General features: G+C 40.0%; 3 protein-coding genes across 4 annotated transcripts; 2 read left to right on the top strand and 1 right to left on the bottom strand.

Annotated features, from left to right (window-relative positions):
* Positions 1 to 63,329: 63,329 nt before the first annotated feature.
* On the top strand, positions 63,330 to 184,899 carry LOC149297907 (serine/threonine-protein phosphatase 2A 55 kDa regulatory subunit B beta isoform). Of its 2 annotated transcripts, none has more exons than XM_089488018.1 (9): positions 63,330 to 63,426; positions 166,910 to 167,007; positions 168,444 to 168,609; positions 170,573 to 170,685; positions 178,601 to 178,778; positions 179,148 to 179,312; positions 183,113 to 183,282; positions 183,850 to 183,941; positions 184,620 to 184,899. In XM_089488018.1, the coding sequence occupies exons 1-9, from the start codon at positions 63,330 to 63,332 to the stop codon at positions 184,897 to 184,899; spliced, it is 1,359 nt and encodes a 452-aa protein (XP_089344144.1). The 2 variants fall into 2 exon arrangements, with proteins under 2 accessions (XP_089344144.1, XP_089344145.1); XM_089488019.1 differs by lacking the exon at positions 63,330 to 63,426 and adding an exon at positions 128,926 to 129,049.
* A 51,335-nt stretch (positions 184,900 to 236,234) lies between these two features.
* Positions 236,235 to 237,446, top strand: LOC149297906 (G protein-coupled receptor 151-like). Its single transcript, XM_089487998.1, has one exon. The coding sequence runs from the start codon at positions 236,235 to 236,237 to the stop codon at positions 237,444 to 237,446; it is 1,212 nt and encodes a 403-aa protein (XP_089344124.1).
* A 4,494-nt stretch (positions 237,447 to 241,940) lies between these two features.
* LOC149297905 (transcription elongation regulator 1-like) lies at positions 241,941 to 260,728 on the bottom strand. The gene is made up of 22 exons (XM_089488083.1): positions 260,679 to 260,728; positions 260,127 to 260,190; positions 258,272 to 258,493; positions 257,688 to 257,876; positions 256,914 to 257,208; positions 256,565 to 256,807; positions 254,782 to 254,844; positions 253,916 to 254,116; positions 253,374 to 253,492; positions 251,640 to 251,728; positions 250,381 to 250,541; positions 249,745 to 249,811; positions 248,458 to 248,584; positions 247,112 to 247,201; positions 246,417 to 246,535; positions 245,455 to 245,605; positions 243,814 to 243,978; positions 243,471 to 243,653; positions 242,932 to 243,111; positions 242,712 to 242,795; positions 242,482 to 242,582; positions 241,941 to 242,142 (listed from the first exon to the last, which is right to left on the bottom strand). The coding sequence occupies exons 1-22, from the start codon at positions 260,726 to 260,728 to the stop codon at positions 241,941 to 241,943; spliced, it is 3,165 nt and encodes a 1,054-aa protein (XP_089344209.1).
* Positions 260,729 to 261,376: the final 648 nt, after the last annotated feature.

Below are 261,376 nucleotides of genomic sequence, written 5' to 3'. Positions count from 1 at the left end.
ATATCCCACTTCTGACACCACTTGTGGCAGGACGGCCCGATCAAAACAAGAAACTCCGAACACCAGCAGAATAAAAGCAAGATGTGGTTTATTGTAGCTTTGAATAGTCCACAGTATTGCACTTCATAGTGTAAATAAACCAAAACAAAAACAAATCCTTTTGATAAAGTCTGAGGGCCTCTGGCTTGACTGCCTCTCTCCCTGTTTCCAGACCCCTAATGCCTCTAACGGCCGCCCTTTAAGCACCTGAGTGCAGGTTAATTGGCTCCACCTTGCTGACCTCCAGCAATTAACCCCCTCATGCTGGGAATAATGAGCGTTCCAATCTGCCACTTATGTAGACAGACTCCATAACCTTGCCACACTCCTTTTATGACCTAAATTTCACAGAATGAGGTAAAGTTGAGCAGGGTCCCATACTGTCATGCTATGACCCTGTAGTACGTGTCCTGCAGTGAAGACAGGCTAAGGCTTAACAGGGGAACTGAGTTTCACAAGTGTGTATGTGTGTTTAAGTGTGCTAATGCAAGTATGTGTCAGTATATAGCACTGTGCAAACATTTTGGAAGGGCGTGAAAAAATGCTGCAAATCAAAATGCTTTCAAAAATAGACATGTCAATAGTTCATTTTTTATCATTTAACAAAATAAAAAGTGAGTCGACAGAAGAAAGATCTAAACCAAATCAATGCTTGGTGTGACCTGGCAGAATCCTCTATCCAAAGTCAAGGGAAGGGTGACCCATCCATCAATTGTGATGGTTGTTTACAGTTTGTTATACAGATGTCTAATTAAGTTAAGGAATGGTTGACAAAAAATAAAATTTTAATATTTTGCATAATTGTGCCCATGCCGCAGTGACAAAGGATCTAGGCTAAGAAGGACCCTATCAGAATGCACTGTGGAAAGTGAAGAATGTACTATGGCCACCAGATCATTTTGAATATACATGGTGATGTTTTTGCCTCTTACAAAAGCCAACTGATGGAGGTAAGCAATGACAGGAGAAAAGATTGGAGCCTGTTGGTCATTTTTTTGGTTGGGATCTTAACATATGAGTGAAAGGCTGAACCAGTCTCCATAGAGGATGTGATCTGGGTTCCATCCCTACTCCCTATCTGTCTTATTTTGTGATTATTTCCCATTGGATTCACGATATTGGCCAAAAACCTTCCTGGTTTGTTTCCCCACTGGCAAGAAGGTGTCATAAGCTTCTTTGGCTGTGTCTGAGCCAGAGACACAAAACGTCTGGAAGAATTTGGTTAATTCCTCAAATCTGGATGTGTCACTTGCCAACAGTCAATAACTTCACAAATGCTGCTTATATCATATAGTTTCTTCTACACATCTGTAGAAAACAACAATAGCTGCAGTACACATGCATTTGGCCAGAATAATAGTAGGGGACAAGGACTATTCCCACGGTGAAAACACTGTGTAGTAGAATGTAACAGTTGCAAAAAAAATTAATTAAGAAAAGCTATACAGGTTATAAGGAAAGGATTTCCATATAATCACAGTTAGAAGGGAGATTGATGGAACTAGCCCATAAAGATCTGCAGCAATTCCAAGAAGGCCAGTCATCAAAAAGGTCGAAGTCCCACTAGACCAGCTGCCCAAAGGCTTAGTTGGCCAAAGCAACAGTACACCACTGGAAAATATTCCATAAACAAAAGCCAAGAGGTAGAGAAGACGCTTCAAGACCAAGAACAGATGAATCTCTGCAGCAGAAAGGTCCACTATGAAAGCCTGATATATATGTTGTATACAACTCCAATAAACTATCGCAGGGTAGGAATTTTTACATAACACAAACTCACTGACATAATTAATGTGCAAGAGCATATACGGGCTGATACTTTGAATACAACAATTTAAGATGAAGAATTTCCTAGTAGGAGCTGCTCTGCTTTCTGTCGCAATGCATACAATAGAAGGACTGAGCCGCAAAATAATGTCAGACAGGTAATTCTGACTTGAGTTTCTCGATAAAATTAGCAACTGTTTCCTGAACTACAGAACTGCATTAGTTACGTTGATTATGGATCTGGCAGTTTTGTAATCAAACCGACACGCAATCAGCGCATTAATATAGTTGCTAATGCACCACAATGACACTGACAATTTAATGTGGAGCCAAGCTGTTTGACAGGTTTCAGGCTTAAAGGGACAGTGGCGTAAAAAATATAAAAATATTCTACGATGAGTACAATGCCTATATGGTCAATAAATTAGGTTAAACTAAAAACATAGACAGAGGCATGGAGATGAAAAAGCACAACTTTTAAGGCACACAAACTGTAATAAAATACATGCAACAGCTCATAAACTTAATCTTGCCAACTGATGTGATCGTGATGACTGGTTGGGGTCCCTGATAGTATTTACATAGGCCTAGCACCAGTGTAACCTCCCTGCACGGCGGGCACATTGCTTGACACACACCAAAGGCACATCCCACAGTGGGTCCGGTACTTAGCTACTAGTGCCAGTGCCACCGAACCTGACCTCACACTGATGCCGGCCCACCAGCATTGATCTTGACCTCAAACAAAGTAAAAAGGGAGGGAAAATATCCCTGGCTACTTATTTTTAATGACCATTCTATGCATCATCATGCAACCCTTACACCAATTCTTAATTCAGGGGCTGTTCTCACATTTACATTTCAAATCTAAAGTCTTTACTGATTTTAAAAACATTGAATTCACCACTTGGGAAGAATGCTATGCCTCTATGACTTATTTAGACACAATCAAATATTAAACTGTCTCTATAAAACAAAAAAATTACTTTTTCATGTTGTAGCATTTCCAAAATATTTCATTTCCATAATGAATTAAAAGAACAAAAGGTATATCTTTGTTGGTCCATCTTTCTGAAATATAAGGATCAAAAGTGATGATCAGAAAAAGACAAACCAGCCTTGCCTCCAGTCCGTCAACAAATCCCTCAAAACCAAAGTCTATCAAATGACAGATTAATTTCCCTCCTCTGTCTCAACTCTCCTAGCTTTGCTACTGCTGTCAGATGTCTTCCACCATACCCTGTAACCCTTTGACCTTTTCGGAGATACGTCCAGTGTTATAGTTTATTTAAACATTGTTTACACTGAGATACAGTTGTGTGGTTGGTCAACCTCAAACATTTACATCTTCATCTCTGCCCTCCTCACCTTTAGTTTCTGTAAATCTAAATTGTTATGTGATGTACATCTTGTTATTTACAATTGTCCCCTTGTACATTTATGCAGACATGGCACTATATATTAATTCTCAAAGTCCTGTCCGTTTTCAACTCAAGACAACTTCTCTGTAAAGCAATTCTATATTTAATGCATGACACAACTAACATAGGATTTAGGGTCACTGCCTCCATCGCTCAGTCTTGGAACATGTATTAAATGTAAAATAAGCAGTACAATGTAAGATGTGTTGTTCTTTATGAAATGATATACTGTCATTTATCATATTGAAAACATCATTATTATTCATACGTGAGAAACATGTCATTTCCTGAGCTAAACAAGATGTTTTGGTGAAAAACAGTCAAAAGTATGTAATTACAGTCAATGAGTACATTTGAGATAGAAGCATGAGATCAATCACATTGAAACAGATGAAGGCTTGAGATCCAACATCCAAGTGTTACTGAAAAATGTAAGTTTTATAGTAAATGAACACCAGGAGAGCTACATAATCCCATCAAACCTCATTCAAATTATAAGTAAATGTTAAGAATATTCTTGTTTATAGTAGTTAATAGGCTGTTGGTTAAAATAGTAGAATTACTGTGTAAGGAACTGGGAGAATATTTTAGAAAACAGTTAGCGGTTATAGGTTAGGGGGTCTCCCTAACACCTTTCCTTAAACATGATTACTAGCACCATATTTCACCTCACTCCCTTCCCAGTTTAAAAAATATATGTTTAAAAAAACCGAAGAAAACCAAAATAAATAAAAGTTTTATCGGCTAGATAATGGAGGGGTAGTGAGTAAAAAAAAATATTCCAGGATCCACTCCAGATAAAGCCTGAATCTAGACATGGAAAACATCTGGAAGTGTCATGATAAGATAAGATAAGATAAATATATTCGTTACTAGGAGGAGACAAGTAGTCGGGGGGGTCACTCACATTTACCTGCCCCTTGGGCCAAATGGGCCAGCCCTCACCTGAGAGATGTATTGTTAGACAGGAGCGAAGCGAGTATGTTATTTATAATACAGTATATTAAACTGCTTTAGGGAGTGCTCTTAGGTACACTTTGTGTTATGGGGTACTACAAGTATCTCCACTAATACATTTTGCTACTGGGCGATAATTCAACAAGGTGTCCTCTGCAACTCAGTGAGCCAATAAAAGGAATATTTATATGAAGATCCAGGAAATTAGTGCTTGCAGATATTATGACAGTGCCAAGTCCCACATAATGCGGGTATGATTGATTGTTGTTGCTTTAATAAAGACACAACGTAAAGATTTCTACACTTGGCAGAAACCCACAACATGAAAAGGCTTAGCCAGCCTGCTTCTTTAGTCAAAATGAAAAGCTATACTTCAGCTGGACCTGTTCAAATGGTTTTAAGCCAGATGGCAGTCTAATGCTTTGTAAAAAAAAATTACATACTGTATTTAATTCTGTGCCAGCTTTGAAAAACCTATTATTTAGGGGTATTTAATAATGTAAAGTGGTAAAAGTAAGAGCCAAACAGTCAGAATCAATGCAAAGAAAGCAATAAGAAACTGGCAATAAACCTAAAGCTACGTCGGGTTGTCATTTGAGTCAGAGGGCTTCAAGAACATGCAAACTACAAAGCATAAAGCAACTTTCAAAGTCACATAGCATGTGAGTGCTTGCGACTAACCATACGAGAACTAGCGAGTCCTCATGCGTTATTACGAGTGGCCATACGAGTGCTTGCAAGTTTATGCTTGGACAACCGTGATGCCAGATACTGGAGTGTCTACATTAACATCACTTTTTAATACAATCGCTAGACTGTTAGCTCGTTTGAGCAGGGCCCTCCTCACTTGTTGTTCTGTAAGTCAAATTGTTATGTCCTGTCTACCCATTGTACAGCGCTACGGAATTTGATGGTGCTATATAAATAATATAAATAATAATAGATTATCATTATACCCACATCTTAGTTGGAATTTCTCAGGACTGGATAGTGCTCACTTTGTGGGAATAGTATAATTTTTCCAAAAACCTACACTTAGCACACAAAAAAAGCTATAAATGGTCTATAGAGGTTACTATGAACAATATATTCACTATAACTATATATAAAAGTTGACAGTAGGTATTGACAACAATGCTGTTTGTCAAGAGGAAAGTTGGAGCTTCACATACGAAGTCCAACACTAAACGGGGAAATCCAAGTTTAAAAAAAGGCGGTTTATGCAGAATTTGTAGTATTGAATGTTGTATGATTTGAAATATTCTATATACCATTCCATGCCAATAAAATATATAAATTATAAATAACTAAGTAAAAACCCTTTTTGTTTAAATTATGTAGTTAATGGTCAAAATACAGTTTAGTTACTAGGTTATTCCACTCTGGTCTAATGAAATAACACCCTAATCATGGTCAGTTGGCAACTATGCTACATCACATGGCTATTCACAGAAAAAAATTTAAGTATTTCCACCTAAAACGATTATGTTATACCTTAATCATTAGGACTATGCTCCAACTTCCCCTTTTGTCTCTAGAAGTAAACATTCCTATCAGATGTAATGTTCCATCCTGTACCAGCTAGGTGTTTTTCTACAATTCAACGGTATAATATACAATTTAGAAATCTATAACTGTATCTTAATAGCAGTGTCTAACCTAGGATTGAAGTGGCCTCATTCATGTAATCCTGCAATTAAGCCTAGCTTTATATGTGTTTATAATTATACCTCCCTGCCTTTTAATGTCCTGAGGTCTTTCATGGTACTCACAACAAAACATGTTGATGGTGGAAAGATGACTGCAAGACGTGTCTGCATACGTAAGAGGGAAATCTTTGGAAGCCTTGCAATGACAACAACAGATTACTTTTAAACAAATTATGATCGTAAAGATCATAATTTGTTTAAAAGTAATCTGTTGTTGTCATTGCAAGGCTTCCAAAGATTAAAGGTCAGAGAAAAATACACCTTGTTTTGTAAATTAAAATTAAAAAAAGTTACTAGTCACTAGGAAAATAGTTACTTGTTCATCCAATGTTAGATCTGAATAAATCTATTAGTTATTTTGCTTTGTTTTATTTAAGTGTCACAGAACTCATGGGCCAGTGGACATTTCCAGCCCTAAATATTTTCATAAATACAGAGAGATTATACACGATCAGGAATAATAATAATAATACAAATTTACTTTCCAAATAAAAAAAACCTCCAAATTTTGTCCATTCAAAAATGGCAGGAAACTTCCTTAGTTGTCCAAAAACAAATGGACCAAAAATGAAATGAAAATTTCATCAGCTTCGATTTTGTTCTATGTCCATAAGTCTATTTTTTGTAATAATTAATTATTTTGTAGTGAGTGTTTATAGTATGAGAGGAGACAATAAGTACAGTAATATAATAAAAACAAACATGTTCATCAAGGTACCATATATATATATATTAACATATTCAGAAAACAGGCCCCAGCCCCATAGTAAAGAAGACAAAAAAGTGTCTAACATTTTTAGTGATCTTACCTTAGGCTTTTTTTAGAGTGTAAATCTTACAAGGACTCAAGGTGAAACCTCGGAATGTGCAGTATAAACTCAAAAAAGAAGCTCAAATAGCAAGGTCACATAATAATGGAAGTTCCTAGTGTGTCTGTAACTCATGATGAATTGAAGTTGACTATGCTTTTTTGAAAATTCATACTAATCTTTACTATGTCATATGAGCGGCATTGTGATAGATAGATAGATAGATAGATATAGATAGAATATGTATATAGGGAATCATAGGCTAAGTGACTATTGTAAAAAATATAAAACAAATAGAGAATGTCAGCGAAAACTCACATTTTGTATGCATTTGCTTTATCTTTTATACAAAATATTTTTGCATTTGCCCTAATTATGGTTTCCTTTGACAGGACATAAATCTACAGTTGTGTGTTTTCATTAGATTGTTCTATGGCAGTGGTTGACCAAATGATTTCCTCCTTCATCATAGTCTGATGTTAGCTCTGCTGCCCTGTAACACACCCTAGTTCTACTACTCTGTCCACAGGCAGTAAAAAGGGAAAGGCTGGTGATAGAATTGTTTTGTTTTGTGACCTTATTGTACAATGTGTCCAATTTGATGTATATAATGCCAGGATCCAGGATTGGGACATGATGGGACATGGGACACCTACAAAGAATGAGTTCAAAGGTATATATATCCACCCCTGAGCATCTTCTAATGCTGGCAGCTAAAAGGATAAAGTGTTATTTACCAAGCCCAAACATGGGTATCTGAATATCCCCAAGAGTAGACAGGAAACTAGTTTTATAGCAGACATTTCATTAATGGCCCATAGCAGCCCTGGACTGGCCATTGGGCACATTGGGAAATGCCTTGTGGGAAGCTGGCTCATAATACCCCATACCGCATATTTACTTAGCAGCAGACCAGATGCTTAAGTGTGCAGCCGCTGGCTGTATATGTACTCTATGTGAGCATTAAAATGGAACTTGCAGCGCACTTATGTCATTAGGCCAACCTTAAAGTGCCATGGCCACCTTGTTATCCCCAGTCCAGCTCTGTCCCATAGGATAAAGTCGTTTCCATGACCCATATCAAATACCCTATACAGACACTTTTATCCCTATCATTTTTTTTTTTTTGAAGAAAAAAAACACAACCTGGAACCAAATGATTTACAACTATTTGCTGTGGTCACCATTTCTGCAGAAAAATGTGCATCAAAAAGTTACCAAATACATGCCAAAAAAAATATCATTAATTAACCTCATTACATTTGTCTTAAAGCTGGCCTTGTGCCTTTCTTACCGTCTTCATTTTCGTCACACACAGTAGTCTTAGTTGAATTATTGGCTCCCATTGCTGTTTGTGCCAAGCTCACAAACTGCAGTTACATTCTCTTAGCATCCAAACAGAAAATAATCTGCCTTTACATGTGGCCGGGATTCCAGATGCTCAGAAACTCTTGATTAACATTACTGATTTCCTCCTTATCAGCTGGAAAATGTTAACAGAAAAAAAGAGTATTTAAAAACAATGTTGTATGCAATGCCTCCATCAACATTTCTAAGGAATTGTTGTAAAAACAAACTTTTTGTGCATGTGAAGTTACATTTTTGTATATATATATACAAATGGCTAACATAAAAAAATAATAACAAAAAATAACAGACATATTACAGAAGTCACACAAAAGAAATACAAAAACAGTAGCCAAGGTAGTTAATAAAATGGATTTCTATTACATGTTTAGCTTTTCTTTAGTTGCTTGGGAGAAAAACTTTCATGGGGGATCTATGTGTAACTATGGAAAAACAAATAATTTTTATGAATGGTTTGTCATAACAATATAACTTTTTTCAAAACCATCTTTCAAATAATCAGAGGGGGGCAAAGAAAAACAAATAGCAACTTGTAGCATTAGATTAATATTTATAGTAGTGCAAGTGGATATAGCCTATCAAATATGTATATTTCCTGTAAAATGTATTTTACATTAAAGAATAAAAATTTTAAATAAAAACTTGTTTTGCAATCTTATATGGGCATAAATATTAAGAATTCTACAATAGTCCATACATTTACATTACAATTTACACTGCATGTAAATTAATACACCCTCTCCAGAGCTTGCTCTTAAAATTTAAAGTCATTTTTAAAAAATGTTTTCTTGTTGCAAAATGTAAACAACATCCTACTAATAATTAACTCTCCATCAGTGTAGTAGTTATTTTTTACTTTTGTTTTTATTCTTCCTTCCTTTCAGACATGTTTTAATATTTTATATGTAGTTCTCCAGTCAAGTCCTGTAGCTCCTATTGTTCTCAGAACCCCTCTAGATGTCCCTGTACACACAGAGCTGTCATTATGATTTCAACCCTCATCACATTCACACTATTGATTTCCCTTCCCAGGAAAACAATATCTTCAACAACAAAAAAAACACTATCCCTAAGGGGCATTACTAAGCAGATGTTCACCTGCACCAAATATTACACATCATACTTATTTCATAAAGGAACTGCAAAGCACTAGGGAGAACCCTGGATAGGGATTATGTCCAACCAAAAAGTGTGCAGTTTTGTATTTCAACTTTTATATTACTATAGTGCACTTTTTGTATGCATACCTTTTACATATTGTCAGGAACCAATTTTTCGCTGCCTGAACCATGGCTTTTTTAATACCTGTGGTGTTTACATCTGCAACCACTAGTGGCCACCCTCCACCCTCTGGAGCACTCAGAACTCAGGTGTGCCTTGTTACCTGGGTTGAGCCCTAGTCTACATCCAGCTGGGCCTTATTACCTGGATTACCCTGCCTTTATGAACCTGCCCTGCCCTTTAGTCAGGGCCTTTGTATTGAAGTCTATGGACCTTCCTGCTGTGGCTCTGCACCTGTACTGTTCCTGGTTCCCTGCTATTGTGTCCTTCCAAGTGGACTCCCTGCTATTGTGTCCTTCCAAGTGGACTCCCTGCTATTGTGTCCTTCCAAGTGGACTCCCTGCTATTGTGTCCTTCCAAGTGGACTCCCTGCTATTGTGTCCTTCCAAGTGGACTCCCTGCTATTGTGTCCTTCCAAGTGGACTCCCTGCTATTGTGTCCTTCCAAGTGGACTCCCTGCTTTGTGTCCTTCCAAGTGGACTCCCTGCTTTGTGTCCTTCCAAGCGGGCTGTGTGCCTTTCGTACCCTTCCAAGCGGGCTCTCTGTCTGTCGTGCCCTTCCAAGCGGGCTCTCTGTCTGTCGTGCCCTTCCAAGCGGGCTCGCTGTGTGCCTTTCGTGCCCTTCCAAGCGGGCTCTCTGTCTGTTGCGCCCTTCCAAGCGGGCTCTCTGTCTGTTGCGCCCTTCCAAGCGGGCTCCCTGCCAAAAGACTTATTACCTGTATTTTATTTTGCCATACGTCCGGTTACTTGCTTAGACTATATTACCCTTATTTGCTGGCCCTGTTATATACATGAAATACACTGCATTACCTGGATTTCTGTTTGTGGTGTCTTTGTTTGCATAATCATGCACCGTGGGTTACATACTGAACCCCAAGTATCCCCTGCGCATGGGCTCCTACCCGACCTGATCACCCGAGTCCTGACACATATACAATATTGAAATATAAATAAAATAACTATGGATACAATTTAATGTCTTTGAGGGATATAAAAAGAAAAGTATATTTTTATAATATTCTATATACACATAGACAGATAGATCATCTCTCTGTCTTCCAATCTGTCCATATAAACGCTCAAATATAATCCATATGAAAAGGAGGTCCTGTATCAAAGAGTTTACAATCTAAGTGGTGGCAACTTCAACATGTTGCAGCTATCCAACGCAGTTAATTCAGGTATTACATAAAAACATGGCAAACAAATATATCACACTTCACATAAATATCTGATCAGTGCATCAATTAAAAAGAATGCAACATGGGGATTCAAACATTTGTTTTAAAACCAACTGAAAAAAACGTACATCCCTGGAATAACCTGTTTTTCCATTTAGTAGATTAGAATCAATGGATTAAAACTAAACATGGAACAGTAACTATCATAGTGTACATGCCTCCTGAGAATATTGTCTTTAAAATTCAAACAAGCAAACAGCTGACAAAAGTACTTGAATAAAAATAACTTATAAGAAAGGAATTGTATTTCTTATAATATGTAGTTAACACTTACCTTGAGAATCTGGTGTAGATGGTTGTTAAAACTACAGCCCTACTCCACCCAGTAAGTGCCAGTAAAGCAGCAGGGCACAAAAAAAGAGATGCTGCAAGTGGCAAGACAGAGATACTGGATAACAGTCATAGAGGGTGGTCCTTCTGATCAGCGGTATAAACAGATTCAGTACAAAGGGATGTCCCTGGGAAGTTTCCCTGCTTGAAACTGTCAATAGCGTTTGTCGCCGCCTAGAGGCCAACTTGGGGAAATGCTCCATTATGTTTCCATATACTCTACCTGTCTGCTGCTGATATCACACATGAATGCTGGTGGAGCTTTAAAGAAGCCAAGTGGCTTATTGATCATCTTATTCAGAAGGTCCTGGTAACTGGTATTACTGATTTGAGGAAATTAACTACTGTCAGCCCAAAAATTAATTGGGTACAAAAAATACTATCATACTTTTTGGAACACTATAATTTCCGCTACAATTAGCACCACCGTTACAATAGTGGCAATACAATAATCATTATTAAAAAGGGTTTCCTTTACTTCTTTTAATATTTATAAGAACAACATATGTTAGCTATGGGATGTATTCTGAGTCTGGTGGGTGGTGGTGGCTACATTTGTCCCACTCCTCTATTTAAGAGGTTAAACTTAAAGCAACATTTTCTATTTCAATGCCTTCCACAACTTATGGAAGGCTATTTTAAGGTCATAATTATTTAGCATCTGATTGAAACATGTAGAGGTAAAAATCAAGAGATTCTGAAACATCTCAGCATTGATAAGGTTTGGGCAGTGTGTCAAATATTTCCATAATCATGGCACTGTGTTTCTTCATCATGGCACTGTCTTTCATGGCACTGTCTTTCTTTTTTTTTTTACGATTGAAAACCCACCTAGTTTCTAGCCTTTGAAGGACCCCCCCAATTAAATTATTACTCATTAATCAAGGATTCAAGTTGCAGGGCAAATAGTCAAGTAAGATATGTTAATTACTCAACCTAGTGTACAAACTGTATTTTTAATTATCAGCCAATTCAAGCTATTGGGTCCAGATACCCTTGATATTAGTTGAAACACATACAAAATAAATAAATACTAATTTACAATCCAACACATTATCACTGTATTTATCTAAAACTATTTTACGTACATATGTGAGTAGTAATTGAATATCCGTACATATATAACTATATGCATAACTGACTTTAGACCTGTCTACAAATTCCCATCCCCACATTTTGAAAAGTCTTGAAAATGTATTGAAATGTAGCAATTTAACATGCTTTTTTTTCTACAGACCCTTCTGAATTGTTTAAGTGGCGCTGTTTTCTTTAGCTTAGATTTTAAGTGATCATTGTTTAGATTCTACCCCATAATTAATTCATGGACCAACTGCAACAACATTATAAGAGACTATGCTTGCTGATGATTTTGCATTTACCTTTTGTTTTACCTGTATTAGCCTTCAGTTCTTCTAAACTTAAGGAGACATTACAGCCTCTAGTGAACAAAGTGTAACTGCGGGGTACTTACCTTCCGTCTGCCCGAACCGCCAATCTTCTGAAACCCCTCGACGCCTGTAGCCGCTGGCAGGTTTCCTGAACACAGACTGCATGGACTCTGGCCCTGTGTACTCGTGCGCCACCGTGTGGCCTCTTATAGGCACTACCCTTGTGCGTTCCAAGCCTCCGTTTCATGCTGGGCGGGAAATGCAATTAGTATGTCTATTTAAACCTGGCTGTTGCACTAGCTCATTGCCTGTGATAGTGCCTTGTGCATGTTGGCTGTGCTTATTAAATGCCTTACTTCATGATTTTGGCTTCTGACCCTGGCTTGTTTTTGACGTTCCTGTCTATCTCCTGTGTTTGACCCGGCTTGTTTTTGATTATCCTGTCCTCGCCTACTCCTGACCTCGACTACTAACGACTACTCTTTTGCCTGTTGCAACCAGTATACTGCCCTGCTCCCGTACCGGTGGATGATACCAGGTTCCTGCACTGCTGGTCCTCTAGCCGTGACACAAAGGTTGGCACAATGAAGAGCCAGTGTTTTCTCTTAGCTTCCAAGGCCCACCAACCACAGAGTACCCAGGGGCTTCTTTGTATGTGGTATAGGGCTATAGTAGGTAAAGAGCTTGCCATAGCATATTCTTGTTCTCCTCTACATGAGTATGGACTTTGGCTCCCAAATGTTACAATGTTACAACAAGGCCATTCAAATTTAGGCCACCACTGAAAACAATACCAGTAATTCTAAAATATTATTATATATGTATATATAGCAAGCATTGCCATAAATAAGATGTATGATAGCTTTTTCTCCTGCTTCCGTGTCTGAACTCTTGATATCTTCCTCGAGACATATATACGTTATATATAACATACAGTATATAACATATATAACATGTAGCTTTGGGTAAATAACACAATTAAAGCTTGTTGTTTACTGAAATAACTGCATCAATAAAATATGCAAATGCTATACATTTTTCATACACGTCAACATTTTTTAAACCTTTGATCTTTCACTATTAGCAGCTACTCTCCTACTTCCCACGTTTCCTTACTGCTTAAAGTATTAATGGCTTGTAAAATCCCTTAACACAGTAAACGGTGGTTTATGCATTGTTCCTAAATGTTTTTCTTTATTGCTAAGAACTAGTAAATATAAGTGCAATTTCCAAGTTTTGTTTTAGTTTAGTACATATTCCAAGAAAAGGTCAATATGATCTCAATAGAGCTAATTGGCTAATCTCTCTGAGTGTCAACCACTAAATGCTACCGGTCAATGAGAAAAGGTCTCATTTTAACATAATGGCTTTTAACGGGACTAACACACACTAGGGAGATTTATGTATCTTGTTTTATTTTCAGGGGTCAAGAAAAGCATGAACATTTTTGTTTTCTAAATGGATTTTTCACTCTTACTCTATGGACTTTAAATTGCTGCTTGGGATTTATTTTGTTTTTGTATTATTTACACTATTAGGGAAGAATTAGAGTGAGCTCTATTATCCAATGCCACTTAGGTATCTAGTTTGGTCTCTTTCTGGATTACTAATAGTAAACTGTGTGCTAGTGAATACTTAATGATAGTATTTGTCAATGTTTGCCTAGGTGCTGGAATTTCCCGTCAAGAATCACAAAAAACAAAATCTTTGCTGATATTGATGATATAATCAGGTAAGAGTAGGGAAAAAGAAATACACTAATATAAGTAGTACAACCATTGCTGCCTAGTAACATAGTAATTTAGGTTTGTTAAAAAAAAAAGCCCATCATCCAGAGGAAGGCAGAAATCTCTACTATAGCAATTTCTCTTTTGTGTCTCAAAAAATGGGAACAATTCCTTCTAAAGATTTGCAAAAATGGCAAACTGATTTCTCACCAGATCAATAAGCTATAGCTAATCATAGTTGTAGTAGGAACCAGAGTTGACTGAGAGGCCACTACACGTCTGTGCCGTCTTTCTCATGGAGTGAGACGGCTACAGTTGGAGAGCTGCATTAGTTCTTGTTGAACTGTGCTCCTCCAAGGAAAGTCTCCCAAACCATCCACAATGGCACAGCACACTAATTAGGATTGAAAGTAACAGGAAACATTTATGGTGACTCTAGGTAAACACATAGGACACAAATTGGTTAACCCTCTGTTGACCCTGGGAAAGATGAGACACAGGGACTAACCATAATGGTACCTACAATTTGAATTGGCAAGTGGGAAGTCTTCACATAGTCACCGGGGAGATCATTTCCATTAAACCCCTAGTGCAAGGATAATTAGGTACCATCATTAGGTGGCATCTGCAGCAACAATGCTGTGGTGTATGTGGCAATGGGAGTCAGTAATTCTATCCAGGACCACTTCCGAGACTGGGATCAGCAGACCCCATCACTGAAGAAAATGAAATCATGCAGATCAATTGAAATTAGCAACTGATTAACCTATGATGACATTGAGTCCCTACGTGAAGGTAAAAATGTTTTTTAACATATAATTTAACACAACAAAAATTAAATAACAGGACCTTTTGTGGTTGTACATAGGAAAAATTAGTCGCAAAAAAGTGCAGACATTTAAAATGTAGGGGGAAAATAACAACCGTGTATCATTTGGGGCCTTTGGTGAGTAATTAAAAATGTAGTTAGATTGTTCAACATAAGAGCAATGTACTATTTTGACTTTGTTTTGAATTGCCTATTGAGTTTACTATAAAAAAAGAAAATCCAGGCTGTGATGTTCTGCTGTGTGGTAAACTAATCTAGAGTCCTGACCTCAAATGTTAGATGAGTCACTCTCCTAAAGCCATTTAACTTCTCATTACAATAATTGCCCATGTATTGTCAATCCTGTCCTTTTTACATGTGAAGTGGATTAGAGCACTAAGTGTACTGTGTATTACATTTGTACTTATTAAACCATTATCTGCCAGAAGAACCAAGGTACATTTAAAAACGTGATTTCTAGCCATGGCATCACTGAATTACTTAAACATCACATATAGACTAATTATATTATTGTCAAGTGTCTATTAAAGTTCTGTTACCAAATTCAAGTTTTGCTTGCTGTAGTAATATGCCCCCTTGTGGACGTATACAAGAATACAGAAGACAGCAAGGATTTCAAAATAAATTGCACATGTCCTGGGTGTTTACAGAAATATTGAAAAGTGGAAACATCACATTGTCCAAATATTGATATTTTTTTTATGTAGAACTTTAATTTGCTGATAATGCTGATAGAAGCAAAAATACATACGTACACTAACATACACATAAAACAAAATACTGTCTGCGCTTCTCACCCTAATAAAGTTGGCAACAAATATATAAACATAATATAAATGAGAGGTTTTGGTTATATGAATTGGCCAAAGCATAATTAAGCTCACCCGCCACGTCAAGGCACACTCTCAATAGGGTGAGAACCTACTCTCACCTCCTACATAGTGGGCACACAAAGCAGTTTATACTGCTACCAAAACCTTATTAATGTGTTGGAGGAGGTGCAATTAAACCTCCTCCCATTTAACCCCTGGACAGCAAGCTGCAACCAGACTGATTAGGAGCCAACAACCTCAAATATGTGCAAACAGGGAAAAGAAAAAATGTTGGTGCGCTAAGCTAGTCTCAGGCTCAAATACTACAAATGTAGTATACATTGTACAGCCAACACACTGTATTTGCAGCATGCTCACACTGTTTGGTAGGCCTCATATTATACATTTGTATTATTTGAGCCTGAGACTAGCTTAGCGCACCGACATTTTTTCTTTTCCCCACTAACTTACAGATACACGCTTAGACTAACATACCCACACATACTCAGACACACAATAATACAAAGATACACATGCTAACATACCAAGACACACAAACACACCAACGTGATCAGACGTAAACACTAACATAACCAGACACACACAAGTCACTTACCCTTTGAACCTCAGCCTGTGTTAAGCGCAGCTCGTACAAAGTGCAAGCAGCTGCATTAATACCCAGGGGTCACGCAATACGATGTTATGTCACCCTACTAAACTCGGCCTCTTACTTGAAATTAGGGTCATAAAGAGGTAAGTATCCCTACTTCTGGAGGATGCTTCATTTGTCCCAGTGGGAGGGTGTCAGGGCTGTGTGCCAGACCCCGACACAGTGACTCAGTACCCGCTACTGAGCATATATGGAGCCAGCAGGACTATCTGACGCCATTGCAGTCCTGACCCAACAGAGGGCCACCAGTCTCTCCAAGAGATGCAGGCAAGCCAGAACCATCTGAGACAACAGGTGCATCTACTACAGCTGCAACAAAGCACTCCGCCTGAGTCAGCTGTAACCCCTCCTGTGCCAACACCAGAGGGGGCTTCGGCTCTTGAGCCACAGGTTCCCCTACTGGAAAGATTCTCTGTCGACCGCAATAAGTATCATACCTTTGTCACATCCTGACAGATTCTGTTTAACGCCTAGCACCTATGCACCTATGCCACCTATGTCTACGTGAAGGTCCATACCATTATTTCCCTCCTATCTGATGAACTCCAAATGTGGGCACACCATCTTCTCCACAACCGTAGTCCACTTCTGGATTCCTGGTCCTCCTTTTGCAAGGCGCTCAATGCGCTCTATGAAGATCCCTACAGAGCATGTTCCGCTACTGCTACCCTAAGATCCCTGAAACAAGGGAGAAGGCTGGTGGAAGAATATATCACAGAGTTTAGACGTCTGGCACTCGAGTCATCATGGAACGAGTCGGCCCTGCATGACCAATTCCATTGGGGCCTCTCAGAAGTGGTCAAAGATGAGCTTGCCCGCAACGCTATCCCAGCTGGGATAGAAGATTTCATCAAACTCACTACCCAGATTGACCGCCGACTCAGAGAGGAGAAGGGAACGGCTTACCTCCAAGTAACCCTGGACCCCTGCACAGACCTCCCCCTGCAGGCCCTTCATCCCCATCTCCAGAGGAACAAATCAGACACTCGAACAATATCTTCAATGTTACACCACGTACCTACAGGACGATTGGAGACATTACCTACCACTTGCTCTCCACGAAACATCTCAAGCTGACCTGTCCCACAAAAATGGGCCCCAAGTACATTGGACCATTTACCATCTCATGACTCATCTCCTCCTTGGTAGTAGAACTGCGGTTACCAGACTCCATGTCCATCCATCCTGTTTTCCACATTTCTTTAGAGAGACCATGGAATGCCAACCTGTTCCCCAGTCGACACCAAAACCTCCTCCTCCTGTGCTGGTTGATGACACAACCGAATACGAGGTAAAGGAGATTCTTGATTCCCGATACCACTGTAACAACTTACAGTATCTAATCTGCTGGAAGGGATACGATCCAGATGAGGACTCCTGGGAACCTGCCAGTATGGTTCATGCTCCTGATCTCATTTCATCTTTTCACCGTCACCATCCAGATCATCCAGGTCCCCTTACAGGCCGGAGGCCTCTCGTTGGGAGGGGGAACTGTCAGCGTCCATGTGCCAGACCCCAATGCAGTTGTAAGGGTCCCGGGGTTCGGCACCTACTGGGACGCCCGCCCGTCCAATCCGGCAGGTCCCGCGCCGCTCGCGGCGCCTCCTCCACGCCAGCTACTAGACGCGCGCGTGCGCGTCACAACAAAACTTTATGCGTTCCCTGCCGCGGAGCGGGTAATTCAAAAACTGAGCACTGAGACTCATTCAGTGCTCAGTTATTGTGCTGTGCAGTTCGTGTGTTCTCGCCCTTCGTTCCTGTATTGACCCTTTGTGCACCAGACTCGGCTTGTAGGAGATTGACCCTTTGTGTACCAGACCCGGCTTGTATGAGATTGACCCTTTGTGTACCAGACCCAGCTTGTAGGAGATTGACCCTTTGTGTACCAGACCCGGCTTCGTATGAGATTGACCCTCTGTGTACCAGACCCGGCTCCTGTTCCTCAGCCTGCTTCCTGCTTTCCGGTCTCTACCTATATTTGTTTTTAGGAACTCCTCTTGAGTTCCTAACAGCAGTAACTCACCTGAGTACACACTACTCGCTGGTACCAGGTCCAGCACTGCGTCTCCAGCCTTCTCCTCCTCTGCATCCTGCCTGGCTGCTTCTGCGTCCCCGAGTGGAGATGGTGGGGAACGCGCTCGGGTGATGTCACACACGGAGGGGGGGGCGTCCACTGAGCGGCAAGTTTAAAACCGAGCACTGAGCATTGTGCCTCCATACCGTTCCTATTGTGTAGGGTGCTATTGATGTGTTGATTCCTGTGTACCAAACCTGGGTGTTCCTTGGACTTTTCTGACCTTCTGTGCCCCTGACCTTGGAAACTAAACGGCTCTCTTGATTCCTGTGTACCGAACCCGGCTATTGACTCTGGACTCCGATACCTCCTTGTGCTTGACCCCAGCTACTAAGCAGCTCACTCTCTTTCTAACTCCCATGTACCGACCTTGGCTAGTGACCCCGGACTCCGCTACTTGACCTTACCCTCTAAGTGCCTCTTGAGGGTTCCTGTATCCTGCATTCTGGACTCTGCAATACCTGTCCTCCACTGCTCTGACAGAGGGAGGCACAAGGTTATGAGATGTGGGTATAACTCAGTGCCACACTTTGCTTTAGCTATGAGAATTCAATATTGGGAGGTATTTATGTACAATTCTGGTGCAACGTTTCAAAAGGTGTTAGTTTTTTTTCATAGAGAGGATTGGGCACTTTTATTGGATGCTATGTCTGTATAGACACTTTTCAAAGTTTGCAATGATACCATATTTTATACATAACCCTCATTCTAAGATTAGTTTGGCATGATCTTCCTGAGATAAACCCATGTTGTTTTTGATCTTGAAACTCATGTGACTTCAGATGCTCAACAATCCTATCCTTCAACATTGTTTCCATTAATTTTTCGACTGCTGATGTAAGGCTTATACTGGCCTGTAGTTGCCCATCTCTAAAGTACTAGAGGCAGCTAAGCAGCCCCAGACATTAAGGACCCTCCACCATATTTAACTGTAGGTACGGTGGATAGGAAGGTATATAGCTAGGTAGGCAGGCTTTGCCTTATAAGCCTAATCATGTCATCTATAACCATATCATTGGTGTGCATTGCCAAATAGTTCCACTTTGGTTTCATAAAACATTTTCCCAGAATGATTGTGGTTTAATGAAGTAGGTTTTGGCAATGGTCAGTCACTTTGCTTTCAGCACTGGTGTTTTTCTTGGCCTTCACCCATAAAGTTCTTCTTGATTAAGTATGCAGCATATGATATGGGTTAACACCATCATTCCCGTTTGGTTCAGGTCATTATTAAACCATGTGGATGTTTTATGTGGTGTGTTTTTTCTTCTTGCCACCAATTCCTTTAAGGTTCTTGATGGTTCCAGCAGCAGCACATTTAACAACATTGTAAACTGTTGAAACAAGAGTGCAAATAATTATTTTGCTTGGTGATAAAAGTGTTTCTTATGCTCACAGACAGCTCTCTTGTCTTCATCCTTGTAAAAAATGAACAGGGAATATTTAGATGGCCTTTTTTAAGCATAAAGCCATCTAAATAAGAATAATCAAAGACTATGTGTGTAGGAAAATGTGACTAGGGTCTCATTAACCAAGGAGGACATGGAGCAATTGCTCAAGGGCCATGGAGTGTTAGGGAGTCCTGAGTCTCCATCCTGTAGTAGACTCACTTGATTCATAGTAACTTGTGCTGCCTGTGAACTCCATATTAAGGAAAGGGGGAGTCAGACACTGGTTTAAAGGGTGTAAAGTATTTAAAAAAGGTGAAAACCAGTGCTTGTGTCAAAGTGAAAAATAATAATAATGAAAATAATACTCTCCTTTTTCTATCGGGGTATACAATGGCAACCCTACACAACACTCTCCAAAATACTGAAATTCAGCGCCCCTAGGTGGATTTTGTTACTGGTTAAGAGGGGGCAGCACTACAGCAGGTATGCATATTACCTGATTCATCTACAGCAGAGCCAGATTCTCTATCCCAGTGTCAATCTGCGCTCAGGCAGAAAGAGAGGGTGAAAGGGTTAAGGTCACAAAGTGTGCTATAAGGTTGTTCAATCGCCTTCCTTTACTGCCCTTCCATTGTTTCTCATCCATGTTACATGTGTTCCCAGTTACAAGCTGGGCAGAGGTTTGCCCAAGACAACAAGGAGATGTCTTGAAGTGCAAAGGCTCATAGCAACTCTGGGTCAGTTAAGTGCACAGTTTTTTCCACCTCTGTGTTGTGTGGTATATTAATTTTGAGCAGGAATTATGTTCTACTTGCCAACACTATAGTCCAATATCTCAACAGATGGGCACGTCCTTGGCTTCATGTGCAGTACCTATTTTACAATTAAACATGGTTTCCACATGTGCAGTGGCCAGGCGTTAGATTAGGTGGGACATAATCTGATGCCATATTTAAATCAGAACAGGGTGTGACATCAAAAAGGAATGTAGAGCCATCCACAATAAATTGTTTTATTTTACATTATGTTGCATTTATGTTGACATTGAAAAATAGTTGTGTACACCTGTATAAGGGTTCCAGGGCCCTAAACTCCTTAATCTGCCCTTGAACTTGATATCACATTATTTTGTGTCTAATGCAGAGGAAATACACATTGAACATGTATAGTAAGCAAATATGAAAAATATAAAAACAATGCCAGCAATGCAATCTGTTTTTATGTATAGTAGTCAATTATCAAACTATAATATTTTGTAGTAGTACTGTTCCCATGTGAATTAAGTTAATTTACTTAGAAATATTTATATAAAGTGAAGGCCTCAAACCGCCAATGGAACTCTAGACAAACACAATTCAACATGTGAGGTCATGTGTACAGTTCTCCATATTAAATATTAATTTCAACTATTTGAAAAAGTAAAAATAGAGGAAAGTTTTTTAACTAATCTAATTTCTTTTGACAACTTCCACAGTCCGTAAGAAAATATAGATTCAAATCATATACCAAGGTTCTGCTCCTGAATTAAACATTTATAACACCATCCATAGAAACATCTCTGATTTGCTAAATAGTATTTTTGCATTCAGGAAATTAATCTAGAAATTACATTTTAAATATTTATACAATGGTCTCTAAGGATGATGAAGCTCCATATGATTATCGAAATACATAGATTTCCACAGTCAAAATCACTTTATTTCATTATGATACAAAGCAATGGAGGATGTTTTTAACTGGCTACATAATTAACCCGTATGATATGTTACACAATGAAGTCATGTATTTTAAGTATGTTTTTATGTACTTAAAAAAATGTTTTTTAATCTGAGAGAAAATATTGTAATTCAATAAACAATTTAGTGTAACAAATAATCGGTATGATACTGCTTTATGGTCAGTCCCTTTTTGCATTTAATATAATTGTAGACAAAATGCCTATGCGGGGCCTGTGCCGGGACGTGGAACCAGATGGACAGATATTAATTGTTTGGCAGCTGAAGTAGAGCAGGACCGGTACATTAAATACCCTTTTAAAAGACACAACAAACTCAGGGTAATTGTGTAATTTTGGCTTCTGCGTCTCCCAAAGGGAATTAGACCATGCCCAAGCCTTGTCCAAAGCCAACCTTACTCCTATCAGATGGGAAGGCCTGAGGTACCATCTCCATATAGATACCAACCTGGAAACCTCTGCACTGATAAGGGTTGCCCCCATAACACTTGGGAAGGGGGGGCAGACCCAGTCATGCCTCCAGCAACACTGGAGTCACTGGTGGCGGATAGAGCGGAAGCAGCAGCTATAGGGGCAACCTTGTTGTGGGTAGCTGAGATGATGGAGCCAGATGCGCAATATAGAACAACTAGGTCTAGTGGGCTAATGTAAATTGGTCCATGCGCTGGTCTACCTGGTCCAGTCTGGTAAAAATGTTTGGTGGATTGCCTGCAACTTCTGGGTTCACGGCCCTTGTGTAACGTTAGGGACCAGGGATCAGGAAACAGATGGGCACAAAATGTAAAGTGAAAAACACCTCTATTGTAATACAAGCAAACAAAGCCAAATCATGATCCAGGAGCGTATACCAAAGGACATGCCGTGCTCAGGAATATAGAGATCAGCAATGTCAGGAATAAGCCAGAAATCAGGAGGGACGTCAGAGAAAGCCAAGTCATGCACAGGCAATCAGCAACACAGGAGAATGCACTTGCAGCCAGAAACAACACAAGGGCAAGTAGGAAATAGGCTTAGCTGCTTAAATAGCCAGGTAGGGGTTGGCTGATAAAAATCAGGTGAGTAACCATGGTAACAGAAGAGTGAAGGCGTTTCATTAACATCAGCTGAGTTAACTAATACATCTTAAAAAACAGGAAAGAATGAATACACAAATGCAGTTAACCATTTCAGTGCCAGTAAGGAAAGCTTTAATTTACTGCTACAGACAGAAATTATTAAATTATAATGTCGGACCGCTTCTATGTAGGCACACTACACATTCAGAGTCCTCTCTCTCCAGTCAGTTTATTTGTTGCAGCTTCAGACTCTCTCACACACTCTGACTTCCCAACCAGTCTACTACGCACCCTCCCATATCTCCTGTCAGATACTTATCTGCAGCTGTACACTCTTTCACACACTGACACCCTCCCACTCTCTAGCCCCCCTACCACCTCTCCTATCAGTGTGTCCCCTGCAACTGCAAACTCTCTCCTGTCAGTGTCTTCTTTGCAACTGCACAGAGAGGTCAGAGGAGACCAGACAGCAGATAGAGAAGGTAACAGGGCAGGTTAAGGGGCAGAAATAAGGTAAAGGGTGGCAAGGGCACATACAGGGCAAGGAGGACAGAGAGAAGGGTTACAGTTAGAGAGATGACTAGGACTAGGAAAGGGGCACAGAGAGACCTAGAGAGAGCACAGAGGGCAGAGACAGGACTGGAGGAGACGGCAGTTTTCACAGAGAAAGATACTTTTTCTGGGCAACAAATTTCTGGATAAAAAAGTCCCTCAAATTTTGTCCAGACCAAAAGCGCAAGAATCGAAATTCTGAAAACAAATTAGTCAAAATCACAACAAAACATTTGTCCAAAATGATCTTGGGCCTTGTAAACAAGTCTAATAAGTATCCCTTTTGCCATTTGTTTTTGAGAGGGGATCTCCAAGTCCCTAACTTTTCGTTGTCTAGGGCCTCTAAAAACCTAAACCCATCCCATTGTCAGGTTCATTCTGCATTGATAAAAATACCAGGTACCAACTGGTATTAGTGTAACACATTAGCTGCTTTAGTTTTATTAACATTGACCAAACTCTGCCTTTTGAAAAAACACTCAATGTAACAATACGGAAAAAAAATATCTTTCTTCTGCTGCCATTGGTATCATGATGACCTTTCACAGCATATTTAACATGTTTAATCAACATAAAATACCAGGGAACCAATTTACCGTATTAGGTACCTTATATAAGAGTAGGGTTGCCACCAGGGACATTTAAAACCTTCTATTAAATTTACATTCTGCAGGTCTGTCTGACAAATGTTGCTCAGTAGTTTTTACATTGCAGTCAATGTGTACAAAGGGTACAGGTTTTACGTAAAACATTTGTCAGCCTTACATGCAATGCGTACGATTGAACTTTCTGGTTTTAAATGGCTAATGTGGAAACTCAGCATTACAAACATTATTCACTTTAAGACACTAGATGGAGCTAAATGTTTGGGCAATACTGTATTCTTTTTCAAACATATTTAAACATTCCAGTACGAATACATAAGAATCAAAAATAAAAAAGGGAGAACATTTGGTATACATACAAGAAATCTCAGTGTGCCTAAAATCATCTTTAAAATCCTGCAATTTTTGCAGATGACACAAAATTATGTAAGGTACTTAAAGGAGAATTGGTTTAAGAGATCAAAACATAAGTTTGGCTGTATATAAATCATTGTTAAGACCACATGTAGAATATGCATATGATTCATCTGGAGATAAAATTTGTGGGGATATGATAAACCTTTACTAGTATGTTCAAGATCAATACAAAGATCTTTTATGAAAAATAATCACACTTTCCAGACAGCATGTGGGCATTCCCAAGGTTGGAAGTAAGGAGCTTTTGTCTTAAACATAAAGAAGGTTTCTTTACCATAAGGGTGGTTAAATTTTGGAATAGACTGCCACCTGAAGTCATTTTAGCCAGTCCGATCAATATATAAAAAAAACACATTTGTATGTTTTTCTAGATATGTAATATATTCAGGGTTATCAAGCTACATAAGGTAATGTTGAATCTGTCTGCCTTGGAGTCAAGACAGATTCAACATTTTTTTTGAAGTTTTTTTCACTTTGAGATGATATTACCGTCTTCAGTATGGTTGAACTTGATAAAAAAATACAGTGGGACAGATATAAACAAATGGTAGTGTTATAAATCCCAATTCAGTTGGCTTTACTTTAAAGTTTAATTTTATGTTTCATATCTAGCTGTATCCAGCTTTCTGCTTCTTCTTTTTTTAAATATAATGGCTATGTTACTTCAGTAATATAGTATTGAGAATAATAATTGGTGCATTGATCTAAATAATGTGTAGGAACCATAGATTGTAGACATATTTTTACGAGCAACTTTTAAAGCTTTTAACAACATTGTGAAGTTTTTAAACAAATGTAGTCTTGATCAAATGCAATATTTTGGCAGATGTTTATATGTGTCTGTTCTTATCACACTGCCTTGAAATATACTAAATAATACCTCTGCTACAGGGCCATTTAACAGAGGCCTGTTATTAAAAGTCCTTATTTACTCTGCCGTTAGCTCTGTGATAAATTGTTATAGAGCTGCAGTTGTATGCAACTTTGTATAGATCTAAGTATTAAAAGAGTACCTGTAATGGCTTATTATATTACACTGTATTATAATCCATCCCCAAAGAACATTCATTTTAATCTGCCTTTGTAATGGCAATGTAACCAGATAAAAGACATGTAAGGATGAGTGGCTCAAAAAAGGACCTTGGATCCCCAGATTAATATTCCCCTGAGGCGCCTTTTAGTGCAGAAAGGTGTTGTAGATGTAAGGTCTTACCTGGACAGTGCTAAAATAAAAGGATTAATTCCAGGTACCAGATTTACCTTTTTATGTCAAATACAAAATGGTGGCTGGCAGTGGGCCTTTGGATAAGTGAAAGCAGCTGATTTGCAGCACTTAGCAGTATTGAAGAATGCAGAAAGGGGGTGACAAAGTTCAAAATTGGAGGAGAATAGATTTGTCAATTCAAGCATGCTCCTGCTGATGCACAAGAGGAAGGTTGAGGTACAGAACCAAGGTGTTTATGTGCTGGAGATTTGTAGACTGTGGAGATGACCCATGGTCACATCAGTACATATTCTGTGGGAGTAAGAGGGTGACAGTCACAGAACACTAAAACTGTGAGAAGGTTTAACTTTTTAATTCTAGTCTTTTCTCTCCTTTCTTTGTTTTCTCTTTGCTCTTACGTGACCCTTAGTGGGGGGTCAGTGACCCACTTGCCTCACCTGATGTTCTCCTCTCTTTCTTTTCTTTTAGCTATCAGAGGTAAAAACCATACCCAAGGCCACATCCATATATCATGCCTCAGACACAGTACTCTGAAAGAGTGCCATGGAAATGGCTCCACAAAAGGTGAAACGCTAGGTAGACTTGATTATACAGGAGAAACATTGTTTTTTTCTATATTGTTTATACAATCATTTTTGTTGTTTTTAGAACACGTCTGTAAGTATATCATTACTAACTGCATTGGGATTCTATGTAATCAAAATATTTTATTTTTATTTATCTGATTCTGATTGAGGAGTCAGTGTTCCGTTTAGTGATCCATTAGAATGCTGGCAAGCAACCAGTGTTCCATTTCCAGAATTCAGAAGAATGCTACAGTTAAGGTTCTGCATTTCAAATTTTCCTGTCCTCTAAAAAAAAGCTACACAAATTGCTCAAAACACATATTTGAACAACAAAATGTTCATTGCTATCTTCAGGTTCAGAAGTTCAAAAATCTATTTTAGTATAAATGAAGGATTTTGGTACAATAGCTTTTGATTTCCTAACTGTTGAATTTACAGGATTTGTTAGTACAACTGGATGCAGTAGAAAGTTTTTTTTTTATATTTTAATTATATATACTGTATTTAACACCCTTAAAATATTAGAAAATAAGACAATATTTAAGATTTTAATTAGAAAACAATATTGGAATATAGCTAAGATATATAAAGCAATGCTAACATAATAAGTAATAATAAGTAATGTATATGTTGAGATTTTGATCAGTGACAGACCGTGGGTATGTATATATATATACTAGACTTGGGCGCCGACCAACTCTTCATGTTCGTCTTAATGTTTGTCTTCGTGGGGGGGGGGAATCTTTGTATTCTGCGAATATTCACCTGTTCCTGTGTTCGGTTCGGGCGAATATTTGTGTGCATTATTCGTGTTCGTTTTTTTCCTTCGTTTTTTTTTTGGTTTTTTTAGAAGGGGTTTATACGGGGTTAAAGCGTTATGGAATACGCAGCAGCTTTGGCACCAGGAGTTTAAATGTTCGTACGAGCAACTCTATTGGTCGCCTGCAGGGACCTCCTCTGCCATTAACCAATGAAGTACACCTGTACTTTTACCAAGTTATGCACGTTGATATGATTAAAAACTAATTCTTGAAAGTCGACAATCGGCAACAATTTCAACAATTAGCTTTTTTTCCTTATTTGCTGTTGGCATCCTTATTGTCACATAAACAATAGCTGCCGAACTGGTGAGCTCAGCCATCCTGATATGCTAGTACAGCTGGAGGTCTTCAAACAGTTGATTTTTAACAACACTATGGGAATTGTGCAGTGATATTACAGACATTGGGAATAAGAATTTCCTCGGTCACCTCAGGAAAACATCTGTTGCAATGTTTTTTTGTGAGGAACTGGGAAGAAACAAACAGGCCCAGAATTCGACTCCCCTTCCCACAAACGTTGTTTGTTCTTCATGTGAAAGTAAAATTGGTTCCCATGACAACTGAGTAGCGTAATTAAGCAATTCCTGAAAAGGAATACTTTGCCTACTGGTTTGGCAGCCAAAGACCTGACACGTTTTAATACAGTACTGTTCTCTTGGCAAGTACCTCATAGGGGTGCCATTAAAAGACTTCTAATAGTTTGAACATTAAAATATATTTCTAGGATTTTTAATAAGGTGTTGCTGAAGTGATAAAAACACACTAGGGAAGACATTTCTTGGTAGTTTTGTACTGCTAGACACGATGTATGCCAGAGGTAATAATATATGATACAAATATTGTTGCATCTATGTAAGCAGTAACCATTTTGCCACATACACTCTGCCCATATTACCTGTTCTCAAATGACTAATAAAACGGTAGTACAAATTATAATGCTTCCTCTAAAACATTTATTCACATCATAAAGCAACTGAAGCAACTTGGTCTTTAGATGGTAATAACTGGGCCGGAATTGGTGTAAAGAAGAAAAAAACGTTTTACTCCCTTAGCAGTCAGTAGGAACTAAGCGCTTGGGCTTTTGTATCACAGCAAGTACTAGGGATGTGAATGTTATCCTTGGGGATAATCACGCATAATCATACCTGGGAAATTGTAAATGTGTCCATGAACTGTAAAGAGGAGCAACCATTTGTGAATGCATGTTTTAAACATGTCATGTTCTTTTGTGGGTCACAGCACTGTGGCTGCTGTTAAATCAACATGATTAGGTATTATTGGTTCACTTCAACTGGAAAAAATAATGCTAAATATTTAATGTACCTTGAAAGAAAAGGGGGGCAAACACAGTCATTGACCCAGAATCAGGCAGGAAAGGTTGGGATTCAAAAAAGCAGACATACTTATGTTGAGGTACATAAAAGCCAGGCACCCACGGGGATAAACCTGGTAAATATTTGGCTAGAGCCCTGAAAACTCGCTGCCGGCCATGTTATGTCCCTAAAATATGTTCGGCGGACGGTTCCCACCGCAGGCTTCCCGATGAGATTATGTCCGCCTTTAAGGACTATTATTCTAATCTCTATAATCTGTCTGGTGCCCGTTCGTCTACTGATCAGGCTGCCTGGTCTGCTACGATACGTGCTTATCTTTCTAGAACGCTGAAGAGGAAGTTGTCTGTGGAACAGGCGGATAGTATAGAAGCCCCTATCACTATAGCTGAACTGGGGGTGGCGGTTAAGGCGTCCAAGCTTGGGAAGTGTCCTGGCCCAGACGGGCTCCCTTTGATTTATTACCGGAAGCTGTTAGATGTCCTGGGGCCACAGATGGTGTGCTCATTTAATTCTATTTTGGAGGGGAGGGATATTCATCCACACACTTTGATGGCTAACATCTCCCTGATCCCCAAAGAGGGCAAGGATTTGGAACAATGCAGTAGTTTCCGCCCAATTTCCCTGCTTAACACAGACCTCAAATTGTTTTCCAAAATTTTAGCCACACGTATGCAACGGTTTATCCCGTGCCTGGTACATCCTGATCAGACAGGTTTCACGCCGGGACGCGAATCCCGAGATAGTACGCTTCGGGCGGTGAATTTAATGCATTACGCGCTCTCCTCCAAGACTGAAACCATCCTCCTGTCAACAGATGCTGAAAAAGCCTTTGACAGGTTGGATTGGTCCTTTATGTTTGCGGTCTTGGATCATATGGGTTTTGGTCCAAATATACAGCGCTGGGTCTCCTCCCTTTATTCCCGCCCCTCGGCCCGGGTGCGCGTTAATGGAGTGTTAACTGACTCCTTCTCTATCACGAATGGGACCAGACAGGGCTGTCCGCTCTCCCCCTTACTGTTTATTCTTTCTTTGGAGCCTTTCATGGAGTCCATCCGGCAGAACGGGGATATTCGGGGCCTATTAGTTGGTAACGTCATGCACAAGGTCCTGGGTTATGCCGACGACTTACTATTTATTATCACACAACCGCGGCTATCACTCCCGGTCATCCTCCGTGAGTTCCGAGACTACGGGGACTTGGCTAATCTCAAAATTAATACTTCAAAATCTGAGATCCTGAATCTTAATGTGGCTACGCTTGACGCCCTGCATTTGCGTTCTAGCTTCCCCTTCAAATGGTGTGGGGAGAAGCTGAGGTATTTGGGGGTCTGGCTTACGCGAGACCTGTCGGAGCTTTACCGCCATAATTTCCCTCCCTTGTAGTCTTCTATTCAGAAGGACCTCAATGCGTGGTCCCCTCAACATATTTCATGGTTTGGGAGGATTAACACTCTCAAAATGTCTATCCTGCCCAAGCTTTTGTTTTTGTTCCAGTCTCTCCCGATAGAGATCCCCGGGCCTTTTTCACTTCGGTACGTTCCATGTTTCTGCGTTTCATATGGTCTCGCGGGCGCCCCCGAATCCAGTTTGCGACCTTATGCAGGCCTAAATTAGATGGAGGCGCAGGTCTGCCGGACCCCCGCCTCTACTTTCAGGCTTGCCACCTCTTGCGGGCCCTGGAATGGTCCCACCGTCCTGCACACAAGTTGTGGGTTGACATTGAGGCCCAGGCGATTTCTGTGCCCCTGCATCATCTCTTGTGGTTGCCGCGCCACCACTCCCGAGCTTTCGCCCGCACCCACCCGTTTGTGAAGGCTTCGCTTCTCACGCTGCACTCACTGCATTTATCGCACTCTCTGACGACGTATCCCTCACCCCTGACGCCCATTAGAAATAATCCTGACTTCCCGCAGGGACAGGCTGCTGGCCCTTTTTTGTCTACCACGTTGACGGACAGGGCTCCTATTTCCGACTTCTTACTTGATGGCAGGTTGAGGCCATTGGATACGATTATACCGGGCAGGTTGCCCACCATTCTCGATAAATTTCACTACTGTCAATTGCTGAGCTTCTTCACTAAATCGGCTCGCAAACATACTATGACGCGTGCTCTTACTAATTTTGAGCTCTTATGCACTGGCACATCCGTCCCTCCGCATGGTGTTTCGTTATTATATCAACTTCTTTTACGGACACAGCTCACTGTCCCGCTACGCTTTCAAGGCTTCTGGGAGCAGCTACTGCAAGTCTCTCTAAGCTCGAAAGACTGGGACAAAATCTTTCTCCTTACCCATAAAAGCTCACGTAGTACTAAGTTGCAAGAAACCTCGTACAAGCTCCTGACCCGCTGGTATAGGTCCCCTGATATTCTCCATGCTGCCTTCCCAGACGTGCCTGATACGTGTTGGAGGTTTGGCTCTGCGGTAGGGACAATTTTTCATTTATTGTTGGGAGTGCCCGAGGATTGTTCCATTCTGGCGTCAGATCCATTCGCTCTTGCCCCGGTTCACGGACCGTCAGGTACCGTTTTCGCCTGCTTTTTTCCTTTTGCATCATACTGACCAATCGGTCTCTAGCTATAGGAAGTCGGTAGTGCCTCACCTTCTAAACGCAGCGAAAGCCTTAATCCCGCTTCACTGGAAGGATCCTCTGCCACCTTCATTTCGGGAGTGGATCCTGAAAGTGGAACATATTAGGTCTCTGGAGGAGTTGGCCATGTCCTCTGATGATCAAAGTGAGAGGTATCGGAAGACGTGGTATTATTGGATGGAATATGTTAGGAGCTCCGACGTTCGGGCCCTGTTGCGGGTGTGAGGGGTCGTTTTCGGGGTGGGGCGCTGTGCTGGTTTCTGGGAGCACCCTTCACCCCCCCCCCCTTATTATATGAGCCATGCTAATGACAACGGATTAAAAATGGTCGCTAGTTGCAAAAAACCTTGCTCATATATTCCCATGTAATAGGCTGAAGGGTGAAACAGTAATACAGTAATACAGTTAAATTATTATTATTATTGATTGTGTTAATCAGCCATTTTTAATAGTAAATGATATCAGAAGGGAGAAGACATATTTATTAATAAACAATATTAATGTTGTATATTTTAGACTACACTAAAGTGTGCTAATTTAACAATATTTAAATATCTAAAACAACTTCACTATAATGTCCCTTTGAGCTTTTATATGAGTAATGATGTTTTAAAAAATGGCTTAAAATACTTGTTTTATTTTCTGTTTTAACCTTGACCTTATCTCTGTGCACAAGAGTGTTTAAATTGCTGCTGTCAGTGTTCCTTGCTACAAACAGCATATGCTAGATGATGCTCTCTGAGTCATCTAGCCATAGGTTACAGAGTGACAAAAAGGCAGCAAGTCTTGATAACGAGAAAGGCGACAATTGAAACAATATCTCTATTAGAAGGGGAATAGATGATGTGAAGTTGATAAATATGCAGCTATTAAGATTTTGGCTTATGATTAATACCAAAAAGCATTATGTATTTTCTATCCCAAGAGCGTAGGTTCTTCATGTTTTCATGGGGGCTCTTCATATTTGTGCAGGCTGTAAACTACTATTAAAATCACAACATAATCTACCTACTCACAATTACGATCAAGACAAATATGTTAAAACACAGATCCCTACATTTTATATAGTTCAGTACATTAAATAAACCTATATAATGGTATTTACAGATGGAAAGATAACTGAGTTTAAACAAAAGATAGAATTATAGATACAAAGTTTGATATAAACAACAACAACTGTATTACTGTTAAAGACAGCTAGAGTTAATTCTTTAGCCATAAAATGTCTTCTGTTACATGGGAATATATAAGCAACTCCTATGCAACCAGCAACCAGCTTTCAATCCACTGGATGGAATAAATAATAATAATAATAATAGTTTGCATCAGTTCTTTTTTAATAGTTTAGGATTTTTTCTTTATTTTTTGGGTGGTCCCTTTTCACAACTCCTATGAAAGGTAATATGTAAACATTTTTATAGGTTGTATCCAATGTTCCATCTAATTTTTCTTAGTTGGCGTGCACATAAAATTTCTCTTGTGCAAAAAGTTTCACAGAGCAAAAATTTTGTGCGCACAATATCCGCGCTGCATAAAGTTTCAAACAATGTTTTTTTTGTTTTTTGGGGAAAAACTGTTGTGCGCACAATTTTTGGACATGTGCGCTCTCTAAAAAAGCTATGTGCGCACGCACAGCTTAGAGGGAACACTGGTTGTATCCTTTGGGTGCCATAGGGAAGGACCATGATTTTCACCCGAAGAGGCCCTGAGCCTCCATCTTGGGTACATAGAGGTATGTGAATAATTTTTTTTTGTTTTTTTTTAATTACCCCTAACACATGGGTTGGTTAAGAACATGGCAATTCATCATCCCTCTTTGGTTAATGAAAGTCTAGAGCCATTTTTAACATTTTTTCTGTGAAGGAAAATAACTTGCAAGCTTCAGTCAAAGACTAACATGGCTTCCAAGCAAGGTCTTGAGATATGAGACCAAAAACTTTAGCAAATTATTCTCAATGATTTTGACACAAAGAGCATTAATTAAGAGGGAAAAAAATAATATTGATTATGATTTATGTAGTAAACCAAAAATTTTAATTCATTTAAAAGGTAAGGTGAACTGCTTCAATCCAGAGCTGTCATTTCAACCACTATGCCTTATTCATGATCTTGATAGCCTTTCCCCTCAATATTCAAAGGTTCTACATTCACAACCTCCTGTCTACTTTGATTATTATGCATGTCAAGGGTTTTATGATTGTGCAGTTTGCCCGGCCAGCATAGATCATGCAACACTAACTCTCCTAATTGTTAACTGTCAGAAACTCCACTCAGGTGAGCGAGGGGGCAAATGCCTGCCACACAGCGGTGAGGTATTTAATTAACTGACGTCATGCTAGCAAAAATCGTTTTTATTTAAGAGAGTATTCGCAACATGTCGCAATATAAATAAAATAAGTGACTTCAGCAAAACTTATAATGGCGGCAATGTTATGCTAGCTAGAACTTTTCACAAAAAGATGAGCTACTGCCAAGGTGAATTCTGTGCTGTTGAGTTGGGCATTGCAAGCTTCTCATCACATCACTTTCCTACATAGTCACCTTCCTTTGCGATTCAATTTTCCCAAAGTCATATCAACTTTTTCCCAGAAGACGGTCAACATCAACTTTTCTGCCGAATTTCTTTGCTACAGGAGATGATGGATGCTTCCACTGCATACTCTTTCAGGCTCGTTTCATGACCAGTGACTATCTTCTGTAGAAAATCATCACCTTCTTCACTGTGTCGGGAACAAATGTCTAAGCGCTTGCGCTTATGCTTCTCTGTCAGCTGCTTAGGCACCTGCCCGGCATACACTTTACTGAACTTAAGGCTGATTTGAATCAGGGCATAGGCAGATCCAACACTCACATTCAGCTTTCCTGCAACCTCTTCAACTGTTATTCTTCTGTTTTCATGAATCGGTTCCAGGGTTCTTTTTCATTCATCGTGGTCGTGGCTGTAGCTGGCGGTCCGGAGCGCTCTGCATCCATCACACCAGTATGGTGTATGGGGTATCTTAATCCACTCATAGACGACTCTACAAGAGAGAACTTTATCCTTATACTGAGCACACAAATGCGAAGATGAATTTGTGCTTCCGGCACACCTTCTGGTCACAAAAAGTGTTGACAGAACACTGTTCCTCTTTGGTGCTATTTATAAGTTTTGCAGCCATCTTCACCCCAGGGTGAAAACTCTTATACTAAACTGCAAGAGGAGTCAGCTTGCCAGACAGAACTGGTCACATGACCCGCTAAGACACAACTAATTACTACTCCTTCCGTCTTCACCATTTCCAACGAAAACTTTTCGAATGCCCCTCGTATGTATTCTAAACTGCTACTTCCACCAATGAACACTTGTAAACTAATGTTTCTTAGATGATATCTTAGCTGCAAATGTCTTTCTGTCAACTTTTATGCCAGAAAAAGGAGACATGCAACAATGTCATATTTTGCACATATTGAATCTGTCAAAGAAACCCATTGTTAATAGTCCAAAAACCATTTTTTCACATTTTATAGGTAACCGATAGGTAAACTGCCTGTATCCAAGTTATGTTATATCAATGTATGCATTACAAAACAAAAAGCATCAAAACAAGCTGCCCCCTCTAATTATCATAATATGCTGGAAGACATCAGATTTTTCTATTTTTAACAAGAAGATTGCACATGGGAGCAGCAGCTAGAAGGATGCCAGTTTAATAAAGCTGTATATATATTGCTATTCAGACATAATGTGAAAAAGGAGGAATAGCTAATTTCCTTTTTTCTTTAGCTCATAATATTTGAAACACTTAGATTTCTCTTAAAAACCTACAAAACCATGCTGAAAGGTTCCACACCAGCATCTCATTGCCAGTCTTCTGGGTACAGATAGAGTTAAGACGGTGGTGCATTTCATGTACAATTTTCTTTCTTTTGCCAATCTGAAGCAAATACAAATAGTGTTTTTTCCAAGTACCCCCATAAATCTTGCAAGGGGCTGCAGTGATTCAGTTGAGTCCAACAGTTCATGTTTTTGAGTATCACAAATGTTTTGGATCACTGCAAGCACCGCCATTGTGGCGGACATTGCTGCTGGTTTATGTCCGTGGAGATGTAGAAGAAGCAAGACGAGAGCAGATTAAGGATTGAAGATAGAACAGAGAAGATGGAAGATATACGATAAAGGAATATGCAAGGAAGATTTGGAAGTGGAAGTGGTTGGTAGAAACAGAAGAGGTGGCCAGACAAGGTAGGGAAACATTCAGAGAGCCTGAGAGAGTGAACGGCCCATTTGCACATGTCTAATGTGTCGGCACCAGAGAACTAGCTTCACCCCTCTAATCAACTTCACCATAACATTGAGCAAATTGGGTACAGCATACGAGGCAACAAGATAAAAAGCTTTTTTATCTATAAATCCTTTTTGTGAATTATTATCCACACACAAACACACAGGTATGTTTCATTTTCTAGATGCAGACTAGCATCACCTACTAAAGGCATCCCTTACATGTTTGAATGGTTACCAAATTATGCATACAAATTATGTACAAAATATCTTGTGATTCGTTGGGTCCTTGTTCAATTATCTTTAAGTTTGGGCACAAAAGTAGAAAAAGGTTGCCTTCATAAGTCAACATATGTAAAGTAACACACACTCTCTTTTTAATGGATGAGTGAAGCAAATAGTATCTGTGCATCAGTGCTACTACAGAATTACTGGTGACCAAGATATATAGGGAATAGTGGGCAATACTGGTATTAGTATGCAGTGAAACATAACATACCAAATAGATTTGAATTTTTGGACCATTATCAATGGACTAATGGTTTCTTTGGCAGATTGAAAATGCAAACGTTAGCTAATTTTGACATCTACCCTTTATCTGGCAGAAAAAACATCTTCATCATCTAAGATCTTAATAACAAACAATATTAGATGCCACTTAAAAATAAATATACATGTAATACAATTACCAACATGAGTTGGGCTGATTGCTTGGCATGTGAGTGATTATTTCTCCCATAAGTCATTTTGGTCTTTTAAGTAGTAGTTAAGGGTCCTGATAGGTACAGATGAGTTAGAGAAAAGAAGGGGGATCATCTTTGGAAAATGAACTACTGTCTAGTTAGACTTTACCATAAATCAATAGGAACATTTCTGATCAAAACAATCATCTTGCTCCACATTTTATTAAAAAGCATAATAAATAAAGTATTTTCTTGTATGGATGTATGTATAGAACTCAAAACTTTAGATAAAGAATGGAAAATTGTAAGTATATTAAAGTAAGCTATTTTGTACCATACTCAGTTTTGATGCCTTTTCATATTTTCCAAGTCATTTGATGATTCAACATCAACGCAAGATGACTTAGGTGTCAAAACAATATTTTTGATGTGATGCATTTGACAAGTACTTGTATTTGTCGGTACTCACAACTCATATCAACACACTCACATTAAGAAAGAAGGAAAGAAATCCAAATGCTGGAAATAATATTGTTTGAATAAAAACCCTGTTTCAAATATTAATTTTTTTCTGAACATTTCCTACTATTTTTTTTAAGATGCCCCAATTAAACTTTTAATTTCTCAAGTTTCTGGAATTCTCTTAAACTCTACCATTAGAGTTTCCATAAAGACACATTAGGCATGCATAAAGGAAACTATACTGGGAAACTGACTTGGCTTTACATTGGCTCAAAACCAAAGTATCCTTATGTGTAAAGATCATTTGATCTGATTTGATCTGGACCATTTAAACACCAATATTAGATAACTTAATAATAATAATAATAAAGAAATATGCCTCACTCTGACTATTGCAATCTGCTTTTTTTTTTTATTAAAACAATGTTCTAGCCCAAGATACAACTTTTTATGACTTAATATCATATCCTCACAACATAGAAAAAAAATGTATTGAACAATTTTTATGAAATGAAGGGTCTAACAAAAACAGGCAAAGGACAATGAATCAATTAGAACAAATGGCTTTGAAAATTAGCTGTGCCTTGGAAAAAGAAAGAGGCTGTGGATGTTGCTTGCTGGACAATGCAAGGTACCTTTTGTGGATGATGAATGAAGGTCAAGGATAATAAAGGTTGCTAATATCTGTAGTACCAAATAAATGAATCATTAGTATCATCATATATATAATTTTTTCACATGAATAATCAATAACCAATAATCAATTAACAGCTGTCATATACAACAAGGACCGGACGTTGTTCATTTATTATAATTTCCTTGTTGACAAGTTCTACAATTGTTAATAAATGGGTCTGATGATAGCCAAACATGCCTGGTATCAGGGACGGATCAAAGTCAGGTGGGGTCCTGGAGCAATGCTTTTACATGAGGCACCCTTCAAAATAAATTATATATAAATATATATATATATATATATATATATATATACATATAAATATATATATATATATATATTGTGGTAAAGTGTATGGGAGAGTGGTTGATGGGATATATATCTCACCTGGTTTCCTCAGCCAGGCACGGTAGAAAACCCAGGAGCCCTCAGGTGAGGCTTCCTAAGCTCATTACTGGGGAGGAAGCCTTAAAAGAGAGGGCTGTTAGGTTTGAAGGGGGGAGGAGAAACTGAGTGAAGGAGCAGCTACAGCCAGCGCTGCAGCCCACCAGGTATGAAGCTTTACCTATGGAAAACCTGTTACTTTGCTTTGTGCCAGACCTTAGGCTTGTAGAGAGGTATCATAGGTATCCGGATGTTTAGTTAGAGCCGGACAGGCTTAGAGTTTGTTTTGTTTACAAGGTGCTCTGTGCCTACAGCATCCAAATAAACACGCTTTACGTTTGAAACCTGTGTGAATACTGTCATTGCCGCCCCATGCGTGAGCTGTTCCCTACAATATATATATATATATATATATATATATATATATATATATATATCAGAGCCGTAGCTAGCTTTTTTTTTTTGCACCCAAGGCAAGAACAGAAAATTGTGCCCCCCACCTCTTTTTTTACAGAGGTTATTTTATTTACACTACCTTTGCACATACCTGCCCATAAACACATATACAGATACTCTGCCCTTACACACCGCTAACATTACACACACATATGCACATACAGATACACACACACCAGCTTACAAACACACACATATACCTACACTGCTGTTTGTCCCCTAACAGCCCAGTGTAAGACATCTTTGTCGGCAAACAGCCCACCCTTCATGTGCCATCTTTGCATTTCCCCAAACACTTACACAGTTATTCACTCATTCACACAAATCATTTACACATATTCATTAACGCAGTCTCACAAGTCATTCAAGAAATTCATCCACACATTAATTCATTCATTCTCGTACGCATTCACACAATTCATCCACACATTAATTCATTCATTCTCTCATTCTAACTTTGTGCTTGTCTCAATATTCTTACTATCCCCTTTCTCACTATCCACCCCCTCTATGTACCCCCTCTCCCACTTCTCACTGTCTACCTCCTCTCACACTTCTCCCCCTTCTTACTATCTACCCCCTCTATTTACCCACTCTCCCACTCACTGTCTACCTCCTCTTACACTTATCCCCCTTCCCACTATCTACTCCCCCTTCCCGCTATGTACCCCCTCTCACTCTTCTTACCCTTCTCACTATGTACGCTCTCTCCCCTTCTCATTATCTACCCCATCCCCTTCTCACTATCTACCCACTCTCATCCCTTTCTCACTATCTACCCCCTCTTGCCCCTTTCTCACTTCTCACGATCTACCCCCTCTCCCCATCTAACCCTCCCCTTCTTATCTGCCCCTTCTCACTATGTACCCCTTCTCACTATGTATCCCCTGTCCCCCTTCTCACTGCCTGCCCCCCTTTCTCACTGCCTACCCCCTGCCCCTTCTCACTATCTACCACCTCTGCCCCTTCTCACTGTCTCCCCTCCCTCTGCCCCTTGTCACTATCTACCCTCTCTCCATACTTCTCATTATCCTTACTTACCTTGTTGCCTGAGTCCTGTGTTGGGAGCGGGAGGCGTCCGTCTTCCCTCTCTGCCGCGGTGCGCGCTTCACAGCTGAGCGTCCGTCTTCCCTCTCTGACATAGTGCGAGCTTCACAGCTGAGCGCCGGAATATGACATCATATTCTGGCGCTCAGCACAAAACGTCGGTACCGCAACGGAGAGCGAGGGGCGCCGAGCTGTTGCTGAAAACTTCATGAGCGACCGCTCGGCGCTCCTGTGTCTCCTCCATGTTAAATAAAGTTTAAAAAACAAAACAAAAAAAAAACGATGTTTTAATTTATGTCCCGGGCAGGCGCCCCTGCTGCCACGTGGCCCTCTGTGGCCACACAGGTCACACACCCCTAAGGCCGGCCCTGTATACATATATACATACAGTTCCCTTACACCACTTTCTCCCCATATCATACCGTTCTCATCTTCAATCATGGGAGCGCGAGGTCTGTCATTTCAGACCTCTGCTCTAGTGTTCCCTAATGCACCGTCTATTGATGCAGAACGCTTGGATGATGTCATATCCCCGTGCTCGGCATCATTTGCCAGTGCGTAGTGATTAGGGAGCACGGAAGCTGAGGTCTGAAGTAACAGACCTCGTGCTCCCTAATGATGGGCCTGTTAGAGGGGGATTGTGATCTCCCCAACCAGCCTGCCGGCTGCTGAAAGGGCGGCTGTGTGCCCCCTTGCAGCTGCGCCCGAGGCGAGTGCCTCTCTCACCTCACCCTTCCTACGGCCCTGATAGATTATATATATATATATATATATATATATATATATATATATATATCACACACACACTGTATATACATTGTATATATAAGCCCCAGACAGTATCATCCCCAAGAATCATATTTTAGAAGACAGTAAGGGAGCCACAGAAAAAGCCCAAGGGGACCATTATGCAAAGCAGATTTTCGTTCCCAAATAACTACATTCCTTCTTACAGCTACTGAAAGAGCACATATAATCAAGTACTCATCAGGCAACTGCCCCATTTTCCCCATTGTTAATCTGACCCTAAACACTACCAGTGCCTGTGTGTCTGTGAATCTCATAGTAACTCAAGCTAGTATGCAGATATGTAAATTCACATTAACTGATAGTACACTGCCCAAAAACAAGAGGAACAAAGAGGATGAAAACATTTTGGCAGTGCATAGCTGGAGCTAGGAGAATCCAACGAGCTGTCATGAATTCTTAATCTCAAATATTAAAGCAGTTTCCAATTAGGGATCTTTAAGCCAACCAAACAATCCCCTTAGGCTTTAATGCAGGAATTTTATAAAAGTGTTAAAAAGTTTCAGTGAGGGATGTAATGACAATGGACATACACTATGGCGATTGAAACTGAGTATTTTTTATGCCATGTAATTGCTGTGCCCTCAACGATTTGAACATCTACAGATGAACAATTTTCCACAGAAAACAATGTCATGTTAGCTCCTTAATTACTTGCCCAGTGTTTGGAATGTCACAACATTTTGATATATTAGGAAATATAGTTTTTTTTAGCAGAAATTATGACCAGATTAAAAACTTTGTAGAATTCTGGAAGATTTGCTGTTGAGAACAGAGTTTGTAGAATTACAACCATTCCAACATTATGAATGGTAAAAGATGGATGCAGTTTCAGACTGGAGAAAGGCTTTACAACTTTAAAGTGCTTTAAGTGAGTGAATGAGTAGTGCTTTATGTGACTGGACAAATCAGGAGTAAAGTATTATTTTTACCAAACTAATTTTAATCTACAAATGCTTAAGGACACACACGTTACTAGATTTCTGCACATGGACCAATACCGATTCGGTATTCGTTTTAAGTACATTTTTTTTTCCGGACAATTGGAGGGATTTTTCAATTCGGAAACTAAATTCGTTGTCACTCCCTCATTCATTCTCTAACACTCTCACACTGTCTTACGCTTTCTCATGCTTTCTCTCTCCCAGTTTCTCCCTTCGAACCGCTTCTGTGTCCCCATCCCATTTTCCACAGCTCAGCTTATTATCTTGCCTCTTCTTGTTCTTTCCTTTTTCCTGTATTCTGTCTTCTTTCTTGGTCCGCTTCTCCCCAATATCCGATGGCTAGGCTTCTCTGAGTGCTTTCGCAAAAATTGAGGGAGCCTCAATGCTCCACGCATTGAAGAAATAACAGACGTTTATCACTAACCTGATTTGGTTGGAATTTTCCCCCCGTTTAAGCGCATATGCATAACTTCCCTGTTATGCCAACCTTTTTGTAAGTTTTCTGGCTTTTATATTATAGATATACAAGAAGATATTGCACCATTTGGGGTTTCTATCTGTCTATCTATAGATTTTAAAGGAAGAAATAAAGACACTTTGCCACCTTTTACCTTGATGAGCCACTTATAACGTTTTACTTGTGAGTGTAAACTTACCACACAAACACTACCAGTATTTGAACGTATTACACTATTTTTATTTTCCCCATATGTTCATGTGCCCCATTGTTGATGTACTGATAACCTGAATATTTTTGAGGAGTGTTGATTGGGAGCTGCAGTAGGTGTAGGGGAAGTATTTATATTATTTTTTACTTTTTCAAGTGATTGGTGATCCTTTTCTTCTTTTTATTGTTCCTTTAAGTGGCCTGCCCCTGGCGCATCATCACTACAGAGAGTTTTAGATTTTAGTTAAAGTCAAATTTTCTCCACATAAAAAGCAACAAACCTAGATGTACGTTTTGATTTCGCTTTTAATACAAGAAAGAACATGCATATCAAGTACAAGGCATAATGCAATGCAGCACAGAACATTATAATCAACATCAAAAGCAAGTATATACAGAAATAAAAACAGTACTCCTGAATCATCATTGATACATCTGTAAACACTGTACTGTTGTGCAGCACAGAGAGTACATAAGGCATTGTATAGAGAAGCATCAATAACATCACAAAAGAGAAAAAAATGAAATAGTTACAGGGATGCAGAGATTATACAACCTTGCACGAGAAATAGGAAAACGTTTTGAAGGGGCAGAAGAGCCCTAAATACTGTCAATGTTGGAATCGTTTTTACTCAGTTTACAACAGTCTCAGGGCATTCGCTTCGAAAGATAAGTCAGTTACTAGAAGACCAAAAAGTATCCTTAACACAACACATTAGGCTCTAGGCTATGTTTTAATGTTGCCTTCTATATAATATCTTGGGAGAAAAGTCCATAATAAAGAATGTTAGAAGTCATCGAGGTAATTTGTGAGGGTTCCCAGCATACCCTGCACAAAAGCATGCTGTCTGAACAAATCTAGTGAAATCCCCATAACAATGCACTGTGTGCAGTGTCTGGCCACCCAAACCATGTCCTTATGTCTATTGGTCAGCATGCTGGATGACACATGTGTAAACAGTCCTTGCCGTGGCATCAGGGAGACCTGGAATCCTCACCATAATGTCCTTGGCTCTGATTGTTCAGAATCCTTAGTCTTTTGCTGTCAATTTAAGAAATGTCAAGACAAGTTTCATTCCCTCCAGATGTTGAGCTTCCTTACTTTACACCTAAGCCTCTGACTCTTTGGTTTAAACTATAACCTCTTGTTCTAATATGTTTTCTTACTTCAAATAAGCTTTCCTTCTGTATTTTGTCAAATCCCTTTAAGTATTTACATGTTTTTTTCCTACAAGTTTTATATATTAAAATCCCTTCTAGTCTGTGAAAAGTTGGTGAGTCTTCCAGTCATGTACCAATGGTAGTCTGTAAATGTCTTGGTATATTAGGCCAATGTAAGCGCAATATGGGTCCTGTAAGCCGAAATCTATGCAGTGCCCTAAACATCAACTAAACAACAGCAAAACAATTAAAGGTTTTATCCTGGTGAAGACTGATCAAGGCAGCCCAGATGATGCAGTCTTGTATGTAACTGATCATTTCCACGATAAAGCAATGCAGCAGGTCTAGTCATTGTGGACAAGTCCCTCCATTATTTTCCAGATTGTGCAGCAAAATATTATTCTTTGGCAATAAAACTGTGCTCAAGACTAACTGAGCAAATGCATCCAGCCAAATGTTGTATGTGCTTTGTCCTTGCAAAATCCAGCCGGTAATAACTGTTCTTTTTTATTTTATTTTTTTAGGGAGTATAGCTAGAGAAAACATGCATTTATACATCTATTCCTAAAAAGGTTAAATTTGGTGTAAGATTACAAAACACATTGTGAAAATGGTCAGACTTTTATGATGACACAAGCAGTGTTGTCATTAGTCATGTGGGGGAGGGGAGAAGGGAATGCTAGACCAGGAAGAAACTGCAATTTCTTACTTCCATGGCTAAAGCATCCTAAAATACTTAATTCCTGATTTCCATTTAGGAAGCAGATGCTCAACTAGAAGGCTGTACTTCAATTCCGGTACCCCTAGGGGATGTAGCACATAGATAAACAGACACTACTTAAAGTGTCTCATCTGCTCTATTAGCTAATGCAGAATTTAAATTAAACAAACAAAATGTAGCTACTTAGTCTGCAAAGGTTCTTCTGTGGATCTACATTGCTATTTTACTTTACACATTATTGGCTAGGTTTAATCCTAACCAAAAAAGTGATTTGTTTGTGTGATGACATCACCATTACATTACTCACTCAAGATCAAGGCCACCACCAAAAGGTATGGGGCCCAGTCAGGCTTCACCCCCTTTTGAAGCCCCACTCTTATTCTCCCTTCCCTTTGGTCATTTGCATATGTCTAGAGCTGGATCATGCACAAGCATCCAGTAAACTATGGAGACTTGGCAGCCCCAGTCATGTGGCACTGCAAGTTCTCCAGGTGTCATTTATTTTAACCACTTAATCACTTATTTGACCTTGATTGTTAATATTTCAATTATCAACAATTGTTCACACGAAGTTGACAGTACCACATGATTTACATTTTGGGTTGCCCTCAAATACATTATGAGTTTTTCAAAGTGCGTGCATCATAAAAACAATTCTAACTCATTTGGATGATGGGCAGCATTTTGGATGCAATTTCCCAAACTTGTTGAGTTTTTATTTATGGAAAGCTGTCTATACAAAATATAAGTTGCCAAAGTATAGCAACATTATGCTATTGGTGAGTTTTATGTCAAATTGTTGACTTCATTACATAACACGCTTCTATCACATCTGTTGACCCAAACATTGGCTCTCTAGAAAACAAGAAAACAACTAAACACTGCACTGACTCCAGCTGGGTGAACAATAAATAATAAAGCCATTGTCTTTTGTTGTACTGACTACCCCACCATACACATCCAGAAATAACTGGTTTGTGTTCTTCAGAGTTTGACAGAATTCCAGATTCTATATGTGTTAATTTTTTTAAGGATTAGTGTTGCTATATCGTAAATTTTTTCTAGTACACGCATATACACTTTACATATGACTAGTCATAAGTGTTATGTAGAACTAAGTAATTTATACTTATCTGTGAGCTTATACATCCCACATCTTGTAGAGTTGCACTCTACATCTGCAGGTCAACAACATGTCACCCAGAAAAATGGCCAATTTGACAAGCCTTTAGGTATTGAGGTTCAAGTACATTTTGATACCACTGTGCAAACTCCTAACCGATCAATGTAACACCAATATTTAGCAGACATCAGCTGACCTAGTCTGCTTAATGCCATGGCCAGCCCTAGACTTCCTAGAAGAACTATGAAGAGCTCACAGTTCAAATACAAGGATATGTTTAAGGCAGGTGGCATATCTGAAGTCATATCTGAAGTCACAGTCAAGATATCCACTATGAACCATATGTTGTTTTACAGTCTCATTAAGTTATATAGGGAGCAGTTATACAGAGATATATTTTAAATAGGAAAGAACACCCCCGCAGCTAAACCATTTGACACAGGGGCAACGTGACTGAGGTGACGCCAGGTAGTCCTCCTTTTCTCTGGAGGTAGCCCACAGTTAGCATAGGGGTATATCAGGGGGCCATCCCAGAGAACTGCCCCAGAGTGTTGTTTGCTGCATTGGACAACGTCCTACCTTCCTGTCCCCTTTAGCTTAGGTTTGTATGTTTGGTTAGGCTGGCAAAGTGCAAGGATTTAAAACCTTGTGATTCCGAATGTTCGATGTGGACTGCCATGCATGGAAGGCCAGTAGTCATGACAGGGATTTGAATGGTACTCCTATGCCAGCCGGTTGTGGCGTCACAGTTAAATTGGTTATTTATATTGGTGTTATTGTTTGTGAAGCGTCGTCTCAGTTGCCAGCTCATGCTAATGAGGTTTATTATATGTTAAAATGGTTATTTACACATTATTATGTTATAGTAGCTTATTTAATTAAGTGATTTGTTAAGTGTCACTGCAGAGATACAAGTGAAAGCACTGTGGACAAAGTACATGAACCCAGTAGATAGTCAAGTACATGAACCGAGTATTCCCCCGGGATCTTTCCAAACAATAGGTTCTTAGTTGAAAAAACAGGATCATGTTAAGGAAGGTGGCATTTCTGAAGTGATAGGAACCTACAAGAGTCAAGATACCGGCTATGAACCACACTCTTTTTCAACACAGTTGATATTCAAATGAAAGACATTTATAGCATGTTCTTTTTTTTCTTTTTTTTTTAGAAAAAGACAGCATTAAATTTCCAAGTGTAAAGCTTTACGTCATGAGATTTACCTCAGAGAGCATACTGTCTTTCAGCAGCACGCTTTCTGCTGTTGTGGTATCTTGGTAAGCTGGTACAACTCATTTACTTTGACGTTGTCTATAATAGTCAGCTTTACTTTTATTAAAATAACATGAAAGAAGTAGCGTCCATTTTTCGTCCCCCCCCACCCTAAATAACACAAGAGACACTTCTTTATTTAAAACTTTTATTAAACGTCAGCTATGGATAACATTTTGTCCGCGGTGCAAACCACATATTACCACAGCACCGCGATACTCAACAGACTTTATTAATGTTAAACATAAATTGTTAACTTTAACCATTAATGTGCCAAACACATTTTGACACAGTATATAACAGCTTTAATACCATCTTTATTACCTTCACAAACAATAACAATTATAACCATTACTGGCTGGTATGGGCATATCCACCTGTATCCCTGCTGGAACTGCCGGCGTCCCCTAGCACAGCAGCCATACGACTACGATTCACAGGGGCGCATGCCCCCGGAGTGTCCTGCACTTACAACCTTGTGCACCACAAGTAACCATACCTAGATGGTTAACTCCTGCACCGTACCAGCCTCAAACCTGAGCACTCAGCTGATGCAACACATAGCGGGGGATGGGCGGGTAAATTTTCTTTTCAAATGAATTACACCTGCCCCACATGCCCCCTTTATATACCCTTCACTGAAGCAAAATGAACCCCTCCCATATCCGGCCTTGCTCGTTCTATGGGGTATTAACTATTTCCTTGCCAAAATTTTGCCTAGTCATACCTTAACCCATTATTCCAACACTCTGGGGGGGTACCTTGTCCTGCACTTTATTCATGGGGCCCCTCCGTCCTATTCTTTCCCTCCGGGGCTGTACTATATCATAATTTTCTCCACTAGTAAAGCTACATTTTTATTGGACGACTAACATTCAGTGGCGTCGCTACAGGGGGGCAAGGGGGGGGGCAATTGCCTCCCCCCTAGGTTAATCATTGCCCCCCTGCCGAATTTGGAATAAAGTCGCAATGCGACTTTAAATCCCGTCTGCTACTTTCCTGTGGGAGGGTCTTCTGTACTGTATAGAGGAAGCGGAACCTAGCAGAGGTCACGTGACATCACATGACTCTGCTCCAGTCCTGCTTCCTCTGTGCAGTACCAGAGCGGCATCGATGAGCTGCAGTGCAGGTAAGGGGGTGGGGAGGGTGTTTGAATGAGTATGCGTGATTGAGGGAATGAATCTGTGAATGAATGATTATATGAATGAATGAGTGTGTGTGTGATAGCATGGATGTGTAAGTGCTGGAACCTAGGCATGATGGGACTGTGATTGCTGTTAGCAATCACACTCATATCATGCCAAGTCAGCCAGTACATGCTGAAACCTAGCTAGCTGCCCCCCTTGTGTATTGATGCTGCCAGCAGTATGGGGTCTGCACATCACTTACAGCCACCCTGTACCATCATGTACTGGCTGACCTGGCATGATAGGAGTGTGATGCTAACAGCAATCACAGTCCCATTATGCCTAGGTACCAGCATTTACTGGTTGCCTGGGTATGATAGGAGTGTGATTGCTGTGTGGGCAGTGTGGACGCCAGGGCTGGCTTTGGGGTGTGCAACCTGTGATCTATGCCTGTAATTTAGGGGGTTTTAAATATACCATTTAATGACGTGTTTTTATCTGAATTCCAATTGATCTATACCTGCAAAGCTGGGTTTTTGCGTTATTCTGTAGATCCATATCTATATATTTCCATACATTATTTATGTATACCTGCAAATACAGTGTTTGTATGTCTTATTCAGTTGATTAATACCTGCAATGCTGTTTCCATGTATTTATTTGATCTATACCTGCAATGCTACGTTTCATATACTATTGTATACCTGCAAAAACAGGATTTGTATGTCTGATTCTGTTTATTTGATATACCTTCAGTGCTGAGATCACAAGTGAATTTCAGTTGATCTATACATGCAAAGCTTGGTTTGTGTGTTAATGTGTTGATCTATACCTGCTATCGGCAACTAGGGCTAATATTAATATATATGGGCAGCAGGGGCATGAATACACAAGGGGCAAAAACACTAAGGGGGGTATAAACGACAATGCAGTGTGAAAAATCCATCATGATATAGACGTCTGTGACGTAGATTGTGTCCTGCTGTTTGTGTGTTTTTGGTTATCAGTGTAGCAGAGCCTGTCCTCGGGTGTGTGTGTATAGGTGTTGGTGTGGCAGAGCCTGTCTTGGTGTGTGTTTGGGTGTTGGTGTGGCAGAGCCTGTCCTGGTGTGTGTGTTCGGTTGTCAGTGTGGCAGAGCCTGTCCTGGTGTGTGTGTTTGGTTGTCAGTGTGGCAGAGCCTGTCCTGGTGTGTGTGTGTGTGTGTTTGGATGTGGGTGTGGCAGAGCCTGTCCTGATGTGTGTGGGTGTCTGTGTGGCAGAGCCTGTCCTGGTGTGTGTGTGTTTGGTTGTCGGTGTGGCAGAGCCTGTCCTGGTGTGTGTGTCTGGGTGTCGGTGTGACAGAGCCTGTGTTGGTGTGTGTGTTTGGTCATCTGTTTCCTGGCACTTAACTTACAGTAGGAATTATTTAATTTATATTTATCCAGAGATAAAATGCCCTCCTGAAGTTGTAGTGACTTCAGGGGACAAAACATTCAAGGCCCTGAAATCATTTAGTGGAAAAGTTATTTATTGTGTTATAATATTTATTTCAAGGATTAGTCGCACTTAATTGTGGCTTCAGGCTTCCCATGTTGAATGATCAAGTATTATTTTAGCCCAATAACAAAAGTATAATTCCATAGCACATTACTTTTGGAAATTATGAATGCCCCCCCATTTTGACTGTGGTATCTTGTGTGCCCCCCCTATATATTGTTTCTAGAGTCGCCACTGCTAACATTATATTTTTTGTAAATTTAAATGTTAGTCTAATATGTAGGCATCACTACTTACAGTAATACTATGTGACTTGAATAACATATTTCTCCCTTCTTTTTCTCTTCACTTATCTCTTGAAACCAATAACTGTGACAAGAAGCACATTGCTCATCAGATAATCCATAATGTTTCCTAGCTAATGTAGCTTCTTGCCTCGCATTTACATTAGCAGAATTAGCGAGTTATAATCATGGTTTTGCAACTGATGTAAGCCATTATCACAACAATGAAATTATACGTTGAAATTGTTATGAATCAAATGGACACTCCAGTCATCATATGCACTTAATTTTTTTTTGGTAACTGAATGTCCTTTTTAAGTTTTTGTTTGGTGCCTAACGCCTTGAGGTATTCTGCAGAATACCCCTTACACACGTGCACGCTGCATTTACCTCTTTTCCCACCAGCCCGGCAACCTAGCTTACGAAACATGTTTGGCAAAATATATTTCCTGCTGCCTGCCCCTACACGGTATAAGCCACTCAGCTAGAGAACTGCCTTAATAAGAATTCCCTGGGTCCGACACGAGCTCCCGTGCACATATTTAGAAAGTGCTCAATTGGACTTTAATGGGAGCATTATCCAGCTACTGAGATATGTACTGCAAGTTTTTCCTGAAGGTAAGTACTTTTTAACAGGTTGAAGCATGCATTTTAACGTACTTACAAAGTACTTTTAATATGCATTTTTTGTTGGTGAGACAATAAACTGTCCTTTTAAGTACTGCATCCATAACCAGACCAGTAAATGGCAGCACTGAGAACCTACAATTTGTAACCAACGATACTCCTCTAATACAAAGTCATAGCCTGTGGAGTAACTACAGGGGTCGCATCAGTCGCAGCAGCAATGGGGCCTGTGCCTCCAGGAGCCCGGTACGACTCCTGCGACCCCTTGTTCCTGCTTCCTTGTTCACAGTTTTTTTTAATAAAGGGCTCTTTTAACTTAAACCGCACTGGATGTTTAGGTGTTTGTATGTGAGCATGGATATGTAATTGTGTGTGTGAGAGCATGGATGTATAAGTGGGGTGAAATGGAGTGTGTATTAGAATGAATGTCTACATGTTAGTTAGTAAGTGTGTGTATTTTGTCTAAGTGTGTTTACATATGTGTGCCAGAGTGTTGGAAGTGGGGCACAAAGGATGCACAGACAAGTTGTTTGAGGTCAATGGTGGCACAAACCAGCTGTTGAAGTTGAGGGGGCCCTAGGGCAATTTTTGCACCAGGGCCCTCTGGTTTCTACTTACGCACCTGGTCATAGCATACCATTAAAAAGATATGCTTGTTTTGCTAATTTTTAGCCATTCTCCACATACCTGCCTCACATCTCCCATGCCATTAACAAGACACAATGGTCTCTGGTACATCCATCAATATTCTGACATCGAGATGTTCATGTTTAGCGAAAAATACCAGTACTATTTTAAAGCCATGGTCACTTTCTCTATAACGAAGAACACTACATGTCTACTTACCACAATCCCATCGTAAAGTCAGGTTATAGCATTTGTATATAAGGCAAAGTGCACAATTCTTTTTGCCCAGTTATCACATAGAAAGGCGGAACACCCCAACAGCATACACTCAACACAGTTGTTTAAATGCAGTAAAACTATTATGCTATACAGGACACACTCCAATCACAGAACAACAACAACTGCACTCTGATTGGACTTTAGCTTTAAGGCCTGCCCAACGTGACCAACAATTTCCACCATGTCATTCCATACATATACACATACACACACATATACGCACCTTTTTATCTTTGGCCCTTGGCCTGTCCAGCCACCCCATCACAGCCTCCACCCTCAATGGGGAACACTAGGGTATGATGTCATATTCCAAATCTTAAAGACACAAAAAGAGCATAAAAGCATGCCATGAAAGCTATATGCCCTTTCAGTACAGTCTCCATTGTGTAAATGGACACATTGCCTAGTAGCAAAATAGAAGGGCAGATCTTCTAGAAGGGCAATTTGTGTCCCGGTTTTGCGACAGGGGAGTGCCGCCTCAAATTATTTAAGCATCGACCTTGTGAGAACAGTACGTTTGTTTACACAAATTCAGAAGATCCCAGCATCTTAATGAGTAATGGAAGAGCATTGCTATTTTCGTAAATCTGTCTCCTTTCTATCCTTCTTCCATACAACATTAGAATTCCAATGCACATTTTTTCGGCAACAAATAATGTGACTGCAGGCCTTCATATTTCTCTGTGATGCTTTCACTGATGTTTAGGAGACTGACTCCAATTGAACCAGACTAAAATGAAGCCAACATTGTGCTCAGACAGCATACAGAAAAAACGCCTTACAGCCAAGGGAATGCAAGCACTTAGACTGTAACAGGATAACTGATAACATATACATTCATGGAAAAATGATACCTGGTACGTATAACTATACATTTTCCATGAAGTGTATTATTGCTTTACTGCGTTATTATATAAATTGTTCAATTTATTGTAGGATTTGGTGACCTCACCCAGGAGACGCTGTGGTGCTTCTCGCAAATCAAAGGAACTCTGGACTTTAGGGAAGCAGAAGGTACAAAACCATTAAGGATTTTAAATTGGCTTTGTTTCATTAATTTTCCAGATTAATTATGATTGCATCTGCTTTCTAATTGAGCACTGACTAAACTTTTAAAAAATGTAAAACATTGGCTGTATTGTTTTCGGATTCAGTTCTTGTGTGCCTAATGTACAAATTATGTAATTAATGGATTTATTTTTTTTCCTGCATGAGACAAAAAGCGTCTGTTTCTTGTTCTTCAATTAATTTATTAGTAAGAGTTTCGACATAACAAGATTTTAGAGCCCATGAAATATCGTTTATTATGTTGTAGTTTACAGCTAAAAATATGACACAAACGCATACTAGAATTCTGTGGAGGCAAGAATTTTACGTTTCAAATGCTATTACTTTATGACAAAACATTTAATAATAAACAGCTAGGGACTGCAATGTAGCAGATAAAACAAAAAAAAATCTTGTTGTTTTGATATTTGGAAAATATTTTGGTTAAACTATATTTCATTATGTAAGACCTACATGATAATAGATGCTTACTATTAGTGGTATGGTCCAGAGTGTATTTATTGAAGCATTTGATATCTTTATCTTTATATTTTGCTTATAAAGTGCAACGCATCCAAAACCTGGTCTTGTAAAATTCATCATCAATACTAAACCATCTAAACTATCTGGCTTTTGTTGATAATCCAACCATTAACTATAGTCTGAGGCTAAATAGATTTTCCTTCTTTAGCCTTGAATACTAGACTATGTGTTTTCTTTGGATTTCCAGTGACCAGCACAGCTCTGTTGAATGTATTCATGCACGTGTATAATCATCAAAATCATGAGATGGTTGGCAGGACTCTAGTTTAATCAATAATCGATATTATATCTAAATTATATTTAGTTATGGTCAATTATTGGCACCCTTGAATATGTTGTATATCATGTACAATATCTTCAGAAATTATTGGAAATGTACCTACTTTGTATTATCAGAATATTTTAATGGGATATCCAAAGAAATTCAACGAAAAATATGCCTTTTCAACTTACGTGTTTTTTACTGAAGAAATGTAAAATATGACCTGGACGGCATTAAAAGGTGCCTTCTTAATATTTAGTTGCACAACCCATGGCATCACGGACAGCTTTTAAACATTTCTTGTAGCCATCTATAAGCTTCTTTCCCCTGTCTGCTGGCATTTTCTCTCACTCTTCAACTGCAACTTGTTGAAGCTCTTAAATGTTTGCAGGATTCCTTTTCCCAGTGGCAGATTTCCGCTCCTTCCAAAGGTTTTCAATCGGGTTGAGATCAGGATTAATGTCCAGTGCATTTTTTTCTTTTTTAACCATCCTTTTGTGCTTTTGGGAGTGTGCTATGGATCGCAATCCTACTGGAGGATCCATGATCTTCGACTCATACCTATTTTTCTGACACTGGGTTTGCTGCCGTATAATGACATCATGACAATGTTTCCATTTTTATATATTTTCCTCCCATTTCTTTTTATTCTGTGCTGCAGTATCAAATTTTCGTGTATATAGCCCAAAGCTGTTTCACTAAACACTTTTTTTCAGATGATATTGTACATGATATGCAAAATATTTATGGGTGCCAATAAGCTTGACCATGTGTCACTTTAATCTTCCCTACTTCACAAATTTTAACACAGTGTTCTAACATAAACCACTGATTCATCTATAACTTCACAAGTAGAAGTTAGTGATTAGGAATTGTGCTCTAGTACAGTATAGAGACAATTATATAGCCTAACATTCATGTTTACAGCAATATGGGAAATGATTGCCTTAGAAATAAAGTACAAGCGTCTCTGTTTTTCACAATAGTTGCTTCTTGGGGATTATTACAAACCAGCCATTTTCTAACATTATAATAATGAATAAGTGATGAGGCATTTTGAGAAACATAAAAAGCCCTTTTGTGATCCTAAGAACTTGCATTTTCTTGAATGATGAAAAAGAATAAAACAAAATCGTACAATAGGGTAAAAGGTTTTAGAATATTTTAACTAGCAGAAGTCAAAGGAATCAGACAAACTGTTACATTATAATTATCGCTTACTGCGTTTATGGGTGGCTGTACTTTTTTTAGGGGCTCTCAACTAAAGACATAAGGAGGTCACATCTTCAACGCTACTATAAGTGATAAAAAGAATAAATACACTAGGAAAGACTTCACATATAATAATATAATAGATGCTTGCGTTGAGTCTCTCTCATCGGAGGCTCTTAGATCAATGAGGTCAAAAGCAGCGGCTATACTTGCTTAAGTTATACATGGTACCCTGTCCATGTCATCTGCTAGGGTTTTATATAACATATGAGGATATAATATTATATAACGTAAAAAATACAATTTGAGGGTCCTCACAATTTGATCATGTACACGAATCATACTATATTATTTTCATATTCAAACTTGCAGAGAAAATAACGCTCTGCCCTGCTAAGTGTACTGATTGTTCTTGTATGCATTTTTGTGTTTTGCATATATATATATATATATATATTTGTATATATATATATAAATATATATATATATATATATGTAAAATTCCCCATAATTCCATATATATTAGATGCGTGCATTTATTTTTGTAAGCAAGTTGTACAAAAATGTACAAAATATATTTTGAATGAAAATGGCCTGTTTCGTGCGTTTGTACGAATCAACAAAAATGAGTAAACTAAAGAAAACAAATTGCAAAAGTGGTGAAACTGTGTTTGGGTTCATTAGATTCCTTGCCACGTGTAGCTGCCATTACAAGCCATTTTGGTACCAATACTGGCCAGTAATGTGTCCTTACTCTTTTTTTTTAATTGTATAATTTTGGGAAATGCACTCCTGCTCCATGGGTCTACATGTGCCCATGATGTGCCAGTGTCTGCCTGCCTAGGCCCAGTACTTTACAACTGCTGCTACTACTACTACTACTATGTCTTTGACCGTCCTTACTCTAGGCGAACCTATTATAAAAAAAATCTATAATATTGCTCCATGGGGCTTCATGTGGCTAAGATGTGCCGGTGTCTACTACTGCTGCACTTCTTTAACCAGCCTAACTCTGGGGGAACCTTTTTTTTAAAAAAATCTCCTAATAAAATGTCAGCTCTCAAGGCATGGGTTCTGTACCAGCGTGTCTTAACTCTGTTGATGTTATTGTTAACTTGCTTATTATGTACATGTTATGTATCTGGTCTAAAAAGTTAGAGTCTTTGTAGGGTAAGAACAGTTGTCAATTTACTTCTGAGCTGATCAGTAACCCTCTTATCTACTTCAGCTGAATGTCTCATGCACTTAAAGGGAAATGTAATATGTTTACTGTTTAATGTGCTGGGTTCCTCTGAACAGAAGAGAATGCTGCAGGTATGTCATAAATTCATCAGCAGCTTCTCTAGCAATACAAAAAATAGTCTGATTTAGGCAGCAACTAGACCATTTGGACAGGCAATCTAATATGGCTGCATGCTACTATGGTATCCATGAATGTGGAAGGGGTGGATTAAAGCTCCAGAATACTACCAGTTTATCAATTGTAAGATCAGCTTGCTGGGATACTGGTACAAAAGCCTGACACAATGGAGAGACAGAGAGAAAGAAAGAGAGAGACAAAGGGAGAAATAAAGAGAGAAAGAGAGAGAAAGAGAGAGATACTTTATAATAGCATATGAGCCCGTCATGTATACCTTTTTTTCCTTATAAATTATTTGTTATAAATATACTAAAATATGTGGTAGTCATTGAAATTGCATGGCCAAAATGTCTTCTTTTTTCAGCCTCTCTCTCTCCCTCTCTGCATTTTTTCTGTCTTTTTTCTCCATCTTTTATCTGCTTTCTCTCCCTACTTTTCTCTCCCCCATTCGCTCTCTCTCCCCCCTCTTCTCCTTAACTTAATCTAACCTTAAATTTCTCTCCTTTTTCCTTCTATCCCCCTTTCCCCCCACTTTCTTCAATCACTCACCTTCTTTTTTTTCCTAAATCTTTATTCTCTCACTCTTTCTTTGTCTCTCCATTTCCTCTATCTGTTCTTTCCATTTCTCTTTCTTCTCTCCCTCCATTCCCTATCTCTTTTATCTCTCCATTTCCTCTCTCCTTTTCTCTCCCATCCACTTTTCTTTGACACCCTCTTTCCTATTTCATTATTCTCTCTCTATTGTTTCCCTCCTTTCTTTATTACTCTCTCCTTCTTTCTTTCTTTTCTCCTCTTTTTCCCTTTTTCACTCCCCATTTGATTTCTTTCTTCTGTTTCTTCCTCTTTTCCTCCTCACTTATCTTATTGTCTTCATACCATTCTACAGCAGCACTTTTTCTTTTTACACCTTCTGCCACCCCTGCACACATTATCCAGCACTTTTTATGGTATTTTATTTATATTTGTTTTTGCACACTGTCTACAGATCCACTTGGTGTCTTTTATGACCCCAGGGATCTCAGCACAGTGGAACAGACAACATCACAAGTAGGCTTCTCCTGTTGTAAGTAAACAGTGGGTTCCCCAGTAGGGTTTCTTTTTTGAAACTGTGACATGCTTGTACTGAAACCTTTTGGGATCATCAGGTTCCTGGCCTACGTCACCAGTTATTCATCTGGTAAAATCCAGGTTGAACACTGCTGCTCTTAGAGGGGCAGTTTTCCTTCCTGAATCTGAATGAGTTCATATTCTTTTTGCAAATAATCCCTTCCAATAACCAGAGTGTCAGGACTCGGGTGATCAGGTCGGGTAGGAGCCCATGCGCAGGGGATACTTGGGGTTCAGTATGTAACCCACGGTGCATGATTATGCAAACAAAGACACCACAAACAGAAATCCAGGTAATGCAGTGTATTTCATGTATATAACAGGGCCAGCAAATAAGGGTAATATAGTCTAAGCAAGTAACCGGACGTATGGCAAAATAAAATACAGGTAATAAGTCTTTTGGCAGGGAGCCCGCTTGGAAGGGTGCAACAGACAGAGAGCCCGCTTGGAAGGGCGCAACAGACAGAGAGCCCGCTTGGAAGGGCACGAAAGGCACACAGCCCGCTTGGAAGGGCACGACAGACAGAGAGCCCGCTTGGAAGGGAACGACAGACAGAGAGCCCGCTTGGAAGGGCACAACAGACAGAGAGCCCGCTTGGAAGGGCACAACAGACAGAGAGCCCGCTTGGAAGGGCACGACAGACAGAGAGCCCGCTTGGAAGGGCACGACAGACAGAGAGCCCGCTTGGAAGGGTACGAAAGGCACACAGCCCGCTTGGAAGGGTACGAAAGGCACACAGCCCGCTTGGAAGGGTACGAAAGGCACACAGCCCGCTTGGAAGGACACAAAGCAGGGAGTCCACTTGGAAGTACACAATAGCAGGGAGTCCACTTGGAAGGACACAATAGCAGGGAGTCCACTTGGAAGGACACAATAGCAGGGAGTCCACTTGGAAGGACACAATAGCAGGGAGTCCACTTGGAAGGACACAATAGCAGGGAGTCCACTTGGAAGGACACAATAGCAGGGAGTCCACTTGGAAGGACACAATAGCAGGGAACCAGGAACAGTACAGGTGCAGAGCCACAGCAGGAAGGTCCATAGACTTCAATACAAAGGCCCTGACTAAAGGGCAGGGCAGGTTCATAAAGGCAGGGTAATCCAGGTAATAAGGCCCAGCTGGATGTAGACTAGGGCTCAACCCAGGTAACAAGGCACACCTGAGTTCTGAGTGCTCCAGAGGGTGGAGGGTGGCCACTAGTGGTTGCAGATGTAAACACCACAGGTATTAAAAAAGCCATGGTTCAGGCAGCGAAAAATTGGTTCCTGACACAGAGTGGTGAAAACAGATACTGTTTTTTAACAACATTGGACGGTTTATATAAGGAATTTATAGGGTAAAGGGGAGATGACACATAACTAGAGACACAATGAAAATAAACAAGTGATAATCTGATTAACAGTCCAGACAACACAACAAAAGTTATGGACACAGTCTGTTGATAACAATGTCTAGGGAGCATAATTGCAAAATAAGTGGGGAGATAACAAGTAAATAGGGCCAAGAAGTTGATAGCATTATAACCAAATAATATAACAACAGTTTAATCCCAACAGTACCAACCCTCTTGTCAAAAGGGGGTGGGGTTGATTAGGCAGCGTGACTACTAAATTCATGTAATTAGGCATCCTGCAGGGATGGACACATGCATCCTGATTAACCCTTTTCTGTCATACCATCACAGTTCCCCTGTACAGCAATCAGTGGAATCCTATGGGAGTCATCTGATTGCAGCCCCATTTCAGCTCATTCACTGGGGTGCAACATGCACAGACACTGAATTATTGCACATTGCGATTATAATAGGACACCTGATCGGGTACTCTACAGACCCCAAGCAGAACAATCAGGGGAATCCTATGGGAGTCCTCTGATTGCTGTTTCCAGCCCCATTACACCTAGACTTAGGCACTGGCCAACTGTTCGTGTTCGTCTTCGTGTTAGTCTTAGTGTGGGGGGGGAATCCTGTGTTTGGTTCGGGCAAATATTTGTGTACATTCTTGTACATTCTGTTTATTTTTTTTCTTCGTTTTTTGCTGTTTTTTGTAGGAGTTAATACGGGGTTAACGCGGTACGCACTACGCAGCAGATTTGGTGCCAGGATTTTAAAGGTCCATACGACCAACTGTATTGGTCGCCGGCAGGGGCCTCCTCTGCCATCACCTGCACGTCACTGGTTGATGGCAGACGAGCCCCCTGCTGGCGACCAATAGAGTCGCTCTTACAGACTTTTAAAATCCTGGTGCCGCAACCTAGGCTGGGGGAGACCACTGATCTCCCCGCTCCAAGAGTTAAAGGTCCTTATGAACTACCAATAGAGTCGCTCGTACGGACCATTAACTCTTGGAGCGGGGAGACCATGGTCTCCCCAGGCCAAGTTCCACTGTCAGGAGTTAAAGGGCCGTGCGAGCGACTCTATTGGTCCCTTCAGGGGCCTCCTCTGGCATCAACCAATCAACCTGACGGCGAACCTACGGATTTCCGCTCCCATTATCTACGCAGCATCGCAGGGGTTAACGGGAGTGGAAATAAGTATGTTCGCCATCAGGAGTTAAAGGGCCATAAGAATGACTTTATTGGTCGCCGGCAGGGGCCTCCTCTAATATCAACCAATTGGCTGATGCCAGAGGAGGCCCCTTCAGGCGACCAATAGAGTCACTCGCACGGCCCTTTAACTCCTAATGGCGAACCTATGGATTTCTGCTCCCATTAACCCCTGTGATGCTGCGTAGATAATGTAGGCTAGATGGGAAAGGGACCAGGGAGATTAGTAAATGAAGACGAAAACAAACACGAGGATTCTTCGTATTGTATGTCTTCGTATACGTTTTGCTACCGCCATGTTAGTTTGCATGTTCGCTCAGAACACGAATGCAAAAGTCTAATTACAACTCTTTCATTGGGGTGCAGCATACACAAAGTAGAAATGGTTTCGCAAAAAGGTAAAGACAACAAATAGTACAGAACAACCAGAATACATATAATATCGGGAAGCTAGCTGCTACATTTATATATTTATTTCACTTCACTGCGCTACTTTTTATTTTGTTCTAGATAAAATGACACATAATCTATTGGATTATTTCATATTGATCTAGTACAATTACAAAAGCGATCAACCACATTAATGAAACAGTGGGAAAACAGGAATTGTAGTATACGGTGGTAAATGTGGTCACTGATTCTCCTTTGCTTCTCTGCACTAGAAATATTCTCCATGTGTAATCCTTTTGTGACAAAGTCCCCTCTAGACTTACATTGTAATCTACTAGAAACCTATGAAATGTATCTGTTCATCTTTATTTTCTAGCCCCACATAATAATTTGAAAGTACACTTTAAAATGTATATTAATGTCAGTTTTATTAAGTAATTCACAGAGCAATAATTCAGCCTATGTACTATTCCTTATTCAGTCACAAACTCATTTTCTATTTTAGTAATTTATTATTCCTGTAAAATTAATGTAAAACCTCTCTTGTGAGTTGATTTTTACATACTGATTTATAGATAATTGCAGCTCTGCTGTAGCAGTCTCAGTTGTATTGAAAGGCCCTGTGGCAACAAGGGACTTTAATTAGTGATTTCCCTGTATGTTATTTCTGTGACAGTAACGGCTGTTAAAGTTTACTTTTACATAAAATATATTAAATATTTTTGAAGGATGATATACAAAATTTCTCCAATTTTAGGTTTGCAAAATGTTATTTACTGAAATTCTCTGAAAATAAATGCAAAAGAAGATGTAAAATACAATTTAAAAGGCGGGCATTTGAAAAGGATACCAAAAATAAACTATAAACTATATTAGTCATTTTTTATAGTATTTTTAACACCAGGATTTGTCTGTTTGCAATATTAACTTTTTATATTCATGCATATGTTCAACAATTTGCATTAGGGTTCACTGACTGACACATAGGGGTTAACTCAACGGACCAGACTTGACTGAGGTTATTTGCCTTTACAACCTGCAGATTCAGTAAAATGCTAGTTGGTGCGAGGGCATGCGCCTTAAAGTTTTTGAGTTTCAGGTGAAGGTATGCAAGTTCAATGAAAAATCTCAAAATTACCTCCTCACAATACAAAATAAATAAAGGAGGGACCAATAATGCCCTCGTTCTGTGTGGGAGAATAATTAAATAAACCTGGTGGGTATATTGTTCATTAATGTCATACCTTCCCCTTTTGGGGAAGGGGTTTCTAAAAAAATAGTTACCCTATGGGAAATATGACCCAATGCCATGCCTCTCCCTTTCCCCTCATCCTCGCTCCCTAGTGGGATGGGGCTAAAGTAAAATAATTGCCCTTTGTGGTGGAGGGAGGTTAACAAAGTAGCAAAATACTCTTTAGAGTGGCACAGAAACCATCCCATGTCCTCCCCCATCCATTCCCCTGTGGGATAGAGGAAGTAATGTAGAAAACCTAGTCCAGCCACTGAATAATGTGGGTAGTGGATGGATTGTTACCTTCCATGTTTCTCCATCCAGTGTGACAGAGAATTTGCATGCTGAAAAAGGACTGGCAGTGTGGTGTGCAGTTGGGAGAGGGGCTGCTGGAAAGCGTTGTGTGTGTCTGAGGGAAAGGGGTGAGGGACTATTGGCTAGTGTTGTGGAAGGTAAAGACTTTCTGGGTAGTCGTCTGGTGGGGGCTAAGATAGTTTTGTGTGTTTTTTCTGATTTAATACCATTTTGAACATAGTATTTACTTAGAGAAAATAGAGTGTGGCTTAGACTGAGACTGACAGTTAGACATGTATATTAAGTGCTTCAGAATTTCATAAAGTTGTCTGTCCTACTGTACAGGATGGTGGACAAAGGATGTCAGACAGGTGGAAAAAGCAGCTCTACACTGAGATTATGTAATGATTAATCATAACTATTGGGCAACATTGAAGAAAATAAGTTACAGGACAACATTAAGTATTTATTCACTATGGGACGTTAAAATCCTATATGTTTAAGAGTTTTTGATGCCTTTCTTCTAAATGTTTTTTGTTTATTGTATCCATTAGACTTATGCATTCTGATTCATATGAATTACAAACTCACCGAATTTCAATAAATCTGGTGATTTGTACGAAGCCCCGAAAACTAGGCCAGACTTCCCCACTGAATCGGAAATCCCATTTCACATTAATTCTCTAAATGTTTCTCTACCTTCTCTGCCAACCACTTCTGCTTCTGCCAACTGCTTCTGCGTCTTCTTCTTTTTCATCTTCTATCTTTTCCCTTCTCTTTAATTTGCTATCTTCATCCGCATCTCTGCAAACATAACCTGATGGGAACTTCCTGGAGAGGACGTCACCGCAAGCACTGCCATATTGCCCTAAGTTCAAGTTAGAGCAAAGCGACGCTTTCCCCGAGAGGACGTCACTACAGGCACCACCATTTTGGCAAAAGTTCCCGTTGGGTTATGTCTGCAAAGATGCGGACGACGATATAAAATAGCAGATTAAAGAGAGTAGAAAGGAGGGGATAAAAGATAGAAGATGAAGAAGATTAAAATGTGGTTGGCAGAGAAGGTAGGGAAACATTTAGAAACAATGTGGGCACCGGACAACGGATTTTGTTCCTGAATTAAAATTGTCCCCTGATTTTCGTCTGAACCGAATGGACGGGAAACGTAACACATTGATCATACGAATGGGCAAAAAACGAACCGAAAAAGGTGTCCAAATCTTTTTGGCGCTTTTTCAAATGTGTAGTACAGTATTTGCTCGATTATAAGACGGCCCTGATTATAAGACGACCCCCCAAAATCAAAATATTAATTTAGGAAAAAACAATATAAGACTACCCTATAGGAAAAAAGTTTTACTAGTAAATATTAATTCATGTAAACTATTTTTTCTTATTTAATAAAAGCTATGATTGAGAAAAATATATATATTTTATTTCCTTTTATTTGCCAACCTGCCCCCCCAGTTATGCACATCTGCCCCCAGGCTTGCCACTCTGCCCCCAGAAATGCCTTATACCCCCCCCTATTTGCCACTCTGCCCCATGATGTGCCTTTTAACCCTCTATATGCCACTCTGCCTCCAGAAATGTCTTATACCCTCCTATATGCCACTGTGGCCCATTATATCCCTTTTAACCCCCTATATGCCCCTCTGCCCCATGATCTGCCTTATACCCCTATATGCCACTCTGGCATATAGGGGGTTAAAAGGCATATCATGGGGCTGAGTGGCATATAGGGGGTTAAAATGCATTTCTGGATGTAAATATATATGCTAACAGCAATCACACTCCTATCAAGCCAAGGCAGCCAGTACATGCTGGAACCTGGGGATGATAGTAGTGTGATTACAGCCTCCCTATGCCACGCTACCACCACCACCCCCTTACACATCCATGCTATCATACACACACTCATTCACAAACATTTAAATACTCATTCATTCCATTAATCACACATACTCAAAAACCCTCCCCGACCCCCTTACCTGAACTGCAGATCTCCCACTCGCAGACTTCTGCAGGGGCCCAGCTGTGCGAGCAACTTCTCTGCCCCGCCCCCAGAGGAAGGAGGGGGGAGGTAGAGTTATGTGAGGACTGTGCTAGCTTCCTGTTCTCCTGCTGCTAGTAGCATAGACGCTGCTCACGACCAAAGCCCGGTAAGCAGCACGGCCCCAGCAGAATGAGGTCTGATTAGAAGACGACCTTGATTATAAGATGAGGGGTATTTTTCAGAGCATTTGCTCCACTTCTCCACATAACCTCCCTGGTAAATTCATCCTCACCCCATGGGCAGATCCAGAGCCTGGCTTTAAGAGGTATACTCACATTATGGGACTGACCTCTTTATCCCTGCTTGTGAAGCATGCTGGCGGCCCATGTCTCACCCAAGCAGTCCCTCACCTTCTGTCACATTCCCCCTCTAACCCCCTTATGGATAGTAAGCTTGCAAGACATGTATGTCTTAACATCTGCTAATGTTATTATTGGTTTGTATATTCCCAATTTTAATCGTATTCACTCCCTTCTATTGTAACAGCTCTGCAGAATCTGTTAGTGCTCTATAAATAACATGTAACGTCATACTGGTATTTATGAATTACTGTCTTATTTCTATTTCTGTGCCTCTGTTTTAATTTGTATACATTACAGAATCGCATGATAAAACCATTTTTTTTGTATTTCCTTTTTATTCAAACTGCAAACGTATTGATTCTCCCTAAACGCAGAATCAAATACACTCCACCAAACATCTTGCACTTGTGAATGCATTTGACACGTGGTAACTCATCATAGACACCTAAACATATCCTGTGTGAATGTAATAATGTATATGTTGGTGCTTTTTATTTTGTAGCGATGTATTAATGTAGCTTAGAAACAACATATAAAAAGAAACAATTGTTAAAACGTTTTACAATTTTACCAGAAGACATCAAGTTTGTCATTTTAAGTCCTGTTGCTGTCACTGGAGTGTGTAAATCGCTCACAGCCCAAAATGTTAACACATCCGCAAATCCTATAATATGGTGTTATTGTGTCTAGTTAATAATTTTGTTAACCCCTTATCTGCAAGGTGAGAGTGCAAACTATTAAACCCTCTGTTACTCAAAGGGGTTAACCTAGAGATCAGTGTAAGAAAATTGCTGTAGAGGTGGGAGGCAATTCTTCTTTGTTTTTTGTTTTGTTTTGTTTGCTGTTTTTTTTTCTCGCTGGACTGATGGAGAAATGAATGCAGGAAGCAGGCTTATTCTCTCTGTGTGTTTACAAGCAAGACTGACTTAGTCAGCAAATCCTGATCTGGAGAGCTTCAGCCAATGAGCAGCCTCCCCATCCTGCTTGAGAGCTTCAGAGTTGGAGCAGTGTGCATGCAGTAATGTGAGGCTGATCTTCCTGCTGCTGATGACCCAAAAAAAAAACATGGGGTCTGTCTCCAGACAGTACTCGGGTTTCCCAGCCATGCAGAGCCCTGGAGTCATCAGAGGATGCGTCTGCAATGTAGCATGTTCTGAGATCTGGATCCTGATGGAATAAGAAGGCACTGCATGTCCCTTCAATTAAAGATGAAATGCTTTTCCCGTTACCTGCCCTACATCTTCAGACCTCCAAACACCATCCTTTCTTCCAGCTGCCACACAGAAGGTACAGGTTATGAAAGGGTGGGGATGTGGGTGGGGGTGAAGATATAGGAGTGGGATGGGAGGCAGCTTGACTTCTCAAAAGATCAGTGCTGATATTGCTGGTTCAGCTGTCAGATGACAGCCATTTCTGCCAAAAGCCTTATGTGAAATAGTCTTACTGATGAGACATGCCTCAGTGAACTGAGCCCTTCCTTTCTATGTTATATACGTATATATATTGTGAGATGTACAGGTTCATCCTCACTGTTCTCAAGACAGAATTCATTTATCTACATTACTACTTATTGCATAGTAATTAAGCCTACTTCAATCTAATGTCCTACCAAGGCAAGCCCCTTCTGCCACTGTGCTGAACTATGCACTTTACAGCCTATACACTTTGTCACTGTCTGCTTAATGCTGTTTTATATTCCAAAGCAGTTTATTTGAAAAACACTTTTGTCTACTTTTATTTTTCCTGCTTTTTTTCCCTTGGAAAAAAGGGGGGGGAAAATATCCGCAAGAAGCATGGTTTTCTATGAATGTATTACATTACAGTTATTTATATAGCGCCTGCTCAATCAGACTGTGAGATAAATTTAAAATCACAAATATATATATATATATATATATATATATATGACTTGAGCCTCCATGCAATATTTGTATATACTATTTAGTATTATACAGTTAATGTTATAAACTTTTTTGGTGAAATTGCTACAGAAAATATCCATTAATAATTAAGTAACATTGCAACAACTAGATACAGTTATTAAATCATGAGCTAAAACACATGGGTTAGTTAAGAAAATGTACAGACTTTTTTATATTCTAAATGATGTGCTTTTAAATGGCATTTCTATGTTATTTAGAGTGCTGGTGTATTTTTGTAATCAAATAGTATATGTTCCCCATAGATTAACACAAAATTTAAGTAAATTTGTTGCGAAACAATACAAAACACAAAATTAGAACTCTATTTCAAGTGAGAATTTAATTGAAACCCAATGCTGCCAGCGATTCTATGGAGGCAGCCATCTTGCATCTTCACTTTTCCAAATAGACATCACCATGGCAACACGATACCACTAGGGACTTAAAACCAAGTATTTTGTTATGTATTTATTATTTTATTGGGAGAATGTTGAAAGGCAGCAACTCCTATATTTATATTTTTATATAGATTGGTACTTTGGGGACTGGAAAATGTTAATTGGATACCGTTTACATAAAAGGGACACTAGAAAATTCTTCACTCTGGGTGTAAACTCTCTGTCCTTTCCTGAGCAGCTACCGGTGGTCTCCATGTTTAAGCCATGGAAACCAAGAACACATGTTAAAAGAAACAGTTACTGGATGTTAGACAGCTGGGATTTAAGTCAGGGAATGGCAAAATCTCCATACAAGACACCAGTGTCTGTGGCAATGATTGTGAAGGTCCATAGAACATTATTAAATTGTTCATCGCAGACCTCAGTAAATGTTCACCATGAGCAATGTTGGCACCTACCCCTGCATGTAATGTTTTGAAGCAAAAAATGACAAAAACATATAAAAAGTACCCAACGTGGTTGCATTATCAAGTGTTTGTAGAGACTGTCCAGTGTGTATCTCCTTGTAAGTAAATGGTAGATTGGGCAGAACAAATATTTTGAGGCTGCCTACTAGCTGAATGAAATTAACACCAGAAACAGGGATACTCAGGTTGTAGAATGCTTGTAGCTGTATTGTTCAAATAGAAGGGCCAAAATTAAACAAGTAAAGGGAATCTAGATCTGGTTGAAGAAAATATTTCTACTAAAGGTCACCTCTATTATATTTATATTTAATATTTAAGTCATACATTAGCTGTTTCTTCATGATTTATATTAGAAATACAGATAACCCAACGTAAGCAACTGTTCTCTTGCCCATTGGTAAAGATGGCCCTATCAAAAGAGATGAATGGAAGAACCTGTGAACAAAGTCATTATGCAATGGTATTTTTGGCGCATATTAAGGCAGTACTTAGAACTCATGGATTTTATCGAGACTAATTGATTTCAACTTTTTTGTGTGACAATTCCATGTAGCTCCATATGTAAATGAATAATTGATCGCTGCAGTACTTTATCCATTTTCTTCATGTGCTGTTCTGAGTATTTGTGTGCAGCTCTGTCATGCATAAATTACATTTTACCAAGACTTATAAAGATCAGTTCTGGGACAAATTGCCAAATAATGTTGAACAAAGAGCAGGAGCCTTTCTATTGTTTCAACAGCTATTGCTTCTGATTTAGGACTACCCCCCCCCCCCAATATACCATTGAACTGCTGCTAATATGCTATATTCATCACAATTTCAGTGAAGTGGTGGTTATTAAACAAAAATGTACCTTTAGGAGAAGCTGCAGTTCTAACCACGCTTAGCTTCACCAGTTGCCTCCTCACTGCTGCCCTTATTGCTGAGTGTCATATACTGGCACTCCATCTTTTCAGGCACAGTCCTCCATAGTGTGAATGGGCCAGTTGGGGAGATCAGTGATCTCTTTTTTAACTTGACCAATGAGCAGTAGCACTGCAGGGAGCCTGATCCCCCAATTAGCTCCCAGTTGCGCCACAGTTTGTCACCTGGACCTGTTGGCCTAGACCAGAGTATACCACTCGCTGCAGCACAACAGTCCCTCTGTTCTGTGATGTTAATTGCATCTCCTGCAACCTGAGTAGCTTTGGGAATTCTGCAGAATCCCTCCATGCATTTGCACGGGTGATCAAACTAACATTTTAAGGAACTACTCAGCTATTATGTGTATTAAAGATGTTTACTGTTTTCTCTGCTATTAAATCAAAAGTTAAGATTATCACTAAAAGCTTGCCAGCATACTATCAGAGTTTTTTAAAAGTCAATGTGAAGGTAACCATGCTATTTTACCACTATCTCACTTTCATTCATTTATTCTGTCACATTGTTTGCTAAAAATAATGTAAGTTGAGAAAAATTGCTTTAAAAATATGTTCTAAAAAATATAAATGAGCACGGAAGATGCACTCTGTTCATATAGTTATACCTAAAACAAATCTAAATGCTTAACGACATCTTATTAATACCTTTTATGATGGTTTACCTTTAAAGAAATAATAAGGTCCCATGCAAAATAATCAGTCCTCAGCCCTACATGACATACCTGATTACACGCATGTGACATCATTTACACAGATGGGTCAATCATATAATTATGTACCCAAAGAGGAACCTGATGTTGGTTGACTAATCCTTTCAACTTTTAAATATTATTTCAATATTTATTTGTAAATAAAAAGCGCTCTTATATAAGGCTAGCTTTATAGCATTATTTAGGGGCAAAAATGTTTTGTTTGTTAAACCTTATAGATTCTTAAGACAATTTATGTGATCGTGTTTCATAGTGGAATTTTTTTTAAGCTAATCAGTGCAGTGTTAGAATCAAAGCAAAACACAAACTATATGTTAGTTTGGACTGCTGCGCTCCAAGAATACTAGATCTTGATAGTCTGTGATGTTCCCCCAACTACGTGGAACATTCATAGTTTCTGACGAACTTTACAACTTTAATGGCGTATATGCAGTGTGCAAAAAGAAAAAAGCTGTTTCACTATTCCACAGGTAAATTGGTTAACGGGCTGTATCTGGGGGGAAATATGGGATTTTGGTAGATTAATAAAATTGTGACATTGCCTCTATTGCATTAAATATTAAATATAAATAATATTGGTGGAAAAAAAATCATTCTTGTTCCTACGTGAATCGTACTGCCCATGTAATTGAGACTCTCATTGCGTCTGAGTTGCAGATTTTTTGTTCTTTTAAAGGGTTAATATATTATGCAACTTTTAGTTATGCATATGTATGAAATGCTATTTAAAGGAATATTTTGCTGAAGTGGTATTTTATTCTGCTTCTATGTGGCTGGATCTCATGTGTTCACAACATTGTTAATGCCAAGTGCAAGGCAAATATATTACAAAATAATGCAAATGTATTCTGGGAAATGATTATGAAATGTTGACAAGCATGTAACTATTAGTGCCTTGTGTGCTTTAATTTGGGATTCTTGTAAAAAATGCATCCAGATTAGTTGTTTTTTCTTTTGTAGAGGAATTTCCTCAACTGGTAGACAAATGTTTTTGGTTAGACTGTGCAACTGGATAGAGATAAAAAGCAGATTAATGTTTAAATGAAATGAAGAAATGTTACATAGCCCGGCTGTAGGGTATGTTTTTGCACTTCAAAAAGTGACTTACGGAAATCTAGCCTGCAGTTGCATAGAGTATGTATAGGAAGCTATTGGCCAGTGGCCCGTCAGCCATTGTGGTCATACCAGTCCTGCATATAAGGATCAACTGCAGTACAAAGATATTTATTTCTCCTAATTAATGCTTCTGAGATAACCTTGAGCGTCTATCATATTATACCACAATACTAATTTGAGAAACGCCCAGACTTCTTTAAAGAGACAGTCACCCAATTTCTGAAGGCACATTGAAGTTAAGAGTGTCCATGTCATCGCCTTGTACTTTGCAAAACAAACGGTTTTAGAGATGCTAACCCTCCACCTCCAAATGCCTGAGACATCAGTCATGAATCACTACAAGATATATAGGCATTTCCATGTTTCTTGTACATACTAATTCTAATATGACTCTAGGCAAAACAGCCTGTGTTGGATTATGGAAACTGGGGGAGATTAGTAGCTCTGCAGACTGTTTAGTATACAGTGTTTATTTGTTTTGGGTTGTTTTGTTTCATTTGATTGGCCCTCCAATCTGAATGCTAAACATGATTTACTAGCTTCATGTTTTTTGTTTTTTTACTTATCGATGCTATCAAGCATTTAATAGAAACTTTTGTGCAAGGATTTGTTAAGGCATTTCTAAATTGATTTTGTTTCCTTCCTCTAAGCATACGATTCATCTAGAATAACTAACTGAGCAAAAAACATTAAGTGATTGTGTGACTAATGAACAAAGTTGGACTAAAGCTGGCAATATCTGGAGACTTTCCACTAGACTTTTGAGTTTATATGTCCCCATTCAGCCAAAAGAGCATTTGTGAGGTCAGACACCGATGTTATGACATAATCTGGCTTGCAGTTGGCATTCCAATTCATCCCTAAATTGTTCCGTGGGGTAAGGGTCAGTGCTCTGTGCAAGCCACACAATTTCCTCCATACAAGACGCCTCAAGCCATGTTTTCATGGTCCTTGCTTTGTGTACAGGGGCACAGTTATGATGGAATAGGAAAAGGCTTTTCCCAAACTGACACCACAAAGTTGGAAATATACAATTATTATATAAAATGTCTTTTGTATGCTGTAGCATTAACATTACCATTTACTGGAACTAAGGGGTCTAGCCCAAACCCTGAAAAACACTCAGATACCATTATGCCTCCTCCTCCAAACTGTACATTCCGGTGTATGGTGTTCTCCTAGAATCTGTCAAACCCAGATTCGTCCACCAAACCTCTAGAAAGTGAAAGGGATTAATCACTCCAGAGAACATGTTTCTGCATGTGTGTGCGGTCTACTGCTTTGTGGCTGAGCTGTTATCATACCTGGGAACTCTGGGAGAAGCACCGGTTCTCCTGGCCAACACCTGAATCCTCCGGGTGGCGGGTGGCAATTCCCTCTTTAAATGGGGGTGTTTCCCATGATGTTAGCCAGACTGCCCACTGACATCAGCTAGCGCTTCTGGCTGCATCCCACAAGGGTAAGCTCTGAGTAGCCAGAGCTCAAAAGTTGCCAGGTATGGCTGTTATTCCTAGATGCCTTCACTTCACCATAATAATAATAGAACTTGTGGCAAAGGTAACATCTATGTCTATGGAGACTTCAGGACTACATTTGTATCTTATACATGGATGTGGCCAAAACACCTAAAAAAATTTTTTTTAAAAAAAGTAGGAGGGGGGGTCCACTCATATAGTGTGTATAGACATTGCTGAATAAACCTTATATATCCTGTGTAGATGTAAAATGAAGTGTTATACAATGAAACTAAGCGTTATATATAGCGGAGCTTTCAATTGTTACCTCGCTAAACAATAGAAACATTTTCAATTTTTACCTCTGGACTGCTAAACAAATTGCATTAAAGCCAAATATATTTATAATTGTTCAAGCTGTTCAAAAACCAGAGCACTCATACTGCAAATAAACAGAAAAGGGAGGATATCCTGAAAACAGCAGGAAGCAAATGTTGACATCCAGCCAAAGAAATATATTGTTGAGAACCATATGTGTCACATTAGGGGTTGTTTGTATTGATGTGTGCGTGTGTGTATGCATATATCTAATAATATATGTCACGCAGTACGGTTAATAAACTATTAACTAGTCTGTTTTGGAAAGCACTCTTACGTTACGTATTTTTTTTACACCTGGCTAAAACTCTTGCACAGTACTGTAAATGTAAATATATGCATCACATAAAAGGGTTTTCATTCACTTTTCTCTCATTTTCTTTTGTTTGCTTCTCAGGTGAGGAATGTATTGTGGGTACAGGCCCACTTTACTCTCCTGTACTCTACCTCAGTGACCCTAAACATCTTTTCATATTACATGCAGAAAGCTACACAGAATTACCAGAGCTGTAGAATCATTATACTGGGTCATATGTAGCTTCCATCTACCGCAAAACCCTGGATTAGGTCACGATATGTTTTTAGAATGTATGTCACATAATAGGTGCCCCGTTTGATATTATTTGTGTGACAGGGAAAGCTTGGTCCTCTGGCCTTAGGCTGTTAACTGAAAGCCTAGAGGTTGTTGGGTGCCCCCAGACCATGATCCGAATCTGGACACAGTGCACAGTGTGTGTGTGTGTGTGTGTGTTACACGCGGGTTTTGTTTTTTGCACTTGCTGGTAAGAGCACCTGGTACTTTGGCCCACTACAAGCACCTTTTTATTTTATTTTTTTCATGTCACTAGCCTCAGCCTTGCAATTGTTAAAGCACCAGCCTAAAAGGCTGGGGCTTCATTTCTGAAAATTGTTTAAACGTTTAATCATTTCTGAAAATTGTTTTATTTAATCTACTGAAAACTAATATCTGATACCTGACACAGCACTCCCATTTTTTTATGGTGAGGGAGGAGATATGTAGCCTTTGGGCAGCCCCTTACTTCTAGTGATTATTCCAGTGACCAAGAGAGAGAGGGAGTAAGGGGCAGTATAGCTCTTTGGGGAGTGCGGCCTTCTGTGGGCTTTTTTTTTCTTCCCCACAGCCAAGCTGCTGGAACATAGGGCTATAATAATTTTTTTTCTCTATGTTTTCTATGTAATTGGTTGTATAGTCTGGCCTAGGGTGACAGATGCGACAGGCTGCAGCCCCTGTTCCCCTTGACTTGGTCTGTCCTCACTAGTGCGCTACAGCTTTCAATGAGTTTAAGGAGATGATAAATCTCCAGTGAGATTAGACCATTTGTACCACAGAGGTCGGTGCAGGCATCCATAGTACAATTTCCGTTTGCGTTGATGCTGAGTGCCAGGATATGTTGGCATAGCCCAACACTCTGCACAAAGACAAACCTCTCATGAGGAGGTGGTGGCCATCTGTGGCTCGGTAGATCTGGGAGCGCAGGGTCATGATTCATGTATGAATAAAAATGTTGCATACATTGTAAACCTAATTGTGTGGGGCATTTTTCCCATTTATTGCTTTGGTGCCTTCTTTTAATCCTTTTTCTTCTGTTTGCAAAATCTGTTGCTATCTCATCTCTGTTTTTAAATCCATGATTTTCCTGGTTATTCACATTAATAATGTTGTATGCATTTAACATTTCAGCAATAGGCATGGGGGTATTAATGCTGCTAGGCATAAACATTTATAATAATAATAATAATATTTACTAATACTTGCATTGTGTTGCTCTTATTCTTTCTCGTGTAATATCAATATGCTAGCAGAATGATGGGTTGATAAAAATGTTCTTGCCTTAATGCAGTTCATGTTTTGATTTGGATTATTCATGCAGTTTTATTGTATTTTTGCAGATAATCACAGTATTAAACTGCCTTCATGTTGATGTAGACACTGGTTATTGACTGAAGAAATTGAGGCATTTCTGAGATAATCATAAATCTTGATAATGGAAATATGCAAAAAATTTACGAGCCTAATCCATTCACGAACAAGATACTTTCCTCTTGATTTTTACAGTGATTACCTAATAATAATAATAAGAGCATGAGCAAAGTTTGGTAAAGGTGATATATTTATTTCCAAACTAAAGTATAATAGATCTCCAAACTAACTAGATCTCCCCTTGAGGCCTATATATGCATGAACAAGATATATAGGTAGTATTTATTAGTAATCAATCTTTGAGACCCTAGGCCCTCTTTCCTTTTTGCCTCCTCTGGTGTACTACTATTTAGGAGTGCTAATTGAGTTTGCAGGAATCTGATCTGCAAACTTTCTTTGTCCTAGGGATAAGCATAGCCAACTACCAACAGCTAGTGGGTATGCAGCAGCTTCCTGAAAAGACCGATGTGTACTAAAAAAGCTCATGCCAAGGTACTCTCTCTGACTTCAGGAGCCATCAACGCTTGTATATAGCAGTATGATTGTTACATTGTCCGTTGTTCTTCCGCAGGCAGGGAAGCTAAGACGCAGCCCGCGCGTTCAGCCCCCTGCTCGTTCCGTCTGCGGGGAGCCACCGTCAGGTCCGTCTTGCTGCCAAACGTGCGACCCGGCAAAGATCGAAGGATCTTCACTAGACGCGTGTCTCAGCGTCATGAGACGTTCGCATATGCACACATGGCTAACTCATGAATATTCATGTAATTTATCTTTTTTTTTCCTCCTCCCCCTAATTACATAGGTAGGAGGGTCTAGTAGTTTGGAGGGATGTTTAAACCCTCAGCTGGCATTACACCTTTGCCTGTGATAGTGCCTTATTGTAACACTAGCGTTTTGACCTGCTTGTGTCTTTTGATTCTTTAAATTCAGCTTGTTCCTGACCATCGTTGTTTGCCGCCTGCCCTGACCTTTGCTTGTGACCCTGACTACTCTTTTGCCCGACCCTTGGCATTTATTATTTTGTTCCTGTACATTCTGAACTCTTTTTATGTTACGGATTCTTCTGTACTCTGCTAAACGTCTCCATTGCCAACTTCTGCATAGAGGATCCACAGCCGGTACCGCCGCAGTGACAATGATTTCTAAGACCTAAATCATCTTCCTTCACCAAATGTGCTCTAAAGGCCCGAATCCATAGTCCATCTAGAGGTAGATTAGCCCAGTCAATTTAAGGGAACAATTATGGGAGTTTTTTACTGGAACATCCTCCTTAGAAGAAGATGAGGACTGGTCTCTGGCAAGGAAGGCTCTCTTATGAAGCCTTTTAATGCTCTGGAGACTGCCTCCAGTAGAGGTATCCATCACAGTCCTCAAGTAGTGCTGCCATTTTAAGTCTGAGGTGATTTGGGTCTTAAGCGTGCTGAACAGTTGTCCCAATTACCTGATTAGCTGAAATGCGCTGCTGAGTGTATTCATTAGTCTTTTCGGGAAGCTGCTGCATACCCACTAGCTGTTGCTAGGTGGCTATGCCTCCTGGAGGGACAAAAATGTTTAGTTGGTATGAGTGCATCAAAGTGTTCTGTGGCTCTAAAAGTCAGAATGTGTACATATAGCCCCTTCCCTTGATATGTATCAAACCACAACTTCTAAAGGAAATGTGTTCCTCCTTAGAGGTTTCAAATATTGGTGGATTTAGCAGCTGACCAGGCTTTGTATTCGGTAGATGCAGTACTGTAAGACTTCAAATGTCTTTGTATTTAAAACCTTTTGTGTTGCAATTGTATACATTGGGGAGAAATAAATCAGGAAAGTGATGTATGGTTTAACCTCCTTCACAATAGGAACAAATTATTATTATATATTATACTGTAGATCATTATTATATTCCTCAGATAAGTTTTCACTGAAGAGAAAAAAGCTATTTAACTTTATAGCTGCTTACCTGGGTCAGCCTTTAAGCAAATAAGAAAACATATACATATTCGAACACCTATACCTTTTCTAAACTTCCTGGCCCAATAAGGGCTACTTTTCCTGAGCTCCTTTATCTTACCAGCTCCCCAATCTATTGCATGAAAAAAATCCTTCAGATTGTCCTGTAGTTCTTTAAAATGAGAGAATCATACTTTTCCTTAGTGGTTAATGGGACTCTCTGGCCATCATATACATTTATTTATGCATCTGTTATTTCCAAGTAAATTGAGCTATTTCAGAAGGATCTTTCTAGGATTTTGCCTTTTCTCCTGTTCCCTATACCCTTGACTTCCTGGAGATGTGTTCATCCAAACACATCTCCTGCTTGTCACTATGCATACTTACTGTCAGCGTCTGCCATATTGCCTCAGTTCCTGTTAGAGCAAAATTACAGCGCTGTTGGTTACATCCTCTCCCCTGATTGGAGGATCTGGGAGAGGATGTCGCCACAAGCACCATGATTTTGGAGGAAGTTCCCACTGGGTTATGTCCGTGGAGATGTGGACGAAGAGAGAAGATAAAAGATCAGGAAGCGGTTGACAGAAAAGGTGGAGAAACATTTAGAGATCGTGAGTGTGAGTGAAATGCCCTCGAACCAAATGGGCAGGGAACACAGTTAATTGCCAGAAAACAAATGGGCCAAAAGGGAACTGAAAAAATTTGTCTGAATCATTTTACTTGACAGAGTAAGTGAAAATGCCTCCTTAAATGTTTTTAAAACATAAAATGGATTCCCTGCCATATGTTACAATTTTCATTCTGTAAGTCTGGCATTGCTTTACTTTATCAGAAGAATATTAATTCCTAAATGATTATTGAGCATTTCATAATATTTGACTTTAACTGAATTGTAACCTCCTATTTTATTCAATTTATTCTGTTGGCATTCATGGTCAGTTTGACAATAAATTCTAGATTAGGTTTGTCTTCACTGTTCTTGGCAGTATACCAGACTCTGAATTGTTGTTGCTGTAGAAAATGCATTGAATTTAGTTGTTGCTAATTTACTGCTTTCCTGCTTTTTGATAACAAACCTTATGAGTCTAAACACAAGATGTTTCATTATCTCCTGTAACGTTTATTAGAAATTACTCCCGTCATTGCACTGTTTATCTGCATTACTTATAATATATACATTTTTGTTTTCATTTTTGATTTGTCAGGCATAACATTTGTATAATTTGCCTGCTTATTTTTGTAAAAGGTATTTTGAAAACATTGTGCAACAAGCCTTCTCCTATAATACCAACTATTGCCTTAAGATATACACTAGGGGTTAACCATAGGAAGTAAATACTTAGCATTTAATTAACATAATTAAAATGGCCATTTAAAGATAAAATTCAAATAACACATACCCATCCCCAGATAAATTGTGTCTGATTGAAACACCTGAATTTAATAATTAAGGGTTGTGTCCCAATACTTTTGTCCATATAGTGTATTTTCTGTCCCGGCGAATAGTGCTTCTTTTTTAAGGTTAATCCTCAAGATTCTTCAAGGAATGCATAAAGATTCCAGGACAACTTACAAGCTCGAAAAACCCTTCTTTAACCCCTTCGCGACCTTTGCCGGTTCAGGACCGTCATGACATGAAGGTCACTAAATGACCTTTGACGGTCCTGAACCGTCAAAAAGTAAAGTAAGCTTAGAAAGTGATCAACGATCGCTTTCTTCGCTTAAACGGCGTTACTGTAATGCCTCGATGTCGAGGCATTCAGTAACGCCGAGATCGGCATCGGGGGCAATGTCTGGCCCCTCCCCGAGGCGTCAACGGACGCCTGTTTTAAAAGCGTTTAGGAGGCGATCAACGATCGCCTCCTAAACTTAAATGGTGTCGCTGGAATGCCTCGATCAGGAGGCATCCAGCGACACCAAACACTTACCTCTGGGTGGGCTGTGACCGCTCCGGAGAGCGGTCACATCCGCAGCTGCCGGTGTTCTTCGCCATCAACAAGAACCTGTAAAAGAAACAAACAAGTTTTTAAAGTTCGCTAGATGGTCTAGAGAACTCTGGCTCCACTTGCAGGTTGAATACAGGTACTGCATTCAACCATGCAAGTCAATGGAGCCCAGCTTTCTAATCACAATGTGATTAGTAAAATATTAAAAAAAAAAAAATATGGAAAAAAAAAATATGGAAAAAATTAAAAGTGCTAACATTTAAAAATAATTATGCAGTGATGTCACTAGATGAACCATCCAGCAAAATGTGTAAAAAAAAATATAAAAAAAAAAGTTTATTATTTTGAGCAAGTGCTAAAATTTCTCAAAAATCTCAACAAAGAGTTAAAATAAAAGCACTTCAAATACCCAAGGGGTGTCTAATATAAAAAAAAATGGCTGATGGGGTAAATTGGAGTGGCTGAGCTCAAAGATAGGGCATAGGTACAGACTTTCCAAAATGGACAAAAAAAGCGCACTTCCCAAATGTGGCATTTTAAATCTCAAACAACACGACAAATCCATGCATGTCGGGTATCACTGCACTCAGGAGATGTTCCTGAACACACATTGGGGTGTTGTTTGACAGTGACATATACCAGAACCTGTATATCTATAACTAAAGTACAATTTGTGTGAAAAAAAATTACTATTACAAAGTTTGACAAAGTGTAGTTGTATAATTGGTGCATGGAAAGGGTTAAAATAACAGCATTTGGAATACCCTGGGGTGTCTAGTTTTCAAAAATATATGGTTTGAATGGGTTAAATTGAGTTAACCGGCTTCAAAGATGTTCCAAAGAGGAGATGGAGGCAGAATGACCAGATTTGTTAAAAAAGATTTGGAAATCATAAAACGCTGCTTGTACTTATTGCCCTATAACTTACAAAAAAACAGCAAAAAAACATAAAAACATTGGGTATTTCTAAACTCAGGACAAGTAGTAGAATCTATTTAGCTAGTTTTTTTACTTGCTTTTTTAGGTGAGTAAAAGATTTTTCAAATAAAAGTCATAAAATTTGTTTTTTTTCAATTTTTCACCATTTTTTTAAATTTTTTTTATAGTAAATAAGATGATACGATCAAAATGATATCTGAAGAAAGGCCATCTTGTCCTGAAAAAAACAATATATAACTTATGTGGGTACACTAAATGGGTGAGGAGAAAATTACAGCTGAACACAAGCACCACAAAAGTATTAAAACAGCCTCGGTCCCACAGGGTACAAAACGAAAAATGAGCCCGGTCCTTAAGGGGTTAAACAAAAATATGGTCTCCTTGGCTAGAAAAACCAAACACCTGATCTACCTATGCACTTATTATTTTGATAGATTGGTAGCTGTGCCTGATCCCCTGCTAAATTAACTGTCTCTTACATTAAAGGGACACTTATAGTTACATAGTTATATAGGCTGAAAAAAGACATTCGTCCATCAAGTTCAGCCTTTCCTATATCTGTTAATTTGTTGCTGTTGATCCAAAAGAATTTGGATTCTCTTTTTTTTCTTTTTTAAATTTCCTGCAAAATTCCATCTCATGAGTAAGGTTAAGGCCTGAAATAGTACATTACATTTTAAAGGTTCATCTCTCACCTGTGTTTTTTTTTTTAAATATTAAAACCTATTTTTGTCATTGATACCAACCCAACTGGTAACATCCCTTATTTTTGTAAGAAAAATAGATTTTATATCCTTCCTATGATATGACAAAAATTATTGTCCTATTAACCAATAAAGGTATGACTATACATGCTGTTGGCAATATGTATTTGTCTATCTTTTTTCCATCTTACTATGTTGATAGCATATATAGTTCTATACAAAGTATTTTTAGCTTATGTTATTTTGTAAATATTTGGTGTTTACGGATTATAATGAACATATATGACAAAATTTAATAAACTTTAAAATAAAAATAAGAAGATTTCAGGACAATATATAAGGTATATCGTTTTGGCTTTTGAAAGAAAAAGGCAAAGGTGATACACAGGTGAGTCCCAATAATTTGTAGTGATCCGGGTCTAAAGGGCACAATCTGAACATTCGGGTTCCTTTTTCCCCAAAAATGTCAAAGCACTTTGTTTTCATAATTCAAACGCTATTGGAGAAGTTGAGGTTCATTATGGTCTTAAATCTACTCGATAGCTTTGTCTTATGCTGGAAATCCAAGATGAAAGCAGTAAAAAAGGCTTAGGTCAGATAAAATGCTGTTTGCAGGCTTAAGGAAAAAAAATAGCACCTTGTTTTTAATCATTTAAGGTATCCACAATATTAAAGCTGGTATTTGTAGTAGACTAGGGAGCCGGCCAACTCTTCGTGTTCATCTTTGTTGGGGAAAAAATATTCGTATTCCGCGAACATTCCTGTGTTCCGTTCGGTTTGGCCGAATATTCGTGTACATTCTTCTTGGGTTTTATTTCTTCGTTTTTTTGTAGAAGGGGTTTAAACTAGACTTGGGCACCAGGGGGCTCTTCGTGTTCGTCTTCGTGCTCGTCTTCGGGGAAAAAAAAATCTTCGTATTCCGCGAATATTCGCCCGTTCCTGTCTTCTCTTCGGGCGAATATTCGCGGACATTCTTCGTGCTCGTTTAATCTTCGTTTTCCTCCTGGTTGCCTAGCAGGGGTTAATACGGGGTTAATAACACATCACAGCAGCAGCAGCTGCCGTGAAGGTACGTGTGTGCAGCTCTATTGGTCGTTTCGGCAGGGGGCTGGTCTGGCATCAACGAGTGAATTGCAGAACTGCAGAATGCACTTCATTCGTTGATGGCAGGCGAGCCCCCTGCCGAAACGACCAATAGAGTTGCACACACATACCGAGGTGTACTGTCCATAGATGTTTAATAAAAGAATAGGGAATATTTTACATTTTTAAATTGATTTTGGACCACTTTACATGCCTAACATTTGCTACCTATTTACAATGGCATACTTTGCAACAACCCAACTTACTTATTGGACAGGACTGGAAAATAGCAGGACTGTCCACCAAAATCTTGGGTGTGTTGGCAGGTATGCTGATGGAAAAATGTTGGACAAGAACTAAAAAATAGCTTAGGGTTAATGTACGGTTATGTTTAAGATTAGTAGCAGTGCACTGGTTTGGTTAAAGATGGATTATGTCTAAATAATAATAATTAAATTTTAATGTTTTTTTTTAAAAAAAAATAGGGGTTTATTTAAATGTATTTTAAAGTTAGATTTATTATTTAGTACTTGATTATATTTATTAAATGTTTATAGTAGCGTTACCTACCGAGCTATAACTACCTATGTGTATTTGCATTTTGCATACCTAGTTTAGCTAAATTAGATGGGACAGGACTGGAAAAAAGCAGGACTGTCCCTGAAAAAGTTGGGTCTGTTGGCAGGTATGTGGATGGAAAAATGTTATAGGGTGAAGTGTGAGTTATAGTGTTAATGTAATGCTATTAGTGAGTGAAGGCCAGGGCAAATAACAAGGAAAAGGTCCTTGTGTTTTGTGCATTGTAAGTGTGTGTGTATGTGTGTTATGTGTGATGTCACTGTGTGTTATATGTGTTATATGTGTTATTGTGTGTGTTATGTTTGGTTGGTTGTGTATCAGAAGGAAAATAATGAAATGGAAAAGGAAATGGGAAAGGCAAATGAGTGGGCAATTGGCGACCCGCTCACCTGTTTCACCCCAGGGCAAAGCACCCAAACACTGTCAGTCTTAGACGTTTGGCAGCAGACTTCCAGAGCTCAGACACAAGGCCCTAGCGTAAGCTGGCCACTCCGGCGGAGGTAGCAGGCGTTGCCACACCGCAAACAGAGGCAGCCAGGGGGGAGAAACTGCCCTTACCATTAGGGACATTTTGGGCATGACTCTAGCCAGGAAGCGAACTGGCAGAGAAGAGATGCTGGCACCACCACCAGCAGCAGCATTGAAAAGACGAATGAGTGGGCAATTGGCGACCCACTCACCTGTTTCACCCCAGGGCAAAGCACCCAAACACTGTCAGTCTTAGACGTTTGGCAGCAGACTTCCAGAGCTCAGACACAAGGCCCTAGCGTAAGCTGGCCACTCCGGCGGAGGTAGCAGGCGTTGCCACACCGCAGACAGAGGCAGCCAGGGGGGAGAAACTGCCCTTACAATTAGGGACATTTTGGGCATGACTCTAGCCAGGAAGCGAACTGGCAGAGAAGAGATGCTGGCACCACCACCACCACCACCACCACCAGCAGCATTGAAAAATTGGAAAGGCGAATGAGAGGGCAATTGGCGACCCGCTCACCTGTTTCACCCCAGGGCAAAGCACCCAAACACTGTCAGTCTTAGACGTTTGGCAGCAGACTTCCAGAGCTCAGACACAAGGCCCTAGCGTAAGCTGGCCACTCCGGCGGAGGTAGCAGGCGTTGCCACACCGCAGACAGAGGCAGCCAGGGGGGAGAAACTGCCCTTACAATTAGGGACATTTGAGGCATGACACTAGCCAGGAAGCGAACTGGCAGAGAAGAGATGCTGGCACCACCACCAGCAGCAGCATTGAAAAGGCGAATGAGTGGGCAATTGGCGACCCACTCACCTGTTTCACCCCAGGGCAAAGCACCCAAACACTGTCAGTCTTAGACGTTTGGCAGCAGACTTCCAGAGCTCAGACACAAGGCCCTAGCGTAAGCTGGCCACTCCGGCGGAGGTAGCAGGCGTTGCCACACCGCAGACAGAGGCAGCCAGGGGGGAGAAACTGCCCTTACAATTAGGGACATTTTGGGCATGACTCTAGCCAGGAAGCGAACTGGCAGAGAAGAGATGCTGGCACCACCACCACCACCACCACCACCAGCAGCATTGAAAAATTGGAAAGGCGAATGAGAGGGCAATTGGCGACCCGCTCACCTGTTTCACCCCAGGGCAAAGCACCCAAACACTGTCAGTCTTAGACGTTTGGCAGCAGACTTCCAGAGCTCAGACACAAGGCCCTAGCGTAAGCTGGCCACTCCGGCGGAGGTAGCAGGCGTTGCCACACCGCAGACAGAGGCAGCCAGGGGGGAGAAACTGCCCTTACAATTAGGGACATTTGAGGCATGACACTAGCCAGGAAGCGAACTGGCAGAGAAGAGATGCTGGCACCACCACCAGCAGCAGCATTGAAAAGGCGAATGAGTGGGCAATTGGCGACCCACTCACCTGTTTCACCCCAGGGCAAAGCACCCAAACACTGTCAGTCTTAGACGTTTGGCAGCAGACTTCCAGAGCTCAGACACAAGGCCCTAGCGTAAGCTGGCCACTCCGGCGGAGGTAGCAGGCGTTGCCACACCGCAGACAGAGGCAGCCAGGGGGGAGAAACTGCCCTTACAATTAGGGACATTTTGGGCATGACTCTAGCCAGGAAGCGAACTGGCAGAGAAGAGATGCTGGCACCACCACCACCACCACCACCACCAGCAGCATTGAAAAATTGGAAAGGCGAATGAGAGGGCAATTGGCGACCCGCTCACCTGTTTCACCCCAGGGCAAAGCACCCAAACACTGTCAGTCTTAGACGTTTGGCAGCAGACTTCCAGAGCTCAGACACAAGGCCCTAGCGTAAGCTGGCCACTCCGGCGGAGGTAGCAGGCGTTGCCACACCGCAGACAGAGGCAGCCAGGGGGGAGAAACTGCCCTTACAATTAGGGACATTTGAGGCATGACACTAGCCAGGAAGCGAACTGGCAGAGAAGAGATGCTGGCACCACCACCAGCAGCAGCATTGAAAAGGCGAATGAGTGGGCAATTGGCGACCCACTCACCTGTTTCACCCCAGGGCAAAGCACCCAAACACTGTCAGTCTTAGACGTTTGGCAGCAGACTTCCAGAGCTCAGACACAAGGCCCTAGCGTAAGCTGGCCACTCCGGCGGAGGTAGCAGGCGTTGCCACACCGCAAACAGAGGCAGCCAGGGGGGAGAAACTGCCCTTACCATTAGGGACATTTTGGGCATGACTCTAGCCAGGAAGCGAACTGGCAGAGAAGAGATGCTGGCACCACCACCAGCAGCAGCATTGAAAAGGCGAATGAGTGGGCAATTGGCGACCCACTCACCTGTTTCACCCCAGGGCAAAGCACCCAAACACTGTCAGTCTTAGACGTTTGGCAGCAGACTTCCAGAGCTCAGACACAAGGCCCTAGCGTAAGCTGGCCACTCCGGCGGAGGTAGCAGGCGTTGCCACACCGCAGACAGAGGCAGCCAGGGGGGAGAAACTGCCCTTACAATTAGGGACATTTTGGGCATGACTCTAGCCAGGAAGCGAACTGGCAGAGAAGAGATGCTGGCACCACCACCACCACCACCACCACCACCAGCAGCATTGAAAAATTGGAAAGGCGAATGAGAGGGCAATTGGCGACCCGCTCACCTGTTTCACCCCAGGGCAAAGCACCCAAACACTGTCAGTCTTAGACGTTTGGCAGCAGACTTCCAGAGCTCAGACACAAGGCCCTAGCGTAAGCTGGCCACTCCGGCGGAGGTAGCAGGCGTTGCCACACCGCAGACAGAGGCAGCCAGGGAGGAGAAACTGCCCTTACAATTAGGGACATTTTGGGCATGACTCTAGCCAGGAAGCGAACTGGCAGAGAAGAGATGCTGGCACCACCACCACCACCACCACCACCACCACCAGCAGCATTGAAAAATTGGAAAGGCGAATGAGAGGGCAATTGGCGACCCGCTCACCTGTTTCACCCCAGGGCAAAGCACCCAAACACTGTCAGTCTTAGACGTTTGGCAGCAGACTTCCAGAGCTCAGACACAAGGCCCTAGCGTAAGCTGGCCACTCCGGCGGAGGTAGCAGGCGTTGCCACACCGCAAACAGACGCAGCCAGAGGGGAGAAACTGCCCTTACCACTAGGGACATTTTGGGCATGACTCTAGCCAGGAAGCGAACTGGCAGAGAAGAGATGCTGGCACCACCACCACCACCAGCAGCAGCATTGAAAAATGGGAAAGGCGAATGAGTGGGCAATTGGCGACCCACTCACCTGTTTCACCCCAGGGCAAAGCACCCAAACACTGTCAGTCTTAAACGTTTGGCAGCAGACTTCCAGAGCTCAGACACAAGGCCCTAGCGTAAGCTGGCCACTCCGGCGGAGGTAGCAGGCGTTGCCACACCGCAGACAGAGGCAGCCAGGGGGGAGAAACTGCCCTTACCATTAGGGACATTTGATTCATGACACTAGCCAGGAAGCGAACTGGCATCGAAGAGACACTGGCACCACCACCAGCAGCAGCAGCAGCAGAATTGGGAAAGGCGAATGAGTGGGCAATTGGCGACCCACTCACCTGTTTCACCCCAGAGCAAAGCATCCAAACACTGTCAGTCCTTGGCGTTTGGGAGCGGACTTCCAGAGCTCAGACACAAGGCCCTAGCGTAAGCTGGCTACATTGGCGGAGGTAGCAGGCGTTGCCACACCGCAGCAAGTGCAACCAGGGGGGAGAAACTGCCCTTACCATAAGGGACATTTGAGGCATGACACTAGCCAGGAAGCGAACTGGCAGAGAAGAGACACTGGCACCACCACCAGCAGCAGCAGCAGCAGCATTGGAAAAGGCGAATGAGTGGGCAATTGACGACCCGCTCACCTGTTTCACCCCAGGGCAAAGCATCCAAAAACTGTCAGTCCTTGGCGTTTGGGAGCGGACTTCCAGAACTCAGACACAAGGCCCTAGCGTAAGCTGGCTACACCGGCGGAGGTAGCAGGCGTTGCCACACCGCAACAAGTGCAACCAGGGGGGAGAAACTACCCTTACCATCAGGGACATTCGAGGCATGACACTAGCCAGGAAGCGAACTGGCATTGAAGAGAGACACTGGCACCACCACCAGCAGCAGCAGAATTGGGAAAGGCGAATGAGTGGGCAATTGACGACCCGCTCACCTGTTTCACCCCAGGGCAAAGCATCCAAGCACTGTCAGTCCTTGGCGTTTGGGAGCAGACCTACAGAACTCAGACACAAGGCCCTAGCATAAGCTAGCTACACCGGCGGAGGTAGCAGGCGTTGCCACACCGCAGCAAGTGCAACCAGGGGGGAGAAACTACCCTTTCCATTAGGGACATCTGAGGCATGATTTCAGCCAGGAAGCGAACTGGCAAAAGATACTGGCACCACCACCAGCAGCAGCGTTGGAAACGGAAAAAGGTGAATGAGTGGGCAATTGACGACCCACTCACCTGTTTCACCCCAGGGCAAAGCATCCAAAGACTGTCAGTCCTAGGCGTTTGGGAGCGGACTTACAGAGCTCAGACACTAGGCCCTAGCGTAAATTGGCTACACCAGCGGAGGTAGCAGGCATTGCCACACCGCAGCAAGTGCAACCAGGGGGAGAAACTACCTTAAACATTAGAGAGAAAAAATTTAACTTTCCAAGCTAAGAGCTGGGTAACCCAATTTGGGCAGATTGAATTTAAGAAAGGCAATCTGCTCCATCAGATGAGGTGCCATGCGTGAGCGCTGTGGACTCAGTATGTTTCCAGTCATAGAAAACACGCGCTCACTTTGAACAGTGGTTGGCGGACATGATAGAAGCTGCTGCGCAACCCATGAGAGTGCAGGCCACACACTCTTCTTTTCATCCCAGTAGCTAAGAGGATCAACATTAGGAGCAGAAGGAACTTCACAGAGGTAAAGTTTGACCATTTCAGCAGCACTACTCTCCTTTCTGCTGCTAGCTCTGTCAGATGGTCCAACTATACTGCCAAGTGCCTCTTCCCAAAACGCAGCTGCTCCACTCAGCTGTGTTGTGCTGCTTGTGGCACTGCTGCTGATGCTGCTGCTAGGGGTAGCAGACCACATCATCTCTTCCTCCTCCTGCACCTCACCCTCCTCGGACAGCATTCCCATTTTACGCTGCCAGTCACGCACCTTGTTGACCAATTGCTCCCGGTAGCTACTGAGAACATTGAATTTCAAAGCTAGCTTTCCCTTAATTCTTGGATCACAAAGGCACGCTAGCATCATTTCGGGACTCTCTTCCATTCGCTTGCGAAGGTGTACTTTTAGCAGATCCTTCAGCTTCCTGACTATGGCTGCTACGTCAGGATGTAGAGTGCCACCTTGAACAGCCTCACGGTTTCCAAGGAACACATCCATCTTGCTGCCTAGATGGGAGAACACTGGGATTACCTGGGCCAGACTGGCAGTGTTTGAGCTTAAATTTTCTGTGGCATCCCTGAATGGTTTAAGGACTGCCACTAGCTGGGCGATCACTGTCCAATCCTCCCTATTCAATGGAGAGGTAATCCCAATATTGTGCTCTGAGGCAAGATTATGGATTGCCCTCTGCTGCTCCAAAATCCTCTCTAGCATGTCTAACGTGGAGTTCCACCGTGTACTGACATCCTGACGTAGGCAGTGTACGGGAAGACCTGACCTCTCTTGCTCTTCCCTCAAAAGTTGGCTAGCCTTAACACTATGGTGAAAGTGCCCAGCGATCTTTCTGCAGCGGGACAGAACTACTGCTGCCACATTAGTTCCTTCTGACATTGCTGCCTTCACTACAAGATGGATGATGTGGGCTGCACAGCGCACACCAACAATATGACCATCTCGCAGCGCTTTCACCATATTGGCACCTCCGTCAGTTACCACAAAACCAACTTCAACATTGGTGCCCGCCTCTGCTCCCACCCAAAGGCTAAACATTTTCCTAATCGCATGCAGAATATTTTGGGAAGTGTGCTTTTCATCCATCACTTCTGCATGGAGAAGGAATGATCGGTAGCCTGCTGCAGCAACTTCCTTAGACACACCGGGCTGCCACCAGTGTGCTGTCAAAGAAAGAAAGGCATGCTGGGCGCTAGGTGCACTCCACAAATCTGTAGTGAAATGAACACACTGACCAGCAGCCTTGGAAAGCTCCTCTTTCACTGCTGCAACACAGGACCGATACAGCGAGGGGACAATGTTCCTGCTGAAAGTGGAACGTGACGGAACTGTGTATTGTGGAGCCACAGCCGCCATCAATTGTTTGAAAGGCTCCCCTTCAATCATGGAGAAGGATGCCCCTCCAACAGCAATGAACTGACCAATAAGTCGCGTTACTTTATTGGCCTGCTGTTTGGGCATCGTTCTCTTGGAGTGGAATGCCCCAAATTCTTCCAGGGTGGGCTGGGCATGCAGTGCTCCAACCTGCCTTGGTCTCTGGCTGCCAGCACTAGTTGCTGCTGCTGCTGCTGCTGCTATTGGCTCAGAAGAAGAAGCTGTTGGGGTTTTTCCACGGCCACCAGCTATGCTGCCTGCACTAAGTTTTACCTCTGCATCTTTCCCCAATAGCACAGCGTTGTGTTGAGTGCTGAGGTGATGCTTCATGCTAGCACTGGTAAAATGGCCAGACACTTTCCCTCTGCTTATTAGCTTCCCACAATGTTTGCACTTTCCATAGCGCCCTTCTTCAACATTTTCAAAGTGCTCCCAAATTGGGGCGCGCATAGCCTTGGAGTGTGCCTTGGGTGCTGCTCTTACTGCTCGGGGTGGATGAACAGAGGCAGAACTAGTGGTGGTGGGACTGGTGGTAACAGTACTGGCCATAGTGGGACTGCTAATTGCTTTAGATTTGCTAGGTTTTGCTGCTGCTGCTGGTGGTGGTGATGGTGATGATCGTAGCGGAGAAGGTGGAGGCTCAGGGGAAAATTGTGCACTAGTCATTTGGACACTGCTCCCTGAGGAATCTGATTCCTGACCACTCATCTCCTCTACTTCCTCTGGCTCATAGTCTAGCTCTTCATTAGCCAGATCGAATGGAATTCCTGCTAGGCTGGAGCTAAGACTGATATCGTCGTGAGACTCGTGACTAGTAGTAGTGCGAGCAGGAAGAATAGACTCTGCACTTGGCCTCTCAGTCTCAGGCTCCTCTGCTACCTCGCTAGGTGGAGTTCCACTATGTGTAGCCCTCTCTCTAACTGTCTTTACAAAAATTTTGTAAGGACTTGGTGGCTTGCTAGAGGTACTAGGAGGACATGGCGTGGCGGTACCAGTGGGAACAGTAGGCGCAGCACTAGTGGTGGTAGAGGCGGGGGTGGTGGTGGTGGTGGTTTTCCCTACAAAGGAATGAGATCGCTTTGGTTTGGGACCCCTCTGAGTCTTGCTGCTAATTTGGCTCTGCTTGGTACCTTGCATGCTGCTGGTGGATGGGGAAGATGCTGCTTGGGGCAAAAGGCACTTCTTTTTAGTCACTGGGCTGGTACTACTTGTGCTACCCTTTAACTTTGAACGTGCTTCTGGTGCTTTAGGCTTTCCGTAAAAAACCATAGAGCTTGTGGGCCTAGCCGCACTACTACTGCCTGCTTTTGGTGCCTTTCCTTTACTTGATGATCCTTCAAGCAATGCTTCCCCAAATGATAAGCGAGAGCTTGGCCTACTTGGCCGACTAGACTGACGCAAAGGCTGCATCTTAGAGCTGGTGGTGGTGCTGGTGGTGGTGCTGGTGGTGGTGGTGGTGGTGGTAGATGGAGCTTGTCCCTCCTTAGTCCCAAAAGGAGGATCCATTTCAAATTTTGTGTTGTGTGTGTAGTGTAGTGTAGTGTAGTGTAGTGTAGTGTTTAAAAAACTATAAAAAAAAAAATAAAAAAATAAAAATAAAAAAAAGGAAAAACGAATTAAAGACAAAAAAATTAGAGGAAGTTCTCTTCAGTGCTACTGCTTAAAAAGTAAAACTATGCACTACTGCACTGTGCTGTGTGCAATCTGCCAAAATCCTAAAGTTATTGAAATTATTAACTCAAGATTAACTATTTAATAACTAGCAGTATTTTATTTTTAATTTGAATTTACACGGGCCTAAGAGCTTAGCCTACCACTATGCTAGCCTAAAGCTATATTTCCTTACTATAAGTCTACCTCTAGGCAGACGCTCTCAAACCCACTAAGCTAAAGTGAGGTTAAATCAGATTCAGTATATGATTTATTAATTAATATTAAGTTATATAATATTAATAGATTAGAACTAATTTACTTATATATTATGTATTATAGATAGAAGAATATAGATTATGAATTAGAATTTAGAATTAGAATTACTTATATTATAGATTATGAATTAGAATATTATTATTTATAATATATTATAGATTAAGATTAAAGAAGATTAGAATTATTTTAGTACTACAGCTAGTAGCTTGAAGCTTTGCTTAGTACAGCTCGTCACAGTCAATTTTTCTTGAAAAGAATTAGAAATAAAATAAAATGTCACAGCAAAACAGTTATCTTCACTGCTTGCTGCACTCACTAGCCCAACAAGTTCACTTCACTGATGGACTGAGGTGAGCAAAACACTAAGGGTACTTTTAATAAAATTGAAATAAAATGTAAAATAAATGAGAAAATCTTTGCAAAACAGTTAACGTCACTGCTTGCTGATCAAAAAAAAACACAGCACTTATGCGGCTGCACTCACTAGCCCAACAAGTTCACTTCACTGATGGACTGAGGTGAGCAAAACAAATGAAATAAAATGAAAGATTAATTAAGAAAAATTGACTTGGTCTCTTACTGTTGCTAAAACAAAGCACAAACTATAGAGCTGCAGCACCAGTACTAATAAGATTAGCTGAACTATACGCTAGTAGTAATTAATTAATATTATTACTTTTATTTATAGCTAATTTAATTAACTATTAAGATAAGAAAGAATTAGAGAATTATTGATATTACTGATTTTAGATTAGACACTAGTAGATGTTCTGAATGTCTACAGTACACTCTACACTAGTATACTATTACTAACTATAACTGACAAATATATATATAATTTTATAATGAATTCAATTATTAATTATATTAATTAATATTACTGATTTTAAATTAGACACTAGTAGATGAATGTCTACAGTACACTCTACACTAGTATACTATAGTATATATATATATGACTGACAAATATATATATATATATAATATTATAATGAACTATTAAATTATAGATTCTATTAAATTGTAATTTATAAATTCTATTTAATTTATTTAAGCAGGACAGGCAATAGGCACTAGTGCCAGCCCAGGGCAAGGGCACCCCAGTGCCACTGAGGCACTGGGTGCACTGTCAACTCAACAGCACTTACACTAAAGTTGATGACAAATTAATTTTAAAAAAATTAAATTAATCAAATTATTATTATTAAATATATTAATTAAGTAGCACTGAAGTGAGGATGAAGTACACAGTGAGAAATGGCAGGCTAAGGCTTACCAGTCTCACACAGAACAGAACAATCTCTCTCTGTAACGCTCGGATGCAGCACAGCAGTGTTGCCAAAGCAGTCACAGCGAAAAATGAATGGATCTCTCAGGCAAGCTCTGGTCTTATAAAGGCGCCTTCAGAATTCAAAAAACAGCAGCACAGGCATTGGACGAGACCCTTAGCGTTACGTCACAAGAGTGAGCTGATTGGACAGACGAGGATCAGCTCACTCCTGTTTGAAATTTTGGCGGTTGCGCGGCAAAAACGAAGACGATCACGAAGAATCTTCGAATCTTCGTGATTGTGAGTCTTCGTCTTCGCCTACGGTTTGCCGGCACTGTATTCTGTTCTACGTTCCTTCGGAACGAACAAAAAAACGGCCTCTTCGTGCTCGTTTTCATGTTCGCCCGAAGACGAATGCACAAGTCTAGTTTAAACTAGACTTGGGCACCAGGGGGCTCTTCGTGTTCGTCTTCGTGCTCGTCTTCGGGGAAAAAAAAATCTTCGTATTCCGCGAATATTCGCCCGTTCCTGTCTTCTCTTCGGGCGAATATTCGCGGACATTCTTCGTGCTCGTTTAATCTTCGTTTTCCTCCTGGTTGCCTAGCAGGGGTTAATACGGGGTTAATAACACATCACAGCAGCAGCAGCTGCCGTGAAGGTACGTGTGTGCAGCTCTATTGGTCGTTTCGGCAGGGGGCTGGTCTGGCATCAACGAGTGAATTGCAGAACTGCAGAATGCACTTCATTCGTTGATGGCAGGCGAGCCCCCTGCCGAAACGACCAATAGAGTTGCACACACATACCGAGGTGTACTGTCCATAGATGTTTAATAAAAGAATAGGGAATATTTTACATTTTTAAATTGATTTTGGACCACTTTACATGCCTAACATTTGCTACCTATTTACAATGGCATACTTTGCAACAACCCAACTTACTTATTGGACAGGACTGGAAAATAGCAGGACTGTCCACCAAAATCTTGGGTGTGTTGGCAGGTATGCTGATGGAAAAATGTTGGACAAGAACTAAAAAATAGCTTAGGGTTAATGTACGGTTATGTTTAAGATTAGTAGCAGTGCACTGGTTTGGTTAAAGATGGATTATGTCTAAATAATAATAATTAAATTTTAATGTTTTTTTTTAAAAAAAAATAGGGGTTTATTTAAATGTATTTTAAAGTTAGATTTATTATTTAGTACTTGATTATATTTATTAAATGTTTATAGTAGCGTTACCTACCGAGCTATAACTACCTATGTGTATTTGCATTTTGCATACCTAGTTTAGCTAAATTAGATGGGACAGGACTGGAAAAAAGCAGGACTGTCCCTGAAAAAGTTGGGTCTGTTGGCAGGTATGTGGATGGAAAAATGTTATAGGGTGAAGTGTGAGTTATAGTGTTAATGTAATGCTATTAGTGAGTGAAGGCCAGGGCAAATAACAAGGAAAAGGTCCTTGTGTTTTGTGCATTGTAAGTGTGTGTGTATGTGTGTTATGTGTGATGTCACTGTGTGTTATATGTGTTATATGTGTTATTGTGTGTGTTATGTTTGGTTGGTTGTGTATCAGAAGGAAAATAATGAAATGGAAAAGGAAATGGGAAAGGCAAATGAGTGGGCAATTGGCGACCCGCTCACCTGTTTCACCCCAGGGCAAAGCACCCAAACACTGTCAGTCTTAGACGTTTGGCAGCAGACTTCCAGAGCTCAGACACAAGGCCCTAGCGTAAGCTGGCCACTCCGGCGGAGGTAGCAGGCGTTGCCACACCGCAAACAGAGGCAGCCAGGGGGGAGAAACTGCCCTTACCATTAGGGACATTTTGGGCATGACTCTAGCCAGGAAGCGAACTGGCAGAGAAGAGATGCTGGCACCACCACCAGCAGCAGCATTGAAAAGGCGAATGAGTGGGCAATTGGCGACCCACTCACCTGTTTCACCCCAGGGCAAAGCACCCAAACACTGTCAGTCTTAGACGTTTGGCAGCAGACTTCCAGAGCTCAGACACAAGGCCCTAGCGTAAGCTGGCCACTCCGGCGGAGGTAGCAGGCGTTGCCACACCGCAGACAGAGGCAGCCAGGGGGGAGAAACTGCCCTTACAATTAGGGACATTTTGGGCATGACTCTAGCCAGGAAGCGAACTGGCAGAGAAGAGATGCTGGCACCACCACCACCACCACCACCACCAGCAGCATTGAAAAATTGGAAAGGCGAATGAGAGGGCAATTGGCGACCCGCTCACCTGTTTCACCCCAGGGCAAAGCACCCAAACACTGTCAGTCTTAGACGTTTGGCAGCAGACTTCCAGAGCTCAGACACAAGGCCCTAGCGTAAGCTGGCCACTCCGGCGGAGGTAGCAGGCGTTGCCACACCGCAGACAGAGGCAGCCAGGGGGGAGAAACTGCCCTTACAATTAGGGACATTTGAGGCATGACACTAGCCAGGAAGCGAACTGGCAGAGAAGAGATGCTGGCACCACCACCAGCAGCAGCATTGAAAAGGCGAATGAGTGGGCAATTGGCGACCCACTCACCTGTTTCACCCCAGGGCAAAGCACCCAAACACTGTCAGTCTTAGACGTTTGGCAGCAGACTTCCAGAGCTCAGACACAAGGCCCTAGCGTAAGCTGGCCACTCCGGCGGAGGTAGCAGGCGTTGCCACACCGCAGACAGAGGCAGCCAGGGGGGAGAAACTGCCCTTACAATTAGGGACATTTTGGGCATGACTCTAGCCAGGAAGCGAACTGGCAGAGAAGAGATGCTGGCACCACCACCACCACCACCACCACCAGCAGCATTGAAAAATTGGAAAGGCGAATGAGAGGGCAATTGGCGACCCGCTCACCTGTTTCACCCCAGGGCAAAGCACCCAAACACTGTCAGTCTTAGACGTTTGGCAGCAGACTTCCAGAGCTCAGACACAAGGCCCTAGCGTAAGCTGGCCACTCCGGCGGAGGTAGCAGGCGTTGCCACACCGCAGACAGAGGCAGCCAGGGGGGAGAAACTGCCCTTACAATTAGGGACATTTGAGGCATGACACTAGCCAGGAAGCGAACTGGCAGAGAAGAGATGCTGGCACCACCACCAGCAGCAGCATTGAAAAGGCGAATGAGTGGGCAATTGGCGACCCACTCACCTGTTTCACCCCAGGGCAAAGCACCCAAACACTGTCAGTCTTAGACGTTTGGCAGCAGACTTCCAGAGCTCAGACACAAGGCCCTAGCGTAAGCTGGCCACTCCGGCGGAGGTAGCAGGCGTTGCCACACCGCAGACAGAGGCAGCCAGGGGGGAGAAACTGCCCTTACAATTAGGGACATTTTGGGCATGACTCTAGCCAGGAAGCGAACTGGCAGAGAAGAGATGCTGGCACCACCACCACCACCACCACCACCAGCAGCATTGAAAAATTGGAAAGGCGAATGAGAGGGCAATTGGCGACCCGCTCACCTGTTTCACCCCAGGGCAAAGCACCCAAACACTGTCAGTCTTAGACGTTTGGCAGCAGACTTCCAGAGCTCAGACACAAGGCCCTAGCGTAAGCTGGCCACTCCGGCGGAGGTAGCAGGCGTTGCCACACCGCAGACAGAGGCAGCCAGGGGGGAGAAACTGCCCTTACAATTAGGGACATTTGAGGCATGACACTAGCCAGGAAGCGAACTGGCAGAGAAGAGATGCTGGCACCACCACCAGCAGCAGCATTGAAAAGGCGAATGAGTGGGCAATTGGCGACCCACTCACCTGTTTCACCCCAGGGCAAAGCACCCAAACACTGTCAGTCTTAGACGTTTGGCAGCAGACTTCCAGAGCTCAGACACAAGGCCCTAGCGTAAGCTGGCCACTCCGGCGGAGGTAGCAGGCGTTGCCACACCGCAAACAGAGGCAGCCAGGGGGGAGAAACTGCCCTTACCATTAGGGACATTTTGGGCATGACTCTAGCCAGGAAGCGAACTGGCAGAGAAGAGATGCTGGCACCACCACCAGCAGCAGCATTGAAAAGGCGAATGAGTGGGCAATTGGCGACCCACTCACCTGTTTCACCCCAGGGCAAAGCACCCAAACACTGTCAGTCTTAGACGTTTGGCAGCAGACTTCCAGAGCTCAGACACAAGGCCCTAGCGTAAGCTGGCCACTCCGGCGGAGGTAGCAGGCGTTGCCACACCGCAGACAGAGGCAGCCAGGGGGGAGAAACTGCCCTTACAATTAGGGACATTTTGGGCATGACTCTAGCCAGGAAGCGAACTGGCAGAGAAGAGATGCTGGCACCACCACCACCACCACCACCACCACCAGCAGCATTGAAAAATTGGAAAGGCGAATGAGAGGGCAATTGGCGACCCGCTCACCTGTTTCACCCCAGGGCAAAGCACCCAAACACTGTCAGTCTTAGACGTTTGGCAGCAGACTTCCAGAGCTCAGACACAAGGCCCTAGCGTAAGCTGGCCACTCCGGCGGAGGTAGCAGGCGTTGCCACACCGCAGACAGAGGCAGCCAGGGAGGAGAAACTGCCCTTACAATTAGGGACATTTTGGGCATGACTCTAGCCAGGAAGCGAACTGGCAGAGAAGAGATGCTGGCACCACCACCACCACCACCACCACCACCACCAGCAGCATTGAAAAATTGGAAAGGCGAATGAGAGGGCAATTGGCGACCCGCTCACCTGTTTCACCCCAGGGCAAAGCACCCAAACACTGTCAGTCTTAGACGTTTGGCAGCAGACTTCCAGAGCTCAGACACAAGGCCCTAGCGTAAGCTGGCCACTCCGGCGGAGGTAGCAGGCGTTGCCACACCGCAAACAGACGCAGCCAGAGGGGAGAAACTGCCCTTACCACTAGGGACATTTTGGGCATGACTCTAGCCAGGAAGCGAACTGGCAGAGAAGAGATGCTGGCACCACCACCACCACCAGCAGCAGCATTGAAAAATGGGAAAGGCGAATGAGTGGGCAATTGGCGACCCACTCACCTGTTTCACCCCAGGGCAAAGCACCCAAACACTGTCAGTCTTAAACGTTTGGCAGCAGACTTCCAGAGCTCAGACACAAGGCCCTAGCGTAAGCTGGCCACTCCGGCGGAGGTAGCAGGCGTTGCCACACCGCAGACAGAGGCAGCCAGGGGGGAGAAACTGCCCTTACCATTAGGGACATTTGATTCATGACACTAGCCAGGAAGCGAACTGGCATCGAAGAGACACTGGCACCACCACCAGCAGCAGCAGCAGCAGAATTGGGAAAGGCGAATGAGTGGGCAATTGGCGACCCACTCACCTGTTTCACCCCAGAGCAAAGCATCCAAACACTGTCAGTCCTTGGCGTTTGGGAGCGGACTTCCAGAGCTCAGACACAAGGCCCTAGCGTAAGCTGGCTACATTGGCGGAGGTAGCAGGCGTTGCCACACCGCAGCAAGTGCAACCAGGGGGGAGAAACTGCCCTTACCATAAGGGACATTTGAGGCATGACACTAGCCAGGAAGCGAACTGGCAGAGAAGAGACACTGGCACCACCACCAGCAGCAGCAGCAGCAGCATTGGAAAAGGCGAATGAGTGGGCAATTGACGACCCGCTCACCTGTTTCACCCCAGGGCAAAGCATCCAAAAACTGTCAGTCCTTGGCGTTTGGGAGCGGACTTCCAGAACTCAGACACAAGGCCCTAGCGTAAGCTGGCTACACCGGCGGAGGTAGCAGGCGTTGCCACACCGCAACAAGTGCAACCAGGGGGGAGAAACTACCCTTACCATCAGGGACATTCGAGGCATGACACTAGCCAGGAAGCGAACTGGCATTGAAGAGAGACACTGGCACCACCACCAGCAGCAGCAGAATTGGGAAAGGCGAATGAGTGGGCAATTGACGACCCGCTCACCTGTTTCACCCCAGGGCAAAGCATCCAAGCACTGTCAGTCCTTGGCGTTTGGGAGCAGACCTACAGAACTCAGACACAAGGCCCTAGCATAAGCTAGCTACACCGGCGGAGGTAGCAGGCGTTGCCACACCGCAGCAAGTGCAACCAGGGGGGAGAAACTACCCTTTCCATTAGGGACATCTGAGGCATGATTTCAGCCAGGAAGCGAACTGGCAAAAGATACTGGCACCACCACCAGCAGCAGCGTTGGAAACGGAAAAAGGTGAATGAGTGGGCAATTGACGACCCACTCACCTGTTTCACCCCAGGGCAAAGCATCCAAAGACTGTCAGTCCTAGGCGTTTGGGAGCGGACTTACAGAGCTCAGACACTAGGCCCTAGCGTAAATTGGCTACACCAGCGGAGGTAGCAGGCATTGCCACACCGCAGCAAGTGCAACCAGGGGGAGAAACTACCTTAAACATTAGAGAGAAAAAATTTAACTTTCCAAGCTAAGAGCTGGGTAACCCAATTTGGGCAGATTGAATTTAAGAAAGGCAATCTGCTCCATCAGATGAGGTGCCATGCGTGAGCGCTGTGGACTCAGTATGTTTCCAGTCATAGAAAACACGCGCTCACTTTGAACAGTGGTTGGCGGACATGATAGAAGCTGCTGCGCAACCCATGAGAGTGCAGGCCACACACTCTTCTTTTCATCCCAGTAGCTAAGAGGATCAACATTAGGAGCAGAAGGAACTTCACAGAGGTAAAGTTTGACCATTTCAGCAGCACTACTCTCCTTTCTGCTGCTAGCTCTGTCAGATGGTCCAACTATACTGCCAAGTGCCTCTTCCCAAAACGCAGCTGCTCCACTCAGCTGTGTTGTGCTGCTTGTGGCACTGCTGCTGATGCTGCTGCTAGGGGTAGCAGACCACATCATCTCTTCCTCCTCCTGCACCTCACCCTCCTCGGACAGCATTCCCATTTTACGCTGCCAGTCACGCACCTTGTTGACCAATTGCTCCCGGTAGCTACTGAGAACATTGAATTTCAAAGCTAGCTTTCCCTTAATTCTTGGATCACAAAGGCACGCTAGCATCATTTCGGGACTCTCTTCCATTCGCTTGCGAAGGTGTACTTTTAGCAGATCCTTCAGCTTCCTGACTATGGCTGCTACGTCAGGATGTAGAGTGCCACCTTGAACAGCCTCACGGTTTCCAAGGAACACATCCATCTTGCTGCCTAGATGGGAGAACACTGGGATTACCTGGGCCAGACTGGCAGTGTTTGAGCTTAAATTTTCTGTGGCATCCCTGAATGGTTTAAGGACTGCCACTAGCTGGGCGATCACTGTCCAATCCTCCCTATTCAATGGAGAGGTAATCCCAATATTGTGCTCTGAGGCAAGATTATGGATTGCCCTCTGCTGCTCCAAAATCCTCTCTAGCATGTCTAACGTGGAGTTCCACCGTGTACTGACATCCTGACGTAGGCAGTGTACGGGAAGACCTGACCTCTCTTGCTCTTCCCTCAAAAGTTGGCTAGCCTTAACACTATGGTGAAAGTGCCCAGCGATCTTTCTGCAGCGGGACAGAACTACTGCTGCCACATTAGTTCCTTCTGACATTGCTGCCTTCACTACAAGATGGATGATGTGGGCTGCACAGCGCACACCAACAATATGACCATCTCGCAGCGCTTTCACCATATTGGCACCTCCGTCAGTTACCACAAAACCAACTTCAACATTGGTGCCCGCCTCTGCTCCCACCCAAAGGCTAAACATTTTCCTAATCGCATGCAGAATATTTTGGGAAGTGTGCTTTTCATCCATCACTTCTGCATGGAGAAGGAATGATCGGTAGCCTGCTGCAGCAACTTCCTTAGACACACCGGGCTGCCACCAGTGTGCTGTCAAAGAAAGAAAGGCATGCTGGGCGCTAGGTGCACTCCACAAATCTGTAGTGAAATGAACACACTGACCAGCAGCCTTGGAAAGCTCCTCTTTCACTGCTGCAACACAGGACCGATACAGCGAGGGGACAATGTTCCTGCTGAAAGTGGAACGTGACGGAACTGTGTATTGTGGAGCCACAGCCGCCATCAATTGTTTGAAAGGCTCCCCTTCAATCATGGAGAAGGATGCCCCTCCAACAGCAATGAACTGACCAATAAGTCGCGTTACTTTATTGGCCTGCTGTTTGGGCATCGTTCTCTTGGAGTGGAATGCCCCAAATTCTTCCAGGGTGGGCTGGGCATGCAGTGCTCCAACCTGCCTTGGTCTCTGGCTGCCAGCACTAGTTGCTGCTGCTGCTGCTGCTGCTATTGGCTCAGAAGAAGAAGCTGTTGGGGTTTTTCCACGGCCACCAGCTATGCTGCCTGCACTAAGTTTTACCTCTGCATCTTTCCCCAATAGCACAGCGTTGTGTTGAGTGCTGAGGTGATGCTTCATGCTAGCACTGGTAAAATGGCCAGACACTTTCCCTCTGCTTATTAGCTTCCCACAATGTTTGCACTTTCCATAGCGCCCTTCTTCAACATTTTCAAAGTGCTCCCAAATTGGGGCGCGCATAGCCTTGGAGTGTGCCTTGGGTGCTGCTCTTACTGCTCGGGGTGGATGAACAGAGGCAGAACTAGTGGTGGTGGGACTGGTGGTAACAGTACTGGCCATAGTGGGACTGCTAATTGCTTTAGATTTGCTAGGTTTTGCTGCTGCTGCTGGTGGTGGTGATGGTGATGATCGTAGCGGAGAAGGTGGAGGCTCAGGGGAAAATTGTGCACTAGTCATTTGGACACTGCTCCCTGAGGAATCTGATTCCTGACCACTCATCTCCTCTACTTCCTCTGGCTCATAGTCTAGCTCTTCATTAGCCAGATCGAATGGAATTCCTGCTAGGCTGGAGCTAAGACTGATATCGTCGTGAGACTCGTGACTAGTAGTAGTGCGAGCAGGAAGAATAGACTCTGCACTTGGCCTCTCAGTCTCAGGCTCCTCTGCTACCTCGCTAGGTGGAGTTCCACTATGTGTAGCCCTCTCTCTAACTGTCTTTACAAAAATTTTGTAAGGACTTGGTGGCTTGCTAGAGGTACTAGGAGGACATGGCGTGGCGGTACCAGTGGGAACAGTAGGCGCAGCACTAGTGGTGGTAGAGGCGGGGGTGGTGGTGGTGGTGGTTTTCCCTACAAAGGAATGAGATCGCTTTGGTTTGGGACCCCTCTGAGTCTTGCTGCTAATTTGGCTCTGCTTGGTACCTTGCATGCTGCTGGTGGATGGGGAAGATGCTGCTTGGGGCAAAAGGCACTTCTTTTTAGTCACTGGGCTGGTACTACTTGTGCTACCCTTTAACTTTGAACGTGCTTCTGGTGCTTTAGGCTTTCCGTAAAAAACCATAGAGCTTGTGGGCCTAGCCGCACTACTACTGCCTGCTTTTGGTGCCTTTCCTTTACTTGATGATCCTTCAAGCAATGCTTCCCCAAATGATAAGCGAGAGCTTGGCCTACTTGGCCGACTAGACTGACGCAAAGGCTGCATCTTAGAGCTGGTGGTGGTGCTGGTGGTGGTGCTGGTGGTGGTGGTGGTGGTGGTAGATGGAGCTTGTCCCTCCTTAGTCCCAAAAGGAGGATCCATTTCAAATTTTGTGTTGTGTGTGTAGTGTAGTGTAGTGTAGTGTAGTGTAGTGTTTAAAAAACTATAAAAAAAAAAATAAAAAAATAAAAATAAAAAAAAGGAAAAACGAATTAAAGACAAAAAAATTAGAGGAAGTTCTCTTCAGTGCTACTGCTTAAAAAGTAAAACTATGCACTACTGCACTGTGCTGTGTGCAATCTGCCAAAATCCTAAAGTTATTGAAATTATTAACTCAAGATTAACTATTTAATAACTAGCAGTATTTTATTTTTAATTTGAATTTACACGGGCCTAAGAGCTTAGCCTACCACTATGCTAGCCTAAAGCTATATTTCCTTACTATAAGTCTACCTCTAGGCAGACGCTCTCAAACCCACTAAGCTAAAGTGAGGTTAAATCAGATTCAGTATATGATTTATTAATTAATATTAAGTTATATAATATTAATAGATTAGAACTAATTTACTTATATATTATGTATTATAGATAGAAGAATATAGATTATGAATTAGAATTTAGAATTAGAATTACTTATATTATAGATTATGAATTAGAATATTATTATTTATAATATATTATAGATTAAGATTAAAGAAGATTAGAATTATTTTAGTACTACAGCTAGTAGCTTGAAGCTTTGCTTAGTACAGCTCGTCACAGTCAATTTTTCTTGAAAAGAATTAGAAATAAAATAAAATGTCACAGCAAAACAGTTATCTTCACTGCTTGCTGCACTCACTAGCCCAACAAGTTCACTTCACTGATGGACTGAGGTGAGCAAAACACTAAGGGTACTTTTAATAAAATTGAAATAAAATGTAAAATAAATGAGAAAATCTTTGCAAAACAGTTAACGTCACTGCTTGCTGATCAAAAAAAAACACAGCACTTATGCGGCTGCACTCACTAGCCCAACAAGTTCACTTCACTGATGGACTGAGGTGAGCAAAACAAATGAAATAAAATGAAAGATTAATTAAGAAAAATTGACTTGGTCTCTTACTGTTGCTAAAACAAAGCACAAACTATAGAGCTGCAGCACCAGTACTAATAAGATTAGCTGAACTATACGCTAGTAGTAATTAATTAATATTATTACTTTTATTTATAGCTAATTTAATTAACTATTAAGATAAGAAAGAATTAGAGAATTATTGATATTACTGATTTTAGATTAGACACTAGTAGATGTTCTGAATGTCTACAGTACACTCTACACTAGTATACTATTACTAACTATAACTGACAAATATATATATAATTTTATAATGAATTCAATTATTAATTATATTAATTAATATTACTGATTTTAAATTAGACACTAGTAGATGAATGTCTACAGTACACTCTACACTAGTATACTATAGTATATATATATATGACTGACAAATATATATATATATATAATATTATAATGAACTATTAAATTATAGATTCTATTAAATTGTAATTTATAAATTCTATTTAATTTATTTAAGCAGGACAGGCAATAGGCACTAGTGCCAGCCCAGGGCAAGGGCACCCCAGTGCCACTGAGGCACTGGGTGCACTGTCAACTCAACAGCACTTACACTAAAGTTGATGACAAATTAATTTTAAAAAAATTAAATTAATCAAATTATTATTATTAAATATATTAATTAAGTAGCACTGAAGTGAGGATGAAGTACACAGTGAGAAATGGCAGGCTAAGGCTTACCAGTCTCACACAGAACAGAACAATCTCTCTCTGTAACGCTCGGATGCAGCACAGCAGTGTTGCCAAAGCAGTCACAGCGAAAAATGAATGGATCTCTCAGGCAAGCTCTGGTCTTATAAAGGCGCCTTCAGAATTCAAAAAACAGCAGCACAGGCATTGGACGAGACCCTTAGCGTTACGTCACAAGAGTGAGCTGATTGGACAGACGAGGATCAGCTCACTCCTGTTTGAAATTTTGGCGGTTGCGCGGCAAAAACGAAGACGATCACGAAGAATCTTCGAATCTTCGTGATTGTGAGTCTTCGTCTTCGCCTACGGTTTGCCGGCACTGTATTCTGTTCTACGTTCCTTCGGAACGAACAAAAAAACGGCCTCTTCGTGCTCGTTTTCATGTTCGCCCGAAGACGAATGCACAAGTCTAGTTTAAACTGGGTTACCGCGGTACGGACTACACAGCAGTTTTGGCGCCAGGATTTTAAATGTCCATACCAGCAACTCTGTTGGTCGCCTGCAGGGGCCTCCTCTGACATCAACCAATGAAGTACACCTGTTTAATGAAACTATGGACATATCATATATTTTATACATTTGTCCCTTTTTTAATGTCTGTATTCAAAGAGTCTTCACACTTTTGTTTACTGTTGATCAAAAGAACTGCCATTGTTATCCACAAGATGGTAGTGTTGAATAGTGTTTCCTCCACCACTAAATGTTGTAGCAACTGTGGGACACAAGTGTTTGTTAATGTACAAAGCAATTCGTTTTGTGAAGTGAGTGATTCATAATGTAATCAACATGCAACAAAGTTATGTTTTAAACTATATCTTTTTAATTCTGATAAGTTGCTAAAATATAAAACCATATTGAGGCAAAAATTAATTTGGAAGCATTTCTTGGTAGTTTGTCGCAAACGGTTCTAGACATGTCCTGAGCCATTCCTTTGAACTCTATTTTATGTACCCCGGGCGTCTTTCCCCGTCCAACAATTTACTTTTCATTTATTGTACATGTACAATTTTTTAAAAAAAAAGTAGAGTTGTGGTTTCAACTCTCACTTCACCATTCATTCATGAAAGGCAAGAACTGGCAAATTTCTTCTGCAAATAGGGCTGAGCTGGCCCATGCATTCAATGGGTAGTGAGGCTTTGAAGAAATCTCAATGACCTTACTATTCATTTTACAGGGCCAATCACGCCTTTTCTGCAACAGAAGCTTTCTAAGTTTGGCCCTTTACAATGAATAACAAAGTCAAGTAGTTGAAACCGCAACTGCTCTGCTAGCTCTCCTTTTTAGTGAATGAACCCCAATATGATGTCAGGATACCTGTGGATGATGGCAGCAGAATCAGGACTTCAAGGACAGTCAAAGGGTTGCTTTGATGTCCTCACGTCCCTAGTTTCGGAACATTCCCTGGAAGCACATGGGCATGTGATCTTTATGTATTATGTACATGGCACCAGCATCACCTGGTTGCAGTTACATGATGTGTGTGTGTGTTTGAGAGAGAGAGATCATATAAGGCTCTTGGTCAGTGCTTGGTTGTTCTGGCTTATGCTATCTACCTAGCATTTCCAATCATGTTTGATTCCAGTTACCAACCAGTAGCATACCTAGCAAGGGGCGGGGGGGCGGTCCGCACCGGGTGCCGCTCATCAGGGGGGTGCCAACTTGGCGGCACCCGGCACCCCTCCAGAGACGGACAGTAATGTCCGCCGCTGGAGGAGCAGGCTCGCAAAGGAGCGGTATCTGAGGTTTTTAACAGACCCCTGGCTCCCTTGAGTGATTTTAAGCCGGTTCAAGGCTCTCCCTTGAACCTGGCTTAAAATCACTCAAGGGAGCCGGAGGTCTGTTAAAGACCTCCGATACCGCTCCCTTGTGATCCGCGCGGCAACAGCTGCTGTGCGCCGGGGTTTGTTGTCAGATCCCGGCGCACAACACTGAAGCCACGCCCACCGCCGTCCGTGCCCTCTGAACCGGAAGAAGACAGAAGAACTGAAGAAGAGGAGGAAAATGAGCTGTAAGGAGAAAAGAGGAAAGGTAGGAAAGCATTCAGTGAGAGTGACAGTGAGAGTGGATTAGTGTATGTGTGTGGATTGGTATATGTGTGGATTAGTATATACCAATCCACACATATCCACACATATACCAATCCATATGTGTGGATTAGTATATGTGTGGATTAGTATATGTGTGGATTAGTATATGTGTGTGGATTGGTATGTGTGTGGATTGGTATGTGTGTGGATTAGTATATGTGTGTGGATTGGTATATGTGTGGATTGGTATGCGTGTGGACTGGTATGCGTGTGGACTGGTATGTGTGTGGACTGGTATGCGTGTGGACTGGTAAGTGTGTGGATTGGTAAATGTGAGAGTAATGGGTGTTATGCTGTACCATTTCCAATGTATTTTTCATTATATAATTATGCTCTAAAGTACATCATAACTCCCATCACTCTATACTGTTCCATACAGTGGCAGAGCTGGGAGACAGAGGCCTTGCACCCCAACGGCAGAACTCCTGAAAGGTAAGTGAACTTCAAAGAGGAAGAGAGTAGATAGGAGGGGGTAGATAGGGAGAAGGGAGTGAGACGGGGGATAGGGGGTAGATAAGGAGAAGGGAGTGAGAAGGGGTAGATAGGGCAATCATACTTCTATCATGCCAAGTCTGCGAGTACATCCTGGAATCTGGGTATACCTGGGCATGATAGGAATGTGATTGCTGTTAAAAATCATATATATATATATATATATATATATATTGTTATTTAATTGTTTTGTCCTGGTTTGGTTTGTTACTTACTTTAAATAAAAGTGTTAGATTTTTTTTATGGTGTGGGGGGGGGTCATATTCGGTTTCGGCCAGGTAAATGCTGCATTTTCGGTTTCAGTCCAGAATTCATTTCGGTGCATCCCTAAACCAGACAATGAAGTCATAGGCCTACACCACATCAATGTTTGGCTTAGTATATAGAGATAGGAGTTATGCTGCACTATTGTCAATGTCTGGCTCAATGTATTGTGATAGGGATTAAGCTGTACCACCGTCAATGTCTGCCTCAGTATATAGTGATAGGTGTTATGCTGTACGATCGTCAATTTCTGCCTCAGTATATAGTTATAGGTGTTATGCTGTACCACCGTCAATGTCTGCCTCAGTATATAATGATAACAGTAATGCTGTACCACCTTCAGTGTCTGCGCCGGTATATAATGGTAGAAGCTATGCCGTTTTAAAGAGTGTCTGTGGGGGGGGGTGCCACATATAGGATCCGCCCCAGGTGCCAAATACTCTAGGTACGCCCCTTGTATTCTGACTTTATACTACCTATTTCCTGAATATTTGATTAACGTTTGTGCTCTCACTACTCTTGACTACTCTTGTGCCCTGGTGTTCTGAACTGTGCTAGATTTGCTGTGAACTGCGAGGTGGGGCCTCCATGGATGCATCCTGGTGCCATGCCTTCTCCAGGTAAGCGACGCCAGCCATGTGATGTAAAAGAAACCGTGAATTATCAGACCAGGCCACCTTCTTTTATTGCTCAGTGGTCCTGTTCTTATGCTCACGTGCCTGTTGTTCCGAACAATAGATTGGACATTGTCATTGTGCTACTGAATGTAAAAGGAATATGAAGGAAGCTATTTTATATTTTTTTAATGAGCTGAGTATAGCTATACATTGGTTGTAAATGCTTTCTCAGCTCAAAGGCTACTATGCATCTTTATTCCAATTCAGCATTTCCATTTAATCAATGCCCATGGTACTCTGCAATACATTTTCCACTATGCGACTCTGCAGTAATAGAAACATGTGACCCATATCAGCAAGCTGTGTTGTGTACATAGATTGCTAGCTTGTTTATTGTAAATCACACTGTTTCAGTTTCTTAGAAATGTTTACCATGCATGAAAATTGCCACTGTTATTTCTAAACTAACTTAAGCCTGGTCTTATTACTCTTGGTGGTGGTGCAGTTGGAAACTACGTAGTTAGTCTGTGTCCCCACATCATGTTTCCTACAGGAAAAAGACCGTGATGATCTTACATGCGTTGGGGTGGGGGGTTTTAGTCCTTCAGTATTGAAATAAAAGGTTCTGTCTCATACGCATAACACATAGTTTATGTGAAGCTCTTTAATCGAGGCAATTGGGATGTTTGGGAATTGGCTTGGTGGTACCCACATATCTGTTATAGTTAGCTTTATGCCACAGTTTGTCTAATCCCATCTATCTACCTTAGTAAAATTTGGGATTTTGCTTTTAAGTATGGTTAATACTTAATCCAGCTCCTATGAAAATTCTTGTTTTACTGTAGTATCTTATGATAAGGACAAGGTTATCCTCTTATATGCCTACAACTTCTATGACACTGAACCATCTATCAGCAGAATAACTACCCTATCACAAATCTAAATATTTTGTAGAGTAATGTTTCCATGTGAGGCTTATAAATGCAAGAACACTTTCTCCTTATGCTTTCCACCCACAAATCCATTCACAAGACACATTCTCAACCTGTGCCTGAGTTTTGAGGTTTTTTTTTATCTTTTGTTTGGTCTGTTTTTTCTATATCAACCACAATGTTCAAGTAAAACAGTGGGATATCAGTTATTGGCTAAATTCCTATGGTACTCATCAAAACAAGCACTTTTCCTTTTTAATCAAAAGGCTTCAGGATATGCGTCTTACTAATATCAAAGCCACCGAGGTGTACAGATACTCTCTGGACCAATACTTTGATGTATTTTAATACCATTCTTTCTAGCAGAGTTTGCTCTTTTTTTCGTTCACAGCTGAAGAGAAATTAAGTCCCTGGTGTTCTTCATTAGAATTTCTACCACATATCCGCCTGAGATCTGACTAAGCATTGTATACCAAATATTCGTGGTTGTCTGGGCAGTAACAGGGTGAATGAAGCCTACATTCCTATGTTTCATGTTTCGTGGTTACTTGTAACTGTATATAAATATGTATTATGGTAGTTTCTACCAAGCATTATTAACATAGGTCTATATAGGGTTATGGGGGGTGTCGTGCCAGCAATTTTAAATGATTGGCTTGTATTTGAAAGGGATATTGTTGTCACCTGTGTATAAACAGCAGATAAAACATAAAATACGGTCTTCATTTATGCCCTGTCACACTCGCCAGAGGTACCAGAGCCTCGTTCAGCTAAGAAGCAAGTTAATGATGGATACCTCTCTTGTCTGGAGCCTTCAATGTGCTAAAATGGATTGTTCTTTGATTCATGTGATTGTCTAACCCTCGGGCATTATTTAATCTGGTTAACTGAATACATGCATTTGTCTTGTTTTCATACTACTAAATCCAGTGATTTTGGATTGTGGTAATTACACTCAGGACATTAATAGGATGTGAAGCCTTTTAATAATTAACACTAATCCTAGTTTGCTAGCCATTTTTTTCAGATATTATTATGATTTAGAAGATGGTAAAATCCAAACTGGGTATGGGCATGAAAAAAGTTAAAATAATTTGAACTACATTGGTTGTGAAGGAACCTGGTATAGAAATCCATAATATTATTGAGAAATGTTAAAATTGGAGTTGACAGTTTTAAAATTTCAGGAGGTCCCAAAAGTGGTTTATAAGAAGAATAACCCAATATTATAAAAATACTGTTTTATAGAAAAGAAACTAAGAAAATGTCTCAATGAAGATGTATGTTAGTAGAGCAACCTATTCATGAATGGGTCACTTGCCTATGGAGTGGTGTCATCACAAGTAAGCTATTATTAGTAAGTTACCAACAGGCCAGATCAGCAAGAGGGGGGTTTTCTAGACAATTGTTCTTGATTGGCAAAAGTATTAGAAATTGCAAATCTTCAATGTAATGAATGATATGCCCTTCAAAGTGGAGATAGAGGAATTAAGGTTTAACAGATTTCTGGGTGATATGAATCAGATGACTAAGCCCAAATTGAGTAGGATACCCTATGTTCAGAGATAATCGGTACTAGGTTCTGTTGCAATGTGACTGTTTTGTCTTAGGCCACTTCTATTTAATGCCTATCAATGATCTTGCACTGGGCATTGAGAGTCATGTCTCTGTGTTTTGGGGATGATGGTTTGGTCAGTTTGTGAGATTGAGCTCAATGTTTACACAAGAAAAATGGTATCTTAGAGGGGATATGATATTTTTCTACATATGCATACAGGGCAATACAAATCACCACTCAGAGGTCATCCATTCAGGATTCCAGCAAGTCATTTGCCCTTTATAGAAAAGATGCAACATTCAGTTAATGCGGAAGTTGTGCTAGCAAATTCAAATCAAATGTTTCCCCCTTTTGAGGCACAAATAGGAATCCATGTATGGTTGCTGCTGCCTTCTAGTTCAACAGCAGGGGTGAACTTGATAAACCCCCACCCTACGTTGCTGCTAACATGTTACTTTGCCATTCGCATTCTCTTTGTATTATAAGTTAGTATGGATGTTGCAGCATTTTGAATAAAATATATTTTTTATATACATCTCCCTAATTTATGCACCCTAACACTGATCTATCCTGCTTTTTAATATATATTCTATATAAATTGTTTAATTTTTTTATACCACGATACCATGTATAGGGACAATGATGAATATATATATATATATATATATATATATATATATATATATATATATATATATATATAGAAAGGTTGAAGCAAACGTTACTGACCCATAGGTAAATAAAATTAGTAGTAACTAGCATCAGTGTGCAGTTAGTTCTCTCCATTTAATAGACTATAAGGGTGTGTGGTGCATTGTCCTGCTGGAAGTAGCCATCAGAAGATGGGTACCCTATGGTCATTGGTCATAACGAGATGGACATGGTCAGCAACAATAGTCAGGTAGGCTGTCGTGTTGAACAATGCTCAATTGGTACTAAGGGGCCCAAAGTGTGCCAAGAGAATGCCCCCCACACCATTACACAACCACCACCAGCCTGAACCGTTGAAACAAGGCAGGATTGATCCATGCTTTCATGTTGACGCCAAAGTCTGACCCTGACATCTGAATGTTGCAGCTGGAATCGAGACTCATTAAACAAAGCTCATTGTAGCGAAACGTACGTTGGGGTTGGAACGTTTGGACTTGGCACCATTCATTACCAGACTTTTTCTAGGTTTGGTTAGTAACTTTTGAGCACCGATGTACCATTGCTGTATGTAATTTAATTTGTTCCTTTTCACTTTATCGCTGTGGTCATCCTTGTGTTTCCTATTTGTGCCTTCATAGACATACGTATTTCCATCCTAGTTCTTGTAGTCCTGTGCCCCTGTTCATATGTACCTTCCTATATATGTCTTGGTGCCGAGATGCTTTTATATTATATATTTTTTTATATGTATTTAAATCATAGTGTTGAATAAAGATTTACTTTGTATATACCTTTTTTTTCTTACGTGCTCTCCTTGCAATAGGTTTTGGTGTTTACTCATTAGACCAGGCAACGTTCTTCCAGTCTTCCATTGTTCAATTTTGGTGAGCCTGTGCGAATTGTAGCCTCAGTTTCCTGTTCTTAGCTGACAGAAGTGACATCTGGTGTGGTCTTCTGCTGCTGTAGTCCATGTGCTTTAAGGTTTGATGTGTTCTGCATTCGGAGATACCTTGGTTATATTAACTGGTTATTTGAATTACTGTCATCTCCAACCAGTCTGCCCATTCTCCTTTGACGTCAACAAGGCATTTTCGTCCACACAACTGCTGCTCACTGGATATTTTCTCTTTTTCGGACCATTCTCTGTAAACCCTAGAGATGGTTGTGCATGAAAATCCCAGTAGATCAGCAGTTTCTCAAATACTCAGGCCAGCCCGTCTGGCAACAACAACCATGCCAAAGTCACTTAAATCACCCATTCTGATGCTTGGTTTGAACTTCAGCAAGTTGTCTTGACCATGTCTACATGCCTAAATGCATTGAGTTGCTGCAATGTGATTGGCTGATTAGCTATTTGTGTTAACAAGCAATTGAACAGGTGTACCTAATAAAGTGGCCAGTGAGTGTATATATATATTGAAAATAAATAAAATGTTGTTTTTCCTCTGAAGGCATTCCTTTTCTAAACATAAAACTTCTCTTCTCTGTTGAAATTACACCCACAGACTAAAATTGTATTATTTCTATATAAATCAAAAAGCAATTTATGCTGCTTAACATTATTTAAATTAGGTTTTTGCAAAAGACTAAATAATGATAGAGTATTATTAATTTGGTCTGAATTCCTTTACATTTCCAAATAAATATTACCAAGGACTGCAGTCAGCATGCATATTTATGTTGCAATTTATAATAACTGCCTTAAAGCCGAATGGGACACATCAGTCATAGCACACCCACGAGTCACAATTTTAAATGGACAGAAAAGATACATTGTATGCAGATGGTTTGCGCAGCATACAATCTAAAATTCATGGTGTTTGAATATTGGATCAAAGATTCTTCCATTGACTTAATTTTTCTTTTGCTTTTTTATTTCCTCTTATTTTTTTTTGTTTTGATTACTCCATGTCAGTTCAAAATAAAGCCAAATTGTGGTTATTTTGTATATAGGTAAGTTATTTAAAAAGTGTGTGTAATTAAAATTTTGTGGACTCATTCATTCCCACTTTTATTCTCATGCTCTCTGAATGTCTCCGTATCTTCTCCGCAAACTGCTTCCTTGTTTTTCAGCCCCGCTTCTTCTCTAGCATCTTCTTGTTCTTCTTTCTACATCTGCATCTCTGCGGACATGCCCTCTTTGTGAACTTCTGCAGAATAGGAGGAGCTTCCGTTGACATCCTCTCCCCTTTTGGAGGCTTTCAGGGGAAGCGCTGCCATTTTTGCAGAAGTTCACCAAAAAACAATAGAATTATTGGGCCAGTTGTTTTGGTGTTTGGTTTTTTATATAGTCACCAGAATCAGGAATCTGCACACACCACAGGAACTCAGGTGCTTAGCTGTGCCAGGAAGGGCCAGGTTCCCAGTAAATCAAAATAGAAAAAGGCTCCAGGCACTCAAGGGTTCCACTCAGGCAGGTTTATTTGAAGGAGAAGGACAACAACGTTTCGACCTCACGATGAGGTCTTTATCAACTTGATAAAGACCTCATCGTGAGGTCGAAACGTTGTTGTCCTTCTCCTTTATATAGTGATTTTGATATGGGTGTGTGTTTGTTTTGACACCTGGCATGCTATGGTTGACATATGGAAGTTGCTGCATTGTACATTAAGCTTACCAGCCTTGCTATTTGGTATGCCAACATAACCATGGCAACTGGGTAGTCTGATTATTTGGAAGACATCTGCAGACAATTTCCAGACTTGTTTTTCTAGTTTGGTTCCCCACAACCTGCATATACATACATTAAAAAAACATGATGCTTTAGTACTGTGTTTAGGCTAAAGCATACAAGCTTGTCTTTTACATCAAGGCACCCATTGGGAAGTGAGAAAACATAAATTGGGGGGGCAAAAATATAGGGAGGGATTCGGGATGAAAGATGTCTCTTCACACCCTTCTTAAAGGAATTTTGTGACATTAGGCTTCATTGAATGAGCTGTATAAATGTTAATGGTGGTGTTAATTGAATGGTTAGTTATTCAGCTGCATGTCTAAAAATAAGCTTGTCTTAAATTCTAGATTATGATTGCTACAAAAGTTACATAGAAATCAAAACCTCTTTGCCCCTAAGCATAAATAATGTGTGCAGAGTATTGATTTGATCTTGATGGATATATTTTACATGTACTCATAGGCATAGAAACCCCTTAAAAAGGGGGATAGCCTTTTCCCCATCAGATACCTCTTTCCTCACTATCCCCTACCCCACTTTCTCCCACATTCAACTACACAACTAGTCATGCACTGTGTACATACAAGGGACAATGTCTACCTCTCTCTCTCATCCCTCTTGCTTAAAATAAGTGCATATTGAGTGCTTTGACAACTCCTAAAGTTAAATTACACTACTACCTAAGCCTAGCAATGGTAACAATCTGCTAGATAAATTGAACAACACTTTTAGTGAATACTTTTGCTGAGAAAGGGGCCTCACTGGGTATTTTGATTCAAAATGTCTTGTTTATATATTGGTAATGACGTTGGTGGCACAAAAATAGGTATGTTGTTAATGGTATGTTTAGTAACAGAAGCATCTGGTGTAGGCTCTTAAACCCACAAATCCTACTTAAGTTAAGTCTCTAATCTAGTTAACATAGTGATGCAAAGGGACACGTGACACAAAGCAGACACATCTATCCACAACATATCACAGTACAATGTGGACATGCACAAACTACTCCTTAAATGTGCTTGAGTGTCTTCAAATATGATTAAGGGATTTACAATTAAAATTAATTCGTTAAAAGTAATATAGCAGGTAACTTTATAACCATGTTCCAACACTGATGGCTTGCAGGTGAAATTAAACATTTTTGAAGATAAGAACCTGCCGTTTCTTCTGACATGCATATCTTTCATGTATGTTGCAACATTGTTTGGGCAAACTGCTATCTGCTTTTGCAAGTACAGGGGGAAAGGAGATTTAAACTAAGATTAACTAAATGATTACGATCCCACATTTACCAAATTGCTTTATTTCTAGAGTATTACTAAAGGTAAACATTGAATTAGACGTGTGTTGCATTGCGTATATTCATGCGTCAAGAAGTACATTGACCTGGTCTTCAAACATTATGATAGTTAACAATTTAATTATTTTAACAATTATCTTGGACATTATGGAGCGCTTTGCAAGCATGAAAAGGAAGGGAAAATCTACAATAAAGAAGTCTTAGGATTATTCTTGCTTATGTTTAAGTGGGAGAGAGTTGAGCGCAGAACTACCTAAACAGTGCAGATTTCCTTTACTCTTTGACCAGCAATCAAATGGATTGAAGAGTGCCAATGCCATTTTATATGCTAATGACCCCAACTCATTTTGCCGCACAGTTGCATGCTTGTTGCTGGGACAGGACACTAAAAATGGTAGTGTCTAGGTAAAATGTATGGACAGAAATGCTTCCAGACATCCCGGAGGTGTCCATGAAGATGGACTGTGCAGTGTCTCCAGCTTATTGCATGTCTTGTGTCTTTAACATAAAGAAGTATGTCCCTGCTCATCCTGTACAGATTTCCATACAGCCTAATGTTCCATGAAGGTGGCTGATTTGTTTGACACAGCTTTATATCAGCAGCTTGTCAGCTCCCTACAGGATTTTTGTTTTCTTCTTCTTATGGAAACTTTCCAGTTGTTTAGGGAGACCTAAGAACACAATTCTTTAAAAATAGTATTTCTATTACCAATGTTTCTTTGAGTTCTGAAATCTAAAGTTAAATCCAGTTGCCTTCAATATGTGTATAAATAAAAAAAATGGCTTAGTAAACGTGTTTACAGTGGGCAGAACCTGAAAGATAAATTACCGTTTTTAATGCGTCACCGGCTACATTTTTTACGTTTCTCTAGAGGCATTTGCAAAGAGTTCTCACTTCAAAAGAGAAAATAATCCATTTTAACCTAGGTACGTTACAGGCACTTAATGCAGTCATTTTTTTGTCTCCTCACAAATACAACTTTGTAGTAAGAGCAGTTTGGAGACTGATACACAATCATCTAAGTTTTTGTTTTAATTTACAGTGTGCTGATGTTAATGCTTCTGATCTCCATAGCCATGACTTTGCCTATAGATGTGTGACAGGGCCAGGCTAGCTGGCTCATGTGTCTTTTTTTTTTTTTTTTTTTTTTTCGTAGTAAACCAAGAAGAACTCTCTTTATTACAAACACACAGAACTTTATACAATCTCAATGCAATGTGTACCGAACCCAACCACCAATCCCATCAGCCACATCCCATCACAAATCCCATTAGTATACAGGAGATGTATCAGGTGAGGGGATTACAGAATACAATGGGTTCCCCCACCTGTGTTATCCCCCCTGTAGTGCGGGTGCCGTCTGGGCAGACAGGGCTGTGCTGGCTGATTAAGAGCCCCAGCCAGATTATAGGATCGTCTCTTTGAAGGCTGGGGCTGAATCCACATCAGTCTCTGGGCCGGTTACACAATAAACACAATATAATATATTACCGGGTCACAGTATACAGAACCGGACACAAAAGTGCTCCGTGACCCGGCTAAACTTCATATGACATATGAGCCAGCTAGCCTGGCCCTGTCACAAGATGGTCTTTAGTTTAGTACCTATTATTGTCTAAAAATGTAAATACAGCAGCATAATGAAGGCCTGAAGTCATATCTGTCTTCAATTTTGCACTACTGTTGACAAAAAATGAACAAAAGCTTTGATTCACAATAACATTTGACACATTTTATGGAAGCCAAGCAGGTTTGAGGATTTTGCAGTAGAGTTGAACATCCGAATATTACAATTTCCAATGACGTGCCGCTCTCAGTCAGTTCCTGGTATATGGTTGAGTTGACCCTGTAAAATGGTTTGTTAACGTGGGTAGATTCATTTAAAGTAATTCAACTTGGCCCTTACAGGAGAAGCCTAACATACTATGAGTTGAAATGTTTTTCCCACCTGCAGTGGCCTAGAGCAGATCATGGGGCAACATGTCGTAGTAGAATAATAAAATCCAAGATGACACCGACGTTGTCCAAAGTAAGATCCCAGCTTTATTCCAATAGCATAAGAACACAGTCCCGCACGTTTCACATTTAGAGGCTTAATCACAGACAAAGTGTCAAATTCTGGGGCAGGTGGAGTTGGCTAGGTTGAAGCAAACTTGCACACAGTCTCCTTAATGGAACCATGAAAATGGAGGAGCAAGTCACAAGAGCTGGTAACACACTTTTACTTAATCCACTGGCTAGATGACATACTAAAATGATAGGGACTCCCCAAATAAATCCCTTTAAATCAGAAGGCTGTTTTTTATTTCAATTGAACATGAAAGCCTTATAAATTGTCACACACAAGCTGTTGGGGTCGCTTCAAAAGAATAATTATATTTTATAAATGATTCTAAATAACATTTGATCCTAAGAGTCGCCAAATATGTACTAACGCTTTCTCCATCTGTTACTGTGTGACCAACCACTAACAATGTTCATATATTTGCTAATGTAAATCTTTGCTGACTAGAATTGCTATCATTGAGATGATCTGATTTGAAGTTTTATATCTAAAATAAGTTGTAGATGATGAGTAATGTATTCTGGTGACGGGTGTAATGCAAAGTGAGATAAGACCACCATCGCATTTAATATATGCTAATAAATGGCTCTGAGATGAGAATGGCTTTCTGTCACTATTCATTGGATTTCAATTTTGCACAGACTACATTAACTAGCCATAGTGGATCTCGGTCAGTCATGCATAATGTTTACAGTCCATATCTCAGCCGGAATATATGCAGGTTCTGTAATCTCCATCTGTCTTGGCCACCAGTTACCTTGCTTGTTCCCGTTGGAACTCTCACATAATGGTGCAAATGCATAGGGGTTTTCTGATGTATACATTTACAGTGATCGCTGGAGTGTCCCTTTAACATGTTCTTTGTAGGTTTTCATAAATTGACCATATAGTATGAAGAGTCCCATACCATACATTGTGACCCTTTTGTCTCCAAGTCAGTTTCTTCCTCCTCGGGGCAAGGAAGCGGCATTCCACTGCCCTTCTGCTTCCTTTCTCAGTCATTGCTTACTTAAGGGTTCCTAGGGCTACACCTCCCCTCACGAAAGAGACTGGAGAACACTGGGACATTCCCAGTTATGTCTTGCTATTAATATCTTAATTCCAGTAAGAAGGTGGATGAACCATTAAGTAACTTTTAAAAAAGGCATTGTGACGGTTGTGTTGTCACCTGCTAAATAAGTCTTTGTAATATTCCCATTTGTTGGCTGTCTGTTACCTGCACCGTTATGCATTTCCTTTGATGCTCAAAGGGATACTTTTTTAGCATTATTGAATATTGTATAATGCGCATATTTGTGATAGGCTTGTACATCTAAAACCTGGATGAACATAATGAGCAGTAATTGGGGAAATGTCAATAAGAAACCTCATTGGAAATGCAAAGACTCTTGTTTGAGGTGGTTTAAATCCAGTCTCTTAATACATTTGTCTAATGCACAAATCAAACAGATACACACAGAAAACGATAGTTGAATTTGCATTTGTCAAAAGCTGCATTAATATTTTACGTGAAAATTGGCCGTGTGCATATTTAATCTCTTATTGGTACCACCTGCTGTCCGTTGCTTATAGTGTCTGGCTGGCTGCACTTGGATTGAAAGACAAAGGCTGGACAACCATTACTTGTCCAGCTGTTGGACTGCAAATCCCATCTTCACCACAGCCATGTAATTGCTGAACATGATTGGAGCTGCTAGATTGTAGCTATAGAAAAGCCACAGGTTATAGTAATTTGACTCCATTAAATCCACCATTTTTCCACATGATTCTCCTAACCCCCTTTTTAATTTTTTTATTTTTTTTTTGCTTTTTTCCACCTCTCCCACCATAGATTTAATAAATGTCATCAGATTACCCGCAGCTGGGTTTCATTGGTTTTTGTGAAAGTATTAATAGTGAGATTTTTTTTTCAAAGCCATGTTGAAGAAAATTATGTTGTGGCCAGTGAAGTTATAAAAGCTGTGACTAGTGCATCTACAGTATTTGGGAAGGAAGGAAGGTCTGGATATGATGAAGTATCCTAGGCTTCATTAATCATCTTAGAACTCCATGTGGCCCGGAATCAGCTTTGTATATTATTCAGTCAGACTTCATCATAAGGGCTGGTATTTCTCTACCACCAGTCAATCACTGATGCATATCGTAGGTAAACATAACTAGGGCCCCTCAAAATTTGTTGTTAGAATATCTAGCTTTGGGTTTTCTCATGTTGATATTCTCTTGCGGTATTGACCCTATTTAGCTTTTCTTACACCTAAGTACTGGGAAAAGGCATTTCAAGTAATTACAGAGCTTTAACACAGCTTTTAAAACTTAAATTATATTTCTTTACCGTTAAACCCAGGAAAATGTGGAAATAGTTAATCTCACACACAGGGTTAGTGTGTGTGTGTGTCTGGGAGGGGGCCTTTCTAAACGTGGCTTCCAGTTATTTATGTCCTTTAAGCAGTCTGCCAAAAACAGATTCCCGTGGCAACAAGCAAAAAAAATTTAAAAAAGACCTTTTGTTGAAATGAGCATGTTCATGTATGGAGTCATCTCCCTACCATATGGCAGAATTTCTGTTGTGCTTTTTTTTTCCACCAGAGTCTTCCACCATGTAGCTGCCGTACACCTGTCACTGCCTTGTGGTCCTTGAGGTGTGTAAATATCCTGGGGAGGACATGTTAAACCAGTGGAGCTCCTCATGTGCTCTCGTTTTGTCACATTAGCCATTGGATGCAACCTACAGTTCAGCAACTCTAACATATGTTCTGTTTTTCCATTGTCTCTACACTAAATTATTGTCTAAAACTGTTAAACTACAATTCTTTTAATTTATAATTTATTTCTAAATTAATGTAATTTGGTTTTCTTTTTCTAAGGGAAGAGTGTGTTTTGACCTTTATACCTTGGTGATGTTTCTAAAGCTGAAGTGAAATCAAAAAATCTGTGGTGCTAGGCTGACTGTGACAAAGCCCAACATTAGCTAAAGAGACACTGGTCATTTTTAAATATGTACACTTTCCAATAGTATTCTGTATTTTCAGAATGATAACGGTTCAATAAAAACGGTGGTAGACAAATCCAAATAGAAAAAGAAGGTCAGTAAATAACCAAATAACGCACAACTTTTCCCCAACAATAACCAATAATAACACCCGCAGTTGAGGCTTCTATGATCTCAGGGGGTGGCTTTATGTGGTGGGGCTGCACACAGGGGAAATTGCCCCCAGACAGGTCCAAATTGTTTCCTGCCTACCTGGACGAGCCCTTTGTGAAAAAATTTGGACCTGTCCCGGATGGCGGAAATGCAACAGGGTGACAGAGTGTGTGTAAATATATCAGTACACATGTGTGTTGGGGGGGTGTCAAGGGGCACCTCCCCCATAGTATGTCATGGAGGTCAGGACTAGTGGAACATTGGGCTGCACCCACACAGTATTGAGTAGAACAGAAAGTGTCTCTCGCTTGAGTCCATGTTTTTGAAAATGTACTTGTGCTCTCAACATGCTGTTTTAGTCTCTGCTACAAAATATGGGGGAAAGGCTTGTGATAAATAACATTCGATTGTTCAATAGGCAAGCAATCTACTACCTTTGTCAGATTTTTTTCTTCCGAAAGTAAAGCCATTGCTTTATAACATCGCGTTTTGTAAGGCATAGTATACAAAGCTGTAGGAGGTTATTGACATCTAATAAACCAAGCTGTGGTTTAGTGGAATGACTATCTATTTCAACGTCAATAATCGGGTTGACTGATTCAGGCTGATAGTTATGTTGATGTGGAAAAAAAGCAATTTAAGAAATTGCTCTCACTTAAGCAATTGGTTATTCCCCCTATGCAGAAACAGAAACTGGCTTTAATGTTTTGGTACCAGATGGATAGTACAGTCTAAAGCTAGTATATAGCAAACTTTTTTACTTAGAATCTCATGTCTTATTTTGTAACATAGTAACATAGTTCATAAGGTTGAAAAAAGACCAAAGTCCATCAAGTTCAACCTATATACATATTGTGTCCCTACTGTGTCGATCCAGAGGAAGGCAAAAAAACCCTTATGAAGCAGATGCCAATTGCCCCATACCAGGGGGAAAATTCCTTCCCGACTCCAAATATGGCAATCAGAATAAATCCCTGGATCAACGTTCTGTCCCTATTAATCTAATATCCATAACTTGTAATATTATTGCTTTCAAGAAACACGTCCAGGCTCCTTTTGAACTCTTTTATTGAGTTTGCCATAACCACTTCCTCTGGCAGAGAGTTCCATAATCTCACCGCTCTTACTGTAAAGAACCCCCGTCTGTGCTGGTGTAGAAACCTTCTTTCCTCCAACCGTAGAGGATGTCCCCTTGTTATAGATACAGTCCTGGGTATAAATAGGTCCTGGGAGTGATCTCTGTACGGTCCCCTTATATATTTATACATAGTTATTAAATCCCCCCTAAGCCGTCTTTTTTCCAAACTAAATAACCCCAATTCTGATAATCTTTCTGGGTACTGTAGTCCTCCCATTCCCCTTATTACTCTGGTTGCCCGTCTTTGAACCCTCTCCAGCTCCACTATATCTTTCTTGTACACTGGTGCCCAGTACTGTACACAGTATTCCATGTGTGGTCTGACTAGTGACTTGTACAGTGGTAGAATTATTTCCTTGTCGTGGGCATCTATGCCCCTTTTGATGCACCCCATGATTTTATTTGCCTTAGCAGCAGCTGCCTGACACTGGTCGCTACAGGTAAATTTACTGTTAACTAAAACTCCTGAGTCCTTTTCCATGTCAGTCGTCCCCAGTGTTTTCCCATTTAATACATATTCCCAGCCTGGATTTTTCTTCCCCATGTGCATAACCTTACATTTATCTGTGTTGAACCTCATCTGCCACATCCCAGCCCAAGCCTCCAACCTATGCAGATCCATTTGTAATCGTGCACTGTCCTCTATTGTGTTAACCACGTTACAGAGCTTAGTATCGTCTGCAAAGATTGATACTTTACTATACAATCCCTCTACAAGGTCATTAATAAATATATTAAAAAGAATAGGACCCAAAACTGACCCCTGTGGTACCCCACTAGCAACAGTAACCCACTCAGAGTATGTACCATTAATAACCACCCTCTGTTTCCTATCACTGAGCCAGTTACTTACCCACATACACACATTCTCCCCCAGCCCAAGCATTCTCATTTTATGTACCAGCCTTTTATGTGGCACCGTATCAAATGCTTTGGAAAAATCAAGATATACGACATCCAGCGATTCACCCCGATCCAGTCTTGAGCTCACCTCCTCATAAAAGCTGATCAGGTTAGTTTGACAGGACCGATCCCTTGTAAACCCATGCTGATATGGAGTCATACACTTATTTTCATTGAGATACTCCAAAATAGCATCTCTTAGGAAACCCTCAAACAGTTTACACACAACAGAAGTTAAACTAACAGGCCTATAATTCCCCGGGTCACTTTTTGTCCCCTTTTTTAATATTGGCACAACATTTGCTATGCGCCAGTCCTGGGGAACAGACCCTGTCACTATAGAGTCCTTGAATATTAGAAATAGGGGTCTGTCTATTACATTACTTAACTCCCTTAGAACGCGGGGGTGAATGCCATCTGGACCTGGTGATTTGTCTATTTTGATTTTTTTTAGGCGGCACTGCACTTCTTCCTGGGTTAGACAGGCGACATGTACTGGGGCAGTTCTCGTTGTGAACGCACCTGTATCCGATCAGTTGTCTTGTCATTTATTTTGTATGTAATGGCACATTTGTTTTACAAACTTTAAACTTTTCTGCGTGTAGCTATGTAACACTTAAAGTAAAGAAACAAACTGTGTAGTCTTACTTGGAATCCATAATCCTAAAGGCTCAACCACAGCATGCTATCTGTGCCGCAGTCTTTACGACAAAGTATAGAAATACATTTTAATGGTGAAACCCAATGTTTTGTTTTTTGCACTATTTCCTTGTCAGATCGTTGCCCATCAGTTGTTCTTGGATATACCTCTTAAGTTGTATCATAGTTCTTATAATACCGTGCTCTCTGCTGATCAAGTCTTATGTGGTGGAGAACATAGACTATTAGGGCTCTGATCCATTTAGTATGTCTAATTCTGTAAAATGTTTCCTTAATGATGGACGGACAAGTATAAGGGTCGAATGGTTTATAAACAATTAGAAACTCTGCTTGCCAGAAAATGTCCCAGACACTTGAGTCACTTCTCATTGTGTCTTTTGCCCTCGTTTGTGCCCCAGTGAGCCAGAATAATTGGAGCATCTCTAAACTACGTCTGACTTGGTGGTATGGCATTCATGACCTATTCACTTGCGGACGTCCATGATACACCCCAGCTGAGGAATTACTCAACGCCGATCCAGTACATCTTGCCTTTTACACTTGCTGTTACTAGAAGCTTGGATAAAGTCATTTCAACCAACGATCTACAGGATATTACACATAGTAGCAAAAATGACTGCGGGCATAATAACCTTTGATGAGCTGGCTGTAAATATGGTCCGTTGTTGAATTTCACTGTGATGTAGTAGTAATTGTAAGCCGTTTGTAGCTGCTGTAGTTCACTGGGTGTTGACTGAAGCTGGCTATTCTCAATGTTGCTTTTTTATTATGCCACTTTATTTGCGAGTACAATTAAAATCTTCTACCATTTGAACTAACCCCCCCGCCCAAGGAATTATCTAGATTTCTTACTTAGCATTCAACTTTGTGTATAGGTACACTTAAGAGAACCTTCTAGCATCTGATAACCCCCCACCTCATTTTTTCCTGTGCTGTAGGGGCTGCTTGAAAATATCAAGATCGTCTATTGTAAATATGCGTTGGTTTTATTGTATGTTTTTTGACACATATAGCAGTCTGTATGTGGTGCAGAAAATGTGTTCACAGCTTTAGCTAACACGTTGTTCTTTTTTTTAATTTTCTTTTTAATTTGATCAAGAGCTTAATCTTACAGGCTTAAGGCATGTGTAAGAGTGGTCACATCCTAATTGTACAATAATAGGCTACCACCTGCTACCATTCTGCTCTGCCCAGTGCTGTCACATGAAATTTCAGAGGCTACTGGCCAAGAAGAACACGTGACATAAAATGTTTCCAAGAGCACACAGTTTTTAATGGTTGGAAGAAAAGGTGAATTAGGCTCTGGTTAAAGAGAGAAAAGATTTAAACTCAAGTAAAGGTTGTTCAAGTTTTGTGAAAACCCATCTATGTAACAGAAGGGAGTCACTACAAATGGGAAATATACAGTTATATATGGTGACATACCAGATTCTTCTAGTGTATGGACCTTTCCTTTTCTTTAGGTCTTTTAGTTGCATCACCTTAATCGGAGACACGGCATAGTATAGTAGGTTGAAAAAAGACTTCAGTACATCAAGTTCAACCTTTTACACATACCTAGTTCTAAAGTTGATCCAAAAGAAGAAGAAAAAAACCTACTTGGGGCAATTACCAATTATCCCACAACAGGGGAAAAAAATATTTCTTGATTCCATAGTGGCAATCAGATTACTCCCTGGACCTTTAGCACACTGTGTAGGCTGGGTTCAATAAAAGCTAGAGGGTTCTATGGATATTTAAATAGGGTAATTGTAGGACAAGGGCTGCCATACCACCGCTGTGTATTGTAGTTTAGGTTTAAAAAAAATAAAACAATCATGTTCAACCCAATGTTGAAGCAATTTCCAATTATTCCCTGACTCAGAATTAGCACACATTGTGTAAGCAGTGTTTCCATAGCAGCTAGGAAGCAAATTTCAATATTCACCAGGCATATGGTGGTAAGGTCTTCTTCATATATGTATACATATGCATATATTCATTGTTCACAACAAATTATATATGTAATAGAGAAATCAATTGATATACAGCCAGAAGTAGAACACAATGAACTGCAGTAAATTCTTATGAGATTTCAGTATTTCTGCTATAGCCAACGGTTAATGGGTTATACTGTTCAAATCTGAATTGTATAATGCAACCATTCACAAGGTCTTAATACATGTTATTGGCAAATACATGAAAGGGTTTATGCTATACATTTTTTATATTTGCTTTTTGATGAAATGTGAAATGAAGCAATGATTAATATATTTTTATATACTTCCAATGCTCTATGTCATGTCTAACAAAATATGTTTAAATTCTGAAAAAAAATGCTAGTGATCAAGCTTTCGGGCAAAACAAATCAAATATACATCTCTTCTTTTTTTCCTCATTTAAATGTCCTGTGATGATAAACCCTTAAAGGTGAAATCTCCAACCTTTTTTTTTGACAATGCCAATATTAAACTGGGAATCTATTTATTTAAAACATTCTGGTATCAAAGAGCCCTTGAGGTATTCTGTAACCATTGTAATTTACAGAGACTTCCCAAGGGATATAAATTAGTCTCAGACTAGGACTTTACTAGTAATTGCATTTGTAACCATTTGCTTCCCTATCCATCTCTCTCAAAATTTACCAATTATGTGGTTTCAGTATTTTCCAGTCCATTGGCTTGCCTAAAACGTAGTTCAGGCAGTTTCTTGAATGCACTCAAAATTAAGTATGCAATGGAGAATACAAGACAGAAACCAGTTTGTTCGGTTTATCTCTTGAGGGAAACAGAATCTGTATTGTTAAACTTGTATATTGCGCATATGCTGCAGCGGGGAGTTGTTCCCATTTGTAGACTATGTCAGCTTGTGTAATCAAAGAGATGCTGATTAATACAATTGCTATATTCCATTCACCACACATTGTTTTTTTATGGGGCTAAAATAACTATTTATTAACAAGTAACTCGGATGCATTTCATGATGAGCACATTATACAGATTTTTCTTGTTCTTTGTATAACTAATGTCTCAAAACCTTTCTTTTTTAAATGGGTGAAGGTAGATGAAATCAATTTTTTTATGATTTTATGTTTGTTTTTTTATTATTATGTATACTGTATGTGATTGTAAAGACAGAAGTAGCAGTAGTGCTGCTACTGGCTCTGTCCTGTGTGATGAAACTGTCACCACCATCCTTGCTTGTTGTTGTTTGAAAGAACAAAGTAAAAAATACTTAGAGGTGTGCGCCAATTGTCCAATACTCAACAAGTTCCTTAATAAATAAATAAAACTTCTGCATGATGGATCATGGACTTGGTGGGCACTGGACAATGGGGAGGGATAGAGGCAATATAGATAGCATTTCTCTGTATACATGGGAACTACTCAAAACCCCCGAGCACCCTTGCTATATACACCCTACCTGGAGATCAAAGTCGGAAGTATGAAGTATGTACTTCATATTGCTGAGACACTGAAACATATTGTAACTTTGTATCCAATGACTAACATCTTGATCAAAATGTTTTCTTACTAGGATATTTAGAAAACCAAGTAAATGGACGGTGCCTAACCTGGAATTGACTGGAGACTGGTTATGATTAGACTTGTGCATTCGTCTTCGGGCGAACATGAAAACGAACACGAACAGTGCGTTTTCGTTCCGAAGACACGCCGAAGAGAAGACAGCGGCGGTAAAACGTAGGCGAAGACGAAGACACACACCACGAAGATCTTCGTGATCGTCTTCGTCTACCACTCTCCCCGGTCCCTTCCCCTTCTAACTTACCTTGGCATTGCGGCATCGCGGCAGTTCACGGAAGTGGAAATCCGCAGGTTCGCTGTCACGGGTTACAGGGCAGTGCGAATGAGCCTATTGGTCGCCTACAGGGACCAATAGGCTTACTCGCACGGCCTTTGTAACCCCTGACAGCGAACCTATGGATTTCCGCTCCCGTTAAACCCTTTGATGCTGCGTTAGATAACGGGAGCGGAAATCCGTAGGTTAAAGGGCCGTGCAAGCGACCAATAGGCTCACTCGCACGGCCCCTTAACCCTTTAAGGTTAAGGAGCCTAAAGTTAAAAGTTAACCCCTAATGAAAGTTAAAAAGTTAACCCCAATGCTGCAACTTACCCGGCGGATCCCACTGGTCTCCCTGTTCTATCAGTTAAATGTCCGTACGAACGACCAATAAAGTCGCTCGTACGGACATTTAACTGATAGAACAGGGAGACCAGTGGGATCTGCCGGGTAAGTTACGGCACCAGGAGTTTAACAGTCTGTATGAGCGACCCTATTGGTCGCCAGCAGGGGGCTCGTCTGCCATTAACCATTGGCAGACGAGACCCCTGCTGACGACCAATAGAGTTGCTCATACGGACATTTAAACTCCTGGCGCCAGAGTTGCTGCGGTACGTATTAACCCCTTAACCGGAAAAACTAAGAAAAACCGAACACTAAGAATGTCCACGAATATTCGCCCGAAGAGAAGACAGGAACAGGCGAATATTCGCGGAATACAAAGATTCCCCCCCCCCCCCGAAGACGAGCACGGAGACGAACACGAAGCGCCCCCTGGTGCCCAAGTCTAGTTATGATACAGTTATGGGACAGTTAGTGGAGCTAGTGGAGATAACAAGAAGGCCTCCCTGGTGCTTAGTATCTCCTCTGTGATGATGTTAAAACTGTATGGGCACTGATATAATTGTAATTTCATTATTTTTTTATTGGTTACTTATTTTACATGATGTTCATGTTTTGTAGCTGCCATGGAAACAGTAGTGTGTGAAATTAAGAAAAATAACATAATTGTGTGCCAATAGAACAATTTAGATAGTTTGGGTTAGAGTCACAGTATTAAATGATCTAGCACCCGTGTAAATGTGTAGGGGTTTTTTTTTGTTTGTTTTCCCTTGCTTTATAAAAATTTATAAAATGGCAGTATACGCTATCGTTATCTGCCAGATACGTAACTGGGTTTGCGCTGCACCTGGGTGTACCAAATGAACTAAATGTGTGGCCTAGTAACAGATAGTGAACTGCATTCATTTTAACGCAGGCATCTGCCTCCCTGGAACAAGTTTCCTGCGTAAATCAGGGGACCAGCTGCAGATTTTAGTGGGCAATAAGGAAATTTACATTAGCATTTTGTTACCATAACATTAATTATTTAAAACATTTTCTTAATTACAATTTTTAAATTGCTGCAAAATATGGAGTGCTTCAGTTTGGCTTGAGTGGCTGCTAAAACGTGCCAAGACGGTGACAACCTGTGATAACTGCATAGGGCTATTCATATGTAAACCCGGGCAATCGTGGCTATAAATAACCATTCCTGAGCATGTTGTTCTAACACGGTAATAACCTCTGAATGTAATCTGTCTTTTGTACAGATTTACAGTCTGCTCATAAAGTACCAATTCCTGAACTATATGTCCCAAAAACATGCAATGCAATAAACATGGCTTTAGATTGGATCACTTCTATATCCTGTTAATCGATGATGTTTTTATACTTTATTTTGTAGACAGAACTCGATTCTTCATATGGCAGTCACAGGGCCACTTTTGTTTTCGTGGTTTTATTATTAAGTGCCCACAAATTATGCAGCACTGTACAATTAAATGGGGCCGTTAACACATACATAACAAATACACATTAATACATACAGATACCGTATATTCCGGCGTATAAGACGACTTTTTAACCCGAGAAAATCTTCTCAAAAGTCGGGGGTCGTCTTATACGCCGGGTATATATATATATATATACGGTGTATATATATATATACCATATATATATACCATATATATATATATATATATATAAATATATATATAATATGTGTGTGAAGGCAGGGGTGTGTGGTGAGGGCAGTGTATAAATGTGTATGTATGGACAGGCTAATGTTAGTATGTGTAGATTACTTTGTTTTCAAGTATGTCTGGAGAGCACTACAGCTACAGCAATAAAGTTACCTGTGGTGCTAAGTACACCGTTGCCTGGTGCCCACATTCACTCTCGCTCATTCTCGTTCGTTCTCTCACGCTTCTGCTGACCGCTTCCTCATCTTCTTGTTCTTCATCTTTTATCTTCACTAATCTTCACTCACTTCACACATTTTCTTTTAGTTTTTATCTTCTATCTTTGTCCGCATCTCCGTGGACTTCCCAGCATATTCACCCCAAGGCCAGACTACGCAATGCTCAGATAAATTGTAAAAAAAACCCAAGAGTTAAATCTCAGACTCTACAGGACTCGGTATGTTAAAGTTCATGACAGTACAAATAGAAAAAGACTGAACAAGTCTGGTTTGTTTGAAAAGGTTGCCAGGGGAAAGCCTCTTCTCTATAAAGAACATGGCAGCAAGGTTTAGGTTTGCAAAGTTGCAACAAAAATTTGGAATGTGAGACTGATAGTCGTACAGAAAATGATTACGGTACTTCAAGTTATTGCTGCTAAAGGTGGTTCTACAAGCTATTGAATCTTAAGATGTACTTAGTTTTTCACACATGGCTTCTCCATTTTGGCTTTATTTTTGTTGAATAAATCATGACACTGTGTAATGTCATGTGTTTTTGTTAATCTGAGGTTGCATTTACCTAATTTTTAGACCTGCTATGGAACAGTGTATTGTTAGTGTGTCCTGATATGTAAAACCATGTCATTCAGAGTGTGTATTTTCTTTTTCACACGACTGTATATATGTTTGTGTGTAATATATGATTTACAGCTTTTAATATAAAATTTACAAATATACCAACGAGCTATAAAATTTTCCTACTATTTTAGCATACCCGAGGGGTGGGCTATATACTATAAATGTATAGAAAAAGATGTATAAATGCTTTGATGTTTTGTACTGCTGTAGGAATAGCTATAAGCAACAATTTTATTGTACAAACTGTAGGTCCCTTTAAAGGAGGCTTGGCAGATGAGAAAATGGTAGGAGGGCTGCATGTGTGTAATGCGATTATATCTTTGATTATATCTGTGGTTAATGGACACAAACATGTATGTCCATTTGCAGTAGATCAAGGCAATAAAATGTGTTCAATGCAGCAGAGAATGTCCGGCTAGTTGTTTTAATGATGTACACTGAAGGGTAACTGAGCATGCATAGGTACAAGCGGTGCATAGCTACTTGTATAACAGGAAGGGAGTGAAGGTGTGAGCAAGCCAGCTAATGTGTGAGTAGGAGTGAAGGGTTTGTGTTGTACATAGCATGATTGTGTGGATAATATGGACCATTGCGATAAGAGATGAATGAAAGCCGATCGTTGGATTCAAAGACTGCATTATGAAGATATTGCAATGTGTCGAACAATCAAAGTAATCAATCTTTCTAATTACAATTTCCTTTCAGTGCATCTGAGTGACATTAGTATATTGATCTCCTACCAGAGTGTCTGAAAACATAATTGGGTAGCTGGTAAAGCAAAGCTATTAACCTTAAAGGTTTTCTTTTTGCCCTGTAAGTGGCAGATTTATATTGTCAGGGTACCTAGCAGTGTGTGATAAGTACGTTTGTGTCACCTGAAGCAGAAGAGCAGAAAACTTTAATGTTTTGCACGGGTATCTTGTCCTGTTTTCCCAGTGTGATTTACCTGCAATAAATCCTGCGTTTCATACAATTGTTGCCTTTGCTAGCCAGAGCTGATGTGCTATACGTATTGTTTCAAATTAAAACCCTTTATCATAAGTAGTTGTGTATTTGTGCAAAACGTTATATATATATATATATATATATATATATATATATATAAATATCTTACTATTCCTTACAGCTAATACTGCATTTGGTTTTGGCAAGCCTATAAGTTTTTTTTCCTTGAGATTCATTTTAAATTGAATGATATGGTGGCTATTTTGGTAACATTACATCTCCAAGAGCTTTCCTTCACTACTCGAATGATGATTATGACCTCACGGAAGATTTAAGTTTCTAATTCTGATGGTATGTGTTATAGAGCATAAGCATACGTTAATGTAATGTCATCCTAGAGTGTTATTGTTTGGTAAGATGTTATATTACTAGGGGTGGGTGGGATTGATGAGAAATGCTAACCAGGTCTATTGGCCATATCTAGAATGTTGATGGTTTGCATTGTTAATGTAGAATGCTGTATCTTATAATATTGTAGCTTACATAAAGGCAATGTATTTACCAGTGTTTAGTGGTCACAAGGATGTAGATGGTGGTGGTCGTTGTCAACATATATGACAGCAGATTATGTCTTTTGGGCTGTTGGCATATGCTTTTCTATTTTCGTTTAGAGCGGTCACATCTCCACTTTATGCTAAATCCATTGGATAACATTAAAATTCCTTTTCTACCACTCTATCCTGAAATAGGATAGAGTGGTAGAGTCCTTTATTAAAAGGCCACTGTTTTGGTGTCCAGCTATATTTCAATTATTTATATTTTGGGCTGGGTTGATCAGCCCTAATGAAGAACTAGACTTCTGGTTAAGACATAATACATACAAGGTAGAAGCTGCCCTTCTACTAATAACTTAGTTACTTGACCTATGTGCAGCTGAATCAGTAGCCTATAGACTGTCAACATTTCCATAAGGTTTATTCACTAAATTCACTTGTGTTTCTACATTAAAGGGTCATAACCCAGCAGGAACTTCTGCCAAAATGGGTTGGAGGATCGGGGAGAGGACGTCTCTGCAAGCGCCGCTGTTTTGACAGAAGCTCCCGTTTGGTTACGTCCGCGGAGATGTGGCCAAAAATAGAAAACAGAAAATTTTGAATTCGTAAAAATATGATTGTACAATTCTATTGTTTGATGTGTTGATTTTACAGCATAACTAAAGAAAGAACTAAAGAGTGTATAATGTGGCCAATGGGCAGTTATTGGAAATAAGGAAGTGTCTTGATGCAACATACAGTACAGTGTCCCAAATTGACATTTTTACAGAAAATGTAAGATATGTGGCAGAGTGGGTCTCGGTTTTATAAAGAACTGGCCAGTGTCTGGGGGGGGGGAAAGCCACATGCAACCAACACCAAATAACACGTATTGCACTAAATACAGTAACACAAGTGAGATTCCTGCTGCTTGTTGACTTAGTGTGTCATAGAATCGATGAATGAACCCAGGATTGCAGGTCAACTGTTCATGTAGTGGACCCAGGAGTGTGTGTTACCATTGGTTCCAGAGAAGCTTCCTTTCAGGAACTCAATGGCTGAGAACCCCGCAGCACCCTGTGTGTAGGATGAACATGTCTTAAAATATCTTTACTGTCCACCTGTCTGCTTCCCCCCTGTGGGCTGTGCTGAAGCTGCTAGTTGACCATTGTGAATCTGCATTTACCCCGGCTTTTGCTGAAGGGGTTTGAGCAATACATTGTGAGAGTGCATGCGTGTGCATAGCTTCAATGGCAATGGTGCAGCCATGATGCGGATGAGCTGCAAGATATATCTTGTTTAAGTGTGTGTGTGTGTGTGTCGCTAGATCGTTAACGTGGATTTATAGCTATACAATATCTGCACTGTGGGTCTATTTCTAATCAGAATTATGGGCCAAGCATTCCTTCTCTATGAGTTCTAAGATAAGAATGTTTGAGAATGGCCATCCTATAATGGGGTTAATGGTTTCCTCCAGAGAAGCCATTGGCAGGTTAGGTATCTATCCCAGGTACAGTGAGTGGGTGAAGATGCTGCTGATTTCTGAGCTCCTCAGCCCCCACACTGCAGCAGAGTCAGGCTGATGCGGTTGCACAGAGACGGGCTGTGGGGGAGGAGCTACACCAAACGCAGCATCCTCCTGTATCCAGGCACCAGCAACAGCTAGAAGCCACAGGGGCAGGATCTGAATCCGGATCAGCAGCATCCCCTCCCTCAGCAAGGGGCACCACCAAGACCTCGCATGAACAGTCTGGACAGTGACCTTTATACGCAAGTCCTTGCGATCTAATGTCCTGCAGTTACTGAAAAACATTCAGTTTTAGGAATCTTGCAAATCTAACCAGTAGCAAAGCTGACTGATCACACCTAAGAGACCTAGCAGGAAAAAAAAAGAACTGCAGCTCCTGGAAAAAAACTGCAAACACAGCGGCTCAACTAAATCCAGCTTCCAGCAGAGTCCAGCAGCACCACCCCCCAACAGGATCAGCAGAGACTGCCGGCTAGCCCAGGATCTGCAGCGTCACAGCCCTCTGCACTGCACCCACATCCACTGCATCGCCAATCTACTGCAAGATCAGCACCCACATCCACTGCAAGATCAGCACCCACATCTACTGCAAGATCAGCACCTCCATCCAGTGCATCATCGGTATACTGCAGGATCAGCACCCACGTTCACTGCATCGTTTACGTATCAGCGCCCACGTCTACTGCATCACTTACAGTATACTCGGCACCCATATGCTTTGCATCGCTTAACACTCCTCTGCACCATCATTCCATACATCTCCTGTATTGACGGTAGTCTGTGCCAGATCGGCACTCCTACATTGACATTTCTCTTAAGGCTGCCCCATTTAAGTTACTGGCGGCACTCATTTGCATGGCTGCGCCTTAGACGTAGTGGCAGATCGGGGCAGAGGGCGCGGTGACCTGTTGGGCCTGTGAGTTAGGAGTACCGCAGCTCCTCTTGGTGGGGTACCCGGCTCGGCTTTTCCCCACAACCTTCACCTGCAGCCATCTAATTCTTATTTATCGGAAAGGCATTGCCATGGAGAGCTGTGGGCAGCTCCCCCTCCACCTTTGCTGAGGCTTGCACTAGGGATCATGGATACTCGCTGTATGTTTGCTTTCACCATTCAGATAACTCACGGCGGTGTAAATGGAGGAGGACATTGATACCCGTAAAATTAACAACAGTTTCCTGCGCGATCACAGCTATGCAACCGAAGGTAAGTCTGCCACAGGGAGGAGGGAGGTGGGGAAACGAATTCCAAAGCAAGCTCCCTCCATCACCTTGGCAACGCAGTATATAGCTGGGTACCAGCCGAATCCTTCCATCAAACTCACTGTATCCCAGAGGGGGGGCACCCATCTACTGATGGTCTGCAACTCCCACCTCCCTCAGCCAGTCAGAGGCTTTGTCTAGGAGGATAGATGCTGCAGACAAGCAACAGGTGGCAGTCCTCAGCTTGCTCACCCTGTCATAGACCCCCTTTTTACCTGCTTGATGACCCCCCCTGCCTGATTTTGTATAGTTTGTGCAGAGGCATTAGATGGGTGAGCTGTCAGCACTCCTAATACCCTCAGCTAAGTTGGTGGCATTGGGCAGAAGGCAGCTCCTATAAGAAGCTTTAATATGCTCACTCAGTGAAGTGGGGTGGATGCTGGGGGATTAGTTGGGTATGGTAGGGCTACAGGATTTCAGAACAAAGTATTTTAGCAATAATTAGACTGTAAGTAATTAGCGTCTCAGTGGATTTCCTCTGCACTGACGTGAATTCTCTCACATTAAGTAGTAACCCTTGGGGCCAAATTTAATGATGAATTCTGAGGAAGGAATATGGAGCTGTTGCTGTGGAAACCAAAGTAACCTTCCTGCTGGTTGCTCCACACCATCATCTCGCCCCAAAAATATTTCTTTATTGGTATGGTTAGTTCAGTCCATTTATGTATCGCTAAGCAAACTATCGGATTTGGGGCCATTATCAGGGATATTCCATTTGTTTCCATAGAGACTGCACCACATTATAAATTCTGCCTTAGAATGAAGCTTCTCACATGTGGCCCAACGTGTGGCTTGTTGGCTGATGAGACCCATCAAGCCCACCTACTCTGCCCCGTTTTCCGCATGTAGATTGCATCCTATGCACTTAGTAAATGGTAAATGTGAGTGGTTGGGGTGTAAAACACTGAAATGTCAAGGTAGTAAGGGTCTCTGGGCTGTTGAGTGTATTTTTTTCTTTTTTTTTTGAAACTCAAGGTTTCTGAGACCCCAAATCCAGTGCCACTCCTCTGTTAAAAGAGGTTTTCAGCCCCTTCTTTTTAGACATCCCCATGTCTTGGAATTTGTAAGACATAAAGGCGTCAATCAACCCTTATGACTTCTAGGCCTTGTGTTTTATGCACTTTTCCTGAAGCAAATCCCATTTTATTTTACAATGCCAATTAATATAAATAGATATATTTTTTTCTTGTAGAAACACGTTTTGTGTGTGAGGAATGCGCCGTGTAACTAGTGTGTCACAGAACATATCAGTGTTCATAGGTGGGGTCTCTAGCGAGACAGATCACACACAAAGCTATAATCCATGGTGGGGAATACTAGCGCAAGATGACAATCTATAATAAAAATGTTTCTATATGTGATATTATATCATCAATAAATTAGTTCATCATTTATTTATTTTTTTAATCAATGATCTAAGCATTGTATTGTGAGATTGTAACCCCTTTTCGTGGTTTGGGTTTTCAATGTGTGTAGTTTTTTTTCCTAAAATAAGCGGTGGTCTCCCATCCCCCTCTTAGTATTGCATGTACTGTGGAGTGGGAGGATTAACCCTGTTCGTTCCCAAATGGGCAAGGAATGCATTGTAGAGGGTTACCTTTGATCAGGGAATAGCCAAGACATCCCAGTGAGTTAGTAGTTAGGAGTGTAGAGACAAACGGGTCATGTCTATCATACATGACCAAGGTTTCTACCTTTTTTATCTAGTCAATGTAAGCTCTATGTGGAGTGGATGACAAAACCTACCAAGAACTCACATGGAGCGTGGTTTAGTTGCATTCTTTTGTCTTGGGTTCCTACTTTTAATATTTCGTAAACAAAATAGCAGCATTGTGAAAAATGAAATATATTAATATATATATATATATATATATAAATATATATATATATATTTATTTTTAAATAAAATGTAATAATTACTGTTGGGTTTTTTTTTGTAAAGGTAGTGAAATTTCTAAAATAAAGTGGCCAATGTAGGCTTGACTTTTTTTTTTTGTAATTTTTTTTTTTAAATGTGTATCTAAATAGAATGGTCATTTGATTAAGCAGACGTTCCCTTTTCTATCATGTTAAATGACAACTATCCAATATTTTCTTATCTAGGCTTTTGTTAAAAGATTTGAGCACAAACAGGGTCTGCAAATGTTAATCAGATAAACCTTTAATAACACGATGCATTATAGTAATGAAGACCGCAGTTGGAGGTGTCCTATTCATTAACCTCTATCCCTGCCCAGTGTTCACTGTAGAATAAGTGCTCGCTCAAGGACGACTCCTTATAGGGCACTGTGTACTAAGTAGGCATGATTTAGGGTGTGGTGTGGAGGGATCACCCCTACCTTCAGCGGAATTCAGACATTGTTCTTAGGTCATTATTTTCATACAAAGAGAGCAGAATTTACAAACAATGTGTGTCACCTCCCAAGTTATGTATATATCTATATATCTATATAGATACCAATATCAAACTTGTGTGTGTACGTATATATCTATCTCAGTATATAAAATATATGTGTATAGAATTTATATATATATATATATATATATATATATATATATATATATATATATATATACAACAAATAAAGTTGATGCACTCATTTTATTTGCTGCATATATTTTTTGGATTGTTAGCACCCGGGCATATTGCAACTGCTTCCAGTCAAGTGAGTGCGCTACATTCTATATCTTTTTGTTTTATATATATATATATATATATATATATATATATATACAAATTTTGTCTTTTTTCCAACCTTAAGAAATATCTACCCCATGGTTGCAGAGAACGGACATGCCTTGTCCTATTATTAAAGTCATAGGTGATACAATGTATTCATTTCCTGTTTTATCGGCTATCACTACATTGTTCTGATAGGGAGCTGTCATTCTGAGCCTTTTTTTTTTTTTTTTTTTTTGGCTGGAATAGAACCGTAGGTGCAGTTGGTTCAAGAATATGTATGACGTCATCTGTTAAAACCATTTTTGTGCTTTTTTCATTTATTTATGTATTTTTTTTTATTTTGAGGCCTTGCCTTTGACCTGGGTGTGGATCAGGTTGTCTGGCAAGACAAAGTATGCAATGTCACTTGGGTACAGTAAGAATAATGTGTCATCACAGGCATGACCAAGCAGTACAGATTCTGTTGGTTTAATGGACCCTCTGAGGACTGGGCCTGTCTATAAGCAGTGCACCATGGTCTGAATTATACTGATCAGTCCCTGGGGAGCATTGCACGCTTTCCTCTAATATAAATTATGTTATCCTGTACAGCGCTACGGAATATGATGGCGGTATATCATTTTTTTAATTTTCGGAACCTGTCTAGCTGGATTCACAGTGTTCATATTTAGATGTAAATCTTCAAATACCACATTTCACAATTTTCCTCTATAGCTCTATTGCCTAGTCCTCAACCAACTCATATCCGGCTTGAGGATCAGAGTTAAACCCAGACAAATACTCTGACTATGGTACATAAATTACAGACAATTTACTCAAACAGGATGTAAAATACTGAATTAATTTCAGAAATTAGGCCTACACATGCAGCAAGAATCTTGTACGGTGTAACATGATTTCATATATATACTAAAATGATACATGCGATCAAACAGTACCTGTTTTCTAGAATTTATAAACATTACTGACTTAATTGGCTTTTTTTTTTTTAACGGCAAACTTGTGCAGATGTATCAAAGTCCACCAACATTGGCCATACCACCATACCTGGGAACTCTCCAGGTTTGTCTCAACAATTTAGCCATTTCCAGTGCCCATCCTATTCTCCTGCCACTTCCAACCCATTTCATGTTACCAGGGCTAGGCCATTCCCTCCCACGCCTAACTATGCCCCTCATGTGGCTAGACTGTCTTTGTGTATGGCTAGCCCTGTCGTGAAACCACTCCGAAATGGAAAAACTCTGGGTAACCTGCCCTGGGTATGCTCACCACCCAAAGACCTCCTGGATGGTCTTTCAGCTGATTACAGCTTTGATAACTCCTGAAGTGAGTATCACAATTGTAATATTGGGATACTCCTATATATAATTTTAGTTCAATTGTCACTTTAAATCAAGCTTATTAATTCTTCCCATTTACACACATGGCCAAAAAGCAGTGCAACTACTCTAGAGGAACCAGTAGAGCATTTCATGCGTTCACTTGATCTATTTAATTTGTGCTACTCCAGAGATTATCATTTAGCATTGCATTACATACATTTGCTAATGTCCATGTAAGTACACCAAGCTGCAGGGTGTACTGGTTTCTGGAGATGGCATCTTCCATGTTGCGTTCAAAGAGCTGTACACCAGTGTCCTCTGAGTGCAGAACATGTGCCAGCTGTCTGAATTCAACAACTCTCTGGCCTAGAGGCTCGCTCGCCGATCTCACTTTGTGTAACAGAATGCAGATTATACATTGATCTCTAGGTCCTCGTTTTGGCAACAAGCGCAAATACATTAATGAACATCTCCTGAAATGTACCCATTGTATCAAAACAATTATCCTTGGCCAATTACTAACTAGTCGCCTTCGGCTAAAATGAACGCAAAGCTAATTTGCACCCTTTTTTTTGTATGAATAATAAAACTTTGTAGTATTTGCATTCTTCTCATAATTTGAGGGCTCTTTGTCCTTTGTGACCTACAGCACTGATTTACTCAGACCATGTAAAATCAGAGTAATTCTGCGCTGAAAATAGTTATTCTCACCAATGCTAGGACATACTTGGTATAATGCAGGGTAATCTGATTTCAATAGCTTTTTAAGTGGGGGGAGAAACACTTTTCTAGTAGTTACACAGAGATGCTATTGAATTGGGGGTATTTGCAGGAGAATTGAACATTTAAAATTCCATAATATCATAATGCGCGGCCAACCCTTTTAAGTGTCTTCTACATAAGAAGGTGGCCCTCTTCCCTTCCACTGAGTTGTTCTTTGTGGCAACATTCAAAGAACATTCAAAAGTTTTCTGTTCTTTAATGTTAGAATGTCAGTATTTTGGTGAAGTTAGGGACCACTGTATTTCTCTGAATATATGTAATGATATCCAAAGAAGAAGTTACTGGGTGTTTAATTTTATTTCAGATGCAAGCTCTGTAATTCTAAATACAAGGAAATTTAGCACTATTTTGTATGACTTGTGTTTCGATGTAGTACTATAATCTTTTTAAGATTAATATTTTGAATTCCTTGCAAAAAGATAACACCAATAGTAAAGTGTACCATAAAATATTACATTTTAACATTTCAAATTGAGTTTGTTACTTGTGAAGAAGAGCATGTAGATTCAGCATACAACTTTACTACACTTGTGCATTCGGATTCGTACAAATCGGAAATCTCAGAATTTTGGTAAATTCAGCAATTCGTATGAAGCCCCGACAATGAGGTCAGACCCCTGCTGAGCTTTTTTGCTTTGTATTTGTCCAAAATTCATAGACTCTCACACTCATTCCTGTTCACTCACGCTCTCTAAATCTTCTCTGCCGACCACTCCTGCTTCCTTTTCTTCTATCTTTTATCTTATTTCTGCTATCGTCAGCCATATCTCTGCGGACATAACCCGGCAGGAACTTCAGTTCGTGTTATGGCAAAATGATAGCGTTTTCAGTTATGTCCTCTCCCCTGGGAGAGCGCATCACCGCAAGCGCCTCCATTTTGGTGGAAGTTCCCGCTGAGTTATGTCTACGGGGATGCGGACGAAGATAGAAGATAGCAAACTGAAGATGATGCAGAAGGTGGAAGTGGTCGACAGAGAAGGAAGGGAAACATTTAGAGAGAGAGAGAGAGCGAACGTAGGCACTGGGAAAGAATTTAATTCCTAAATTCAAAATACCATTACATAAGTCATGGTGAGTAAAGGTGATGGAAAACCATTCCACTTAAGATTAAGCGGGTAATAGAAGCATTATTAAACACTCATCTACAGACACCAGACACGCCAGAAGGCTAATTTTCCCCTCAGAAATCTTGTGGTGCTGCCACAACCACAAGGGATTCTGGGTAGGCGCATGCAAAATGGTTAACAATTATCCACTTTATACATGGATCCCTTGAAAGTAATTGCCCGCTGTATGACAGAATTAAAAATGTCTCCAAATTTTTGGCTGAACTGAATGGGCAGAAAACGAATGAGCCAAAAACGAACCGGAAATTTGTCCGAATGGTTTTTGGCCCGTTTGCATGTCTTTTTCTTTACTGACTCTTCCTCCAAGTCCAGTCAAAAATATACAAATGAAACTGAAGTACATAGTGAAGAACACTATATATTTTTATTTTGCATTAATATGCACGTGTAGAACATGCAGTATTTAGAGGGATGTAGAAATGATCTCCTGTGTCTACATTTATATATAATAACAATATATAAAAATGGTAACAATACTTGCAAAGGCAATTTTCTATGCAATCTGGGACAAAAAGGAATAGTAACTATTAGTATAAAGAACTTGATTACAAATTAAAATACTACATACCACAAGAGCTACATGTGTGCAAAGAGGAGAGAGAAGAAAAAAAAAGGATCACAAATGAGAAATGTTGATAGCCAAACGTGATGGCTCCCTGGTGAGAATGGAATGAGAAGGCATTAAAGGGAACATACGCTTCAGGGAGAAGTCTACTGGTTTCTAGCCTTGCTTTTAACTGTATTTTAATGAACGTATCTCATGCATATTGAGTGAATGTTGCATTTGTAAGCTGCGGTATTTTTAGCCGTATTGTACTATTAATTAATCGTGTAATGGCTTTGGTGATATTAAATGATGATCGTTACGGTAAGGAACTAAAGAACGTTTTACATTGTAATCTGGACTAGCTTCAATTAAATGGCGTCTGTTTAATAACTACTTTGACACTGCACAGCCAAATAATGCATATAATAAAATAGTGTGTCTAGGTAAAACTTTCTGATACTTGAAAAATAGAAAAATACACGCTGTTCAAATCAGCAGATATCGGATATTTTCGGTAGAAATGGCACTCTAAAATACTGCTTTGTGTGCACTCCTTCCAGGATACTAGGATTCCCTGTATAGAAACAAAAACCTTGGGTATTCTTGCCTATGTAATGGGCAGTTCTTAGGATAGGTGTACCCGCAATAAAGTTCCCCAAAAAGCAAATGCTAGTTTGACTGCAGGTTTGGCGTGCCTACCATTATAATCATCCAAGGTAATGCTTGGGCAGAGAGGTGGGTGAGTGAGAAACCAAAAAAACAAGAACATGCTCAGAATTATCAAATTAAGAGGCTACTAAACCTAAAACCATGCCCATAAGTCAGTGAATAATTACTAAATTAAGGTGTTTGGTCTACATGGGGGGCGATATGGTCTGATGGGATTCTCTCGACCTCTTGGGATATCACATTTGTGGAAATTAGATTAGGTTCAGCACCGACAACCTCTCCCACCTGACCCGGTTAATGTTCTGTTTATGCTTTTGATTCGAAAGGTCTGGTTTTCTGAATCTATCATCAGAAATACATTTCTAGATTTGATGTAAATTTACAAACCACAGACTTCTCAAAACTACTTCTGCCTCAAAATTAGGAGAGACTGCATGTTGAAACGTTCAGTGACTCGAGTTTTATCTCCGTCGTTATCGTACAAAGCTTTATATAAGCAGTCTGGGTCCCAAACCAGGCTGACATAACATGAGTCCACATACGAAAAATGTTGTGTTGAGTAGCAGCTGCGAATACATAAAGAGATTTGTGCTCATAGGTGTCAGGTCCAGAATATGGTCAACTTCTCTTCTCTTTAAAGCAGTGAAAACATAATCATGGATGTTCTTAGCAATAATCTAGGTGACATGAAAAAGTCCTCAAATTTAATAAATTATACCTTTTAAGTAGTGCTATATAACTTGTGTTTTTTTTTTAGATCTTTTATTACATTTTGGTGACAAGGACACAATCAGATGTTAATTAGGATCTAGGATGTCTACTAGCGAGCCAGTTGTCTGTCACTTATTGTTACTATCTGTATAGCAATCAGCCTGCCACAATTTCAGTATCGTTTGCTTAATATGTCGTGTTCTTGAAGTCTATGCCAACTAATGGCGCTCTTTACAGGATTACATATAGCGGGAACATACAGACTACCAAGGACCGGTTCATGAGTAACACACTCCCCTCTGAAGATACAAGGGCACATGTGTTCCAAAACGACACAGAACACCTAGGGCTGGGCGTACCTCGCTGTCTCATGACAAATAAGCAACACTTGTTTAATCCATGTGATAGACCGTTAAAATCCCCTCAAAATAAATTATCCGCTATTTAAAAATAAAGAAGAAACCTGGTTTGGGACCCTGTTAATGCAGACTTGATAAGCCATGTATAATGCAATGCGAATTTTCAGGACCATGGACAGATACTCAGTGGCGAGCTCTACCCACAGCCAGAGTCAATCTTTTTTAATGCTTCCCTCATGTATTATATATGTATATGGGTCATTATCCAAACCGGTTATTAAACAAATAAATTAGGAGGTTTGATTACTTAACAGCAAGCAATTCATTTTAGATTATAATCCCAAAGAAACGTGCCTTAAATGTTGGTCGTTATAGTAAAAGTCATATGTCACTTTGACTTCTCATTTAGCTATTAACCACTTTATGTGTACAGTATGCTGAGGTTTTCTTTGAAGTGTAATTTCTTTCCTCCCAGTATATATTGATTAATGATATAAACCTATGTGTATATTTTTTTCCAGTCTGCCTTGTAAACTACCCATTAGAGACTTATTTTATTGTATAATATAGCTAGGTTAGCTAGCCTATTAAAAATAAAAAAAAATAAAAAATTCCGCTATTGAAGTTTTGGCAAATAGAATACAAATGAAATACAAAATTTAATGATTGTATTTCCTTACTTGCTGAATAAATGTACTCGTAGAATAAGGACGAGACTCATGCCCCACAATCTATTAAAATGTAAAATATTCACCTGCTGTTAATTTACATTTTTACTAGCCAAGCTGCAAATATAAAAAATAAAAAGAAAATAGTACATATTGGTTCTCGCACATCTAAAATCTAAAAATGCATACATATTTTATTACGTTCAGTGATGTAGAGAGTATTAGAGAATTGCCTTACACTTCGGTGATGTGCTTTTTTTTTTTTTTTTTTTTTTATCCTTCTCCGGCACTGATGGGATATGCCGTATAAATATTTTAGTTGTCTTCTACGGTGGGATTAACAAATAGTTCCATCCGTATAAAATGTATAATGTGTCTGATTTTCTGCCCTTGAGGGTTAGAAAAAAAAAAAAAAATGAATTCTGAGCAATTTCGGGTTCTGTGTCACTCCTTGGCCTTTAAGAAACCGTGTTAGCAGCAGTTATTATTCTGCACAATTCTGAAATGAAAATGAAGTGAATTCATTCTCTTCCCTAAGGCTACAATGCAAGTGTTTCTTAAGCTATCTTGAGGTAGTTAACTGCTGTGCCAATAAATTCTGAAGACTGCAAACAAATTTGTTCCACCCTGGAAAAACATGCTTTTTTTTTCTGTTCAAAAAAAATATTTTGTTTTTGTTGTTTTAACCCTTTACGCTCACGCGCTTTGTGTTCCAAACACAAATATAAAATATATACACAGTATGTGTGTGTATATATAATATATCCATTTATTTAAAATTAATCACCGCCCTCTGGATTTATTGGATCGTATATGACAAAGTAGTAAAAATATTCAGTTGTATGTTTATTATATTTATACCTTTCATGCACATTTTTGTTTTGTCGTTTCTGTTGTGCACTATAGACAGTTTATTGCTAGATCGGATAAGACATTGGGCAGATCCAGAACTCTGGAGTGGCCAAGCTGATCAACTAAATTGTCAAGGTGAATACTTATTCTGTACACTTGATTTTGGATGGGACAACAGCAAGGTACTGGCTTCTTAATTTTAATGGTTAAGTTCCATTAGAACCATATCCCTTCTTTATATAATATCCTATTACATGGGAGAACATTTGAACCCAACCAGTCTGTAGCCATTGTGTTGGTCTCTGTCTCTTTAAAAGCCTTGCTTGGTCGGTTCACATCAGCAGTTAAAAAAAACAAACCTTGAATTTTCTATATTATTTTTCTATATTACATTTTCTGGAGTGTTTACTAATAAATAAAAGTGACTAGACTGCTTTGAACAATATGAATGGTACTATTACAGCCTTTTGAGGTAACGAAACCCCCCTGAATTTATGTCAAACATTTTTCTAATGCATCACCAATTTCCTTGTTTCTCCTAGAATAGAAGAGATAAAGGGCTAAATATGCAAGTTAATTAGAGGCTAATGTTATAGCTTAAGGTTTTGCCCCGGTTCCTTTAAGAAAAGCAGATGGTGTCTCTGCAGGAAATGCCTTCAGCCATTTTGTACACCGAAGAAAAATACTTATATAGGAACTTGCATGTGGTTTTTTGAATTTATTGCCCCAATACTGATATTTTCCCATTAGGCTTGTTTAAGTAACATTGATGCAATTTTCCTTATTTCATAAATTCTTGATTCCTCTATCAATACAAGTTGAAGTTTTTTTTGTTAACCTGGAGAGGTTTCTTTGTTAATGATTTATCTAAGACCTAGGCCCAGTAAAATAATTAGTTCTGCTTTCTATTTTATGTACTGTTTTCTACTAGTTGTATTGTTCTTTCCTCCCTATTTAGAAATGTTCGGCCTAATAAGGGGGATTAGTAATAGGCATAACCAGGAACTCTGTCCAGCACCCCTCCCCCACACACATACAATTCCATGGTATTTTAGGCTAGCAGCCCCCTATTGGAAGCTAGCCTTGTCCATCCGTCAAACAGCTATATATATTGAATTAATAAAATGTAAGCATTTTGTTGACCTTGTTTTTTGTGGTGTCCACTACCATTGTCCAATAGAGAAGATAATCCTACAGCTGGTCACATCTTCTAACCCATCTTTTCAACATCTAGATACATGTGAAATCCAAAAAAGTATCCATTACTCTTCCTAACTTTGATAAACTGATCTTCTGGAATTCTTCTCGAACAGGGTTTGTTCCAAAGACTTGGCATTTTGCTTCGTTCTCTATCAGCTAAGATATTAATATGTAATATGTTACATATTAGGCACTATTTAGAGGCCCGGTTGACGTAAGTGCTTATATAGGGTATCTTAACACTTTGTGTCCCCGACTCATATTGTGTCTTAAGTACTCAATCCGGTACATGAAACTCTACATATTCTCACCCATTTCTTGGTTGATTTTAAAACTACCTATTATGGAATAGCATCAAGTCGCAGACAAGACTACGGTCATTCAGGAAAGGTGTGAGGAAAAGGTTCTAGTTTGTAAAACAGAAATTGCTTACATTTATGCAGAAGTCTAGAGTTCTTTTTGGGTGAATAAATGTCTGTGCGAGTGTTATTGCAATTCAGGAATAATGTACCATGTGCAAGTCTTCCACATATCGTTGAGAATGCACCTGATCACAGCATCTGGAAGCCCTTCTGCTCTGAGGATACACAATCCAATTGCCCATTCCATGAGAACAGTGTAAGGCATTCTAGCAATTCTTAGGGGATAAAACTAAATTTTATAAAATTTGCATAATCTGACATTTTATGTTCTAACTAAAAAATACATTCATATTCATGGCCATTAAAACATTTGAGAGCAGATCAGAACCATTCGGCCCATCTAGTCTGCCCATTGTTGCTGACGTAGAGACTCTGACTTTAATCAGTCCTTGGTCTAGTCTTTGCTTCGGATAGCTTTATGCCTATCCTATGCATGTTTCAAATCTCTCTCAAATGTTTTAGGGACGTTATTGCTAAACTGTCCTTAATCTGTTGTCGGTATTCTGTAGAAATCATTCTGGCACTCAATCACCAAAGAGAAAGCATGAGTAGATTTAGCAAACTAGCTATTTCAAACTGGACACCAATAATCAACTCCATAATCAAACTCTCTAACAATTTCCCATAAACCCACTTGGCACCTGATTCTTGTTGCATGTACAATTCTTAGGTTCCACAATGTAAGTGGTTGATCCAATAACTCTTCTAATAAAGGGACTGTCTAATGTTCCAGACAGCCAAAATGCATATAAAGTACTTCTTTGAGTATGCAATATGCATTTTTTTAAAGAAAAAAGCACTTAGGAAGAAGCTGCAGCTTCCTTGCTTCACGGTTTGATAGTTCTTGCCACTGATTGGCTGCTGGAATGCACGTGCAGTGGTGTTCGCCAAGCCAGAGCTGGAGCTGACTGGTGGTATGTGTATCACATGGGAGGTGATGTGTTTGGCTTAACAAATCTACTACATGGAACATAGAGTTGGAAATGGACAAACGTTAGGCACATATTTTGCACATAAATTACCTGTGGCCTATTCTTCTTAATCGTGCAAAGATGTTGCTGCGTACCAAACAATAAGTGCCAATGACCTACTGAATTTGTACCACATCATTGTATCAATTACAAACATACTGGATAATAGAACCAAGGCATACTCTGTGGTATGATGGATAATATGAGGATTCGTCTAGGTATAGGTTTGTATTCGAGTGTGTTATATCCTGTAATATTTTGATACAAGTTGCAGATGACCTTGTAAAGTGCACACATAGCAAAAAGCCCTTGATACGGAATTGTTTGACTGATCTTTCTTGACAGTCTTTTGCCAAAAATAGAAAAGAAATTGATGTGAGTAATCTTTTGTTGAATCTGCTATTTGCTTTAGTTAATGACAGCCATCCACATAGGCCTAACGTATGAAGTGGCCCTAGGCATTTTAGATTTCTGCCAGTTAGGCATGACTACGGACACGGAAAGCTATGATAAAATACTAGTTGGAGAACCACAGTCGTCCAGTCTTGCTGAGACATTTATAAGCCAGCTCTACAATAGTACACCATGTCCGATATGGATGTATAAGAGTTCTTTCCCTAGTTTTAAAATGATCTTAATAAATATTAACCCTTTAAAAACACATCATTAAGATGCTGGGCCTGACATTCACCAGTTGTGCTAGACAAATGGTTCTAGCACTGGTTCTTGTAAGACCTAGCTCAGGAATGGAGTGGCATGACACTGAGATCTATCCACTGAAAGGATTGCTCACCAAAACCAGAAGACTCGCCAATTTTGTGAAATAGTTACGCACAAGAAAATTACACATTCCTTGCATGCTCAAAACCCTAAATGTTTATCTAAATCTTGAAAATCTTTGACAGACCAGCAGTCAAGACCAAGGGCCATTATTTCATTTTATTGGAATATTTCATGGGTTTTTTTGTGCCTCTAGGTATCATTTTTCTTGTGCTAGAAACCACCCTCTTAAAAAAAATTACTTAATTAATTTCCATAACAAAATAACAGATAATGACATTTTTATTTAAATAGGCACCCTTTACATTTTTTTTTTTTTAACATTTCCTATCTTCTTTTAATATTAACTGACAAAATGTGTATCCCATTACAATAAAGTGAATGAAATGGGTCACAATAAAAAAAAAATCAATTTAATGTCGACTTATACATTATAAACAAAACACTATCACGGTGCAAATTGATGTTAATGTCTTTTACCAGTTTAGTGCAAAACTATTATGTATGAAATAGCCCCAGGGATATGGAAATGTATCTATTAGGGTTCCTTGACCTTCAGCTCCAGGTATCCTCTGTTGTGTTTCCAATACATAGTTAATAAAACAAATCTTAATGTGAAATCTGTTTAAAGTAGTGCTATTGTCTATAGGTGTTTAATACTTTTATATTTTTTGTGAGCCCTTTGGAGAAAGGTTGTCGGGTTGTCTATTTATATCAAAAGGAATGGATCCTTAAACAATCGCTTAGTTGCCTCTTCCACTCTCTAATTTGTTTTTGTTTAATACAGTCTATACTAGGTGTTTTTTTATGTAGCTACTTCAAGAATGCCAGTGCCCTTTTTTCAAATCCTTGTAATGATTATTTTACTATTTGCTATTTTGTGATTATTGGTTACTGTGCATCACAAGCCTGGCTTGGCTGAACGCTGTATTAACGGACAGCGAGTGTCTCTAAAATAGGAAGGAGGCTTTGTTCTTAGAAACAACGTGATTTACTGGTATTCATGGTCTAAGTGGAAAAAAAACCCAAAGTATATAATATATAAAATACATGAAACAGAATCTGGTTATATTTCCTTTACTTATGGGTGAGAAAACAAGCATCCCAAGTACTTTCTAATGTCATATTGGTTCTGGACTCTTAAAGTCTACCACAAATGGATACAACTGCCTCTTAATACCAGCAAGTGTTACGCGCTCTTTCTAATGTATAAGTGCACATGTTGTGGGAATCCTAGAACAAGCCACAAAACGTTCTACTTTTGTGTTGTTATTTAATTGTGCGTGTTTTCATTTAGGACAGCATCGTGTACATGTCATTTTGTTATATCCTCTACAATTGTTTTCATCCTTTTTTCCCAAGTGTGGATGGCGAATAAATTTGTGTCGACTCATTGTCCAGATTCTTTGTAGACATTTCATTAAATTTTCAACAGTATCATTATGATGGTTACTTATCAGATTCTCTTTCTATTCTCTAATGAACCTTCCTTTGATGCAACAAAATTCAGTCTTTCAACCATCCTTGCGTGGCTAACGATGGGTTTGGTAGAGAAATTGAGGATTAGCCTTGATGAGGAACGTTGAATCATTGAAAATGGATCATTGAGCACATGAGCTCCTAGACCAGTTGCCCATGGTCCATTGTCAATCAGAAATTACAACAGTAGAATCTATTTGGTGTTTCTGGCAAAGCCTTTGCATTTATATAAAGAGTAGGTAGTGATTATTTTTGGAACAAACCATGCTCATTGGACTATATGACATTGCAGTTTATTCACTAAACATTTCATCCCAACAATGAGAAGTATGGAACATCCCCACCAGATTTCTCCACAGATTATCTGAGTGTTCGCTATGGATTGGTCAATTCAACCCTTTTAACATGACACATTTATGGCTGATGCCTCTTTATGTTGAGCTGTCGACATTTAATATATTTGGTTGGAGTGATTTTGTGTTTAAGGGACGATTCGGTATTGGAAAGGTATTCTGCGTATACAGGTATAACTGTACTCGTCGCTTCTCTCCTTGTGGAAAACAAAAAGTGAAAGAAGAAGTTGTCCACTTTATTTTGCAGTTTGGATGGTAATCAGAGAGCAATAAAAACTATATTGAGATACACAAAACAAAAAAAGAGGAGATCGCAGAGTCTCTATGTCAGCAACAATGGGCAGACTAGATGGGCTGAATGGTTCTGATCTGCTCTCGAATTCTATGTCTTATAGAGTAAGAATACTAAATTCTAGGCTGAATTTATGTTTTTGTAAGAAAATTCAGGGTTTCTATAACATTCCTGAAATGTGCTACCACGTTACATGTAGTTATGATATCCTAGATATCCTAGTTTTCTATATAACGTGCTGGTGACTTATATTTTTAATGTGCCTCAATAGTAATCTCTTAATGTTGCATGGCATGTTTGTATGTCTTTGCTATCTTGAATTTTAACCAACGCAACCTCATGCAACCTTTGTTTTTTTTTAAAGAACCCTTTTATATGAGAATATACTATAATTGCCCTATCAAGACTATCAATCCTATTGTGAACAAAGAAATGTTCAGCACTGCTCCCCATCCAGACTTGTATACTGTATTAATATTTCTTGGAACCAGAGTGAATAATGAGTATGCTAATGATGCGTTCACAGCTCGCCCTAATCACCTTGATTCCCAAAAGCATAATGGCACTTAAGATTTCTGACCCTTTTGTAAATCGCGGTTCCATAGGGTATTTTAAATTTTTCTTTCTTTCAAGGGAATGAGGTTAATTACGATTTTCACCCTGCTGTTTGCGAGAGGCGAGTAATATTAGGCGAGAAGTCAGTCGTTTTGTCAGTCGTAAAAGGTGATGTAAGCATTTTTGTAATGCAGTTATTTTTTTTATTTTTTTCTGTCGGTGCTATATTCAATCTCGTATGTTATGACTTTAGGTGCCCAGAGGGCAGCCAGATGAGAGAGCGAGAAGACCTATACAAAAACATGTTCAAATTAGACTCCAAGTGATGGTTTTCCAGGTCAGCAGGGAGATTAACAATATAGATTTGGGACCAGGACAGAAGCAGTTCCAAAGAAGAATCAGCAATGTGTTTTATTGAGCATTATAGAGGTTTTCAGTATTCTGCTATAAGGTGCAGGAGGACTCCTTGATAATGATCATACATTAAGGGGCAAGGCCCTGTGAGCTACTGCGAGGTGGACCTAGTTGACCCTGTATAATGCATAGACAATGTTGAATGTTTGTAATACATACTTGAATCAGTTAGGGGCATTAAGAAAGTGCCAGTTCTTGCAAGTGCAGCTCATTGGGATTGGCCCTTTTATAATGTATAGTGATTCACTTGAAATGGTCTACTCTCCAGTAAATTTCTTAGTAGTGAATACCATGACATCTGTAACACTGTTACTTAGTGGGTCTGCTTCTGTATAATACTTCTATTTTGGATGATTAGTTGTAAATCAATGAGCCAAAAAATTATTCCTTGCCCAATCCAGGTTTTAGTGAAACTACTTTTGGAACAGTATGTAAACTTCAGCATGTTGGCTTATTTGCCACCAGTTGGGGCCAAATCCTTTCTCCTATAAATACAGAAATATAATTGTATTCTACGTAACATATTCTGTTGAGTATTTGAACTTTTTTTTTTATTGGTTTAATCACACGTGCTCATGAAGGTGTCTACTGTCATCCTCAGAAACCATAGCCCAGTGGGAGTATCATTGTATTGAGAAGACAATGAAAAACAACCTAAATCACACCTGCTTACACTCCTTGTGTTATAATATAATCAATACATAAGTAGGGATAATCAGAAGCTGATATGTGTGCGTCAAGTCTTGTGTAACAATTTTTATATTTGTTTTCTGCCTCCAAAGTTAATCTCATTTACTTCGATGAGCACAAAATGTGTCCCGGTGAGTCAACAGAATCTTTACAACATCGTAATGATCAGTCATGCCTTTGTTTCTGTATTTTGGCATATTGCTTGTGTCGGCCTTTCTCACTGAACTTGTAGAATATTATCATGCGTTACTTACAATATTGATGTAATATTTCATGTGAAGGGAGGTAAGTATATGTGAGTGCATCCCTAGTTCATTGTATATTTGCAGCTAATGTTTGGTGTTGACCATTAATAACTAAAAATACTTCCTCCTCTAATATGAAAACCAATCCCTAAATGTATTAGCGGCTAGTGATCCCTATATATGTTGTTCATTTATATCCCTTCCCTAGAATGTGGTATCACCAAGAATGTTAGTGACTTGCTTTTACTCATAGCGAGGAGACTTGGTGCCTGCAGGGTTCCTATGAAAAACGCTGGTCAGTTCTTGGAAATCTGAGAAGTCCTCTTCGGTGTCTGTCGACCATCAAAGAACATCCAACCTGGCCACCCTTTTATGGATTTTGTTATCAGTTACGGCAGGTGGAGACATTGATTTTGATTCAGACCAAAGAGATTTTATGATTTGGTGTAGTTTTTTTTATTTATTTTATATTTAATTCACATACATAACCAAAAATATAAACCTAATCTTCTTTAAGAAAGCTTTAACCTTTCCAGTTCTTACTTTATTTTGGTAGATATCTGAGCTGCAGTAAATTTTGTTTATTGCCTCCTGTACATAAAAATCATCGCAAGTAATCTCACACACAGCATAATCCCCAGAGAGGCCATGTAGAAATCTATGCACGGGGAATAGTGAAATGTCACATCTGAACTGGCACGGGGGCTGTATCACACCCGTTAGATGGTGCCTTCTAATTAGCGATACTGATGTGAATGCTGCAGCTTAATCATAAATTCAGTGCGGGATTCTGGTTGAAGTTGAATTAATTCTATGGGATGATCTTACCTTTTTAGAAAGATATTTCACCTTTGCTTCCATATATTGTAAAACATATTGACAAAATACAGCAAGTCGAATTTTTTTTCTAATATATAATTATTATTTTTACTTATTTTGTAGTGCCTGTTTGGATTGTAAGTATTCCTTTATGTAAAGCCCTTACCCAGTAGTTGGCGTGATCACGTAATTCATTTTCCCCTGTTGGCTCGTGTAAGTGCTTGGTATGACGTAGTTCCTACTGTGAGGGGGGGCTCTACAAGCCGTATACGACAAACATGTGTGCAGCTAAAGCCTAATAAGCAACATAGCTCATGAATAAAGCATAGCAAAGCACCATAAAAAAGAAGCATCCATGGGGATGTTAATATTTCTGGTATAGTAATTCATCTACCCATGGATGATTTGTTCGCGTTCTGATGATGGTTAAGTTCCAGGGAATGGCTTCAAATGGGGAATATAGGGGGAAGGGCATCATTAGTAATGGAGATTTATTTAGTAACTATTTACAACTGAAATTGCTAACTGTATCACATATATAGAATTATATATATATATATATATAATGTAGTTATGTCTTTTGGTTTTCTTCTAAACTTGAGAAGTAACAGACACTATTACAGACCAAGCGTTCCTTGAATGCGTCGTCTGACACCACATTTTGTTTTAAATACATGTTAAAGTAAGAATTCTGAACAACAAAGAACATTTGACCATTTTGCAAGAAGAGACCCTTCTGAGTTAAGTGGATTTATTTAATTTTCTTTCAACATGGTTTCTGATGAAAGAAAAAGCAATTAGCCTAGTTGACCACATTTGTATTTATACTTAATCATTATTTACAATAAATGGTGAAATTCGTTTTTTAATACAAGTATATAGTTTTACTCGGCATTGCCTTTTTAGTTATGTTCTAGTACCGTGATTAAGTTTAAACTAAAAATTGCATTTTGAACCTATATAATATTTATTTTATAACTTTTGGCCATTAGAATCAATTTTTCTATTTTTCAATATATTAAAAACAAATGAGCTAAGGGGCAGTAACTGAGTAAGGGGCAAGTCTGTGATCCATTAGTAAATTTTAATCGATTACGGTTGGACCAGGGAAGAAACATGAATGGTAAAAACTTTCCCTGCCTCTTATTAAACAAACCCCTGGCTTGGGGTGGCAAGCACTTATTACTTGGGTTCTGGTTGGCCTGGTAGAACCTGTGTTCCTTGTTGGGCCCCCCTAAATATGTCCGTAAATTAGCTATTTTGGGGTAGTGGATGTGTTCGTTTTCTTTTTGTTCCAATTACATACACAGTGGCTGATCTAATTTGTGATTCTTGTAGTAATCTAGGATATTATGGCAAACAAATTTCATTACAGTTCTTTAAGGTAATAAGAATAATAGTTTTTTTCATAAATAACAATTAATATTGGCAATGGGATTATATAACGCCAATATAAAGCATCCTGTCATGGTTTTAGTATGAGATTTTGCTTATTTCTTGGTTCTAATTTTGGAACTATTGCTTAAATGGGTTTTCAGTATGCAATTAGTTTTATTTTTTTTATATAATGTATTTTATTCAGTTCATCTACATACTGGGAAGTGGTCGCAAGGAGCAAATCCAGGTCCCCAAAGGATCATCTTTAGCACTGAAACTCACAGATCACATTTGTTTTTAAAGTATTTCTTTGGCAGAACTGTTTAATTATTAATAAAATCTAGGGTTTGGGAATGGGCGATTGCTGTGAAATAACAATTATACTGTGTTTTTTTTATATATTGGGGGATAGACAGTATCCCCCAATATATAAAAAAACCCACTGTATAATTGTTATCATTCATAGGTAACGCTCATCAATCAATTGCATCTTACGGGTTCTGGTCCTCTAAATGTCATTGGAAATAACTAGAAAAGTGCTGCAATGCAATACAAAAAATTTGATTAAAAATGTGAATGGTGTCTTATTAGAAGACCTTGATTTTGAAAAATAGGCTTCCTTTTTACTACACGGCTTTGGGCAAAAGCTTTTCTAAAAAAAGTCATTTATCTACAGCTCAGTGTGGTTTAAGGACATTATCAAATGATTCCTGGTCATGAGGAACCATTACTAACTACTATAATTATTGCTATAGCAGTCTGATGGCCGCATAGTGATGGGAGCAGCGTGAGGGGTGAAAGCTCCGCCCCCTCGCACTCAGACTGCTGCAGCAGCGGATGTCGGGTCAGTGACTTCCTGTTACCATAGAAAAGGGCAGTCTGCAGCTACTAGAGGACGGAGGCCTAGACCAGGGGTAGGCAACCCCTCCCCCCCCAAGTGTAAGAACCAATTTATTTTTGCACAAACTGTATAATATTTTTTTGTACAAAAACAAAAAAAAAATAGGTATGTGTGTGTGTATGTAAGTGTGTCCATGGGGGACAAACAACATAATGCTTTTTTAAATTATAAAAAAAAAAGAAATCTCTGTGTCTGTATGTGTTCACAAGTTCAGCTCCCCGGTGTCATTGCTGCCCCAATCAGCCCACTAAGGTATGATCCTGGTAGGGTACTCATATTAGCCTTTACAATTTCCCAGCTCCTGCGTACTATACTTCCCATAATCCTCAGCCAGTATCATGGGGGACATTTAACTGGCTGAGCGTCAGGAGGACATTAGGCTTTGCTTTTTTTACCATCCTTTGTTGCTATTAAATTTACTTATGTTAAATCACATTTGAATCATACTTGTATTTTTATAATCAATATGCGTTAGAAAATCAGGAAAAGATGGGCTGATTTGGTGGCACAATCGGCCACTTGACTTGCCCCCCAGGCCTTAGGCTGCCAGCCCTCCCCTGTCAGCGTGAGCGTTAAATAATCAATCTGGTAATTAGATATATAGTAAATTATTATTAGAGTATTACTAGTATTATAGTATAATTATTAGTTACTTGTAACTTCAAGTGCCAAGCATTATTTTCCATTATTGCCAAGCAAATATATAAATGGCATGGTCTTGGGGCAGATGACCCTTTTTCTCCATTGATAATAATCCCTTACAGACATTAATGTAGCCCACAAAATACCCATGATTTTCTTTATTATTCTTTTTAGTTATTAACTTTGTGTGGCAGAGAAGTTACTTTCAGCGGATTAAATTCTCATCATGTCTTTAATTAAAATTGGAGGTGAATCAAATTACATTTCTGTGGTTCATATACCAAATGCAGTCATGTGCCAGAATATACCCCCTTTAATCCAGAGCATGAGATCACTGAGCTGTGACCTTGAAAACCAAATTGAGTATTATCTACATCCTTCTTCGTCCCACTGAAGTCATCACATGCCATTCCTCTTTTGAGCTTTTTTTTCCCCTCTTAGACGCACACTTAAGAAACAAAACATTCAGCAGATCTTGGTAATTCCGCGTGAGGATCGGTTTAATTAGATCCCCTCTGTCTGGGAGTTCGCAGTCTAATGAACATCTGTCTCTGCATTTGGGTATTTCCTATGTCCCTAGAATTAACACCAGAAAAACTCCACCATTATTTAAAATAACAAAATGCCAAACAGCTGGGTATTGCGATACGTTGCCATTGGTTTTAGGGAAACTTTATTTTACAGCACTGGCTTTGGACCAGAAGCAATGACAAGATGTTTTATTAAAGATATCAGTGCCACCTTTAAATTCATTACTGTCAGAAATTTACATCACGTAAAAATAATATACCTAAGACACGCAATAATTTCAAGGCTGATCATGTAACCAATGTGAAACGACAGAATAAACTTACAGTATATATATATATATATATATATATATATATATATATATAAAAGCAGCTTTTTAAAATGTACATAGAAAACTGAGAAAGTTAAGTCATTTTAAATGCTTACATCTGATGTATAAAAACATATAAAAACCTGCATTATGTGATCATGGAGCAGACTGTTTTTTGTGTGAACTCCTAGCACATTCTACTAAATACGACCGTGTTGTCTTATCACAACCCAGCAGACTGCAACAATACGTCACCTGTGGGCTTCTGTTTCAGACACTCTGTACTGCAATAAAACCCGTCACTTACTTTCACATCTTCCTTCTTCCATCCGCTGTAGGAATTTTTCCTTTATCATGTTTGTGTTCACCTCTGTAAAAATTCTGTCATTATCTTCCACTTTGCTTTGCCTTTTTGTATCTCCGGTACAGCTGGACTATTTAGAAATGGAGCTGTTAAAGGTTTTTGGATGGTTCTCAATCTTGTTTTGCTATTTTAAATATTTTAAATACCTACTAGATTAATGGCTCTGTTCAGATTTCTCATATGATTTCAAAGTTGTTATGCACATGCACTAGTAGTATACTAACATTTGTTATACTAAAATGTATCCAAGTCCAAAATATCAAAAGTCGGGAGGTAGGAAATGGTAGTGCATACTGGTAAGTATTTTGACACCACTCAAGTGTTCCTCGATTCTAGGCACTCGTAGTATTTGATCATAGGTATATCAGTGTTCTGCAACCCTAAACATCACAATCATATCAATATAAACAGCACAAAATGGGTTTATAAATGAAATTGCATGTAATTGACATTATTCAAATGTATGCCTTCCTCTATTACATATATAATAAAACGTGTATCACAAAAACTTTGTTTCCTGGCCATGCCTGTAGCCACATTACAAACATGGTCTGTACATTATTTACAGGGCATTACAGATCTTTTCATTGGAAACTGCCACAATCAGAGTCCCAGGTATCCAAAAATGTAAACACAGTAAGGGAATGTAAACCTGCATTGTATAGGATATATAAATCCTTAATCTAAGTTGAGACCAAGGGCAAGGGCGTAACTAGAAACCACAGGGCCCAGCACAATTGCCTCTCCAACTTTAACAAGCAAAATGTCCCATAGTGCCATCTTTGCCCCAGGCAGCTTATCCGTACCATTATTACTCCCAAACAGCCTGCCTGTGACACCTTGCCCTAGCTTGTCAGTGCGATCTTTGAGCCCAAACAACCGCCCTGTACCGCCCCCAAACAGCTTGTCTGTACCTTTTTTGTCCCTTGCGTTTTTAACACAACTCATTATAACACATACTCTCATACAACAAAAACACACACATGGTAACACGCCTTTCATCTCACACCACCTACACAATCAATCTCACACAAAAACACTTAAATCTGCACATCTGCACACACATCTATGCACACATACACTCATTCATGCTTCTACATACAAACTCTTCCATATACAGATTCCTGTTAACACACACTTACACATACAGATTTATGCACACATATATAAAAAACTGCTACACCTTCTAATATGCTGATGCATAGTTTCTAGTTACTAATTATTATAAACGGTATATTTTTCTTCAAGTGGTAAGGCAGCTTTAATTTAGGCTTCCTCAACATTATTGGTGGCTTACTGCTTAAAATTGCGACTTTCCCAATATAGCAAGTGTGAGTTGCCATAACACTCCTTTCTGCAGAATGAATTTCAGATCATCTTCCACTGACTTACTACAAAGAACTTGGCTAAAATGACTTGGATCATCTATCTTAATTTGTAATTGTAGGTGATTTTTTTTTTTTTTTTAATGATCTCTACCTTTGCCTGTATTTCACATTAAATACTTGAATGACAGGGTACTGTAAAACTCCTCACATCCTTGACTGTGGTTACAGCAGGTTATCAGCAGACACTTGCTGATGGAGTCCTTTGGGTCCACCCTTCCAAAGCACAAGGCCGATCACCCACTGATTACTAGTTGAAATGAAGGCTAGTCTATGGTAAACCAGGCAGGCTCAAGGGCATGTTGATAACCTCCTATAGATGGAAATGTGAGTTTATTGCCTAGAATGTTTGTTCTTGAGCCTAGCACTTAATTCCCATCTAGGCACGGTAATTTTTTCTTTACTTTTATTATTGTGCAAATGTGTATAGGCATCAATTTAAACAAATTAGGTTTGTGAAATGATCATTTAACGCAGTCATACATATTAAGCCCACATTAATCAGCTAATATAACATTGGTCAACAATACAATCCATGCCACCGTCCACCAAGGACCATGTTCCTGTCACTGATAGAGCAGTGGACATTCAAGGGAGCTTCAGGTTGGCAAGACACTCTGCAAAGATGAGCTACACAAAAATAAACTTGTAGTAAAAGGGTTGATAAAATTTCAGAATTTCATATTTTCATTTCCTGCTGACATTCACTGCCCTATGCCACCTAATTTTCTTATTCCTGCTACACCATTCCCTATCACGATCCTCTGGAGTCATGTACACCTTAGATTGAGGTTTCTGTGGTTTTGTGTAGTATGGGCTTTACCAAATGTGATGTAAAACCTTGAAAGGATGTTCTAATGCAGTGCCAATCCCTTTAGATAGCAGAGGAATAACAAAGAGTCCTGGATTTGGCAGCAGTTCCAATGTAATTACACAGCATGCATTTAATTGAAAACCGGGAGTTGGACACAAGGTCACAGATTCTAAATCAAGCCACAGTATGCAATATACAGACCCTGTGACTGTGAATCTCTCTGAGAAATCGATATGTTAGGCTTTAGAATTTATGGAACAAAGCAAGGGGATCTGTGATGTGAGATATGTTCAGTGCACTTTTTTTTCTGCTTTGGGGATAATTTTAGAATTTACAATATTACATGTTATTGAGTGTCTGCACTTTGCATTTTAGCTTTTCTTTTCCAGACAGTGGCTTTAAATAACAAGTATTGCAAAGTCTGTTGGAGAATATATATATATATATATATATATATATATATATATATATATATATATATTTATATGTTTTTGAATGGATGAAATCTAGCTTGCACTGATTGACCATGGTCTGTACAGTGCAGCAGAAACAATGGTGGAGTATTAAAGGATTTGAGCCTTTCCTATCAATGGTCTAGTGGGAGGGAGCAGCGAGATGGATGTTGGGAGTGTCACATATCCCTCCTGATGATTTGTCATTGCTAGCTTCTAATGACTGAATATCCGGTGATGTGACTTCATGGCCGGTTTCTCTACGTCACACAGAGAAGCCAAGATCTGTACAAGATTTAAATTAGGAGTATTCCATTGTGGAATATCAGAAGTAAGAAAATGTCAATGACCTCAGATAATAAAAGGTCTTATCCCCTTCTCCAACACCTGACATGTTACACGCTCAAATGGACACTTAGTCACAGTCATTTTTTATTTCTATTTGTGCCACATCTGAGGTCAAACTCCTTCCATGCAGGCACATGTAGAAACTTCCTGTGCAGCCAAGAGCTTGACATATGAAGACCATCTATCGTCTTTGTTATGCTCTGGTATCACTCAGCATCCTTTTTCTAGACCACTGGGCTTTGTTAAACATTGCTCCCCTTTGGATTGAGTTGGCGATTACACAAAGGTCATATTTAGTCGTCTTTACCAGCCCATGTCTGAAGATGAACTAATCATTTGTCACGACTGACCTTTTGGGTTGTGTAGCAAAGTTCAACCAAAGCTCCTCTTGATGAATATATGAGTAGAAACATCAAATCCGCTGTTATGGTAAAACACTGTTGTATTTAAAATGTTTTATATAATTACAAATGTGCCCTTGTTGCCTTGTTGGATAATTGCAAGCTTAAATCTGTAATGGGTGCGCTGCACATATAGCGCTTTACGGCCAGAGAGGCAACGCGGTCCTGGATTTGATGCAGAGAGGCCACATTTTATAAAATAAGAACCCGTAGTTTGATGATACAGCTATGTCCATATTAATTTTAGTATTAAGTGTATGAAAAAAAATATCTTAAAGCGTTAATGTGCTGTTGGACGCTGACAACTGGCGAACAGCATGCAAGCTGTCTATCTGCAGACATTAGGAACAGAAAATGAATGCTCGTTTAAACTTTCTGTCCCTCTAGTAAGAACATTGGATTATAAAAGGGTCTATGGAGAAATGGCTCAGTCGTTCCTCCTCATTTCCTTAGAAACAGGATCCTTGTGTCTACTGCAATTTGCAGAAGAGTTTAACATCTGTGCCATTACTTAGCATATGCTACATATCGAATCTGATTCTCTTTCTGCTCCTGAGCATACCATGTTCTTTTAACAATATTTCATTACAAATGATTTCATAAAACCCCCAATAAATATTGTTAATTATAAGAATTAGCAAAGAGGTAAAATTCTGCAGTATGTGAACCAGGGAAAATGCATGGGTTAAAAAGACATACACTTTGTGTATGCTTTTTAATGTATTCTTGAAACCTTGATAAACTGGTGATAGTAGACCTTCTTGTTCTGCACTAGCTAAAAGTTGACAAGTAAAGCATAGCACTGCTTCCACAAACCCCTTGTGCACATGTAGATGCTGCTTCACTCACTTAGTTCTAATTGGGCTATCTTACCTCGTGAAATAATTTTATAGTCCGTAAAGCAGCTGTTAATTCTCTCTCAAAGTGTGAAGGATTCTTATTCCTGGATGGAATCTCCTGACTCCACATTTATTGTCATAATTATGGCATTGTTTCATTGTTACACGTGTAGGACCTAATAGGTATTGATGAGCTAACCATGGATGATCCACTCATGGCTTTTCATTAATTCAAGATCTAATGGGTTGTATACTTTTTTCAGAGGGCAATTTGGAAATGATTGTTACAGTGAATAAGCTATTTCTCATAATGGTAGCAGATCGAAATCCATACATTGGTATACATTGTACTAAATTACAGGTTCTTCATGTCAAGGGTCATCTCCTTACATCTTCCACTAACTAAAAAAAAATCCACCTGTCTCATAGCTCCCATAAGCAGTCTACTTTATCCAAGATAGGGAAGAGACCTGAGGAGAATGTGCCATAGATGATCATTCATGGTTGTATCTATGCAATAACAAATTATGGAGACTTTTGATGCCAGGTTTGGGGCAAAGTCCCATGGAAAACCGTATACATTTATTATATCGTAAAATTCCAGTGCTATATAATATAATGTAGGCTAGCATTGACAAAAACTTGGTTTTATCTAATTTTGTTCTCTTACTTGGCTTCCCTGTAATATTGTTTACTGGCTCTAGTTTTATGTGTGGTGTTGATTCCCAATTTAGCCAGTAAACATACCGGTGTAATCTGTTCTGTCTGTGTAGATTACTTGGCAGGTCCTTGCCTTGTGATGACATTACCTAATGATCAGGTGAAGGTAATTGGACTAGAGTATGGGAATATAGATTTGTCTTGGGGTCTGTTAACCTTCCAATCCATTGAGTAATGAACGTGTTGGTTTAATGAAGGGACACTTGTATTCCATTAATGACATTTAAATCAATAAGTAGAATTGCTGATCACAGGTAAAATTAATGGATATCACTTAACCCCTCTACTGCCTGTAAATATATACACAGCAGATATTTCATATCATTGGAACTGATAGTTTGGATACCACTGCATGCCCTTTTCCTGTCCACTAGTCACACTTTAGAGAAAGTCTCCATGGTCAGCTAGTAAAGGTTCCTCGGGGTTTCTAATTGCCCACAAACATTTAGCCTCAGAACTGATGGTCACAACGTCCATTAAACATTTAACTTTTTAGGAAATCCTGATGGACTATTGGAATGTAAGGAAACAAACTGCTGGGACAAGTTTTATCTCCTGGCCTGTACCTTTCTAATTAGATTGCCATCTGTCCAAAAAAAAAAAAAAAGCCTTTGGCTTGTCCAACACCTTTAATCTAGTATAAGCGAGCACCATATTGCTTCTACTGTGCACAGTGGTTGAAATACTCATTGGTATATTTCCACATATACCGATATGTTCATGTTTTTATACAGCAGTGTGTAATCTAATTCTAAATGAACAGCATTATTGCCACCTGCTTTATTTGTTTGTCCATTTAGACACCCTATAGTTATCAAATGATGTCAGTGTGTTATAATTATGCATTATACATATGTATTGTAGTTTAATCCAGTAAAGACCATTTTAGGAAGTACATTTCACAGGCGATAGATCTGCTAATTCTGTTTTACCTTTGGATATTTGGTGAGCAATCAGATTAGCAATCCATGTTTGGTGCCTTTAAAAATTGACATATTCTACATAGGAAATAAAAATTAGATTGTACATTTCTGTAATGCTGTTGATTTGGGCTTTTAAAGATTTGTACAGAATTGTGATGGTGAAGGAAAACAGTCTCCCAATCTTATATCCCATGTGTTTTACAGTTATTGCCTAAACCTCTTTAACCCCATGATGTGCTAGGCATGTCATCGGTCCTTAACTGTATGTATTTCTGTGACGTGTATGGCACGTTACTGGTCTTTAAGGGGTTAATTATGCAAACATAGGCCTACATTTGTTGTTTCTGAGACCAGTTAGACTGCATGCATCTTTCTCTGCCTAATTCTGCAGAATTGTTTTCCGCACTAGTTCCTTAAGTGGCTGAAAAAATCAATTCTGATCAATATTGTATGCTTTTAATTTGTCACCTGGAGTTAGTCTAATCTCCCTAATGCTTGCTTCAATTCATGCAAAGGTATCCGGCAATCAATTGTTATACCTCCTCAGTCAGTCACCTTAAATGATGCCTTGTGTCTCTCTATTGGGAAAAAAAGGTACTGAAGTGGTTGCCCTCTAGGTCCAGTATTTCTAGGATCTAACTGAGAACATGTCTTTTTTTGTTACTTTTTGTTTAAATGCTAACCAATGAATGTGCAATTGCAAAGGAGAGAACCCTGTAATTGGGTCACTTGCTCATTGCTCTACGCACCCACCTAGACTGTGAATATTGTGAGTATATTATACTTTTAATACTATACTGTATTACCATATTTGCTCGATTATAAGACGACCCTGATTATAAGAAGACCCCCCAAATCTTAATATTAATTTAGGAAAAAAAGAAAAAGCCTGAATATAAGACGACCCTATAGGAAAAAAGTTTTACCAGTAAATGTTAATTCATTTAAACTATTTTTTTAATAAAAGCTATGATTGAGAAAAATATTTTTGTTTTATTTCCTTCTATTTTGCAACCTGGCCCCCAGTTATGCACATCTGCCCCAGAAATGCCTTATACCCCCTATATGCCACTGTGCCCCATGATATGCCTTTTAACCCTATATGCCACTGTGCCCCATGATATGCCTTTTGACCCCCTATGTGCCACTGTGCCCCATGATATGCCTTTTAACCCTATATGCCACTCTGGCACTTAGAGGGTTAAAAGGCATATTATGGGGAAGAGTTACATTAAGGGGGTTAAAAGGCATTTCACAGAGCACCCTGCCTCCAGAAATGCCTTATGCCCCCCATTTAACACCCCCCCCGCCCCACTTACCGGTACTTCTGAGTCTCCTGTCATGTAGCTGGGGCAGCGTGTAGACTCATGCTGCAGCCGGAAGGAGGCATGGCTAGCAGCGGGGGTTGTCTGCGTGCATCGCGCAGACATTCCCCCGGCTGTCAGAGATCAGAGTTCCCGGCGCCGCACCGGTGCGGGGAACTCTGATCTTTGACAGCCGGGGAAGGTCTGCGCGATGCACGCAGACAACCCCCGCTGCTAGCCACACCTCCTTCCGGCTGCAGCGGAAGTTGTCTACGCGAATCGACTACACGCTGACCCAGCTGCACACCGGGGACTCTGAAGCACCGGTAAGTGGGGCGGGGGGGTTGAGACAGGAGGATCCAGATCCCCTGCAGCTGCGGGGGATCTGGATCTTAGTCGTCTCATAGTCAGACTTTGAGGTCTGATTATAAGACGACCCCGATTATAAGACAAGGGGTATTTTTCAGAGCATTTGCTCTGAAAAAAAACTCGTCTTATAATCGAGCAAATATGGTATATACACATATGCATTCACACTCATATATCTCTCTTAATAAAAGATATATATGTGTGTGTGTGTGTGTGCAATTTTTCAATTAATATGGTACGTTTTCCAAGGCGGAAGTGGGTTCTTTGCACCCTCTACTAATCTCAAGAACTAACTTTTGTGTGGAATTTCTGCCAGAATGAGTGCCGAGCAACTGTTGGCTAAAACCATTAGTTTATGCCTAGTAAAGTGACTGAGGATACCAGTAGATTATATTCTACCATAGTGCCTCGAGTCTCTAGGGCCAGTGGTGATTAAGCAGTCTTTGTGCCTTTGTGGGCATCTGTTCCTGTGAGGCCTATACAGCTTTCGTATCTTTCTAGGGAATGCTCCAGCTCAGTTTGACCTTATTTTGGGCTACTGAGATTAAAGATCAAGTCAAGAATGCTGACCTACAAACGCATGAATGACATTCCCTCTATTTTTAGGATTTCCCGGTTTAGAGCGAACCTGGAGCCTGACCAGCTTTTCTGGCATGTGAAATGAGAGCCCTGTCTTAGGACTGAATATGATAGAATATATATATATATATATATATACATATTTCTATGTTAGTAGGCTTTGCCTACTTTCAATATTCTATGCACAAAAAGTGTGTGTATATATGTGTGTGTGTGTGTATATATATATATATATATATATGTGTGTGTGTATTATAGCTTTGAAAAAAAGGGCAATAACTATATAAAATTATATGTGTATATAATGTGGGGGGTTATGTGTATTTGTGTGTGTGTGTGTATATATATATATAGTGTGTGTGTGTGTGCTTATGTATGCCATGGTTGTGGTGCTGAAAAGTAATCTTCTCAATATAGCAGCAGCAGCAGGATTTTGTTCTTGTTGTGATAAGAGCACTTAACTATTTTAGGTTACCTTCTATGTTTTACGTTCCAATTAATTTATAAAGCAAATAAAGCTATATCTTTATTTATTTGTAGCCGTATGAGATTAGTAACATGAGTTGGACACCCATCTGGTTATTCTAGATAAATGTGAGTAATGAAATAGCTGTGTTTTGCTTAAATGTATTTTTTTTAAATGTCATCTGTATTTCTTCTGTTTGCTTTTGAGAGTGCCATAGAGTGCCTCTCCTTCCCCCGATCTCATTAATTGCAGGAATCTTTTTTTCTTTTCTTTTCTCAATTTAATCATTTTTTTTTCTGCATCTTCCGAATTTTCAGATTTTTTTTTTAATTTTTTTTTTTTTTTTACCAGACTTACCATTAACCTTCTTACTGGGGTGGGAAGGTTCACTCCGTCTTAAAACGAACAATAAAAAAAAGGTTAAAGTCGCATTATCCTATCAAAATGCAACTGTGTCTGCTCTTCGGAAATGAAATCTGATTTTCAATTTATTTATCGTGAAAGCAGAGAGAACCATTGACACACTTTGAAAAGCATGGTGAAGCCGGATCCTCAAAGGGGGTGGTCACCATGGAAACACCAAAGAGAATTCCTCTTCGTGCTGCACTCACTTCTTGCATTAATCAGGTTCCCTGCTCGGTTGCCAGGCCCTCCAGCAGTATAAGGGTTAAGAGTCTCTAAGGATCGTTAGTTACAAAAATAAGCCCAATTCTGCTGCTGTCAGAATGTTTTTGCAGCATGAATGTAAGCGGTTATAGCTTTAAATTATTAATCGGCTTACTATATTGCAGTTTTGTGCATAAATGGTCTCTCTTTTTTATTAAAATGCCTGTTAGACACTGGATGTTAACATAGTTTTATTGTGTTTTTATAAATAGAAATATTACTTTTATGATAAAAAAAGGGTTTTGCTGAAGGTATCTTGCCTCTATAGATGAAGTTAAGGATCTTTGTGTGATGAGTGTGTGTGTGTGTGTGTATATGTGTGTGTGTGTATGTATGTATGTATATGTGTGTGTGTGTATATGTATATGTGTGTGTGTGTATGTATGTATATGTGTGTGTGTGTATGTATGTATATGTGTGTGATGACGTATAAATATAATACCCAAAGTGACATTGACAAAAGAGAGCACTACAAGGATTTGTGCTGAAGCTTAGACTTAGACTTAATAATAATAATAACAAATAATAAGTAACAATTTACGCAGCGCTTCTTACAATACATAAATTCAAGGGGTATGACAAGAAGAGAATTGACAGACTAAGATACACCGATCGATACATTAGGTGGAGAGAGCCCTGCTCGCAAGCTTACAATCTAGAGAAAACACAATTTACAAAAACACTGTAAGGCTAGGTTTCCACTTGGGTTTTTGTCCTGCGTTTTTTTTCTTGATGAAAAACGCCAAGAAAACTGCCACTGCATTTTCCTGCGTTTTTTTCTGGAGTTTTTTCTGGCGTTTTAGCCTTTCTGTGGAAATTGCTTTTTTTGACCTTAGGCATTTTTTCCAGCCTTTACAAGTTAGAAGTTTCACCCAGCTAAAAGGGATTAGGATAAATGGCAAGTATCTGCCCCCTGATGTCATTTACTTGGTAGAGTTCTACGCCCCGGCGGACCCTTTTGTCACTTTTCTGTGGTTTGTAAGGCATGCTTTATTCCGAATGTCTGCTCCTCTAGGAAGATTGGCCCCAAATGATGGTGCAAATTGTTTGCTGTTGCTTTTGGCACGCAGGATCCAGTTGATGCGTCGCGTATGTTTGTTTGTAATGGCATGTTTGTTCCAAATGGTGTAAAATTCAATATGAACTTTGTTTTGTGTGAAACTGTTTGTTTCCAGCCTATTTCTCGTAGGACACACAGATACTGGGTCCATCCTCTGCATTGTAACTGTGGAAAAAACGCCATAAAAAACGCCAAGGCAATAAACCCACATGGCTTTTTCATGGCGTTTTTTCTCTCCCATAGACTTCTATTGGAGAAAAACGCCAAGATTTCCTTGCAAAAAACGCCAGAGTGTCAACATGCTGCGATTTAGAAAAACTGCCACAGAGCCCAAAAAAGCAGAAAAACGCCAAAGAGGACTGAAAAAACGCCAAACAGAAAAATGCCAAGTGGATATGGCATTCTGCGATTTCCTATTGAAGAACAGCTAACATCTGGCTGCTGCGTTTTTTCACTAAAAAAACGCCAGGTGGCGCTATTGGCGTTTTTATGGGCGTTTTTAGCTAAAAAAAACCAAGTGGAAACCTAGCCTAAAGAAGTGTTTTTTAGTGGTATTGGAATTTGTTTAATTCTGGGTTTGTTACAGAAATGTTAAATTCATCAGTTTTAAGAATCTGCACCTTTAAAGGGGCACTCCGGTGATCCAGGGAGCCCCCCTAAACAATCATTGCATATAAAAGTGCCTTGTAAGCACTATGCACTGAAAAAGTACTTACCTGAAGGAGAAGCTGCAGCTTCCCACCCTCTCTGTGGAGTGCTTTCCACACATGTGCACGGGGGACTTGTCAGACCCTCGCTTCAAGCATTTTTGTGCAAGGGGATGTGTTTGGCCAAATAATCTCCTAAATGGAAAATGGCTAGGGATTGGGCGAAAGGCCAAATGTTCAACACTGCAGAATCCCCACACAAATTTAAAGGGCTTCTCGCATTTAGCAAGAGGTTTGTTCATATTTATAGATCTTAATATAAGTAATCAGAATTTCCTAAATGAAATTTAAATTAAGATATATCAAACCGTTATGGGTTTTCTAGAAGATGGCTTCTCTTCTCTAAAACAGTGTATCTTTGGATGCATTATTTTCTGTTTCAGTCTCTCTTAAGTGATCAACATTTCCACTTTGAGATCTGTGAGATTTTATTTTTTTTTCTGTTTGCTTTTCAAATATGCCTTTAAAAAGAAATCAAGTCTCTCACTAATAGACATTTTGAAGGAAGAAATATGGGCTATTTCATTCAGATGAATGATTACCTGATGGTTGTCATCTTCACTCATGGAACGAAGTGCACGCCATAAAATACACATCATTATTAGTAAAACAATAATCCGGCGAAGAATTGATGCCCCTACAGCTGGTGAGGAAGTAAAAATCTATCGCACACAATGTAAACCTTTTCACGCTACATTTCTTTTGCATTCATAACATTTGGTCGAAAGAAGTGGCAGATGGGAAGTACTTTGTTTAGACAGATTTAACACCCTAAACTAATATGGAACATGCGAAAGTATTTGGTACACCATACGCCGGTACAGGATTAGCAACATGGTGGCATTCGAAACCCTAATTGGTTTTGTTCATACTACTTGTCTATGTATTTAGAAATTATTAACCTGCAGATTGACGAAGGCTTTCCTTTCTAACATACTATGTCTGGGAAATATGTTGTCCTGTATATGATCCAAATTAACAAAATCAAAGGCCAACATTCTTGCTTTTCTAGCACGAAAATGTTCTCCTTGAGCATAAAATACAGCGCTGTATAGTGTGATATAGGTTAACAAAAAATCTCATTATTACAATAAACTTCCTTTATCTGCCTTTGGCAATCGTGTGATATGTTGGTTGGCTTTCCCTTTTTGAACACCACACTGAGATGATTCTTTATGGCAATGCTAATGAAGTCTATTCCTCCATTGGCTTCCATTGGTAAGAGAATCAGCTGTGTGTGGCGGTAAACATCGGAGTAAATTAGAATAGGGAGCACTAAAAATGCAGAATTATAAATGTGCTGCGTCAAAATCCAAAGACTAAATTACATGAAATAAAATGTCCTCAGAAATATCCTGTGAAGCCCTAAAAGGTAATATTTATATATCAAAAGTAGCTTTAGAAAATTGCTTTAAATGGTTTAAATAACAAAAAGCATGGCTATTGTACTCAAGGCCATTGTGAAAAATCTCACCAAACTATTTATTTAACGGAACAGGCCACATAAATGTTTTAGTAATGGCATTCACAGCATTTAAGCATTGCCAACCATCCAGAATAGCTTAAGTAATGTGGACAAGGTGTTAAAATTGTGATTTTTCACAACCATTCTCCAAAAAATCTACCTGCTGAGGGCCACTTCTGCCCAACACACCTTCTCAGTACAGAGACGTGTCTGATGGTACAGAAACAAGCAGCTTTCATATAGTTCTCAGGCCCTCACCACCAAGTGAAGAGTCAACAGGACTATGGTTGATGACCCATGAGCAAAAACAAGTAAAAAGAATTATATATTATTGGTAAAAAAACAAAACAAAAAAAAAACAAAACAACTTTAGACGCTGTTTTTATTTAATGTTCTCGCTAAAGCCAAAATTTGCACTATTCCCACCGGAATTTTAATTAGGTTTATTGTGCGCTTTTGTTGTTGTGACCCCATTGTAGCTGCATAAAAAAGGAATCGCATACCTAAGCGTTAATGTTCTTTCAAAATCACAGCAAGGTGAAGCAATTTAGTTAAAAGCCTCTGAGCACTTAGTATAATGCTCCGATCACACGTGACGCTATTATCAACCCGTCTGCTCTGCTGGAATTTAGAAAACCGAAGCAGTTCACGGAAAATCTCTAAAGCAGGCAAATCGTCGGGACTGAGGGGGTAGGAGTCTGGCTTCCCTATTGCTACTTATAAGAAAGGCTCCTCTAAAATGCACAAAGCAGACCGCTGATTTGGTTAAATATATAGGAAATTCAGAAATATAGCCTGTAGCGTGTCTTTTATATATCGCCTTCATAAAAGCTTGATATGCCTGTTTCTCTTACACCTATAAGATGGGTATAACGTTCTAAAGGTACATTAAAAAACCCTTCCATTAAGAACAGTTGGGGCATTTCTTAAACATCAGTAAATAATCTTATTAGCTTTCTTTCCGCGCGTTAATAGATCTATTGGCACGTTTCACCTTTTCGGCAGAACCATTGATTTCCACCCAGGGCCGCTTTTTTGTTTTTAAGAGAGGTGGCTAGGTGACCTCTGTTTTTAAAAGCACGTTGTGATTGTTCGTACCCAAACATTTCCGAGCTCTTAGAAAAAAAGCGATGTTGTGAGATGGAAGAGGGACTGCGATGATAATGGACTGTAGTGAGCGAGGGAAAACGCAAGCGTGCTTTGCATGAGTTATCGTTTCCTGTATTTTAGGGGATTTGAGGCAAAGCCACTGGCGGTTTTTAATTTACACAATGTACCCTTTATTGCCTTGCCTTGTCCACAATCAATGTAGATCAATAAGCTTTCTCTGGGATATGCTTTGTGTCTGGCCCTTGGAGAAGGATTGTTGAACGGAATACCACGGCCAGTGTATGTCCCCTTGGGTTTAAGTCTTGCTTTGCAGCTCTGTGTAGATTGTATAGATTTCCCAAAAGATAAAACCTTTATATGCAAAGCAATTTGGGATGGAACCAAAATATAAGCCTAGCAGTGCTAGTTCCATTATCTTTTTCTAGTAATTGTCTACATGTTGTCTGCTAATATGGGTTCTCGATGCAGGAACGTGACTTGTTTTCTGTCCCGATAACACTTAGACCTCCAATTTTATACTTGCACTACATGTGCTACCTTCAAAGGCTCTCCAAGAAGCAAACCAGTGTTTAGCCATAAAGTGTGGCATCTGGTTATGTGTCTCTGCAGTCTCTTACCAGAGCCAAGATATTTACTCCATGGGCTGGACTCGTAGCAGCAACTGTATGTATTAAGAATTAGAAAAAGGGTCTGGAAAAGATAAGATGGCCAAGGAGACATACCTGGAAGAGCGTAATAGTGTTAATCTGCAGCTGCCCCTGAAAGTTCTAAAACAAGTCACTATATGGCTTCATACACCCTGAATCACACGATAGGAAAGACATATCTCAAAGATTCATTCAAATGACCACTGATATGGTTCCCCACATTTACTGCAGGTTAGTCTGAATCCCCAGTATAGTTAAAAGACATGATGGTGAGCCAGATAAAGGAAGCCCTAATTAAGAGAAGACTATACCCTCGCATTCCATTTATCCGAACAATGTCGGCTCCATCAGTCTTTGCTGCTTGGTTACTGAACTGTATGCTCGCTCGCATGTGTTGGGTGCTCATCAAGAAAATAATTGCGCTGGAATTAACCTCTGACGTATATAAAGAAATAGCCTCAATTAAGCTAATCAGAAGTAATTCACCTATCCCTGCGGCCGTAGCATTTAAAGCGGATAGCGATGGCAACTGAGAGAGCTTTTAGGCAGGAAGAAAAGCACCTTTTTATCGTCTTAAAACTGCCTAAAGAGCTTAGACGCAGAAACATGATTGGAAAAACCACTGCAATCAGCCTGGTAACAAACTCCATGTAGATTGGGAAGACCGTGAAAATGTGTGCTCATATTAGCAAGTGGTATATATTTTTATATTTAATATTAATAGTTTGACAACTGGAGGGGTGTGGTAAAACCTTCATTACGTGTCACCCCTACACACACACACACACATGGACAAAAGTATTGGGACACCTGACCATTACATGAACAAAGACTTTAATGACGTTGCATTCTAAATAAATAGACATTAATATGTGCAAACAGGGAAAAGAAAAAATGTCGGTGCGCTAAGCTAGTCTCAGGCTCAAATAATACAAATGTATAATATGAGGCCTACCAAACAGTGTGAGCATGCTGCAAAAACAGTGTGTTGGCTGTACAATGTATACAAAAAACAAAATACTGACATTAATATGTAGTTGCCCCCCTTCACAGCTATAACAGCTTCCACTCTTCTGGGAAGGCTTTCCACAAGATTTTGGAGGGTTCCTGTGACATTTTTGCCCATTCATCCAGTAGAGTATTTGTGAGGTCAGGCACTGATATTGGACGATAAGGCCTGGCTCAGAATCTCCATTCCAGTTCATCCCAAAGGTGTTTAATGGGGTTGAGGTCAGGGCTCTATGCAGGCCACTAAAGTTCTTTTACACCCAACTCATCGAATCATGTCTTTATGGAGCTTGCTTTGTGCACTGAGGCAAAGTCATGCTGGAATAGAAAAGGGCCTTCCCCCAACCTGGTTGGAAGCATAGCATTTCTTGGCATCTCCCATTCAGCATACAATGCCATGATTTGTTTTAATTTATAAGGAAAATGATTTTTGTTTGCAGACTTATTCACCTAATACTTTGTCTTTTTCCCGCAGCTGACATTATCTCGACAGTTGAATTCAACAACACTGGAGAATTGCTTGCCACAGGAGACAAGGGGGGCCGTGTCGTAATATTCCAACGCGAGCAGGAGGTAAGGGACTGACAACCTTAACATTTATTTTATTTCATTCCCACATTACAGGCTTCACGCGGTTTTCTAATTTCTACTTCTCACTCATTGCCCTGTTTTCAGTAAGCCAGCCACACTTGACATGAGTCTGAGCTTCAGCCCTTCCTTCCTTTCATAGATTCTTTATATATATATATATATATATATATATATACATATATATATATATAGATGCAACACTCATAGTTAGCTACAAGACATACATTTATGGGGGTTAAACATAGTCGTATAGCTGGTTCAGCTTTCAACAGCATTAGCAGATAAAATGACGGCAATACTAACTAAGCTCTGAGCTAATGGAAGTTTGTAAAAATAGAACCATAACCTTGCTATACATAATTACATATTGATTTTTGACACATTTAATCCCGCAGTGACTATGAATCATCAGATCAATTTTATGGCCAGTGTAAGCAAAGTAATGTCAAATGTGCAATACCATATCTCGCTAAGGGCAAGCTATGTGGCTTGGCTATATAACAGGTTGTATTAGTTTAGTAAATGACTCAAACCAATGGTCTGCTCCTCTAATAGATATGGGGTGCATTCACTAGAGAGGTATTTGGCAGGACAGTTGCCTTTTTATGTATGTATATATGTATATTTTCTTACCCTTTCTGTTCTCTTCACTTTCCATCATTACCCATGCCAATTTATTATGGTAATAAGTCCTAAAGGTAGTACATAATCTTGTTGAACCATATCTGCCCCGATTCTCAGCAATTAAAGACTTGTTAGGTATGCGACTAAAGCCGAGGCATTGAAATCCAGGTCTTGAGGCGGCAAGCAGACCTGCATCCGGTTTCATACCTGGCTAATTCAGTTGAGCTACCTGCAGGGTATCCAAAAACCCTCGCCTATTTTCTATAGGGTTCCCATATTGCAGGAGTAACGATCCTAATGCATCCCTGCGGTATAAATTCTTCATACTGATTGATGGTTAAAGGAGCTTTCTGTTTGCAGGCCTTGGAGTCTGGAATTAAACACCTGATTACCACCTTAATGGCTTTTTACCTTCTGGCTCTTGTACTTTTTCCCTTTGCATCGACAAGAATTTATTTATATGTATTAAAAAAAGAAATTCTTATAATAAGGCATAGAGAACCTTTTCAGCCTGCACAGCCAAATTCTACAAGGCTTAGGTATGTGATCAAGTTAGCCCCAGTGTAAACTCCAGTTAGCTACAGTAGAAATACCCAGGCATATATATATATTATATATTATATATAATATATATAATATATATTATATATATACATTTTAGTCTGAAATATTAAACGCTGTGTACCACGTAACCATAAAATGCTAGGTTTTTATCTGTTTTTTATCTGTTTTTAAATATGAAGTTTGAACATTGGGCGTCTCAAATTAATAAGAATTCTGTGTTTTTTTTGTAGAGTAAGAATCAACCTCACCGGAGGGGAGAATACAATGTTTACAGCACTTTCCAGAGCCACGAGCCGGAGTTCGATTACCTGAAAAGTTTAGAAATAGAAGAAAAAATAAACAAAATAAGGTGGCTTCCCCAGCAAAATGCAGCTTACTTTCTACTGTCTACCAATGGTATGTCACAAAACCCAGAGACCCACTGTGTCTCCCTTTCAGGATTCCTTAAGTATTCCCAAAATATGATACACAAGGATGCCTGATGGCTGAATGTTTTATTGACTCGTTTAGAAAAGATCTTGGCTTTTTATTTATAACTTTACGGAATAACATTGAGCTTTAATTTACTTATTATACTTAATTTACAGCCAATAAAATATATTTTCATCAAATGTAACAGTAACATTAAACAATATTTGGGCAAATCGTTGTTTTCAGCCATTTATAAGACTTTGTCACTGTGTGTTTCAGGACTACCATCTACCAGGTCTTTTTAAATCCTGTTAAAAATATTACCCCAAACATATCTTTGTGATGATTTAGCAGTGAAAGGTTGCATATTATTTTTTTTCCCGACTTGGCCTGGTAGATAATTGATCATTTTAATACTATTATATACTTATAAATGCGATCAGAGAGGGGGAAGACATTGTGAGAAATAAAGATTAATTACATGGTGTAATGTTCTCTTAATTGAGTTTTAAAACAGATTTTTGATTAACAAGGATATTCACTCCAATCTGACATTTTCTGTGCCATCAGGAAATTAAAATTATCTTTTTTTTAATGTACCATGTTATTGCATTTGTGCCAATGCTGTAAATGGGTGATTGTTCAACCGAACTAGACAGGAGAAAAAAAACTCTCTTAGGAAGCCTTGGTGAGAAGATGTAGTATTGTGCATTCTGGCCATTTGATAACTAAGTTCTATTTTTCAGTATATTATAACATGAGACACTGAACCTTTTGGGGATTTTCCTTAGGGATAGGCTACAAAAATAAACCATCTTCCTTTTTGTGAGCATCTATGTTAATATTCTGTGGGTTTATTTTTTTAAGGCAAGCCACATCTGATTTATGACGGGACAGCAACCTGAAAGGTTTTTGTGGATGTTGTATGAGAGCAGTTGCTGCATCCGTTGAACCAAATTAACTAACTTCCATACTAATCCTTCTCAGTGCATGGGTTGGAATGGTAATTAGTAATTTTGGTGTTTGTAAAGAACAAAAATATAATAACAGATAGACTGTCCATGAACCTAGTGTTGACCCTTAGTAGCAAGTGGCATTCGTGCGATTGGACACTGTGTGTTGGGTATGTTAGGTGCATTGTCATTTAGAAATCCGGTTCGATGATATTAGTTACTAGACTTGGGCGCCGGCCAACTCTTCGTGTTCGTCTTCGTGTGGGAAAAAAATCTTTGTATTCCACGAATATTCGCCCGTTCCTGTATTCGGTTCCAGCGAATATTTGTGTACATTCTTCATGTTCGGTTTTTTTTAATTTTATTTTTTAGAAGGGGTTAATACGGGGTTCGCTCGTACAGGCCTTTAACTCCTGAAGGCAAAACTCCGCCTGGTCTCCCGCTCCAAGAGTAAAGGTCCGTACGAGCGACTCTACTGGTCGCAGGCAGGGAGCTGCTCTGGCAGAGGCGCTCCCTGACGGCGACCAATAGAGTCGCTCGAACAGACCTTTAACTCCTGACGGCGGAATTTGGCCTGGGGAGACCATTTTGTCTTTCCGCTCCAAGAGTTAAAGTTCCGTATGTGTTTTGCTATCATAAATGATTAATTTACACTTTACAAAGCAAGCAAGTGAGCAATGTTGATACAAAAACTATTTTAAATTACTCCTGTAATGCATGATTGTCAATAGTCCTAAATAATGTTCTGAAAATCTAGGGTTAAACAGATGATCATAAGGATCCTAAGTTTTACAGTTCTGTTTTGTTTAAGCATTTCCTTTCCAAAGGTTTTAAAAAAAAAAAACACAAAAAAAAAACCCATACCCAACGAGCTATTGAAGTGAAGCTTGGTATATTAATTTCTTGGTCCCTACAGTAAGTTGGAATACATTTGTCCTGTTCCCTCGAACACATATACTTTTCATACAGAGAATTTTTTTTCCCTTTTCCTTCAGATAAAACGGTGAAACTGTGGAAAGTCAGTGAAAGAGACAAGAGACCTGAGGGTTATAACTTAAAGGATGAAGATGGACGACTGCGTGACCCATGCACAATAACTTCATTGAGAGTAAGAACTTGTCAGGCAGTAGACTTCTTTATTGGAATACTTTTGATTAACACAATTTTTTTCCTTCCGTTTCTGAAGATCGTTTCATCAGAGAAAAATGTTAGAAATATTCTACGGTTCTTTGGGAAGTTACATTTTTTTACCATTACTGTATGTAAGTTCTGTATGTAAGTTCAACAGAAAGGTACATGCATTATTTTAAAAACCCATAAAGCATTTACATTCAGTTTGCTTCTCGTTGTTAAAATATAATATCCATTAGCTGATGCAGCTGGTGTTTTCTGGTTTCCATGCCGTTGAGGGTTGAAATGCCATTTATGATCAAACGATAATGTCCCAGATGTTTTCAGGAAGTAATAGATCCCTTTTAAAATTGGAAGAATGACTTGTGTATGGGCATCTTGGTTTGCAAATAGTTCCGATTACTAAAATCATAAACTTTACATCATAAACTACTATTTTGGGACCAGCATGTCCGCACTGTATCTATATCCCTGTAAGTATTGTTCTATGGAAATGTGTCATAGGTGACAGCTTGGTGAAGTTGGGGTTTTTCAACTTAATGACATATCCCTTTTCCCTTCTGGGGGCAAGGTTTTGTTATTCGGATTCAGTTTGTCAGCCCTGTGTTTTTTGCAGCTCGGATAAGGAATAGTCTATACGGTTTCATTTTATTAGGATTGAATTCTTCTTTCTTCCAATTTTCATGGCGTTGTAAAATGTATATAGTCAATAAAAGCACACTTGCTTTCTCAGTGGAGCTGTCCACAATCCCGGTTCTGAAATACAATATCAAAGGGAAAGAGCGAGGAACTATGACGTCTGCAAAGAGCTGATGAAAGGTGATGTAAGTGACATTGAGTTTAAAAAAAATTCTTCTGTTGGTAAACTTTCATTTGTGGTCCTTTCCTCCTCATTGCTTCTGGAATTCCGCCCATGAATATTTTTTGGTTACTGCTTGAACAGAATAAAAACAGAGATATGTTGTTACAATGGAATATGTAACACAGAAGAGTCTTTTGCTTAATTTAAAATCCCTAATGCACCAAATTATACAGATTCTGTGCAGATGTGCCAAATAGGCCGGTGAGACACTGTTTCAAATACTTTATTATTATGTCCTTAATATGTGTACAGATCTTCATTTCATAAATGTAATAACGTTAGGTGGTTTCAAGCTTTTTGTTTCATGAGGCTGCATCCACTCTATTGTTGTCACATGATAACCCTTGGTGGTCCCCATTATGGTTTTCTACAGATGGCTCAGCCAAAGGCACATATAGGTCTACAAGTAAAGTCAACCTCTTGACAGCAGAGTGGCTGTTTTGCTCTTGCTTGTCAAAATTGTAAGATTCGATGCTTGCCAAACCTTTCTATTTCCCTTAAATTAAAGGAAAAAGCTGCAGGGAGGTCACAGAATACAGACAGTTTGTTTTTTTTCTTCCATTCCGATTCACCGAAGGGATGGGTATCGTCTTGGAGCCGTTCCACATAACAGATGTGACTGCTGAGCCTAAGCTGCTGGATAGGACCGAGTGTGATGAAGCTCATCTCCGCGTCCTGCCGTCTTTTTTCCCCCAGGGTGACAGCTTACAGAGAAATCCTGCTAAATCTCAGATAGATATAGGACAGCCAGGGCAGGGGGGATGCGTGCCGCAGCTTGGTGACAGGCACATTTTTTAAATTATCCTCCAGTCAGTACTGTATACTACAAGCTCGCTCAGGAACATTCAGTCGACGGCTCACAAATTTTACCTTCCGCTCTTTTATAATCATATTTAGCCTTTTAAATCTCCCTGGATTTGATACAATTTGTATGGAAATTGTTTCCTTCTATAGTGCCACATGCCATCAATTTATGAAGGTAGTAAAACTTTTCTGCACGTGCCTTTTATACATCCATCCCTGTATTGTCTGATATATTTTGGCCGCATTATGGTGTTCTAGTGCAAGAGCATCGTCGTGTTAATAGACTTTTGAGGTAATGGTTAAGGGAGCTATCACAAAGATCTACATTTGGGGTACTAGAAAACCTTTCAATTTATTTGATGGTTTCCAAAATACCATAGAAATCTCACGGTTAATGCTTTTGTTTAACCAGAGTATAGGTTATTGGAGAAACAACTCAAAGATTCTAAATTTGTTGTATCAGAGATTGCAATTCAACCTTTCAGAGAAAAATTGGTAGGTGTGAGTGTATGTGTGAGTGTATATGTGAGTGTATGTGTGAGTGTATGTCAAGCTCATAGCCATGCAGTCCGTATTTACAAACATTGGTGAACAAATGGGTCGTTCTAAATGGCTCGGTGTCATATGTATAACCTTATCGAGAGTTTCAAGATGTGCTAGAGAAGATTTGTCAGTGTTTTGTAGACATCTTTTGAGATGCAACAGAACTTGTACTAAAGTACGATGAATTATAATGGATTTGTGATGTAAACCAAATTTCATATATAAAATATAAAACCTTATATAAAATGACTAACATCTGAGTTCCTCTAAAGCAATTTATTTAAAAGCAATATGTCCTGTAGGAACATGAAAACAATTGCAAAATCAGTGTAGTTTGTCCTCTTCCTAGTGTGTGTGTATGTGTGTATATATATATATATATATATATATATATATATATATATATATATATATATAATAATTTACACTATGAAGGAGACATACCAAGACATTTTTGGACAATGCTTTGGTTCCAACTTTGTGGGAACAGTTGGAACCAAAGCACATCCAAAAATGTCTCCATATAGACATGGTTGGATGAGTTTGGTGTGGAAGAACTTGTCTGTCCCGCACATAGAGCCGACTATAACCCCATGGAACACCTTTAGGATGAACTGGAACAGAGATTGCAAAATGATGGAGACCATAACTTTGAATTCTCCTGAGTTTTTCAAAAATACATCAGGAAGCTATCGCTTGGCTCTGTCCTTATTATAAAATGATATGTATTATTGCAAAGTTCATTTAAAAATACTTGGTTTAACAAGCCACCCCCTTGCTTTCCATTTTCAGCACAAACAACATAAACAGTTTTCCTAGTTTTAAAGCCATTCCAGTCCTTTGCGGGATAAACTATAAGCGAGTGCCCCAATTTCTAGGAGATTGAAGGTATGCATAATAACTGGGCTTATGGCACAATAATCTGTTTAAACAAGAGAAAAAGTGACAGTATGTTTCGAAGTCTCATATTTAACAATGCATACAAAAACCATCTTGCCCTAAAAGAGTTAATGACTTCTCACATGTCTACTGCCACCATAGCGGAACACGGGGACAATAAATGGTTTGGCTTTTCAAATGAATTCTTTATAGACACTGGCGATATCGCAAGCACTGGTGTGCAGGCAAAACTCATGAACGGCAATGACTCCCAAGAAAAGGAATCTCATGGCCCTTAGAAAAAATGACTTTTCTTTATGCATGCCTCTGAATGGACTGGAAGGGAGATTGAGGGGTGGGTAGGGCTAAGCATTTGTGCCTCATCCTCCAATGTAAATTAGTTTGTTCAAGTCTAGCCAAGGAAGAGTCCTAGAGGCTTGAGCTGAATTCCTATGTGAATTTACATAAAAGTATTGAAGGCCTATCATGCAAGTGATATAACATATATGTGCAAAATACACAGAACTAATACTTTTAAAGCAACATGCTTTGTTGCGTCATAGACATAATAAAAAGAACCCAGCTGTAACTTTGAATGAATACATACACTTTTGTAATGATCCAGCTTACAATAATTTCCCGATGGCGTTCGTGGAAAATACGTATCAAGAAGGCCCACCATGGTTTAACTCCATGAGTCCAACTTCATGAGTTTAGCGGACTACCTGGGAACTGACAGATCCACTTTGGGACATGGTGAGGTCTGCCACAATTAACATATCCTCAACCCCTTAAAAGAATTCACCGCTAATACTTTATCATACAGTTTTTAATATTCATTGTTGTAATCTTAGAATAATTACAAGCTGATTTTTAGCATTCGTTGTAGACTTGAAATAAGAGACTTGTACGTATGCCATGTTCCCATACATTCTTAGCCACTTCTCTATTAAGATACAAACATAGAAGAATGTCATTTTGAAGTGACAGAATGAAACAATATTATCTCCACTAAAATGTATGCCTGAACATTCCCGGCTGCGCTAATGCAGTATTATTTTCCTGTCGTCCTTATTGTTGGGACATCATTCCTCATATTGTAGAGGTCTCTGGGGATGACAGCAGCATGGTGACAGGTCCTTGATTCTGTAATCTAAACCACCATGCCTGGCGCTGGCGCAGAATATGCAGAGAAGCCAAAACTATTTCAATAAGATGTATTGTGGTGGCTAAATATCACTTCTGATGCACCATTGATGTATGTTTTAGGCTCGATGGCTGTAGGGAGTTGGGTGACAGCTAGAATTTTTATTTTTTTTGGTGAGCAATGTTTTGCGGCTCTTTTTATAGTCTTGGGTGATTTTGTATTGGGATTATGTTAGTGATGCCCATTTTTATGTTGTGTTTTGTTTTTAACTATAATTTAACATTATGCTTTCTTAGAACAGTGTTTTCTTAGCGAATACAATGCATTTTGTTTATTGTATGTAAGAACCCTAAAAATATTTATATGCTGGATTCGACCCTTCACTCCTATCACTTTCAGTATACAAAAAAGTCCAGGAGCAACATATTATATTATTATTTATTATTATTATTATTATTATTGAATTTTTCAGCAAAAGGAATGGTGTTGACACCGGTTTTTTATTTTAAAAAGCTGAACTTATGAGTAAGTAAATGCCTAATTAATTTGTGCGTTAAATGCATATGTAAATATATATATATATATTGTGTTATAGTATAGATCACCCTCAATACTTTTTTTTAAATATATACATCATTGCCTACTAAAATTAAAAAAAAAAATATATATATATATAGAGCAGGTATTCCTGTTCTGAAAGCACCAAAATTTACTAAAACCATTAAAAAAAAAAAAGGCACTCTTTCGGAAGTGTTGGTGTTTTGTTACGCTTCTGTCACATAAAACAAATAGCCGCTAACTGCTTAATGCTTCTGAAATGTGCTTTTTTGCATATCAATTAAAGAGAGCCATTAAAGAGAATCAAATATGACTGCGTTTCCTCTGGAAAATACAGAGTAATTGAATTTGTTAGCGGCTTATTTTATTTGACAGCGTCTTAATGTTCTTGATCTGACGAGTTAAACTTGGTTACCCCGTGTAATTACTCTGCGTTGCCTCGCACTGCCCTTCATGTTAGACGCGCAGGGAGCGATCTTGGCATCCATTGTATTGCAGAGATTCCTCTGGAACTAAGCGGATATGATCCAAATAACTGCCCCAATAGACATAGAGTGGTACCGCGTTAGCTTTAGAAAGAAAAGGAGCACATTTGTTAAAGGGGATACCTGCTGTATTCACTAACTGGAGTATAATAGATTGCAAGCTTTTGAGACTCAAGGGTGGTGGATAAATGGCACAGCCTCCCATTAGAAGTGGTGGAGGCTAAAGCAGTGGAGTAAAATGCTCCAGCAATATAAACATAGACTAAAGGGGTTCTAGTTGAGTAGTAGTTCAGTATTTACAGTAATAGCAGTCATATATTCTACCCATTCTGCCACCTAATCAGCGGACCTCATATGCAAATTGTTATCCAACATTGCAGCAGTTAATTTGCATATAAGGTCATGTTGATGATAATGAATGCCTTACATAGATACGCATCTAAATAGATAAAAATGAATGTGTTAATGGGAAGCCTATATCATGGCTATTTTATGTGCAAATAAAGATTTTTTTTAAGGGGATAAGTGGCATAATAAGAAGGCGATCATGTCTGAAATGAAAGTATAAAGTTAATAAGGCATTTTATATGGGTATTTATTATTTCTTCGAGAATACATGGGTTCTCAGTCAGTATAAATGTTATCACAAGTCCCATTGTCGGAGAATGAAAGCTGCCGGCTCTGTTGTAATTAAAATTCTGTTGGCGTGATATTAGTTGCCATGGCTAACACAGCTGTGCAGCTCTTAGTAAAAGGGGCATGAAATCTTCTTCAATGGTTGTTAGGGAAATCAGCATAAATTAGAATACCTTCACTCTCAGCTTTGGTTCAGACCGTCTGACATTCAGCTGGATGGGTTTGCTTTGCTCATTCCAGAATAACAAGAATAGGGTTTATGTATCAAAAATGATTGTGGTGCAACGTTTCGGAAGTGGTTTTATAATCATGGAACCCAATGGCTCAATCGGCAAGAACGGCCCTTTGGTTGGATTGGTGAGGTAGGGACAAGAGTATCTTTCTGTACATAACCCCATTCATGTTCCCAACTTGGTCAAGAATGGGTCAGATGGTATTTATGGTTTGACTTGGTGTGCATCGCAATCCAACTTAAATTTGAAGCATCTCCTAGAAAGGACCTCAATTGCCAGCCAGAGTTTCCAAACTCTGGTGATCAGTATTTTTGCAGCATTTTTTGGAGTCGCATTACACATGCACAGATGGAACCGCATGGGAATGAGCCGTAACACATCCTTGTGTTAATTAACCCGACTTTGCCCATGTGAGGAGATCTGGGAATCATGAGCTCATAGTCTTAATCGAGAGCCAAAACTCTGCATTGTTTGTTGAATCTGACGATCTCGCGGGTTAACATCTCTGTATGGTCATGGCTCTTTTCACAGCTGATGCGCTAACAACCACAGACTTCACCATCATATTAATTAATCTCTTCATGACTAATAAGGACTTTGTGCCAAAGCTGTTAACACAATTGGGATCCATACTGACCCAGCTGGAAGCTTCGCCTTTTTGGCACATCTATCTAGTCGCAAGTTACATTCCAACTACTGTCCAGTAGCAGCTTAGGGAGAGCCTACACGAGGGGACATCATTATAAGTCATGAAGCAGGCCGCATTGGTGGTAATATGGCTGTAGACTGGCCTTCTTCATGTGTTTAATACTGCCTATGTTCTTGGCTGAAGCTTTAGTATTCCTTTAGTTGCTACATTGTTCCCCAAACGCTTAAAAAGATAAGCTTTAGTGAGTAAGGACTTGTGTTGATTAATTTGAAATATACATATATACCATTTGTCTTGAAACCCTTTTAATTAAGACCAAAATCTGGAGGGCTAGTAATGCATTGTTATCTAGAAATGTTAGAACTAACCAAACCATAGCTTTGGACTGCAGCTTCTACTCGCTGTCAACCAGTCCAGAGCTACTTGAACGATCAAAAAAAAAACATAGACTCAATTTACTTTTTTCTTGCTTCCTACACATTCTTTTTTTTTTTTTTGTACATTTAACTGCTTTTTTTTGATGTGAGCATAAATACTGTCTGTAATAAACTTGCTGGGTACAGAGCTCCAAGGCAATTTCCAAACTATCATAGAATAACTTGCCGTGCCCTGAAAACGTATTACCCAGCCCAGCCTAAATTGGAATGAAATATGCAATTCGTGGCATCGTAATGTTTATTCAATGAACCGGTATAAATTTGTTCATTTCATTATAAATTGGTAACGTGTTCTGCGGCTCTTTGCTGCTGTACCTGTAGATGATTTGTTTAGAGTTGAAGATGAGAGCATAGAGCCGCGGAAGGAATACAGCTGGTGCAGCTCCTCAAGTTGGAAGTCATCCCAAGGAAAATCTTGAATCATTTTTAATTATCTTGCAAAACATTTATTATTCTTTCGATTTTATTGTATTTGGGTTGATAAACTCATTTCCCCATATAAGGACAGTCTACAGTATAACTTGTGTGTTTACCCATCAGAAAATATTGTAAAATGTCAAAAGTATACCTCGAAAAAGTAGTGGTGGCGTCCTAATGAAACATGTCTTTGGTTCCACTTGTTATGTGTATTTCTAAATGATTGTGGTCCTTTCTTGCAGGTTCCCGTACTCCAGCCTATGGATCTGATGGTTGAGGCCACACCTAGAAGAGTGTTTTCCAACGCACACACCTACCACATCAACTCGATATCCGTCAACAGCGACTACGAAACGTACATGTCCGCAGATGACCTGAGAATAAACTTGTGGAACCTAGAGATAACAAATCGAAGTTTCAGTATCCTTTTTATATGATGACGTTCACTTGTCTCCGTGATATTAATGTTAAGGAATCGGTGTGCGTTGCAGTTATGTACGGCATTACACAACTACCAGTAATGTACCAAAAGAAGTCAAATTCCCCAAAAAGTCTTGAGTGGACTATTTGATATGGAGGGATGGGTATGTGCTACATTAAGGAAATAGATGCCGTAGAGCCATGGTGCCTGTAAAATGGAACGTACCTCCATTTCTTTTGGGTTACTATATAGTGGAGTATTTTGGGCTTTGTGTTAAATTACACACATGGCAGTAGTTAAAATTGGTAGCCATTATTTCAAAGGCTTCTTTTTGGTGCATTATTTCCCTTTGACTTTGCAATCACTAGATATTGTAGATATAAAGCCAGCCAACATGGAGGAGCTGACGGAGGTGATCACGGCTGCGGAGTTTCACCCCCATCACTGCAACACATTTGTCTACAGCAGCAGTAAAGGGACGATCCGGCTCTGCGACATGCGCTCCGCTGCCCTGTGTGACAAGCACTCTAAATGTGAGTCCCTTAACTGCGCTCTGGAATAATTTATACTTTAGCCTACAAGTAAAATGCCTTTTAGTACAGTTTATACTCAACTTGCTTGATTAGTTTAATTTACTACATAAAGTAACGTAAGGATGTTTTGCTTTACTGAGAGGGTGGTAGATAAATGGAACTGCCTCCCAGCGGAAGTAGCAAAGGCTATTGCAGTGAGGAAATTTTAAACATGCATGGGGTAGAAATAAAACTTGTTCCTGACAGATCCACTATCGATAAAATGTTCAATAGAAAAATGACATCAGACAGTTTATGGTCTACTCCCGAAAAGTCTTAAGCTTGAATAAGTACAGATCCTTTGTTAGATTAACACAGAACAATGTCCTTTCATAATACTCTTGTGAGACCATAACCATGGCTCCATTAAATGTGTCCTTTTGAAATGGTTTATAAATTTGCCTATTCTCACTGGCAGGTGAAGAACTTTATACGGTATTGTTAAGGGTAAAGAGAGTGGCCGGCGCTAGAAGAAAGCGTTCCTTAATTGACTGAGACAGCAGTGTATAACCGTACAGGCGACATTAGTTGGTTCAGTGAAGCAGCGGGTGTAGGCTAATGCCTTTAACCTTACTAGAGAATGATCAGAGAATTTAAATGACTTTGGAAGGCATCGCCCGACACATTTCCTTCAAACGTTTCCCTTCAATTTATATCGAGGTGAAGTGTTGCAGAATTTTAAAGATCTGGCCAAAAATACTCCTTTGTCTCCGAAAACGCTGTGTATGATGAAAACATTTTTATATAGTTGTAAAAAAAATGTGAAGTCCCTGTCTACTTTTTTATACCTAGAAAACCCATTGGCTATTATCTATTGGAGAAGTAATAAACATTCAATAGTGTGATAGGAAAGCTTACTTCAAAGTGACGTATCGTACAGATAAGTAAAAACATCATATTGAGATCTCTGCATATAGTCTGCTTTCTGATCCACGTATATGGGGGGAAACGGTTTTGTGTAATAGGACTTGATGGATGCGTTAAGACCACTCTCTTGTTAAGGCATTTGAGTACAGAATTCCACGAGGTGGCTCCAGGTCGCAACTAGATTTGACAGCAACCAAGGAACTGGTCTATCATAGACTTGTTGCAACAATGTAAATTAAACAGAATTGGAATCCAGTATCCGCATTTTATTTTAAATGTATTAGAACACTAAAGTTAAACAATCCATAGTCCATACAGCGTGTGTAAGTATATTGCAGAGGACTTATTTGTATCGGGGGCAGTGAAGTTTTTCCACTACAAGGTCTAAGAGGATCACCATGAACCCCTATTCTTATTGAATGATTGGCTCAAGACATGACGAGGAGCAGATACCAAACATGATATCTTAAACATGTTGAATTGGCAGCCAATTTTAAGATATTACACTCAATTCTCACGGACTGGTCATGTCAGCATTATTGGATCCCTTTGGAGATCTGACCCCATTAACTTCTTGCAGTAACCATATTGTTTGTTCCTCTAATGGCTATACTGGTCTAATATTAATTTATGGTGTGCATTGAGTAAAGTGAGTTGCTTAAAGCTAAACCCAGTGTTTCATAGCCAGTGTGTATATTGCATGTACAGTATATTCCATGTACAGTGCTTAACCCAGTCTTTTGGGGCCTTATATTTAAACCACCACCTTTGTGCAAATGTTAAACGTATAAAACATATCTACATCTAAAGTAGGTTTTTCACATCCCATAGTCTGTTTTATGATTGAACCATCCACCCAGCCATGAAGAGTTTGACTTGACATCTTCCTTGACCCCTTTTTGCCATCTTCCTGAGTTCAGCTGCTTTTATTCAATTCTTCTATAGTTGATGGGCAGAGCGCTCCATTGAGACAGTTCATCAGAGTTGAAAATGAAAAGTAACATTGACTCTTATGGCTGAATTCTCAGAGGACATTGGGGAAATGTAATAACTTTCGACTTTAATCAAAATGCAGAATTTTGAACAACAAAGGATAGAGTGAAACTCTTGAATAAAAATATACACTGGTTTCCTGTTACAGAAAATGAAAAGTAAATCAACATATTGTCCCTTACCATCTGTATGGTGTTGGAGCAAAGCCAATGCAAGCAACAACTGCTTACTTAGCTTGGCAGAGCCCCTTTTAATTTTACTTTATAATGAAGCTTAAGTATGGTGTATTTAAATTGACTTTAGGGATGGGCACTAATCCTGTCCCCCTGACAATATCTATAGATTTAAGCAATTAGTAATTATATTTATTATTACATTGTTAAAAATATTAAAACATGAACAGATGACAGATGGTGTCTGTCGATTAGCATCCTAAGCTTTATATGTGTCTTTGCAAAATATATTTCTATATATCTCGGGGTATATATGAAAGGGTAACTTTTTCCCCACAATGTGGGTACGACGGCACTTCAGCTTTTCATGGTACTCCAGGAGAAATAATTTCTATGTTTGTAACGCCTATGATCTGATTCATCTAGAAGCTCTTATTCACTTACTCACATGGTATGATGCTCCTCCGTATTCTGCAAGCATCACTCAATGTATTACTGGTGGCCTTCTTGGCCCGGATGGGTATTCTGCTCAAATGATCATGTCCACATCAATCTAGGGCTGCCATTTTGTAAATCATTGTGAAACGTGTGCACATTTATTATCTTGTATAATTGGTGTAAATATAATGTGCTTTGTACTGAGCCTTGTATGGAAAAAAAAAAAATCTGTATAAAAATGGTGAATTGATTCACACGTGGTTACTGTCATTACATAGAAAGCGGCTATTTTCCATCCTCAGCCTCTGGTTCTCTTCAAATTTGATATCTGAATCGAAGTATGATCCCAATAGGCTCCAGTGTTCAAAATGTACATACAGATGACCTTTGCTCGTTGCAGCCTCCCTGTCAATGCAACTTGAGTGATTAGCTACTAGGCATGGTGGAAATAAGCCGAAACCAGTTTCCATGGGAACCAGATGGGCATCTGTAAGGCCTCATGTGGTTGTTTGTAACTATGTCATTTAGACATCCCTTCAATTATCCCCTCTACTATTTTTTGAAGTGTGTACATGTTTTTTTCCTCTGCCTTTTAATGAAGAGTTCCTTTTTTCCTTAACCCACATCTGAATGAATTGTAGATGGCCTCTTGCCTATGTAATGAGCGCTGTTTCACGCACCTCACCCCAAGTCTTTCAAGGCCCTTCAATGAAATAGGTCCTCTTCCGACTTTAATTTGCCCGCTGCCAATTATCAGAGAAGTGCCAATTCAGAGAGTATTTTATGTTTCTCAGTAGGGGAGTTGGAATTAATTCCTTAATCTGGTTTCAAGGAGAACCTTGCTTTTTCCACAATTGGTTCATATCGGGGTTAACATATTTGATTACATTTTTTGTGAGGTGGACTGTTTTGATGCTAAGCTGCATCTTTAGAAAGCCAAGTATTATTGAATGCAAAAGGTTTAATTTGGGTCATTTTTGGGGTCTTGTTGCAGAGTTGTTTTAGGATAGCCCGAGGAAAGACGTATTTTCAGCTACATCCTCCACAACACCGTCTCCCACTCATATTTAATAACTATTGTAATTTTAGTTTAACTCAAATTAACAAGATTACTTATACAGTTTTGTATTAACAAACAGTAGAAAGGACTTGATGGTATTTTATTGGAAGTTCTTCCTTGGTTGTACATAATTCCCATTTGTACATAAATCTTTCCCCTAAATGTGAAATACGAATAACAAAAAGTTACTTTAAGCTAAATATTTTTTCTCTATCTTCTTGTCGTTTTAGTATTTGAGGAACCGGAGGATCCCAGCAACAGATCGTTTTTCTCTGAGATTATTTCTTCCATATCGGACGTGAAGTTTAATCATAGCGGTCGGTACATCATGACCAGAGACTATTTAACTGTTAAAGTATGGGACCTGAATATGGAGAACCGTCCAATAGAGACATATCAGGTAAATAAAGAGAAGCAGAGTTGATCACATGGAAAATCACAATACCTGTAATTATGTGTGTAGTTTAAGTCACCAGATTTCCCAGAAAGGCATACCGTATGTCTTACCGTTTAATGTAGGGCTAAATTAGGACCACTGATTCTCTGCATTATGCATTTTAGGAGGGGCACTAACTATGTGCATTTTCAGCACCGAGAACAGCATTATTGACAGGCCCTAGGGGGTCAGTGATGGTGGTACGTCCGAAAGCCTTCCTGCAGAATTGGTCAAGGTTTATACAGTCAGGGATAACTAAGTCGACCTAAGCATAACTTAAGCATATTCCAAGGCTCAAATAAGATAAGGTTTTCTGTAGAAGGGGAGGCTAGATGTATGAGACACGTGTTTGCTATCAAATCTGGTAAGATCATAGCGATTCTGATTCCACATATAAAATCATTCAATGTCAACACCCTTGCCTCCATAAATTACATCACAAAGGTTTAACTTATTCTTCCAAGTGCTGGGAAATTCAGAACAAAATGTATTTGCAATGACTTGATCGCTGTCTTTTTGTTTTTATTTTAGGTCCATGATTACCTCCGCAGCAAACTATGTTCTCTCTATGAGAATGACTGCATTTTTGACAAATTTGAATGTGTTTGGAATGGTTCAGACAGGTACGAATCAGATGAGATCCCTCGGGTCTTGTAGGGATGTACACATTACTAATATACAGGTTCACTGCGTATACCAAATATGCATCATGCATGTATAAACCCGGATAGAATGCAACCTGGCTCTACATAATCACATGCTATTATTTCCTCCCTGGCCATCTCTGTTGAATCACAAATTTTCCCATATCCCAAAATTCCCAAATCTGCTTTTGAACTTAGCATTTTAGCCAACGGATTCTCCTCCAATGGCTGTTGAACTACAGTTTCCACAATCTCACCAATGTAGTAGAGATTAGCGTTGTTCGTATTTTGAAGCATCTAGATGAACATGTGAAAATAGTGGCAAATGTCAGCATTCGTACACCCAATGAATATTTGATGGCTCTTTTTTCCTTAAATGTATGAAAAATTGCCTAAAATGGCCGTGCAGCTAAAAGGTTATTTTGTGTATTTCTGAAAAGCATAGTAAGAGATCCTACAAGCAAATGTTGCCCTAAAAGGGCTGTCAAAATCTTCAATCTAAAATGTCCCCAACCACATCTAGTATCCCAAAGTGTCAAACTATGCCCATGGTGTATTAAAATGTATTCCAAAACGTGCTGCGTGACGTTTTATCGATCACAAAGGACGCATTAACGCAGGAGTTTTTCAAGTTGCGTTTCTTTCTGTTTTTTTCAGTGTCATAATGACTGGCTCCTACAACAATTTCTTTAGAATGTTCGATCGCAACACGAAACGGGATGTCACGTTGGAGGCCTCCAGAGAAAACAGTAAGCCTCGGGCGATCCTCAAACCTCGCAAAGTCTGCGTCGGAGGAAAGCGAAGAAAAGATGAAATAAGTGTGGACAGTCTGGACTTTAGCAAAAAAATTCTTCACACAGCCTGGCACCCTTCAGAAAACATCATAGCAGTGGCTGCCACCAACAACCTGTATATATTCCAGGACAAGGTTAACTAGAGCACTGTTACAGGAAAATATTAGGAATTATGTGTTAAGGCTTTTTACTATACCCCCTCCCCCTTCCCTTATTTTTCTAATATTTCTTCTGTTTTATTTATTTCAATTATGTTCACCAAGTTCTTCCTCTGGCGAGTTATAGACCAAACGAACAGGCAACTTTTAACCCTATTGACCCTACTTCAAACTGATGACAGTTGAGCGTTTTTTTTTTTCTCCCACTGGTGATTGCACCAGTCGCAGCATTTTGAATCCTACTCTAAAGGAGTTTGTAACTTGCCTCTCACATGGCGTGAAAGGTGCAAGCAAAAAAAACTGGACAAACCAAATGTGGGCATATATAATATTCTTTTTAATTGGTAACTTGATTTTTAATAAAAGATAATCATTGTAATTGCGATTACTTTATTTTGTTCTACGACTGTGGTGATGCTTGATGAATGATGAAAAAGAATACTGGTCTGGCTTTCTCTGATCTTACTTTAAAACCTGTTGATTACACTTTTCACCAAGATATTTGAAGTCGCGGCTACTGGGATACCCTCGACCTAATATTTTTTTTTATTCTCTGTTGAAATTGTGCAGTAAGACACAAAGCTAATTATCTGGCTCTGAGAAGAACAAATGCCCAACCCTTAGTGTGTAAGCATGAGATGAAACATCACTAGATTTCAGGAAGCCATGAGATTATGAGTATTACCGGTTACCCTTGGGGTTTCAAAGGTATGACCAATGATGGTACATGCCTTTTTTTTTTTTTTTGCACACGTGTAGAATACCATTCAAAGGTTTTGGGGTCAGTTAGCCGTTTTCATTGAAAACAAAGATATTTCTAGCTATATTGGCAATTCCGATCTCCCAACTATTGGGTTTGCAGGACATGCGTTGCATTGATCAGCGTGAAGTGCATGGACGCGATACTCACCAACAGGCAGCCCCAGCTCTAGCTGGTGCTACAATTGAGGGGGTCTGAGACCCCCTACATGCATTACCAGGAAACCCTCATTTAAATCAAGCAGCCAAAACTGGGGCAAAATGCAGACAGCAGAGGGTCTGTTAGGGATTAGCTCTACAGCTATATTCTATAGAAAAGTAAGCAGGTGTTTGTCCTTTTTAGGTAAAAGAATACATGTTATAGCACTTACAAAGAACTTTAATATGCATTCCTCTGTTGGGCAGTAAACTGACCCTTCAAGCATGTTAACACAATTGTGTTCCCAGGCAAAAAATATATTTCTCTGAAAGGTTTCAGCATTCAGCAGTAATAGGAATGAGATTTCTAGTGCTTGATAGTAACAAGAGTGAAAATCGGCAAAATTTCAGGTCTGGTGTCCGTAACAAATTCCGCATACAAAACTACTAACAGAGCGTTACTTGGAATTAACACGCAACTTCTTTTTTGTCACTGGCCCATACAAAATAGCATAACCAGAATGAGGAATCTGCATTTACCATACAAAATAGCATGTGATTTCAAAGGGAAAAAAAATATATTTTATAAAATGGTTTTCAAAAAAAACAAAATTTGACTATCGACCTGACTGGATGGAGCTTAAGACATGGGGAAAAAACCCTGTTTCAGTCTGAAAGCTAGATGGGTCATGTTGGAAGTGGGATGTCCAAAAGGCCAACGACCCTAAAACCACATTGGCCAGTCTACATATAAGAACCTGAACTCTTGGGTCCTGTGACAGAAAAACAGTTTGCTGAACCTCCCTATCCAATCTGAATATGCTGGAAAACAATCACCTAAGAAAAAATGGGTAAAAAAGTGCAATATCGAGAAGTGCAAAGCTAGTAAAGATTCATGACCATAACTCATGACAAATTTGTTTCTATCAACCAATCCCTGTTTTGTTTTTTTTGTTTTTTATCTGTTTTGACTCAAAAAAAAAACCCGTTCACCTTCAGATTATATATTTTATGTCAAACCGAAAACAGTAAAAACAATTAAATACGTAGTAGAAACTTAAGCAAGGCATGTATTCCAATTGCCGTTTTTTATTTTGTTCTATTTAAACATATCTGACATTGCATCATTATTTAGAATACATCCTAATTCGAATATTTTTTTTTAAATTTATTTTGAATATGAAAAATATTAAAAACGATAGCGCTTTAAGGTTTCTGGGTAGTGTTTACAGTATATAGTTTCTAGAGTAACGCCTGCGACTGGAATTACAATAGGGTTGCACGGCTCCTATCTATTGCTGGGGAATAAGTGGCTAATAAAATAAATTTATTGCATCTAGTATAAAATTGTGTTCGCAAAAATACTATCGCACCCCTGCAGAAGGCCAGGCTGTATTTCCTAGAACTCTCAAAATGTAGGAGAATGTGAGATTTAGAAGATTAATGTCCGGAGCTCTGCAAGCTTCGCAGTGTATCATTGTGTCTCTTACATGAATGGGTATGAAAGCCAGCCAGTAATTTTAGTGACCTGGATACAGTTTTCGTGATGGCTTTTGTGCCAGGCTTTTTCATTAGCCTGAAATACGTGAAGGAGCTTCTTAATGAACGGTTTGTTTGAGAGCATCTTCAAGCTGATGTTCTGACTTACCAAGAACAACAATACGGTTGATTCCTTTGTACAATTACAATAGTGATTGTGAGATAAAGAAAAAAAAAAAAAAAAAGTTCTGGATTTAGGAGTTTAATAATGTAGATAACCAACAACTCAAATTGTCAAAGAGGGACACACATAGTGGTGTGGTTAGAGGAGCCATCACTAAGGGACAGGACTTTACCAAGACCTTTTATAAGTCTGTGACCTATTGATTGGCATTTATGTAATGAAGTAAGGCATTTGGAAGGAGAATAATGTATTTTATTGACACACATTTTTTGGGCTGTAGAACACCGATATATTTACTGGGTGAAAGTGGAAGCACATAGAAGACGGGAATTAAATAGAGACTGAAGCCAGAGGCAGTAGGAGAGGGCTGCCCATAAATTTACTGAAGCAAAAAAGTAAAGGACAGCAGGCTCACGGATGGCAATAAAAAATCCTCCTTTACGTATGCAAATAGTAGTAAGGCATCCTAGAATTTGTCAATTGGCAGTATAGACATGTACGCATTACATTTCAATGCAGAAATACATTAGGTGGCTATTGAGTACCATACTGTGAACCTCCTCGAAGACTTTGATGTTCCCTACTTGGGGACAGTTACTAGACCATCCGATCCTCCCTTAGGCTTTAGCTAGCGAGGGAAAGAAGGGGCTGCATCCCCCTGTGTTGAGAGCAGACGCAGAAGATGTGGGGAGTGCAGTCATGGAAGAGGAAAATTGGGAATCTATAACTTTGGACCACCTGTCACATCTTCATGTGACAAAGGGGGAAGCATGAGATACCTTCAGCTTTTAGGAGAAACATGTAAAAAAAGAGACACTTGGTCCTCTGGTCTTAAGGTCATGGACATTATGGAGCCTGAGGTATGTTTGGGGCCCCCTACTTAGTTCCACCTAATACAGAGGCATGCTCTCTACAAATTCACAATCACTGTCTGAGTCAGTAATTGTACCAAGTCAGTAATCACCTTCGGACCCTCCACACACTTTAAATTTTTAACGTTATAGATGGTCAGTGGAGTGTGCAGCCCCCCCACCCCCACGATAAATCTGGGGGCAATGGGCCCTTCTGCGTGATCACGCCCCCTGGTGTGTCGCTGCTCAACGTGCGGGTTACAATGGATATCTCTGATCTCCAGGACCAAACCATTCAAACCACGGAGCGCTGGGGTATGACATCATATCCCAGTGTTCCCAGCGACTGGGGTACTATCCCGGGTCAGAGGAATAAGCGGACACCTTTGGTATATGGCGGCAGAACTAGTAGATACAATTGCCCGTTATCAAAAAGGTTTTGAAACGGCCTCTACAAAAGGGGTTTTTAACCCCTTAATGACAAATGGGTTTAGGGACCGCCCATTGTCCTTAAGGGGTTAAAAAAGTATTTATGATGAAACATCCTTCAGCCCAGATGTTTTTTGTATTAATTAATATTTTCGATTTGCATTTCCTCTAGGTTATTAGTTTGTTCTTGCATTAAACAATCTATACCACCCCATTATTGCTGTGTAAGTAATGTTTGTTCCATGTTTTACGTCAGTGAGCTAACAGTGAATATGTATTGCTGTTATTTGTGTCGGATTTAGAGAAAGACGTAAACAAGCACTTTGCTTATATTTCTGCTAGATTTGGGCAATTTATACAAGTGCACTTAATGTTGACAACATATTTTATCCTTTAATCTATAGCAGTTAATAAAAAGTAATTCTCTCAGGGTTTTTAACTAGTTCCTTGTGCAAAGATCAGAATGTAACCCTCACATTCTTGAATTGTTTTAAGTTGTGCACACCTGGGAACCTCCCATGACAAAGATACCCCAGGTAGGGACTTCACGAAGAGCAGGGATAACCACGTCAGGGGTAGAGGTATCCAGGTGATGGATGGATCAAGCCTTAAAGAACATTAAATAAATAAGAGTAGAAGGGAAAATTCCCTCTCCTAGAGAAAGAGAAGAGCGACCCTGAGACCCGGGGAAGCAGCTCTTGGCCTGGAGACTCAACATCAAACCTGGATAATTCTCAGATATGGCAATATGTCACATTTTCCCCTTTATTGCTTCTTCCTCTACCCAGTCTGAACATTATGAACTAAGGTAATGAAGCATCCTAATACACTATCGTATAGTTTGTGTTAAAATATTTATAATGATACATCATGATCATATGTAACTTCCCTTAATCTAATATGCTGCATTTAACTACTATCATCTAATCAGACATGGATGGGTTACATCATCCGGCATATGGGGAAAAAGTCAATATTTAATTATAATTTAAAATATGCAAAGGCCTCCTAATAAGGGAATACCAATAATATTATGAGATATCTGATGTAGCTCTCCTGATAACGTACTCGGTGCTAGGCTCGCAATAATGTAATAATAAATAACAATGGTTCTGGTGATTTGATGTGACCCTATTATTGGCAATCTTTAAAACTGCTTCTGTAAATGTCTTAGAAGTGATGATGTTAGGCCTCGCTCGAGTGAGCATAGTATTGACGGTGCTTTGTGATTTTTCCACATCCTGTGCGCTATTCTAGTCGTTTAATGCTTTTGTCATTGTCACAAGCATGTACTCACTGACCCAGCAATTAGGATCCTCGTTAACATTCCTTTAATTTACGGCCTGATCCTTACAAACAAATGGTTTTTATTACATGTTCAATTTTCGATTTAGAAGCTTCTTCTATCCCACCAACTTCCATCTGTTCACTCGATAGAAGAGAATGTTATGATATTTTGGGAAGTGAAGGAGGGCCCTGTGTTTAGAAGATGTCATTTCCATGGCATCTGTTCTCTACACAACTCATACCCATTTTGGGATGAGAGGATGGACAGCATAAGCCTTTTTCTTTTTGCTGGCATCTTTTAGCTTATTAAGATGATGGAGAAGTCTTTGCGTACAGTGGAAAAGTACTACATTCTTCTTAATGTAATACGGTAGACATATTAACTTATACGACCTGGAATCAGGACAACTAGCAAATAACACATGCACAATTTCAATAGATTACAATTATAAAATAAAACAAATAAAAAGAATAAAAAGCACATATGCCAACAAGAATGGACCAAAATCATTATGATACTCTGTGCAAAGCTGGTATATACTAACCCAAAAAAAGTAATTTCAAAGTTTTTCTAAAAAATAAATAAATAATAATAATAATAATACCAAATACATTGGCTACTGATTTGGAGTTTCAATGTTTGAAAAGAAAATATAATGCAGAACAAAATTTCAACGTCCGGTCATTCAATGTTTTTCAAGGCAATTTGTGTATGTGTAATATATTGTGTATAATATGTAGAATATGGAATAGATAGAAAGAACAGAAGAATGAAAAGCTTAACCCTTACATGTTTATGCATACATATATATTATTTATTGTTTTATATAGCGCCATCAAATTCCATAGCGCTGTACGATGTATATATATATATATATATATATATATATATATATATATATATACATACATATATACATATACACACACACACATTCTTGTTTGTGCATGGTATCATTTCTATTTCAATTTCAAAAATGTGCGGCTTACATAACAAGAAAAAAAATAAAAAAAACAAAAACAGTAAAAAAAATTCTTCCTAGTGTCTATTTTCAGATTACTTCCCAGGCTTAAAACGAAATTGCTTGTCTTCTTAATCCTGCCAGCCACTCAGCGTCTGCTCTCCAGAGAATGTTCTCCCTATCATTGGCTACATCATTCCTTGTCAGGCATGAACAATAAGAAATGACAGTAACGCCGTGGATATACCCAATATAGTAAGAATTTCAGCCTGTGGCTAAAGAAATCTTTGCCGCTGTCAACATCCCCCATTATGCTTAAAATCACATTGTACGACAGTCATGACCTGCCTACTTGCTATAGGTATAACATAGAAAGGTGGGGATGCTTCATCTGCACATTGCCTATTCCAGTGACATCCTAGTTAAAGTGATAATTCAATACAAAAGTTATTTTAGCAAATAGAATGCTTGGTTTTTAATCAAATTGTCTTGTTCGTTTACTTTTTTTTTGTGAGCGCTATGTTTTCTTTGCAGTTTATAAATGTATTGATTTATGGAGTATATTTTATATTATTCTATATATATATATATATATATATATATATATATATATATATATATATATTCTTTATTTTTTATTTTATTTTTGGAGGGTATTTGAAGGCTCCTTGGAGTATATCTGCTCTGTGCAGTGTCAGGGTCACAAGGATTAAAGGAGTGAAGTAAATCAAGGCAGGTGTCCTATTATCCGGTGAGAATAGAACATATACCCGGCTCTCAATGTCAAATTCTGTGCATCTGCAAGATAGCAACCAGGTTATAAACTAACAAGCTTTCATCTGCCAATACTGCATTGTAAAGAATGATAGCCTTGCTCTCAATAAAAACTTAAAAAAAAAAATTTTTAAACCCAGGTAAGAGAATAGGGTTAAAAAAAATTAAGGTTTTTTGCATTTTATTTACTTGATCCTTTTTTAATTGTATGTATAGCATGTAGCAGATAATTTCTTATGTTTCTTATACAAGAGTTCAGGTGCTACAGAATTTTGGTGCGATGCTTAGATATTCATCATGCTGTTTCAAAAATAAACTGTTCTTAGACAGAATTGTTCGGAGACATAGAATTTATTCTTCAAACAGATATAACAAGGGTCGGCTAGAGGTGGGCAGCAGAATAGATGAGCTCATTGCATTTTTACAATTCAGTATTGGGGGATGGGGGCACGTTCGGAGTTTCTTTGTTATTCCCTTCTACGTATAGCACTTACATAAAGGATTTTTTCCGAGTTTATGTATACTTCCTCAATCATGTGATGTTTCAGGAAGCCTCGTGTTCGCTTGGACGGAAATTGGGAGCTTCGATCCACGTTTCATCTTATTTGTGGGAGTTACCATGGAATCATCTAAAACTCCCATTAATATGATTTTCAATATTTTGTACAGCTTTGGTTGTAAGCAATCAAAATATTCTAATACCTTCCAGGTATATCAAGGGCATTAGTGCTTAATTGTTCACGGTTGCTATTGACTGGTTTTCATTAAACAGCTAAACTACCAACTCCTTCTGTACCAGTATGTCTTAACATGTCTTCATACTATTGTTAATTTGTATATCGTCAGTTTTAACGTTATTGGTAATTTTGTATTCGGCGTTTCTCCTTTTGTAATAGCAGTGCTGAATGACTGCAGGCGCTCTATAAATAAAATGTGATGTCAATTATTGGAGTTGTTTGTATTGATATCAGAATATGTGTTTTAGATTGTATTGAGGAGGGGGTGTCTTTACTAGCTCACAAGACATTATTCTCTTGATTACCTACCTTACTGTATAGTTGTGTTATGAAAAACGCATTCTGCAAAAATGCTTTGCACAAGGAGATGCCTTAAGGCAAAATTGGACATGCATTATTCATAGAGGTCTCGTTTAACTGTTTGAGGGTGGAAGTGCCCACAAGAAGAGTCCAAAAGAGAGATGGAAAACAATAGAAGTAGCCCTCTTCTACGTGCCATCACTGTTGAGGTTGATGGGAAATAAATCACCAACAGCGCCCTCATTCCACAGAGCTTGATCTCTCTTTCTTGTTAGCCATCCCTTTAATAAAGACTAGGAATATGTCACAATGCTATAACCTGGCTCAATACAGACATAGGAATAAATGTTCTAAATTAATCTAATTTCTGACACAAACCACAGACAGATCTATGATGTACTGCACCTACTGCATACGCCTAAAGGGTTTATTCACTATGAGCGTTCAGGAGAGTTCCTCCTTGACGTCACTATGAATTTCTAACATGAAGAGGTTGTTTGGTCCTGCATATTGCATAATCCATAGTTGAATGAGTGGAATTTCTTTAAAATCACATCTCCAGTTGAACTATTCATTATGACAGGTCAACTAATATGCATATTAATTCCTAAGCTAAAACTGACCGTACTGCAAATGCCTACTAAACTGAATAAACCATATCTACAACAACAGGCCCTCCCAACATAAAAGAGCAGAAGTCAGATAAATCAGAACTTGAAATACTGGCTAGTGCAAAGCATATGTCTATTTGAGCACTCAGATGTCACATTACGGAAGGAGTATGGTGGCTTCATATATACCGTATTTGCTCGATTATAAGACGACCCCCCAAAATCTGAATATTAGTTGATGAAAAAAAGAAAAAGCCTGAATATAAGACGACCCTATAGGAAAAAAGTTTTACCAGTAAATGTTAATTCATGTAAACTATGTGAGCAATTTTTTTTAATAAAAGCTATGATTGAGAAAATTTTGTTTTTATTTCCTTTTTTTTTTTCAACCTGCCCCCCCCAGTTATGCACATCTGCCCCCTGGCTTGCCACTCTGCCCCAGAAATGCCTTATACCCCCTATATGCCACTGTGCCCCATGATATGCATTTTGACCCATGTGTCACTCTGCCTCCAGAATTGCCTTATACCCCTATATGCCACTCTGGCATTTAGGGGGTTAAAGGGCATATTATGGGGCAGAGTGGCATATAGGGAGCTATAAGGCATTTTTAGGAGGCACAGTGGCGTATAGAGGGTTAAAAGGCATTTCTGGAGGCACAATGGCATTAAGGGGGTTAAAAGGCATTTCACAGGGCAATCTGCTTCCAGAAATGCCTTATGCCCCCCATTTAACACTCCCTACCCTGCCTCCTCCAAACTTACCGGAGCTTCTCAGTCCCTGGCTGTCAGAGATCACGGGGAACTCTGATCTCTGATAGCCGGGGAAGGTCTGCTCGATGGATGCAGACAACCCCCGCCGCTAACCGCACCTCCTCCCGGCTGCAGCAGAGATTGTGTACGCGAATCGCGTAGAGCTCTACATGCTGCCTGGTGCTTAGTCCGGGCAGCGTGTAGAGCTCTACGCGAATCACGTAGAGCTTAGTCCGGGCAGCGTGTAGAGCTCTACACGAATCGCATAGAGCCCTACACACTGCCCGGACTAAGCACCGGGGACTCAGAAGTACCACGAAGTGGGGGAAGGGGGGACAGGAGGATCCAGGTCCCCTGCATCGCTGCAGGGGATCTGGATCTTAGTCTCATAGTCAGACCTAGTTGAGGTCTGATTATAAGACGACCCCGATTATAAGACGAGGGGTCTTTTTCAGAGCATTTGCTCTGGAAAAAAACTTGTCTTATAATCAAGCAAATACGGTAAAAGGGGCATGTTTAAAATAATAGAAATGGTGCCAATTTCACACATAACAACAAAAGTGTTTTGTACACATTTCAAATTAACAATGCTTGGTAAGAGGGACCCATGAAGCCAAATACATGGTAACATTCTGCAGCCCATAACCATAATTTCAATTAGCATTTATGGAAATGATATTTTCTGTGCGTAACGGGGAAGCTCCTTATAGAAACTTTCCGCTATGGGATTTGTCAGTCTTGCGTGGGTTAATCCCTCATATGAGACAAATGAGAGACCACTAGAAAAGACAGCAATTCTGCTGATTAGGTAACCTCAAATGATCCATGCTTGAAATTGGTGGCTTAGTAGTGCTGTATGGAGTATGAAGTACAACATAAAGACCTCTAGAAGGACTGTATTGACCAGCAACCACGTGTAGTGCAAAGATAACACTCTGGAGTTCAACCCATGTTGTTCTCAGATAGGCAATCAGATTATGCTGGTATATCATAGGTTTACCCACACCCAAACCTATTATGTAAAAAAGAAATATTAGTATAATTGTTATCCAGAAAATGAAAACTAAATATGGTTTTATTCACAAGCAAGATAAATGTTGCTGATAAATTTCTTTAAAAAATGTATATATATTTCATAGTTTATATATATAAGTGAATCGGTTTACCATCTATTTAAATATACAATCTTAAAAGGACTGATGATTTGGTTTTGACACTTTGGTGCCCTCTGCCTACTCCTCTTATCTACTCTAGAACAAACAGCTGCAATAAACTTTGACAAGTTTTATTACCAGCTTCATGTTATCTATCTTAATTCCCACTCATAAAAAATAATGAATGGCCTTAGCTAAGAAACCAAAGACAAACCTCAGGACTGTGACGGTTTTACCTTTAATGCTATTCCCAGAGTATTTATGAAACTGAAATAACCGAGGTCTAACTGATGTCTAACCATTGTAAACACATATGGGGAAGATCTCAGGATAATAAGCAACAGGAATGGAACATTATTATCTTCAAAATGAAGAGCATAGGAACAGATGTTTCTGTAAACAGGCATCCGTCATGCCATACTGCATATATGTAAAAGATTTTCACCTCCCCAAAAGTTGAAATTATAATACCCAACTCCGTTCCGCTGTAATTTGAGGCCAGTCCAATAATTAGGCAGCAAGAGGCCCAGCATTTAAAAGTTTGAGCCCACGCCGCTATTAAGCCCCCCAGCCTCCGTCACCTCACCCGTATATTTATGCCACTGCACAGGAGGTGGATTTACCTGGGGACTTTAAAACCCTGAGGGATGTTTGTGATGAAAGGAATAGAAATTAATCCATGTGAGAGCGTTTCTTTCATCCTCCTACATAATTTCAGATATCATCCATATTATTGTACCCACCCATGTAAAAAAAAAAATTCAAAAAAATAAAAAATCTTCCATTGGAAAAAAAAAAATTTTTAGTTATCAACGGCAAATGTACACTTCGTAAATTACTTTTTTGCAGTTATGTTAAATGGCAAAGCCTTACAATGCACATGTATGCTTCTTGGTTTCAAGGCAGCTATTTTAAAAACAATGAAAGGGTGCAAGAACTTACCAGAATGAAGACCATCTATAAAAAGAGAGAAGAGCAAATATAATGTTCTGTGCAAGTTAAGGGTCATCTAGCATTATTTCCCATAGGAACGTGGAAGAAAATGCCTTAACAATGATCATAAAAACCATTGGTTGTAATTTCATTTGCCACTTCAACCGTTGAGCAAGACAGCCAACGTATAATATGGCCTTTGATTCAAGATGACGCTAGTAACCTGAAAAATGTGTCCAATACCTACAGTTCAATCAGTCATTCTTATTTGTTTATTGGAAAGCATTTGGTGAGCCAGCTGGAAGTTTATGAAGAAACGTATATCTGAATTGTTTCTTATAAAATATTTATTTAGGCTAGGCCAGGGGGGCAATTTCTTTACTGAAATATAAAAACCAGATGTTATATGTTGTTGTATGAGCCAAAATTATTTTGTGATTTATTTATTTATTAACATATTATGAATGTTATATAGCTACTGTTGATATAGGTAAGATTTTTATTGGGTTCACTGAAAAGTGCAACGTGTCCATGAGGCTGGAGATAGTCATCTGTGCAGGTCAATTACCTTCAACTTCAGGTTGCTCTTTCAGCTTTAGATGAAGGTAGACCACAGTAATTGGAGAGAGTGTCTGCAAAATATAGAATATATCTGGAGCATATTGGATGACGGGTGTCATTATGTTCCACAAAAAGTACAAAAAAGATGTCATATTTGTGACAATGTGTACTTTATGGCTTGATTGTGTGGGTATAATAGTATAACCCTGATCTTTTTAAGTTTGATAATGTTTGTTTTGATGTCACTTTATCTACTTGCTAAATCAGGGCTTGACAAACCCTGTTCGGCATGGTGGCTAGAAATCACTTCCTGGCGCCAGGGAGGTACGTCCGGTATTGGTATACCGAGCCAGGCCAGGCTCTCTGCTTGGCTACCGAGGCTGCTAAAGGCACCCAGGTGCCTGTGTTACGTAGCCACGCTGTGATAGAGAGTCAGTGGTGGACAGCTTGCACATAGTGCAGACAGTTTTAACAAAGTAAGAGTAGGGGGGTAGGGAGTAGTGTATGTGTGTGTACTGAAAGTGTATAGAAAACTCTGCAATCGCGGTTTCAGCTGCCACAGGAAGCTTCAGGGAAGGGGGGGGGTTGAATGGGTCCCCACACAAGTGTGGGGACTTGATCCAACACCCCCCTGCTGCCTGATCGCTTCATGAGAGCGTCAGTGCAGCGTTAACCCCTTCAATGCCGCGATTGCGGCATTGAAGGGGTTAATTCCCGTTTTGTAGGGGGCTCTGCTGCTGGTGGTCTGCCTGGAAACAGCAAAAACGAGCCCCCAGAAGTCCTCTGATCAGTCCTGTAGGACTGATCAGAGAGACTCCTCCCCTACAATCTCCAGTCTATTGGAGATTGTGTCCCAGCTGCCAAAGGCAGCTTCAGGGACAGGGAGACAGGGTTCTTTGGTCTCCACATGAGGCCTTGTTGGAATCATGGGATGTTGGTGAACAAAATGTGGTGTTTTCTTCCACTGTTGCACTTATGGTGTGCAAGAAATTCAGTGCAACATTGAAATGTATGCGTTAAAAACGCAATAAAATAATTTCCCTGTGAAGTTTGGCAGACATCAGTGAAGAAATGGCTGGCTGAAAACTGTCAAAACTACCCTAGTTGAACACCTTGACTTGTCTACTGTTCATAAATATATACTTTTATGGGGTAATTTACAGTGGGGGCTTCCAAAATGTCCCAAATGGGATATGGGCCCAGGAAACCAATTTCTGAAAATTCCAAATGTGAAAACGAAAATGCGCATGTTCCAGTTTTGCCCTCATAGCTTCCTCAAAAAATGCATGAAGCATGCATGTGAGGCCTTGTTGGAACCGGGGGATGTTGGTGAACACAATTTGGTGTTTTTTTCTGCAGTTGCACATATTCTATACAAAATATAATATAAAATCTAAAGCAACATTGCAACATATGCAAAAAAACCCCAAAAATATAAAAATACCTCAAAATTTGGCAGCAATTGGCGATAAAATCCCTGTTTGAAAAGTGTCAAAATGACCCTAGTTGTACACCTTGACTTATCTACTGTTCATAAACATATAATTTTGGGGGAATAATCAGTATCTGTGACAACTATTGCAGTTATTAGACTACCATGCCAAATTTGAAAAAAATTACATTTCAAAAACGTGATGCATGCCTTGCAATATTTGCCCTATACTGGTCCAAATAGATAAAAATCCTGGCCATGCTGGGTGGTTTCCAAATCAGGACAAGTTAATGAATATATTTGGGATAATTTTTTCCCATTGGTTCAATGTGTGTACAATTTGTATGAATACAAAACTGTAAAAAAATGTGTTTTTTTCATTTTTTCCCCACTTTTTCCAGTTTATTTCAAATAAAACAATGTACTACCCAGCTTCATATGGTTTCAAATGAAAGCCCTACTTGTGCTGAAAAAAACAATATATGATTTGTGTGGGTGCACCAATTGATAAGAGAGAAATTACAGTTGAAGAAAGACATGGCAAAAACACAAAAACTGCTCGGGTCCTTTAGCGACACCCTAGTTTAAAAATCCCGGTCCTGAAGGGGTTAATGTGTTAATTTATCAATTCTTTCCTAAATTGGATAATATATTGATATATATATAATATTTTATATTAGGGGACATAAGATGGTGGAGCATTAACTTTTGACAAAGGACGGAAGGGAGAGGCAAGATACAACAGAAACTTTAAATATATGAAAATACAAACATTCTTGGGATGTCTCCTACATTTATTGGCTGGCTCCTAGATCCAAACAAAATGTGTCAACCCTTGTATTAAAATGAATATGTTGTATTATTTTGCAAATGCATCTATTAATATGTATCAACAAATATAGTAACATTTTCCCAATGTTACTATATTTGTAATGTGTAACAGAGTATTTAGCACCTGGGACGGATCTTATATTTGGCACCCCTATCGGCCTCTTGCCGTCCCCGTCAGTAACTCATATACGCACAGACACACATATTTACACACACGCTCACATTTGCACAGACTTACACACTCATGCAATCACACAGGAGCATACACATACTCACTAAAACACACACCCTACATATGTATGCTCTCACACACACACACACACTTACACATTCACACTTATATATACACACCCATGCTCACACACCATTTGCACATACATGCATTACTCATGCACACTTTCACATCCATGCTCACACATACATATTTGTCCTCACACACACTCATCCTTGCTGACACATTTACCCATACACATTAATTCTCACACATACACATCCATGCCCACACACTTACACATACACACCAATGCTGACACATTTACCATACACATACATGCTCACACACACACTAACACATCCATGCTCACACATACACGCTCACACACACATCCATGCTCACACACAAACATATACATATCCATGCTCATACACCAAAATGTACAAATCTATGTCCATCCACAAACACATAGACATACATGATGACACATTTACCTATACACAACCACACTCAGACTTACACATTTATGCTCACACACACTTACACATATATATTTATGCTTACATACACATCCATGCTCACACACCATTTACACATATACGTTTATTGTTCATACACACTTACATGTTCATGCTGACACACATTCATGCTCACATGAAAACACTTACAGATACATATCCATGCTGACACGTTTTCCCATACACATTCATGCAGTCATCCCTAAGTGACTGTAAGCAGATTAATACATTAGTTTATGTATCATATAATTTAGTGCAAGAGTAGAGTAGTGGCCTCTTTTTTCATGCTTTATTCTTTATGTTGACACATGTTGAAAGCATTAAAAGCATTTGTCAGATATATTATATTTACTTCTCTCTAAGCATGTGCAGTGTTCTATAGTTCGTTGACCCAGCCTCCAGGGTCTACAAAATTAAAACAAATTACCCAACAATCAAGATTTTTATGTTTCCTTTTAGATGATGTGAGAGGTATGAGACACTGATAAATTAAATCTCTATATAGTTTGTTTTAGAAACAAACATTATTTAATAGGGTGTTCCTATGTGTAACTGTTTTTTCATATATTCAAATATTCATAAATATTTTTGTATAGGGACACTAAAAACCTAAAGCCATGGCATCATGCACCAACGTCCAGCAATGGCTGTCTACTCTTAAATTGATTACAAGGAAGTGCACTTTTATTGCTGTTATGTTAAACAGGAAATTCCAATGGGGTGTTAACTATACATACATTCGTTACAGCTACCATGCGGATTGTAAAATAATCTAAATTATTTTGTTCATTATTGAAAAAAATGAAGCAAGCATAAAATGAAAGCACTGGATAGATGCAATAACTCAACATAATATAGTATACACACAGTATCAAACAGATTTACTATGAAGCCACTCAAAATCCTTTGGTCGCAAGGTTCATAGAAAGCAATTTTACTAATATTAGCTGGATTTTATGGAAAGTCTCCTTGATGAAATACTCCCCCGCTTATAGTTTATGTACCAAGAAGCTTACAATCATGTGTGCGCTACACAAAATAGTTCTAATCCCTTTAAAAGATTAATGAATGAACCAATGGCACTGCACAGTAAATATACAAATTAGTAAATGTATAATTGAATGTATGATGTAGGGCCAGTGATCACATAATACACTGTAAAGCACCACATTTTGAGCCTTTTAACTAATAGGAATGCTATTACTTTGTTTTCTACTACTCGCCGTCATCTAAGTAACAAATGCAATTAGGGTTTTTGTACACTTAATATTTAACTTTTCCAATATATGAAATTGCATTATGAATGTATCTAAAATACATATAACATTAATTTGAATCTCAGCTAATGTGTTTTATGGTTAAATTACACACACTGCATTATTAGTACTTTAAAATGTCATTTGGAGTGGTTACCTAGACGTTCATGCCGCTGAATTCTGGACAGTTCAATTGGTTTCTGAATGTGAAATAATGCACTTGGGAAGAACCCAACGGCAAAAATCTATGTATTAAGCTATCTGCAAAAACTGAGAAGAGAGATCAGAAAATTATTTATGTGGGCTTAAAAGCCATCAGGTAATACAGCAAGACAGCTGAAAAGGTAAGCTGTGTGCTAGGTTATATAGGCATTAGCAATAGCAAGAGGGAGGAAGTTATGTCACAGATCTCATCCGATCTCCAGAACCATATAGAACAGACAGTTCAGATATGGGTTACTAAATTTGCAGGGTAACACATATCAGAAAATATGAAAGTTTTTCAATATGTATAACTTGGAGGAGGAAAGTGATGTGTTATGAAAACATTCAATTATATAAAGTTATACGACAAAGGACAATGTTAGGACAAGAGGCTGTAGTCTAAAACTACATATAATTAACAGGGCCGGACTGGGAATGAAAAGCAACCCTGGAAACATTTGGACACCAGCCCCATATATTTTATCTCGTGGTTGAGCTCTTGTACCCACATGCACCCCTTTACATACCCGAGTCACACTATTTTCCATCCAAATAACTAAAAAGCATTCATTTTTATCACATTATTTGTATTAAAATCCCAGAAACCAAAAGTGTTAAAATTCCCAAATTAGTTACAAAGGTTAGACATAATAGAATCAAAACATTTGCATCTCACTGATTTCTGAGCATAGAATGTTTTGTCCACACACACACATACCAGCATAGGCTCTGCCACACCGACACCCAAACACACACACCAGGACAAGCTCTGCCACACCGACACCCAAACACACACACACTCACACACACCCCCCAGGATGGGCTCTGCCACACCGACACCCAAAACACACACACCAGGACAAGCTCTGCCACATCGACACCCAAACACACACACACACTCACACACACCCCCCAGGATGGGCTCTGCCACACCGACACCCAAAACACACACACACTCATCAGGACAGGCTCTGCCACACCAACACCCTAACACCCCCCCAGGACAGGCTCTGCCACACAGACACCCAAACACACACACCCCAGGACAGGCTCTGCCACACCAACACCCAAACACGCACACATCAGGACAGGCTCTGCCACACCGACACCCAAACACACTCACACCCCAGGATGGGCTCTGCCACACCGACACCCAAAACACACACACTCATCAGGACAGGTTCTGCCACACCAACACCCTAACACCACCCCCCCAGGACAGGCTCTGCCACACAGACACCCAAACACACACACCCCAGGACAGGCTCTGCCACACCAACACCCTAACACCCCCCCAGGACAGGCTCTGCCACACATACACCCAAACACACATCAGGACAGGCTCTGCCACACCAACACCCAAACACACATCAGGACAGGCTCTGCCACACCGACTCCCAAACACACACACACACACACACATCAGGACAGACTAAAACAATGTATTTTCTACACTGGTTTGTCTTTAACCCCCCCCATTTATATAATTTTTGCCCCTTGTGTATTAATGCCCCAGCCAGCCCCCCCCTTTAGTATTGATTAATGTTTTCCCCCCTACAACCTTATGTATCTCTCCCCTTTGTGCATTTATGCCCCCAACAATTTTTTTCCTGGTTTCACGGTGGCCCAGTCCAGCCCTGATAATTAAACAAATTGTACATTTACTAAGAGGATGGTAGATAATTGGAGAGGCATATGGCTATCCTGAAACTAAGACGAGACCAAAGGCTGAATGAGACCTGAAGTATTAACTGGCAGACTACATATTCTAAATGGTTATCTGCCATCAAATTCTATATTCTGTAGTGATAAGAATTTCCAGCTGAAGAAAAAGAGGTATATAGTGAATTGAAAAGAGAGGGTAGTGGAATGACAAAAGGCAGACACAGAGTGATAAAAAGAGCATTGTTGAATCTGTTATAATGGACCCTTGCTGGAAATTTACTCAGGGCCCAAAAGTGTAACAGAAAACAGCCCTTAAAGAGAGAAGCATGAGAAAAGAAAAAAACGTACATGAAGAAAGACACACAGATGGAGAAAGCTCAAGTACTCCTCTAGATTGTAAGCTCGTTTAAGCAGGGCCCTCCTCACCTGTTGTCTCTAAGTCAAGTTGTTAAATTACATACTACTTGTTATGTCCTGTCTACCCATTGTACAGCACTACAGAATTTGTCGCTATATAAAACAATAAATAATAATAAGTAATAGTGTACAGCTTAGTGTAATATATGAATATATGAAGAGGTCAGGCTCAGCTCAGTGTGAAGCAGATGACATCTTGATACATCTGATGGTAAGAATTATCTTCACCAAAAACATGCTTTGCTGCTTATGGGTTAATAATGAATAATCAATAGTACTAACACAACTAATGATTTATCTGGTTCATTATAGATCATCCCCCCAAAAATATATTACACCTAATTATCTCTTTCAGGGTGGTCCAAATTAAATCAATTGCATCCATCAAGGGGTACTTTATCACACACCGACTCCACTGCCCATTTAGGCCTAGCTTGGCTCCTGTGTCAAAGAGGTTTGACAAACTGTAGTCAACTTGACTGCTACAGCGTATACTATACAGTACCTGCGGCAGAGCATATTTTTAGCATTGATTAAATATCATGTTTACATTGTAATCAATCATTTTAATATATTTTGTTTTATATAGAAAAGTCGGTTAATTATAGACCAAGCAAAATCTATACATTGCTGCAAATGAATGGCAGAATATAAAGATGGTTGGAGCCTGCCTTCTAAATGCATGGAGTGGCAGGGGATTCCCTTGGTTTCTTAGCAACCAGGACCGTGGTAGTGCTATTTGTGGCCTTCACGAGAATTAAAATTGAATCAATTAATTACAGTACATTACTGCAGTACACCGGCAAAGCGCTAACAAGACATTTCATGCTGCACACTTTTAAAAAGGGTGGTTTATTAAAAAAAAAAATATTGATCAGCCGTCTACTTTTTTCTTACTGCCTTAACCAACCCCTGTGGCAAATAATAAGACACAAATAAGTGCACAAAATGGAACAACAACGTTATTGGCAACACCACAACAATCTAAGCAACAGAATACATTATGCAGTATTATTCTTTAATCTGCTCTCTTGGGAGACACTCTTTATCATCTTACAATTATGTTGCTTAGATTTTTTAATGAGAAAAAAAAGGCAGTTTCACATTATGCAGTTATACCGTACATTTATTTAAAAAAAAATAATTCACAGTGTTATTATTTATTGATTTATATGGTGTCATCATATTCTGCAGCGCTGTACATCTGACAACATTTTGGATTTAAAGAAACAAAAAAATGAGGAGACTGAATCAGTATGTTAAAAGCTTCCTATACATGTAGTAGCACACTGTTCATCTGTCTTTCCTTTATTTGACATGGGCACAATGGTGTATTTACGCCCTAGGCCTGACTAAAGGCAGTATCTCTAGATCTATCCTACAGCGCAGATCTGTAATAATCATACCTGGGAACTTCTGGGCTACGGCTACCCGGAGCCTTCCCTTGTGGGACGCAGCCAGGACTGCACACTGACGTCAGTGGGAGTTCCCGTTGACGCAACCTTAGCGCTTAGCCATAAGCTAATAAATCTATGTAAGAAACAATCCCTATATCATACCACATACAATTCCAAATTTCCAACAGGTAAAAATGTACTCAAATCCTTCCTTCCAATATATAGGTATGTGAGCAGAGTGACCTTGTATTTGTGAATGAGAAAAGACATTAACATCCCTCCAATCAATACATAATGCAGGCAGGGTACGCCAATGTTAAGAGTAATAGAAGAACATGGCATCCAAAGAATACAAAAATATATTAAACATTATAACACATTTGTAGGGCTCATATTGCACATAACTGCCCCCACATAAGAAATGATCATATCCTCCAAGTGTGTAAGACCGATGTCTTTTTCGCATACACCAGCATCAGAGAAATCGTCTCAGTTCTACAAAACAGTAAGTATTATCATCCTTGATATGAAGCAACAAGACACTCCATTAGCTATACATATTAAACAAGCAATTTTAAGGCAAGACAGGAGGCTTCCTATTTTGCATTACTTCCTTTACTGACACCAACAGCAGCAAAGAAAGAGTTAATAAACGAATACAAACAACCAATAGAAAACAGAATAAGACAGGTATATAAACCCTGAACGATCCCCCTTCTTCCTCTTTCTTTGCTGCTCACCAACGGCTAGTAAGGTCAGTCAAATATATATATATTGGGAGTTTTTCCTTCTCCCTTTATTTACTTTGTGGTGTTTTTTTCCCCAGTATTTCTCTGCTTCATTTGAGTTGCTACTTATTATATATTTTCATATTCCCTTACCCTCTCTATTCTATCCTCTTCTTGTGTTTATGATTGCCCTCTTATCTCTTTAATCATTTTACCTTTCTCTTGGGTTACTTATTAGGCTAGGTTTCCACTTGGGTTTTTGTCCTGCGTTTTTTTCTTGATGAAACGCATTTACCTGCGTTTTGGCGTTTTAGCCTTTCTGTGGAAATTGCTTTTTTTTGACCTTAGGCAGTTTTTCCAGCCTTTACAAGTTAGAAGTTTCACCCAGCTAAAAGGGATTAGGATAAATGGCAACTATCTGCCCTCTCCTGATGTCATTTCCTTGGTAGAGTTCTACTTAAACACGGCCCGGCGTACCCTTTTGTCTCTTTTCTGTTGTTTGTAAGGCATGCTTTATTCCGAATGTCTGCTCCTCTAAGAAGATTGGCCCCAAATGATGGTGCAAATTGTTTGCTGTTGCTTTTGGCACGCAGGATCCAGTTGATGCGTCGGGTATGTTTGTTTGTAATGGCATGTTTGTTCCAAATGGTGTAAAATTCAATATGAACTTTGTTTTGTGTGAAACTGTTTGTTTCCAGCCTATTTCTCGTAGGACACACAGATACTGGGTCCATCCTCTGCATTGTAACTGTGGAAAAAAACGCCATAAAAAACGCCAAGGCAAAACCCACATGGCTTTTTCATGGCGTTTTTTCTCTCCCATAGACTTCTATTGGAGAAAAACGCCAAGATTTCCTTGCAAAGGTAGAAGGATTTTAATAAAGACAGGAGTGTTATGGACATGGATTGCATCGTCCATTATTAGTGATTCACGTCACAGACGCAATATCTGTATCTCCCTTTGGATAAACCACTCTAACTGTGGCATACATTACAATACCAATTAGTTCTATTGTTTAAGAAGTGCCTTACCTCTACCACCAGGTAGCACTAGAGAGTGAGTGATGTGTACATCTATTGTTTATCTAAGACCATAGATAATGGCTACCTACATGAAAAGCCATGTGGGCTATGCCAGGAACAATGGGATATCAGGAACTCCAGGAAGAAGGGGGAGGAGCAGAGGAGACTGGAAGGACAGGAAGGAAGCAGCATGGCAGAAGCTAAGGGAGCTGTGAAAGTTTGCCAGAGAAAAAGTATGAAATAGAAAGCTGCTCTTCCATCTTGGGCTAGTTAAGTGCCAAGAAGCTAGGACTAGTTTAGTGCCTAGTATTGTAACTAAGAATTAGAAAATAACTACTGAAAGAATCCTTTAAAGTCTTCTATATGATCCTGGTATCTAGAGCCATTTTGGAAACTGAACACCAAAGGAGTCATTTGATATGCTGATACTCTCTGAAGTTAAGTACATATGTTATTACAATGTTATTAGAATATAATTGTTGACTGTCTGTAACTTTGTTATGGTAACCTTTTTCGATATATTGTTTGTACCGCTAGAGGTATTAATAAAGTATATCATTATATATCATAACATCTGTTGGTATTAGTCTTTACATAATTTAACTGTATTACTGAATCAAATTTATTGTTGTATTGTTAGATGTGTTTTGTCTAAATTGTGTATTTAAATAGCATAATTTTGCATAAAACAGGCCACGACCACAACACAGGAGGCGAGTATTTTTTTCTTTTTCTCCTCTTCCCTCCCTGGTGGCTCTGTCCTTGGGTGAGTATGGGTTGACTGCTGGGTACTGTCCTATCTTTTGCCGTTTTTTCCGGTTCCCTTTGGTGATATTGTGTTTTGCTAGTGTCTTTTTGCTGTGCATATGGTTGCTCCTCTGGCTGTTATGTGGTTTGCTGTTATGTTCTCTTTTCTTTTCAACGTGAATCCGGCGTCTATGTACGGCTGATCGGTTGAGGGCTGTGTCATCCGGTTTGGAGGATCCCTGGTTCCGGATCTCTCCCTGGTTTCAAGTTCCAGTTCGGTTTCTGCGTTGCTGTCTGGTTTCGGGTGTTCTTGGTTCCTGGTTCGCAGCTGATTAAAGAGGAAGAAGGGGGATCGTTCAGGGTTTATATACCTGTCTTATGCTGTTTTCTATTGGTTGTTTGTATTCGTTTATTAACTCTTTCTTTGCTGCTGTTGGTGTCAGTAAAGGAAGTAATGCAAAATACTCGCCTCCTGTCTTTATTAACATTATAATTATTCGGGCATCAAGACTAGAATAATTTTCAATTGGCATCTATATTCAATTCATTAGTTATCTCTATTAATCAGCAGTAGCAGCCATTGAAAGAAAGTTGTATTGTTAGAATCATTGTATAAATGTTTGTTATAACTAACTAAAGTTTTTGATTGCGGGGTGTATAAAGCGTTTCAAAATCAGCTGAATATATTGAATAAGATCACAATATAATGTTACTCCGTAAGCTATTTTGGGACTTTTGTAATATAGGCTATGTACAAAAAAGACCCCCGGATGAACTTCACTCAAAGCCCGACACTACAGAATCTTAATTAATTATAGCTATTCCTAGTTGTGTTCAGTAATTACCGTATTGGCTCGGATATAGGCCGCACCCGAATATAGGCCGCACCCTAAAAGTTTGGTGCTTTTTTAAAGAAAAAGTTTTTTTTAATAGATATGCTGCCACTCTGCCCCCCCCCGAGATATGCTACCACTCCCCCTGAGATATGCTGCCACTCTTCCCCCCCCCCGAGATATGCTGCCACTTTGTCCTCCCCCCCTCGAGATATGCTGCCACTCTTCCCCCCTGTGAAGAACCCTGTCTGCTTTTCACTGTTATTATTATTATTATTATATTTATGTGTACCCTGTTTGAATGTGGCTGCAACTTCAGCCTTCAAAGAGACAATCCTATAATCTGTCTGGGGCTCTTAATCAGACAGCACAGCCCTGTCTACAGGGGGGAATAACACAGGTGGGGGAAACCCATTGTATCCCTTAATCCCCTCACCTGATACATCCCCTGTATACCGATGGGATTTGTGAGGGGATGTGGCTGATGGGATTTGTGATGGGATGTGGCTGATGGGATTGGGGGTTGGGTTCGGTGCACAGTGAATGGAGATTGTATATAAGTTCTGTGTGTTTGTAATAAAGAGAGTTCTGTTTTAACCTCAAAGCATGAAGTCCTGTCTCATGATTGAGGGAAGTGCTGGTCTGTGACTGCTTTCTTCGGACAGCCACAGCGTGTCCGCTTACTGGGAGAGGGAAGGAGCTGACGGGCGGATGTGTCCAGTCTGGGGCACAGGACGATCCGTCACACCCACCCTCCCGACTTACCAGAGCAGACTCCCGGGTGTCTTGCAGGGTCGGAGGGGGACATCTTCGCAATACGCGTATACAACTCCCGGTGCCGGCACCGGAAGTTGTATATGCATATTGCGTAGATGTCCCCCGCCGGCCCCGCAAGACACCCGGGAGTCTGCTCTGGTAAATCTTGGGGGCAGAGGTAAAACGCATCGTGCGGACGTTCAACGGCAGCGGCGATGCGCGTAAACAACCTCTGCGGCCGGCACGTCTGCACGATGTGCTTTAACAATCTCCCTTGCCCGGACTCCCCTCATGGGAATTCCCGGCAAGGGAGATTGTTAAAGCACATCGTGCAGACGTGCCGGCAGCGGAGGTTGTTTACGTGCGCATCGCTGCAGCCAGTGAACATCTGCGCAATGCGCTTAGACAACCTCCCGTGCCGGCACTCCCCCCGTGGAAAGTGCCGGCAGGGGAGGCTGTCTGAGCGTACCATAGAGTAGGATACAGGTCCCCTGCACCGCTGCGGGGGATCTGTATCCTAACCCTGCTGCCTGCCCGGCGCCCGGAACTGCATGTCCCCGGCGTCGGGCGATATAGGGCGCACCCCCACTTTAAAGACTTAAAGTGGGGGAAAAAAGTGCGGCCTATATTCGGGCTAATACGGTATAAATTAATTTTAAAAAAACTAAGTAAGCACGGATAAATAAAACTATACTGGACAAGTCATGTTAGGCTTATTCAGTGGCTAATAATGTTAGTATATTTGGTTAAAAAGGTATCCGTGTGTAGAAAAAGTAATGAACCATAAAATAAGATTAAAACAATCCAACAAGATATGTACCAAGTGCTAAAGAAGAGCAAAAGGTGCAGGTTGCCAACATGTGATTCCCTTTGCTATGCCCATTCATAAATGGTATAATGTACCATGACTTTAAAGTTCGAGGTACCAAGCCCATTTGTACAAATCATCCAAAATGACCCCAGCCTAGAGTAAAATTAAAATTGATAGAAAGTGAAGGTACCAGACAAAACTAAAGTTTAAAACCAAGATAATAGTGAAATGTGATAAAAACACACTTGTTAAAGAAGAATCCATATCACATTTTCCTATCTAAATGGTAAATGAATGCTCATTATGTTTAAAAAGGATTTATTCTGGAAAATAACGCTCAATCAGCATTATTGAAAAAAATCATACATGTAGCATATGGTAACATGAGTAGAACTGAAATTATTTATTGTATAAATTATTTAAAAAGGTATATAGCAATCTAAAGCCCATTCTTAAGCAATTATTATAACTGAAATAATTTGTTAATAGACCTATAATTATATAGGTTATTTAAATAGCAAGATGTTATCATTTGATATTTCTTATTAATAGAACTATTTATTGTTAGGGAAAGCAATTTTTGAAGTGCATGGCAATGGGAGCGACTTTCTTGTTTTGTCCTGTCATTAACGTTGCAAAATTCCTACTTGAGCGTCCTACATATTGGCCCACACACTTTTTACATTTAATTAAAAAGATTACATTGGGATAGTGCAACTAATAGATCAAATAGGTCTAATACTATATAAATTATCTAACTTCCTTTAGAAACAAATTGAATGCCTTTTTGAAGAATTGTATGCAACACACAGTCTGTTTGTAAGTCATTCATATGTTTTTAGATTATTTTCTTAATTTTATTCTCATGGCCTGAATTTTAAATGCTGGATCATTATACTGGACCAGAGTTCTTCTGTCAGATAATATTGCTCTTTAAAATGCATTGTTAATAACCTCATTTGAGTAGCCTTGTTTTTTTGTTTTTATTTTTAAGACACCCCCCCCTCTACAGAGTCCTGTTTTTAAAAAGTTGTAGTGTTGCGCAACTGCGTCTTAACCTGACAAGTTTTCCTACTAGGACCCTTCTTATGGTATGGAAGGGATGACATGCAGGAAGCATGTAGGATGATGTTACCTGCTGTCCCTTTCCTGAAGGTATCTGTAATTATATGACCCTGATGTTCATCGGACGTTATGCAAAAATGAAATGTATTTTGAATGTGTGTTGTGCGTGAAAATCAAATTTAATTGTTCTCCTTTACACAATCAATAAAGCCATTTAGATCTGTATCACTCCCCTTCCAGATGAACAACAGGCCATCAGTATACCTTCTGTACCATAAAAGCTCCTCAGCATAGACATTACTTTCTGCAAACACATAGTGATCTTCCCAGAAGACCATTTTTATGTTTGCATATCAGGGGACAAAACAACTGCCCATTGCCGTACCGCAAATTTGGAGATCATATATGTCCTCAAACAATAAATAATTATGCTCCAAGAGAAAGTCAGCTGAGGTTAATAAAAATTTAATTGTTTCTGGTATAACTACCCTTGAGTCTCAATGTTTGCTTCTCATAAGTAAGCGTTGTCTAAGACGCCAAGCATGTTAAACTTTTCTCTCCCACTTACATGCGTGTCTACTGGCATGATTTTCTTAATTTGGGCCAAAATAAATGTGTATACTTGTGACTTACATTGAATAGCAGTTGTGTAATGACTGAATGTAAAGGCCAAACCTCCACAAATTGGAACTTACTGTTCCAGGTTCAGCAAACGTATATCACAGTTGATGAAACTTCATTGTTGTCCTTCCCATTTGTCAAGGGAGTTATGACGTTATCAACATTTGTCCATTTTACCATTTTTGCTGCCAAAACAAAATCTCAAAAAATAGTAATTATCTAAACATCTAAATTATCTCAAAAAATAATTATCTCCTCCAAACGCAGTCAGTTTTTGAAGGACCCAGATATTACCTTGCAATCATCCAGTCATACTCCATAGGGTTTATAGTAGCATCAGTGATTTTAGTGCTTCTTCAACTCTACGTAATGAAAAATGTGTTCCTCCAAGGAATGGTAAGAAACAATCAGAAGCTTCTTAAAAAAGTTTTCATGCTACCATGAAACCAACATTTCTAACAGTGTTTTCTTTTTAGGTGGTGAGGCTACAGGCTAAGTATTAGTTGAAGTAGCTGGGATGACTACTGTTTAATGTAAAATGTATTTAGCAGAGCGGGTAGATTTTGTATGGCTTGGTTACTATTTTTATAAACCAGAATTAAATATTACAAGTGGTGCTTTCATGGGTTGGTTCTAAGAATCATCCTTGCATTGAAGTTGAAGTAAATGTGTAAAAAAATAGAATAGAAAAACATGTGAAGTCAATAAATTATAAATATGATATACGGTACCCGCTAAGCAAGTTATCCTGTGAAGAAATTATATCCAGCACAAATCTAATAGTTTACTTAAATAGCTATAACTACTAGATCAAAAAGTAACCAAAAATATTTGTTTCAGTTGTTGCAGAAATTTCGACCAGTAAGTGCATGATGAATAGTGGTGGATCTATGGTATTAAAACATTGTCCCACTCCTTATAACTGGTCCCATGACAGGGTGGTTGGATGATTAATTATGTTACGGACAAAATAGGTCAAAGGTGACAGGATTGTTTGGGCTGTGAAACTGCTGTTCCATCTTGTTCATAGACATGTTCCTTATATGCAGGTCATTTGGGTCACAGGCTCTCAATGAATATACAGAACATGCCTATACCTGTGTAATTTTCCTGCTTGTCCAGACTAAACTAATGTAAAGGGACCTGGGTATCTGCAGAGAGAGTTTTGTGATGGGGGAGGGTGTAGCCAAGAGCAAAATGATGTCTCACTATTCCCCTACTTCCCCTCTTTATTTCACCAAAATTGTTCCCTTATTACCTCCTTTAACTTCAGAGTTAAACATTCCCTCGTCATAGTGGTCCCCGATTACAGACCCATGCATTTTAATAGCCCTGCAGGTTTACCGGGCAAAATTCCACGGCCGCTCTTGTGGTTCCTTATTTTGTTTAGAATGTTTCAGTCATTTCGGACAGGCTTTGGAGTCCATAGCTAATTTTTATGATGCATACTGCATTGGGTATATTTGTATGGTGTTTGTCAGCTTTGTATGTGAATGACGTAGGGTACAATATGATATTATTAAAGCAGGAAAACCTTTTCCTACTCTGCAGCATGGTTACATCTGTTTTTCTTGTTAGGATACACAACACCTTCATTAATCCATTTATAAACAATGATATAACCATTATTATAATCACTAAAGTTAAATCCAATAATCCTAATTCTTCCTTGTTCCATTTTCAATTGGGAGAGTTTTTAATTTCTAGTCATAACCAATAAAGTAGCTACTAACATGTGTCCCACTTATTGGGTTTGGTTATATAGCATATTAGGCCAGTGTATGAGTAATAAAGCTGATTCGGTTGACAGCTTTAGTTCTATTCCTTATAGTACTTAAATACTAAAGCCCAATGAGGTTTGATTTTGCTACAATTCTACCAAATATGTAAATAATCTCCTGCTAGCCAGCATCTCGAGATTTCATCGTGTTTTTTCTAGACTTGTGCATTCGTCTTCGGGCGAACATGGAAACGAACACGAAGAGTGCGTTTTCGTGTTCGTTCCGAAGACACGCCGAAGAGAAGACGGCGGCGGTAAAACGTAGGCGAAGACGAAGACACACACCACGAAGATCTTCGTGATTGTCTTCGTCTTCGTCTACCATTCCCCCCCTTCATCTTACCTTGTCTTGTCTTCGCGGCTTCGCGGCAGTTCCCGGAAGTGGAAATCCGCAGGTTCGCCGTCACGGGTTACAGGGCAGTGCGAATGAGCCTATTGGTCGCCTACAGGGACCTCCTCTGGCATCAACCAATTGGTTGATGCCAGAGAAAGACCCTGCAGGTGACCAATAGGCTCACTCGCACGGTCTTTGTAGCCCCTGACAGCGAACCTATGGATTTCCGCTCCCGTTAACCCCTTCGATGCTGCGTTAACACAGCATCGAAGGGGTTAACGGGAGCAGAAATCCATAGGTTAAAGGGCCGTGCAAGCGACCAATAGGCTGACTTGCACGGCCCCTTAACCCTTTAAAAAAAAGTTAACCCCTAACTAATTGAACAGGGAGGGAGACCAGTGGCATCGGCAGTGCCGATGCCACTGGTCTCCCTCCCTGTTCAATTAGTTAAATGTCCGTACGAGCGACTTTATTGGTCGCTCGTACGGACATTTAACCCGGCACAGACTAACTAATTGAACAGGGAGGGAGACCAGTGGCATCGGTCTCCCTCCCTGTTCAATTAGTTAAAGACCAGTGGCATCGGCAGGGCAAGTTGCAGCATTGGGGTTTTAAAACCCCAATGCTGCAACTTACCCTGCCGATGCCACTGGTCTCCCTCCCTGTACAGAGTTAAATGTCCGTACGAGCGACTTTATTGGTCGCTCGTACGGACATTTAACCCGGCACTGACTAACTAATTGAACAGGGAGGGAGACCAGTGGCATCGGTCTCCCTCCCTGTTCAATTAGTTAAAGACCAGTGGCATCGGCAGGGCAAGTTGCAGCATTGGGGTTTTAAAACCCCAATGCTGCAACTTACCCTGCCGATGCCACTGGTCTCCCTCCCTGTACAGAGTTAAATGTCCGTACGAGCGACTTTATTGGTCGCTCGTACGGACATTTAACCCGGCACGGACTAACTAATTGAACAGGGAGGGAGACCAGTGGCATCGGTCTCCCTCCCTGTTCAATTAGTTAAAGACCAGTGGCATCGGCAGGGCAAGTTGCAGCATTGGGGTTTTAAAACCCCAATGCTGCAACTTACCCTGCCGATGCCACTGGTCTCCCTCCCTGTACAGAGTTAAATGTCCGTACGAGCGACTTTATTGGTCGCTCGTACGGACATTTAACCCGGCACGGACTAACTAATTGAACAGGGAGGGAGACCAGTGGCATCGGTCTCCCTCCCTGTTCAATTAGTTAAAGACCAGTGGCATCGGCAGGGCAAGTTGCAGCATTGGGGTTTTAAAACCCCAATGCTGCAACTTACCCTGCCGATGCCACTGGTCTCCCTCCCTGTACAGAGTTAAATGTCCGTACGAGCGACTTTATTGGTCGCTCGTACGGACATTTAATTAATTGAACAGGGAGGGAGACCAGTGGGATGTGCCGGGTAAGTTGTAGCATTGGGGTTTTAAAAGTCTGCACGAGCGACCAACAGAGTCGCTCGTGCAGACTTTTAAAACCCCAATGCTGTAACTTACCCGGCACATCCCACTGGTCTCCCTGTTCTATCAGTTAAATGTCCGTACGAGCGACTCTATTGGTCGCTCGTACGGACATTTAACTCATAGAACAGGGAGACCAGTGGGATGTGCCGGGTAAGTTACAGCACCAGGAGCCTAAAAGTCTGTACGAGCGACCAACAGAGTCGCTCGTACAGACTTTTAAAATCCCAATGCTGCAACTTACCCGGCAGATCCCACTGGTCTCCCTGTTCTATCAGTTAATAAATGATAGAACAGGGAGACCAGCGGGATCTGCCGAACAATTACGGCACCAGGAGTATAACAGTCTGTACGAGCGACCCTATTGGTCGCCAGCAGGGGGCTCGTCTGCCATCAACCAATGGCAGACGAGCCCCCTGCTGACGACCAATAGAGTTGCTCATACGGACATTTAAACTTCTGGCGCCAGAGCGGCTTTAACCCCGTTTTAACCCCTTAACCGGGGAAAACGAAGAAAACCCGAGCACGAAGAATGTCCGCGAATATTCGCCCGAAGAGAAGACAGGACCAGGCGAATATTCGCGGAATACGAAGGTTTTTTTTTTGCCGAAGACGAGCACGAAGACGAACACGAAGAGCCCCCTGGTGCCCAAGTCTAGTTTTTTCCCCTTCCATATATATTCACAGAGGGAAGAATGAATCATGTTAAGCCATGATCCTGGTACTCTTAGAGGTATCAGTCTAAAGAGATAGATCCTCTTAGGTAGAGTATAAGCATTTACATGTTTATTCTATCCTATCATGATATTTCTGAATTTTAAGACCTATATTGTATATAGTTTATCTCTTGCTGAGCGCAATAGAACCCAAACTTAGCCTTCAGAAATTCTGTATCTGGCTTCAACATTTTGTGGGAGAGTGATTTAATAGTCTTACTCCACTTACTTAATAGTCTTCCACAAAATGTTGTAGCACATCCACAGCTGCAGACAGTAACAATTCAGTAGTTGTTATACTTCTCTATATATAGAATACAAGGCACAACAGAGTGATAGGTAACCACAGATTTCAAACAATGCATCCCTAAACAAATTAATCCCTACATAAATCAGATCCTACATAGGATAAAGACTACTTCTTTGAAGCTCATCACTTTTTGCTACATGCTGGCCAGGTGGTGTCACAATAGATGAACTGCCAGCATGCTGACACTTTTTTGCTAAAGTTACTATAGTAGCAAGCACCCATCTTAGGCTTCCTTCTCCATGGATCTATCCCTCAAGACCAGGTTCAGGTTTTTATTTTAATTTCTTTTCATTCCTAGAAAAGCTTCTGACCAGTCTCTGATCAACTTATTATTGACCATTGATGTATACATAAATTAATTACAATCACTTGTATAGTAAAACTGATTATTCTTGACCTGGAAAGGCTATATTCATCCCCAATGACCCATAACTTAAGAGTTTATCATCTGTTTTTAGTCCCGTCTAAACCAGAATTCATTTTATTAAATAATCAATTCATCTTGACCTCATATATCTCACTTTCACAGTGGAACAATACCATGATGTAGCAGATTTAAAGTACTGTGGCCTAGAAAAAACCAATGCTTCCTATGTGGGTCAAAAATACACATGCAAATTTCAGTCATTTTCATTCAAAGGCCCATTCCAAAGAAATGTAATTTCAAATGGAATCAACAGAAAAAAAGACATATTAAATACAATATTCAGAAAAAATAAATTCAATTCTATATTAAAAACTTAAATCAATGGCAAAATAAATGGGCCTTTGATTTAAGAATATTCAAGTGGAAGGAAGAGAATAGTATGTTTGATTAGTCATGTATTCTCCACTTTCTGTCTCTGACAGAACTATATATTTTAGTACGTTTACATTTTTATAAATATATTGTTTTATTCTTTACACTGTATATATTTGTTTATTTCATATATTTATCATATATTTGCCGAGTGGAGAAGGTGGTAGTAAATGTGAAGGATATATTACTAATTACTTTTTGATTCATATTTTTATATTTAGCAGAATTAACCTGATGTTCTTTTATATTTGACAGAATTGATACTTATTTCAAAACAGAAACAATGAATATATATATATATATATATATATATATATATATATATATATATATATATATATATATCTTAATGGTTTTAATACTTTAATGCGATCGATTGCCGTGAAGCCGTCCTGAAGCAGCATATTTGGGACCATCGAGTGTGATAAAAAAAGTCTTCTCTTGTCCACAGATCTATAGTATTCTTTTGTGCTTAACCATACTTAGTTTTATGTATTTTCCCAAAATAGCCAAACTCGTCAAGCTTGAGGTACTTTAAAGTAGTGGTGGGCTAAGCATAATATGGCTGCATAGTGCGACGGAATCCCCAATATTTACGCCTTAGAAATATGTCATAAGATCCTTGCTAATCTAGACAATGGTAGTGGCCTAGAATGTTCATATTTAAGAGGTCCAGGGACAATTGCCAGCTGCTCCTTAATTAGCTGAGGTAACCAGATAACATGGTATATAGCTGTTACACAAAAAGAGCTATTTTTGGTTATTGACCAGTAAAGCAATAAACTTAAAAATAAAAGTAATGGAAAGTGTAATACTTTCCAGGTGTTTGAATACCGAATGGGACTATTTTTGTGCTGTATAAAAACCACAGACACCAGTAGGCAGTGGCCATTTGATGGACTCCATGTTCACAGCTACGGTTTCATGCCAAGGATGCTAATAGCTACAGCAAGGGCTTAATGGTTATTCTGGTGTTGGTAAGTGAGGGCAGAAGGCCTGGCAGCTGCCTCACAAGATAAATGAATTACACAGCACGTTAATCTTCAACATGTGTTGTGCTAAGCTATTTTATTTATCCCAAGATCACCTGAGAGCCATTTCTCATGTTTTCCTTTAATGAATTGCACTTTACCCAGAGTGGGGTGAAGCCATGTGTGCCGTCGACATTCCCATTTGCATATTCTGCTTCATTTACTGATAAATGTCAACAATTATACCGTGCCGGACGGGTGGCAACCTTTTGTTACACTACTTTTTGTCATGCAGTGGGTAGGGTAGCTGAATGTCATGTTATTTATTTTTAAATAGAATTTTTTCTACAAACTCACTTAAAACAACCATGCATACATCACATAAAAAAATATACAAAGTAAAGCCTGGTATGCATATTCTAAATAGTGAACAAAAAGCTAGAAATATGCATTTGCCTCAATCTGGATTATGCTGATTTTTGTCAGAAGGTAGGGGAACGGAGCACAGCGCAGTGAGACGCTAAACACAGGTGATGCCAAAGTGGTGCAAGCAGGTATTTATTTCACAAAAGACAGGCATATACCGGAAGCGAAGTCTTAACACAAGCCGTAGTCAGGGAGTACAGAAATACACGAGAGTCCTTTTAAACGTAGCCGAGTTCCAGGGTAATAGATAAGCACCGAGTCCAGTAAACAAGCCGAGGTCAAAAATAGCCGGGAAACTTACGTAGTCCAGTAAACAAGCCGAGGTCAAATTAGCCAGGAAATCCACAAACAAGATAAGGGTAAGGAAGGGTAAGATTCAGGTAATCAGCATACAGGAATGGAGCACCGCTTAGTTAACAAGCCAGCACTGACTGAACAGTGCTGGGGGTTTATATAGCCCTGCCAGATCCTGACTCCTCCCCTCTAATTATCCACCATCAGTGTAGAGCTGTCAATCCTCCCTATTCCCCGCCCTCTGCTTACCTCCTGCACTAGCTTCAATGGAACTGGGAAGTTAGACACGCCCCCCCGCCATGGACAACGTGTTCGCGGCCATCTTCCGCGAGATGCCTCTCAATCGAGGCCGGGGATGCGGCCCACGCCGCGACCGCGTGGTTCTCGTACGGCGTCTTGGCTGTCCGGACATGGAGGCAGTTCGTGGTGGGACCCTGCACGGCCGCCGAGGTAGGTTGGATGCCTGACAATTTTACAGGTACATAGGCACGTGTCGGCCTAAATATCTACAGAAAATTTTACAACTGTATTCTGGAGAAATGAAAATTGGCCTAAATTGACAAAAATACACATTTAGTGACTGCATTAGAAATTACTTTTAATAAAGAGCAGAGTCACGGGGACATCCTCTCCCCTGTTTCTCCAATCATGTAGAGAAACATTGAGTGAGAGAGCATGAGTAAATGACTGAGAAAATACGGTTTAAGCTTTGTAGTAATGTTTTTTTAAAATTAAATTTTCTTTAAATTATTATACTTTGGGATAATACAGTATTTGAAAACAAACTGCAGACTGTGTTGGAATTGTGGCAGGTCCTCAGGGTCCCTGATTAAAGGGGACAATGGGTCAATATATTGCTCTGCCAGTTGATCTTCAACCAGCTTAATTACGTTCATTAAGCTTACTGTGTTTTTGTCCTGTTTTCAAAATATTACCTTTGATTTTATTTTTAGCTGAGGGGCTAAAATAAATGTGAGGATTACAAACACAATAAGGTGTTTAACCTTGCTGACCTATTGTCTCCATAATTAGCTCAAGCTAGACTTGTACTCATATGTAAATCAGCATTAAAGGTGGTTCCAATCAGAAAAATAAAAATGAATTGTACCCTTGTATACAACACAAGCAGAAATTGTATGGTAAGCAAGTAAGCCTCATCAGATCAGTCATTTTATTCTTTCTTCTTAACATTAAATCACATAAAAACACCACCAAAACTTTTATAAGCTTCCAGGGAAATAACATTTTAGTTGCCTGAGGTTTGGCCACATGACAATTAAATGCCCACAGAAAAAAATGTAAATGAAAGAAAATGTTACTTAATTAAAGGACTGTTTATGAGAAGGTTTTGGGCATTCAGCAGTAACTAGAACGATGCTTCTAATGCAGCATTTCATTGCAAGGGGTTGGTTCCGTGTTGACGCATACACTTGAAGCTATAGTGCTTTTTTTCCTGCTCATCTATTAAGTAGTGTTTTTTGATAGCAATGTGTATGATTTTTTTAGTTAAATAGAGCTCAACTGTTTTGTCTCTACTCAGTAGATACACTTTGAAGGATTTCACATGTACACCAAATGTATAAATGTGTGAGGGAATTAGTATGCAAAAGGGTCAATGTGGGGGGAAAAAAGGCTGTACTCATAAACCTTATCACTAGTATTCACTGTGTGATCCTGCACCCACATAGGGCACCAAACAGCACGGTCCTCTAGGGTATTAAAGCTACAGTCTCAGTGAGGTAATCAACCATAATTTATTTGTAATCCATGTATTCAGATTTTAGCAGGATTATACAGAACACAATTTCCCTATAAACAAAAGCCTAGCTTGTCTGAACACTTACTAACATAGAAGTCCCTCACTAATCAGGGTCTAAACTAAACAGAACGTAATCTCACCAACCTTTTTGATGGTTTCGTTTGTGCATAGCAAGCCCTGCTGCTTCCAAACAAAACTCTCTCTTTTTTTCCCTCTGTCCAACAGGTCAGGCTTTATTGCAGTCAGTGCAGCTAATTAGTTGCAGCTGACCAGTGCATTGGAGTCAGCTTAAACTCCTGGCCTGGATCCTGTGTCAGTCCAGATGTATGTAAACTGCGGGGTGGAGTACCAGCCTGCCCTATATGTCATACAAAACCCTGCAAAATCGAGGGGGAATGTATACCCCTTCCACAACAACACCCTGCACCTTGTTACAACTGATATGGAAGAACAGTGGTAATCGACATGTGAAAGAAAGAAGAAACCCCAGGTTTTAGTTCCAAAACAAATAATTAAACCTTGGGTCTACTCAGCTGCTTCTTGACAGTTACAACATGATGAGTTCCTGCTAAGTTCTGTTACACGCAGGAGCTCCCAATGGATTTAACGTTTAAATTAGAAGAGTCCCAGCTGCCAGCACATCTGACCCGTATTGGACATTTGTCACCTGGAGGACAGACTAACCCCAGCTGAGCTCTGTGACTTTTACACAATTTACCACCGATCCACTTGCTAGCTTTGAAACATGGATTTATATAATGCCAGTTTTAATTCCTGTATGACCAAGACTATACCAGGGCACATTTTTCTTTCAACTTTCTATTACATATAAAACATTTCCAATTTTCTATTAACACAATAGAGGACAGCGCACGATTACAAATGGATCTGCATAGGTTGGAGGCTTGGGCTGGGATGTGGCAGATGAGGTTCAACACAGATAAATGTAAGGTTATGCACATGGGGAAGAAAAATCCAGGCTGGGAATATGTATTAAATGGGAAAACACTGGGGACGACTGACATGGAAAAGGACTTAGGAGTTTTAGTTAACAGTAAATTTACCTGTAGCAACCAGTGTCAGGCAGCTGCTGCTAAGGCAAATAAAATCATGGGGTGCATCAAAAGGGGCATAGATGCCCACGACAAGGAAATAATTCTACCCCTGTACAAGTCACTAGTCAGACCACACATGGAATACTGTGTACAGTACTGGGCACCAGTGTACAAGAAAGATATAGTGGAGCTGGAGAGGGTTCAAAGACGGGCAACCAGAGTAATAAGGGGAATGGGAGGACTACAGTACCCAGAAAGATTATCAGAATTGGGGTTATTTAGTTTGGAAAAAAGACGGCTTAGGGGGGACTTAATAACTATGTATAAATATATAAGGGGACAGTACAGAGATCACTCCCAGGACCTATTTATACCCAGGACTGTATCTATAACAAGGGGACATCCTCTACGGCTGGAGGAAAGAAGGTTTCTACACCAGCACAGACGGGGGTTCTTTACAGTAAGAGCGGTGAGATTATGGAACTCTCTGCCAGAGGAAGTGGTGATGGTAAACTCAATAAAAGAGTTCAAAAGGAGCCTGGACGTGTTTCTTGAAAGCAATAATATTACAAGTTATGGATATTAGATTAATAGGGACAGAACGTTGATCCAGGGATTTATTCTGATTGCCATATTTGGAGTCGGGAAGGAATTTTCCCCCTGGTATGGGGCAATTGGCATCTGCTTCATAAGGGTTTTTTGCCTTCCTCTGGATCAACACAGTAGGGACACAATATGTATATAGGTTGAACTTGATGGACTTTGGTCTTTTTTCAACCTTATGAACTATGTTACTATGTAAGAATAGGCAGTACAAGGGCCAACTGAGCATCTAGAACAATGAAAGACAACACACTTGTGCCATTACCAATATTGGACATTAAGCAATAGTCAGTAGAAATATCAGTTTTCTGGGATGATTTTATCAAGGCAAATTCTGTGCAATGTTTAGCAAAATTATTACTTTTTAAGCATTAACTCAATTAAACAAAATTTTTGAGTTAAATTAAAACTGATATATATATATATATTTTTTTACAATCACACAGATATGGGTTGTGGAAGAGGGGTCAGTTCACTCGGTTTATCAAACCATAGGTAGGGTTTCCGCAGTACATTTTGATCAATGGCCTCCTGATGTCTCCCATTCCTCATAGAAGACAGGCGTGTGGAACAGATGAATGAGCTGTACCAGTTAAACACCCCCAAATGCTTAGAAATCAAATGACACTCAGCATTTCCATTCTACTAATCACACATGGATCATACAAAGATTACACCACAGGGACCCAGACTCATTTTTCCTTTCTTAAGTGCCCAAAGAAGCATAATTTTTTTGTTAGCATAATTTACAATGTATGATTTTCATTTTCTTAATACATTTTGGAACCATTTTGGAAAGAAGAACTATGTACATCATGGACCACAGATGATCACTTTACTTCACGGCACTCTTTTTTTTTTTTTCTTCTGGGGACTAAATAAGATACATTCTCTATTTAGGGGCCTGAGATTCAGCCAAACTTTGACTGATTAAGGAGAAGACGATTGGTGTCTTGGCTGGCACAGATCTCTTGCCTTGTTCTCATGCAGAGCTTGCAGCTGTGTGGGCCCTACAAAGGTACACAATACTATAATGATATTGTATGATAAAATGCTAAAATGATATTCTTATGCTCCAATGTATACAACAGAATGCTGTAATTTGTTGCACTACTGCAGTCAAAAAGGGGGATATGTAAAGCATAGTTTAAGTACCTAATAGTACCTAGTAGAGCCCTGAGCGGGACTGCTTTTTCAATCCCGCTCCCGTCGTTTTTTTGTCCAATCTCGCCCGCTCCCGCATTGTGGGTGTTCCACTCTTGCCCGCTCCCGCCACATTTGTGGCCAATCACGCCCACCTCCTTACCTGAACTGCAGATTTCCCGCGCAGTCCCGCAAGGCTGCCCTCGAGTTGCTCCCTCACAGCGTCTCTTCTCTTGCTCCACCCAGGAACAAGGCGGAGTCACGGGAAGTGACGTTACATCACGTGACTCCGCTTTGTTCCTGGGCGGAGCAAGAGAAGAGACAATATAAGGGAGCAGCGCGAAGGCAGCCTTGCGGGACTGCGCGGGATTACCGGGACTCGCAGGTACAGTGCGTGACCACCCGCTCCACCAGCAAGATCACCTCCCAATGCAGTCCTCTAGTACCACCTTTATTAAAGAAGAGTGATATGCCCATGATAGTTTGAAACATTTCCCTTATGGCATGACTATCTTCTGTATTCTTAGACAGGAGTAGATAAACAATGTTGCCAAAGGGACACTTAATTCAGGACTCCCAACATGGGCAATCCCCACCACCAAGTAAGAGTTTCATTTTGCTAGTAAGACAAGGTCATTAATAGGCCAAACATGAAAGTTAATTCTTCTTCGTTTGTCAGATTATTAGACTAATGTATAAATATACATGTACATATAATATATAGGGTGTCCTGTATGCATATGTTGCCTCAAGGCATCAGTTTGTTTTTCAGGATCTATATAGTCCCCGTCTAGGCAAAAGCGAAGAGAAACCAATATTTGAAGAACATTTCAGGGTGTTCCAGCTTTGTGTGTATATAATAATATTAATCATACTTCATTTCAGACACGGCTTACTGTATGCACAATGTGATGGTGATCTATATGTATGTGGCTCTTTGCAATGTATTTAACAGCTTGATAGTTAATACAATTTATGTGTTTTAATTATTTTGGGATAGAACACTGACCAAGAGCCTCATGTTGAGGCCACCGATGGGCCCAAAAGAGACTGCCATTAATTTATCATATTTGATTATGTTACTTTTTCATAGCAAATGTTACAGGTTCATTACTTTCAAAATAAGCAAGAGGGCACACATCCATAAGTCTAATACCGAAAGCGGGGGAACACATTAATTTATCACAAAATGGATAAAGTGGGTCTATGATTAATCCCCTGGCAGCTGTTTTTCAGAAAAGCCTTTGTAGTGGTGTTTTTTTTTCATATCCTATTAACTATTTACATGATACTTACAAATGAATCAGTTTAATTCGCACAGCACATTTAAATCACTAAATTCACTCACTATAGTGGTTTTAAATACTAATTAGATACAATTAATACCTTAATTTTTAAAGAGAAATTGAATATGTGACTCTGATCTAAAGAAAGCAGACTTTAAGAGAAGCAAGAAAATCCTGATGTAACCCAAAACAAATTGTTTGTTAATATAGTGGCTATGCTAGGAAAAATAATTATAATATCCCTACTGGAAGTGGTCTTCCAAAGTATAAGCAGAGAATGGATTGAAGATCACTCAGGAAGCAGAACACAAGAACAAACAGCTTTCTTTCACGAAAAAGCAAATGATGACTGATGTTTTAACTGACATGAATTAAGAAAAATGACAATGTAATCCACTTTAAAAAAAATGCAGACATTGTAAATGGTTGTCATCCATCAGGAGTCTCGTAGGCAAACCCTTTCACTTAAATAAGCCCATCTTTTCATTCTTCCCTAATTGCAGCAATGTGCATGGTACGGGAAATATGATGAAGTAACTGTTTATTTTTTACTGAGGGGGGTAGTTTCGGGTGCTGAATGCAGTGAAATTGAACCACCGTATTGTTCTTTGCCCTGACTTTCCTATGATTACTATTATTGTTCTTCTATACAGAAGAACATTTAGCAATATGCTCAGATACTGTAGTTGTTTCTTTTACAAATATGTAAAATAAACATGAATTTCTCATTAATAGATATGGAATGCGGCAAGAAAGCAATGAATGCAGCACATGAGAAGGTACCAATGAGAAGTCGACCATAAGAAAGCAGAATTTTGTGGAGTACTGTGTGTGGACATTATAGAGAAGCTTCCACTGTTTACTAGTATATCATTTCATATGTATAATGTTTTAATCATTTTATAATGTTCGAATCCTGTTTTCCACCAGACAGACACCCTAACTACTTATCATACTGTATTGTGGTTAATAATAGAATGACTTGGTCTTAATCAGACTTTGGGGGGACGTCTTATATTCAGGGTCATCTTATAATCAAGCAAATACGGTATTTGTTTTTCCTTACAAGCCACTACAAAACCACATTGCACTTTAATCCCTCCTGTATATGGACTCTTTGTAGCTGGTATTTATAAAACAATGTTTTAAAAATTGCTTTATTACTTTTATAAAATATGCTGTGTTCTTTCTTGTATATGTAGTCATTTGGGTATTTTTTTTTGTAATAGTGCCACCTAGAGGTAAGCGTGCAATAGCTACAAACACCATCGCAAGCTCTAGACATTTTTTTTAATGCCATGAAGCAAGTCTGGCCAAGTTGCAGACAAAAGAATAAACGAAAATAATAATTATCATCTGTACATATAAGTTTAAATGCACAGAAAATATATGATCTGCACAAATAAACTCCTGGGATGTGTTACAGTGTAAAGGTGATAAATAACCCTGCTTTAAAAAAATAAGGAGACTACCTAGTGGTTTAAATTACCCTACAAGGGTAAAATCAATACTAGCTCATAAAGCCAAGGCCGGTGGATTTAACTTCGGGGCACGGGAAATTGAAACACACTCATGTGTTTGTGTCTTGCTTGGTGATTGCTCTACATGGCTTTATCTAACCACAGCACTCCCCGAGCTTGTCTAAAAAACTAATTGATTTTCTATATTAGGCTTATTATATTTGCTTATTTTTTTTTCATATACCACTGTAATAAACTTGGAGATGAAAAAACAACAATTTATACTTCATTTGCAATTACACTAATAGGCTGAATATAACCAAACATAGATTATTTATACTTGGCTAACGTTCTTCATATTTCACCAGTTTTATTTCATTGAGGGGTTTCCTACACATTGGAAATGAGAATTGTAATATGATTTTTAAAATCAATGAATGAATATTATACATCTGCAGCAAATGAATCCAGCTCCTAGTTGATATGAAATTTAGGCAGCAAAGCATGGAAGAGATTATCCTTAGGCAAGTGCACGTGACGGTCAATGGGAATTCTCTGAAACGGATTCAAAAAGATAGCGGGGTCTTTAAATACAAAACATTACCATATAGATCTACTTTAAAATATTAATCCTGAGTCCAGATAATCTATTTTAAAATATTAATCCTGAGTCCAGATTATAATATAATTGTAGACCAGTAATTGAAGAAATATGTGATGCTAGAAAATATACGATAAATTGTATAAAATATATATATAGAGAGAGATAGAGATGTGGGTGTTGCTTGATTGCAGGTGGACGTTCCCCGCATCTCTATGTTTTATTACAGAGCGTGAGAGGAAGGGGTAGGCGGGTACCGCGGGCTTTATTTTCTAGTATGTATATATATATATATATATATATATATATATATATATATATACACTGTATATTGCAGTGGCAATATAAAACTACTGGTGTATTTTTGAACAACCACACTACACAGAATACTTAGACCTATATCTGCCTGCAACGTCACCAAGATCACCCGCATCCGGCAAAGGTAGCCAGAGCCCAGGTATGCTACAGGTATCCCCACATAAATACACACACCTGCATACACACTGACTGCCATAAACATAGATCCCAGCTCCTGCCTGCAGAGGATCTCTCTGACTGTAGCTGCAGGTTGATGGCTCTGGGATCCTCACACAGTAACCACGATTCTTGCCTTTTCATTACAAACAGAGAACCATGCAGCTTCTACTTACTGACTGCAGCATGTCATGTGACTAAAAATGGGGCTTCTTACAGGGTGATCATGTCACATTATAGGAAGCAGGAAACTGACTCTGCCATCATTGATGACCATTGATTGTGTCTGCAAATATACCTACAGCAAGAGAGGACCCCCGTGCCCCATGTGGGTCCTCCATCTGGGCCCTCACATCACCCAGCACGAGAAGTACTGTATTCACGCTATGCAATGCACACACATACATAAATTACACTGCGGCAAGTGCCCCATTGTTAATCTGCCCCTGGACCTCTGATGAGAAGGTTAGAAGCACAGAAAAAGAATATAGGGCTGATACAAATGTCATTTTGAGGACTTGCCTTGATGTAGAGGTCCAAAGAAAGAGCGCACATTCCATGGGACAGGACTGACTACGAATGTGCAGTGCCTTTTAGGCCTGTGGTGACCATGTCCGCCATTTTTTATTTTCAGGAGCCATACGCACTTCCCATGTTCCCATGAAAACGCTACTATCCAGTACATTGAATGAAAAACTAAAAAATTCAGCTGCCAAGGATGTACATCCCACAAACGGCATGGGACCAACCTAAATGACCAAACCAGGAACATGTCAAACATGTTCCTCAAAATGGCCAGATGTGGTCACCTCTTTTAGAATCCACAGTCTGACACACAAGTATTGCACTGACAATTATATTAATACCCGCTGAGCCTTTTCAGAATCTTGGTTTGTTATGCTCTATTATATTTATGTTCTATAAAAAAATGTCACCGCTTAAGGCTAATCTATTTGTGTCCCTTTTGAACGGGCAGCCGAGCATTTTGGGATTTGTTTACTAAAAACCGACAACGTGCGCATTAAAAAAAAGACTTGACTTAAATTATATCTCCTCCAGATAAATCACAGCCATTTGCTGTTTTATCCTTCAGAGTTTTTCATACAAAGTTTTTTTCATACAAAATACATTATGTTGTCAGTGTGAGAGACTATCTTATTAAATTGTCACATCCTGATGATTAGCACCCAGGATGGATTCAGAAATGTGTAAATGGTTTGCTAAAGTTAGCATTGTCCCCATAGCAACCTCAAATCGGGAAGCTACTAGTGTGGAGTTATGTATTGACTGCTTTAATAAGACACCTATTAGTTTCCCGAAGTCGATGCACGATGCGATCCATGCACACATTTAAGAGCAATGGGCATATTTATAAATATTTTTGCAGAAATCCAATACTTCTGTTTATATTTAGGCTAGCGCAAAGCCATCATGAATATTATTTATTATTCATTGGTTTATGTAGCATCATCATATTCCGTAAGGGTTGTACAATGGGTTACTTATTTACTGTCAGGGTCCACGGCAAGAGAATCCTCACCGCAGCAACTCACCCGAGTACCCGCCGATAGCAGGTACTGTCTCCCACGCCGCATCCTCCATCTTCCCGGAACCAGCTCCTTCTGACTGTGTTAGGCGCGCGCGCGCGCCCCCTCCTGCCTCTTCTAGTTTCCTGCACGACGTAGCCTGGGGAAGGCACGTCAACGGCACCACGCAAGGAGGAGGAGCGACATCTAGTGGAGGATTTAAAAACTGGTACTGAGTTTCATTCAGTGCTCAGTTATTTTCCCAGACAGAGCTATTTAGTTTGCGCTCCCGATTTCGTGATTTCTGGTTTGACCCTTGGCTTTGTACTTCGTTTGTCCTGATCTCTCCAACCCTGAATTTTGGCTCGTCTTTCGGACTACGCTGATCTCTCCTACCCTGACCTTTGGACCGTCTCTGATTTGCTTATCATTTAACCTTCCCGCATCTCCTGGAAGGTAGCCTGCGTACTGGGTTCCTCTCCTCGCTTCCTCCAGCCTGACATTTACAGACCTGGGAACTTCTGGGCTCCGGCTACCCTGAGCCTTCCCTTGCGGGACGCGGCCATGACTGCCCACGGATGTCAGCGGGTGGTCCCGTGATGTCGATAGGCGGTGCCGCTGACACCGGTGGGAGTTCCCGCCAATGTCGGGGGCGTTCCCTCTGATGTCAGCGGGAAACACCCCCATTTAAAGGAAAATTGGGCAGGGAGCAGGGCTTGTCAAGACCCCGCGACCCAGAGGAGTCGGGTCTTGACCCAGAGAACCCAAAAAGCGGTCATACCTGGAGAGTTCCCAGGTATGCTTATTTATATATATATGCACGCTATTAATTTGCTGATATTACTTGGGTGTGGCTAGTGTCCCCCCTTGTTGTTAATTAAGGTTAGCTGATGACAGCGGTTATCTACCTATGTTCATAGAACCTGGACATCAGATGCCTCTGATTTTAAAGTACCGTATTTGCCCGAATATAGGCCGCACTTCCCCCCCTCACACTTTAAGTCTGCATTTTTGGGGAAAACATGTAAATAAATATATTTTGGCCAAAACAATCTTCTGATTTAAATTATCATCGAAACTTGGACCAGGGGTCTGAACTTCCCTCAAGAATAGTTTTATACTATAACAACAGGAAGTATGCATGCGCTAGGCTTTTTACTAAAGAATTGGTACATTCTGATTAGAAGAACCATTAAATGATCTCAATTAGTTGTAATATAAACTGAATAGATCCACTGTCTCCTAAATTGTTCTACTTGGTCTAGGTCTTTAAACAATGAGCCACTGTCAAAACCCACCATTTTTTCTGGGCGACACTTGCAAATAAGTGAAAATAAGCGTCTTCACTGCACTCCTGGATACTAACTATCCATGGCGAGTTACCAGGCTCCGTATCCTTTCCCCCTAACGCACAGGAGCCATTTTGAGAAACAGGAGCTTTTGCTAAGAAAAAATAATAAAGTGGCAGAGAGAATTTCATGGAGGTGATTATAACAATGATTTGAATCTTTGCATTTTTCCAAAACACAGATATCATGTTGCAATTGTCATAAAAGTTCAATTGTAAAATGATATCAGACAGATGACAAAAGGATCTAATAATATTAATAGCTCAAAAAATAATTTACTGCTTCTCTAGCATATGTAATAAAATATTAATTTGCTATTTTTATAAGAAAAGTGGTTATTAAATGTAATTAGAGGAAAACATTCAACATACATACACACTGTGACATGAAGTCTGGTACAATAGTGGATGGGCCATATATACTGCCTATTTTGGCTAATTTTTTTTGCCCTTAAAAATAAAATTAAAGCCTCAGGGAAAGATAAGCATGATGAATAAAATATAGGTGTGAGACTTGTAAATTATGTTATGGGGGTGGGATATCCAGAAAAGCAGGGTGGGCCGCTGCTCCTACAGCCTCATAAAATCCAGGCCAGGGTTTACAGCTGACTACAGCTCACCTTGTCTAATTAGGGGGTTTAAAAGGACCAGTTTGGTGCAATTCAGTCCCCTTATCCCAGCCAAGAAACTGCTTTTGTTTAGTTGTAGTGTTTTTTTGGGGGAAGTGAAGAAGCCACATCAACCTAGGGAGAAAAACGTTTGTTTAGTTAGTGCTCAAGCAGCGAGGATTTATTTTGTTTACATTGTATATTGGTTTTGCTGCTGTTTTTGAAAAAAAAAATAAGTACTTAAAGTTTAGCTGGAAATGGCTTTTACATAACCCTAGAAGACAAGTATTGTTTAAAGATCTCTGACACATTCCTTGTGCGTTAACGGTACGTTCAGTCACATTACCTATATATATATATATATATATATATAAATATATATATATATATATGTATATATACACTGCTCAAAATAATAAAGGGAACACTAAGATTACACATCCTAGATCTAAATGAAGGAACTAATCGTATGACATACTTTTGTCTTTACATAGTTGAATGTGCTGACAACAAAATCACACAAAAAAATCTTAATGGAAATCAAATGTATCAACTCATGGAGGTCTGGATATGGAGTCACACTCAAAATCAAAATGGAAAACCACACTACAGGCCGATGCAACTTTGATGTAATGTCCTTAAAACAAGTCACAATGAGGCTCAGTAGTGTGTGTGGCCTCCACGTGCCCGTATGACCTCCCTACAACGCCTGGGCATGCTCCTGATGAGGTTGCGGATGGTCTCCTAAGGGAGACATGACGTCCCAGATGTGCTCAATCGGATTCAGGTCTTGGGAATGCCCGGGCCAGTCCATCATCAATGCATCTTGCAGGAACTGCTGACACACTCCAGCCACATGAGGTCTAGCATTGTCTTGCATTAGGAGGAACCTAGGGCCAACTGCACCAGCATATGGTCTCACAAGGGGTCTGAGGATCTCATCTCGGTACCTAATGGCAGTCAGGCTACCTCTGGCAAGCACATGGAGGGCTGTGCGGCCCCCAAAGAAATGCCGCCCCACACCATTACTGACCCACCGCCAAACCGGTCCTGCTGGAGGATGTTGCAGGCAGCAGAACATTCTCCATGGGGTCTCCAGACTCTGTCACGTCTGTCACATGTGCTCAGTGTGAACCTGCTTTCATTTGTGAAGAGCACAGGGCACCGGTGGCAAATATGCCAATCCTGGTGTTCTCTGGCAAATGCCAAACGTCCTGCACGGTGTTGGGCTGTAAGCACAACCCCCACCTGTGGACATCGGGCCCTCATACCACCCTCATGGAGTCTGTTTCTGACCGTTTGAGTGGACACATGCACATTTGTGGCCTGCTGGAGGTCATTTTGCAGGGCTCTGGCAGTGCTCCTCCTGTTCCTCCTTGCACAAAGGTGAAGGTAGTGGTCCTGCTGCTGGGTTGTTGCCCTCCTACGGCCTCCTCCACGTCTCCTGATGTACTGGCCTGTCTCCTGGTAGCGCCTCCATGCTCTGGACACTACGCTGACAGACACAGCAAACCTTCTTGCCACAGCTCGCATTGATGTGGCATCCTGGATGAGCTGTACTACCTGAGCCACCTGTGTGGGTTGTAGACTCCGTCTCATGCTACCACTAGAGTGAAAGCACCGCCAGCATTCAAAAGTGACCAAAACATCAGCCAGGAAGCAAAGGAACTGAGAAGTGGTCTGTGGTCACCACCTGCAGAACCACTCCTTTATTGGGGGTGTCTTGCTAATTGCCTATAATTTCCACCTGTTGTCTGTTCCATTTGCACAACAGCATGTGAAATTGATTGTCCATCAGTGCTGCTTCCTGAGTGGACAGTGTGATTTCACAGAAGTGTGATTGACTTTGAGTTACATTGTGTTGTTTAAGTGTTCCCTTTATTATTTTGAGCAGTATATATATATATATATATATATATATATATATAAACACACACACACTTTAACAATATTCGCTCACACATGCACCACAGTTCAAATGTGTGGGGTTACTTAGCTGTTTTCATGGAAAAAATGAAATGTCAAGCTGTGCCAACATAATTGCAAACCTTCTCTAATGATCAATAAGCCTTTTAAACTTAAAGTTGGATTAGCTAACAGAATATGTCATTGGAATACAGGAGGCATGATTGATGATAAAGGGACTCTGAAGATATTCCATTTAAAAATCAGCTGTTTCCAGCTACAATAGTCATTTACAGCTGTAACAATGTCTACACTGCACTTCTGATCCATTTGATGTTATTTTAATGGAAAAAAATACATACTAACATACAAACGCACTTCAACACCAACTCTACACTTATATACACATTCGTTCTCCTGCTCCTCCTCTCCTCCCTAGGCTCTCCCTTGACCCCATACACTGACACACACTCACGATAACACCATATGCTGACACACATGCCAATACTAACAGACACACAATCATGCCAACACTATACACTAAAACACTATAACACCATACGGTAACAGACACACATGCTAACATCATATTCTCAAAACCTTACAGTAACACACACGCTAACACCATACTGTATGATGACATACGCCCATGCTAACACCATATTGTAACACACGGAGCACCATATGCTCACAGCATACATTTTTGCATATGCCATCTTTGCCACCCAAAAACCTACCAGTGCCATCTTTGGTATTCCAAGAAGTCAGAATATTGCAGATGACTTTGAGGAGAAAGAGATCTGTCTGCAAAACTCTGTCTCCTTGAAGGCTACGTTGGGACAGACATCAGCTATCAAACTGTGCTCCCCGCCCAATGCAGCCCTGCTAGTCAGAGGGCCCGGGTGTGATCCACCTGCCTCAATGTGCCAGGAGAAAGGGGAAACTTGGGGACCTGTGTGACTCCTACAAAGAAATTATTCACAAAGGCCACAGTATTATAATAAAAGTAGCCCTGCTGCTCAGAAAATATCCATCCTTTGTTCCATGAGGTGTCAAGTAGATTTTTGCTTTGCCAAGTACTCTATCAGAAAAAATGTCCAGAAATGAATGTTTAAATATAAGACTTTGGAGGCCGTAATGTATCTCCTTTTGATATGTAATGATATTGCTCCCTCTAGTGGAAATATAACATTGTAGTAGAAACACACAAGTGCAAAGGCTTTAAATTTGAGCACAATAAAAGTATTAATTTACTTGAAAGAAAATTGTATATGTACATTATAGCACGTGTCAATTACTATTTGTATATGTGTATTAAAACAAATGATGCATTTTCACACTGAAATCAAAATCATACTAGGCATATGTTAATGCGGACAACTAAACAGAAGCAAAAAGGAAACATAACAAATTCGTAATAGTATGAGCGCAAACAATTTACGCAGTGCTTCATACAATATATACATTCAAGGGGTATGATAAAACTAGAACTGACAGACTAAGACAAAACGATACATTAGGTAAAGAGGGCCTTGTTCACAAGCTTACAATCTAGAAATAATGGGGGATAGAGAAGCATAATGACACTTTATAACTGTTTCTAGTTTTATACAATTTTGCATTATAATCAGGGCCGGCCCGACAATGGAGCCGAGTGGGGCAACCGCTCCAGGCGGCACTTTTGAAGGGGCGGCACTTTGCCGCCCCAAGCCCTTTTTTTTTTTAAAAGCGAAAGAGAGAGAAAGGGGCGCCGAGTAGTTTTCGCTTACCAAGCTGTCAGTACCCGCTCAGCACCCCTCTCTCTCTCCTCTGCGGCGAGTCTTCCTGTTCGGTCTCGGTGCCGGCTTGTAATGCTGAGTGCCGGAAGATTTCCGGCGCTCAGCATTACAAGCCGGCACCGAGACCGAACAGGGAGACTCGCCGCAGGACTGCTGAAAGGTAAGTACAAGGGGAGGGAGGGGGGGGCGGGGGAGAGAAAGGGTAGATAATGGGGGGGGGGGCGGCAGGGACGGAGGGAGAGGAAGGTAGATAAGGGGGGGCGGCATTTTGCCTTGGGACAGCCCTGATTATAATGCAACAATGTTAAATAAGTTAAAACAAAAAAACACAGAAAGCCCATTACCCTAATCTCTATACTTACTGTCCTCATACCTCCCTCACCCAAGTTCATCCATCCGCTTTGCCAAGGTAAACCATTCTTTTGTAGTATTCACAAAATGACAAACATAGGTATGGAAAAAATAGTAAGCCGCAATGCTCAGAAAGTGAGTGCAAAGGCCTGCAAAATTAATAAAATATTAATGTATTTTATTGACGGAATTTAATCAAACTATAATTAATGTTCATGCATACATCAACACTGCACAAGCATTTCAAAATGGAATTGTAAAGAAATTGAATGTCTGTAAGATAAAGATCATGAAGCCAACTTCACATTTTGGTGCAATTTGTTTCTAAAGTAGTTATATTATATAAGTGACTCTACTGAATAATCCTTTATTTCTAAAATACTCAATAACATTTCTGTAAATACCAACGGGTGACAGCATTTATTATTATACAAATATAACAACTAAAAAGAGGACCTTAATGTTACTTACAGCCACTCAAGGAGGTCACGGATGTCCATACTGATTTTGTTTTCTTTGCAGTCAATAATGTATTATAATGACTAAATAACTAGATTACAAACCTAAAATTTATATTGATAGATTAATTTACTAATAGATATAGTGATCATTTCCATTAAAGCTCTGATGTGATGGATGTACAAAGAAAGATAAGACCTGCTGCTGTGTTATGTACTGTGTATTTCAATACAGATTCCGGGAACGCAATCATATTATTGCATAGATTAACCCTGTGTGTGTCTGCAGGTGTTTCCCAAATAGTATCCAGTGTCCTGGCATTCATTTACCGTAATCAACATGCTAAGCAAATATTATTATTTTACTGGGTAACCTAAAAGGTCTGAATTAATATCATTCAAATTCATCAGCAAACAGTAAAAAGAAAAAAAGACACTAACATGAACCACACATACCATAAATAATTAATATGAGCTGCTGGAAGATCTCCATTTCATGGATTTTAGTATTCATGAAGGTATCAAAAGCAAACTTATGCTTTCATCATTCCCTGATAAGAAATATGTTAACACAATGAATGCCAGAATGATTTTCCACTGAAAGGGTTCAACATGTTCAATCAACTATCTATCTAGTGCTAAAGGATTGCATTTAGAAATGTGTGTGTATATATATATCTATATCTATATAGTTTTATTATTGGAGTATTTCAATATATATAATAGTATATATATATATATATATATATATACTATATATATATATGTGTGTTTGTGTATGTGTATATACATATATATATATATATATATATATGTGTGTGTGTGTGTGTGTGTATACATGTATATCTATATATGTGTGTGTATGTGTGTATATATATATATGTGTGTGTGTGTGTGTGTGTGTGTGTGTGTATGTGTGTATATGTATATATATATGTGTGTGTGTGTGTGTGTGTGTGTGTATATATATATATGTGTGTATATATATATATATATATATATATATATAATGAATCAGTGACAATATTGCTTTAGTAACAAAATTCAGTGGTATTAGTTATACCAAGATTTTTCCAATTAAACCTGGTACTGAAGCCTGAAAACATATGCTTCTTTAATAAAGTCATTTGTAATGAATTATAATTAATAACAAGCATTTCATCTCCCTTGCAGACTGAGTATTACCTGGAAGCCCTGTAAAGAAAAAGTTTGTCATTAGTTAACCATTGAGCTGGAACGCTCCTTGTTTGGTAATATGACGACAACCAATGTGATTTGGATTTCAGTTGTCAATCAAGAAAGCTAAATGTCTTTCCTGAAAGGCTCTCTTAAGTGCCTGTTCTGTGGCCATCCCCAGTCATCACGCACCTACCTGAGTGGAGAGAGGATGGAGAAGCAGACTTCTAATTTCAGCACCATGAACAGCTCCCTCCCAAAACAGCCACTTTATGCAGGAGGCTTGCAACCCTTAGATGCCAGGGAATGGACTTTTGTCATACCCACCCTGCTACTTGGCATCTGCTTGATAGGAATCGCTGGTAATCTGTGTGTGATCGCCATCATCCTTCACAATGCCAGGAAAGCCAAACCTTCTATGATCCACTCCCTGATGCTAAATCTTAGTGTGTCAGACCTCCTCCTGCTTATGTTCTCTGTGCCATTTAGAGCTGCAGCGTATTTGAAGTCCACAATAATCCTGGACTGGTTTGTTTGTAGGACAGCAGACTGGTTCACCCACGTCTGTATGTCCTCTAAAAGCATCACCATCGCCGTGGTGGCCAAAGCCTGCTTCATGTACGCCTGTGACCCTGCCAGACAAGTGAACATCAAACAACAAACTATCTGGGCTGTTATGTTATCCACATGGATTGTAGCTGCCATTCTGCCCTTGCCTGAGTGGATCTTCACAGTTACAAAACAGGTCAATGGCAATACTGTATGTATCCTGGATGTACCAGAACAAGCACAAGAGATAATGGCAATTTTTGTGAAACTTTACCCAATACTTGTCTACTGTATTCCATTCACCATTGCTTTCTTCTATTTCTGGAGAGCATATGCCCAATGCCAACGCAGAGGAACTAAAACGCAAAATTTAAGAAACCAGATCCGATCCAGAAGATTAACTATGATGTTCCTCAGTGTTACTGTCACTTTTGCCATCATGTGGATTCCAGAATGGGTATCGTGGCTGTGGGCTTGGCATCAAGCTCCAAATGGTCCATCTCCACCTAAAGCTTTCATGGCTTTGGCGCAAATCCTTATGTTTTCTCTGTCTTCTATAAACCCACTTCTATTTATAGTTATGTCGGAGGAGTTCAAAGAAGGTTTCAAGGGTGCCTGGAAACATTTCACATCCAAAAAAACACTTTCGGTTTCAGACGTTCCAGAAGAGGAGACTGTAGATTCTGGGGCTCTACAGGATGCTGCTCCTTCTCCTGAACAACCTCCAAAAAATGGCCATTTAGGACAATCTTGCTCCCAGCAAAATTTTGGAAGTCAAGAGAGTAAAGACAACCAGGTGCTCCCAGATGTAGAGCAGTTTTGGCATGAAAGAGAAGCTCATTCATCTGATCAGAGTAATGATCCTATTCCATGGGAACACCAAGAACAGCAAACAGTAGGATGAACAACCAGCCTATTGACAAACTTGGCCAGGGAGTTATGATGCTGTATAATTTTAACATTTCGTAGGCTTATGGGTTCATTAACCATCTCTGTTTTGATACTCTACACGCTGCTGCGGGTGATAATGTGCTGCTTCTCAAATGTCATCATCACAAGAGTGCTATTGTTTTTGAATAACTAGTTAGGAAATGCCCATGCTTGAGCAAAGGTAAGTCATTTTAAAATTCCAGGATATTCTTATGTGTAAGCACCTGTGCTCAAGCATCGCATATCCTTTCCTGGTAGAGCCTTTGCTGACTTCATTTGAGAAGTAGTGCTATACAGCATTTAATCTTGGATATGTTTTTTGTATTCTAGAATCATTGTAGTCTAATATATATTTGTTTGCATCTACTTGTGTAAAAAAACAAAGTGTAGAAGCCTATGAATCTAGCACAGGGTGTGTTAGACGCCTGTATATTCACACTGTATATTTCCCATGGTATATGGTCATATAAAGACCTGTTGACCTGAACTAGAGTGTTAGATTTGTTTATGTCTTTAATCGGAAGGAATGGCTACCAATTCACTTTCAACAGTAAGTACTATCGTCGATTTTACTTTTATTCTAATTGCCTTCATTACTGAACCGGATTCAGTATATTTCACAAAATGCCGATGGGGTTATGCATCAAGGTGGCCATTTGAAACTGAATTTATCAATACAACAACCAATGGGAAGTTCCTGATGGTTTTACCATTTAATAGGCTATATTTTTCAAAGCTTGGACCCATACTTAACACCCACTACACTTTTTTGGGGAATTATTTTAGTTTCTGGACACGCTACATCATAATTACCAGCACAAAGCATTCCTGAAACCCATAATCCCAACAAGGCGCCTATAATTCCCATCTAATAAAATGATTTATATTACCTATTGCTCAACAACGCATTAGGTATTATGATGACCAGGTATAGCTATAGTTCCGGGCAGGGGTAGACCTCGTTTACTGAGGTCTGCGGTGGACAACTTACTGATGTTCTATGGACCTTCACAAGCCTTGCTACTTTGCCTATCCCTGGTTCTGAGTTGCCCAGAGTTTTAACCCTTGCATTAGTGAAGGTTCAGGCTTAATAATTTATAGAAAAATGTGTTTACTGTTAAATTAAGCAAAGATTCCCTGAGATTCTGCAGTAATACAGTAACACTTATTACAGTGCATTCTGCAACCTATGGTACTGGCTTGAACCCACCTGGGTCCTCAGTGTTTCGGTACTTACATAGCGCTGTACAATAGGCATCGGTGCTTGCTAAAACAGACACACTTACATATTCATAATAAAAACTGTATTCAAAAGGGAAGAAACGTGGTCATAACCAACTGACAAATCTCATTATCATACCAATCCTTTTAGTATGAGAGAGCTGGCACATAATTTTTCATTGTAGTGGATGATTAAATGCATGTTTAATGGAAATATATCATTTATAATAAATATAAACCATATTAAGTAGTATATAAACTAATAAATTGGACATTTCCATTTGTTTGATGTATAAGAATAAGGTTTGCTGGGAGCAGCATTTTAGGGGGGGGGGGGACTCCAATCGTACTTTTGTTATTGTATCATGATTGTAAGGATTAATCCTAATCCCAAAAAGTTGCACGAACGGTAACTTTCTACCGGTTATTTCTACGGTTACGTTCAAGTACTCAAATTCCCGTAACCCTCGGGCTATCTAAGAAGCCAGTTCTCACAATCTGGAAACATCCGGAATTTCGGAACATGGCATTGATTGCATCACAAGTGACAAAGAGTGCGACAAACTGCGTCAAACGTCTTTACGCACGAAAGCGAAGGTTTATGATAAAACATTGTTTACATTACACAATGCCAATCCAATCCTTCATGCATGAGATCAGCACTGGATCGGAAAAATAAAGTTAATGCTGTTTTAAAATATTTTCTTTTATAAGCTTTATTTTTATTCGTATATTCTATATGGTGATTATTTCATTGACAAGGTAAGTCTCCGAATCGTAAAGAAGTGCATAATTAAAATAAAAGTTATATATATGAGAAGATTCTAGAAGGACTTCTAGCTGCAGGCCGGCAAGACTCTTATTTTAGCACAAGAATCAGCCAATGAGATACTAATCAGCTCACAAGCTAAGATTGATCAAGCTGGCACATGGTTATTTTGGATCTATGGGAATCACCTTTTTCATGGTCCAACTCAGGGGAAAAGCTTGCCGGGTTCAGATGTTAAGTTTCACATAGTATTTTCTTTACATGTTGCTAGAACACCAGCTGGGTAAGGTGCATGCTGATAAGGGTCACAAATTCTTCAAGTGGGCCCGGTCCAAGATGGACCCGCCAACTCACATATGGGGGAGCACAATGAGGTCACAAGACAAGTGTTACGTGACCCCCCCACCCTTCCTCAGTAATATTGCAGCTGCACACACACTGCACCAGCAGCCATAAGGAAGGGCTCCAGGCAAGGTAAGTGTTTAACAGAGGCACGATGTATGGAGGTGTGAAAGTGTTACGGAGTGAGGATGTTTTAATGTAAGTGCCCAAGCGTGATAGCGGGAGTATGTCTTAATACGCAAGTGTTCGTGTGTGCATTAACGAGTGTGTTTGTTGCGGACGCAAGAGGATATTTTAATGTGTGTATTAGCGTGTGGTTGTGTGCATTAGCGAGAATGTACGTGTATTTGTGAGCCCACCAAGCTGCAGCAAAATCCAGCCCTCCACACAAGCGAAGTTTGACAGCACTGGTATGTTCAAATAGTTACAGAGCCCAAAATAATAGTGTACACTAGAATACTAGAATAGAATATAGATGCCAAAATTGAAAGACCAGTTTATATTCAAATGTAATAAAACATAAATAAAAGTACCTTATGGTGAACATCCAGCCAGAGGCTCTTGCTGGTACAAAGCAATGATGATTGGCAACATAGGCCTCGTCTAGGGTCCCAGAGCAGGTTGGGTTAAGGATCTGTAAACCAACACCACCAGCTAACTGGTGCATGAAAAAAAGGGTAACGTCCTTAAAGTAACCTACAGGACATGGCAATAAAATGCTGTGGGTAGAGATGAACACATGTTGAGCAGGTATAAGATGATCTTATGGTAGGGTTTACAATTCATTCAGGATTGTGTGTGCTGAATCATGAGACTGCAGTACCAGAAATTAATCACAAATACAGACTTCAGGACTCAATCTATAGTGGACACGATCATCTATAAAACAGTACAATTGGAGCTTAGATCCACTCTACATATCTAGGCAAATTTGTGTTCTCCATGGGCTAAAAGGGAAGATGACTTCCGTACACCATAGAGAGCCCACCATCAGTTGACAATGTTTAGATGACCGAACACTGCTGTGTTGAGTCCATGTGGAAGCACCAATGCAATGATTGACTTGTGCAGTACAGATCGGTTACCTTAATGCATATAGAAAGATGGTGTTACTTAAAATAAATAATGGCAGCAAACCAAAAACTTTTTATTAATATTAGTATTGTTTTGAGGTGGGACTTCCCTATACCGGGAAATGAGGTCTGATTTCTAAGGGCATGTCCTCCAGTACCATCATTTTAGAGTAAATTCTAAACTAAATATCATTTGTTGTAATGAACACATTAAAACATATGTTGAGAATCCACTTATATAAAAAAGGGTTTATTGGTAGTTCAAATACATAAACTGAACAAATGCAACATTGCAAAATTAAACTTTAGAAACACAAGTTTAACATTCAAACTGGAGCAGACAGTTCTAGAAGAATACCCCGACGGGTAATTCTACCCTCAATTCCAAATATAACAAAAGATCGCTTCATGGTTAAAAAAAATCATGAAAATATGCTACCGGTTCTGTCTGGCAGCTGCAAATAAAGGCCTCATGCTATTGTCCTAACTACCCGACAAGTCACCAGAGACAGCCATTCTGTCCACACAGCCCATTCTTACATTGGGGAAAAAACTAGACCCTATCTGATCTCAACTGCAGGAGTTCCTGTCTTGGAGCTGTTTGACCCAACTCTTCAAAGGCGTTGATAAGTTTCCGATAACTTATGATCCATTCCATTTACTGCCAAAAATATAGAAAAATAAAAGCTTTAATAGGCCACTTGTATCATAGGGTAACCATGAAGCATTTGAAACCGAACGTGACTGGGGTGCAGATGTACTGTAAAAATCCGGGACATAAGGTAAAACCTGACTGTTAATTGACAAGAGGTTTGGGAATGAGGATCGAGCAAATATGACAAGTGTGATACACAAACAGGTGACATTACTAGTGTGTTGAAGACATAACCATTGACTGATCATAAATGCTGCTGTCGCTCAGTTTTTCCTCCTTGAGTTTATGTATTTTTCTTCCATTATTTTTTTTTAGTTGGTTTCCGTTGAATCAACCGATAAACATGGCAGGTGGCTCATGCACTTAGTATGAACGAACATATACCAGTCTGTTTAAAACATCCTGCCATCACTTTGTTGATCTTCTCGCAGGCTCTGAGGCTGTCGGTGGTGGAGGAGGGCCACGTCGATCAAGGTCATCTACGTAGGATATAATAAGTTTGCGTCTCTCTTCGGGAATGCAGTCAAGTACTAAATATCTTTTGTCATTCTGTAAAACCTTCTCAACATCCTTCAGGTGCTGGTCAGACTCTTGAACCAGCTTTTTCGATCTGTAAAGCAAGAAGCCAGTGCTGTTTAGTCTCAATAGAACGCTCATCGAAAATGCTAATCCTATCACAAACAAGAACGCACAAGTAAAGTACAAGCGGATAAGCAACCAGCATTTAGGCATAAGGTTCCCACCAAAACTTCCTGAAACAAATGTCCCACGTACAGGATAAACGCTTACACGTCATTCGGACTTTAGTAGACATTATTTTTTTTTTACAATCGACTGTCTACACTACGGTAGCAGAAAAGTAACATTTGCAGACATTACCAAATATAAAATTGTCTACTCAACAGATTTGAGGGCCACAACATTAGTGGGAAGAAACGTGTTAACAAACCTGTATGTTATGAACTTTGTCTCCTTCAATAACGTCCTAAAATCGGCTTTGGCAGTGATGTGTTTATCTCTGATGTATTCTTCAAACTCCCTTTGCCTTTTCTGTGAAGGGGTGAACACAGCTTAGTCAAAAAGGGATTCTATACAATTCTAGAATCAAGAGATTTGTTTAGATTTAATGGTGCGCACACATACATTGTGTAGCACATCTGCTACAATAATCTCACTTACTCGGTCACTCGAAGAGAATTTAATGTATCGAGGATCATCCTTGATGATCTTCTTAACCTCTTTCCAAGTAGATGTTAACGTGATCTGAAAACGAAACACGTCATTACAGAACTGTACGGCACAATCACAAAACGAAGCTTACGGTTCCCATCATCACACCGGCTTTCTCGCCTAGGTAACCAGAATCAAAATAAATACGAGGGTTCATATAAATGTTTACCGCGTATGTTTCATCCAGTAGCTGTCTGAATTGTTCGCGTTTCTTCTTTGTGAGCGCGTCTATGTGTTCATTGAAAAGTTTTTCTTTCTCCTCCCTTTCCAGCAGGGAGCCAGACTCCCATCTGTGATCTTTCCTAAGTGTCCTCCTGGTATCAGACCACGAAACATCGGACGACCGCACCTACGCGGGAACGTAAACAATTACACTTGAACACCCAGGAACAATCGGATGCGTAGAATTAATTATACATCGAAGCTCTCTTTTAATGTTTAATCCAATCACCAGCAACATGTTTCACAAACAATGCAAATGCCTATTGAAATGTGCGTGACATTTACAGAACCGTTATCAGTGCATCGTCACACACGAAACCCAACTGAACGGACCTGGACTCTTCCTCCGCATCTGGTCACATGTACAGTTCCTTTCTAACATATTAGATGTAGGCAACTACGTTATGGAAACTTTTGCACATTCATCTTGAAAGCCTTTGGCAAGAACGTGTTGGCGCAGAGATCAGATATAAATGTTCTGGTTACCATATCAGATAGGAGAGCTTTGAAATTCTGGATGGCCTCCTCTCGCTTGTGCTGTTCTCTCTCTCTGTCAATCTCCTTCGTTTGCTCGGACCGCGCTTTCTGCACCTCCCGCTCTCGTTCCCGCAAACTTGCTTCGATGCGAGCTTGCCTTTCCAGTTCCTTCTCTTTATCGGTATCTAAATTCTGGGAATACAAAGAGTGAATTCATCAGAGGTCTACAAACTGGACACGACCCAAAATTGCTTTACAGGAAAACAAAGGAAAGGTTTTTAGAAAGCGTGCGCCGCTGATAGAAAGATGAAGTTTGAAAATGGTCCCATTGAATGCTAAAGTCGCAACATACCTTTGCTAGCTTCTCGAGATATTGTTTAAAAAGCTCCTCTCGCGTCGACGAGCCCTCTATTGCTTTGTAACGGGGATCGCTTTCGATTTTATCTTTTATTTTGCTCCATCGGGACTGTCCGTCGAGATGGTGGCCCGATAGCAGATCAAAGAAATCCGTTTTGACCTTGATATGGGATGGGAAGAACACAAACAGAAAAAGATACATTTGTCAAATACGGCAATCAGGAAACCATAAGTTAAGCCTTGACATACATCGAATATACGTAAAGGTGCAGCCATTGAAGCACAGAGCTGTGATATGTCTGCTTGCTCAAGAAAACCAGAAAGAGGACTATGAAGAATATAATGCACCACTACTCCAGTTACTCTTCCTTCAGACAAGAGGTTGCCCACTTAGTCTTCTTACAAAGGACAGGGTTAGATCGCTCAATCTATTCTCAGTTACTTTACAGCAGCTCAATCACTACAGACAGCAGTTGCCATGATGTCCTCATGGAGTCACTGAAACCTCTCTCTCCTCTGTGTCACTGCTTAGACATAACTAGTTTTAAGGTATGGGAACAGCCTTAAAATAGTGCTGGTTCCAATCTTTTAATGGGCCCAAAAATGGCGCCATAATCATGAGAATTTCAAGTAGGTCTTAACATGTGAAGTAGGGGAAAAAAAAATCCCCATTTGTAAGCCCTGAAAAGTGGTCGCATCTGTAAAAGAACTACATTTCAGGTCTGGTAACACGGTGAGGCAAGAAAGACGCCAATTACGTTCCATACTCCTAACCAGTCAACAAGACTGGCTCTTAATAGGAAGAACAACTATAAACATCCAGTGAGAAATGGACATTACATACATATATGCCGATGGCATTAAGCACTTTGTAACGTATATGTAATAGCTCAAACTAGCCCACTGTAAAAACGCATCCCATCATTGCTATGTCAAGATAGTAGTTTGAGGTCCAAGAGCACCAGGATCTGTTCCGAAACAATTTCCCACAGCTGCCACCATTAACATAACCAGCACTATTTATTAAAGCGCTAGCCGGTCTCCACGTCGCACCAGTGGCATGCTAAGCTTCCCACTGTTGCCATCTTACTCAACTGACATTTCACTTCATTCATTTTTAATACGCGACCTTTTCTTCAAATCAACATCCATTTACAGCTAAAGATACGTTTACTGGAAGAGAAGGGAAAATGCTGGCCACGAAAAAATTCCGGACAAGGAAAAAAAACGTTTGAAAAGCCGCACAAACCCCCACAAACGGAATTGTTAAGGTGGTTTGGCCACTGAAACAGCGAGGGATCTCTTTTATTGCATGGAATTTTGGCATCTTTTTTTTTTCACAGCAGGGACAGAGATCTAAAACACCGCCACTAATTGCTAGCAAAAATCCCCTTTTCATCAGGTTCTTTACTACTTAACACAACCCTATTGTTAACATTTGTTTGATTATTTTTTATTTTATTTTATGCAGAGCGTCAGATTCCTCCTGCTGAATTAATTAAACTAAACTGGCTTCTACACAACTACAGCCCACATAATAGGAAAATAAAGGTCTGGGTATCCTGGAGCAGGCAACTGAGCAGTTAAGACAGAAGGGTGGCTTTAGCCATTCGACGCACTGATGGATAATGGTTACCCTGTCCCCTTTATTCTTGGAATCTTCCTTTTCCTTCTTCCTGACCGCAACCATATATTCATTGAACAAAGTTTCCCGATCTTTCATTTTTTCAATAGCTTTGAATCGGGCGTCTTTGGCGTGCTTGGCTGCAAACTCGCTAAAAGTGGTTCTGTAAGGACGAAAAAAAACAAAATACAAAGGACTACAGATCAATGCGATTGTCAATTGACCAAGTTTAGTTCAATGCAGCTACAAGGAGACAAAACAATTTAATGACACTTTTACCTTTTAACTGAGTGGAATACATTATATTAAATGGCGAAGCCCTCCCCTTACTGTCATACTAGTTACCAAGATGGATTTTGTTAGCAGTTAAAAAACAGTTCATGCCGTTTATATATGAATATTAACTTATTAACTTGGAGGAGGATCAACTTCTTGTACAGATTTCCACGACTGCATTAGAAGGAAAGTGTACTTTCTATTACCTTTCTAAGTTTTGCTCCTGTATATTATGTGGTGCTCACATAGGAAAATACTAAAATACTTTATTCAAACAAAATACTGTAGCTATAACAAGTTTAACCAACCATTAAAAATGTAACATCAGGCGCAGCTTACCCACACCTGCACTTTTTTATTTTTTTTTTAGTAGAAAACAGTAATAGCATGTAAAATTATTTAAAAAAAAAAAACAAAACGGTATATGGACACAGTTCTATCATGCAATAAAATAAAGCGATATAAATCAAAATAGTCCTTGTTCACGTTTGCTGCGTTCCTAGGATAGTTTGAAAACTATGCTATTGAAAGTAGTACAATAAAAAAAAAAAAAAATGTAACCGAAGAATGGGTGCAAGTCCATAATCAAAAATTAAGGGGAAAATGCTTGATTTCACCATCCTTCTCCCCTTGCGTCAGAGCTGGCAAAGGCCGACAATGCTTTTATTTTAACGAAATTCAGTAAAAGCGGGACAAACCTTGGCGTGATCTTGCCTTCCTCCATCATTTTCTTAAAGTCCTCTTTAGCTTGCATAATCTTGTTTTTCTTTTCCCGGCGCTCCTCTTCTGCCCTGGTTTTCACGTACTGATCAAACACCTACGGTGAAATCAATCGGCTTCCTTGTGAAAACTGTTGGACAGCGGGGAGAAGACGGCCCGCTCCGACGTAATTACTGTAAAACTCGCAAAGCGATTAACATACTGGCGGGGTGCAACGAAACCGGGGCCATTGACAAACGGGAAACTTTATTAGTCGGATGCCGAGGACACAAGCAAGGTGAAAGCCCTAAAGGTAAGTAGCATCAAAAAAAAAGTAACCAGCTACCAAAATCAGTTCTTCAATACGCAAGTTCGGCTGGATTCCCATTAATTAACTTAAGCACAGTCATTTCATAAAATTCATACCCACGAGATCAGTCAAGTAGCTTTGGGGAAATACTATAGAAAATACTAGTTTTGACCTCTTACAAACGTTATGTATTTAAAATGTCAAGCGATCGTCTTAAGTCTCAAACGCAACAGGGCTAGTTGTCTGCAGTATGATTATATTAATCTGACAATGAGGTGGAAGCCTAGGACCACTGGTGGTCTGAATACAATTCTTGAACCACCAACAAACCTAAAAAAAAGTTACTCTTTATTATTCACTTTAGCGTACTTTTCATAACTTTACCTGCTTTCTTTCTTTAGGGTTGAGGAGTAAGTAACGGGGGTCAAACACAATCTTGTGCAGTTCTTTTTCCCAAGTTGAAAAAGCTGAAACCTTTTAGACAAAAAGACATAATGATGGGACAACAAATGCACAGAATTAGGATTGATTTTCTTAGTAATTAAAAACGCTGGAGATTGAAGCTACACAAGCTCAGCTACAAATCTGCAGGACATCTGTGAAAAGCAGTACATAATAGAAACCTGCGCTGAAATTGTCATCATTAATAAATGACAAACAGTGGGAGGTCAGATTGGCAAATATTTCATACTAATTGGCTCGCACGACTAATAACTCATTAAAATAACCACTACCGAGTGACATTTAGGAGCCACATAAGAGGGAATCCTTAGAAGTGTAAGTCGCATGCCCTGAGTGGGTTTCAGACACATAACCCTTTCACCGCAAACCGACTCATTACAAGTCTATTCATGAAAGATGTTAAAAAGGTACATTTGCATTACAAACATTTTGCCGTAATGGTGAAGGGCTTTTCCCATTAGCTAGCCGTCCAGCCGTGAACATTGGCAGAGCGTGCTTTTATTTTAATTAGCTATAAACTGTTCCACCGGACCCCAGACTGAAGATCCTTTTACTGGAGAATTTGTAAAGAATTTGACAAGTCTGTTGAAAGTTTAACATTAGTTCCTCCTGCAAAGAAGAATGCGGTTTAAAGTATACTTTGAGTACTTTAACAAACATTCTTCCAAAAACAAAACAAGGTGACGTTGCAGCAGATGCCCTGCTCCTTCGTTGCGCAACGCGTCTTGCCACTGATTGGTTGCTTCAAGCAGCCAATCAGCGGCAGGGAAGTGCTCCGATTAAAATCAACAGCAGCACTTTTAACAGATGCACACAGGGTCTGCAAAGTTCTCAAAGTCACGACAGGACCGTGGGGTGAGTATTTTACGTGGAGCGAGATTTGCTCTGCCAAACTCCATGGTATTTAGCCGGGGACTGAAAAGGGCCAAAATAATTTAGGAGGATTCTTGCAAAACAGACAACACTAATTGAACTTATTCTAAGAATTATACCAATAAGATCTTAAACTTTACAGTTTAGCAAAATAATCTCACAATATGATAAAGCACAAATGTTACTATAAGCATATGGTAAGCACTGCCAATAAGACGCAGCACTTGTTGGTACCCGGACATCTGCACAAGGGAAATTTACTAGGAGCTAGCAAGTCTTATGACAGCAGGCGACCTGTTACCTTGAACATTTGAGTGTTGTGCAATTAAAATGACTTGTGTGTGAAAAGTAAATCAGAAAAGATTTATATACATCTTAAAAGATGATTTTCTAACCCCTCTCTCCAGCAACATATCTCTAAATTGTTTCATTCGAGCATCCAGAGGAACAATGGAACGTTCTCGAGCAGCTTTGATCTCAGCCTCCATGGCGGTTTCTTTTTCAGACTCTGGGTCATCTTTCCTGTTATGAAGAAAGAAAGAAAAAAATAAAAAATAAAAAAAGAATAGTTTCTCATGAAGGGCTAATTCACAACTGTAATTCGAAATATGCGCCTTACCGCGACAGTTTTCTAAGGAATAGTAGTCTGCGAGAGCATTATCAATATCATACACATTTACGTATGCATATACCGTATTGGCTCGAATATCGGCCGCACTTTTTTCCCCCACTTTAAGTCTTTAAAGTGGGGGTGCGGCCTATATTCGGGGTCTAGCGCCCGACGCCCGGGACATGCAGTTGCGGGCACCGGGAAGGCAGCGGGGTTAGGATACAGATCCCCCGCAGCGGTGCAGGGGACCTGCATCCTACTCCCCGATACGCTCAGACAGCCTCCCCTGCCAGCACTTCCCACGGGGGGAGTGCCGGCACAGTAGGTTGTCTAAGCGCATCGTGCGCATGGTCACCGGCTGCGGGGGTTGTTTACCCGCATCGCCGCAGCCGGTGACCGTTCGCACGATGCGTTTTACCTCTGCCCCCCCGACTTACCAGAGGAGACTCCCGGGTGTCTTGCGGGGGACATCAAGACAATACGCGTATACAACTTCCGGTGCCGGCACATCAGCTGAGTGCCGGCACCGGAAGTTGTATACGCGTATTGCGTAGATGTCCCCCGCCGGTCCCGCAAGACACCCGGGAGTCTCCTCTAGTAAGTCGGGGGGGGGGGGCAGAGTGGCAGCATATCTCGGGGGGGGGGGGCAGTGGCAGCATATCTCGAGGGGGGGGGACAGTGGCAGCATATGTCGGGGGGGGGGAGACAGAGTGGCAGCATGTTTTTTTGGTGCTTTCTTAAAGAAAAAAACTTTTTCTTTAAAAAAGCACCAAACTTTTAGGGTGCGGCCTATATACGGGGGCGGCCTATATCCGAGCCAATACAGTAATCACTATCGTAAAAGGCACCTTTAAAGAGGAAAAAGAACATGGGTGCCACGACGCCAGTACTTTGATACGATAACAATCAAAAAGATGGAAATCTTATAAATGCTTTAAAAGCTGAATTACACTGCCTACTCTTCAACATGAAAAAAAGGCTCCACAGCATAACCCATTTCCGACCATCGGCATTCATCAATCAAGCGTACCTTGCTAGGTTTTGACTGTTGTAGTATAACTGCAGAACTTACTTTCTCTTTTTGGCTTTTATAGGTTCGTCATCATTGGCATCTTCTGGGGATTCATGATCTTCTTTAACTGTTAATAGATGAAGACAAGTTTAATCGCTATGAGATCAGTTTTGTGTTTTATATGTCCAAAATAATCAGAGGAAATGATGTAGAATATTTAAGAGTTATGGCTCCGTGGATCTCTAGGATTGCTACACTTTGAGGATGCCAAGTACAAAGCATTTTATTATTTGGAAGTAATGTTATCCATATTGGGAAGTTACCTATTCACCAAGATGTTTCAGTCTCTGCTGGAAAAACACGTAATAAATATAAGGTTATGCATTTGGTGTGTGAATGGTGTGTTCGGTACTATTACAAAGAGTGATCTCGTTACGCTCCACTGAGTAAGGGCTTGCCTAGAACATCAATATGGTAAGTAAATGTATATGTTTTTAATAACTACATGAATAGTTTTAATGTCCAAGTAGCCATGACACCCAAATAACAAAATCATAGCAATTTGTCTACCTGGAATGAGAAGCCAGTTTCTTTCATATAAGATAAATTACCCATTTGTCCAGCAAGAGGATCAGATGGGTGAGAGGGCATACGTTCCCGTAATTTAATTTTATTCTAGGGCACACCAAAACTCACAATATTTCCTGACATCTTCCATTCCTCTTTTATGTGGAGGTTCTTGAATGATTTTGTCTACATCCGCTCTGCCAATTAGGTCTTCAGGCCGATCCCACATTGAAAGACGCGTAGTAGGATTGTAGAAAAAGACGCGCTCGTCGCCAGTCCATACGACACACCTAGCAGTGGAAAAGGAACAATCAAACCTACAGCCAGAGGAGCCATGTGGCTGCACGAGCCAGCCAGTGGACACAGCCAGGCACATTCAACACCCGAGGCAGATGATTGAAACAATGTCTGCGCCTCCCCGTTCTGGAAAAACCAAGGAGCCGAAAAGCACGTTCACACGAACCCTTGCCATCAGAGCTTTAACTAAATTATTAAAAAGTCGCTACAGCCGTCATATGCAGTTTAATGCATACGATAGCCGAGCGACCCCTTGCCAACACACAGAGATTCGTCAGAACGTGCTGACATTAACCCCGGACTCTGCCGAAGGTGGGGCACGGCAGATTATTTATATTTTCGTTTCGACAGGTAAGGAATGCATATTTAATAATGTGCCTTCTTTGTCGATAAGCATCAGTGCATGGGACAGTAAACGGTCTCTTAGTAAAAGGACGTATAGCTTTTGCCTTTTATTTGGTGCCTTTTATTTATTTCAGTGCAACAATTTTTGAGATTTTTAATTTAAAAGATCAACTCATGGAAGCTGCCTGTGGCGGAACCAGCATTGTCTAAAAGTTCCTGTTAAGTTTATAACGCTTCTCCTCATCCACACTTCCAAATAACTCCTGAATCAATCGATCAGCAACTTAATATAACAGAGATAAGATGATGGGAAAAATAATCATGCAGATGCCGAGAAAAGTTAAATTAAAACACAGTTCGCCATCGTAAACACATAAAGCGGGAGCATATTACAATCTGTGAACACATTTTCAGGGAGTTAGTGCACTGAGCTTTAAAATATAAGACGTGGGGGGGGGTAGGTAGGGGGCAGTAGCAGATCCACTTTGATCTATTAGACATTTCACCAGTAAATTTTGCCTGTACTCCCCCCCCCCCCCCCAAAAAAAAAACCTCACTCACATACTTACTCAATACAGCTTAATAGGATTCCTTGCATGTGGAAAAAGATGTTATATCCGTGCATAACAAAAAGCAAATATGGTATGAAAGTAAGAGCTCTTGCCTGTATAAGATGCAAAATCCAGGACTAACACAAAAGTTTCTGCAAATATTGGCAAGAAAACAGGCTTTGGGATCATAAGTACCATGGAGTGCCAGGAATGGGTGTCGTAGCTACTGGGCGGGCTTTTTGGGCAGCCTTTTCTTCCTCGGTCATCTCCTCTTCTTTTGGTTCCTGGAAAGAGATAAGATAAGCAGTTGGTACGTGGACAACTAATGGATGCTCTACCAAATGTGTATAGGGGAGCAAGAAGGCACCCGGACGCAACGCCACGCGTTAAAAGAACCTTAAGTCCGTTTTTATTTTTTTTGTTGATCGGATGAGGCTATGTGCCATTTTGGTAGCAGAGGAAAGTCTAAATCCCCCTATGGTACTGTATCACAAAGTTGGCATTACTTTAATACATCGTCTTTTCTCTATGCGGATTGACTGCTGCATGGAGGAAGCAAGTTCCTTTTAGTGTGGAAGATATAGACAAAGCAGCAAACAGGAGATGTATTACGTTGGACTGACCAAAAAAAACAAAAAAAAAACCAAACAACTTTTGGCTGTAAACCGGACAAAGATTAGTTGACTTGGTCGAGCATAAATCTTCGCAGTATATCCAAGCACCTCAGATACCTGCAGAGTGAAAACTAGAGACCCCATAGGTAGACAGATTCTCTGCTTGATGGAACGAAGAAGATTCTTTGGGAATTTGTTAAGTTCGGTCTTGCAAACTGTGTCACGGTCAACCCAAGTTTGAGCCCGAATTAATAACTAAAACTAATTCATAAATAGACACAATCCAGCGTCCCCACGATAGGACACAAAAGCATTCGCTGAATCTCTTGTCGCGACGATCCTCTGATAACATCAATACGAATAAAATTGCAAAAGACCTACATTAATTAGTGGAACGGGAAAGGATGCATTAAACAGGTACTCATCTCGTAAAGATTTAGAAGCACTTTTGGATCTAGATAAATATATATATATATACTATGCAGGACCTTCAGCTTGATTCTTGGGACACCTAAATGCCTTGTGACTTAATTATTTTTTCTCTTCCTGAAGATGGCTCTTATACGATATTCATTACTCTTCTGAAGAATTTAAATGACTCGGAGCAACAGTGTATATTGTAATCATTGCTAGGTGGTGTATATAGCGCATCTATAACCCAGTGAGACCCCGGAACGTAGTGTAGACCCAATTGAGAAAATGACTGGTATGATTTGAGGTCGTAGAACGGTACAATTGCATGCATTATGAGTGCCGTTACACACAATTAATAATCCCATGCAAAAGTAAAGTTCTAATGACCAGCACCCTCTGCTGTAAGTAGAAGGTAGCCGATGTGGCTTGAATGGCACGAACCCAAGACGAAAAAGCAAAAAAAAAATGTAATTTAATATGTGCTCAATACGATAGACTGCTAATGTTAAAGCATACCGATTATATCGAACGTTAGGAGAAAACAAAGATTGTGGGAAAGGCGGTTCCAGGATATTTATTATTAGTAATATTGGGAATATTAATAAAGCAAATAAGTGCACCAAAATGAATTCTTTACTCTTAAATACTACAGTTTTTTTGTTTTTTTTTTGGTTTTTTTTTTTTACTTAAAATGTTTAATCTTAAGTGTTTTTAGAATAAAGTGTACAACAGTTGGCTACGGTTTGGCAGGTATTACAAGGCAGATACACAGCTTTACTTGTGGAGTATGTGAAGACTAGACTGCCCCCGTGAACGCTCCCACACAGACACATACCATCCCACTCCCACTAAAAAGTAAGCGAAAAGGACAATACCAAGTCACTTGGTTGCTGGCTTTTACCTCCTTAATCTCCTTGGGAGGCTCTTCCTTGGACACGTCATCTTCTGCCTCCATGGGCTGAGTTTCCTCCACAATTGGATCTGGTTTGGCTGCCTCTTTTAACTTTTCCATTTCTTTATCTGGAGGAGTTCAACACACCCATGAAACAAAATGTCCAAAACAAACATTGTCATTTTGCTATAAAACACGATCATCGCTTTGGCAATTTCCAGAGCAGATAGCCGTGAAGCGATTGCAACCAGCTCTATCTGGTGTATGAAAATCCATCAGGGAGAGTTAAGAAACGGGCACAGAAAATGCTCTTCTGTGGCTTAGATTTGCCACGTCAGAGATATCAGCAGCACTTTATTTATTTATTTTGGAATAGCATTCAGGCTGCATCCCCAAGACTGGGGTAGTTGGAGTAATAGCATATACTGATTTTTGACAGCAAATGAAACCCTAACGATGGAAGAAAAGCAAACGATCAAATGATTTCAACATTATCTTTGTTATTAGAATAATGCAGCCATGTACACCGAGACAGAAGCAGAAACACGCACCCTTTGCTTTTAGTTCCTGGGGCTTGTCCCAAGTGGATTCCAAGGTCCTGTTATTGTAATAATACGTCTTGCCGTCGGCCGTTTTATACTCTGACCACTCGCAGACAATCGTTGCTCCTGCTAAGGTCGCGGGAGACGCTGCCAGAGCCACTTGGGGATGGATCATCGGCACGAGCGGAGGTGCCATCCCGGGCAGGACACCTGCGGGCAAGTTATATGTTTAGTTTCGGAGAAGCACGTGAAGAAGGAGCGATCAAAACCCGACTTAAAGTGTGTTCAGACACAAAGATGACAATTGTAAAAACTACCATCAACCAACGCTACCATCTACACATCACTTACATCAGAGTTTTGCTTGCAGGCAGGACGTTAAATACTTAAGTTGCCGGCATACTGTTAATGTAAAACGTGCTGGTAATATTTAACACACAATGGGGAAATTTACCGACTAAAAAATATCATCGTGTTTAAATACATAAGGCATTCAAAGTTGCTTTAGCAGGGCATTTGTTGTTTTAATCCAGTTTCACGGGTAAAATGAATTGCCGCATCAAACTCCATACACGGCCAACTGAAGCCTCAAGTAGCCTCTGCAGATCACTTGTGACGTGTTAGTAAATTTCCCCAATGATGTCTACAGACGTTGGGGCACAGGTGGACATTTAGCATGCCTTATATCTAAAGATCATAATGCAGGGAAAGACGTTGGAATACCTTGCAGCTACTATAGGGAAGGGGGTATAAAATCAGGCACAAAGACAAAATAATAAAAATACATTAAAATAAATAAATAAAGCACTCGCTACCATGCCAACTGTCAGACAAAAACATCTAGAAGATTGGTAAAAAAAAAAAAAAAAAGTTACCGGTTTTGGTGGTAGCGACTGTCTTTACATACGGGCAGCTGACTATTTGCATCATTGCTACACCTGTAAAATGGATACGCAAACATGTTCAGAAGCCACCAGACGTCTGCTTCTACTAGGGCCAATTCAAAGTAAGACTGAAGAATAAGCCGGTAGGTTCATGGGATATCTCGCCAGCAGGGGTGGCTGGGGCTAACACAAAGCAAATACAAGAACGCATGGAACGCATATACAGACGGCTTCTAATTCAAAAAGTCAAAGCTTGAAGATGGCGATGGGGTATTTACATGAGCCTATTAGCCCCGTCTGCCATCACATTTATGAAATCTCTCTATATAAAAAAAAAAAAAAAAAAAATTCAATCTGGTCTTTCAACATAACCAGATAAAGCCACGGACGGCTTTGCTTTTATCCCATTTTCAAATGCAGTAAAATTATGGCAGCTAATAGGAGCTAGTTCTGCAAAACTCTGCAGTACATCACTGCTGTAGAAACGTTTACAGCTAGCAGGTTGTTTGGTTCCCTAAATAATTAATTCAATGGAATCGACATTTTAATAGGAAGAAAATCAGTAACCATTTATTTTCTTGTAATATGCATAAGAGTGTAAAAGTGAAATAGTGTATCTAAACTCAGTGTATAATCAGAGTATCAAACAGGTAATAAGATCTATTATTCGCTCCAGCAATCCACCTCATTACGTCATTTCCCGAAACCTACATTAGTACGTTTTGGATCATGCTCCGGATTTATACGCGCAATTTCTGTATGTTTTTCCTCTAGATTTATTTTTTTTTTTTTTTAGAACTTGGGGTATATTTACAAACTTTTTCTTTTTTTGGTCCCTCTGCCTGGAGGAACGTGCCGATAAGGTCAGTAAAGCACGTCAGCTAATCAGCTGAGCGCAACTACCGCGCAAGTAATATTTTTACACGGCTCCTGCCGCAGGAACACACTAGATCAGTAGCCGCACCTTACGGACCCCCCGGCAGCATTAATATATTTATCAGCCGAGTTACATTCGACCCAAAATGTATGAGAACCCTACAAACACTGCTGGTTTTAGTATAACCAAGCCACTGCGCAATGTCGCAAGCTCATTCTCGCCAGTAGTATCACCTTCTGCCGTCAATGCTTCTTCTTACAAAGTCTGACTTTATTATATCGCCACCTACAGAGGCTTATTGGTACTGCAACCTGGCTGGCATACACAATGTTATATTTTAGCCCCCGAGTTATGTATACATTTATAAAACCCTTGAACAGGAAGAATTCCCCAATGTCCTTGTCAACCATTGGGAGCAGGAGTGCAATTTCATTCAATTGCATGGGAGCCTCGCTCTTTAACTGCCTTACTCCCTTACGTCATCTACTTTTTGTGTGTGTGTGTTAATAACATAATAAGTTGTAGAAAATCTTAGCTACTAGAAAGACTTATCAATATAGAACATTTTCAAGTATAATTGCGGTCATCTTTCAAAGTGTTACAGAAGCTGCCCGTGAGCTATCAAAGTCTGTGAATTCTTTCAAACGGTACTATGCAAACTGGAAAAAAGGGTGAAAAGGTGTAAAAGTGAACACAATGTAAAAATGAAGTTGGTATTTATTACATCCAAAGCCGAGGAACAAGTGGGATTATGGAATATTTCCATTCTCTTCTACATTTTATGCAGTAGACAAAAAAACATTTTTCCCCAGAGAAAAAAACAATGCTATCTACTTTTAATTAAAAATTGAATATAAAGACACATGTGACATCACAGCTATTAGATTGATACATTACCTGGTAAAGGGATGGGCATGCCAGGAAGGGGGACGCGAAATGGGGGTACCATGACAGGAGGGAAGGCAGGGATTGCTGTGGCCTGCTGGGCTACTGCATGAGAAACGTTGGGAGGTAATGTCTGCGACAGCTGCTGCGACAAAGTCTGTACCGAAGATACCGCCGGAGAAGAGGTTGCGACACTCACTGATGTCGTGTTTGCCGAAACAGACACGCTTTGGGTTGGCTCTGGAGCCGACGAACCTAATTAAGAGTAAAAAGGATATATTCGTAAAAGAGCTGTAGCCAAAAATGAATTGAACAAAGCTCGGCTAGTAAAATGTACATTTCAGAAGGTGGCAGTACTTACTAGGGATCACTTGTGAGATCGAGTTTGAAGTAGTAGTATTAGTGGAGGAAGACTGGCTGACTGAAGAAGATGATGTAGACTCCAGTAACGCAGGGCTGCTCGTTGTGGGAGATACGACAGAGACTGCCTGCGCGTGAGCGGCCTGGGCTTGAGCCTGCGCGGCCTGAGCTTGAACTTGGGCCTGAGCTTGAGCCTGAGCTGCCATCAGTGGAGTGAGCTCTGATTGTTGGATGACCTTTACTCCATCGGGCTTTGACCATGCAGACTCCCGAGTACGAGCATTGTAATAATAGACCTGGTCATGAAAATTATAAATTAAATGTGTTATATATATATATCAAATATAAAACCGACATTTCAGACCTGCGTAATTTCCCAGAACACACAATCCTTGCTGTTCTATACTGAAACCCAGGGCAGCAACCAGCACCATCCTTATGTTTTCTTGGCATGCAGACGGTAATTAGCAACTACGAGTGAAGCTCATCAACTCAACTGCCAACTTGACTCAAACCTGACAATCTAATGATTACAATAATGTATTATGTTTTGTTTTAAGAACACTATGATTTGGCTTCTCTGCACAAAATGAATTAATTCAGACATGCCGTTCCCATAGTGCCTATAAACTACCGCTTCCTGAATAATCTAATGGTCCAAGCCTAAAGAACTCTAGTGATAAATACACTTTCTGCTCAAAATTCTATTGAAAAGAAAAAAAAGCGTAAGTCATGAAACTATTCAATTTTTACACCAAATGGATCTGTTACCCACCTTTCCATCGGGAGTCTTATTCTCCACCCAGATCTCCTCGTTTGGTGGCAACGACGGGGCTTGCGTGGGAGTTGGGTTTTGGTTGGGACTTGCTGCAGTGCCAGGCGTGGACACGGGTGGCATCCCTGGAGGGAATAACATGCCAGGAGGTGGCATACTTCCCATGTGCGGAGGCATGAAGGGAGGTCTCTGAGGAAAACGTACAGTAGTCAGGCACGTAACAAGGATTCAAAAGGACGACAAGTTTCCGTCAGCAGGCTAGACTAGATTTTGCTCCCAGCTTAGCATTAACTAACTTGTTACGGGACAATTAAACCGTTAACACTATTTAGGTCTAATGACTCAATTTGATCAGCAACACAGATTCGAAACAAGGGATGATCGTACGAAAAGATATATAAGGAAAATAAAAATGCTACTTGATACCAATAAGAGTGAAAGCCAGGAGACGAAATGGCTTATGAACTAGTAGTCTACAGTCTATCTTGTTTGTGCCACAATTTGGCCAATCCATAATAAAAATACTAAGGATTCCATCGGGTATATATACATATAACCGCTATTTGACGTTTTAAAAGACTTACCTGGAGATGAGGAGGCGTCATCGGAGGTGGGATGCCGCTTGGTGGTGGTATAGGAGGCATATTAGGATCGAAGGGAGGTCGGCCATACGGAGGCCGTGGAGGCGGGGGTGGACCTCGCATCATACCAAACGGAGGAGGGGGCCGCAAAAGCGGCGGAGGGCCTCTCATGACAGCACTAGGAGGTGGGGTCGGCCCCCGAAAGCGCAGATTTTGCTGCTGCTGCTGCGGAGGTTGTTGCTGCTGCTGCTGCTGTTGTTGCGCCATCCTAAATGGATACATTGATTTGCGTTAGTCCGAATTTACAAAAAAAAAAATTGCCATAAATTTCAGATAAAGCCAGTCTTTTCTAATGGCTGCAAGGCCTTTACTTTGGGACACTAGGCTCAGTTTTTTATTCACTGACGTCGAAGTCAAACTGACAGCCAATAGGAACTCGCAGGAACTCAATTGATTCTTGATAATATTTAAAAAACAAACAATCTTAATTAGGAAGTGAAAGCCCTTAAACAGCAAAGGGATCAGAAATGAGACTTGGCAACAAAGCCCCCCCCTTTCTTGCTTTTGTCCCCATCCTTGGGGTGTTGTACCCCAATCCAAAAATATCAAACCACAAGTCCATACGCCCCATAATTCACTTTAAAGGTGACGTTCCAATGACAAAAAAAAAAAAAATTGTAAACGTTTTTAAATGAAAAGTAAGATTAGCACAATTTTATTGTTATTTTAAGCAGTTGAGTAAAAAAAAAATCTGCATTATTTAGTGGAGATCACTACCTGTATCAAGTTCAACCCTTTCACCTAGCATCCCCCCTTTTGACACCTTTTTTCTCCTACTAATGTAAAATTAGTTTTCATACAAGTAACGCTCAATGATTTTGTTAATGAAAAATAACGTTTGAGGCTTTAACCATTCAGAGCTAGCATGCTATGATCTTAAGGTTAAATCACATAAAATCAATAAAAATGCTTTGCAATTGCCACCTGGGATACAGTTTTTAAGATGTATTTATAACTGGAAGATGGCGATATTTTAGGGTTATCCTATAGGATGCGCGGTATATATTTTTAGACTGATATATAGTCGCCCGCTGCTTATAAGAAGCGTTAATCTGCCGTGTATTTATACGCATATAACATGATCCTCGTTTGATTTGCTTTTAACCTTCTCTTTCACTTATTTTGAGATGATGTCATTGTGGTTCATGTGGCCCTTTTATTATTATTATTTATTGTTTGATATGGCGCCATCGCATTCCGTAGCACTGTACAACGGGTATGTTCATAACTAGCAGGATAATGTGCCAATGATTAGACGTGCCTGGTGTTTCAGCTCCCTATCTGGGGGTTCTCTCTGTTCTGGCGGATGTCTGCTTCATAACATGCTGCGCTCAAGGATGGATCGTTCAAGTAAACCAATGCTGCATTTGGCTTTTAAAGGGTTAAATTACGCAAAGCCAGTGGAACCGCAACCAGAATGTTTGACTTGACCTGTCAAACACTTTTTATTGAGAAACACAGGCCAAATCTACGTCTTATTATTTATATTATGGTTTATTGCGTTATATAGCGCCATCGTATACCGCAGCGCTGTACAGTGGCTCTCTTTTAGGCATCCCACCTGGCTTCTTGCCCCTAAATTATTTTTTTCGCTCTCCATGTGAAAATCTGATCTTGGGGTGAAAAATTCTCGGCAGAACCCCGGATCACTGGGTGTTATCGGAAAGGAACACAGAGGAAACGACTTCAAAAGCGCTTCGGGAATAAGCCTTGTAATTAGCTCATTTTGGTAATTTCATCCTAAACACCATGCATGGTTGCTATAACAACTAAGAGCGGACTCCGTGTCAAAGCTCACCTGATACCCGTGTACATTCTGTACCGGTGCAGTTATATGCAGATGTAATGCAAGTAAGTTGTATCTTATTGAGAGGGTGGTAGATAAATGGAGGATAAAGCTATCCGGTATCTAAGGCAAGATCAAGGATTGAGTCTTATATGAGGGCCGAATAGTCCTTAAATGCCGCCAAATTCTAGGGTTTCTACGCAGCGCCCGAACCCAATAATAAAATTGGAACACGCATGTTTACAGCTGCGAATGGGATTGGTCGCATGGAGCCTGGTGAGAACCAATGGGCCGCGCTGATAACAGGGCAATTCCGGTCCATTGTGCCCCATGTAGCTCTGCCACAAATGGAGCGCACATGCAAAGTACTCCGCGTGCAGCACTCGAGAGCAGCCATGAGGTTTATAAACACGGCCCGGGCATTTGCTGCTGTGTACGGGGCATGCGCGCTCAGAGGGGTTACGGGAACGAGCCGCTAACCTATTTATCGAGCCATCCAGCCCATATATAGGCACATGAGGTATACCGACATGCACGCCTCGGGTCATGCACCGTATGTCTCACCTTATCTCGCTATTGTACCTCTCCGCCTCGGTGTCCCCGCGTTCCGCCATTACAGGAACAACCGACAACCCTAGAATGATCCCGCCTACACCCAAAGCACCTGACCAGCACCTTCCAAACGCGATTGGATAGAGGACGGCTCGTCAATCAACGTGATTTCCGGGTAATGGAAATCGGCGACTCTCTGCGCATGCCTCACAGGAAGGCCATCGTGGGGTGTGGCGAACCGGAGGCAGGGATGTATTCTGATTGGCTGGTGGTCAGAGCATGCTCAATAAACTGAATGGTATTAAGGAGTCATTCGTAGTACTGGCAGACTGTGGGCTCGTTTGATGTGTAGTCAGTTAATTTCGTAGCGCCACACGGTGTTTTATAGGGAGGCCATCTACATTTTAGCACGTTAGTTCTGTGTGTTAGCGGTGTGTTGTGCTTCTCCCTAGGTTAAGCGAGGGAGACCATCCTTTGGACCCAAATCCCATGCCCCTATGTTTTCCCGTTATATCACCTCGCAAACTGTTTAATGAGTGTGTCACGGTACTGTACACCCCTAACGGCCACAATAATGTGTATTTCAATAGCTTACTCTTTTTGCATGCGTTATGCTTTTACTTAACCACGCCCCTTCAAACATAAGCCTTTTGGCCGTTTCAAATCTCACGAGAAATACTGGCCGCCGGCAAATGCCATTTGGGCTTAAA

This window comes from Sceloporus occidentalis, unplaced genomic scaffold, assembly GCF_023333645.1.
Source record: "Sceloporus occidentalis isolate IW3139 unplaced genomic scaffold, rSceOcc1.0.p SCAF_36, whole genome shotgun sequence".
Lineage (NCBI taxonomy): Eukaryota > Metazoa > Chordata > Lepidosauria > Squamata > Phrynosomatidae > Sceloporus > Sceloporus occidentalis.
The sequence above is the reverse complement of the archived record's forward strand: the minus strand, read 5'-3'. Positions and strand labels throughout refer to the sequence as shown.

Excerpts from the sequence above, each read along its gene's own strand:
- LOC149297907 (XM_089488018.1), top strand. The coding sequence starts at position 63,330 with ATGTCCCTTCAATTAAAGATGAAATGCTTTTCCCGTTACCTGCCCTAC. Across the intron at positions 167,008-168,443 it reads TATTCCAACGCGAGCAGGAG|AGTAAGAATCAACCTCACCG; the intron begins GTAAGGGACTGA and ends TTTTTTTTGTAG. Across the intron at positions 179,313-183,112 it reads GTGTGACAAGCACTCTAAAT|TATTTGAGGAACCGGAGGAT; the intron begins GTGAGTCCCTTA and ends TTGTCGTTTTAG.
- LOC149297906 (XM_089487998.1), top strand. The coding sequence starts at position 236,235 with ATGAACAGCTCCCTCCCAAAACAGCCACTTTATGCAGGAGGCTTGCAA.
- LOC149297905 (XM_089488083.1), bottom strand. The coding sequence starts at position 260,728 with ATGGCGGAACGCGGGGACACCGAGGCGGAGAGGTACAATAGCGAGATA. Across the intron at positions 257,877-258,271 it reads TGACGCCTCCTCATCTCCAG|AGACCTCCCTTCATGCCTCC; the intron begins GTAAGTCTTTTA and ends CGTTTTCCTCAG. Across the intron at positions 245,606-246,416 it reads GAAGGCAAGATCACGCCAAG|AACCACTTTTAGCGAGTTTG; the intron begins GTTTGTCCCGCT and ends TCGTCCTTACAG.